At 54.6% G+C, this 277,413-nt stretch overlaps 12 protein-coding genes across 17 annotated transcripts in view; 5 read left to right on the top strand and 7 right to left on the bottom strand.

The window, feature by feature from the left end:
* Window positions 1-24,561, bottom strand: part of GRM4 (glutamate metabotropic receptor 4) — a gene marked incomplete at both ends in the record, with an annotated part of 27,850 nt that extends 3,289 nt beyond the window's left edge. Inside the window, 8 exons of the mRNA XM_082296327.1 lie at window positions 2,781-3,716; window positions 4,161-4,297; window positions 5,088-5,288; window positions 8,677-8,817; window positions 9,241-9,395; window positions 11,276-11,411; window positions 17,809-18,025; window positions 24,043-24,561. Of these exons, the coding sequence (XP_082152453.1) occupies window positions 2,781-3,716; window positions 4,161-4,297; window positions 5,088-5,288; window positions 8,677-8,817; window positions 9,241-9,395; window positions 11,276-11,411; window positions 17,809-18,025; window positions 24,043-24,561 (2,442 nt within the window). The remainder of the gene's footprint in view (window positions 1-2,780; window positions 3,717-4,160; window positions 4,298-5,087; window positions 5,289-8,676; window positions 8,818-9,240; window positions 9,396-11,275; window positions 11,412-17,808; window positions 18,026-24,042) is intronic.
* Window positions 24,562-44,761: 20,200 nt separating this feature from the next.
* On the top strand, window positions 44,762-52,382 carry HMGA1 (high mobility group AT-hook 1). 3 transcript variants are annotated; one of them, XM_082296055.1, is made up of 6 exons: window positions 44,762-44,836; window positions 45,064-45,186; window positions 48,721-48,825; window positions 49,563-49,646; window positions 50,049-50,099; window positions 52,137-52,382. In XM_082296055.1, the coding sequence occupies exons 3-6, from the start codon at window positions 48,724-48,726 to the stop codon at window positions 52,140-52,142; spliced, it is 243 nt and encodes an 80-aa protein (XP_082152181.1). In that variant the 5' UTR covers window positions 44,762-44,836; window positions 45,064-45,186; window positions 48,721-48,723; the 3' UTR covers window positions 52,143-52,382. The 3 variants fall into 3 exon arrangements, with proteins under 3 accessions (XP_082152181.1, XP_082152180.1, XP_082152179.1); XM_082296054.1 differs by lacking the exon at window positions 52,137-52,382 and adding an exon at window positions 51,218-52,129 and having other exon boundaries at window positions 49,566-49,646; XM_082296053.1 differs by lacking the exon at window positions 52,137-52,382 and adding an exon at window positions 51,218-52,129.
* Window positions 52,383-52,599: 217 nt separating this feature from the next.
* Window positions 52,600-54,119, bottom strand: SMIM29 (small integral membrane protein 29). Its single transcript, XM_082296045.1, has 5 exons — window positions 54,104-54,119; window positions 53,519-53,690; window positions 53,411-53,436; window positions 53,235-53,340; window positions 52,600-52,964 (listed from the first exon to the last, which is right to left on the bottom strand). Exons 2-5 carry the CDS (start codon window positions 53,627-53,629, stop codon window positions 52,902-52,904), a joined length of 306 nt encoding a protein of 101 aa, XP_082152171.1. The 5' UTR covers window positions 53,630-53,690; window positions 54,104-54,119; the 3' UTR covers window positions 52,600-52,901.
* An 8,632-nt stretch (window positions 54,120-62,751) lies between these two features.
* NUDT3 (nudix hydrolase 3) lies at window positions 62,752-84,387 on the bottom strand. The gene is made up of 5 exons (XM_082296063.1): window positions 84,022-84,387; window positions 73,015-73,125; window positions 65,669-65,713; window positions 64,956-65,040; window positions 62,752-64,242 (listed from the first exon to the last, which is right to left on the bottom strand). Exons 1-5 carry the CDS (start codon window positions 84,118-84,120, stop codon window positions 64,073-64,075), a joined length of 510 nt encoding a protein of 169 aa, XP_082152189.1. The 5' UTR covers window positions 84,121-84,387; the 3' UTR covers window positions 62,752-64,072.
* A 1,416-nt stretch (window positions 84,388-85,803) lies between these two features.
* Window positions 85,804-90,040, bottom strand: LOC309581450 (small ribosomal subunit protein eS10). Its single transcript, XM_082296064.1, has 6 exons — window positions 89,971-90,040; window positions 89,142-89,291; window positions 88,797-88,968; window positions 86,684-86,761; window positions 86,290-86,345; window positions 85,804-85,892 (listed from the first exon to the last, which is right to left on the bottom strand). The coding sequence occupies exons 2-6, from the start codon at window positions 89,289-89,291 to the stop codon at window positions 85,851-85,853; spliced, it is 498 nt and encodes a 165-aa protein (XP_082152190.1). The 5' UTR covers window positions 89,971-90,040; the 3' UTR covers window positions 85,804-85,850.
* A 10,979-nt stretch (window positions 90,041-101,019) lies between these two features.
* Window positions 101,020-104,068, top strand: PACSIN1 (protein kinase C and casein kinase substrate in neurons 1; the record flags this gene model as incomplete). The annotated part of the gene is made up of 9 exons (XM_082296177.1): window positions 101,020-101,082; window positions 101,430-101,586; window positions 101,719-101,954; window positions 102,118-102,273; window positions 102,601-102,776; window positions 102,983-103,103; window positions 103,186-103,310; window positions 103,428-103,621; window positions 103,939-104,068. The coding sequence occupies 9 exons, from the start codon at window positions 101,020-101,022 to the stop codon at window positions 104,046-104,048; spliced, it is 1,338 nt and encodes a 445-aa protein (XP_082152303.1). The 3' UTR covers window positions 104,049-104,068.
* Window positions 104,069-107,363: 3,295 nt separating this feature from the next.
* SPDEF (SAM pointed domain containing ETS transcription factor) lies at window positions 107,364-109,192 on the bottom strand (the record flags this gene model as incomplete). Its single annotated transcript, XM_082296344.1, has 5 exons — window positions 107,364-107,542; window positions 107,639-107,779; window positions 108,225-108,272; window positions 108,364-108,561; window positions 108,745-109,192. 5 exons carry the CDS (start codon window positions 109,190-109,192, stop codon window positions 107,364-107,366), a joined length of 1,014 nt encoding a protein of 337 aa, XP_082152470.1.
* A 14,801-nt stretch (window positions 109,193-123,993) lies between these two features.
* ILRUN (inflammation and lipid regulator with UBA-like and NBR1-like domains) lies at window positions 123,994-152,434 on the bottom strand. Its single transcript, XM_082296208.1, has 5 exons — window positions 152,189-152,434; window positions 140,393-140,547; window positions 136,939-137,136; window positions 135,021-135,349; window positions 123,994-127,466 (listed from the first exon to the last, which is right to left on the bottom strand). Exons 1-5 carry the CDS (start codon window positions 152,344-152,346, stop codon window positions 127,431-127,433), a joined length of 876 nt encoding a protein of 291 aa, XP_082152334.1. The 5' UTR covers window positions 152,347-152,434; the 3' UTR covers window positions 123,994-127,430.
* Window positions 152,435-152,786: 352 nt separating this feature from the next.
* SNRPC (small nuclear ribonucleoprotein polypeptide C) lies at window positions 152,787-158,073 on the top strand. 2 transcript variants are annotated; one of them, XM_082295966.1, is made up of 6 exons: window positions 152,787-153,237; window positions 153,463-153,505; window positions 153,860-153,968; window positions 155,678-155,770; window positions 156,348-156,452; window positions 157,707-158,073. In XM_082295966.1, exons 1-6 carry the CDS (start codon window positions 153,230-153,232, stop codon window positions 157,829-157,831), a joined length of 483 nt encoding a protein of 160 aa, XP_082152092.1. In that variant the 5' UTR covers window positions 152,787-153,229; the 3' UTR covers window positions 157,832-158,073. The 2 variants fall into 2 exon arrangements, with proteins under 2 accessions (XP_082152092.1, XP_082152093.1); XM_082295967.1 differs by having other exon boundaries at window positions 152,790-153,237; window positions 155,681-155,770.
* A 543-nt stretch (window positions 158,074-158,616) lies between these two features.
* Window positions 158,617-184,029, top strand: BLTP3A (bridge-like lipid transfer protein family member 3A). Its single transcript, XM_082296258.1, has 21 exons — window positions 158,617-158,740; window positions 170,014-170,176; window positions 170,930-170,968; window positions 171,436-171,527; window positions 171,719-171,908; window positions 172,066-172,206; window positions 172,748-172,918; window positions 173,465-173,642; window positions 173,967-174,053; window positions 174,184-174,348; window positions 174,833-174,975; window positions 175,735-175,876; window positions 176,352-176,545; window positions 176,798-178,338; window positions 178,562-178,758; window positions 179,236-179,381; window positions 179,471-179,618; window positions 180,509-180,780; window positions 181,112-181,220; window positions 181,606-181,721; window positions 182,136-184,029. Exons 1-21 carry the CDS (start codon window positions 158,697-158,699, stop codon window positions 182,259-182,261), a joined length of 4,404 nt encoding a protein of 1,467 aa, XP_082152384.1. The 5' UTR covers window positions 158,617-158,696; the 3' UTR covers window positions 182,262-184,029.
* A 225-nt stretch (window positions 184,030-184,254) lies between these two features.
* On the bottom strand, window positions 184,255-186,347 carry TAF11 (TATA-box binding protein associated factor 11; the record flags this gene model as incomplete). Its single annotated transcript, XM_082295952.1, has 5 exons — window positions 184,255-184,672; window positions 185,352-185,448; window positions 185,678-185,765; window positions 185,942-186,081; window positions 186,153-186,347. 5 exons carry the CDS (start codon window positions 186,345-186,347, stop codon window positions 184,542-184,544), a joined length of 651 nt encoding a protein of 216 aa, XP_082152078.1. The 3' UTR covers window positions 184,255-184,541.
* Window positions 186,348-187,092: 745 nt separating this feature from the next.
* ANKS1A (ankyrin repeat and sterile alpha motif domain containing 1A) lies at window positions 187,093-265,577 on the top strand (the record flags this gene model as incomplete). Of its 3 annotated transcripts, none has more annotated exons than XM_082296266.1 (25): window positions 187,093-187,295; window positions 205,334-205,414; window positions 206,133-206,289; window positions 208,106-208,168; window positions 212,710-213,006; window positions 213,619-213,694; window positions 213,979-214,080; window positions 215,295-215,390; window positions 215,475-215,671; window positions 217,199-217,291; window positions 221,310-221,427; window positions 227,135-227,700; window positions 238,580-238,646; window positions 242,982-243,088; window positions 254,279-254,377; window positions 254,733-254,885; window positions 255,007-255,114; window positions 256,814-256,978; window positions 257,322-257,447; window positions 257,582-257,653; window positions 258,050-258,136; window positions 258,517-258,654; window positions 259,310-259,480; window positions 260,644-260,741; window positions 262,558-265,577. In XM_082296266.1, the coding sequence occupies 25 exons, from the start codon at window positions 187,093-187,095 to the stop codon at window positions 262,559-262,561; spliced, it is 3,444 nt and encodes a 1,147-aa protein (XP_082152392.1). In that variant the 3' UTR covers window positions 262,562-265,577. The 3 variants fall into 3 exon arrangements, with proteins under 3 accessions (XP_082152392.1, XP_082152391.1, XP_082152390.1); XM_082296265.1 differs by having other exon boundaries at window positions 260,845-265,577; XM_082296264.1 differs by having other exon boundaries at window positions 260,644-265,577.
* Window positions 265,578-277,413: the final 11,836 nt, after the last annotated feature.

Genomic DNA, 277,413 nt, shown 5'->3' with positions numbered 1-277,413 from the left:
CTCTACCTCCTGCAGCACTTTTGGGGTCTCACAGGGCCGCTGTGGCGACCTTCCCCCCGATGCTGCGTTTGCCAGGAACCGTTCTCCTGCCCACTCCAGCCTCCGCAGCCGTGTCTCGCTGCAGCAAACCCCTCGCCAGCTCAGACAGGAATATTTTAAGCCTGGAGCCTCCACACAGGCGTGCAGAGTCTGCTCAGTTAACCTTTTGCCACTGCAAAGAATGACCATTTCTCACAGTTTCACTTCCTACTCTCTTAATTGGCTTCCAGCCCAGCACCCCGCTTGGCCCCTCCACTAACGACACTGGAGCTTCCTCTGGAGCCCCGGGAGGTGTGAGCTGTGCTTATTGAGGAACTTCCAGCTCCCGCTGCCTCGTGGGCTGGATCAAAGAGCACAGCCAGACCTGGCTCAGGGCGATGACGCTGAGGGACAGCAGTAACCCAAAATGACCCCACGCAGGCCCCCAAAGCCAGCGCTGGGCTCAGCCTTGCCCAGGGCTGGGTGAGCCCGTCCTGCCCGGGGAGCAGCTCAGGCTTGAGGCACAGCCCAGGCTTGTGCCTGCCCCACAGCAAATCTCGGCATTAATTGGAAGCTGCCCCCACTCTAAATCTACTCCTGGCTCCGCTACAAGGGGTTTTTGCATCATGGTGGGTGCTGGGAAAGGACAAACCTGCTCAGCCCTCCTCCAGCTCACTGAACACCACTGGACAGTCCCTGTCACTCTTTCCCTCTCCCTCTTTTCCTTGGCTGAAAGCGAATTGATAAACAGGGAAGCAGACAATGACTCCACTGTTCCGCTGCCGCCTTATCAGCGCAGGAAATTGTCTCTTTCTTTAGATCCTCTGTTTTTGCTATTTCTGTAATCCGCCGGGATCGGCAGGGATAAGAGGTTCTTTCCAGAAAAGGCTTGGGGGACTTGTTACAATAATATGCCACCTCCATGTAAAGTTCTGGGCACGAGGCAAAGCAAATTAAAGTAAAAACCGGGATCATCATCCAACTCCTCCAGACCACGAGGCAGCCTTGGCTGCGGCCCTGCAGCCCCAGGTGGGGTTGGGGCAGAGGTGCCAGGGGTCCAGGGGTGTGGGTCTGCCCCGTGGCATCCTTGGGACTCCAGCCATGGGAGAACAGCCCAGACAATGCTCCTGGATTTTCTTTTCCCAAGTGTGCAGATGCTCCACGGAGCCCAACGGGCCCTCAGTCCCAGCAGTGATGGGGTTAAGGTGATGGGATCCCCTCCCCACAGTGAGCTGGGGGTGCCCCACCAGGCACCACGTGGGTGATGCCAGTGCCAGTGCCCCCAGTTGTCCCCCCAAGGACATGCTCAGAGCCAGACCCTCTCTGCCAGGACTCCTTTTTGACCTTTTCCACCCCAGGACTACAAACCAGGAGCTAAAGCAGCAGCACGGCGGCCCCGAGCACCCATTCCCTTCAGCCTCCTCTGAGTGCATCCATCACCCCTTGGACACAGCCTGGGGATACTCAGAGTCCACTCCTTGGCCCAGGGACACTCAAAGCCCATTCCCACACCGGCCCAGCAGAACTCCAAGCTGCAATCCCAAAGCCCCGCCACGGTTGGCTCAGCAGGCTCAAGGCAGGGCCGGGCTGTGAGACAGAGCTCCGTGTCCGAGGGGAGTTGGGAACATCACTTTTTCCGCCTCTAATCAGCTTGTTAGCAGCCTAATAACAGAGCAGGCCTGTGCATCACAACCCCCAACGAGAGGCACAGCCTATTGTGGAGCTGCTGCCTGACAGGCAGCGTTCAGCAGCCTTAAATTATCCCGTGACAAGCTGCAGTGAAGAGGTGAGCAACCTTGCGCATAATCTACAATCATTATCATTTCCATCTTTATTACCCACAGTATGCCAAGCACATTAAGGAGGCTTTCAGGGAGCTTTTGTTTTGCAATAATTTCTTAAAAAATCTGCTTTCTTGTTAGTATCTCCCCTGCCATCTCATCAAAATGGAAATGCTGCAAAAGTCTCCATTTATTTCCTTTAATTCTCCTTCACACTTGCAGCCAGCGAAGGCCTGGTGGGACTTTTTGGCTGGGCCAAGGTCAGAGGTGGCTGGGTGGACTCGGCCTCCTCGAGGGATGGATGCTCTGACAAGAGACTCTCCAGGACACAACTAACTCAGGTGTCCACAGCAAAAGCTCCCTCAGCAAACCTTTGCAACAGGTGTGTCCTAAAGCCATGGTGTCAGCAGCATGGGGACACACCCGTGGGGTCCAGAGAGGGATCCGGGCCCTGGGACACCCGGGGATTTCCAAGGAACAGCAGCTCCAAGGTTTGTTCATCAGAGCAGCGCTGGGCTGGCAGGCGGGAGCTGTTTGCGTTTGACAGAAACGTGATGATTCCTGTTTTGGCTGGCAGGCAGAGGGATTTGGGTCTCATTCATGAGATTTTTATTCTTTGTTCTTAATCCCTCGCACTTGAGCACAGAGCCTCATCCAGGCTGGCCTCGGTCCCATGGGAACTCTGCACTGGGAACAGGAGCTGGCTGGGCAGCACTGGGTTCCTTTCTGTGTAGAAATTGTGCTCATGACACCGGGGACCTGCCCTGGGGGTTCACCCTCCATCAGCCGCCCAGCAGCAGCCTGTGCTGCTCACTGCCCCCATCGGCGAGGGGCAGCAGGGCCAACAGAGCACGAGAAACTTCCCACCCCAGTTCCCAAGCTGGCCAGGCCGCAGGGAAGGACTCCTCTTGCTCAAGACACCACAGCCTCTGCCAGCCCTGCACACTGGACACCAGCCAGGCCTCTCCCCTCCTCCCTTACCTTTTCCGCCGACTGCGACGTCCCAAAAAATATCGGGATGAAGGCTAACCATACAATGCAAGTCGTGTACATGGTGAACCCGATGGGTTTGGCTTCGTTAAAGGTCTCCGGGACCCCGCGGGTCTTAATGGCGTACACAGTGCAGGTGACCATGAGGAGCATGCTGTACCCGAGCAAACAGATGAGGGACAGGTCCGAAATGTCACATTTAAGGATGCCCCGGGCAAAGTGGGGGTTTGTAGTCCGCTGGTCCTCGTAGTCAATGACAGAGTGGGACGGGTCCACGATGAACCAGATGCAGACGCCGACGAGCTGCAGCGAGATGAGGCTGAAGGTGATGACCAGCTGCGACGCGGGGCTGATGAAGCGCGGGGCGCTCACCGACTTCTTGCCCTGCTCGAAGATGCGGTAGATGCGGTTGGTCTTGGTGAGCAGCGCGGCGTAGCTGATGCTCATGCCCAGCCCCAGGAAGATGCGCCGCAGGGAGCAGGTGCTCAGGTCGGGCTCGGCGATCATCAGGAAGGTGGTGGCGTAGCAGAGGAAGATGCCCGTGAGCAGGACGTAGCTGAGCTCCCGCCCCGACGCCTTGACGATGGGCGTGTCGTTGTAGCGCACGAAGGTGATCACCACGAACAGGGTGGCGATGATGCCCACGATGGCGATGAACACGGGCACCACAGCCCAGGGTGAGCTCCACTCCAGCTTGATGATGGGGATGGGCGTGCAGCTGGTGTGGTTCTCGTTGGGCCGCTCGTTGAAGTGGCAGCGCTTGCAGTGGAACTCATCCAGCTGGTACTGGTAGCCGTCGCAGCGCTCGCAGTGCCAGCAGCAGGGGATGCCCTTCACCAGCTTCTTCCTCTCGCCCGGCTTGCAGGGCAGGCTGCAGATGGAGCTGGGCTGCTGGCTCCCACCCCCTGGCCACAGCATATTCTCCACCTGCAGGGGAGACAGCACCAGCCCTGCTGAGGGCACACTGGGCACCTGCCAGGCACGCCTGGGCACAGGGGATGCCCTGCCCTGACCGGATCTGGACCCTCACCCCATCAGCACATCCCACAAAGGGTCCCAGCCCAACCTGGCATGGGGGCAAGGAGGTGGTGAAGCTCTCCATTGGCCTTTTGCGAAGATTCAACACCAGGAACCCAAAATGAAGCCCCTCCTTCCCTGAGGAAACCCCATCTGCTGCGGTCTGGCTCCTCTTTCCTGTCCCATACCCGCATCCCTGGGGTGTGGTCACACGTGCCGAAGCACAAGTGCGTACCTGGGGACACCTTCCCCTCTGCCCCCACCACCTTTGGCTGCCTGGCTTTGCAGCCAGGGGCTCCCAGACTCTACGTGGTGAGAAACCGGCAGGACCTTCCCCTTGGACCACAGCGTTACCTTGAGGTGCAGATGGTCTGTCCACTGCCCGATGACTTTGTACTCAGGGGTGGAGTTCCTGATCTGGTACTGGTAGATGTCGTAACGCCCTGGAGCATCTCCGTTCTCATTGAATGTCACAGGAGTTCCAGCAATGCCTGCGGGAAAGGGGGAGCTTGGCACCCACAGCACCCACAGCACCCCCAGCACCCCCACCCTGCTGATGGGGTCCAAGGGGGCTCTGGTTTGATGCTCCCCCCTTGCTGCTTCTTTTAAGAAAGGGGGAAAAGGAGCTTTAAAAGTTAAATCAAGTGAACTCTGCAGATAAACACTAAGGAAAGGAAGGAAGAGAAGAATCAAGCAAGAGGGGGGAAATAAATAAAAGAGGCACTGTGGAGGAGATCAGAGGGTGGAGATAAATAGAAATAATAAGGGGGCCAGACAGAAAATGTTTATTAAGGAGACAGAGCAGAGGAAAAGATGTGCTTCCAGAGGAGATCTGAGACAGACAAGAGCAGAGCAGCAGGAGGCAGTGGGACCTCTGCCAGCTGGGAGGGAGGAGCTGGCAGGGGGAGAGGCTGGGCAGGGCAGCAGGTGAAGGCAGGGTGAGGGCAGGATGGCAGGGTGAGGGCAGGGCAGCAGGTGAGGGCAGGGTGAGGGCAGGGCAGCAGGTGAGGGCAGGGCAGCAGGTGAGGGCAGGCTGAGGGCAGCATTGCTGCCGGATTACGCTCCAAAGGCTCCCAGGAGATGTGGAAGCTCAGACCTTCCTCACCTGCTGATCTGCTGCCCTCTCTCCATGCTGCACTTGCAGTGCAGCAGCTGCCAAATTGTACCACAAATAAACCATGGGTGCTGCTCCGTGACCCACACTGGGGACAACCAGAGCAATGGGGGACAAGCAGAGACGCCCAGGGCCGCTCCTGCCAGCGCCGCGGGGGGATGGCACACCTGAGAAGTTGACGTTGCGGATGTACTTGAGCAGCTCCACGCCGTCCACCGGGTCCATGCGGGGGCACAGCCCCACCTTGCCGGGGCACAGGTTCTTGTGCATGTTGTGCAGGGCGTGTCCCATGGCGTAGACGGCGTCGATGACGAACTGCACCTTCCCCTCCTGCTCGTACGAGGAGTCCTGGCCGATCCGCTCCCAGTCTGCAGGGACAGGGGAAGGGGGCTCCATCTCCTGTGCCCCAGCCATGCCCCCCCCAGGATGTGTCTGCTGCACCCAAATCCTCGCAAACGAGCTCACCCTGGACTGGAGCAGCTGGAAATTCCAACCTCATTCCCAAACCTGCACACCCAGGGCACATGCAGTCAAGGAACATTCCCTGGGGAATACCCAAGCAAACTCCCTGTCACATGGTTCTGAAAATGTGGGTGCTGGCACCCTGCTGTGTTCCCAAGAGCCCTCAGGATGTCACGTCCCAGTGCCATGGGACATCCCGAACTCCCAGGTCCCCCGGCAGGACACAGACTGGGCTGTGACCAACGTCCCACCCTCACCCCTGTGTGCTGCAGCCCTCCTTCATCTCCCAGGAGTTTCCACCAGCTCAGGCTCTACCAGTGGCATCAAGGACCGCCCAGGCAGCATCCATCACTGGCTGCCTGTCCCCCATCTCCCTCCCAAAGCCTCCTGTCACCCTGCTCCCCTCATCACCTCCTGCCACCCTCGTGCCTCGCTGACCCCACAGCCTCCCCGGCTGGCAGGATCCTGCAAGGATCTGGCAATTACCAGTGACAACTGTCTTCCCCCCATCATAACCCCATCTTAATGGGATCAGAAACATGTTAATGACTTAGCAGTAGACACCGATTAACGCAGCACACTGTTAATTATGGCTAAGAGAGCGTCTCCCAAGGGGCACTGCTGCTACAGAGAGCCCCAGCCTCTGCCCCTCCATCCCCGCCCCCAAGGCATGGCCGGGCATCCTGCCAGGCCACCAACAGGAAGGAGGATTTGTCAGGGAGCCGAGGGCACCACCTCCCTCCTCTGGAGAGGCGGCACATCCTAGAAAGCCACGCCAGGGTGCCCAAAACTAACTCCGGCTCCACCACGCAGGGACGCGCCCTGATGCGAGATGGGATTCACAGGGACAGCAGGAGACCAAGCACCAGCACCAGGTGCTGATCCCTTCCTTCCCTGCTGTGGGAGAGTGAGATGAAGCCCCAGTGAGAGGGGATGGCCCCATGAGCCACGCTGGAGGTCCCTGTGCTGGCACCTGTGCCACTGACATGACACTAAAGCGAATTGATAACAAACTGACCGACAGGAAAAGATGATATCGGAGAGGTGAATTCATAGCCCGTCCTTCAAAGTTATAAAAACGCTTTTGGAATGTGGAGATTACTCATGCAAAGCCCGGCAGGTGATCCCTCCTTCCACATTATTGACAGGAGCCATTAATCTTCTCCCTCAACTTCAGGCCCTTCCCCATATTCATGTCCGAAGGCGCAGACAGGCCACTCTGTCTTGTCAAGATAATTACCCATTAAAAGAGGAGCTGTAATAGACTGTCCAGGGGAGCTGAGCCCATGGGGATGTCACAGCCCTGCCACCATCCACAGCACTGTCCTGCCCAGGGGACACACAGGACCCAGGGCTGGTCCCTCACAGCTCCTCAGCTTCCCAGCAGCCACCTCAATCCTGCACGCATCCCAAAATCCAACCCGCCGCAATGGCACAGGCTGTGGGGGCTGGATTTTCATCCCTATGCCAAGGCTGAGCAGTGCAGATAAGGAGACATCTGTGGGGGCTGTCCCTCTGTCTGTCAGCACCTTGCCCCAGGCCCCAGCTGCTTTTTTCCAGACGGGAATTAGGCCGGTGCACAGAGGGGCAATGTGGAGCAGACAGCTGAGGCTTGTTCCCAACCTGGAGACAATAAATCTCTGCCAAGCTCCAATAGATGAGGGCCAGGGAAGGGAGGTGACCTGCTGATTATAATAGCAGGGTCGTGCATCGTTCTACAGGGCTGGTAATTAATTTTCAAGAGCGTGACGAGGCTCGGCAGCCCCCTCGGAGGAGGGACACAGCTCTTCCCCAGCGGCGGGTGAGACGGGATCAGCATCAATTCCCAGCACACCACCAGGCCCGGCTTCTGGCAGGAGTTAATCAAAATCTCTCTCAGCACATCCGTGGGGAGCTGGGGATGGAGAATCTCCAAATCTTGTGGGTGCTGGTGGCAGCACCCAGCACCTCTGGCCATGTTTTTGGGCTGGGTGAGCCCATCTGGGAGCAGAGACAGTCCCTTCACATGGGATGCTCGTGGCAAACAGCTGGTGGGTGCTAGGGCTGCTCCCAGGGGTAACACAAGCAGCTGCCACCAGGAGTTCCATCAGCTCAGCCCTCGCCTTCTTCCCAGCCCTCCCATCCAGGAACGGGAGCCAGGAGCTGTCCGGGTCAGGGTGGGATCCTTTGCTTTGGTTTTTGGGGTGGAATAAACAAGCCAAGCCGGCATTTCTTGGGCATGTTGGGTTCTACCCAAACCTGAGGAAAACAGCCCCAAGCTGGGCATTTGCATCAGCCCTGCAAGGCAGGAGCTCGTGGATCTGCAGGGGCAGGTGATTTGCTTCACCAGGTGTTAGTTCCCTGCTCTATCTGCCAAGCAATCACTCGGGAGATGGTTTATTTGCTGCCAAATTCCGATGATTTAAAGACAGCTCCTCAGACATTTGCCACGTCGTAGTTTCAGCTGCTTCCACTGACACCTCGGCCCTGAAATATCACCTGTTTAAAAGCTACATCATGGTCGAGATGAGGAGATCAGCGCTCACAGGACCTGCTCATGCATCTCCTGGTGTCAAGGGCTCTGTGAGGCTCTCGGGAAGGATGAGGAGCTCTTGGCTACCCAAGGCCGTGGCCATGGGCCAGTTTCCTGGCATGCCCTTGCTACTTGCCCAGCTCACACCCACCCAGATCACCAGCTGAACCTTTGGGGAATGCCTGCAAGGTCGAGGACGTGGAAGCACCACCCAGATCACCAGCTGAACCTTTGGGGAATGCCTGCAAGGACAGGGATGTGGAAGCACCATCCCGCTCATCCTCAGTGGCGAAAGCAGGGGAAAAGTAAAACCTTCACCATCCAACTTCCCAGGCACAGCCAGGTCCCTCTGCCTGACGGCACACGATGGCTTCAAAAGACATCCCTCCCAAGGGGATGAAGGGACGCGCCAATGTCCCCAAGTCCTGCCACGTCGCAGCCCACGAGCCACGGCGCCCTTATCTGTCTTCAGCCGGTGCCAGGCAGGCAGTAAATCTCTCCCATCTCTCAGTAAACATGTCACCTCCCCGAGCCTCCAACCATCACCTGACAGCAGCGCTGTCAGCAAGACAGATCCCCGGCTGCCTTGTTTACTGCACTCGTCCCTAAAGCCTCTTTTGGCTGGAAATGACTCAAAATGCACAGTGGGGCTTGAGGAAGGAGTCAGGAGCCAGGAATTGAGCTCTGACAGGATCCTCACCAGGCAAAAACCCCACGGTCACAACCAGAACCACACCCCACCATGAGCTCCCACCCTCCCACAGCAGCCCCCCAGCTCTTACTGGTGCATTTCTTGATGCTGCTGCCCTTCCTGAGCGCGTGCCGGCTCAGCTTGCAGTGGAAATTCTCCTCCCAGAACTCAGCAAACCAGATGTTCCGGCGGTTGTTGTCCAGGGTCCTGCTGGAGAAGTAGCGGTCGAAACCTGCCCGGGCAGAAAGTGGATGGAGGGGATAAATCAGAGGCATCACACATTCCCAAACTCCCCAGGCAGAGGGGAAGGGAGGTCTGGGAGCGATGGGGACACATCAGTGTGGTGGGATTGGGTCCAAAGTGCCACTTGGGCAGAGCTGCGAGTGGAAAATACATTCAGGGAAGATGATCTGCAAAGCAGAGACTTCCTGGGACTTTGAGGGCAACAGGAAATGCCTCTCCAGGTACAGTGGCGACAAAGGGAGAGTAGGGAAAACATGGCATGGGGAAAATAAGGAGGTAACTGGTGGGCAAATCAGGAAACCCTTCAAAACGCTTCCAACCCAAACCATTCTGTGGTTCCACGATGGTTTCACAGCCAAAACCTGCAGTTAAGGAGGGAGAGCTGAGGGGACCCACGAAGCACAGCCCATACCTCTGACTGAGACCCGCTTGGGCAAGATGGTGACAGAGCCCTCGGCCACCTCCTCCAGGTGCAGGACTGGAGCAATTTTGGAGCCCCAGCTGTCCGAGCCCATCCAGATGAAGTGCCCTGTCTGGTTCGCTCTCTTGGCTGCCTCCAGCACCCTTCTGTGGAGAGAAGCAGCAGGAGCTGAGCCACCAACTCCGTGTCTGGCCCAGGGAAGTGGGGATGCTGGCACAGTGCTGGTGGCATCTCCTGCTCCAGGCACAAGTTTGGGACGAGGCACAGCCTGGTGTACACGGACACACAAAATCCAGAGGTGCCACTCAGCTCCCGCACCCTCTGTCCTCCCAGCCCAGGCACCCAGGCTGCTTCTCCCACTTCATTTGCATATTTGCTGACTGGTAATTGAATTTCCCCTTAATTACCCAACATTAAGAAAGGAAAAAAGAATCAGGTTATGCTGCAGCAGGCAGGGAAAGCAGCAGCGTGGAGAGCACGTGCTCCCAGCATGGCCAGCCCCAGCAGAGGAGCAGCCAGTGCTGCCAGCGCCCAGCATGGAGCTAAACTGGGCTCTTCTGGGCTCAACTGGGCAGCTGAGCAGTGGCTGGGAGCGGAGATGCCATCGGTCCTGCTGAGCATCCCTCATGGTGCCAGACACTGACACGCCTGCGCGCTCCTCCAGCGCCAGCCAGGTCAGAAACTCAGTGGGAGGATGGGAACGGAGCATTCCCGGATCTGACCCTCCGGGCTCTGTCTCCCAGGGCTCAGTGTCCCCTCGGGGGCTCCTGTGGGTCCCCAGCCATGTGGAAGCGGGGCCCAGGGCAGCTCCGTCTCCCTGTGCCGAGCGGAGGCAGGTTGTGACTCACCCCCCGCGTCGGAGCTGATCATTTCAAGTCCAGATGGTGTTTGAAACGTGTAATAAGGGAAAAAAACCCATAGAAATCCAGCAGAGAGTGCAGACGAGATGGGAAGAGGCAGGCGTGCAGTGGGAGCCGTGCAGGCTGCTCCGTGCTCATCCTGGGCTGCCCTGGGCTCCGGGCACGTCCCTCCCTAGGACAGTCACAGCCCGGGTGCCACTCTGTGACGAGCAGCACCTCCAGCTGCCCCTGGTCCCTGTGTGGGGCAGGATCTCCCCAGGGCAACCCCAGGACATTCCTGTGGGATCAGTGATTTAAATCCACTCTGAGTCAGGCAAGAATTCCAGCTACAACCTTCCCAGTCCGTCCTTCCCATCTTCCAGGCTCCACAATCCAAGCTGGCACAAGGGTGGGGATCATGGAGAGCTAAAGCCAGATGCTGCAGAACCCCACTGCCCAGAGCTGCAATCCCATTTGGATGGGTAAATGTTTCCAGAGCCCTGATAACGAGACCTGCCATTTATCCTGCAAGGCAAATCCCTTTTCCCTCTCACCCCCGCCTGATGTCAGCTCCACAGACATTTCTATTAAGGAAGGAAAAAAGAAACTGGGAGACTTTGCACATCTGATGTAAACTGATTTAAACTTGCAGTTTACCCACATTTACATAATGTTTGCTGATTAATAAATTAGACACTTAGGAAATCAGGGGTAGCTCCATGTGAATCATTCTGCTCCATAAACAACGGAGCCGCAGCCGCTGCTTTGCCTGCAGAGCAGCTCATCACCCTCAAGTGTGGCCACGTCCCCAGCCCTGCTGGGCACAGAGTGCTGGGGAGGTCCCCAAAAGGTCTCTGAAATGTCCCCTAGATCTGTTCCTCTGCCACGCTGGGGCTGGAGCTGCCCCTGGGTCCTGCCTTGGCCAGCTCTGAGCAGCGCCTGCGTGGCGTGAAGCAGCGGGTCGTGATATCCAGGGCTTCTGAAACCGATGGAAAGTGGGTTTTCCCTCTGTTGAGCTCTGTGTGGCTATGGTTGGGTGGCAGCCACTTGCCAGGTGGCCACTCTGAGTGGGTCCCCACTGCAGACATTCCCTGCCACACCACACGGTGCATCCTCTCCCCACTGCAGACACATCCCAGTGCATCCCTGCCCAGACCTCCCTCCCAGCCAGGCCGGCCCCTCCACACCTGATATCATCCTCGTTGGCGAAGATGATGACGGCGCGGGCATGGGAGGTCTCCAGGAGGCGGCGGATGATCTTGTCAAACTCGCCCGGCTTGGGCTCCCTCGGGATCTTCACGGACTGGGCCACGCAGACCCCGCCTGCGGCAGAGAGAGCCCTGGCACTGAGACACTCCCTGAGTCCCTGTCCTCCCGGGATGGCCCCTCTCCCAGGGCTCCTCAGCCCAACAGGCAAAGGGGGTCTCTCCAGCGCTTCACCACCTCCTCAGCCCAGACCCCCTGGCCACCACCCAACCCCCTGGGACACTTCCCCCAGCCCTCCCCTTACACCTCCTCTCCCCCTGCTCAGCCCTTCTGCACCACCTTCCCTCCCACCCTGCATCTCCACAGCTCCTCTCTGCCTCCCGCCCACTCCTCTGGTACCTCTCACCTTCAGCCACCACCACATCACACTCTGAGCATCCCCAGGACAGACACAGGGTCCCGTCCCAACAGCTCAGTGAGGATTTTTCCAGCCAGTTCCAAGCACCAGCCCCTCCCCAGCCCATGATTTGCAAAGGGTTCTCCACATGGAATGGTCAAACTCTGGCAAAACCATCCCATGGGAAGAGCAGACAAGCCCTTCACCCCCGAGCAGCCAGGCCCTGCAGAGGGTTTATTCCCATCCCTATGGCACTGGCCAAGTTCCAGCCCAGCTTTCCAGGGAGCCGTTGCAAAAGCAGGTAATTAAAATTAAAAGAGACAATTGGAAGAGCGATTGGAAGAGCCCCCACTCTTCACTGCTGGGCTCCGAACCTCCAGCTCCGCAAAGGCAGAGCCCTCCTGCTCCTGCATTTCTGCAGATGCCAATAAAGAGAGAGATGGGAGAGAAAATTAAACATTGCGGGACCTTCTGGATGTAATTGATGGTCTCAATTTGCATAGTAAATGACACGGCTGATGCCTCCTGCCACTAACAGATCGCAGCCTAAGCAAAGGTCGCCATAATTACCACCCGGGGCTGGGAGAGATTCCCAGAGCACGGCCCTGGAGAGGAGCAGGACAGGACAGGGTGGGGACAGGCTCCAGGAGGCTTTGCTCCCTATGTGGGGCTGAGGGAAAACTGGGGAAATTTGGCCCCTTGCAGCCAAAAAGCAAGAGAAGGGCGATGTGCTGGGTGCTGAGCAGGCAGGGAAGGCTGCAGGGATGGGGGCACAGCATCCCCACGCCGTACCCACTGGTCGGGGCCTTCCAGGGGTTTTTTGGGGTTTGTTTTCCTGTGGTAAGAAATTGGGCCAATTTGCTGTTTGTTTCCCATATGGGGAGCCAGATGGATGGTGAGGAGGGAGTTGGATAAACAGACAGATCAGCCAGGCGAGGAGGGCAGCAGCAGGCAGCTCCGGCAGGACAGGAATGTCCCAGCCTGGAGACACTCACCCTGGTCACCACCGAGCCCCCGGGCAGGCCGGGGTGTCACAGCACACTGCCAGGGGCCACCGTGCAGCTTAATTACAGTTTCCATGGCAATCAATGGAGAAAATCCAACCAAAGCAGCAGTTTGCAAACACTGCGAGCCTTCCAAAAGCCCTGGCACGGCCAGGCGGGAGCGGGCACACGCGAGTGGCAGCTGGGGGCTGGCACGGGCATGCACGTGAGTGCCACCGGGCACTCGTGCTAGGGAACATCTTCCTGCAGAAGAAGATGGGTCCATAAATAAACAAGAAAAGTGGTTAAATCGATGGCAATTCAGAAATGACCATGATGTGATTGGGCTGCTCCGTTAAATCAAACTAACGAGGAACGTGGCTCCTCCAGGTGACAGCCTGCAGGGCCGGGGAGCCCCTCGCTCCCACAGCAGATGCTAACAACGTTTTCGTCTTCTTAATTAATGAAAACTTAATCATGAACAGCAAGAAGTCCAGGGGGTCAGGGGGCAGTGGCAGAGCTGTGTGGTTTGGGGAGCTCTGTCTCTCAGCACCTGCATTATTCACACCCCCAGCACCGCAGGCAAAGGGGATTTGCCAAGTGATGCTCCCACCGTCTTCGCACAAAAATCCATTTAGTCCAAGCACTCCTCTAAAGCCAGAAATCAAAGTGAGGAGGTGGCGGCAATGGAGGGGAGGCGACCACTCTCTGTGCTCCTGTAGGATGGCACAGCACTGCTCCGTGCCTTGGGACACAGTGTGACTCTGGGAGAAGGCAGCAGGTGAGACATGGGGACCCCTCTCCTCCCCAGCTTTGGGAAAGGACCAAAGAGGGGCAGGAATTACAGGGATGGGGAGAACATCCCACCGGCAGTCCGAGGATGCTCAGAGGAGATCCCGCGCATTTCGTCGCTGGTGGCACAGGACACAGAGCACCCGCGGCAAGAAACAGCCTGGAAAAACCCAACCTGAGCCCGCTTCCAAACCTCCCCTTCCAACGCTGCCTGCGCCATCCTCAGGCACGCGGCCCTGTCCCTCCCATCCCGGTGGGATCTCGCCTCCCCCGGCATCGCCAGGGCGCCGGGGACTCTCCTGGTGCCGCTGGGGGTAACGCCTGTTGTCAAACACGGGGCAGGCTTTAATCTCCACCATTAAGGCTCGACGGGAGCGCAGCCGTTCTGGCTTCCCCTCTTGATTGCCGGTGCTTAATTAGCTCGGGGTTCAGGGGGTTCTGCCAGGGCTCCCGCAGAGCCGGCGCCTGCCGAGCTTGGAGCAAGCAGGGACCCGGCTCAGCCGTGCTGGGAACAGTGATGTGGATGTTTCCCCCACCCCGGGCACCCCGAGAAGGGATCAGGCTCTGCACAGCCCGGCAGCGATGGCATTCCGTGAGCAGCTGCCTACTCCCAGCTCCCGTCCTAACTCCAGCCTTCCCATGAGATCCCCAAGCCCAGAGCCGTAACTGGGAGTGATGGGCTGCTCCCCTGCCCCGGGACTCGTTATTTGTGTCACTTCAAAGCCTCCAGGAAGCAACTGATTACAGGAGAAGCCATTAGGGACAGAGATCTGCGCCCTCTCCTGAGTGTGGTGAGACCGAAACGCTGCGGTCAAAACTCCTGCCTCAAGATTTGGGAGTGGCTTTTTGGGGGTCGACCTCCTGGTGCAGCCACCGCGAGTAATGAACCCGGCTGGAACCAGAAAGAGACAGCCAGGGATGTCACACGGGGATGAGCAAACGCATCACAAGTATACATCAGGCTCTTAGCTAAAAATATGGAGAACTCAGTGAAGGATGAAACAATAGAGGGGGTGGGAACGGCAGCAAAATTGATCCAGGTACATGACTGAGGAGTCCTGCGCTGGGCTGGGAATGTTCCCCTGTTCACAGACCCAGCGCTGCACATTCCAACCCTCGGCACAACGCGTGGCACACGCCGGCTCCGTCACACCCACGTCCATCCCAGGCCTCATCTCCACGAGCTTGGAGACAGCAGAGACCTCAACAACGCAGAGCCAGAGGCTCCTGGGTGGGTCTGTCCAACCACCAAAATGATGCCACGGGTCAGGGGCGTGGGGAGATGCTGGACAGAGGGGCTGGAGGTGGGGACACCAGGGACACCTCGATGCTGGCCCTGCTGCGCACCTTGGCGCGCAGTGGAAATCCAGGTGACAGCCACTGCCAGTGCAGGGTGCTCTGGGGGAGTGGGATGGGTTTGGGGAGCAGAATGCACTTAATACCCTTAAAAATGGCTGAAGAAAACACATCCTTTGCAGACTGAACATCTCCGCAATGCTAAAACCCAAAAAGCAGCACTCAAGTGAGCAAGGACTCTCCAGCCACCAGTGCAGCCACCAGCAACCTCCAGAGGCCAACAGCATCATCACCAGAGTGACTGCAAATATGGATAAAGATATAAAGATAAATGAATAAAGATGTAACAGCCACCCAGGTCAGCCTGTCGTGGCAGCCCAGGGCCAGCCCCAGCTGCAAGAATAACCCATCTCCAGGGCGAGTTTCCTCCCCACATCGCTGTCAAGAGGTCGCTTTGTGCCTCAAGCAGAACCGTTTTCCACTGCGCTGCGAAGCTTCAACGTGAGGCTCTGCTAAAAATTGAAACTGAAGGTCAAGTTGATAATGCATCAGAAAGCAAACAGCTTGAGTGCGAGCTGCTAACGACAGCAATGAGCATTATTGCCTGATGGAAATAAAACCCGACTCTGAAGGCTCGGGCTTGGCATGAGAAATGAAGCAGAGCGCTGTGGGGAGAGCGGGAGCTGCTCACCCTGAGCCGGGTGGGTGAGGAACCCCCAGGGCTGAGCCAGCGGGGGGGGCTGGGGACGGGGCTGGGGCTGTGCCTGGCAGTTCCCCTGCCATAAACACCCCCACGGGGCATCTCCACCGCTTGACCAACAGCCGGCCAGCCCCTGGCACAGGCCAGATCCTCACTCAGCTGACAGCCCCGACAGGCTGGAGGCCCCTGGAAGCAGCGACAAATAGCAGGATCCTTTAGGCTGCTGGAGAAATGCAGCTGAGAGCCAGAAATATCCCACAGAGGGCACAGATCCTTCACCCCTTCCCGATGGATCTGTGCTGGTGAAAAGGTGTTTGGTGCCAGCAGAGCCCTTTGCACAGGGGAAGACAGAGAGGTGAAGTGGGCTGAGCCTGGCTCTTCCTCCAGCGCGGCGTTGCCACCACAGCTGGCAGGGCTGGGGAGGTTCAAATACATAAAATAAAGGGAAAAAAAAGAAAAAGCATGGGTTTGGTCCAGCCTCACCATTATTCACGGCTGTGGCTCTACTTCCATGGGCAGAGCAGCGTGGCTGACACCCCACGCTCGCTCCCAAGGGAGATGCTCCAGGGAGCAGCTCAGAACCCACCCAGGGCCCCACGCTCAGGCTGGCACAGGCAGCTCCCACAAATCTCCATGGTCCTGCAGCGTGTCAGGGCTGCAGCATCACCTCTGGCACCACACGGGCTGTCCTCACACCGCAGGCACCGTGGAAATCTGCTTTTTGATAACTAAATTATCACTAATGCACATAATCGCCAGGTTATATGGATACCCAAATTACAGGACTGCCACAGCCCCGGATTAACACGCGGCCGCTTTGGCTCCGTGTGTGCTCCTTTACTCTGCAATTACGCTGTCAGATCATTAACATCTGGTTAGAGGAGCTCATGGGAACCACAGGTATCTCAAAGGAGAAGAGCTCGTGCCGCAGCAGGGCCTCCAGTCACAACCACCGCTCTTTACTGGTGCTCTGTGGAGGAGCAGCGTGGATTTGAATCGTGCCTGTGCATCCCCCCGGCCACCCCACAGATCCCTCGGGGGGCTGCACCTATGGAAGGGGCAGCAGAGCATCCCCCAGCCCCTCCCCAAATGTGCCAGGAGCTGTTACACACGCCCAGCACAGCCCCTTTGCACCTGCAGCTCCACACATCCCCTGCAGCCACCGCTCGGGAGCATCCCCAGGCGTCACTCCTTGTGAAGCCACAGCCCCGTGAAAAATATTCCGCTTTTCAAGTGAAAATCCTGAAGAGCAGCTCCCAAGTTGCATCCCCAGATGGGTTTCTCTGCATACTAAAAGCACAGCCGGCTCCGGTGCCAGGGCACGCGCGAGAGAGACGGAATTAACGCTGCTCCTATTTATAGGGCTTTGATTAGGAGCTCGTCACCTCGAAGTTTTTATTCCCTTTATCCATTTATAAGGCCATAACGCAGTTTGACTGGCTCCAGATAGGCCAGTGTCCCACCGACTCTGCCAGAACCTAATGTGCCATTCAGACACACTTAAGCCTGTAATAAGCAGCAGCCTGCGCCCTGCAGGGGTTTAACTGCCTCAAAATCACCCTTTACCTCCCATCTCACCCCGAGCAGTGGGGCCGAGGTGATGCCAGAGCCACGAGGGACCCCAGTGCTGTGCCAGCCCCTGCCTGGGGTCTCGGGGCAGCTCCGAGTTGGTGGTAGCAGCACCCACAGCAGCGATTCCCGGGGCTCCTCGCTCATCCCAGGGTTGATGTTCAGATCCCCACAAGCTCCTGCGCTGCTCCTCCGAGGCTGCTAATCCCCCCTGAGCATCCCAGAGCTCCCGTCAGCAAAACGCTTTCTGCCTCCAGACAAATCCTCCCAAAGAGTTTTGCTGAGCACGGACTTTTCGCCTGTCCAAAGCCCATAGACAAATTAAAGCACCTGCCCTGGGGGATAATTCCACTAAAATTGGGTGAAGCTCGTGGTGGTGCCAACTTGATTTTCTGTTAAAACCTGGGAGTGTTTGTAAAAGTCTTGTCTTCTGGAAGGCACCCAGCGCCGTGGCTCAGGCACAGAGGGAGGGGGTGAGACCAGCTCGGCAGAGCTGGGGAGCAGGGAATAGGATCTCGAGATGCTTCCCAAGAGCAGCCTGCCCTGCAGAGTGGAGGCAGCCCAGGATTTCTGGTCCCAAGCCTTGCTGGAAAACTTGGCTGCTTGTTTGGGCAGCCCCAAAACCCACATTGCTCCAGGGTCATGCCCCAAACCACACCATCCATCACCTCCTCCACATCCCAGCTCAGCTCAAGGAGTCCAACCAGACACATCCCTCCATCTCATCCTTTTGTCCTCCTGTCACAGCTGCTCCCATCCTGGGAGAAATGCACTCACCATCCTCCCTGGACTTTTGGATGAAGGCCTCCACCCCGCTTTCACCGTAGCTGCCCTCAGAGGCCAAGGTGGAGACGTAATTCCACTTGAGGGCTTTGACAATGTCCACCATGGCCTGGGCCTGGTAAGTGTCCGAGGGGACGACGCGGGAGAAGAAGTCGTAGCGGCTGTTGTCGCTCAGGTCCGGCGCCGTGGAGGCGTAGCTGATCTGGGGGATCTGGGGTGGAGGAGGGAAAGGCACAGCGTCAGGGCAGGGAGGTGGTTGATGATCTCCACCCCACGGCCGTGCCCACGCTCCCAAAGCGCTGCTCTGGGCCAGAGGGAGGTGGGAATTGAGGATGAGCATGGGGCAGGTGGAGCGTGTGCCACCATCGGGTGCTGCAGGGGACATCGGGGCTTGGGGACCACCTGCAGCTCAGGGACACCCAGCAGGACCCCAGAAGGGTTTTCTGAGCATCCAGTGTGGGAGAGACCACAGAAAAAGCCGTAATTCTGCCCTGGCCAGCACTGCCAGGGTCTCCCTTTGGCTTCGTCCCCAGGAAGGACAGATCCAACCCTTCCTGCCCCCCCTCCCCCAGCCCTAAATAAGCCCTTTAAATTAACCAGAGCCGCCGCACCTCTCTGGGCACATTGGAATGATTTAGCACCGCGGGATCAGCGATGTTTAACACTTACACAGCACTTTCCATCTCCAAAACACACCACACATCCTCATTTATCTTAAAGATGGAAAAGCCTTATTAAATTATCAAGCCCGGGTTCTCCCCACCAGCTGTGGGAATCTGAGCTGCTGCAATAAGCCCCAGCCACCTCACTGGGAGCCCGGCTGGGGAGCTGCATCCCAGGGATCAGATGTGCACCTGGGCCACCTCACGGACCCTCCTGGGTGTCCCGACCCTCCTGGCCCCACTCCACCCTCCTCCAGTCCTGCACCTCCCAGTTCCTCCTTTGTTTCTCTGTGATTTCCCCTCTCCCACTCCTGCCTCTCTCTATTAAATGCGATTCCGGTGTTATAAACCCACGACTCCACCTGAATGCTAAGAGGCCCCTGGAAAGGAGCAGCCACCCTTCTACCTGCCTGCGAAATAGGAGATGAAAAAAGGGAGAGATGGAGCAGGAGTGGGAGAGGGAGAGGAAGGAATCTTTATCAAGGCACAAATAGGATTACTCCCTGTGACAATCTGCTTTGTGCTCCGTTCCGAGGGGCTCTGATCTGCTCGTTGGGGATCTGTGACTGGAGCCGGTGCATGAGACTCCATTAAAATTCTGCTCAGCAGGTGAAGCGCTCGCCTGGCAATCACTCACCCTGGGGGGAGCAGGGGGGCTGCTCCAGCCCAATCCCACCTCTTCCCTGCAGGATGGACACGCGCTTGGGACGGAGGCAGTGTCCACAGCATGCCCACAAGGGCACAGGCAGCAGCAGTGCCCACATCAAAGGCGATTTGGGGGCAAGGATGCACCCCATCCCTTCCAGAGGGTCCTTTCCCAATGATTTTCCCTCTGCCGAGCGTTTTGGTTTAACCTCTTCTGCAGGGCACTGGCGATGGAGACTTCCCAGTTTTCCCCATGCCATCGCCATCCCATCCAAGCTCCGACAGCCTGGGATTAACCCCTGGCCTGCCCATCCTGCTCCAGCCTCAGCTGGAAAATAAAGCCCAGAAAATACCTGTTGATCCACAGGCTACGGGCTGGAAACTGTGTTTTAATAAACAAAAGGAAAGGGCTTTATTCTCTCGCTCCTCTGCCTTGGATGAAAGTGAAAATAAAATACCAGTTCCCAAATGACCATTTCATAGATTTCTTCTGCCTTTTCTCCCCTCTGCCTTTTTGATAGCCCAACTCCTGGCACCAGCTATTTTCTGAGATAAAAGACAAAAGTCCTTTTAGGTACATAAAAGCAAAACGCAGGCAGAGAATTCAAGGTTCTTAGAAAGAAGGATGCAGTGGGAAGAGGGAGCTGGAAACATATCTCAGCTGCGTTTTTGGGCACTGGTGGTCCCTTGTCTGGCTCATCTCCAGCCTGGGACACTGTGTTGAGGAGAAATCAGTGGGACCAGCTCTCCTGCACCCCAAGAGTTCCTTGTCCCACCAAGAGTGGGGAGTGATCCCAGGGCCAGGGGGTAAAACCCCCTTCCTCCTCTTGTTTTGAACCAAAAACCATCACCCAGAAGCACCCCCAGCCTAGGGAAACCTCCCTTGGGGTAAAAGAGATGGTGGGAGTGGGGGTTGAGAGTCTCATCCTGCTCCCCCAGGGGCAATGGACTCCAAATGCACTGGAAAAGCTGGATTTGGTACCCATCATTATCACCCATCGTTAATGAGGCTCAGGAGCTGCTGTGGTGTTTTCTCCACCGGTGGGAGACAGAATCCCCCCAGACTGGGAAGAATTAGGCAAAGGCGGCGATTTCAGCACATCCCAAATCAGACTTAAACCATCAATGTCAACATCAGCCTGAGCAGGCAGGAAGGAAGAACCAAAAACCAACCAAAAACCAACCAAAAACCCCAAAACCACTGCAAAGCCAGAGCTGGGCACACTGGTCAGGAGCACCCCATGAGCAGGGGCTCCTGCACCGAGACCCCCAATGCCACAAACAGGGTCAGGAGCAGCTAATTCCCTCCCCATAATTATTAATTTCATGCATATCTTATGCAAACCCCTGGTTCGCCGACAAGATGGAATTGATTTAATTAGAATTTCCATCATCGAGCCATTTGGATGGCAGCTTTTAATTAGGGAGAGCGTAAAGCACCGCAGGGCCTGGAGCAGCGAGGGGCTGAGCGGGGCTGCTCGGAACTCGGCGTCGGGATGGAACAAGCCGCAGCCCCGTCCTGCTGCCCCTTCCCTGGGCACGGGGTCAGGCCCAGGATCCTGCCCTCAGCACCTCCTTGGAGAGGGAAAAGGCAGAGATAAAACTCTGGGAAACACAGCAGGTGCAGGAGGATGCTGTCCATGATCCCTGCCGGACCTGCCACCACCCATCCCACGCCTCCTCAGCAAGCCGTGCCCAGGGACCCCTCACAGCTGGGGGCAGCCCAGGGGAGCCAAGCAGCTGCAATTTGTTTCAATAAGCCCAATGAAGAGCAAGGAAATGAAGTGGCAGCAGCGGGGGATTAATCAGAGCCTCCCCCGGCCGGCTGCCACCTTCCCGCTCGGTGGAGGTTATTCACCCGCTAAGTGGGGACGCGTGTCCTGAATCGCTCCATCCCGCTGCCCCCACAGCCTCAGGGCACCCTGACACGAGCCGGGGGGCTCAGCACTGCCCGGGGGGCTCAGCACTGCCCGGGGGGCTCAGCACCAGGGCCCGACCCAGCTCTGCACCCGCCAGCCCCAGGCAGCGCAGCCTCGTGGGCCTGCAGGTGCCGAGTGCCCGGCTGCAGCACGGGCAGCGCCGTCCTCAGGTGAATTATTCATGTTGTACCACAGCCCTGCGCTGCGGAGAGCGGCTGCCACGGAGGAAACAATCACCTCGAAGTGCCTGGCACGTGTCAAGCCCATCCTCTGGCTGCTCACCTCACGCTGAGCACTTGGGCTCCATCTTGTCACAGGTCTTTATGGATGGGGGCGAAAAACGCACCTCAGACCCCCCAGTGCAGCTTTTTGGGGATCACATTTGAAGGAGAAGGGCCCGGTTTCCTTGGCACCATCACCACCGTGGTGGTTCAGGAGCCGGTGGGTAGAGCTGGGGCTGGAGAGGCAGCAGCAAGGGGTGGGAAGGAGCTGGAACGTGCCAGAGCGCTCTGGCAGTGACGGCAGAGAGATGCTATCGCACAGAGCCGGGAGCACAGATTTGGGGAGAGGAATTTCTGCAGGCAGAGCGACGAGGAGTGATGAAACTGGCTTGGACACAGGATGCCACATCTGCAAGTGGTTCCACTGATGTACAGCTTTAATTAGGAGGCGGCAGCTAACGAAGGACCCGTTATTTATTTATGTAGTGCAGGAGCAACAAAAGCCCTGGCAGAGAGAAGCAAAGCCGGCCTGGCGGGGAGGGCTGGGGGCTGTGCAGGGGGCGGAGCAGGGATGGAGCAGGGACACGTGCACAGGAGGGAGTGTGGGATGGGACAAGGGACCACAGCAGGGAGAGCATCATTTTGAGACAGGGAACAGCCACCCCCACTGTGCACACGGTCACAGGAGAGACAGGGAAAATCTGGGGGCTGCTGTGCCCCCATCCCAGGCAGGGCTCTGCAGGGCTTGTGTGGATTCCTTGCCTTGGTGGACTCTAATTCATTCCATGCCACTCGCTGGATATGCTGGAGCCCTCCCAGATGTGCTGGAGCCCTCCCCAAGAACCACTTGAGCCCTTCAGGAAGCAGAGCACTCAGAGGGCACTTGGAACACCCCACAGGGAGGGTCCCCCTGTTCCAGCTCCCAGCATTTTCCACCAGCATCCCCATGCTGGGGGAGCACCGAGGGGGACAGGAGTGACACGGCAACACGGGGCCAAGCGGGAGCAGAGCTCCAGCAAGTGCCATGCCCCAAGGAATGGGCAGAGGCAGCTGCCGGTGCCCGAGGCAGCCAACGCTTTGCTGAACCTCGGAGCAGAGTCACCCATGCTTAAAGGTCAGCGGCGGCGTGAAATGGAAGTCGCCTTATTCTCATTTTAAGCATGTCCGTGCCATAAAAGCAGTGTTTGAGTAACAAAGAGCAGCAGCAGCACTCGGGTCGTGGAGGGGGGAAGAGGCTCCAGAACCCCCAAACCCCCAGCCCCTGCCTGCTGCAGGAATGGCTGTGCCCAGACAGGTGGGACGAGACCCCGGTCCCATGGGAATGGTGTCCCTGTGCTGGGGACCTCTGAGGAGGGCACCAACCCCCACACTGGGATCCACTGCTGTCTGGAAAAGGCTAAGATTTTCCTTATTCTCCTCTCCCAAGGGATTTTGAGGTCTCCATCCTCCACCTGCATTTCCTCCCTGCCCCGTTGGGCTGGGATCAGCTCTGGGTTAAAACTTCTGGGGCTCAGGATGCACCACCAGCAGCACCAGTGCCTGGCTGCTCAGCTGGGGCAGGGCTGCACCTGAGCTCAGTGACATCCTCCTGTACAGGTCACAGCTCTTTGCCCAAGGACCAAAACTGGAGGAGAAGGGTGAGGGGGAAAAAAGAACCTAGAAAGGCTGTACTTGCCCCCAGCTCCTCTGACTGTCACTCTTCTGCCTCCTTCCCCACTGCCAGCCTCCCTCCTCCTCTCCAGAGCAAGTATTCAATCTTTTTGTCTCGGCAAATAGCTTTTAAGTTCCTCCCACTCCCTCTAATTTATATTATTTTAATTATTGAATAGCCCTCTCACTCATCGCCTGGAACATTAGCACGTTTTTTTAAAAAAAAAAAGGGACCCAGCAAAATCAAACTCCATCAGCGATCTGGTTTTTCCGTCTCCACTAACAGCTTCCAGCCCTCCCAGGAGGGCACCCAGCTCTCAGCATGCTGGGCTGGCAGAGGAAGAGGGAGGGGGAAGAGAGAGAGGGAAACAGCACCAATCCTGCAGAACACAGGGGTTTCAGGGTGCTGGGAGAAGGCTGAGATGGGACTGGGGTCCCCATTGCTACTGGAAGTGCAGAATATTCACATTTGTCCCTCATTTCTGCGGAAGGGCCCTTGTTCACACACTCTGCAGCCCAGGGATGTGGCTGGGGATAAATAAACGTACAGCAAGGAGGAAAGGAATTGCCAACTCCTTGGCATTCCTGCAGCTCGCACGGAGCAGGAGGGAGAGCCCTACTCATCCCACCACAGCCTGAGCACCCCTGGGGCTGGTGGCACAGGACAAGTGTCCCCAGCCTGGCTGATGTCCCCCAGGCTGGAGCAGAGCAATCTCAGCTGTCCCCTGCCATCAGCCATCGCTGCCTCCAGCCCTGTGGCTGTCCAGTCCTCTGGCTCAGGTGGGACCTGACATTTTGGGGTATGACCCACACCCCTGATGGAGCATCCCCCATAACCGGTACCCAACCCGCCCTCAGCCCAGCTCCCCATCCAGCCCCCGCCACGGGGCGGGAGCACCAGCTCCACGAAGCCGGGGGAGATGAGACAAAAGTCCTCCTGCTCCGAGTGTCGTCACTGGAGGGGGATGGAGGAAGGGATCCCCAGGGACGTGGGGGAGGCAGGAGAAGCATTTTAACAACACCGGCTCTGCCTCCCCCCAGCTGCGGAGGAAGAGACACTTGTGGAGAAACGCTGCCAAAGCACCCGCGGGGGTTTTGCCAAGGGGTTCTCTTCACCTGGCCGAGCCCTACCTTGAAGAGCCGCAGGATGTTGGCCACCATGATGGACACGGAGCTGCCCGAGGCGCCGATGACGCCGACCACCCGCTCTGGCTTGGTGATGATGGGGGGCCCCCCGCTGACACAGCGCACCTCGGTGCTGTCCTTCTCGATGAGGGCCTGCACGAAGGTCAGCGACTGCTCCAGGGCGTGCGTGTCCCGCGAGCACGTGTCCAGGATGCGGGCGCCCAGCGTGATGTTGGGCAGCAGGTCGGGGTCGTTGTTGATGCGGTCCAGGGCGAAGAGCATGGCCTCCAGGCGATGGATGCCCTTCTCCTTCTTCAGCTCCCCGCAGGCTTTGCCCTCGGCGCCCCGGCCGTGCACGGGGAAGAGCCCCCCGAGCGTGATGTCCCCGTCGATGCGGATGGAGTTCATGTGCGGGTAGCCCTGGCCTTTGGGCTTGGCGGCACCCCCGGGCGCCCACCCCCAGCTGCAGGCACTCAGGAGGAGGCAGAAGGACAAACGCTCCATGCAAAAGTGACCCCCACTCATCGCCAACGCCGTGCTGGGGCAGAGCTCGGGCCGGGAACGCGGCGGTCAGGGGGCCGGGCTGGGCCAGGCGGGCAGCATGGCTCCGGAGGGATCGCGCTCCGGCACCATCAGCAGCTCCCGACGGCGCTGCCGGCCCCAGAGGAGTGGAGGGAGGTCGGGATGCAGGAGGGTGCCGGGGTCTGCATGGCTACACCAGGGAGGAGAGACAGCAGCAGAGACACGAGCCCACGCAAAGCTTTGGGTCCTTCCTCCGGAGACCTTGGAGGGACAGGGGAAAAGAGGAGAGAGAAAATGAGGCAGGAGCAGGAAGAAGACATTGGCTATTCCGGGCTTTCATCAGGGAGCTGGCGGAAATTAGCACCGGGGATTATTGCAAAAAATAGATTTGGGATTTGCTGGGTCTTTGATTCACCCCAGGGGTTTTGGCTTAGCCCAAATCACATCTGGGCAGAGGGGCTGGTCAGGGCCTTGTGGGCACTGCCCCCACAGAGCAGTGACCAGCTCGGGGGGGGATGCCTGGAACTCTGTCCCAACCTGTCCCCTCTTAAGGGAACTGCGAGGTTGGGACAAGTCCCAAGACAGTGCTCAGAGTGGGGCAAACCCCACACACACCCCTAGCCCTGGTCACTGCCTATCTTAGAGCATCCCTCCTCTTTCCCAACGGGTTTTTCAGTCACCTGCCATGAGCCCACTTGTCTTGAGCCCCACAAACTGAGCTCTGCATCCTCAGCGAGAGCCAGGCACTGCCAAAACCCAGCATTCCGGATCCGAGTCACAACCCAAAGCACCGCGCTCCTGCCGCTCTCCCTTCAGGCCACTGATTCCTGAACCAGCAGCTGCTTCCATTATCGACGGCTTCCAGCAGCAAATATCGACAGCACCTGAGCTGCCCCTGCCCCAGCAGCACAATCCCTGCCTCAGTTTCCCCCCGAGACAGGTTCCCCCTCGTGCCTATCCCCGCCATTGTTCACACAGCAGCTGCTGATGGATGCTGAGGGCAGCGCATGATTAATGCAGGCATCAACAGCAGCATGGAGCCGAGCAGGAAAATGCATTCCCCAGGCAGGACGGGCTGCAAGAGTGAGACCAAGGAAACAGCTTAAATTCATCTCAGCTCAAGCCCAGAGCCGGCACCCAAGCCCACGGACAGACGTGGATGGTTCTGTTCCGCCAGACAGAACCTCACCAGCCCCTGGGTTGCTCCCGCTCCGCAGCCATCCCAGCCAGGAGCACCCTGGCTTCAACTCACCTCCATAAATTATGCACCTCCCTGCCCAATGCAGCTGCTTGAAGGCCCATCTCCAAAGCGATTCTGACAGCCGGGGCTTTTAAGGAACCAGAATCACCCGAGCTCTGTGCTTCCAAAGGCTGGGAATGCTGTAGCACATCACCAGCCCCAGCCTGCCGGGAGAGCCCCTTGGAGCGTGGCTCTGCTCGGATGGGGATCAGGGACACGGATCAGCCCTCTGCGTGGTCCTGTCCCCTCTGCAGGTACCACCCCACGCATCACCAGTGGGCATGGAGCAGGGGAATGTGGGTCCTGGCATGGCCTGGGAGCGGGTCAGGCTCTGCCCATGCCGGGGAGGAGGAGGATGGGGAGGCGCAGGGATGCTCAGACACCACAGCCGCCTTGGCAGCCCCACACCAGCTGAAAGCAGGTCACTTCTCCCACCCTCATCCCTGGAGCTGCAACATTTCTGCCCATCAAAGGTGGGATGCTCACACCATGGACCCGCTCCCAGGAAAACCCTCAGAGCCCACGGCAGCTCCCGCAGAGCTGGCAGTGCCCCCAGAGCCCACTGCCTTTCCCTTTCTTCTTTTAAGCTTTTTCCCTCTCTGTTCTCTCCCCTTTGTGGCTCCTTTGATCATATAATCTGAATGAACTGAAGGTAAAAATATCACGGCAGGCAAGAAGAAAGCGCAAATAACGGGGAGAGGAGGAGGGAGCTTGTTCGGATCCCTACAGAATCATTGGGGGAGATGCAGCTGGAGTTACCCACTGAGCCCCTGCTGCAAACGGCCCAGGAAGGGGTGACAGATGAGCACCCCTGTCCCCTCCACCTGCCTCCAGCAACCCCTCAGCCACACACAAGTCACTGCTTCCACACAGCCCAGACCTTGCTTCCACCATGCCCAAGCCTCCCCAAAGCAGCTGCTCCACCGGGGCACATCTGGAAGGAGATGCACATCTGGAAGAAGACACCTGCCTGCAGCAGGTACTCATGGAGCAGGGAACAGCCTTACCTACACGCTCCGGGCAGCGAGGGGGCAGAGCCACCCTCCTGCCCCACCTGCACGGCTCCTGCCCCACCTGCACGGCTCCACAGGGGCACCCCGAGGGTGGGAATAACAGGGTGGGACCATCACTCAGCGTGGTGCTTATCCCAGCCCCAAAGGAAGGAGCAATTCTGCTTCTCCTACTTCCACCAGTGAGGACGGAGCCTTCCCATCGCCCTCATCCCGGCTATGCCGCAGCCTGATCCGGGTCTGGGAAGTGGCGCAAATACCAACCAAACCGAGAAGATCTCCAGAGCCCAGCCGTGGGTCATCCCCTGCCTGAGCCAGGGTGGGCTGAGCAGCGCCAGGGCGGAGGGAGCCGGTGCCGGGTGCTGTGGGTGCTGCTGCCCCGGGACACGCAGAGCCCCGCGGGTCCCGGCACCCCGGACATGGGCCCGGGCAGCACGGTGGCATCCTGCCCCCCTCTAGTGGTGGTCACCGGGCCACCGGCATCGCCAGCCACGGAGGGCCCTGGAAGGAGCAGGTGAGGGCTCAGCTGGGCAGGCCAGCCCCTCTTGGGGCGACCTGGTCCAGTGGAAGATGTCCCTGCCCATGGCAGGGGCTGGGACTGGATGAGCTTTAAGGTCCCTTCCAACCCGAACCATTCTGTGATTCCATGAAATCAAACTCTGATTAAAAATTCCCCCACATCCCAGAGATCTCCTGCTGCAAAAGCCTCTCCAGTGCCTGGGGGAGGAACCGGCCATCCCAGGCATCACCTCTGCGGCTCCTTCCCGCAGCTCCTCCTGCACGACCCCGCAAGCACTGCCCAGGCTGGACTGTGGTGGGACACGCTCCAGACAGACTCCTCTCCAAGCAGACCCCGCTCCCCAGAGCTCTGCCTGCAGCAGGATCCATCATCTCCCAGTTCAGAGCCAGGGCATTTTCTGGGGCTCGTTAAACCCAGCAGAGGCTGAGCTGGTTATACAGCCCAGGAGATGCAGGAATAATCAGTCAAGAGCACCCAGCACTCACCTGCACGTCCCCATTCCCAGTGCCAAAGAGCCCAGCACCACCAGCACCAGAGACTCCAGCCCAGCCCTGGCACTGGGAGGGCTGTGCCAGCTTAAGCCACACTGGATCCTACCAGCTCCAAAGCATCTTTTTGAAAATCAAGGCTATTTCTTTCCCCACCTGCTCTTCCTCCAGCCAGCAGGCAGCACAATATCCCAATTAGTGTACACTCACTTCCCGCTTGCAAGCAGCTACAGGGAACTTCGCTTGGCTCCTGGTCTTTTTAATTACAAAAGCTCCATGAAGTAGAGCAGAATTGAGATGTGGACAGAGGGAGGGGACGCCAGGTTAAGTTCTCTCCCGACAGGCAAAACCTTAAGTATTCAGGTCCAGTACCCTGGCATTCGCTCGGAGAAGCAAGGCCACGGCTCAGCAGGCAGCAGTGAGTAGAGCCCCCGGATTGTGCCATCCAAACCCCCCAATGAGCTCCAAGATGCAGCCCCTGCCCCAGCAACCCCTCGATCGATGCACAAACCAATATCACAATGCTCGCACGAGCCCGAGCCCATCACCAAGGTGCCAACTCGTCCTCTCTGCACCCGGGTCCCGCCAGCAGCCAGCTCAGAGCCCCATGGTGGGCAAAAGCTGGGTACAACCACCCACCTCACTGCCCAGAAGCATCTCCTGAAGGACGCTGAAGTCCAAACAAAAGTGCTCCCATAGGGCGCAGATCAGATCCAGGGAATATTTATCACACCGTATTTATATATGTCCTTAACTGCAGCAAGCCCTCTCCTTCCGCCTCCCTCCCGCTGCCAAGCAGGTCAGGGCTAATCCCTCACTTTGAAGGATGGGATGGCGCAGCGGCGGGGGAAGGCGAGCAGGATCCAGCCCCGGAGGAAGCTGAGAGAGAACAGCAGCTCACCTTGCGGGCAGGCAGCGCGAGGTCTCCGCCGGCAGCCGGCGCAGAGCTCCAGCGGGAGCGGCTGGAAGGAAAGGGAAGGGAAGGAGCCGCCGCTCGTCTCCGCTCCTGCCACGTGCAGCAGAATCCCGCAATTAATTTTTTATCGCCATCTGCAATTTGGGACCGTGCTGGCTCCGAGCGACAGCGCGGCCTGACTGCCGGTGTCCGGCAGTGCCCGCGGCAGCACGCGGTGTCCCCGCTCCCCATCACACCTACGCCCTGACACTGCGGTCTGGCAGTGCCAGCCCCTGCCCACACCCCCCCGGCGGTGACTCCAGAGACCCCCATCCTGAGCCGGGCTCGGTGCGGGGCCATCCAGGGAACTGCAGGGAGGAAAACCCTCCGTGAGACGCAGCGCCCGGGAGGAAGAGCCGGTGCCCGCAGCGGGCACGAAGCCGGGGAGGGCGACGGGCGCGGGTTCACGTATGTTATAATTAGGACCTGCCACTTCTTCAAGCCGTTGCCTTTCTGGGAAGAGCTGGAAGGGGGTGGCTGAGCTGACAAATCCATCCTCCTCCTGCCTGATGCCAAAGTTGAAGCACGTGATGCTCTTTTTCGGGGAGCCGTTAGGCTCCTCCGCAGGGTGATGCTGGCCCCTGGGATGTAGGGCCAGGCCATGGCTCCACTCGAGCTTCGATTCCCACGGGAAAATCCCCTTGAAGCTGCTCTGACACCCCGGGGTGTAGCTCAGCACCCCTAACCCAGTGTCTGATGCCATCCTCAAAAGGGTTTTGCCCGTAGCCCCCCAGCCTGGGGCAGCTGGAGCCACCGCTGCCCATGGGGACCCTCTGCCATCACGGAGAGGGACCACCCTCACCACGGCCCCCAGCACTGCCCCTCCAGCTCGGCCAGGCCGGCCAAAATCAGGCGGGATCTCTGCACATCCCATCGCACCGAGCCTCCCGGCGCGGAGGTGTCAGGCCACCGGGAAAAGGGTCTTGTCCGGGCTCTCCCCCTGCCACAGCCTTGCCCAGCGCATCCCCCAGCTCATCTCCCCGCTGCCTGGTGCGGATAAACGCTGCTTACAGGGAGCCAAGGCAGGGAAGGAAATGAGCTTTTTCTTTTGGCAGTTCTCGTGGCGTTTTCCCGAGCTCCTCGCTGCATTCAACAGATCAGCTCTGCTCCTTGCCTTCATCCTTCCATCCCTCCGTCCCTCCCCGAGCCCTGCCCGGGGCACACGGCCACTGCCGGTGGGTTCCTGCGGTGACCGCCAGCCCTGCCTCGTGCCACCCCCGGCGAGCCCCGAGCCACAGGTCACCTGCAGCGCGATGGCGATGGCAAAGGCAGTGACTCACCCGCAGCCTCTCCGTCGCAGCCGCCGCCGAAGGCAGCGGGCATCCCCCAGCGCCGGAGCAGCCCACGGAAAATCACCCGGCTGGGAGAGCACGGCAAACTCATCACACCGCGGGGAGGAGGAGGAGGAGGAGGACGAGGAGGAGGAGGAGGAGGAGGGCTGACGGGGCTGCACCCGGGCAGGCAGTGGGAGAGTTCTCCGGTTTTTTCTCACGGCTGCCAACTTCCCCAGCGGCTCCCGACGCCTCAGATCCCCTCGCCCGGAGAGCGCCAAGGAGCGGGAGAACGCTCCGGAGAGGAAACCGACCCCGTGCTGGAGCGGGGCTCTGCCCGGCCCAGGGGTGCCTCCGAGCGGTCGCTCCGGCGCCGGGGAAGGGTCTTATCCCTCACAGCCCCTCCGAGCTGCAGAGGCAGCGCCTTCAGCTCTTCGCCGCCCTCCTGTCCCCCGTGCCCTGCGGCGGCTCTGCGGGCGCTGCCCGCTGCGGCGAGGCGAGGGCAGCCCTCGCCAGAGGCTCGGCCCCGGTCACGGCCACCCGCCCCTGCCCGCCACCTCCTGCCCCAACCCCTGCCAGCCCCCTCCGTCCGGACGATCCCCCCAGCTCCCCTCCCGGAGCCCTCGCCGGGCAGTGGGCACCTCTGGGGACAAAGGTGACAGGTTGGGGACCAGAGCAAGGGGTGCCCTCCGTGCCCCTCGGGGAGAGGAGCAGCGGGGCGAGGAGGGAGCAGCGCTCCGCAGTCCCCAACAATGAATAATGCGATGAGTGGGAGAGCGGGGAGCGCTGGGGGTTCCGGGCTGCAGCCCCCGCTGTCGCAGCCCCCCCAGCCCAAAAATAAGAAGGAAAGGCGAAAAATTCGCCAGAGCGTTGTGCAGGGGGGGAGCGGCGAGGCTGTAGGACGGGAGAGTTGGGGGCACTCCAGCCCCGGGGGAAGGTGCGGGGGCACCGGGAGTCCCGGGGATGCTCCCCCCGCGCCGCCCGCACTTACCCGCGGGCAGTGCCAAGTTGGCGGCGGCGCCGCCGGCCCCGTCTCCGCCCGGTGCCCGGTGCCGCGATCCGCCCCCGGCCCGGGGGCGCGGGCAGCCCGGGGGGGCCCTGCGGCGTGCGGCGGGGGCGGCCCCGGCCCCCCCAGCCCCGGCCGGGCCCGGGAGCCGAGCGAGCCGCAGCCGGGCGGGACCCGCCGCGCTCCGCGCACCGCAGCCGCGGCGAGGAGGAGGAGGAGGAGGAGGAAGAGGTGGAGAAGGGGGAGGAGGAGGGGGAAGACGAGGAGGAGGAGGAGAGCCGGGGCCGGGGAAGTTTTGCATGAAGAGGAGCTGGGAAGCCCGCCGCCGGCTCTGCCAGCCTCTTAAAGCACTAGCGCAGCGCGGGGACCCCCACCCCGGCCCCCCCCCGGCTCCTGGCGGAAGGGTCCCCCCGCCAGGCTGCTGAGGGTCTCCGGCTCCCTGCAGTGACAGCCATCCTCAAATTCCCTTTCCCAGGTGGGAGCAGCTCCCGCAAGCAGCGACGAGGGAGGATGCTCGTCACCCCAGGCCGTTGCCCTTCTCTTCTCCCTCCCATAAAACGCTGTCAACCCCCCGCCCCGCCGAGCTCGGCTCCTGCATCGCCTTCTTTCCCCATCAATCCCCCCCGCCAGGCCCCGCGGCTTCGAGGAGCCCGTCGTGCTGTGTCGATTCATTAATCCAGAGAAAACACAACCCCCTGGTAATGGCCATTGACACATTAACTGCTGCGATCCATCACGGTAATGACACGGCGGTGATTGCTCGGTCACCGGAGCAATTAGGGCACACCCCGGCTCTCACCTGCGGGCACGCAGGGCTGCCAGAACTCCCAGCCCCTCCTGGAGGGACCCATCCGCGCACACGAAGCGGGGTCTGGCTGCGAGAAGGGCTCTCTGCCCCCTCCCAGCACCAAAGAACCAAGCACGGACCACAGACACGCAACTCCAGCCTCATCTCCCCTAAGGGGTGATTTGTGTTGCTCGTTTGTAACAGCGAAATCCCAGCCCTGGTGAGGGTCAGCCAGGGCCCGGGCGGGCTGGTTGCCCTTGGAAAAGGCTCCTTTTCACCCAAATCCTGGTTGGGAGGCTGGAGAGGAGCCGGTTTTCCAAAAGCCCTCGGGATTGCCCAGCTCCAACGCAAAGCTGGGCCTTTGAAAGAGCTCTGGGCTCTCCAGTGAGATGCATCTCCTGAAAAGCTGCCCAGCCACCCTCCTGCCATGGAAATAAGTGCAACATTCCCATGGATCCAGGTGCTCCCGGGATGCTGCCCAGAGCGCCGTCTCCTGCAGAGCGGCCAGGCTGTTGCAGTGATTTCGTTTACAGCAAGAACCCGAGTGCTGCTCGTTGTTACTCTGCTCTGGCGGGGCAGGGGAGGGCAGCCTGGGGGGGCACGGTCCCACACAGCCCCCCTCCCCGTGTGAGCATCCTCAGCCATTCCAGCGCTGATGCCAGGAACTGAAGCAAAAGGAAATCTGCACTGTGGTCGATGGGGAGGGGACATAAAGACCAAGCCCCTGGGAGGACAGGACCCCTGTCTGCCCCAAGCCACGGCTGAGGGGACTCCAGACACCACAGGATAAGCCAGGCACAAATCCCTCGCCAAAAGTCGCTTTTAGAGGCATCCTAAGGTCAAGGTCCCTGCTCGGAGTCGGGTGAAGCCCTCAGCTCCTGGGGATCTCTAAGACATGTGTTCACCTTCAAGGAGAAGCAAGGGTGCTCTGCTCACAGCCTAGGGTCTCACAGCACCCGGCCACAAGGACACCAGGCCACCCTGCTCTGATCTGCCCAGCTCCCAAAGAATCCCTGGGGGAAGGTGTTTGGGATAAATTCTGGAGAACTTCGGCCTCGGCACCACCTGAGCTGCTCCAGCAGCCGGCTCGTTCAGGAGTGCCTCGCTGCTGCCCTGGCTCTGATAAAAAATCATAATCCAGCCCCCCCCCAAAGTCTTGGGAACATGAATCCCAGGGATTGCAGGACGCCCTTCCCACCATGGCTGAGCTGGCAGTGCCTCCCTTCTCCTCTCCGAGCCTCACGGGCTGCACATCTCCCCTTCTCACACCCCTCTGCCAGCCGTCAGAACCCAAAACACCGGCACAGCGCTCGTGTCACCATCGGGAACGTCAAAACCCAATTAACATTTGGAAATCCAGCTGAAGCCGATGCTTCCCCCGGCACAACGGGAAAAGCCGCAACGTGGGGGCTGAGAGGACGGTGGGTAGGATGGGAGACGCCCCAGTGATTCCAGGGGTGCAGCCCAGGTGTGAGGTTACCCCGAGAGTGGCTCTGCAAACCCCACAAAGGTCGCTGCGAGGGCTCCTGATCACTGCCTGGGTCAGAGCTGATCAAATCCTCCAGGAGAGTTCGATGCCATCAGCAAATGGACACGGAGAAGTCTGCCAGGATCGATATCCCCTCGGCAGGCACAGAGCCAGGGGAACTGAGCAAGTCGCTGCCTCTCCTGCCCCGGGGGCAGGGCTGGGGGTACAGCCCGGGCCGATTCCCAGCTCTTGTGTTCATCCAGGGTGCTCCAGCACCTCCAGGGCCCCCAGCAGCTTTTCCCTGAACTCCAGGGCTCACAGGATCCATGCAGGAGACTCTGCATGCCCTGATCCCACTCATCCCACAGCTGTCCCCAGGCAGGCACAGCTCTGGGCCCACAGTTCCAGCCTCCCACTGCCCTGGCCCCCGGCCAGCTGGGAAGGTCACCGTGTCCACTGCTGAGGCCACCGAGCGCCATCCAGGAGACACAACTGCTTGCAATTTGATTTTTTTTTCTTTTTTTTTTTAATATAGGAAAACTTGAAACCGCATCTTATGGACTGGACATTCCGGCTCGGCTCTGCAAAAGGGCTTTGAATAATTTATGGACAAGCCACCACCTCCTCCTTCCTCCTCATGGGTCACTCCTGTCAAAGAGATGGAGGCTCAGGAATCACACCCGGGGGCCGCATTGCCAGTGCCTGCAATTGCTTTGGGTGTGGATTCAATTCCCTCCTGGATAGAAGGGTGCGGAAAATAAATCTTTAATTCAAAGTGAAATATTAATAGAACTGTAATTAGCTGTAATATCTACACAATTAAAAAGCAGGAGGCCCGGCAAGAGCTATTTTCGTGTGTGTTTAAAGAAAAACAAGTTTGCAGGATAAGGGGTGGGGGTGGCTGGGGATGCTTTTCCAGTGTCCCAATTGTCTGAGGGAGAAACGTGGCCAGGAGGAGCAGCAGCACGGGAACACGAGTCCTGCCAGTGCTGGTGGCGCAGGAAGAAATAAAAGGCCAGGTTGGAAGAAAAGAAAAGAGCAGAAGAAGGATTTGAGGAGAAAAAGAAAGAAAGAAGAGCCACGATGACACTTTTGTCCTGCTCCTTGGGGATTTTGCAGCAAAGGGAAGATTTTCACTGATGTCAGGCAAAGACGAGCCGTAGCAAGAGGACGTGGTTGGGAAAAGTCTCTGTGGAAGTTGGCAGGGAATGAGTGGGGTGACCCTGGCTCAGCCCCCACAGACATTTTCCAGCAGGAATTGCATGAGCTGCTTGCAAAAAGCCGTCAGCTCCCCCTGTGCTGGGCAGTTACAAAAGGGATAAACAGAACTGCAAAACAAAACCAACAGAACAATTCGTCTCAGCCCCTCCAAAAACACCTAAATAATAGGCCAAGGAGAAAAAAGATCAAATGAAAAAACAGCCTTGGGTTTCTCTCCAGAAGAAAGAGACTCCCACACACCCCCAGCACATGAACGTGGGTAACAGATCTGGATCTTTCGAGAGCAGGAGCGGCACTGCTTGTGCTCGCATGGGCTTGACATTCACACATCGGGTCCGTGCCTCTCTCGAGGAGTGGGGATAATGGGATGCCGAATGTCAGACCACTTAAATATATATATAAAACTCATTATACGCCTCATGACTAACAGATCTTGATGGGAAAAGTTGCATTTTAAAGAAATGCGGGGAAAAAAAAAAAAAAAAAAAAGCCCATCCGGGCTTGCGGGGAGGAATTAGCAATGAACGAGGGATGATTCGGCTGCAAGCTGGGAGTGATGACAACTCCTCCTCCTCCTCCTCGTGAGGAAGGCTCCTGCAGCTGTGCCAGCTCCCTGGCAGCCCCCTGGCTGGCCTGCGCCCTCTTTGGGGGCTGCCACGCTCCCACCAGAGGCTTTCCTGCAGCCCAGGGTCCTGCCTGGCACCCACATCCCCCAGCTCATGTGGGACCCCCAGAGAAACCCCAAGTGATACCAAGGAACCAGCCCTGCCTCTCAGAGGCCACCGAGGGGGACATTTCCTGGGCTTCTGGGCTTTTCCCCCACGGCAGCAACGAGGGCATGGAGCACACTGGGGAGCTGCTGCCTGGAGGCAATGCCTCTCTCTTGCCCAACCTCCTCTTGCTGCAGCCTCAGAGCCTCTTCTCGGGGGGTTTTTCCTCTTTCTTGGGTGCATCCAGCCTAAAAATTCCCCTCGGTAGCTCAGTGCTGCCGTGACAGGAGGACAAAGGACCCGTGCCTGGCTATGGCCACTGGTGGAGCCCGGAGCCGGGCAGCACCATCGCTCTTTTCCTCTACAACACTTCCACCTAACGGCGAGAGAGCCAGCGAGGAGACAGCCAGCCCAGGGCAGGGGGCCACGGGGACACCCCCAGGAGCAGAGCAGAGGCCGGCACAGCTCAGCACAGTGATGGACCCCGCCAGTCTCAGACCCCAGTAAAGAAGAAGTTGCTGCTTTGCCCCCAGGCCGACCCCGTGAGGTGGTCCCAGCATCTCCAAAAACGCAGAATTTTGTCGACTCTGTCCTCTGAGCCACATCCTGCCTCCCTTCTGCAGCTGCTGCTCCAGCATGGCAGCGCTGGGAAGGAGCAAAGGATCTGGGAGCCTCGGAGCCCGCCCTGCACCCCACTCTGCTGCTCACAGGAAAACACCAGGGCTGCTGCTGGATGTGCCCTCCAGTCTGATGCTCTCAGTGCAACTGGTGAACTGGTCCCATCCCAGTTAGAAGGGGTTGCTTTATAGAAGAGGAGGAAAGAGCTCAGGCCCAGGGACATCCTGAGTGGCCAGAGGTTATTTTGGGCAGCGATTCCTCCGGATTTGGGGCTTAAACAATACAGAAACACGAAAAGCTGAGGCACAATGTTCTCCTGGAAATCCCTCGTCGTGCACCATCAGCAGCTTTTTGTGCTGATGCTTCAGAGAGAGCAGGACCTGCCCCCAAACCAGCACCTTCAGAGGCACCGGGGTCCCAGTGGTGCCACTCTGCTCCCTTCCTGTTTTCCCACCAGTTTTGTCATTAAAGCCAGAGGTGTCCCCCTGTCCCCAGTGCAACATCCCAGAGGCACAGTCCTGTCCCCCAAACCCAGCACTGGGAAAGGAAAGAGGGACAGACAGCTCTGTCCGTGTTTCCATTTGGGTGCAGGAGGGGGGTGGTTTTTTCCACCCACAGGGATCATGAGCAGCTGGAAATGTTTTCTTTAAAACTAAAAAATAAAACCAAGAAAAAAAGAGAGAGAGAATAGGGAAGGAGAGAGAACACTTGGTGGCAAAATTAACTGTGACTGCCAGGCAGCACACACTCCCTCTGCACCCACAGGACAATTAGAGGAAAATCTTTACACATGAACTAACATGGAAGCCAGGGATGGCGTGGAAGACAACCCCTTCGTTTTCCCCAACCAGCCAGGGTGGCAGCAGCACCTGGGATGCAGGACATAGGCAGGGGACAGGGCAGAAGGGGCAGGAGAGCAGCAGCAGCGGCTCTGGTGAGGAACTGGCACTGGAAAGCCACAGGATGCTGGGTGGGCCCAGTGCCAAGCACCAGCACCTCAAGCACCCATCAAGGCATAAGGAGAGGGGGGAAAGCAGGGAAGGGCTCTGTTCCTTGCTTCTCCCCTCCAAGTGCCCAAGGAAGCTGCTGTACCCCCCTCACACACCTCCAGACTGGCAGCTGAGCACCCGCCCACATCCAACCCCGTGCCAAAACTGCCCCGTTCACTCTGCGTGCACCAACCTGCTCTGCAGGAGAACACAAACTGCCCCAAACTGGGATGGATTTGCACCAGAGGCTCCTCCAGCACGCCCTGATTGCTGCCGTGGTGGGCAGTGAGGGGCAGACCTTGCCCAGCACCCAGGGAAAGGGACCCAAGGTAAAGCCTCGCGGTGCCAACGCAGCCTCCAGCTCGGAGCCGACCCCGGCGAGCGGCACCCGTCTTCTCCTCCCAACTTCTCCATAATTCATGCAACAACCTCCTGAAAGAAATATCCTCCTCGGACATGAAATATTCATGGCCTCATCCTTGCAAGGAAACGCTGTCTTCCTTGGAATGCAACCAAGCAGCCGAGGCCAGCACGGATTTGCCTTTGCAGGAGTAATTACGTTGGTCATTGATCGGGTGCCGCAGTGAGGGGCTGTGCCGGGAGGGGCCCCAGCCAGTGCCGGTGGGCCCCCCCCACCCATGCAAGAAAGTGGCTTTTGGAAGAGTCACAAAAGGGTTTGGGGAGAGGGAGGAAGGATCCCGCACTGTGCAGCAGCATCCCAAGAGATTCCGCATCCTCGTGGCTGCATCTTTGTGCCAGCAAAGTCGCCCCAGGAGGGAGCGGCTCCCCCAGCATCACGCTGGACCCCATCCAGATCCATCCCAGTCGCATCCACCACCCCTCACGCACACACAGAGGCTCGTGCACCTGCCAGCAGCCACCCCCCACACCCCAGTCCCCTCAGCTCCTTTCTGCTCCCGGTTTGGATGCTGTCAATCCATTCGGAGCTCCTTCCTATTTCCCTGCTTTTGCAGAGCTCAGCAGAGGCTCCAGCCCCGTTTCACTGCACAATATTCAAAACTTTTACTATTATAATTATTTTTTCTTGGTTTTTCCCTCTCCCACAGCTCCCTCAGCCCCAGGCGAAGGGTTCCAGAGGTTCTCCTGTGTGCTGGTTCTAGCACAGTCCAACAAATCCCCGTCCCTTGGGACAAGGGGGAGATGGAAGTGAATGCATCACTCGGCTTCAAGGGGGCTCAGCGGTGGGGAAGGAGAGGAGGGGCTCGGGGTCCCAGGGGCAGAGAGCACCCCAGCAGTGGGGGATGATATTTGGGAGGAGGGGGACTCAGCACGGGGTGGTGGTGAAACAAAATCTGGAGCAGCCTGTGCAGCCAGGATCCGGAAACAGCCTTGGCCAGGGCCAGGTCCCGAGGGAGCTGCCAGCCCCGGGAGACCCCCGGCTGCCGCAGACCCCAGCCCACGCTCCTGCGCCAGCGTTCGGCTCCCAAAGCCGGGCTCAGCATCTCCAGCAAAGGGCAGCAGTGCCTTCCCGTGGAAGCCGCCCTCACTGCAGCCACGCAGCGGAACGGACCCGGCACGGGGGATCCCTCCGGCCCCGGGGATGCAGGAAAGGTGTCTGGAGCAATCATCGTCCTAAATCCACACACACACAAGGCTGCGGTGGGGGCTGTCCCCTCCTGCTCCACGTGCCAAGGTGTGGCCCAGCTCCTGCGCACCCGGACTCCCGTCACCGCGTGCAGCAGGTGAAACACAGGTTACACCCTCCGCAGACTCCTCAGGACCCTTCCCTAAATCTCCAGGGCAGATCCCTGCTCCACCCGATGCACCCCAAACTTCTTCCCACAGGCGCTGCGAGCTGGGACCCTCCAAGGAGCCACATCCTTCTATTTAAGGGCGACGTGTGGGTGCCGGGGTGGGCTCCTTCGGGGGTGTTCTCTCCCACCCTGCAGGGACTCTGGGACCGCTCGTCAGGAACGGGAACAGTGCTGTCCTCCCCCAGCTCCGAGTCACGGGGAGCCGCCCCCCAGCCCGCGCCCGCCGTGTCGTGACGCTCCCCTCGAGGGGAGCCACGCGTGCGGCTCCGCTCCTACCTACGGAGGAGCAGTTGCCAAGGGAGCCGTTCCCGGCGCCCGGAGCCGGCTGGGAAGGTGGGTGACAGCCTGGCAAACTCCCACCTGGCTGCTCTCATGATGGATGGGGGGTACCAGGGCATGAGAGCACGTGAGGAACATCCTGCCCCCGCAGCGAAGCCTTGAAGGTGGGGAAAATGCTTTTCCCTGGGCAGGGGTCGTGGGGATGACCACAGCCTGCTCCCCCACCGTGGGTTTGAGGGCACAGAGGGCTGGGGTGCTCGGCCTCATGATGGCTTCCAGCCTCGTGGAGCCCTCCTCCCAGCCCCTGAGCCCCTTGGTGCCCCCGCAGCCCCCCTGCCAGCCTGTCGCTGCCATTTGAAAGATGAGCTCCTGGCAGAGCCGGGCCAGGCACCGAGTAACCGGAGCCGGCAACGACCGGTGAGCCCCGGCCCGTTATAGCCGGCCCTAATCCGGCCGGGCTGGATGTCGCATTCCCCGGGAATGGCAGAGCCGCACCGCAGGGCCAGGGACGCGCCATGTGCCTGGGTGTCCCCTGCTAGGGACAAACCCGCCGTCCCTGAGGTCTGGGGGCAAAGCGAGCAGCCCGTGGAGGGCTCAGCCCTGCAGCCGGGTCACCAGCAACCCCTGTCAGTCCCTCCCCAGGGAACCAGGCACCTCCCGCGGGCACTGCCAGGAGGAGAGACCGGAACGCGCCTCAGCCCTGCCCGGCCCCACTTTGCCCCCAGCCCACGCCAGCACCGTCCTGCTCCCGGTGAGGGATGCTGGGACTCATCCCGGGACGGGTGGGGGGAGGATGCGGAGCCCCCCCTCCATCCCGCTGCACAGCCGGAGCCCTCTCCCCGTTAGGTGGCAGCAGGAAACCGCAGCGTTGGCTTTTCCAACACAAATTATTCCAGAATTCTGTGATTCTGGCTACGTGGGAGCACGTTCCCCGCAGGAAAACCTGCCGGTTCCATCCCAGGATGCTCCATCCCGCCCTGCCCTGCTGCCTCGGGTCATTCACTGGCCATGAGGTGACCCTCTGCCCGCCCTGACCCATCTCCTCCCAAAGCCCTTTGGTCAAACCCCCCAGGCCGTGGAGGGGACACGAGCAGGGCTGCTCCGGCTCCCGCTCCCTCCCTTACGCCATCACCTCCCGATCCCATTCCCCTGCCTCAGTGTCTCCCCGCCCCCCCGTCCGGCCGGGACTCTGCCAGCGGCTGAGTCACCTCGGTGACCACCACCTGAGTCACCGGGACAGAGGGAAGTCCCCCGGTCCTCGATGCTTTTCCAACCGGAGCTGAGTAAAGGGGAAAGTGTCAAGGAATTTGGCTGGAAAAAGTGTTTTCTTGGAGCCTCCATAAGGAGCAGCCTCTCTGGTGCGTCCCCTTTGCCACAGTGAACTCGCAGCTGGCCAAGGAGTGGGGGGCTCCTTCCCTCTCATACGGAGAGATTCCAGGGGATGGAGGAGCTAGAAAATGTTGGGAAAAGCAGGCAAAACCTCCCCCATCCCTTGCACCGCGTGTTCTCCAGCCCCCTGAAAGCGCCTTGCAGTGCATCCCTCCTGCCCTCCTTGGATGCTGCTGGCAGCCACCAGCTCCTTCTCTGCCCTGTTCAGATTTAATTTGCAATAAAATACCTTGATTTAAAAAATACCAGGCAGCCAGACCCCACAGCGAGCCCGCCAGCGAGCCCTCGATTAATGACCCTTCGCATTCCCCTCCACCACGTCCCCGTTAATGATTTGCAGCGGCTCCTCCCCGGCCTGTCCCCTCCCTCCCTCCCCCCCTCCTCCCCCGCCGTCGGCACCCCCAGGCCAGGGCAGAGGGAAAGGGGCTCCAGGGAGCACCCGCAGGGATTTTCTCACCCCCTGGCACATTCCCTGCGTGGACACACCAGAGGTGAGGAAGTTGCCGCCACCCCCAGCGTGGGTCAGCGGCATCCTTGCACAGAGGTTCTGCGGGCACGGGGACGGCTCACGGCTCCATTCCTGGTGCTTCCCTGACTCCTGCCACCTCCTTCCTGCCATGCGGGACCCCGGCTGGGCTGGCAGCCCCTCAACACCCACCTGAGCCCCAGCAAGCTCGGTGCACATGTGCCGGAGAGTGGGGGGAGCCAGGGAACGGGGCCAGGGCTGCCCCCGGCAGCAGCCCCAGGCTTTGTGCTCCGGCAGGCAGCCCCGAGGAGGTTTCATGTTACTGGGAAACTGGGATGGCGGGATGTTCCCGGGGCAGCCCCGCAGACAAAAGGCCATTGTGCAGCCGCGCAGCGATGGCTGCAGCCCCGGAGCATCCCGCTCCTGCCAGAGCCAGCAGCCACCCCAGTCCCGGGAGGTGGCACAGCCGCTGTCCGAGGAGCACAGGGCACCCGCCAGGGGCCCGAGCAGCTCCCCAAAACTCATGGGATGCTTCAGCACAGACTGCCCGAGCCAGAGCGCCCCAGACACGCTCCTTGCCCGTCCCCATCCCACCGGCAGCAGCACCCAAAATGCATCCTCGCCATCCCAGGGGACAGGAGTGGCACTAAACCAGACCCTGCTGGCACCGAGTTGGGGTGACGGGCAGGGACAAGTCCCCACAGGTCAGGACGTGCAGGTGAGGGGTGGCTGAGCCTGAGCCAGAGCCACTTTCCGGCCCCACCGGCTGATCCTGCTCACCCTGCGGCCGCCATGGATCAGCCCGTGCTGTCTCAGGATGATCAGGGAGTTATTTATGTGTATTTCCCTGTGCGGGGACTGTACATATTGCAGCCCCAAGCACCTCCAAACCCTGCTCCTGCCTCCCACCGCCGCCGAATTCTCCTCTGAATCCCCAGCTCCCGGCCTCGGGGAGCCCCGCCACGCCCCATTAACTGCTGTTCCTGAGGGCTCTGGAGGTGACAAACACCCGCTCGTAATTAGCCAGGTGGCCCTTCCAATCACCCAACAACCTGAGCTGACTCAGAGGATCGGGTTTCCCCTTTCCCAGGGAAATTAGCAGGAATTAGGCACCCAAATCCCAAACGCAGCTTCGCGGGGCTCGGTGGCAGTGCCAGAACGCAGGGCAGGGCAAGATGTGTGCCAGCCAGGGCCACCCTCTGGGCTCCCATGTCTCCCCCGGATACTTTTCCGGAGAGCTGATCAGCACCTGGAGTTCTGAGGAGCCCAAGGAGCTGGGGGTGATTCCAAGCACCTTTTTTTTTCAGGGCACCTTCCAGAGGTGCAGCTTTTCCCAAGCACTGGGTACCCATTTCTCCATCAGGACTCCTCCCGGGCCTGAAATATTGGCTAAATAAATCGAGATATGAAATAATTCATGTGTGCACCCCCCATCTGCAGCTCGTGCACCCCACGGCGCTGGCCCGGGGCTGCGTCCTGCGAGCCCCGGGCTCAAAGCAGAGGCATTAAGCGTGTGAGTTATCAGGTGGTTTAGGAATTTGTCCCCAGAACAGGGCTGCGGGTAAACGCTGCCCTGGTGAGAGCTCAATCTGCTCCAGGGGTGAGAAGGAGGAAGGAGCCATTTAATGAAATTAACAGGCCTGGTTTGGGGTGGGTCCGGGGCTGTTTGGCCACATGGGGCTTCCTCAATGGGGCCATCGGGGAAACAAAGCCGGGAGGGGAAACAAAGGCCACGTCCCTGTCCTGGCCCTCCCGCGCCATGGCCGGCCAGCCCCGTGAGCCGCCGGACCGGGACATCCCAGTTCGCATCCCGGAGGAGTTCCCAGCTTGTTCGGGACACCGGGACACCGGGACTGCAGGGCTCGGTGCGGTGCCAACCCGGCACGGCACAGGCTGCTCCGCCGTGCCCCGCGTTGGGCTCAGCTGCGATGGGGGGATAATAAATCATTTGTTTCCCTGTTTCCAGCCATTTTCAGCTTCTGCTCTGGCTGCAGAACCCAACCGCAGGCTGGGGGAGCTTGCCCGGTCCTGCTCCCAAGCCCATTCGGCCACGAGCTGTAAATCAGGAACCAAACTGCAGAAACAAAAGTGAAAATGTTCCTCCCGGACTGCAGTCCTGGGCCCAGCCCTGGGCTCTGCTCCAGCCCAGTTTTTTTCTGTTTTCCCCTCCTTGCACGCGGTTGTGTTCCTGTACCTGGCTGCTGGGCCATCTCCCCACCTCTCTTTAGCTCTGGGGCACCACTGCAGCTCTAGTTTTCTTTAAAAAAGAAAAGTGATCACCCCACGGGTGAACCCAGTGCAGGGAGGCTCCAACATGGGCTCGGAGAGTGGGGAGCTGCCAAAATTTTCAGGGATCAAAGCAAAGCTGAGCAGCCCCGGTTGTTCACATCGCTCAGGCTGCTGCCATTCACCAGCACCGCAGAGTAAATAACGAGGGATATTAATAACAACGAGCCTCTGCCAGGACACAAACCAAGTTCCTCATCGGGAAGCCTGAGCAGCAGCGTTGGGGTAAAATGCACCCTGACACATCCAAACCCAGGCCAGGTCTGCCCACATGTGGGGAAATGCTAATCTCAGCCAAAAAAAGGATATTTAGGGTCTACAAACAATCCCTTGCTGGACACAAGGCCCTGGGATGGGGGAGATCCACCACAGCTTGGATCAGGAGCTGCGCAGGGGTGCAGGCAGGGGGGTGCCTGCTCTTCCTGCAGGTGTTTGGGAACAGGAACCCTCTTGCAGGAGGGTTCTCCCCCCTCTTTGCTTTCGTTTTTTTAGTTGTCAGAAAGGGACACTGCTCCGATTGTGGTTTAGGCAGAGAAATTTGCAGGGGATTTAAAAATTCCAAATAACAATTAGCAGAAACAAGTGCCCCAAGCCTGGCTGGGTTTGGTTTGTTTTGCATCACCAACCTTCCCTGCCAGAGCAGTTTTGCACAGACAGATGTTGATACTTTCACATTTCATCTCTTTTTTTTTTTTTTTCCCCAATAAAAACTTGCCTGAAACTTAAATCCAGCAGTCTGAAGTTCAGATCTTCACTTTAGAGTTCAACTCTTAGAGTCAGGATGGTCAAAAGCACCTAAACCAGAGTTCCCATGAGACTTGTGATTGTTGTTTTCACAGGAATTTGCAGAAATTTCGCACAACCCCATCACACAGGGGACCCTGAGCTCTGGATTTCCTGGTACCACAAGACCCCAAATGTCTTAGAAACACTGCCCTGACACAGAGGGGACCTGGGTTTTGGGGTACCTCACTGGAGAGCTGATGCCAGACTGACCCAGACCACTTCCAAACCCACCAGAGGAATTCTGAACAAAGCTCTTTACTGCAGACTGAGCCCAGCACCTGCTTAAAGCCCAGGAGCGCCTCGGAGCCGCTCACCAGCCCCCCAAACCCCACTGCACCGAGCAGGACCTGCTCCCGCACCAGCCTCCCCTTTCGGCAGTGGTGCTACAGTAACACGTTAAACAAATATCGAGACACGATCCAGGCAACCCTGGGGAGAGAGCCTCCACTGTTGGTGCCTCCAGATGAGGACCAGAAGCTTTTGTGGGGGTTGATTTGGTGAGGAGGCAGCAAGCAGAAGAAGCACCGTGCTTTGGCCATCGGCCCACGGCCCGGCCCCGGCCGGTGATCGCCCGGCAATCGGGGACACCAAATCCCCCACGCCAGCTCAAAATACAGAGAGGGGAGAGCCGCGGCTGTTGCCTTGGGGGGGTCACCCATCGCGGGGTCACCCAGCCGGGGGTAGCCGCGCCCACCGCACGGCCCCAGCCGGGAGCATTCCCGGGGCGGGAGGACGAGGGTGGCTCAATCCACCCCGGCGCTGCCTCCAGCCTCCCGAGGGACCCTCCATCCACCCCCGGGGACCCTCCGCCGGGCAGGGCCGGGGCGCAGCCGCCGCCGCAGCCCTTTGAACGGCCCTATCGCTCCCGGCCGCGCCGCCCCGCGCCGCCCCCGCCGTGATGCGGCCCCGGCTCCGCCTCCCCCGCTCCGCCGGCGCTGGGAGCTCCCTTCGCCTGTTTGCCCTTATTTAATTTCGAGTGTGATTTTGCTATTTTTAGCAGCTGGATCCCCTCCAGTAAGGCTAGGAGCTCGCTCCGGTTTTTTTTTTCCCCCCCTCTCCCCTCCTTTCCCCCCCCTCCCCCTTTTTTTTTTTTCTCTCGTTCCCTGCAAATGATTTTGACCCAGCTTCCTTCCTCCTGGAGCAATTTTTTTTCCTCTCTCTTTATTATTTATATAAATACGCGGGGCCTGGCGGGGCCGGGGATGCGGGGCTGAGCCGCAGCCTCTCTCTTCTCCTTGCAGATCCGCAGTCGCCGCGGGCGGGGGGTCCCTTCGCTCCGCCACACAGACCCGCCGGGAAAAACAAAACCATCAAACCGCCCCCAAAACCCACCCCGAACACCCGGCTCCGGGATCAAGCTGACTGTGAGTGCCACCTTCCTCTTCTTTCTGCTGCGGGGGGCGCGGGGGGCCGGGGCTCCGCTCGCCCTCGCCGCATGCGGGGCACGGTCGGCCCCGGGGTGTCGGGGTTTGCAGGGACGCGGGTGCGCGCGGCTCGCGGTGCCTCGCTTTATTATTGGTATTAATTATTGTTAATAGCAGGGTGATGCACCTGGCGGGCCGCGGCGGAGCGGGGGGGGGCGGGCGGGGGTCCCTGGTGCCGCTGCTCCCACCGCCGAGCGACTTTGCTCCACTTACTCGGTTGCGGGTGATGCAAACGCCCCGCACGGCGCCCGGGGGCCCGCACGGCCCCGGGACAGCCCTGGGACAGCCCGCGGGGCCGGGACCATGCAAGGTGCGTGGGGCCGCGGCCGGTGCACGGGCGTGGGAGCGGGACCCGGGCGTGGGGCTGGGGCGGCGTGAGGTGCGTGGGGCCGGTGCGAGGCCAAGCCCGCTTCACGGGGAACGCGCACACGCGGGTCGGGGCGAAGTTGCGGTGCTGGGGCTCAGCTGCCCCCCGGATGGTGCCCCCGCACCCCCGCCAGCCCCGCACCCCGCCAGCAGCGCTGGCTCCACGAGGGGTTTTATTACCCCCCCCCCCCCCCAGGACAGGGGCTTCACAAAGCCCTGATGGTGCCCTTCCTGCCTCTTTTCTTTCTCCTCCACCTCCCTCCTTCCTTTCCTTTATCACTTCCTTTTATTATGCATCCCAGGAAGGAAGGGGGGGACTTTCCTCAATGGCAGCCCCGGGGGGGCGTTCAGAGCAGCCCCATGGCGGGTCTGTGCTGAGGAGGAGCCCGCACATCCCTCCCGGCCCGCACCCCTGCCCAACAGGCTCTTCAACTTCTGCTCCACGATTCCTTCCCCTCCTCCTTCCCCATCCCTCTGCCAGGAGGTGCGGCTGGGATCCTTCTCCAGCTGCCATCAGGCTGGATTTTCTGGGCGTGAAGAGATTTTTTTGTTTGTTTGTTTTTTGGTTGTTTTTTTTTTTTTTTTTTTTTTTGTAAGATCTAAGCCCCCGCCTGTCTCCCCGCTTCTCCTGGGCCAGTTTGTTTAATCTAAGAGTAGGTGGCAGGAGCGGGGGATTTATGGGGTTATCTGCATGGAGCAGCGTAAGCCAGCGCAGGCGGCTGGGAAGGCAGGACCAGGCCCAGGAGCAGCCGGGAGCATCGCTCCGAGGGGACAGGTTGGCCCTTGTGCAACCCAGAGGTGGCTGCTTGAGGACGGCCCAGCTCATGCTGTGGAGCAGAGGGAGCAATGGGGCTGGGGGAGGAGAGCCCAGCAGCTCAGCATCCATAGGGATGGAGAGGGGAGGAGGTTTCCTTCCCCCAGCTCCATCAATCGAGAGGCAGATGTGGCCCCTCCACCTCCAAACCGTGCAGAGATGTTCCCCCCCCCAGCCGCGGGGAGCCCGGCAGCCCCTGCCCGCGTCCCCCACTGATTCCTCCCTGCCTGGAAAGGTTTCTCCCTCAGCTGCTTCCTCTCCTCCATGGCAACCCAGCTGCTCCCTCCCTCCCTCCATGGCTCTGATGCGTGTGAGCAGGGCCGGAGCTGCTCCCGCCATGTGCCCAGCATCGTCCCACAGGCTCGGAGCACACCCCGGGCCTGGCAGGTGCTGCCGAGCCTGGGGCATTGCAAGGAGCTGGGGCTGCTCTCGGGAGCAGGGTGTTGGCTGGGAAGGTGCTGGGCTTGGAGAGAAGCATCCCCCATTTCCAGTATCCTCCTCCCAGCCTCCTCTGCCAGAGCAGGGCACGGCACGGAGCCCCCACAGCTCTGGAGCACCTGGGGAGGGCTCTGAGGTGCTGGAGGGAAGGGCAGGATGGGCAGGATGGATGGGTGGGATGAGGAGGAATGTATGGGTGGGATGAAGAGGGATGGGTGGGATGTGCACGTGCTTTCCCCAGCACCAACTTCGCAGCAGCTGCTGCTTTCGGGGGCGGGGGGCGGAGGACCCAGTGGCACCCCCGTGCCATGGAGGGTTCCCTTGGCATTCCCAGCTGGAGCTGCTGTGTGGGGCCTGGTCCCTCCTCTGGAGGGAGGAGAGCGCAGCAGGGTGGGGGCCATGCTGGGCCCATCTGTTTCCAGCTGCAGGAGGGGGCACAGAGCAGCTCGAGGCTGTGCTGCCTCTGACAGAGATTGACTTAAAAAGAGACAAAACCCCATCCCAGGCCGACCAGCAGCCGGCCCTTTGCTGGCCTAAATCTAAACCATGCTTCTTTTTTCTCCTAAGAGACTCCTTGAAGGGCTCTGGGATGCTGTGAGTAATATTTTCGGGGTGTTTACACTACGGCATGGTTTCTGTCTCCCAAAAAAAAAAAAAAAAAAGACTCCGAGGGTGGTTTTTGTTGTTGTTGTTCTGCACTCATGAGTCACTTCCAGAGGGGAGCAGGAGCTGACGCCTGTTTTTTGAAAAGGCTCAGAGGTCTGAGTGTGGCTCCTCAGGCTGCATGTCCTGCCCACACCCTCCCCAGTGAGGCTCAGTGTCCCAGTGGGCTCAGCACCCTCTGCCCCCCCCTCGGCTGCTCCAACACCATCAAATCGGGACCAGTTCCTCAAAACTGAGCATTATTACCTCAGAGGTAGGAGGGTGCCTCCATCAGCACACACAGACCGGGCACACAGCCTCGGACCTGCCTCTGTTCCTGCTGGGAAGCCTCACATCGCCACTCTGGGCAGGTGTCCCCAGCATGGCCACGGTCACCCGGCCCCGTGTGGGGTCACCAGCAAGCACCAGAGCTGTGGCTGCAATCCTGCCCCTTCCCACCCTTCCTCTGGGCTCCTGGGCTGGGAGCCGGGCATGGAGCCACCCCCACAGCTCTGGAAAAGCAGGTTTTCCCTGTGCCCCTGGGAAGCTGCAAGGTGGAGAGGGGAAGATGGAGCTTTTTCCTTTGTGTGATTGCTCCAAGGGCAAGGGAGAGCTGCCCAGCCCTTTGGGACATGTACAGGGGAGGTGACAACGCAGTGTCCCCCGGTCAAGTGCAAGGCAGTGCCTGTCCCTAATCCCAGCCAGGTGGCCGGACTGGGGCAGGGGTGCAGCACCCACCCTGGGTGCAGCAGTGCAGAGAGTGGGGTGGAGAGCAGGACTGTGGGACCCTGAACCCTGCTCCAGGGCCCTGGCACCCCCCTGGGGACACCCAAGGTCCCCAGTGCCTCCATTCGTCCTGTCTCAACTCACCAGCGCCAGCATCTGGGATTTCAGATTAAATCAGGAGCCACTCTCCTCTTTCTGAGGAAAGGGGCCAGGCTCTGCAGGACGGGCTGGCCAAGCTGCTGCTCCCCAAACACCTGGGGGGACCCCGGGAGCTGCCTGAGCACTGGGCACTGCCTGGTTCTGCAGGGTGGCCATGCCATGGGCTTGGGGCACTGCCCTGCAGCCAGTGCATTTTGCTCCCCAGCCAGTGCCAGGAGGATGCAGGGGGCATCTCCCCTGCCCCAGGGTGAGGGCTAGGGGGTGGCATGGGGAGCCAGAGCCGTGGCTGACTGACCTTCCTCTCTCCTACTCCACTGCTGCTGGGACAGACGATGAGTGAATCCAGCGCCAAATCCAGCCAGCCCCTGGCCTCCAAAGGGGAGAAAGACGTGTCAGAGAAGAGGGGCCGAGGGCGGCCCAGAAAGAAGCCGCAGGTACGTGGGGAAGGAAGGGCTGGGCAGCTGTGAGGAAGGGGGGGCTGGACACCCCCAGGGTATGGGGCAGTAGGAAACCCCCCCCACACCTACACCCCTAGGCTGGGGACACCCCCAGTGCAGCCCCTTTACCCTTTGGGCAGGGTCTTCCCAGGCTCACCAGCAGCAAGACCCTCCTGGGGGGCTCCAGAGCCCCCCCAGCTCTGCAGGACCCCAGAGCTCCTGGCCCCGGCTCTGCTGCCCCTCCCCAGGCCCTGCTGAACCCGCCTTTGCAGACGGGCTAATTAAAGCCCCATTAGCAAAAGCTGCTCAGAGAGATAAGATGCTGCTGGAGCCTTTATAGTACCAAACCCCGCTCAGCCCCCCCGAGGCAGGTGGGGCTTGTGCACATCGTTTTCCTGCAGAAAAGGTGATTTGTGGCTTCCCTGACACTTCCTCGGCTGCGGCACCAGCAGCAAGCGGGGTCTGGGCTGAAGGGCTGTGGGGACCGTCCAGCTGAGCTAAGTGGGTGATGCTGGGAGTGGAAAAGGTCACGTATGCCCGGCTGAAGGACACACAGGAGCCTGTGCCTGGCGTCTGACCGCCAATCCCAGTGTGACCAGTGCTCCCAGTACCACATGCAAGAGCATCTCTGCCCTGGCAGGGTCTGCTGGGGACAGTGGGACTCCCAGGCTGGAGCATCCCGGGGTGCACTGGAAGCCACTCTGGGCATGCAACCCCCTCTGCTCTCCCTCCAGCAGGAGCCCAGTGAGGCCCCGACCCCCAAGAGACCCCGTGGACGGCCGAAGGGCAGTAAAAACAAGGCCACCCCAAAGGGCAGGGTAGGTACCCGGGGATGGGGCTGCTGCAGCTGGGTGCTGGTACCACAGGTCTGGTTTGAGCTCAATTATGGACAATTCTGGGCAGATCTGTCTCAGAGGTGGGGATGGGGGGGAATCTGGCCCAGGGAGGGTGGGGGGAGCCACAGGCCGTGTGTGTCAGCACCAGGACACCCGAGATAAACCTGTTTGCAAAACACGCGACTCACATCCTGTACCCACCTCGTGACTCACGGGGCATCCCGGGGCCGGGGGGGTCGGGGGGCTGGCAGCAGCACCCCAGGAGATGCCACTGGGGTGATGAATCCGGCAGTCACGGGTGGGAGGAAGGGGAACACCACCCACCCCCACCAGCATCCTGGGGACAGCCTGACCAAAATGCCTTTTTTTGCTGTGCTGGCTCAGAAAGCTGCAGTCACACCAGGGAGGAAACCTCGAGGGCGACCCAAAAAATCGGTAAGCGGGCTTTTCCCTTCCCCATCCACCCTGGCAGGGCACTGGGCACTTCAGGGGTGCAGCAGCTCCTCAGAGAGCCCCATGAGTGCAGGGTGGATGTTGTCGGGTTGTAGGAGCACAGAGCAGTTGAGCGAGTAGGACACGGCACTGGGTGGGCTCTGAACCCCTGAGGGCTGGGGGTCTGAGGAGTCCTGGCCCCCCCATCTCCCAGTGGGCCCAAGAGCGGCGTTGGATGGCTGGTCCTGCCCTGGGGACACGCTGGCACAGCCTGCCCGGGTCCCTGCACGGCGTTCCTGCAGCCTGCGGGCGCAGCCGCCCCCTCTCTTCCCTGAGCTTTCCCTCCCCCATTCCATTTTTTTCTCCTTTCCCCCTCGGTTCGCAGCTCAGGCGGGTGCCAGGTACCCGGGCGGTTTCATCTCCCTTCCCTGCCTGTCCCAGATTTTGCTCCTCCTTTTCCCACTGAAATTCCTTGCGGAGCCGAGGGGTTGAGACCAGCCGGTGCTGCAAACCCGGGCTCGCGTCCTGGGGTCTCCTGTGCCGGATCCACAGTGCCAGGGGTTGTTTGGGGACCCCAGGGCGGGCAGCCAGCGGCGGGGGCCGGGGGGGTGGGTGTGGGAGGAGCCTGTCCTGTGCCAGCGGGGCCGTGCCGGGGACACGATGTCCCGCTCTGGCAGGCGCGGTGGCGTTTTTGTGAATGAAGCGGGAGGAAGCGGGGGCCGGTGTGACTCAGGCTCACTCAGCCCTGAGTCACCGCCGCGTGCGGGGTCACGGCCGCCCACCCCGGCGTGGGGGCTGGACAGGGACACCCGGGGCTGGACACGGACAGGCTGCCACCACCCCCCGGTGGCCACTAGGGACCGCGGACCCGCACTCAGAGGTGTTGCGCACCCAGGGTGTGTGGTCTCCCCTCCTCACTGCGAGCCCACCCGGAGGGCTTCTCACCTGGGATTTAATCTCCAAGCTGGAGCCAGGGCCAGTCCTTTAATCCAGGAGGGTGCCGTGCCTCAGTTTGCCTCGTCGCACAAGGGGTGCGATGTGCCTGGTCAGCCCTTCGTCCAGGGGCAGTGGAGTGGGGCTGCACTCCCTGACGCCCCCGGCCACGCTCCCTTGCCTTGCAGCAGCAGGACGAGGAGGAGGTGAACATTTCCCAGGAGTCATCCGAGGAGGAGCAGTGACACCTCCCGAACCGGCGCTACCTCATCGCCCGACAGCCCCGCGGCAGCCGGGGGAGAGGGACGGGGAGAGACCCACGGTGCCGCCCTGGCTTCCTCCTCCTCCTCCCTCCTCCGCTCCCTCCTCACCCTCAGACAACGGCAGCACTGGAAAATGGCCCAACCCGGGCGGCCCCCGCAGCCCCCGCCCGGGAGGGGCACCTGGCCCAGCTCCCCCTCCCCAGCCCCGGGGTTCAGGGTAGCCCCACTGGAAAGGGGGGTCGTGGCAGAGAGCCGGGGCTGGCACCCCCCACCTTCGCTGCCCCCCATGCAGTGATCTCGCCCCGCCAAAGTGGGTGCTGGCTGCCCCCCCCCAGCACTGGGCTCTGCCCTGGGGCCTCTGCAGGGAAGAGATGGGGGGGCAGTGAATGTGAGACCCCCCCCAAATGCATTAGACCTTTGCTCTGGCCTGCTGCTACCCTGGGCAACCCCGCTTGTCCCCCCAGTCCGGGGTGACTGCACTGTGTGCGGGAGCAGCTCCCGCGGCACTGCCGGGGCCCGGTGCCCATCCCTGGGGTGCCAGTCCCCGAGGGTGCCAGTCCCCAGGGGTGCCCGAGCAGGGCTGGCTCTGGGCAGCCCTTTCCTCATAGGTTCTGGTATATATATATTTTTTTTTTTAGTACTTTTTTTCCTTTCATTCACAACTACCTCTGGATATTTAAGTTCCACTCTCTGAACTCACAGATGTGCTGCTGCGCTGCCGGGGCACCGTGGGCTCGGTGGTTCCTGTTTTCGGGGTGTTGCTGGGGGCCGTGGGGTGTTTTTTTTTTCTCCCTCCCCTTTTTTTTGGGCTTCATTTTTCTTTTTTTTTTTTTTAAATTTTGAGGTCTAGTTTGCTCTGCTGCTTCAAGGGATCGAGGCTGGCAGGGCAGAGGGGAGGGGGGACCATGGGATGCTCCCCCCGCCCCTCTGCCCCGGCACGACGGCTGCAGCGGGACCGGAGGTCGGTGCCAGGCGGCCCCGGCAGGAGAGAATCGGGGTTTGGTTTGGGGTTTTTTTTGGTTCACTGTTAACGACCTTTTGGGTTCCTATTTGCAGTTACTTGAATAAAACATTTTATGGATGTTTGTGACGCCTCTGTCCCGGCTGGGTGGGGCAGGAGTGGCTGCTCCCAGGCCATCTCCTCCTCAGGGACATCTGTGCTGGTGGCAGCCACCAGCCATCCACGGAGATGAGCTGCTGATGGAAACACAAACAGGCAAAGCCCTGCTGCCCCCCAAACTCCCGCCCGAGGCCGGGAACCCCCAGCCCCACACGGAGCCTCGGGGCCAAGGCAGAGACACGTTTATTTACCCCATTTTCCCCCAGGCATCCCATCCCGGCACAGCCTGCTGCTCTCTGCCAGTCTGCCAGCCCCAGTGGGCCCTCCCAGAGCTTTCCAAGGGGCTGCTGGAGCAGTTCAAGCAAAAAAAGAAAAATGGCAAAACCAGGCACTGAGGTGGGAGATGTCCCATCTGGGTCAGTGCTCAGATGTGGGGGCAGCAACTGTGGCATCGTGGCACCACCGCGGGCACATCGTGCCTGTTCAGTGCTGACAGTGTCCTCCCTTCCCTCCCGCGGGCAGGATCCGGTCCCGGTGCTCCAGGCAGTGTCAGGCCCTCCAGTCCCTGCGCGGGGGCCGAGGGGGCGAGGGTCCCCCCCAGGCGGGCACCACCTGCAACACAGAGGGGCACACCTGCAGCCCAGGGCATCACGGCAGGGGTGGGGAGGCACCGCCCGTGCAACCCAACCCTCCCAAAAACCTCTGGATTACACCCAAAGCCTGACTCCTTCCAGGCTTGACTCAACGTTCTTGGAGGTCTTTCCCAGCCTTAATGATTCCACGATTCCCACAGCTCCCCTCGGGAGAGGCACCTCACTTGCTGTTGCTTCCGTTTTTCATGGAAAAACGGGGAAAATGCCAACTCCCACCACAGCGACCCACCTGAGCCTCCTCAGCCTCCACCAGCAGCTCCTGCTCCGACTCGGGCGGCTCCTCAGCCGGGTCGTAGCTGTACATGGGCAGCAGCCGGTGCCGCAGCCGGTCGGACCTGGCGGGGGTCGGTGGTGAGCGCTGACCCCGCAGCCCGCCAAGGCCCCCAGCCCCGCGGCCCCGCTCACCTGCGCTTCTTCTTGACGTACATCACCTGCGGGGAAAGGCGTCAGCGGCGCGGGGCTCGGCGCTGGGCTTGGTGCCCCCCGGTCCCCCCCGCCCGCCCACCCACTCACCGCGGCCAGGAGGGCGCCGAGGAGGGTGAGGAGGAGGAAGGGCCCCAGCACGGAGCCCACCAGCGAGTCGCCCGCCGCGCCCGGGGCCGTGGGGGCCGTGGTGTTGCTCATGGCCCAGCGCCGGCTCCTGCCCGCATGGGGACGCGCGTGTCCGGCCCCACGGACGGGAGCTCTGCAACCCACAGCCGGCCTTGGGAATGACCCCCGGTCCGGGAATGACCCTCCCACCCCGGGAATTCACCGTCCGGGAATGACCAGCGCTCAGGTAATAACCCACATCCCGCCCGGTAATAACCAATACCCGGTAATGATCCCCCGCCCGGTAACAACAACCCTGGAGGGGCTCACCCCGCACCCCCCTTCCTGCAGAGCTGGGGCTGGGGGGGGCTCCGCCTCCACCAGCGGGAGAACCGGCGGGACCCCCGCACTGGGCTCTGCCCGGGACACCCCCGTACCGCCGACCCCCACCCCAATTCCCCCCCCTCTTCCCCCTCGTCCAGTTCGGGATCCCCCGGGCTCTCCCCTCCCCCTCGCCCCCCCCCCACTCCGGGGATCCCCGCGCGCGCCACGCCTCGCCCCGCCCACCTGCGCGCGCCGCCCGCACCCGGAACCCATGCGGCGCGTGACAAGCGCGGGGCGGGGCCGAGCGCGCGCGGGAGGGGGCGGGGCAAGGGGCGAAGGGGCGGGGCTTGGGGCGGGGGTGGTGGCGGAGCGCGGCCGGCAGGGGGCAGCAAAGACGGGGCGGGAAACGCGTGAGGGGAGAAAAGGGAAAAGGGCGAAGAAACGCGGGGAAAACGGAATAGCGAGGGACCGGCAGAGGGAGGAAGGGAAAAAACGGGGAAAAAAACGGGTCAAAAGAAGAAAAGACCCCTGGAGGGGGGGGGCACAAGGAAAGGCGAGCAGAGCGGTGGGCGGGCAGATGGAGGGAGGGAGGGGGGAGTTGCACATCTGGCCAGGTGAGTGCACAGCTGGGGGTGTGGGCGGGAGAAGGGACAGAGGGGATGCATGGATGGATGGATGGATGGACGGAGGGATGGAGATGCAGGTGTGGTGTGGTGTGAGACAACCGGCCCGCGGGGCTGGGGCTGGCGGGGCTCCCAGGGGTGCCAGGAACACGGGCAGGGTCATCCACATCGGGGGCTGCTGTGGGTCCCTGGCCAGGGGCTCCTGCTGTGGCTGCTCTCCCCCAGGCTGGACCCAGGGGCTGCAATGGTGCCAGCGGTGTCACCCACGGTGCTGGCAGAGCCCCAGCCTTGATCCTGGCCGAAGGGCTAATCCGCTTTGCCCACAGGGACCAGATGGTCCCACTAAGTGGGTCAGGCAGGAGCGGGGGACACCAGGGAGCACCGGGTCCTGCTGCACTTCCCAACAGCTACAAAAAATAATCCTCAAGTGGAATGAGGTGAACGAGGAGCCTAGACATGGCAGAGCTGGGGGGACACAGCCCCCGGACTGGCAGCGGGCCAGGGCTCAGCCACTCCAGAGCCTCCTGAGCTGGTGGGGAAGAGCAGCTCCTGGTCTGCAGCCTCTGGGATGAACTTGCCCATGGCACAGATGGTTGCACCCTGCCTGCACCCTGCCTGCACCCTGCCTGTACCCTGCCTGCACCTCTGTCTGCACCTCTGTCTGCACTGCTGCCTGCACCCTGCCTGCACCCTGCCTGCACCCTGCCTGCACCCTGCCTGTACCCTGCCTGCACCTCTGCACTGCTGCCTGCACCCTGCCTGTACCCTGCCCATACCCCTGCCTGTACCCTGCCTGCACCTCTGCACTGCTGCCTGCACCCTGCCTGCACCCTGCCTGCACCCTGCCTGTACCCTGCCTGCACCTCTGCACTGCTGCCTGCACCCTGCCTGCACCCTGCCCATACCCCTGCCTGCACCCTGCCTGTACCCTGCCTGCACCTCTGTCTGCACCTCTGTCTGCACTGCTGCCTGCACCCTGCCTGTACCCTGCCTGCACCTCTGCACTGCTGCCTGCACCCTGCCTGCACCCTGCCTGCACCCTGCCCATACCCCTGCCTGCACCCTGCCTGCACCTCTGTCTGCACTGCTGCCTGCACCCTGCCTGCACCCTGCCTGTACCCTGCCCATACCTCTGCCTGTACCCTGCCTCCACCTCTGCCTGCACCCTGCCTATACCACTGCCCATACCACTGCCTAAACCACTGCCTGTACCAGTCCCTGCACTGCTGCCCTCACCCCCTGCCCAGCCCATGCAGGGTTATTTTCTCCTCTCCAGCCCAGAAAAGGGCACCAGCTGTCCTGAGAGTGGCTGACAGCTGCTGTTCCCAGTGTCCTGTTGTCCCCAGGGGTCCCGCTGGCCCCACTAGCCCACACTGACCCCACTCTCCCCAGCAGTGGCACTGGTCTCATTGTCTGTGTTGACTCACCCTGCCCCAGGCACCCTTCCAAAACCAGCCCCAGCCCCCTGTTCACCACTGCAATGGGGGAACCACAGCGTGGGACAGGACCCCCAGCCTCCCAGCCCAGCACTGACACTTCAGGGGCCTTCCATGCTGCCGCCATCCACCGCTGCCCATCCCCTCCCAGCTGAACCCTGCTGTGCCATGGCTAAAAATAAATCCGTCAATTTCTAGGAAAGCTCCTTGGAGAGCATGAGCGAGTGGAAGCACATGGCCAGGAGGAGCATGCGTGGTCCAGGGGAAGCAGCATCCTTGGGAGCAGACCAGGGGGTCACCAAGCCTCTCCACATGGCCAGAGCCAGTCCAGGACACCTGCAGCATCCCCAGATCCCACGTGAACATCTTTTTCCCAATCCACTGCTTCCCAGAGCATCCAGATGAGGGAAAAAGGGGAGTCAAGGCTGGGGCAGCGCAGGACCTGCTCATCCCTGGAGAAATCTCCCCCTTGCTTACCCTGGGGTGGGGGAGGATGTCGGGGGGGCTGAAGGCAGCATTGCCACCCATCCTGGGGACAAGAAACCTTTGTGATCGGGGTGGAAGGGGCGTCAGCCAGGGGGGCAAAGCTGGAATAGCAACACGGGGTATCTATTTCTCCCCCAAACCCCGCTGTGAGACATCAGCCCCCTCCCCTGCACTGCCTGGCCCCCAGCACATAACTGGGGACAGCTTTGCTGAGCTGCTAAGCTCCCGTTTAAGCAGCTGAGAGCAAGTGGCCGGATTTCCAGCCAGCGCATCCCTCCGGCTGCTCAGTCGGCCAGAAATGCCGGGGTGGGGGCCGGGTGCCGCCGTCCCCGCGGGGGCACAGCCGCCCCGGCTCTGCCTCGCCGCTCGCCCGCTCAGGCATTAACGCCGCCGTCAGCACAGATTAATTCTGCCCTGGGCTCCGCGCCGCAGCTGCAACACGAGGCTCTTGAGCGCCAGCCCCCGTGTTTTCTGCAGGAGGAGCCTGGTCACATCCAGATCCCAAAGGGAATGTGCAAAGGCTCGCTTAGGGATGGGTCTCCACACCAGGACACGTTTGCTTGGCAGGGAAGTGCGGGAGCTCACCTTTCTGTGGCCGGGCTGGCAGTGCCAGCGGCACCACGCACGGCCTGGGGTGCTGGTGCTCTCCGTGAGGGCTCCTCCCGGCCTCTCACACAGCAAGGGGCTACTCCCACGGGAAGAGCTCTCAGGAAGGATTTTGTAAAATAGTTGGAAGCACATTCAGAGGCTCCACGAGGCTCTCTCCTTAAAATGCCCCTTTTTATTGCAGGGTGCCTGCCCCACCAGCGAACCCATCTCAACACCAGGCTGTTGGTGACATCTGTCCAGTTCCTCTTCCAGGCTGTGACTGTCCCAGGCCACTGCAGGGAGGGCTTTCTCCTTGGGTGACACTGTTGCCCAATCTCTGAGTTCACGTACGAAGGGACCAGAGCTGGGACAAAGAGACCAGGCAGGAGGCAGAGCCGTGTGAAATACTGGCGTGTTTATTGGTTGGCACTAGATTACAGCCCACACTCTCGGCAAACTGGCATCCACCAATTTAATTTTTTCAGTTTTTCACTCTTTTAAAGACAGTGACAGCCTCCCCCTTGCACACAACTCAACAGAGGAAACCCCTCATGACAGGACCCCGCCGCACCACCCGGCTCCACACAAGGAGAGCCCTCCGGCCTTTCTGGAGACACTGTGGATGAAAGGTCAGAATCACATGGGATGTCCTGCACCTGCCAGCCAGGACCGAGCAAGAGCAGGAGAACATCTGCATTATCCAGAGGTTCCAACTGAGACGGATCCCCAAAGGAAACAGAACGTGTTTTCTACTTCACACGTGTGACTTTGAACAAAGGTGGTGTAAGAACACATCAGTGAGAAAGAGAAAAGAGCATCCATTGCAACGCTCCATTTCCAAAGGGCCTTTGCTGTTGCAAAGTGTTTCTGCAAACTATTTAATTTGTTGTAACCTTCCCATGTGAAGTTCACCAGGAGATTAGAAACACCAAGTGCTGGAGGGAGGAACAGAGATCTGCAGCCAAGAAAATAAACCCAAACAGATTATAGGAATTACAAGTACAAAACCATCTTGAATTCACAGAGAATTGAGTATTTCACTTGCAACTCATTGAAAATTACTGAAAATATCAGGCCTTTTTAAATCCTAATAAAACAGCAAGTTTGTTCTCTCCATCAGTTTTCCTTCTGCAAACTTGCTGACACTTCCCTGGGAAAGCCAGGTGGCAGGAGTGGCACAAGAACCTCCATGAGACATCCCAGCTGACCCCAGCACATCCCAGCTGACCCCAGCACATCCCAGCTGACCCCACCATCACATGGAGCACAGCACCCAGGGATCCCTCACCAGGCTCTGTGGTTGCCATCGGCCCCCACCCCAGGCTGGACATTTCGATGACTTGGATCAGTACCTGGAAGGGCTCCGAACTCATTTTCCCTTGCACCTGGGTCAGTTCCACCCTCAGTTGTGGGGGTGAGGTCGAAGGTACCAGCTCAGACACAAACCAGAAACAGTCAAAGCCCTACAGCTCTGACCAACCATGGAGATTCCTTGTTTTGGGGAGGAATGGAGAAGCCTCAGGCAAACACACCCACGGACAGGATGTTGGACAATGGACCCTGGTCATTCATCCCTCAACCAGGGTCTGGGGCCCCGTTCTTCTGATTTGGGGGGGCTGCCAGGAACCCCCCATGTACACAGAGCTCATGGAAGGACTGAGCAGCAAAGGCAAAGTGATCATTCCAGATTTTCTGATTTAATAAATATAAAATAGGACACACAGGAAATTCAACAAACACTCTCAGACCTCCCCAGGTTCATTTCTGAGGCAATTCTAGAGCCGATTCATCAAGTATAACATCAAAATTCCCATCTTCCCAAAAAAAAAAAAAAAAAAAGAAAGAAAAAAAACCCTATGGACTAGCACCAAAGAGAGATTTATAAATCTCCTAAATACAACTTCAGTCCAGTTCAGTTTCTTTTTCACCAGCTACACCTTTGTTGCACACAGACCCCCTGACACCACCCCCAGCATAGCACTCCAGGATCTCGGCACCCCAGAGCAGCTGGGTTAGTTGATTCCAAGGTTAGGAAAATGAGGATCACGCCCTGTGTGTGTCAGGAGCTCAGGGACCAGCTGAGGGGCACTCAAGCCATGAGGTCACCACATCCCTGCAGGGCTGCAGCCACCAGATGATGCCATTACTGAGCAGGAGAATGGAGCCAGGAGGGGAAACCCAGCCTGGGAGCAAGACCAGAGCAGGCACTGCGTCACCCAGAGGGAAAAGCTCCTCACACTGCAACCCTGTCACTGCTTGGGGCAGGTTTGGCTGAAGATACAGCTCCAATCCTCCCCCAGCACCAGCCACAGGCTCCCCTTGGGGGGGTCCAACCCCAAACCAACCCCTCCCCAACGCCCAGTGTCCCCCCCCTATGCTCTGCACAGGGAGGGATGCTGCATCTGGCTGTGTGAAAGCACAAACATTTGGGATAAAACAGAGAGAACAGGCAGGAAACCTACAGCTCTTGTACAAGTGTTACTTGTTGGACCTGTGCAGCCTCCAGGATTTCATTCTCCGGGAGTGACCCGTGTGCTGGGGAATGCTGAACACAGCTTCTGCATGGAAAAGCTGAGGCAAAGGCCCAAAGCCCCTGCAAGATCCGGGAAGGGAACTGAGGATTCCTGACATTCCCTACTCACATTTTCAGCCAGAATACTTTGTGGCCACACAAGGGAAAAAGCAACACTTACAGATTCCAATCCCTTTTCGTTTTTCCCTTTACAGAGTTTTCTTTAAGGCACATTCCAGCTCAGGCTGAATGAGCTGCCTCAGTGCTCCACAGGAGAGTAGGGAAGAGCTCACAGCATCCATCTACACAGGAACAGAGCTGGTGGGAAAGCTGATCCTGCCATTCATTCCAGCTCCCACCAAACCCAGCTCCCACCTTGCCCCCAGCACCAGGGCAGACAGCAGGAGGTTTGGGGGGCCTTGATGTGCAGCCCTCAGGCTCTGCTCCCTTCCTCTGCTTATTCCCAGAACACCTCCACCTGGCTGAGCTGGAAGCAGACCAACCTGAGGAGATTGTCACCGTGTCCCCTCCCTGCTGTCACTGCCTCGGTCCTTGGGGGTTTTACAGCCTGAAGTTTAATGTGTTTTCAATTTGAAAAAAAATCTTTTTAGTTTGCACAGTGACTGTTAACTCCACATCCAGGGAATGTTCTGCCTAATGTTGTACCTGGAGAGGTGAATGCCAATGGGTCAGAATTCCCAGTGCCACAGCAGTTCTGAGCCAGGGTGTGCTGGCCCTGCTGACCATACTGAGTGTGAACAGCTCGGCCAGTGCTGCTGGGAAGTGGCAACACTGCCCTGAGATAGGGGAAGCACAGCTGTGACACTGAGGTTCCAACAAACCACTCAAACAATCCATCTTTGGGAAGCCACCAGAGGTACTTTAACATCACTGAATTCCAGATTTCAAGGAGAATGGGTAAAACCCCTCCCTTCTTTCACTCTTCTCTCCCAGGAAAAGGCAGCACCTCCCAGGCCCAGCAGTGGCCCAGCCAGCACCCACCACACAGCAGGGAAATCCCCCAATCCCCACCTGGGCTTACTCTGAACTGCAAAAGGGTTCTTCCCTTTGAAATGTGCCTTTGAACAACCTCAGTGTGAGCAAAGTCACATCTGAAACCCAAACCTGCCCAACAGCAACCACCTCAGCCAGGTGCTGTGTGGTTCCTGCCACACACGATTTCCAGGCTGCCAATAACCAAAGAACCAAAATCCCTTTTCCACAACAACAAATCCTTGTCTGGGAGACACTCCCCAAAGCCAGAGCCACACAATTCCAGCTCTGCTGAGTTTCATTACACTCAGCTCTCTCTGCAGAGGGGCGTCCATCTGCCTCTTTACACATCAGGTAGGACCACCAGAGAGATTTGGAATCTGACAATTCCTCCTGGAAGGATCCAGCAGCACTTGGACACACAGGTATTCCAGGGGTGTCTTCCTTTTCTCCTGCTCCCATGCTGGCGTCACCAAACTGGTGCAGAGTTCCCTTGCCCCTCACTGGTGTAGCAAGAGTGGGGCATCCTTGGACAATGACCACAGGAATGAAAAGCAACAAGGGAAGAAGGGACCCCATTAGCGACATCACTGTGCCCCTAAGGAGCTGCAGAGGGACCCCCAGGGCCCAGAGGTGATGAAAAGCAGCAGCCCCTCACCTGTGCCCCACTCATACCCCAAACCAGAATTGCAGACCTGCCATGACGGGGGGACCAAACAACTGCTGCACCTCGCTGGCTGTCTGGGGACATCCTGTGTCATACCCACCTCCCAGCAGTGCCCAGAAAGCACAGCCAGGCTGAGAGCCAGCTAAGAACTGCTCCCATGGGATGCTGAGACACTGCTCCACATAAGGTTCAGGCCAGCTGAGATTAAGAATCCCGCTATCCATCGCTACCAGCTCGGAACAGCACCAGTTCTAGCACGGCTGGGAGCCCCAGGCTCATCCCCTGGGATTCAGCACACTCAGGACAGTGGCCCCAACAGTGAGACTGAGCTGCACTGTCCAGGCTGCAGAACCAGAGCCATGCTCCCAGCAGCTCCCCTGTTCCTCACACAGACAGGGCGACTTGTCAGTCCCAAACCAATTAACACCAGTTTAGATAAAACCACTCCAGCTGCTGGGGTTGCAGCTGTACCAGCTCTAGAGAGAACCTCAGATGCTGAGGAAGTTGGGAATTGTGTGGTGCAGGGAGAGGTTCAGGGAGCACAGGGCTAAGGCCTGGTCTGAAATTTGCATCTCTTCAATCAAGGCTATTCCTGCCCCAGGAGCCATTTCCAGTTACAAGGCATAACATCAGCCACTCCGTGGTAACAGCATCAATCCATGCCACATTAGAACACTTTCTTGGCACAATTTATTTTTTCTGACCCAAACAAATAAGCCATTAGCAAGTCATTAACAATATTCTACCCTAAATTGTCAGTTTAACAGCCCTGTAAAAACATTTTTAGTTTAAAAACAAAAGTGTGCATGCTGCTGATATTAAAACTGCAGTTACTCTTTCAGGAGTACCAGCTGTTTTGTTGCAAAGCATTTCCAACATACTAATCTGTACAGTAGAGACCAAGACTCGTCAAAGGCAGTAGACGGCTGTGTCAGGTGCCTCGCAGGGTGCGGGGACAGCGACTCTGGGAATTTCTTGGACACTTCCAGACAGAATATTCAAGCCCTTTTGAGAGTTTGGTTCAGGCTGACCAGCACATAGTGAGAAAGGATTGTACATTCGTCTCTAAGTTGAAGTGAGCTGAACTGGTGTAATTTAGGCTCAATTCCAGATGCTTGGGTTTGAGCTACTCCTTGAATAATGGGCTGTTCCTTACGCGTGGTTTTCCATGTCAGCGATCACTGGCACTGCTTTTGGCCTTGCTACTCCACACCGATGAAAGCAGGGAGAACAAGGAAAGGAACAGAAGAGGATCTTAAAATGAACAGCTTCTTGCCAAAACAGCAAGGATACCATTCCCCCTTGTCCCAGGCTCCATGGATATTTCTATCAGATTTTCATATTGTAAGCGCTTCTCAGAGAAAGCTCCAGAACAGTGAGTGTTTATTAGAATATTTTTTGTTAAATAAAGAGCAGGAAAAAAAAAAAGGAAAAAAAAGTACTGCAGATTTAATTTCACATCTTGGCTCTGCTCTGACAAAGGAGAAGTTACTGAACTCAGCAACCACTTCTTGTCCCAAGCCAGGGATTAATTAATGCCCCTCCCAAAACTTGTACCTGCCCCAACCCACCCCCCAACCCCAACCTTTCCCATTTTATTTCCCAACTAGACAACACTGTTGGCAAATCAAGACAGCATGAAACGTACAGCAAGAAAACAACAAACCCCCGTGTGAAGTGTGCCAACGCATCGGGGAGCTCTCCTGTGCTGCTCCCCTGGAATGCTGCCGGAGGCAGCTGTACCTGGCACGGAGGGCACACTCCGAGCACGCTGCACAGTGCGACCCTAAGTGCTGCAGAACCACAGGACAAGAGACCGAACACCTGAATTTTCCCCCCAGGACTTCTCTTCAGGGATACGCGCGTGGTTCTCCGAGCGCGGCAGCAACACTCGGTGAGCACGAGCCGACGCTTCAGCACAAATCCCAAGTCTCCAGTTGAGCACGGCGTAAGGCATGTGGACAAGAGAGACACGAGCAGGACGCAGCGGGAGCAGGGGACAGCACTGGTGAGCCACACTCCAGTTTGTCCGTCTGACCCCTCTGCAGCCCGATTCCCACCGCAGCCGACGCGATCCGGGTGCTGTCGCAGTGCTGCTGAGGCTGTTTGGTTTTGGCCAACGGTTCCAGACCAGCTTCTTGTGGTTTCACTCGGATGGAAACGCAGAAACATTGGGAAGCTGTCGGAGAAGCCGTAGGGATGTCTGCAGGGAGGTCTGCAGGTGATTCGAACTCTGCCCTCAACTTCAAGTGTCACTGCACTAAATCGGGAGATACTGGATGGGGAGTAAACTGGCCCAGCCACTAGCACTGTCACAGAATGTGTGTTTTTAAAAAACAGAACAAAAGGCAAACAGATTAATTATGAACCCTTCTTTGCAGAAGCAGACCAGGATTAAAAAAAAAAAATTCCCACAAAATTAAAATGTTAGATCCTCCATCTAAAAAAAAATTTATACAGATGTGCTGCAAGTGATCCCCACACGGGTATGAGCAGCACCTTACAGTACAGACTAAGACTTGAAGAGCTGATCTCACATTGGAAGTCTTCTATTAAAAAAAAAAAAAAAAAAAAAAGTGGCTCTGGCTGGGGTGACACGAAGGGGACACTTGGGACACTTCAGAGCATGAGGCAGAGGCAGGGCTGGCAGCGGAGTACCAGGAAAGGGGCACTTCATGCACAAAATGTATTTTACAAAATACAGATCCAAAAATAAAAAAGCAAAAAAAGCCAACAAAGAAAAAAAAAAAATCCCACCTTGCACTAAATCGCAGCACTCTGAACACTTGCTCTGCCCCAGGCGGCTGCCCATGCCTGGTGTGAGGGAGGAGGCATGGAAACGGGGAGGGAAGGGAAATCCAGGTCTCAGTCTGCTTTTGGGAATTGCCCTCGCAGGGACGTCGTCAGTCATCTGATGTCAGACACGGAGCTCTCGGAGTACGGCGTGGTCATGACCGGGGTGCCGTTGTTGGCCAGACAGCCTTGCCTCAAGGTTTCAAAATACGAGGCCTGCACTGGTTTATGATACTGCAGAACTTTTATGGCATCTTCTATCTTAAACCATTCCCTTTTCCTTCCTGGGGACAAAGAGAGAAATCAGTAGATGCAACCTAACAATGTTCTCTGATCTCAAGGGCCTCCCCATCCCCAGGGACAGGTGTTTGTTTAGGGCAGCACATCCCATCTTGCATTTCTTAATTAAAAAAAACATTATTTTGCTATTTCTGCTATTTCTATTCAAGCCAGATGCTCATTTTAAGGCAACTCACAACACACACACCAAGCACCAGCCAATTTCCATCAGTTTGCAAGCAGACTTCAGTTTCCTGTGGACAGCTCTCAGTTCTTACTCTTCCCATAAAGACCCTGAGGAGAGTCATGTTCCATTTGCTGCAGTGCAGTCACAAACCTTGTGGCAACAACAGGTTCATTTCCATTTGGGAATCCAATTCAAATGCAAAGATTTCAAAGATAACAGGGAATGATTAACCCACATGTATTTCCTCTAGTCTCAGACAGGACAGTTCTTCATGCTCTTTGCTTGGTACCTTCCAGTGGAAGAATTAAACACAGAATTGCTGCAGAGGCAGCTGGACACTTACTTGGCTTCTCCTGGGCCACAGAGGTAACAAAAGCATCAATTTCACCACAAATTATTTTCCCAAGCAACCAAAGGACACACCTCTGCCACTTTTCCCAATGACACTCACACAGATTCCAGGTCCCAGAGGGATGCTGAGCTGACTTGTGGTTTGTTTCCATCAGTTAATGCAGCAAGCACCAAGCTTACCAATATTGACCGAGTCCTCCCAGTCCTCCAACACTTCGGTGACGATGAGTACGTAAACATAGGTCCTGTGCTTCCTGTCCCGGTTCTGGAAGGCAAAGGGGACACAGTAACAACCAAGCTCCCACAGCAACAACAAACCTTTTCAGGCAGGGGGGCACTGGGCAATTGCAAACTGCCCACCTTGGGTGCAGCTCCTCCCACATCAAAGCTTGTTCGTAGCTGCTAAAAACTGTTGTGTTTTAAATGTGAGATGGTCTGAAAGTGTTAATAGGGACACCCAGAAGTGTAGTTCCTGATCTGTGGAGCAGTGCTTTGTGGACTGATGCGCTTACAAATTAGTTCTTCAGCTGGGAAGATTTTTACCTATTTCACATGAGTTTGAAAGAGTCAGTGACAGAACAACAGCAAGAAGAGCCGTGTCCGGTACCTGCTGACTGCCAGGCGCGGCTGTGAGTGCTAAAAATGAAGGGGGACCCCACTCCCCAGCTTTTGGCAGCCCCGAGAATATTCAGTCACACCAGTTATCACCAGTGACTTCACTGAAGTGCCCACTGCAAACACCAGAACTGCTGAGCAGGTGTGTTTTTATTTACCAGGGACTTTGAAGTTTGCACCAAACCAGCACCCACTCACCCCACAACCCTGTAGAGCCATTGTTACTCCAAGACGATTTTTTGCAACAAAATTTCACAGCACCCACGTCTGAAACTTACCTCAAAAATTCCCACTAATCTTCCTAACGTCCCTTTCACTCCAGCCTAGGGAAGTTAAAAGAGAAAAGAAACATGCTTTAACAACAGCTCAGTATGTGTTTCCTACTTGTTGAGCAGGACCGGCTCCTTTAGGACAGGAAGCGAACACTCGAAAATTCTGCTAATCTTAAACCAACACAGTCACAAGACAAGCAGCAGAAATTTATCCCAAGCACTCAACATCCAAGCATTCCCAGGATTTTTTTTTTCTTGTTTCCCTACATTCAAACAATTTTGAATTCAATCTGGAGGAAGAAGAAATATTTGAGGAGTTACTCCTTGCATAACAATACACTCCTCGTGACCACAATCTCCTCTGCAGGTTATTACAGCCTGAGCACGGGGAACATTGGCTTTGGGGTTTAGCAGTTTTACCTCTTCAAAGTCAAGAGTTTAAGGAAATAAAGTATGTGTAAAACATCCACTTACACTCCAAGGGCAACGTGACAGCTCCCAGGTATTTCAGGGGTGTCCTGCACACACTTGAAACAAGCCAATAAAAGCACCAAATGCTGTGATGTGGCCCCGGCAGCAGGCACAAGAGGGGTTTGGACATAACACAAAGGGCAGATCCACGCTGAAATAAAGCTCTTGAATCAAGCAGAGACACAAATCAAGAGATCTAAGCAACAGTTTCGTCTATTTGAGTACTACTGAGGATGTACCACTCCATCACATTTGGTGTCCCTTTTGGTACCTCTCTGCTGGCTCATTCCCCGCCCTCCTCAGCTCTCCGTGCAAAATCCGAGCCCACTCTTCTGCCCTCGCTTTATATTCCCTCCTTTTTATGACTGTAAATGGTTGGAACTCAAGTGCTACAGACAAGATGAGATCTTGCTCCATGATTTAACAGGTCTGAACCAACCCACGCAGCCTGGCACACGACCCAGCCACAACTGGGAGGTAGAGTCGGCTCCGTCTCCAGCAGCTGGAACACATCCCATGAACAGCCCAGGGAAATTGTGCCTCTTGCAGATGAGAGACAGAGATCTGATTATGCCAGACTTCTCTTTTTTTAAAAAAACATGTTTGGGTCACATTAATGATAAGACAAACTCTCTGTCCTGCTGACCAGCTGCTGCACAGTCTCATGTTGTCAGAAAGGAAGAATTTTCTTTAATGAGATGATTTTCCTGGTTAAGTTCCAGCCTACTGCATGAACAGGCACCAAACAATCCAGCCAGAGCACACCTCGCTCCTGCTTCCAACAGGAGCTGATGTGGAACTGCCCCAGGAGCAAAGGGGCTGGAGCTCCCTCACTACAAGCAGTCATAGAAATTTATAAATCCTTTCAGTAACACTCACTGAGCTCCACTTCTAGGAAGTGAATAGATCAATCTTTTATTTCATTTTTGGACTCAGGCTTTATTGTCTCACCAGTACTTCTGATATCCTGCTTAGCCCAGAGGTGCCCCACTGACTGTGACCCCAGGGGCTATTTCTGGAGCGAGCAGCAATTCCATGAAGGAGCAGCAATTCCATGAAGGTCGGTGCCCATGTGCGCAGGACGGGCCGGGCAGAGCCGGCCTGACCTTTGCGGGCGAGCGATTCCACCTCCTCTGCCAACCCTGCTGACCTGGGCTCAGCCTTCTCCGAAGGCATCTGGAATGCAAATGCTTCAAATGCATTTCCCTCAAGGAACTCCTTCAGCACTGGGATGTATTTTTAGCTAAGCCGTGTTCAACAGGCAGCAGCAACACAGGGAGGAACTGGAGGCTTCCACCTTCACAACATACGGACATGAATGCATTAAAAGGTGAAGCATAATCAAATATTTCTGAAAAATAACTGTCTTAAGCCAATTCTTTGCTGGTTCCTGGAAAAGGCTGTTGAATTTCTGCTCTCCTTACCTGTAGGCACTGAATCAAAAGCCAGGGATGCTGTTGTGATGGTTTAGTGAACTCTCAAGTCTGAATAGAAATAAATCTATCTCCAGGCAACTGGCCAGCCTGGAGATGAAGGATGAATTCTGCTCAACCAACCTCCCAGGCAGTTTATCCCAGCTCTAGAACTGTGTTGGAAGTAGCAGAGGGAGGTGGGGAGCCCTTCCTTCTGTGCTGGTAGAGACGATGGAAATAACACTGTCTGCAAACCAGGATCCTCCTGCTCTGTCCTGCTTGGTCTTATTTGCCCAAAAAGGCACAAAAAACGATGCCAAGACAAACATGTCCTGTAGAAAAATCATGTTGAATTATCATCAGACAACTTGAGAAAGCTCTAAGCTTTGCTTCACGCACAAACTTCTCATGTGCAGTTGTAAATGGTGACATAAAAGAATGATTCGGTTCAAAAAACCACTGGGCTGATTTTATAAAGCAAGTTCTTACTAAAGCCTGCAAAACACATCAGTCACTGCTCCTGGGGGCCAATGCCTCTCTCAGTCCATTTTCCAGGTACAGTGGATTTTAAAGACAACACACAGGACACCCAACACCAACAGGATTGTCATACACCTGTTTTTGATAAATTCCCACACCAACAGGAGACTTGGTCTCAGTACAATGGAACCGACAACCATGCAAGTGGAATTCACAGTCTTACACAAATTTCTAACGTAGAAGTTGCCCAAGACCTATGAGAAAATAACCTATAGCTGTTATCACTAACAAGTCAAGCTTGGTAGCCAGCAAGACAATTGCCAGGCTCCTCCCTGGGCAAGCTCCCCATCTCTCCATTTCATATAGGCCAAGAAAATTTTCTTGGAGAGTTAAAGCACAGTCCCAGGCTTACCCAGGACTGCAGCAGGGTCTAAATCTTAATTTGCAGCAGATGACTCAGGAATTTTCTCCTCGATAGTAAATGGATTGAGAATGCTGTGCCTTCCTGGGCCAGAACAGTGAGTGAGGCAGAGGCAGCACAATTGATTTTGTACCCCTCTAAGCACTGGAAGTGCTGCACAGGGAGCCCGTGCTGCAATCCTCAAAGTACATGGAGAATCCTAGGAGGATCCTAGGAGGATGTTACTGAACCCATCAACAGGGGTTGGACAGCACCAGCACCAATTGTTCCAACTGCAGGTGTGGAAACAAAGCAAGGCAATCATACGACAGGATTCCCTGGGAGAGGCACGCTCAGGTACAACAGAGGACACACAGAGCTGGCAAAAGGAGCTTTTTCCCTGCTCTGCTGATCTAAATCAGTGTCCAGGGTCCAGGGGAGGAGAAAAAGGCAGCTCTGGCAAGAGCACATCAGCCACAGACACTGCCAGAGCCAGCTGCCTGACCAGCACACACTTCAAACCCCCACCGCACCCAGAGGGGTGGGCTGGGAGCTCAGGACAAGGAACAAAAACACGGAGGAAATGAAGCTTTACTAGTTCTGCTGCTCTTGGAACAACTTGTTTTAATAAAGAAAAATTACTGAAGACATCCAAGAACAGCAGGTTCAGGTTTCAAAGCTGAAAATAAGTTGGGGTCAGATGCAAAAAGCAGCCTGCAGCAACACCATCTGTTCCTCGGGACAGCTTTTATTTCCTTCCATCTGAGCTAAGGAAAATGTGGGTTGGAATTTCAGCTATTTTACTTTGCTCTATTAGGCTCAAAGCCTGCATCTACTACAGACTACTGCTGGGCAAGAGGACTGTGGTGGAACACCCAAATCTTTGCTCCAAGACCTGCACTACTGAAGGCGCAAATCCCACCCAGAAGGGCTGGGGACGTGTTTGAAGGATGCTGATTCCAGGCCAGCTGGGCAAACTCTGCCATCTCAGAGAGAGTCAGACTCATTCATCTAATTCTGTACTGTATGACACCTTTATTTGCTTCTACACTTGTGAAATAGAAATGACATTCCATGTCAGAATGAAGAACTTTCAGACACTGTACTCGTTTTTGTGAAGTTCGAGTACCCAGGGTTAAGGGACAGTGACTTTGAGCCACCACTTGCACTGGGTATGACCAACTAGGAGGAGTTCAAGGCCATCATCTTATCATTCATCTGTGGGCCCTGCAGTACTTTAAAAACAATCTTCTATTTTAGCACTGAAAGATATCGATATCTGTGTTCTAAATCACTAACAAAATACATGAAACAGGAAAGATTATCTATAAGGTATGTTTAGAAGAGAGGAAAAAATAGTTCCAGCAACCAGATCAAAGTACTGCCACGATGGACTATTCTTGATATTGGCACCAATTGCCTGTTTGATCACAGATCAAGCACAGCTTATCTGGCTTTTGACTCCCATGAAGAAAGCACAACTAACACTCCTGCAATGCTATAAAATTTGACATTTACTAAGTATTTAAAGGTCAGGATGTGAAGAATGCTCTAAGTGAAAAATGAACTGGTGCTGAGTTTCACAGATGAGTGTGAAGGCTTTTTTCAAAGTCACTCTATAATAAGTTTAAGGCACCATGATGTTCATCAGTTGCTCACACTTATAAAAACCCCTTATTCCTAAGCAAAAAACACACTCCATGAGCACCAACACCTGTTTGAAAAGGGCACACACCTTCCAGAAGGTGAACTTTAGAATGCACATGGAGCTCCCAGCTCTGTAGGACTGACTCCAACACTTCTCAACAACCTGTCAGAAATAAGAAGGTTTTTTCTGAAGAGGCTGCTCCGACCCAGAGCTGCTGTGTGTCTACTGTCACTCTGCCACAAACAATGCCCAATTACTCCAGTCACTTCCAATTTCATGCAGACAACAGCAAGCATGACAAGTGTTGGTACCTGTCTATGTTAATACTTGTGCTGGTGCAGACTCATATAGATAAGGACTACCTCAAACTAGGACAAGGACTTGAACCGAGACAGAGGGATCACAGCCTTCACTCAGAATCAACATTTCATTTTTGGAACAGGAAGAGGGAAAAGTTAGATAACTTTAGATGACAATTATTCCAGCAATAATGTTGATAAACCCAAACACACACACACAGTAAAATTAAAACAGTGAATGCAGAAATTAAAATGTTAGTTTTGGGAAGAATATTTTGAAAAAAATGCACACCATGCAAAAGAGAATGAATTGAGAAGGGACAGCCTATTGTCATCCTCAAAGCCACAAGCAATGGGAAGGGTCACAAGTCCTTACAGCTCTTCCAACCGGCTCTTATTAAAAATGGGAAAAGGCATACCAAAGTCAAGGAAAGAAACCCCACACATTTCTCCCACAGCTTTGAGCAGCATTGCTCATTGACATGGGGAAAACTGGATTTTCCCTCTCCCAGCTTGAGCAGCAAACTGGAACTGCTCAGCTAAGCTGTGTCCCCATAAGTGACAGACACGGCTGTCCCAGGAGAGAAGCAAAAACATCAAACCTACTCAGAAATCAGCCTCAGCTCCAACTGACCCCAAAACACATGGAAGGGAGAGCAAGGGCTCCCAGCAGCCTCCTGAAACCCTTCCTGCCAAACCAATAGCATGAACTGGGCAGCTGGGTGCTCCTGTCCTTCCCAACACTCCTGCTGTGCTCCAACAACATCCCCCCTGCACGAAGCAAACAGTTCCTGGAGCCCGAGGCCAGGGATGTGGGGGATAATTCTGTGTGCAGATCACCAGCAGCACGGGAGCACAGCCCATCTGGGGAAGGCCTTGCACCCCTACAGCTCTGCCAGCACCACTGGCAGCTGCAGGGCGCTCACACCAGACAGATCTGTGTCAGCTCCTTCACCTGCACCACCCAGGGCTGCAGGTGCCCAGGTGATTCACGGGTGCTCCCAGCGCTCCGAGCTGCCGCCGCTCCCTGTTGGGAGCAGCTGGGCAGAGGTGCCTCGCTGAGCAGAACTCACCCCTGCCAGGCTGCCAGGGCTTGAGTTACGCTGGCAGTGGGCACCGCTCCACGTGAGCAGGGAACACCAGCCGAGGAGCGGGATTATCTCAGCCAGCCCAAACCAGTTCCTGCGCTGCCGGAGCCGTGCCAGGGCTCCCTTCCAGGCAGCGCTGTCATGGAAAGAGCGCGGCTCTCCCAGGGCGCTGCTGCCCGTGCAGGGAGCGTCCCTGCACATTTATTTTAAGGGTTGAGAGGCGAAGCTCTGCACCTCCTGAATGAACCCTGGGCTTCTGTATCAAATCACTTCATTATTAATAATGCTTGGGCTGAAAAGCAGGACTCTGCAGCTAAAAATATTTCTATTGTTCTGGTTACACTCACTTTGGCTTGTAAAGTGGTTGAAAGGTTGCCGAGTTACTGGAAAAGCAGGAGCTGGGCTACAAGCTAGAAATAAAATTTGCAAGCAACAATTCTCAGTATTAGAGGGACCTAAAGACACTTAAAAAAATAAACTTTGACTGTATAATCTCTTTCTGATACACTGCTAGATTATAAAAACATCCAAAGAGAAACACACAACTCGAGATCTGCCGTATTAGGTTAGTCCAGCAGTACAAACATTCAGAGTTTTGTTAGACAGCAGCACGTACTTCTAAATAATTCAGGAAGAAACCTGCATGTACCAGACAATTCAATAAAGCAGCGACAGGAGAAGCTTCCTCCCAAGTCCCATCAATTAGCTCTTGATTCCTGTTCTGCACAGAGCACAAAGATTTATAACCCTCTTAAAAGCATTTTTAATCCTGCCTTATGTAACTGTGAACCTACTTGGTCATTCCATCCATAATTATGCAGTCGTTTCTGAACCCAAGCATCTCCCCAGCTGGTTAATATTCAGAAGCAAATTCTAAAGACATGTTTTACATACACTGCAGTCAACTGCCATTTGCTGCCTTTACACTTCTTATGAAGAAAAAAATTGTTCTTCCAGCTTTAAGAGAAAAATATGCCTTCTCCCTACAGCCCACTGATGTGTGTTTGATCTGCTATTTGATCTCCTTCCTGAAACAGCTTCATGCAAAAAGGAAAAGAAACCAAACCAAGCAACCAACCCATGCACACTTTAGGAATTGCTGCTGGTAACTTATGGCAAATTTCACTTATTCACATAAACCTCACCATGTGTTCTAAACCAAAACATACTGAGGTCCCTATATTTGGAGTGCTTTTAGTGGCTCATAAGGGTTTATTTCTACCTTCTACCCAAGTACTAGGCAGGTCCACAAAGGCACAGCTGAATTTTGAGTTCTCTTGCAGAGAAAACGAAGCAATCATCACATATACATTGAAGTGACTAAAGCTGAACTTTATTTTCAGTTAAAGGTATCAGCCAAGGACAAGTTCATTCCAACAGAGAGGTTTAATTACATTCCCATGTTCTCTTTATTTAGGACTCCATTTTTCTCCCACGTGGGATGGGGATATCACCAGCGACCCAACCTCACTCTCCACCTCAAGGAGAAGGAGGAAGAGTGATGAAAACAAACCCACAGAACCCGGGCTAACAGTGCAGGGTGAAGCCACTCACCTCTTCACAGACCTCACGCACGGCGGCCACGCCGGGCTCCTCCTCAGGCTCCATGCCACCCCCGGGGACAATCCATCGGTCCGGATGGCGACTACTGCTCACCAGCAGCACCTGTGGAGAGCAGAGCACAGCTGATGGGGCACCCCCAGCGCTCCCTTTCAGGGCCCAGCTGAAAGGCAGAGATTGTCTTTGTGCCTCACACACCCCCAGACATGACCCACCCAAGGCGAGGCCTTGCCAATACTCGCTCTTCCCTCAGCCCCATCCAGACAGCCATGGAAATTCCATGAGCACTGACACCAAGGCACTCCCACGCTCCGTGTTACTTCAGTCACTGCCTCTCCCTGCTCTGATGCATTGTAGGAAAAGCTGCCCTTGCACACCAAAACACTTGTTTGCACTGGACACAGCATCACTCACAGTGTGAGTTCACTGCAGAGTCCTCGCAGCTTGGCATACACCTCAGGCAGCAAGAGAAATGCCCAGATGCTGCTCAGCACCTTCACCCTTTGCAGAAGTACCTCGATTAATTTATCCTGGTGCCTTTGGCCTTGCCTGTCCCTGCAGTTCTGTCACTAACAACACATACACATCCAGGAACTCCCACTGCACTATTTATGTGCAATTGTCTGAGCACAGATTCTCAGCCCCACTGTTCATCACTTCTTTTGCAGTAGGCACTGAGGAGTTCAGCTCTGCAGCCAGCACTGGGCTACTTTCGGTTTAGAGGAGGTTGTTCAATGAGGTATAAGCAAAATAAAAGCCTATATTAAACCTATTAAACTTAAAACCCCCTAGGAAAGGGCTGCACAGAAGGACAGACTTTTGTGAATGAGAAAAACGGTTCAACCTTCCTCCCAGGAGGGATTTGCCATACACATGCTTTGTGGCAGTTTTTAGTGAAACACATTTTATTCCAGTGCAATTCTGCTCTGTACAAGTTCAGGTTCTGACTTGCCACCTCCCAGCAAGACAAACTCTAACTAACACTCTCAACTGGCTACAGACTGTCCCAAAGAACAGCGAGACGCTGTGCTTATTAAATCGACTTGCAATACATCCATGAGCAGAGATGGAAACTAAAAACAAAACTAATACTGTTGTCCAGCTCTCTATACAAAGCTCGTTCATTAGAGTCATCCTGTTGTACTTCATCATTTCACTGGCACAAAGCTTGGAGCCAAAGAGACTTGCTCCAGAAACTTTCCAGCATACCAGTCCAATTAGGTTCCAGGCCAGCTGTAACAGTGTCAGACATTTGGGAGTTACACTGCAGAGACACTGAAATCCCAGGCTTTACTGGGGAAACAGTGAGCTGCCAGTAGGATATGAAAAGATTCGCACTAATTATCAAAAGGAATCTACCTACAGAACTCAAAATTAAATTTCCAAAACAAAAACAAGTACAAGATTTCCAGACTTTCCCACGGTTTTTGGTTTATCTTGAAAATTCTCATCTGCCAACTGACCAAACTCATACTGGAAACAAATGAAGCTGCAAGGGCCACCTCAGTTCCACAGTTCCAAGTGGGATGGTCCCTGCCTGTCCTGTCCTCTGGCCAGGCTATGACAGAACAGCATCTACTTTACAGTGACATCCTGAGTGTTTGGCCCTCTCCAAGAAGAAGGCAGAATTCCTTTCCCCCAGGCATCCAGTCCATGTAAAGCACCACCAGAAAGCCATGCCTAAATAGGGAATGTAAACTTCATTCATCCTCAGAGCCCTCGGGACAGCAGCCAGTCCCTGCCAGGCCATCCCTAGCCACCTCAGTTTGCCACTGTGCCTCTTCCTAGCACAGTACTTGACTTCTACTCTATCCTTACTCATCGTCCAGAAGAGTTTGGACTCAAATTCCTGACTCCAGGTCAGCTGGTGATTCCAAGGACAAAGCTGAAAGAGCAGGAACAGCCACTTCAAGTGCACCTTTGCTGCCAGGTAAGGAAGCACCAGCTCTGCCACTTCCCATTGCAATTCAGAGCTCCAGCTCAAGGCGGAGAAAAAAAGTGGAAAAATATTTTTAAAAGCTGCAGAACGAGATCTTTGAAACTCAGCACAGCAAACCTCACACCCCTGAATTCCTGCCACCTTCCAGGCGTGAGAACAAGGATCTGCTGTGGAACCCTGGACACGGACTGCTCCAGGAAACCTGCTCGGGCTGAGACAATGCCTCAGCAACACATCAGGAGGAACTTTTGGGTGTAAACAACGGTTTGAGGCAAAGTAAATTAACTTCAGCTGCTCTGGCAGTCGAGCATTTTCTGAATAGAATTAACATGAACAACCCTTGCTGGGAAGGAAAAACCTGTCATTCTCACACTTTTATGTAATCAGACTATTTCCTGTTTAATAAAAAGGAAATCCCATCAAGAGAGAGCAGGAAACAAGCCCTACAAGGTCATTCTTTTAAAACAACTTCAAACAGGATATTGCTACCAATGAGCTCTCCCAAGACAAAGGGGCTGAGTTCCAAACAAGGGGGAGACATTGCTGTGTTGGGAAAAAAACCACACTTCCAACACCAGTCCTGTATCCCGATACATGCATTCAGAGGGATCAAGGAAAAGGTTGTCATCATCCAAATCCCAGAAAGGTTTGGGGTAGAAGGGACCTCAAAGCCCATCTCATTCCACCCCCTGCTACCTTCCAGTAGACCAGCCCAGGGTACAGGTGGCTTTTTGGCTCATTAACTTCTTTATTACATAAATAACTTTTATTTAAATACATTTTAAAGTAGTTAATTTAATCTAAATAGCCATCAAAAGTACAACAAAATTTACTTATTTTATTTTTTTTAATCAGGCTAGAACACATAAGAAGGGTGGAAATTTCCATTTTATCCTTGCCAGGCAACTGTGTTTAAGATGGCTACTGAGACTCTTGGCCTGCCAGGGATTTTGGAGTTGGATTTTGAAGCCACATCTTGAAGACTTTTTGGAAAAGCATTTGCAGGTAACACGTCACATGGCCAAGTTGTGTTTTCCAGGATTTCAAAGACAATTATGTCATTTCAAAGCAGGGAAGTGAGCAACACAAGCCTGTCTGGCAAGGCAGGAGGTGGCCCTGCTGAAACTCTCACACACAATCCCCCACAAAAGAGAAAGTTTAGAAAAACAAGCCAAGTTTGAAGTGTGCAGCAGGGGCTCGAAGCAGAGCCTCATGGCAAGGACCTTCAAAGCTGCACACAACAAACAAACCCAAACAAACCTGAGCAGGACTAACCCCGCCTGAAGGAGACAGGAAACACACCAAGACATCTAAGGCTGCCCAGACAGCCACATGGAATAAGGAGCTCCATGGGAAAAGGGGAAAAGAGTTCGTCCCTGGGATAAATCCTGGGCATCCCCGATACACAGCGCTGACTTCAAAACAACCCAGTTACACACAAACCTACTGTATCCACATGGAGGGGTTTTCCTGGATTTTTTTTCACAGGAATAATGGGGCTCTGCAAAGCAAAAACTGGGCAACCAGTATCAGGCAGAGAATTAACTCCCCATTTGTGGAACAGAGGCAGAGGGATTCCCAGGTTCTTCCACACTGTGGTGGATTTAAACAACAACCACCACCCATAAATAAAACCAGAGCAGCAACACCGTAAGGAAAAGGATTCCTCGAAAGAGGCTCCACAGCAGCATTTGAGCAGACGAAAAGGGCCATGGCCCTGTGAGAAGCTGGGCTGCAGTATGAGTAGAAAATGAGCTGAGAACCTTCCAGACCTCCAGGAAAAGCCAGTGCTATCCACCTGTGCCAGCCAGGGCCCGGCAAGCTGGCAGCCAGCACAGGGAACAGCAGGCAAGATGTTAAATCCGGGGTCTGGCCCAGCAGCCTCCTGCTGCCAGGAGCCGATCCATAGCTGCTGGCTCCTGACACAGCCTCTGCACTGCCTTACAGGCTTCCTCTCAATATTTTCAGACTTTCCCTCAATATTGACATGCTTCCTATGAATACTGTCGTGCTTTCTATCAACATTAAGCCATAAATCACATTGTTTGCACAGCGACTGAAGCACAAACCTCCCGGCATTGCAACTCATTTCCCACTCCAGCATCATTTATCAGAGCACAGCCTGCAAGGAAACGCTGCCGCAGAGGCTGCAGGAGCTGGGAGGAGAAGATGGCTGACTGCAAGGCTTTTGCTGTACGATCTGCCTTTGTCTCAAAGTTTCAGCTTAAAACAAGTGTGTTCTCAGGAGCTGAGCTGTGCTCCCATGTGCCCCATGGCCAGGCAGATCCCAGAGCTGGCGCTGTGTCCAGCATAACAAACACCTTGGATGCTTCACTCAAAATTAACAAACATTCTTCCAATCCCCAAATATCATTACTGAAATGCTTTTCTACCTGACAAAACTGAGATGTTCATTTGACCACACCAAACAACCTTTAAGCCCTGTGACCAGCAAGGGGTGAGAACTGGAGGAGCAGGGAGGAGAAGAGGGACACTGCTGTCACCAAAGCTGTGCAAAATTAATCTCATTTCCCCGGCAGCAACACGGCCTCCCCAACAAATCACGTGTTTTGCCAAACTGCAAAGGCAGGAGGGCCCCAGGGCACACGCCAGGGCTTACGGGAGGGCTTCTCCCACCCTCTTGCTATTCCAGGCACGTTCCGGAGCTCGCACATGGCAGGAGTGAGTCCAGCCCGTGGTCAGCAGGGCTACAGCCGGCCCTGCACCTGGCAGGGTCAGCAGCTGGGACCACAACACACACTCTCAACAGCCACAGAAATCCCTCCTCTGACCATAACAGCCTGTCCTGCCAGCAGCATTCCTGTTCCTCAACAGGATACGTTTCCTTAGACAAGTGTTATTTTTGCGCACACACCTGCACCAGGCTCCGTGGGATAATGGGATTTAACCTACAACGTGGTACCCAGGAACTGAAGGTGGGAAATTCATGGCAGGACGCGCAAAGGGGAAGGGATTTGTGCTACAGAACTTGACAGAAGTAAAGCACAAGTTTTGGAATGGGAGCAAGAGGTGAACTGGAAGAAGTTCAAGTCATTTCAAGTGCTTGGATCGCACCTACAGTCCTATAACCAGAGAGGAAAAAATACAGCAGATTCTGTTGGTTTTTAGGCTGCTGGTTAGAATAACAATAATAAATCACCACGTACCGCGCTGCTGCTCTGGCTCCAGAACTCCACGGGTCCTGTTACTGCTACTGCAGCGCTCCTGCGACTTCAGAGCCACTGCCTGCTCCTACCAGGGAGGAACACGATCCCAAGTCCTCCCTCTCCAGTGAAATTATGGTTTAGATAACCACAAAAATTATCTGCAACATGCCTTCCCAGGCTTTGGGAGTAGCTGAACTGCCTGCAGCAGCGGCCGCTGCTTTCAGAAGCCAAGGGCTGATAAGGGACACTCCCAGAGAGAGACCCCAAACCCCAGAACCTATTTCTGCCTGTCAAAACCAGTTTGGTGACCACTCAGTGCTTACACAACTTGTCCAGGCGCACCTTTTCCAGAAGGAATGCTGGCTTGTAAAGTGCCTTTTTGAATAAGGGAGGAAAAAAAGGCAATGAAGGGGTATTTGGGCTTTTTACAGAGTCCAAATGACTCTGGTTGTCAGCAGCTGCACGCTTTTCTGATTAACCACCCTACTCAGGAAATACAGCACACACAAACTCTTAGGAAGCTGCTCAAATATAAGTAGTTAATTCTACACACAGCATCAATATATGTCACCAGCATGAGGAGAAGCAATCCCTGAAACATCTGACAAAAATCTACCCAGCAGGTAATCGTATCACTCCAAATTTCACAGGTTAATGTGAAATTTCTGAGAACAGAGTCAGTGTGCAATATCCAGTAGCAGAGACATGAATTCTGAAACAAATACACAAAATTTGAGAGATCCTTAACTGGTTCTGTGCAGTCAGTCACTCGGGCTGAAAAAGAACAAGTGCTTAAAGAAACAGAGGCCCAGCTTCCCATTGGATGTCATTTACAGCATTTCCACATGGATGTTTGCTATTTGTAAGGTAGAACTGAGTTCGTTGATTTTGCTCTATCCAAGCAAACCAGGAGAACTCTCCTTATTTTAAAAGAAGGTAAAATTCCAAGCACATCATTGGGATTTTTTGACTAAGAAGGGAAAGAGCTGTTTTTCCAGACTGTCGAGACCATCCATGGAAAGACTAAGTCCCCTGGCAGCAGTCCCTGCTGGGTGCACCCCCAAATGCTGGTACCCGTCTCCACACTGCAGGAGTTTGTCTGAAGGGTGCTGAGATGAACCAAGTCAGGCAACTGGATGTGAGGGTTTTTTCTAAAAAAAAAAGGGGGGGGGGGGGGGGGCACAGACACAGAGTGAGGAGAAAAAGGTAGGAAAACCAGCTCCTAGCCAAGCAGTAAATGGATCTGAGGTGGAAGAGATTGCACAGCAGTGTTCTGCAGAGAACAGACACAGCCACCACTGTTGGGTCCTTCTCCACAGACCAAGGGTGGAGCACACCCTCTTTCCATATTCATCACTTTTCCCTGAGTTGCAGCAGAACAAAACTGACTGAATTCTTCAGTTTCACAACAGCTTGCTGAGCTTCCAGTAAATGAAGTGAAAATTTAACAATTTTCATTCTTTTGTTGTTTGGGAAAGTACAAGAGACTGTGGAATTGCTTGTAAAACTGTTTAGTGACAGCTGCTTTTGTGGGAAGGCAAAACACTTTTTAAGATGAAAGACAGGTCTTGCAGAGGTTTATCGTGCTCCTGCTCTTGGAGAGCACAATCTACAGTTCTACGCAATCTACAGGGCTGAGAGAGACAGGAGAAGCACAGGCAAGAGATCCACTTCCAAGCTGCTCCTTATCCCCCTGGAGATGCAGTAACAGGTTAGCAGCAGACCAGGAGAACTTTATTTGGGTTCAACCACAGCCCCTTTTATGCAGCAGATGGGAGCACACGGCCAAGCCCAGCCATCAGAACAGGGATTCTGAGAGTGTATTCCACGGGAAGCAGGATGATCATATGATGCTGGATTCGCTTACATCCCAACAGCGAAGCACTCAGAGTGGTTTTAGCTGTTATTGGTTTACACTGGGGCCAAGGCACAGGGGACAGCCCAGGAGCACCGCGTGATCCCCACCACACTCGGCGGGTTCCAATCCCAGCTCTGCTGTGTTACATCACAGCTGGAGTAAAACCGGCCCAGGAGAGGCCAGAAGGAAAAGAAAAAAAGGTTCGTTTGCATTCCAATGGCTTTCCCAGGGGCCACCCGGCCCAGCTCTCCCCGTGACCGAAGGGCTCGGCGTGTGCCAGGGCACCGGCCCCTGGGTGAAACCTCTCTTCTCCCAGCTCCATTCAGGCCTCAGAAAAGATTCTTCCAGAGGCATTTTCTTCAAAAAAAAGTCTTTAAAAATGCCGTGGTTAACGAGCAGCTTGTCCTTTCACAGACACAATGTGGGCATGTTCAAACCCGCCGCTGCCCCAGCCGCGGACCCACGGCCCAGCGGTGCCTCTTCATTCCTGTCGAACGCCACCCGGAGCACGGCTCCATCTGCTGCGGCACACTGAGGCATGAGGGGCATTTTCTGGGATGTTTCCTCATGAAAACAGCTGGTCCACACAAAAAAATATGTGTGTTATGTAAAAATAACACCCTAATGGCAATGCTGAGGGGCAGGGACATCCCAAGCAATGAACGCACCGATTGATTCCAGAGGTAGCGCAGGACTCGGGAGCTCTCCCTCCACATTCTCCTTCCACAGTTCTGCAAATATCCCGGGAGTTCACTCCATGTGAAAAGATGGGAATAGCAAAGTCCTGGTGTCTGGCTGCTGGAAGGTCCTTTGAAGTCTGTTCCCACTCTTTGAATGAATCCCGTTGCTGCCCCGGCTCTCCCTGTTGCCCAAGGATTGTTGGGAAACCACACACAATTTGGGGGGTTGCCACAATGCCCAAAAAATGTATTTATTTTCTCCATTTGAGATTCATGTTGAAATGAATTCTCCCTCTGCTGCTTTTTAAAGGAATATGTAACAAAGGCATCTTTTCAGCCAATGCTTGGTCTTACAAAAACGTTCCAGAGCTTTTTTCATGCCCAAAAGTAGCGGCTTCCAAATGCAATGCAGAGACAATGTGCGACCTCCAGCAACACAGGGAAAAAATAAATCACTTAAAAACTAAAAAAGAATGAAGTATTTCTCTGTTAAGACTTTTTATTTGCAAATGTAACACCAAACCAAGGACATGGTGTTTTATCAATCTCTGGGGATCGCTAAGATTTCAAAGAAAAATACATCAGTGAACTGAAGCGTCAGGGGGAAACACCTAAACAGAAGAAAGTAGCCTCCTCTGTAAGTATAAACAGAATTCTCTTATTTTTTCTTGTTCACTGACAAACTTTTTTATTTCAAGAACTAATGAGAGGTTAAAAACAGGGAAAAAAAAGAGTTTTTTGAATTCATAGCAGGAAATGAAGAAAGACAAGAGCAAAGTTCTACTGTCTCTAAAGCATTTAAAAGACACAGTAATGAGAAACAGCCAGTCTTAGGAAAAATCCTACTTTAATATAGAAAGTTTAATTTATTTATCAAAACATGCTTCTTTTCTTCTCTCTTTTTTTCCAACACTAAGCTTTTAATAGATCTTTAATGTACATACTTTGGCTCTGGCTCTTTCTCTCCTCCTTGGAGACACCTTTTAAATAGATCTCAATTTCCATTTGAATAGAAGCAATCAATAATAAAATACGTCAGTAACATTAAAAAGTATTATTGTCCAAGAGCAAACCAATAAAACTTTCACAGCCATTTACAACTCTGTACTTAAACGTTTACAGGCAACACCTTGTTTGCTACCAAAAAAGTGCAAGTAGCAGTGAGTAACTTCTCTTGAAGTCTACTTAAAAGCCAACAGATCAGAATTAACCCAAGAAATAATTAGAAAGGAAAATTTATAAGGTGTCCTGTTAGCTGATTTCACTCATCGACAGAAGTTTAACTTCAATGCCTTTTGGCCAAGGCCAAGTGCAGGATCTGAGCACAGAGTCTGTCCCAGTGGGGTTAATTCTGCGGGATTGGGTAAAAACTTCCCCAGATGTATTTGTGACAAGCCCTCTTCCTGGGCAGCTCCCAGAGCAGGAGCATAACAGATGAGAACAGAGGATGCAGATTCAGCTTGGGGTGCAACTCGCAGGTACCACACAAAGTGTGAAGGTACCACACCCTTCAAAGGCCCCCAGATCAGAACTGTCCTTCCCTGCCTCACTCCTGCTGTGGCTCCTCACCAGCAGCACACACACGGCACATCCCGAGGAAACCCACCCCAGCCCAGCCTGCAGCACTTCCACAGCAGCCAGTGCTCCCTCCCTGAGGTGTCCCAGGGCAGCACAGCCACTGCCAGCTGCCACTGGGAGCTCAGGGACGAGGCCACCAACAGCGACCACAGGGACAACACGGCGCTCACCCAGAACCTCCACTGCCCTGCACACAAAAACCTTCCCAGAGCTTACAGACCCCTGGGAATGACCCAGCACAACCAGCACAGGGAGCCAGCTCCCTCAAATCCTGCCTGAAACCAGAAACAGATTGTTCTACTCCAGCTCTTACCTAGAAACTAGAGACTGAATGAGTTTACATTCAATCCACTGTAGGTGGAGACCACAGCAGAGACACAACTGACACAAAAGTGGTTTTAAATCTCAGCCTTATACCAGCCTGACAGCTGAGCCTGCTGGAAGCATCTGTCCCATGCCAGCATGCCTCTGGAACGAGTTCACTTTCCTCCTTCAACCTCTTGGGTCAGCACTGTGACACTGCCCCACAGCCTGGTGTCCCAGCACAGTGAGGGCTCTGACAGCTGTCATTAACACACCTCGGTGTCCCCAGCACCACGAGGGCTCTGTCACCAGCTCCCACGGGCCGGAGGGATCAGCTGGAGCCTGTACAACACTGCAGGTTGAGGTGTGTTAAAATAAAACTCACAACCAGTCACATGCTGATTGCCTCAGACACATGTCAAAAGTACTTTTCTACCCTCAACCACACTGCAGTCACACATGGCCAAGCCTCCACCTCTTGAGAAGAGCCTGCAAACTGCCCTACTAATGGTGTAAAATGGCATCAAGGCACTCCAACGCCCTCACCCACCCGTGCTGAGCACCCCCAGCATCATCACACAAACAATGATGTTCTTCTTCATGGTCAGTCCATAAATTTCCTGGAAGCCCGTGGGAAGGAGCAGCTACACTGAATGCCGCACCAACACTGCTGTCATTTCAGACCATTTCTGCTGAAATGCTGACACTCCTCATCACGCCAGCACAGCTACAAAGGGCTTGTGCAGCCTCGTTCACGTTAAATAATAACTGGATGTATGCTAATTGCCTTTCCTCCAGTGAACTGTCTGCATTCCCTTCCGATTTCCTGTAGCTACAAATATGATAATGAGGAGAACAAAGACTTTAGCACAGCCACTCGGGCACAGCAAATGCAGTGAAGTGTGTACGCCCGGCTCCGGCAGCAGCAGCAGAAGGGAACCTGCAGCCTTGCTGCTCTGAGCGCCCCGAGCCCACCTTCAGGAGGTGTCAATAAAGACTCGTGTAAAATCGCACATCGCAGCGAAGTTTCTCTTTGTAACTTCCCGGACAATGCAGCCCCTTAGCAACGCGGCCGCTCTGAAACCAACCAATCCACCTTTAATTCCCACTTCCTCCCAGGCTCTCTGGACAGCAACTTCTGGCACTCCATCAGTCCCCTTTTATCCCAGTTTCTTTTTATAAATCCAAGGTCAGGTTTCCTCTCCCATCTCATGTGATGCGCTGGACTGAAGTTCTGCCAGCGTGGTCGGTCCCCTCGGCTGCCAAACCCCCTGCCGTGCTCCCCTCAGCCTGTCCCGCCGCCCACCGGGCATCTCCGCGGCTCCAGCGGAGAGGAATAACCAAGTGGGAAGCACCAACTCTCCCAGCGACGCTGAACTGCGCTTATTAAAAATAAAACCCCGCTCGGACCGAGTCCCCCTACCCCGGCCGGCTCGGGGGTCCCGGGCCTGGCCTCGCCCCCGGCCCGGCCCTCACCTCCTCCTCGCTCTCGCTGCGGAAGCACAGGCAGGCCGCCCGCTTCTTGTAGCCGTCCCCGTCGTAGGTGCGCGTCTGGTTGGACTTGAGCTTCATCATCCTCCGCTCCGGGGGCGGCGGGGCCGGAGGACGCGCGGCCCGGAGGGCGGGGGCGGGCGGGACCCGCCGGGCGGCGAAGGACAGGGAGGCGCGGGGGGACCGCCTGCCCACGACAGTCTCTCTCTGGGTCTCGCTTTGTGGGTCTCGCTACGCGCTGCCGCCCTTCGCCCGCCTCACCCCTGCCGTCGCTCCCGGCCGCGCCGCCGCTGCCGCCCGCGCTCCGGCCACCGCCGACGACGACCGCGCCGCCATCTTGGGGCTCGCTACGCAAACGGCGTAGGGCCGCCGGGCGGGGAGGCGGCGCTGCCCCTCCGGCCTGACGGCGCGCTCGCTACGCAAAGGGCGCAGCACGGCTTCCAGAATCGCTCCCCCCGCGCAGGCGGCGCCGCCACGCCCCCGCCCCGGCTCTCGCGCTCTGCGCCATTGGCTCAGGCCGCGTTCGGGAATAGGGCGGGCGGCGCGGAGCGGCGGCGGCGGGCGCACGGCCTTACGCAAACGGCGCACGGCCTTACGCAAACGGCGCAGGGGCCGGTCCGGCCGCGCGCACGTGGCCCCGCTGTGACAGCGGCTCCGCGGGGACAGCAGCGCCCGCCCTGCGCCGCGAGGGGGCGCTGCAGCAGCGGCAGCACCGCGGGCTCGTGCCCGGCCCCGCCCCTCCGGTGACAGCGCGGGCCCGTGTCCAGCCCCGGTGACATTCCGTGTGTGTGTGTGTGTGTGTGTGTGTGTGTGTGTGTGTGTCCAGCCCCGGTGACATTCCGTGTGTGTGTGTGTGTGTGTGTGTGTCCAGCCCCGGTGACATTCCGTGTGTGTGTGTGTGTGTGTGTGTGTGTGTGTGTGTGTGTCCAGCCCCGGTGACATTCCGTGTGTGTGTGTGTGTGTGTGTGTGTCCAGCCCCGGTGACATTCCGTGTGTGTGTGTGTGTGTGTGTGTGTCCAGCCCCGGTGACATTCCGTGTGTGTGTGTGTGTGTCCAGCCCCCCTGACACCGCGGGTCCGTGTCCATCCCCCCGGTGACACCCCGGCTGTGCGTCCATTCCCCTGCCGGTGACCCCGCGGGTCGGTGTCTGTGTGTCCGTCCCCCCTCACTGACCCCGCGGGTCGGTGTCTGTGTGTCCGTCCCCCCTCAGTGACCCCGCGGGTCGGTGTCTGTGTGTCCGTCCCCCCTCACTGACCCCGCGGGTCGGTGTCTGTGTGTCCGTCCCCCCTCACTGACCCCGCGCCCATCCCGGCTCCGTTACCGATCGCGGTCACCGGCTGCCGAGCGGCACCTGGCGGCGGGCGGCGGCCACCGCAGCACTCGGCTCCCCCAGACGCGGCCGCCAACCCCCCCTCGGTGCCCCACGAGTGACACCGCAGCGGTGCAGGACACGCGGAGCCGCCTGGGGCTGTAGCCCTCTCAGAGGGACGCGGGCTGGCACAGCTGAGTTTTCCATCTGCAGAACAGCTCTGTCCCAGCCCAGCCCTGCTGCATCACCGGGAATCAGCACTGCCCTGGGCAGATGGGAAACGGCCCCACATTCCTCCAGGACTCACCTCCACACCCCCTAAACTTGGAGAGTTCCTTCACTAGAACCTGTTTTTAGTGAAGGACGCTCCCAAAGTGCTGTTCCAGATGCCAAAGATCTGAGTCACCCTGTGCTTCGTGAGCTCTGTGCACTTCAGTGAGACACAGGCATGAACCCAGTGGCATTTTCACCTCTTTTATTATACACAAAACATGAGCACAAAGTTCTACTGCGGGGGCTGACCACGTCCACGACCGAATCCACCTCTCTGAAACAGCAAAAGGAGAGTGTTAGAAATCTTGTGTCAAGCAATGACAGCAAGAACAAACATCATCAAAGCTCTTTCAACAGTCTAACACGGGCACAGGCCAGCCAGGTGAGTACCACCAACATCAACCCATTCCAGCCAGCTCTGTGGATCACACCTAAAATTCTTTCATTTATTAAGTGTAAAATCACGGATCTCCAAAGAGCTCAGCTTGCTGTCAAACTTGTCACTGGCCTGTGTCCCACCACATCCTTTCCCCACAGCGAGCGAGCTGCGTGTGAAGGGTGACAGTTTCCAGCCTCTCTGACACCCTCAGAGTCCCACAGGCAGGACTTTCCAGCTTCTCCCCCATCAAAGCCTTCAACAAAGGAAGCAAAGCTCAAATACAAATACTCACGAACTGGAATTCAGTGGCTGCTCCAGCACCAGCCTCAGCCTTCTTGTCAGCACCAGCTGCAGAGAGAGGAGCAGTCAGTGCCCACAGAACCCCCTGCCCAGCACAGTGCTCCTGCCTGGGAGCAAAGCTTCAACCATCACACAGAACTAAAGCTGGGGCTAACCACAGCAAAGCGAAACAGCTGTAACTGAGCACGTCTGAGAGTTACTGAACCAACCCCAGAGAAAATCCCACAGCTCAGCCAGACACAACTCCAGCAAACCTCCCATCCACCCACACATACAGACCCTACGCTACACCAAGAGTCTCATCTTCCCCTTTTCTCCCTGAGAGGAGCCCAATCGCTGGGACAATTGTCCCCCAGAGGGCAGGGGGGCTCAGCAGGGACACTCACGTGGCACGGCGCTGCGGCGGTACGTGTCCCGGTCAGCCTCACCCCGCGTGAGCCGCGCCGGGCGCTCACCCTCCAGACCTGGAACACAGAGCACAGCCTCAAACACTGCTCACCAGGACACAAACAGCTCCTTCTGCACCCCAAGGTGGAGAACAGCATTAGCTCTGCCAACAGGGCCACACCTGGGGCAACTCATGGAGAATAAACCTAAAGAAAACAGTGGTTTAATAAGGGAAGCTTCACTTTAAGGGTGAAATCCGCTCAAGTGTCCCAGCATGTGACAGGGCAGAAGTTAGATAACCTGAGAAGTGGATTTACAGCATCATCTCAACAGTCTTCTGCTCATCACACTAGTGCTGAACATTATTGCTGGTAAAACCCCAGAAACACTGGGAATCTGCCACGTCCAACAAGCCTGCCCACAGCCGAGTCACAAACTGCAGGACAGAATTCTGACCCCAGCCTGAAACAGCCACACTGTCAGTACCCCAAATCCCCCCACAAAACACGTTTATGACAGTAAAAGCAGATTGTCTGTGGAATCTCAGAGATTAATACCAGACAGAACTTCTGCAGGAACACCCAGCCATGGCGGGACCACCACCTCTCAGGGATTGGGATGTGTCCCTGGAGCCCCGGCTGGGGTCTGCCCACCCAGGCAGGATCCACTGAGGGGCAGTTGTGCCTGGCACACCTCAGTGTCTTCCTGCAGCCCACAGGCACTGGTTTGGCCACACAAAATCCAGTTCTTGTAATAACTCTTTTACTAAACACCTCTGTGGCTCCCAGGCTGCTGCTGCTGCCTCAAGCAGGTCATCCATAGCAAAAAAGAGCACCAGTGCAGCCCTTCCAAATATCTCTGCCCAGGTGGGGCTGAGAGAGGGCTCCAGCACCAGGACAAGGCTGTGACACCAGCACACACAGCTCCTCCTGCACAAACCCCAGCCAGGAGCTGCCACCCCTCCCTGCCTGCCTCCCAGCAGGGATGCAGCTCCTTTAACTCACTGGATAAACACAGCATCTAAAGAACAAATCTTGGAACATCCAAAGCAACTCAGAGATCAAAGAATGTATCATCTTCTCAGTTTCTCTGCAATTCTTTCCTTTGAAGTGGGTGATGCCCCCATTTTGTTTGGCTCAGAGGCAAACTGCAGGAGCTGGGGGTGAACTCCCAGCAACCCCTGGCCCCAGCCCCAGCTGTGGCTCAGAAGCAAAAAGCACAACCCATGTGAGCCCCCAGAGCCAGAGCACATCTGGCTGCACCCCCAGCACCTCCTGCACTCGGGGGTGTGAAAACCCCCCAAGGGAAAATGAGAGCTGCAAGTCCAACACAGAGAACCACAGAACAGCCGGGGGTCGATCTGGAGATCATCCAGTTCAGCCCCCCTCTCAAGGCAGGGTCACTCACAGCAGGTGACACAGGAATGTGTCCAGACAGGGAGACTCCACACCCTTCCTGGGCAGCTGTTCAGTGCTCTGCCACCCACATGGAAAGTTCTTCCTCACGTTGAGGTGGAATTTGTTGTGTTTTGGTATCTGGCCACTGCTCCTTGTCCTGTCACTGAGCACCACAGAGCAGAGTCTGGCACCATCCTCTGGCACACCCCCTGGGGATCTTTGTCTCCTCTCTTCCAGACTAACCAGGCCCAGCTCCCTCAAGTCTTCTCCTCACAGAGAGATGCTCCAAACTCCTCAGCATTTCTGTGGGCTCTGCTGCTCCTCCACCACGAGTTTGCCGTAAACCTTTAACAACGAGCCCTGGCCAGCAGCACGTTCAGTGTCTGTGGTGAAGGCAGAGCAGGACACCCAACCTGGCCACAGGTGATCCCCAGCTGGGGCTCACCCAGCCCTGGACAGTACCTCCACCACATCCCAATCTCAGCAGGCATGCTCCCAACCTGCCCAGTCCCTGCATAAGGCCAGTCCCCACTCAGACCATGTGTCCGTGGGTCCCCACCCCTCTCATGGGACACCATCCCCGTGCCAGGTACAAAAGCAACAAACCCCAACCACATCTTTTTGCTATGTTCCCAATTTTACATCCAATCCCCACAACCACACACACCTGGCACTGTCCTGAGTGCCCAGCAGCCCTATGCCCACCCCAGCTCACCTTTGGGCCGGGGTCTGCCGGTCTCTGGGCGGCTCCGGCGCAGCGTGGCCGGGACGATCTCGGGAGGCAGGTGGAGATAATCCCGCAGGTACTGGATGCCCTCGTTGGTCAGGTACCAGTAGAAGTGTCTCCAGGCAAACTGCTCCTTCACGTACCCTCGGGACTTGAGGGACTGCGGGGAGAGTTCCCAGTTACTCCCAGTTACAGCTGAGCCTCTCCCAGCTCCTCCACCAGCGCCTTGCAGACCCTGGGGTTCAGCAGGGCAATGGGGATGTGGGAACAGGGAACATTTCACACGCACAGGACACAACTGCAGCACCACCCCTGCCCCCCAACCCCTCACACCTGCATGGCTTTCATGACGTGGAGGTTGGGCACGTTCTTGTCCACAAGCTCGGGGTGTTTGGGCATGTGCACGTCCTTCTTGGCCACCATCACCCCCTCCTTGAAGAGCAGCTCATAGATGGCGATTCGGTTCTTCTTGGGCATCAACATCTGCAGAGCGCACAGGGAACAGGGCTCGGTGACATTCGGGCACCAACATCTGCCCCGGGGCCAGCGAACCCTGCTGGGTGGCCCCAGTGCCCCTCGAGCTGCCCCGGGACGCTCTTCCCACCAGGCCGCGCCTTTTCGCTGCTTCCCGGGAGGGAAAACCGAGCAGTGCCAGCTTTTTCCCCTTAAATCCTCCCGCGCACCACGGACGGCACCGCCCGGGGCCGGTCACAGCAGGACACGGGCACAGGGAGGGCAGGGCCGCGGCTCGGGGGGAGCCTGTCCCGGCTCCGCCGCGGACACCGTTGGTGCTGCCGTTAACTCAAACTGAACTCGGGAACCGAGAGCCGTGGGAGCCTCTCGCCCCTCCGGTAGCCGGAGCCGACCCCCACAGCGCCTCGGGACCGTCGGCAGGAACTCGGCGCTCCCGGACCCGCGGGGTTCTCCGTGCTCGGCCATGACCGAACCCCCGCGGATCACGGGCCACCCCCGCGGCAGCGCCTGGGACGGGAGGCCCCGGTGCCAGCGCTGGAGCGCCGGTACCACCCCGCTGCCTGGCGCCCCCAATCCCTCCCTCCCCGCACAGCCGGGCCTGGAGCCCCGATGGCGGAGATGCCCCGCGGGGGGGCCCAGGCCCCAGGATGGCGGCGATGCGGGGCCGATGGCCCGAGCGCGGCCTCACCGTGGCGGCGGCGGCGGCGGGGCCCGACCGGAAAGGACTGCGCGTGCGCCGGACCGCCGCTTCCGCCGTCCGAAAGGCCCCCGCCGGCGAGGGTGGCCGCGGCGCTGCCTGAGCGGAGCGCAGGCCCCCTCCCGCCGGGACCGGGGAGTCCGCCGCGCTGCCTGATGGGGTCAGCCGCCGACCCCTGTACCCCCCCCCCGTGACACCCCCGCACTCCCCCCTCGTGTCACCCCCAGCCGTGACATCCCCCCACGTCCCCAGCTGTGTCACCCCCAGCTCCCCGCGGTGCCCGGTGTCCTTTGGAGCCGGGCTGTAAAGCCTTGCCCGGGGTCCCGGGACGCCGCGGGTCCCACCCAGGGCAAAGGGCTCGGGGCTCCGGGAGGCACCGGAGTGCTCTGCTCCCCAAAACACCGCCCGGAACCCGGGGATCCCCTGACACCCCCCCCCCCCCCGTGTGTCACCCCCTCATCCGGGCTCTCGCTCCGGGGGGCCGCGGTGATCCCGGGATGGAGGACTGGAGCCGTGTCCCCTCGGGCACATCCCGTGTTCCCCTTGCCCGGGGCTCTCCCGGACTGTTCGGGGCTTGGAACCCGCCGGGAGCCACAGGAGCGGGGATCCGCGGGGAAGGGGACACGTCCCCGCTGCCCCCCTAAACACCCCGGGCACCCCCGGAGCACCCCGGGTGCGGACAGCGGAGGGACCGGGGGAGGCGCCGGGTCCCCGAGCCGCCCCTGGGGCTCCCGGCTTATTCGCATCCGCTCCGCGCTCGCCTTGTCACCTTGCGCGGCCGAGGAGCCGCCGCGCCGGGCCGGGGATTGGTCGGCTAAAAATGCCGCCCTAATCTCCGAGCTGATCTTTACCCCCTCCCTCCGCCCCATCTGCCGCCACCCGCCCGCGATGCGCAGCGCCGGCCCCGGGAGAGGCTCCGCCGCTGTCCCCGCGCTCCCGAGGTACGGCCGGCGGGGCGGGCGGGTCGCGGCGGGGGCGGAGGGCTGTCGCCGTGGGGCAGAGGGGATGCCGGAGATCGGGGCGCTGTGACAGCGCTGTGCCCTCCGGTGTTTGAATCGGGTCCGCGCCCTGCGCTGGGAAACGAACCGGCGCCCGACCCGTTTTAAGTGGTTTCCAACTCGTGCCGGACACTGCCGGGTGGGGAACGGGAGGGATGGAGGGATGCGCCGCATTCCTGGAGCTGCCTAATGCCTTTCTGGGGCTTTGCTACCGTGTCATCCCCTCCTTTCTTCCTCTCGGGGGGAGCCTGGACGGCGCTGGGGCGAAGTTCTCGCAGGGTGATACCCAGGATGCTGCGACAATTGCGGCATCCCCCGGGAGAAACGCACACCCCGGCTCGTCCCGCGGAGCAGGAGCTGTCCCTGCCCGCCTGGCCCGGACATGCTGCCCACGGACACTGTCCCAGTCGCTGCCGCTGTCGCTGTCCCTGCCTCTGCTGCATCTCTGCCTCCTCACAGCTCCTGCACCTCCTGCCTTGGAAATGGCAAAGCAAGTGCTTTGCTAAACGGATTAGAGCTTTCCCGGCAGCCTCCCCGGCTGCTCCCGCATCCCTCGGCCCCCGCGTCACCTTCCCTGGGTAAACCCCATCCCTAAGCCAAATGTCCAGGTCGAGGCCGTGGCCGCAGCACAGCAGAGCTCAGGCACTGCGGCTCCCAGCGCGCCCGACCCAGAAACCCCGGCTGAAGCCCAGAGGGTCCTTCCCACCTCCTGGGGTTTTGTGTTCCCTTTGCGGGAACGCAGAGAAAATCGGGGAATTCACCAGGCACCGGTTCGCCCGGTGCTGGAGGTGCTGCCGTGCCCCGGGGTCTGCGCTGATCTGTGCGCCCCTGGCCACACTGGCCGCTTTCTCTCCCTCCTCTCCCTCCTCTCGCAGGGTGTGCGGCCGCCGGAGGGGCTGCGGCAGGACGGGAGCGGGATTTAACCGTGAAAGGATTGAGGGAAGAGAGCCCAGGCACTGGCAGGGACCGACGGTGACGTGCACAGGGCAGGGCGAGAAGGGAAGGGACATCAGCAAGGCGCGTCAGCACCAACCGGGGCCGCGTCCTGAGCCCAAATCCTGGGCTCGGCTCTGTGTGGGATCCCCCTCTCTGGGAATGCCGTGTCCCCAGCTGTGCTGGTCCCTGCCAGGGCGGGATGGCACGGGATGGAGCCAGGCTCCTCCAGCAGATCCCCTGGCACGGCTCTGCCAGGGGACAGACTTTGTCCTGGGGGTGCCAGCCTGGCCGGCGTTTGTGCAACATCTTGAAGGCAAAACCCGGACCAGCTGAGCTCCTGTGGATGATCCTGGAGGAGGAGAGGCTGCATCCAGCCGGCAACTTCCAGGAGCGGCCAAGCCAGCGTCCGGCTGCCCCCGGCGTGGCACAGCATGGGGGGCAGGAGGCAGCGAGCCCCAGCACCACTGTGGCCGTGGGTGATGCGTACGGGCTCCTCGGGCAGCTGCCTGCAGCCAGCTTCACGCTGTTTCCCAGGAAAAATGGAGCCTTTATGTCTCGGCCCCAGCCTCTTCCCCGGAAGGGCTCGGAGGATGCCCCGGCCGGTCACAGGCAGACAAGAAGGGGATTGTTTCGGTGGGATTTGGGTTTCTGGGAGCACCTGCCCCGCGCGGGGCCCTCCACAATGGCTGCCTGTCTGCCGCAGAGCCGCCAATTATCCTCCGCGGCTAATTAGAGATGCAAAGTAGCGCTTGCATTCTCCCAGCTCCCCGGAGGGCTCCTGGGACCGGCGGCACATCCGCAGCAGGGACGCAGCCCGGGCATGGGGCGAGCATGGGGCACTGGCCCCATCCGGTCCCGCGAGCCCCAGCTCCCACTCCACTCTGCCCTGGGAAGAGGCAGTGGAGGCCAGGAATGGGCTCGGGATGACTGGGATGCGCTCTGCCCCCATCCCCACCAGCCTTCCCTGGATCGCCCATGGGCCGGGGGCTCTCCCATTGTTCCCAGAACCAGTCGAGCCCTGTAACTGGGGACTCTGCTGGGATTTAGGGAACACATTTTCCATTCCTTGCTGGGGAGGCAGACGGGAGCTGGCTGTGCTCGAAACCCTGCCGTTCGTGCGAAGGCCGGCACTCCTGCCTGGGTGATGGGCAGGCGGCTGATCCCTGGTGGCATCTCTTCATTCCTGCCTGCTCCACCTCCAGCAGCCGCTGGGATCACAGTGTGGGCTCATGTGCTCCAACTTCTCCATTTGTGCTCACGGAGCTGTAATTCCAGAGCGGCAAGTGGCCCCATAAATCAGGGCTTATTTCCTGCCAATACCGTCTGCTGCTTCCCACAAGGAAACTCATTTACAGGAGGAGAAGTGACTTACCACTGAAAACAGTAAACGGTGGGATGGTGAGAGCCGGGGAAAAGTTTGTCGTGACCGAGTTTTTGGTGAAGGAACCGAGGAGGCAGAGCTCCCACCTGCTCCCAGCATGGAACAGTCCAAGCTGCAGGGAAGGAGACGTGAGCTGGTGCCACTTGCACAGACCACAAAGCTGGTGGCAATGGCTCTTTGCACTGGGGAACCCCCCCAAGTCATTGAGGTCCCCACGTCACCATCCTGGAGAGCGTTTGTCACCGAATGTTTAATGCCAAGGACATTTTCCCCTCTGCAGCAGGGATGCTGTCAGTGCAGATGGCAGATGGGACATCCCAGTGGTGCCTGCAGTGACCGTGTGCTGAGAACTGCCAACTCACTGCATGGAAGGACTGTGACCAGTCATTCAGCACCCTCTGGTTCCTCACCCTGACACACCAACAGGCAAAGATCCCCCACTCCTGAAGGAACCACCATCCATCCCACTCCTGTTTGGGATAGGGGGCATTAAATCACTGGGGTCTCACCTCAGCTGCAGCCGGGCATGAAACCTTCCTGGGGGCCATTCTGTCTGGCCATGAGGTGGGATGGCTCGGGTGGCACGGAGCTGGAAGGAGCCGGAAGGCAGGCGGGCTGGAGAGCCCCACCGAGCTTCATTAGGCGGCCCAAGGCGCTTGTTAGGGGAAAGCTGAGCCGGCGTCGGAGGCCGGCAGAGCCCCCCGGGACCGGGTCGCATTCTCTGGGCAACCCGATCCGGGCGGTAGCGGCCCCGGCAGCCTCATTACTGCAGCTTCTGCAGCGGCTTCGGTTACTCGCCTGGACGCTCTCGTCTCCTGCTGGCTTTTAATTTCCCTGACATCCCCCGCAAGCGGGGGGATGCAGGCGCGGTGTCGGGGAGCCTGTCATCACCCCCACCCGCATCCTCCCTGCTCTCCGATGGCTTCCAGCCCCCTCTGCTCCCGGGACGCCCACCCTGTGACAAACCCCTGTGACCCCGGGCATGAGCTCCGGGGCTTGGGAGGAGGCAGATGGGCAGATGGCAGTGAGGGGGAGCTGCCCTGCTCCCCTTCAAGAAGCCTTGGGGTGTGCAGCCCCCTCACCCCCTTCCCCAGCCCTGCCGGGGGGAAAAGACTGTTCCTGATTCTCTTGCCAGCCTGTTCCCAGCTGGCACATTTGGCAAGGAGGCGGCACCGGCTGCCTCTCCGAAGGCGTTTTGGGGTGTTTGTTCCTGCAAAAGCTGTGGCTCAGCCCCAAAACCCCCCTGCAACCGCGGGGGTGACAGAGAGGCCGGGACAGCGGCGGAGGGAGTGCATGGCTCTGTCCCTTCCCGTGCAGGAGGGACAACGACCCCCGGGGCAGCAGGACCAGGAACCCCGGGGGGGTTCCCAAAGAGCCCCCCGAGCCGCGTGGCCCGGGGGGAACGAGTGCGATTAGGCCCTAACGGAGCCCGGCAGCGCCGCGGGGCCGGACCCCGCCATCGCCCGGCCGTGGCACCCACCACCCCCCCGGGCCGTGTCCCCGGGCCGCGGGCCCCCGCAGTGGGGCGGCCCCGGTGGGTGCCCTGGGCGAGGGTCTGGGGCCGGCGGCTCCTGCGGGGGTGGCGGCAGTGCGGAACCTCGGGGTGGGCGCGGACGCGGGGATGGGGGGGGGGGGGGGGGTCCATTCCCCCCTCCGCCCCCCCCCCCGGATGAATTTCGCAGCAGCGGCTCCATCCCGGTTGCCATGGCAACGGGCGGCTCGGGCAGGCGCGTGCCCGCGGCCGTGCGCGCCGCCGCTGCCCGGCGGGAGCGGAGCGAGCGGAGCGGAGCGAGCGGAGCCCCGGCCTCGGGCCCCCGGCCCCCCCGGCCCCCCGGCCCCCGGCCCCCGGCAGGTGAGCGCGGCCCCCGCGGGGGCAGCCGGGTCCTCTGCGGCGACGAGGTGCGGGACGCCCGGTCCCTTGCGGGGATGGGGTGCGGGATGCCGGGGTCCCTTGCCGGGATGGGGTGCGGGATGCCCGGGTCCCTTGAGGGGATGGGTGGACGGCGGGGGGGATGCTGTGCAAGTTCCGGGCAGTACGGCATGGCTTTGCACCCCCCGGCAGGACACAATGTCCCCTGATCCCTTCTGCAAGCCAGGGAGGCTGGGGGGGTATATGACCTTCACCCCTTCCGTGTGTCCAATGGGGTGCTGGGGAAAGGGACACCCCTTCTGCAATGCTGCCGCACTCCCGGGCTTGTGCCTCAGTTTCCCCATCTGCAAATAATGGGGGGGAACTTGTGCTGTCCCTGTCATCGCTGTCCCCCTGCCCAACAAACACCTTTACCCCATCACGGGACCCCCTCCTTTTAGCACTGTCACCCCAGCTTCTGCCTTGCTGCTCCCCCATCTCCCCACTTTCCTGTCCCCTCTGGCTCCAAGTCTGCTTCCCCACCAGAGACAGCTGGAATTCCACTGTCCCTCCGCCTCTCCTGCTCCCAGCAGCCCCATTTGCCTCCTGTCACCACCAGCTCCGGGTCCATCCCACCAAGGCTCAGGGGACGGGACCCCCGTGCCAGCGCGTGACGCTCCGCTTCCCCCCTCCCTGATGCAGAAGCGGGGGGATGGCACCGCCGTATCCTCCACCATCCCTGTTTGCCACTTCTGGGTTTAACTGCAAACCTCATCTTTGGATTTCTGCCTAAACCTGGCTCCCGGGACCGCACAAATCCCTGCTCAGTGTCCGAGCAGCCTTGTTTACCGCGGCGAGCCGAGGCGGCAGGATGAGACAGAGCTGCAGAGCTGGGCAGCCAGTGGAACCCCCAGCTGAGGCTGAGCCCCCTCTCCCTCCCCCAGGCATGAGCACATGCAGGGGGGTTGGCAATCCTGCTGCTGCTGCCCCTCCCGGGATCCCCATCCACATTCCCCATCCGCATTCCCGGCACATCCGCTGTCCCTGAGCTGGGCTGCAGGCTCCCCTGGAGAGACTCTTGCGTTATCTGCAAATGCCAAGCAAGCTTCCAGAAATTTTTGCACAAGGCTCCTAAAATCCTTAGAAGATTAATGGGTGCCCTGAGCAGGGCAGTTTTGGGAGCGCAGGAGGAAGGGGAAGGTCTCTGCAGAGCCCACATGAGCTGTGAAGCCGATCGCTGCCAGGGCTTGGAGCAAATGCGTCTCCCCTGGCTACTGCAACCTGGCAGCACCTGGCCCCCGGTGGCCTCCCGTCTGTGCACAGGACACGAGGCTCCTGGTCCTGCTCCTGGATCACTGAACCTCCTCTCTGGTTCTGGGGAGCCCACAAGCCCTGACCCTGCAGGGTCCAGCAGGTCCCCAGTCCTCAGATCCCCCCATGAATGCAGATGACGCTGGTGGAAACATAGGCACATTCCACCCAGGATTTGTTGGAAAAGTGGCTCCCAGAAGTTTCCCACCATTACCTACGTGCCCCCTCCAGGGTCCTGCTGCCCTTGCAGCCGCCTCATGCACTGCTCGAACACCAGGTCCCAGGCAGCCCCATGGTGCTGCTCTGGCCGAAATCCCATGGAGAATCCCCCACCATCCTGGATTTGGCTCTTTGCCCAAGGGCTCCAGCCCTGCTCATGTTGCAGCCAAGGGGGTTTTGCCAGGGAATGCAGGAGGGACCCTGACGTGAGCCTGCTCCCACGGAGACAATACCCTGGAAGGGCCCAGGCTCACCACCTGCCTGGCCTTGGGCTTGGTTTGATGAAGAGGGGGCAGGATGGGTGCTGAGGCTGCTCAGCCCCAAGCCCCGGGCGCTGCTGGTTCGGAGCTGCCAGCGTGAATCAGCAGCACCCACTTTAACCATTTCCTCACAGGGTCCACAAGGGCTCTGGAGGGGACCACGCTTCAGCCACGCCACAGCCAAATCCCTCCACACCCCTTGGCTCCCTGAGAGCTCTGATCCTCACCAGCCTCAGGAGCGTTTTCCTCTCCCAGCCCCGTGGGATGCACGGACCAGCCCTGGGGCGGGAATCCCAGCTCAGCTGGGTCAGAGTTGAGCAGCGCACCAGGCACAGCTCCTGCAGCTGCAAAGCCTCTTGCGACACACGTCGGTGTCATGGGTTTTCCCTGGGACCTGCCGCTGTGCCTTGGCCACTTCACCCCCTGTATGTGGCCACTTCACCCCCCACGTGCGGCCACCTCAAGCCCCGTGTGTGGCCACAACGGGAGCAGCACATGGGCACTGGTACCCTCGGTGGATGCAGCCCCAGAACATGGTGGGAGATGCTGCTGCCAGGCTCCTCTGGACTTCCTTGGCTGAATCCGTTTGTCTTTGCCACGAGTGGCTGACATGTGGCCATAGTGGTGCATCACAGTGGCATGGGCGCTGCACCCCAAAACAGACTCTCAAGCAGCCCCATGCTGAGATAAGGGAGAGCAAATGACCTTTCCTGTGCCCGAAAGCCCGAGGCCCAGCCCACTTGCTTGGATTCCCACAGACCAGTGCAGCTCCCAGTGTGGCTTCCCCCTGCCCTGGATGCTCTCAGCAATAGTCGCTCACCCACTGCCCTCCCAGCAATGGGGCTCACACCTGGCATGAACCTGCTGCCTGGGGACAGGATGGGGACAGGATGGGGACACCATCTCGCTCTGTGCTCTGCTCCTCTCCTTACAGTGCATCTGCCACCATCCTGCCTTGGCCAGGGGCTCTTTGCAGCAGAGGAACCTGCACCAGAGGCTCTGCAGCCCCTCCTGCCCTTGGTCCCCACTGGGCTCGGCCAATATGCACAGAGGCAGGAGTGTGACATCCCCATCCCCTGCTTCTTGGCTGCAGGAGAGATGCTGGGTCTGGGACCACAAACACAACTGGAGAGAGCAACCTGGGGACAGGGGACAGCAGGGCTGGACTGTCCCACCTTGCTGGGGACAGGGCTCTGCCAGCCAGGGCTCTGCTGGGGGTGCGGGCAGCTGCCCGTGCCCTGCCCGCGGTGTCAGCAGCACCAGCCTCTGCATTGCAGCAGCCTCCTGCCTGCGCAGGGCCACGGCCACAGCCCGGCCCCACAGAGGGCAGAGACCCCCCTGCAGCACCGGGGCAGCAGGAGCTGCCTGGAGGGTGAGAAGAGCTCTGTCAGTGCTCAGCGCCGAGCAGGCTGACAGGAGAGACACGCAGGGGAGCCGCTTCTGCAGGAGTAGCCCAAGGGCACGTGGAGCAGGAGCTGGGACAAACTCCACTGTCACTTGATGCCAAACACTCTGTGGCTTCTCCCTGGCAGCTCCGTGGAAGCGAGGGGTCGGAGCGGAGCCCCCCAGGCCGAGGGTACCCAAGCGGCAGCGCGTGGCTGGGGCTGGCAGCTCTCCACGCTCTGCAGGCGCCAGGCATCACCGCCAGCTGCCCTGATACGAGCTGATGGGCTGCTCTGGCAGGGCCGGGGGGCTGGCAGGGGGCTGGCACGCGTGGCACAGGCGGCCGAGGCGGCCCGGTGTGGTGGGGGCACACGGACGTGCACGGGCGTGCGAGGGTGGTCGTGCGTGGGGGTGCGTGGCAGGAGAGTGGCAACGAGGCGGCAGCGTTAGCTGGGAAGTGATGCAGAGCCAAAAATAACCCCCGGGCTGCGGCTCGGACCAGGTAGTGGCTCGGAGAGGGAGCTGCGGCAGCCACGTCCGCAGTGCCCCATGGCACGAGCGGCTCGCTGGGGGCAGCTGGGGCTGGCGCTGTGCCCCTGAGTCCTGGGGTACACCCAGCCGCGGGTGTGCTCCCTCCCTGCAGTCCCCACCCTGGCACGGTGGGGCTGTCACCCTGAGGGTGCCCTTGCCATGCCAGCGCAGCCTCTGCAGCAAAACCCAGAGGCACAGGACCCGGGCACTGCACTGTGCCCGTGGCTTTCAGGGGGGACGATGCCCACAGCACCTGCGGGGTCCCTTGGGGTTGTGCCACCAGGGGCTCTGTCACTGCTGCAGGTGCTGGGGTGGGGAGGGCAGTGGCGGTGCTGTGGTGCCAGGCAGGGACAGTGGTGGCACTGTGGGTGCCGAGGACAGTGGCGGTGCTGTGGGTGCCAGGCAAGAGTAGTGTTGGTGCCATGGGCGCCAGGCAACGGCAGTGATGGTGCTGTGGGTGCCAGGCAGGGACAGTGGCTGTGCCATGGGTGCCAGGCAGGAGTGCTGTTGGTGCCGTGGGTGCCAGGCATGGTGGTGCCGTGTGTGCCAGGCAGTGGCGGTGGCAGTGCTGTGGGTGCCAGGCAGGGACAGTGGCAGTGGGTGCCAGGAGGAGTGCAGGCCATGCTGTGGGTGCCAGGCAGCGGTGGTGGCGGTATCGTGGGTGCCAGGCAGGAGTGACGTTGGTGCCATGGGTGCCAGGCAGTGGCAGTGATGGTGCCATGAGTGCCAGACATGGCAGTGCCATGAGTGCCAGGCATGGCAGTGCCGTGGGTGCCAGGTAGTGATGGTGGCAGTGCCGTTGGTGCCAGGCAGTGCCAGTGGCAGTGCTGTGGGTGCCAGGAGGAGTGCTGGCAATGCTGTGGGTGCCAGGCAGTGGCGGTGGTGGTGCCATGGGTGCCAGGCAGGGACAGTGGCAGTGGGTGCCAGGAGGAGTGCTGGCGATGCCGTGGGTGCCAGGCAGTGGCGGTGGCGGTGCCGTGGGTGCCAGGCAGTGGCAGTGGCGGTGCCGTGGGTGCCAGGCAGACGCGGGCGCCGCGTGCAGCCGGCTGCGGGGGGACGCTGCTGTCCCCCATCCATCTGCGTCGCGGCGGCTGAGCGAGGGACAGTCACGCATTTATTTTTAACCGTCTGGGGAGGGTGGAGGGGATTGGTGCCTCCCTGGTTATATCACTAAATCCCTGCCAGGCCCTGTTAGTTCCAGCACAGCGAGCCCTGCGCCGCGCTCCAGTAACTGTTTCAGGCCCCCGTCCTCCTGGGGCTGTGCCCTGCCCTGGCCCGGCGATACCTCAAGGCCAGCTGTGCACACAGCTGGAGAGTGTGGGCACTCACCAGTGCTCCCCACGGGACCCTGTGCCCTCAGCCCTGCCCTCCCACCCCACCACAAGGCAGGGCACAGGCAACCGGGCCTCCCTCTGCCCGTTCCACCTCCCCAAGGAAGGGATGGTGTGTGAGGTTCACGGCCACATCCCTCTCCCACAGCTCTTTTGGGGACAGGGCAGGAGGAAATTTGAGCTCTTTGTGACCACTTTGTCCCCATCCCGGTGGCAGATGCCATGCAGGATAGGCCCAGTGCTTTCCTGTGGAAGCACTGGCCAAATCCAGGACAGGATGGGGATGCTGAGGGTGCCCACAGCCACCACAGTCCCTTCTCTGTCCCCACACGATGCCACCCCAGCCACCAGCCCCCTCCCAGCGCTCAGCAAAGTGGCAAAGGGTTAAGCCACGCAGCGGGGCCACACAACGCTCTGGGGATGCCATTTTTCTGAAGATCAGGACGGATTAGGGTGGAATATCAGGACGAGAATTTCTTGGGCGGCGCATCCCCTGACCCTGCCATGGCCCCTCACCCAGCGGCTCCCGGTGCTGAGCCAGGCGCCGGCCGGTGTGCGCCCATTGTGCTGCTCCCCAAGATTCCCTCCCAGCACCTCTGGCTCTGGGCTGTTTGGATGGCACCGAGTGGGTGGTGGGCACTGAAGGAGTCTGTGGGTCCAGAACTGGAGCAGGCACTGTCCCCGTGCCTGGAGGTTTTTCCCACAGAGCTGTTGACAGGAGGAATGGGGGTCCCCTGCACCGCCCGTGACTCCCCTCTCCTGTCCCCTCAGTGCATGAGGCTGGTGTTTGCCCAGGAAACCCCCAGCGCTTGCTCTGACGCCCGAGGCAGCGCCGGGAGCCATGTCGGGTTCCTACGACGAGTCGGCATCAGCCGCTGAGGAAACAACCGACAGCTTCTGGGAGGTGAGTCCCAGCCATCCTCTCCTCCCACAGACCCCACCACCACTGTCCCTGCACCCCAGGGTGTCCCCTGGGCTGAGGGCTGCCCTCACCTCCCTGCCTGAGGGCATCCCTGCTGCGGTGGCTTCGTGTCTGAGCTGGCTCTGCCAAAGGTCTCAACCTCAGCTGTCCCCGAAGGGCACAGAGTGACAGTGAGGACTGGAAAGAGTTGGTTTTGAGCAGTCCCAACCCAAAGCTCCATCCCCTCACCCCCAAATTGCCTGGTGCTTCCCCTGTAGCCACCCCAGGCCAGCTGGGGCTGAGCCAGGCAGGACTGTCACAGCCCCCACACCTGCCTGTCCCCATCCCAGGTGGGGAACTACAAGCGCACGGTGAAGCGGATCGATGATGGACACCGACTCTGCAATGACCTCATGAACTGCGTGCACGAGCGGGCCAAGATCGAGAAGTCCTACGCCCAGCAGCTCACCGACTGGTCCAAGAGGTGGAGGCAGCTCATCGAGAAAGGTACCATGGCTTCCCCAGGGGGAGGGCTTCCCCGGGACACCTGGGTCCCCACGCACCGTCACAGCATCACCTGGCAGAAATGGAGGGGGTAAGGGCAGTGGAGTGACCCCCAGCTGTCCCCTCGGCCCCCAGGTCCCCAGTATGGCAGCCTGGAGAAGGCATGGGCCGCGATCATGACGGAGGCGGACAAGGTGAGCGAGCTGCACCAGGAGGTGAAGAACAGCCTCCTGAACGACGACTTCGAGAAGGTCAAGAACTGGCAGAAGGACGCCTACCACAAGCAGATCATGGGGGGCTTCAAGGAGGCCAAGGAGGCTGAGGATGGCTTCCGCAAAGCCCAGAAGCCCTGGGCCAAGAAGCTCAAGGAGGTGAGAGAAACACGGCTTGTCCTGAGGCATCCCTGCATCCCCAGGTCTGGCTCTGTGTGCCCGGTCCCGGCTGCGAGAGATGTGTGGCACCTCCCCACAGGCAGAGGGGTGGGCAGGGGGCTGTGACTGCTACTCTGATGTCCCTTCCCTGTCCTCCCCACAGCTGGAGACAGCCAAGAAGGCCTATCACCTGGCATGCAAGGAGGAGAAGCTGGCCATGACCCGGGAAGCCAACAGCAAGGCGGATCAGTCCAACACCCCTGAGCAGCAGAAGAAGCTCCAGGACAAAGTGGAAAAGTGCAAGCAAGACGTGCAAAAGGTGTGAGGCACTGCCCTGTGCCAGACGCATGGGACATTGGGCAGGGGAAACCAGTGGAGATGGCCACCACCTCCCTTTCTCCACCATCCATTCCCATTTTCCCATCCCTGTGCTCCTGGAGAAGGATGAGGACTTGCAGGCAGTGCTCAGGGGAGTGTGAGTTGGGCTGGGATTTACCCCACTTATGGGGGCTGATTCCACCCACTGCAGCTCTTGGCTCAATTTGGGCTCCCCAGCCTGGTGAGCCCCAAACCAGACCTCTCAGCACCCAGAAACGGCCTCTGAGGTGCTCGAGGTACAACTAGGGTCCCTCCTGCGTTTTTGCAGACTCAGGAGAAGTACGAGAAGGTGCTGGACGAGCTGAACAAGTGCACCCCGCAGTACATCGAGAGCATGGAGCAGGTCTTCGAGCAGTGCCAGCAGTTTGAGGAGAAGAGGCTCAACTTCCTCAAGGAAATGCTCCTGGACATCAAGAGACACCTGAACCTGGCTGAGAGCAGCAGGTAGGGACAGCGAACGCTGGCCAACACGACGGTCACCAAGAGGTACCAGAGTGGCGGGAGGCTGTGCGGGAGCCTGGCGCCCCCCAGTGCCTCGGAGGACACCCAGCCTGGGCCGCAGGTGACACAGCCTGGGCACGCCCCCATCCCACGCTGTCCCCGGGGGTCCACCCTGACCCACAGCCCCCCAACCACGTCTCTCCCCACAGCTACGCCAACGTGTACCGAGAGCTGGAGCAGACCATCCGCCTGTCGGACGCGCAGGAGGACCTCCGGTGGTTCCGCAGCACCAGTGGCCCCGGGATGCCCATGAACTGGCCCCAGTTTGAGGTGAGGCTGGGCGCCCTGGCTGGGTGCTGGCAGCCCCGCGGGGCAGCCAGGCACTCAGGGGTTGGTCACTCTGTGCTTGCAGGAGTGGAACCCAGACCTGACGCACACGATAACGCGGAAGGAGAAGCAGAAGAAGGGCGAGGGGGTGGCCCTGACCAACGCCGGCAGCGCGGGCGACACGGGGGCTCAGGCGGGCGAGCGCGGGAGGTGAGGGCCAGCACGGAGGGGAGGTGCCATGAGAGGCGTGGCCTTTGCCGGTGCAAGCTTTTGGGGATGCGGGATGTCCTCGGTGAAAACCACCCCTCCCTCTCCTCCCCCTCCCAGCGTGAGCAGCCACGACCGCGGGCAGACCTACAGCGCCGAGTGGTCCGATGACGAGGGCAGCAACTCCTTCAACACCAGCGAGGCCAACGGCGGCACCAACCCCTTCGACGAGGAGTCGGCGGGGAAGGGCGTGAGGGTGCGGGCTCTGTACGACTACGACGGGCAGGAGCAGGATGAGCTCAGCTTCAAAGCAGGTATGGTCCCTTGCCCCTGCCAGGTAGGACAGGGCTCGTCTGCTGGAGCTGTGGGTGTGAAATCCCTCAAATAATGTCTGAGTTGGCCCAGCCCTTCAAAAGAACTGTCAGAAAGGGGAAGGCGGAAGCTGAGCTCAAATGCAGAAGGGACAGGGCACGTGAGGGCTCATGGGTCACCCCTTGCCTTTCTATCCTACAAGCTGGTGTGCCCAGGATGAGTCCTGCAAACCCCCAGCAGCTCCATCCGGGGGAGAAAAAGGGGATGGGAGAATTTCCAGCACCTGCAATGAGCTCTTCCCTTCCACCTTCCTCTCCAGGTGATGAACTAACCAAACTCGGTGAGGAAGACGAGCAGGGGTGGTGCAAAGGGCGCTTGGACAACGGGCAGCTGGGGCTGTACCCCGCCAACTACGTGGAGGCAATCTAAGTCTTGTGGTGTGCTCCTTGTCACCGTCAGCAGATAAATCCACCCTCCGTTGTCTCCATCTCTCCACCAGCCAACCAGCCATTCTGCCGTCTGGTCCTTCACTCCTCACCCTTAGAGATTCAGACATATTTTCCGACCAAGCTTTTATTTTTTTAAGAGTTGTCTCCGAAGAGTATTTTGCATAGTCGCTTTCTTCTAAGATAACGTGAAGCGAAAGATGACGTTGTCCGTTCGTCTACGTTAGTTGAATTTTTTTTTTCTTTTCTGAGCGAAAAGCCGATACCTCAAGATCTTAAAGCCCAACCAGTGAGAGCTCCTGATTGGTTGGTTTTTAAAGATACTGAAATCATGAGCCGCCTTCTGATTGGCTGGAACTGTTCCGAAACGCACGGCGCCGAAGTTCCTGGGACCAACCAAATTCATCCCAGAAAACCAAGAGGGATTGGAGTCTGACTCCGTTGGTTTGTTTTTTTTTTTTTTTGGTGTTTCCATGTTCTCCCCAGTTCTCCCACCCCGAGGAAGGGGACGAATGCCCCCTTCAGCCCTGCGGCCATCCTTGAGATGCCCAGGTGAGGTGGGACCAGCCCCGCCATGGAGCTTGATGGCATCTCCTCAGCTTCCTCCTCCTCCCGGCTGGGCTGTCGGCGCACCCGGAGCGGGCGGAGGCTCCCGAGCCGATGCCCGGCCTGTGCTGCAGGGAGCAGCATCGCCCTTCGGGTGGGCAGGTATCCAACGCACACCAGATCCGGGTGAGACGGCCCTAAAATCCAGCGCTGTTCGGAGAAGGACCCGGCATGGCCCAGTGCTGCTGGAAGCACCTTCATGCCCAGCCTGGGATAGCGAGGACTGCCTTGGGCACTGCTGGGGACGGTCCCCATCCGCCCCTTCCTGAAGAGAGGCAGGAGCAGAGCGGGACGGGGGATGAGCATCGTCCAGCCTTGCAGGGTGCCGGCAGGAGCTGCAGCCGGAGGAGAAGGGCTCAGGATACCCAGCCCAGGCAGAGCAGCTGCCTGGCGAAGACGGCCGGAAACAAGACACGCTTTGCCCTTTGCTTGTCCCCAAGGAGCTCTACCCCTCCTCCCCTGGGCCCTGCAGCTCCCGCGGCTGCTGCCACCCAGCACGGCCACCCCCACCCTCTGCCTCAAGCGCATTTGCCGTCCCGAGCTCTTCCCTACAGATCATCTCTCATTTCTTTCCATACCATCACCCTTAGCAGCATCAATGCCATGGGCTTCCCGCACGCTCCTCCTGCTCCTATCCTGCCCCCCCCTCCGTTGGTTCGTGAATTTTTTGGCCCCAGGGATCCAGTGTTCTCGTGGATGCAGGGGAAGCACCGTGTGCTGGGCACGGTGGGCGGGAGCCTCCCGGCCCCTGCCAGGTACCGGAAAAAAACCACAAAGTCAGAAAAGACCCAACCAACCACCTGTCTCAGCAATGCACCCCGGTTTTTGTACATTGATTGTGTAATTTAAGAAGTATATATATAATATATATATCTCTCGTGATTGTATTTCCGTGGATACGACAACAAAAAGCAGCAAGAGAAAATAACCGAGCTCTGTCAGCGTCCTTGGCTCTGGGGTCTCCTTTGCTGTGCGTCTGTCTCACCCCCCAGAGGGGCAGCTGAGGGGGTTATGGACCCCCACTGCACCCCCACGTAGCGGCACCCCCACCCCAAGCTTTGGGATGCAGTTGGATGCAGGACTCAGATGCATTGCTGGGGGGACCAGGGGGCTGCAGGGCAGGGGGAGCAGCCACTGCCTTTGGGGACTCCTGTGCCACTGCCAGACAAAGCCTTGGGAAACCCACGGACGGGCTCGAGGTGCCGCGGGGTTTGGAGCCATTCCAAGCACCAGCCCTGACCCAGCGCCCTCCTGAGCCTGTGAGAGCCCCCGCACAGCAGGCTGATGTCCTGCCCTCCCCCACCCTGCCAGAGACCTGTGAGGGGGACACGAGACCTGGGGTACCACCAGCACCCCGGCCCATCCTCACAGTGCCCCTGCACTGGCTGCGTCGGGCGCACAGCAAATCACAGGACACACTTTGCTTTTTTTTTTTCTTTCCCCCCATTTTTTGTTCTTCCACCCCATTTTTTGTTCTTCCACCCCATTTTCCAAAGGCCAGGGCAGTTTTCCTCCTTCCCCTGCTCCTCACCACCCTCCATCCCTCCTGCCAGGGTGTGAGCAGGGCTGTCCAGATCTGCTGCTGTGGGAGCAGCACAGAACAGGAACAGAAGGGAAAGGCAGTAGCTGGCACCGGCAGCTTTTTTAAGGAAAAAAAATCAAAAGACCAAGAACCAGGTGTTTTTCCTTCTAAGCTCCCACAGAACATCCCTGGCAGCCCGGGCCACCCCTCAACATTTGAACCTAAACCACAACTCATCGCCAGCCAAAACCAAAAAGCAAATAAACAGATAAAAAACCTATAATATAAAAGATCAACATTGCCAGGTAACTCTGACTCTGGTGCAACAAGCAGGTGAAGCAATTCCCAGCTCTCTGCCCCAGTCCAGCCTCGGCAGATCACACTCTCCAGAGGGAAATGGCAAAGCTGCCATCTCCATTTCCCCAAACTCCAGAATCAGGCAGTCCAAGTAAAATCCCAGTCAAGGGAAGAGCTCTGTGCCGGGCACAGAACCTGGGGTCTTGGGAGGACTCTGGTGGCCCTGTGCACGAGGATGGGGACCCAGCTTGGGGGACCCCCACTGTGCACGGCCCCACGCCCACGCTTACAGCTGCTCCCTTTGCAGAACTCCCATTTTCAGCACCGAATCCCTGCGAAGGGGAGAAGCTGAGCATGTCCTGGAGTGAAAAGCGAAAGGGGGGATGCACCTGTCCCAAGGGGGGCCCAAGGTCCCCAGTGGCACAGCTGCCATGGCAGGCAGCATCCTTGGTGGGTGCCAGGCTGCTCCCACACGGATTGGGACAGGACCCCACCGTGAGCAGCAGTGGATGTTCCTGTCCCTGGGGGTGCCACTGTCTCAGCTCGTGCCCCAGGCTTTTTCCCCCCTGAGCAATGGCTGGGGTGAAGCCACTTGCAGCCAGAACCCGGCAGGGAGAAGGAGGAGGGGGGACAAGCCCAGCCACCGTGCCCACCCTTCCCATAGGAGACAAGGGCTCTGCACGGTCCTTGCCCTGCACCAGGGCCTGCTGGAGGTGAGGGGTTCCCTGTGTCCGTTGCCAGCAGGTCCTGGCAGGGGAAGCCTCGCACCGCAGCTCAGGTCCTTGGTGCTGGCGGAGGGTCCCCGTGGCTGGGGCAGAGGGAGGCAGCGAAGGTCCCCCGTCCCTCCAGGGGCTCAGCCTGTCCCGCCGCCGCTCAGACCGGGTGGACGAACTGGTAGACGAGGCGCTGGGAGATGTCGGGCTTCCGGATGATCCCTTTCTTGTAGTACTGCCGGATGGAGCGGCTCAGCTTGTCGTAGTTCATGGCCGGGCGGTTCTTGCGGATGCCCCACAGCCGGGCCACCTGCGCCGAGTCCTCGATCTTGAAGATGCCTGCCAGGGGAGCGGGGCACGGAGGGTTACAGCATCTCCTGCCCCACCTCAGCCCCCCAGCGCCCGCCCCGGGGCCTCTGGAACATCCCCGCCCACCTTTGTCCTTGTTGAGCCAGCGGATGAAGCGCCCGTAGTTGTGCGGTTTCAGCAGCAGCTCCTTGAGGAACTGCCAGAGGTGGATGGGTTGGCCGGCGCAGGACGAGTCCACCTCGCTGTCGGCCCAGCTGGTGTCACCTCCTGCCACGGGAAGGGATGGGTGAGAGGAGGGAGGGGACAGACCTCGCTGCCGTGCACCATCCCAGGGAGCTGCATGAGCCCTCATCAGGGAACCCCGGCTCGATGCCGGAGGGTCTCCAGGGCTCAACCCAGGCACTGGGTCTGGAAGCTTTGCTTTGTCCTCCCTGTCTTGGAGCAGGAAGAACAGCTCAGTCCTACCCCGCGGGGGTGCAGGAGGTGTGGGACAGGCCAGTGAGGGGCTCGTGGCCATTTCTCCTTCGCTGAACCTTGCAGAGAGCCCTGGGGCCGCCCTGGGGCAGAGGGGGTGCAACCTCACAGATCCCACAGCAGCAGCTGCTCCAGTGCTCCGAATAATTGTAATTAAGCAGGCAGGGACCCCTCAAGTACCCCGGACCTGCCCGAGGCAGGAGTGGGGCCAGTGGAGCTGAGCCCACACAGAACTCACCGCAGTATCTCACATCTCCAGGGGCAGCCTTCTCCTTCATCCAGGCGGCTGGAAGGGAGGAGCGGGGGATCAGAGGGGCACCTCCTGCTGCAAAGCATCGCCCACCCTCCCCAGCTCCCTCCTGCTCCCTGGCACCCACCAGACTTCCAGATGTCGAGGTGGGCGTGCAGGATGTCGCCGCAGGCGGGCGAGCGCTGGCAGAACTGCTCCTCGGACATGGCACACAGGTCCTTTCCCGACAGCTCCTGGAAGGACCTCCCGATCTGCGGCAGCCGGTACTGGTGCTCCGTCCACAGGATCCACTTCTGCACATTCCCGGGGCTCCAGTCCGTCGGGTCTGGAGGTGGAGGGGGGTGAGTGTGGCCAGCCGGGATCCATCCCCTCCTCCCGCTGTGGAGCAGCCGCACTCCCCCAGACCCCCACACACGGTTGGGCACCCCCCTTAAGTGCAGCGTGGCTGTGGCTCCCACACCAGCACATCCCTCCCTGGCCGCGCCCCGGGAGCACGGGGAGCACCCACCTGCGGCGATGTTGAGGAGCTTGCAGGCTGTCTCGATGTCCTTCAGCACCTCGCCCACCACCATGCTCTGCACCTGCTCCAGCGAGTGCTCCTCCAGGTGCAGGCTGCCCTGCAGGTCCCCCTCGGGCCCCAGCCCCAGGCCCTGGCTGTCGATGATGGGACATTGCTCCGGCTCCTTCTGCGCCTCCTCCCGCCCGCCCTGGGCGCCGCTGTGGGACGGTTCCCCGGCGCCCTTGGTGGCCCAGGCCGTGTCCTCCGGGTAGAGCATGTCGAAGTAGTGCAGGCAGAAGGCTGGCAGCGGCTGCTCGGGGGTGCTGGGGGGGCTGGGGCTCTCCGGGCAGCCCCAGCTCCGGGGGTCGGGGTCCCGCGGGGGTGGCAGCAGCATCGGGTCCGGCCAGGCGAGGCGGCCGGGGGGCAGAGTGGTCAGCCCGGGGCTGGCACTGCCCATCCCTCCACTCAGCGCCGGCTCCAAACCTGCCCGGAGAGGAGAGAGGAGCAGAGCTCAGCCCGGCACTCCTGCCTTCCCGCCCCGCAGCCAGGCACAAAGGGAGGGACTAAGCCTGTTAGAGGGGAAAAAACCTCCAAAGAGCCCCACGGTGCCCCGCCAGCCTCCGGATGAGTGCGGGGTCAGCCACGGCTGGGGGGGCTGCCCCCGCTTTGGGAGGACCAACAGCAGCAGCCAGCAGGGAGAAGGAGCTCAGGAGATGAGCAGGATCTGACCCCTGTTTGGGGTCTGGGTGCTCAGGGTCTCTGCATGGGTTGCACCCCAGGCTGGCAGCCCCTCAGTCCCAGGTGGAGCTGAGGCCCTGGCGGGAGGTAGCGGGGGACACTGGAGGGGCTCCCCAGCACCTGTACAGGACAGCCCTGGGGTGACAAGGGGTGCCTGGGCCGCAGGGACACATTTCTGAGCATGGAAAACATCCTCTGCTGCTTCCACCTGAGGCACAGCAGCCTCCAGATCCAGATCTCCCAGCAGGGACTGAGCCCAGCACTGCAGCACCCAGCCCTTGGTCGCTGTTGCCAACCCCCAGATGAGAACTTCCCTTGCAAGACAGGACAATTGCAACTACCTTCACTCTCTTGCAAGAAAAACTCCCCAAAATCAGCCTGTCCCTGTCTCTGCATGCAGGGAGTCCCGGAGGCCATGGAGTAGACGATGAACCTGCTGAATTTCCATGGCAACGCCAGGGAATGGCTCCATCCATGGAGAAACCTCCCCAAAAGCCATCCTGAGACTTTGGGAAGGGGAAGCCGCTGCCAGGGAGAAGCTGCTGATGGGCATGGCCAGGGTACTGCCCAGCTCCTCCACCTTCAGCATTGCATTTTACAAGAGGAAGAAGAACCAACCCAAACTGGTGGTTTAAAAGCAGAAAAAAGAGTTTTAGCAATGGAGCCAGCACTGGGAAAGGAGCGTGCAAAGCTTGAAAGCCCTTAGGACACCAGGCAGCCCTGAGGGGGAATGGGGGCAGTGGCCAGAGAAAGGGGGTGCCCTGTTGCTCCAAACCCCAGCTGGGGGAAAAAGGTTTAAAAGACACGAGAGAAAAAGATCCCACAGGGTTCCTCCAGGCAGAGCACAGCCCCCTGGCACGGGGGTGGTCAGTGAAGGAGGGACGCTGGGGACTCAGCCCTGTGTCCCAGGGGGAGTTAATGCGGCTCCTGAGGATTCAGTGCTCCCAGGAATATGGGTTTTGAAGTTTTGCATTGCCTGCACTGGGGGGAAACTCATCACTTCATCCTTGGAATAGCCTGAAGAGCTCAGAAAAACCAATGGAAGAGCCAGGGACACCTGAACAGCACCCATGGGAAGCCCATGGGGACTTCGGGAGGGATTGCGGGTTCAGGAGTTGGAGCCCACATCCCTGAGTGGTTTTGGTGGCACTGCAGCAAGGAGGAGGAGGGAGAAGAGGGCTCCCAAACCCTCTTCTGGTCTGGGGCTGCCCCCACCATCCAAACAGTTTCCCTGAGAGATGGTGCCTGTTTCCAAACCCCTCCTTGATTTGCTCGGGATTAAAAGAAGAGCTTTAGGAGATCAGCCCTAAATCCAGCCTCATGCTGCTCCTGGCACAAAAGGGAAGTGGTAACAGCTTGTGCAGCTCCTGCTGCTGCACAGTACCGGCCGTGGGGGTGTCTGGGGAGGGGACAGGGGCCTCATCCCCAACACCTCTGGGATGTTCTGAGGTCACGGTGCATCCTCACGCATGGAGGAGCAGGGCTATGGAGCCATCCCTGGGAATGCCACAGGATGGATGGCCCCAGCCCCATCTTCACCCTCATCCTGTTCCACTCCTCCCAGCTGGGACCAGAGGGACCCAATCTCTCGGGAAGTGTCCCCAAAAGCCTGATGTGTGCCCTGCCAAGGGCGCTGTACTCTCAGGGCGGGGGCCACTGTTTGACTTTCTCCCGCTCTGGCACGCGGGCAGCCAGGCTGGGTGGGACCTGTTTGCACTGAGAAGCCACTTCAGGTGGCCTTTTCCCCCTCTTTCCCTACCCCTTTTTGCATTTCCCTGGAAAAGGAGAGCTGGAGGGGCAGCCCCAGGTTCCCTGGCCTGCATGGCACCCAAAACCCTTCCCACGCCCTGCCCGAGCTCAGCGAGGCTGAGCTGGTCATTGCATCAGCCTTGGCAGACGCTCCCTGGCCGCTGCTCCACGGGGAGCTCTGGCTCTATGGGGTGGTGGGACAGGAATGGGGTGATGGGACTGGGATGGGGCTCCTGCAGTTCCCAGGGCACAGGGCCAGTGCAAGCCCGTGGCTGTGGGTGGTGCTGGGTCACGGCTCAGCTCCACAGCCCTGCAGGGACCCAGCCCCATGCAGACCCTGCAGCCGAGGGGGATAACGATGGGGCCAAGGACCCCCATGCCAGCCCGAGCTCTCCTGGCAAATGCAGCTCACCATGGCTCAGGGTGGGACACGAGCACCAGCGAGGGTGGAACGTTGGGATTAGCCCTTGGGAGTGAGAGAAAAACAAAAAAAAAAAAAAGAAAAGAAATTCACCCACCCCCCACCCTCAAACAATGGGTCCGTTAATTAAAATCCAATCTGTGGTGGAACAGGTTGTGCCAGAGTGCGGCTCAGGAAGCCCCGTGGGACCGGGGAGGTTGGCCCGATGTGGGAGGGGTGCTGCCCACAGCGCCCAGAATGTCTCCCAAGCCCCTGGGCACTTCCCAAAGGCCCTTCCCAGGCAGCCGGGGTGGGAGGCCAGGGCCAGGCTCCAGGGTCACCTCCAGCATGGGGACAGGGATGTGCTGTGCTGTCCCGGGAGGAACTGGGGATGTGCAGGATCCAGAGCTGTCCCAGACTGCCCAGAGCGGCCTGGATTAAGCAGGAAAGGGACCTGGGGTCCCTGCACAAGCCAGGGCTGCAGCAGGCACCCAGGTGGGTGCTCAGAGGCTGCTGACAATTTGGGATCCTGCCAGCATGTCCCATCCGCCCTGCAAGCCCCACAGTGACAGCTGTGCCACGTCCTGCTGCCAAACCCTTTGCCACGCACCCTTCTTATCTCTGGGTGGAGGAAGGAGGATTGGCCAAAACCTCCCCACAGCCAGGGCAGGGACTGGGGTTGGCGCTGGGGGACTGAGGAGGTGACAGAGCAGGGGGCTGGGGGGGTGACAGCCCAGGGGGCTGGTTCTGGTACCTGCATGGTGATGGTTGGGGCCAGGGCAAGCCCTGGGCTCACTTTGATGTGCCCTCAGGGGGATGCAGCCTGTCCTGGGTGCCCTGGACCCTCAGCTCCCCACCAGCCTCCTCCAACACCGCCGAGGTCCCTTGGCTCCTCCTGCCATTACCTGCATGGCTGCTGGCACAGGGACCAGGTGTCCCCACGGGTCCGCACGCCCTGGGTCAGGCTGACCTCTCCATCAGCGCAGGGAGGCAAACAGCAGTGACAGGGGACAGGCACAACCCGCCAGTGACCTGAGCAAAGCCTGGTGCTCGGTGTCCCCCAGGTGAGCAGCAGAGCTTGGTGTTCCCCATGCAGGGCCAGGGAGCCCCTATTTATAGCAGCACCTTCCCCCCCGTGCTCCCAGCCCCAGAGAACACCGGTATTGTGGGGATTTGGCACCCTCACGGCGTTTGTGTTTCACTAACCGAGCAGAACCACGAAAACCAAACCTGCAGCCAAAGTGACTTTAGGGCTGACAAAAAAAACCACCCCAGCAGGAAAGCAGCTGGGACAGCACAGGTCTGCAAAAGGGGCTCAGCTTCACAGAGACACCCCAGAGCTGGCAACTCCTCAACAGCCACCCAGGACACTCCATAAAGGGTCCCAGCTGCTGGTTTGTCACACAGTGCCCCAAAGCTCATTGTCCCCTGCCTGGCACAGGGGCTGGTGGGACCCTGGGTATCCCAGCTGTTACCAGGTGGGCTCAGGAGGAGCCAGCCCCAGGAGTCCTGGCTCCATCCCACCCTCCTTGCTTGAGCAGGAGGAAGTTGCAAAGACACAAAAATAGCAAATCCCATCTCATTTTGGGTGACACCATCCAGAGAAACGCCAAGAACCTCACGCTGAGGGACAACCTGTCCCTGTTTGGCCCTAATGACACCTGAAGGTGCAAGGAGCTGTGGGGTGGGACACTGACATGGGACAGCACCATGTCCACCCCAAATTGGTGCCGAAAGCAGGATCCCCCGGAGGGAGGGAAGGTGGGCTGGGTGGGCGCTGGGGGAGCCCAGGGAGCCGGGGATCGCGGCAGCGCGGGCACCTTACCTTGAGGGCGTGCGGGCTCAGAATCCACATGGGTGCCAGCGCAGGGTGGGAAGAGCCGTCCCTGTGGCGCTCGGCGTGGTGTCTGCGGGGGACATGGCCCCAGCTGAGGTGTCCCAGAGCGGGAGGGGAGCGCGGCCGGCAGCACCGCGCCCGGCTCAGCGCCCGCTCCGCGGCGGCAGCACGGCCGGGCTGAGCCACATCGGCCCTCGGTGGGCACCAGCGCGATGGGGACAGGGATGGAACGGGGCACCCCGAGTGGCTCCGAGGGCAGCAGAGGGACGAAGCCAGCGGCGGCTGTGCGAGGGGGACGCCGGCAGTGAGTGTCAGGGCTCAGCCAGAGCCTCCTTTGCCCATTATATCCAATTCCTTCCTTATTTACCTGAACAAACAAGCAGCGCTTACCTCAGCCGAGGTGTTTGAACAGCCCGGGCCGGGTTAACCCTTGGCAGGTGCGTCCAGGGCGGGCTCAGACCAGAACGGGCCTTGGGAGGGGAGTGGGGCAAATCCGGGCACGGTTAACCCCTTCCCACCCTCACATGGGATGAGACAGGGACAGAGACAGAGACAGGGACAGACACCTGGCTCCTCCTGGAGTCAGAACTGCAACACAGAGACCTGTCAGATGTGTGAGAGTCCATGATGTGACATCACTCCCAGAGCAGGCTGGGCCATGCTGGGGCCAGGAGCATCCCTGAGGGACACCCCGGGAGCGTCCCCAGCTGGTACCCAGGAGCATTCCTGACCCAAACCCCAGAACCATCCCCTGCCCAAGTGCTGCAGCCAGGGACGAAGCCCGTGAGTGAGGGTGCGCGGAGCTGCTGGGGGGTGAAGGGAGCCCCTGAGAGCACCCAAACTCTCCCAACCCAGGGACACAGCGCTGTCCCCTGCCCGAGGTCCGTGACTGCAGGATGGGGCACGGGGGCACGGCCAGAACATGCCGCTCTCCAGGCCCAGGTTGTCTCCACCGGCATGAGCAGGAAAAAGCAGTTCTGAGCAAGACAGACACCGAGCTGGTATTTATTGTCTTTTTTTTTTAGCACATGAAGCAGGCAGGGCAGTTCAGGCAGTTCTCCTGCGCACGTAGCGCTGCCAAAACCAAACTCCCCCGTGCCCTAAAAACCCACGTCAGACCAAACCCCGCCACAAACACCCACAGGTTGGCCCCACGTCACCACGTCCCCACAGGCACGTGGCCCGTCCCCAGCCCTCATACTGGTGGCAGAGCTGGCATCCCTCGCTGCCCTGACCCGGGCAGGCACAGCCGATAAGCCATCCATCGGAAATGTTTGCCATGAGGGAATTAAAACCCCGGAGGAAAGAGACCCCGGTGCGAGCACTGGGAAAGGGCTTCGCTGCTATCGGCAGCACCAGGAGTTTCTGACTCCCTTTGAAATGCCTCAATGTTATCTTATCGTGGGGAAAGCTCCCCCTGGATCAGGGCTCCCGTGTCCCGGGGGAGTTCTTTTCCCCTGTTTGGTAAACACGGCTGGGCCTGGGACACGTGGCAGTGGGTGTGGGGGGACCCCGGGACAAGCAGCTGCGTTGGGAACCCGCCAGTCCCTGCCTGGGCTTTGGCAGGAGTTGGGCATGTTCGATTGGGATGTGGCACAGCCAGGAGGGGGGTCCAGGCCCCCAGTGCCCTCCCAGTGCTCCTGGCAGCCCCAGCAGAGCTCCCCAGCCCACTCAGAGCATCCACCGCTTTGGACAAGGCCCCACAGGTACCCAAAGCTGCTCCCATGTCACACCTCAGGATGCCTCGAAGGCACCTGAAGCAGGAGCATCCCAGCCCCGGGGCTGCAGCCCTCCAGGCACAGATCCCTTCCCCACAACACAGAAAAACAGGTGTCTCAAAAAAAAAACAGAGTGTGGAAACTGAAGATGCAGAGTGAAGTCACGTGTAAACTCGACACTAGCCTGGCACCAGCCATGCTGGGAAAGCACCGTGGCCATCCCGCCCTTCCTGTGGCTGCTCTGCTCCTGCCCCGCAGCCAGGCTGTGGCCTGGGGGACGTCTGGTGAGCAGGGTATGGTTTGTACAGGCTGTGCAAGCTGGATCTGCTGTGACACCACCTCCAGGTCACCCGTGTTTATTTGGCTTCTTTACAACTTTTCACCAGAGCAAACACCAGACCAGAGCACCAGAAGGAGTCAGAAGCAAAGCAGAAGAGAGCACAACTGGGGACACTGGACAGTGTCAGATGTCACCAAGCAGTGGGGAGTTCCCAGTCCTGGATCCAGAGCATCCCAGGCCCGGGTCATCTTGGGCTGTCTGGAATCTGTTGCCAAACTCACACCTCGGTCTGAAACAGCTTTCCCTATTTCTCTTATCGGTAGCATCGGGATCTTGATAATGGAAAGAGATTAGAGGGAAAAACATTTGCTTTTCTGGGCTCAGGGAGAGCTGGGCAGCGCAGTGCAGCACAGCACTGCAGAACTGGGTGAAAGGCCCCAAAATGAGACCTCTGCTTCCCTCCCAGAGGGCTCAGGGGCTGCAGCCACCCAGTGTCACCAGTTTCTACGGGCTCCAGCTGCGCTGGGCTCTGGCCACGCCGGGCTCTGGCCACACCGGGCTCCGGCCGTGCCGGGCTCTCCCCGACACCTTTCGCAATCGAAGCTCGGCACAGCTCTGCTTGCACATGCAAACCAGGAAAAGGAGAGATTACAACACCTGAGGAACAACAAAAGAGGGAAATGAAGTCTGGCTTTTTGGCCCTGTGTGCGCAGTTTTCGGTGCTTTTTCCTTGTCCTCCCTGTCAACCCATCAGCTCCGATTCCGGTGTCTTTTGCCACTGCTGAAACTTCAATGCTTGGGAACGCGGCCGGAGGGGAGAGATGGAGAAACGACTCATGAATCAGCCTGGAAGAATCTCTGCCCACCTGCCTGTAGCTAATCTCTGGCTCCATCACAAGAATAATAGATAAGCAGCCATGTCACATATAATAAAACTATTGAAGGCCCTTGATGTCACTGCACAAACCACAGAGACCATGGAGCCCGACCTGTCCCCACACGCAGCTGTGCTTCCTGGTCCCCTGCAGTGGTGGGGCTTCCTCTGCTCCAGCTCCTGCACAGCTTTTGGGACACTGGTGGCCCCCGAGCAGAGCTGGAGTCCCTGCGAGAGGCCTCACCCTGCACCCCATGTCTGTGCCTCAGGGCGATGATGGGACAGGATGAATCCCACTCTCAGGCTGCAGGGTGGGCACTCTGAGGCTTTTTTGCAACCCAAGGAGACTGGAAATGGTTGAAATGGTTGAAGTACCTTTAATGTATTCCCCACATGCCTTGGAGGGGTCCTGGGAGGGGAGAAGGTCTGTCCAGCAGAGCCCAAAATTACCCAGGGGGTCCGGGAGCACAAGTGCAGGAGCCCAGAGGTGTGCACGGAAGGGACAGAGCTTTTCATGGTGCAATGACCCTGTGCAGAGTTACCTGGGAGAGTGTCCAGAGCTCCCGAAATGCCGGGATCGCTCCAGAGCCCAGACCACCGGAATCCCCTCGAGCTCCTCCTTATCCCAGCCAGACCTACCCACTTCCCGTGCAGCCCCAGGGCGAGCGGGGCCGCTCCTCTTTATTCTCTTTATTACCCCCCCGGCTGCCCCATCTCCCAGCTGCTGCCATAAATGCCGTTTACGGGGCCGCGTGTGTGCTCGGGGCAAACAGCCGCGTTATTGCCGCGGCACCCGCCCGCGGCCCACCCTGATAGAGGAGCCGGGGCTCCCGGCCCTGCTCCGGCACTCGGTACCCACTCCGAGCTTGCTCCAGCTCCGGGTCGCTGCTCCCAAACTCCATCCCCACTGGATGAGGTGGCTCCCGGTTGCTCCTCTGCTGCTGCGAGGGAACCTTGGTGTCACCTGTGTTCCAGGGCAGCCCTCGAGAGGGCCAAGGGGGTATTGGAGAAGCCGGCTCCATCCGGCAGCGCAGGGGTGGGGGTCTGCTCCGCACTGGTGGCACGGGGGATCCAGGTGCCATCCTTTTGCTGAGCACAGAGACCTTGGTGATCACCTGGCACCATTCAAAGGCTGCTTCGCACCTGTGGTGGCAGGAGGTGACAGGGTCTGGCTCTGGGGTGCCACAGTCCCGCCATGCCTGGGAGGGCAGCTGGGGAAGGACAAGCTGGGAGGGGATGAAGACACCAGGGTGATGCCAGCAGGACCCTGAGCCCAGCCCCTGGACCACCAGCTCCCCACCATTCCCTCCCTGGTTCTCCCCGCAGGTTCGGTGACGCCCCGGGTAACACAGGGGAGCTCGTGGGACACCGAGCCAGGCAGGGAGCAGCGGATCCACCGCCGTGTTTGCTGTTCCCTTCCCAAAGCCCTGCTCTTTTCTTCCTCCGCTGGCGTTAAACTCCTGCTTTTGTCTCTTGGGATTAAAAGCCTGGAAATGGCTGCGGGTCGCCCGGCGGTGCCAGGAAGAGAGGGCTCAGGGCGGCGTGGGCACACCCCGCTCGCCGCAGGCTGAGGAAAGGTCACGGCTCCCCCTGCACCGCCACCGGAGATTTGGGGGTGCAGAGGAGGGGAAGGATCCTGGGCTGGGCTCTCCATGCAGCTCCTGCATCAGCACACGAACCCCAAATCCCATCCAGCATGAGAGGACCCCCCAAAATAACCCACACAGGCGCCGTACTCTTGTTTTGTCGCTGTCACCTGCCCATCCCACCGGCACACGGGACACCGGGGCCGGGGGATCAGCAGCCCCTGCCCGTGCCGGGGGCCGGGGCCGCTCGGCAGCAGCGGTTCCCAGGCACACACGGGCAGCCAGGTGAGACGGGCCGGGCCCGGTGCCAGCAGACGGGATGTTGTCTTTTCACACAGCCCCGGTGCGGGGCCGAGCGGCAGCGGAACCCTCCGCGGCTTTGGTTCCCACACTGGGTGCCATTGAGAAATGCAAATTCATTCTTCTGCTGCCGGTTCTCCCCACATGCAAAACGATCCTCGGGCATAACGGCCCCACGGAGCGACAGCCCGGAAAGCGTGGGAGCCGCTGGCCAGGGGAACACCCCGTGTGGGAGAGGGTGGAACGGGCAGCTCTGAGGGTCAGGGCAGCACACGGTGCCCCCGGAGCAGGGAAGGCTCTTGGTGGTGATTTCCCCTTGAGTCCTGCACTGTCCATCCCAGGAGAACCTGCAGAAAGTTCTGCGCCGGGGAGCAAACCCCTAAAAGTAACCCCAAACCCACACTCTGCCTGGTCGCAGCTCAGGGAGGGCGAGGGGCTGCGCGGTGAGGGGCAGGAGGGGGTCAGCAGGGACCAGAGTCACTCCTCTCCCATCGCTCCCGACCCACTGAGCCAGGCTTGCAGGGCCAGCGGAGCAGAGAGGAGGGCTCCCCTGTGCACAGCGGGCAGGGACCCCACATCCCGCAGCATTCTGTGGGGCCGTGGCTCTGGGGTGCAGGAGCGGGCCGGGGACACGGAGCTGCCCGCGGAGCGAGCCGTGACTCAGCGGTGACTCACCGGGCTCCGAGGGAAACGTGTCGCTCCCGTGAGCATCGCCCGCGTCCCGCACCTTGTCCTGGGGGCTCAGCAAGGAGCCAGGACCTGCGGGGTCATGTAGGGAAAATGGGGTGCGGAACGGGGGGCAGGACCCCAAACGGGATCCCGTGTCCTGTGTTCCCCCACTGTGCAGTCACTGGGTTGGCCACAGAGCTTGGAGGAATTTACTTTTCCCTGGAAAACACAAGCTCCTGGGGGCAGCTCCTGGGCATCCCCAGCCTTGTCAGCCTTCCTGACACCAACACCGTGCAGAGCCGCAGTTCCCGGAGCCAGATCTGGGGAGGAGGGAGCTGTGACAGACACCGGGAGCTGGGCAGGGGGGCCCCAGCACCTGTCAAAGCCCTACTGGACACAGGCAGCATTCCTTGTGGCATCCCTGGTTTCACGGGGCAGGATATTAAAGCAGAAAGCGATTAATGCTCTGCAAGGGAGCAGAGAGACAGAGCTCCAGCCCTGGTGTGGGACGTGACCCGAAATGGCTCCATGTTCCCCTCAAAGGGCTGTCCCAGCCCCAAGCCCCACTCTCCCCTTCCCAACTGTCCCCTTCCCAGTGCTGGCACAGGCACCAGCAAAGCAAGGACATCACTTCTCTCCTCAGCAGTGGATTTTGAGCGAAGCAAAATGTTTGTTCTGTCAACACGTGCCTAATCCCCAACCAAAAGCTGATGAAAACACCATGGGGGGGAAGGATGGGAATGAGCTGCCCTTTGAGACAAAGCCCCGGTGGTGACAGCCACAGCCCCAATGGGGGGGAACAGGGATCCTCCCCCCGTGTTCTGGTGCTGGGGTACCCTGTACCAGGCAGGGCAGGGGAAAGGCTCTCCATGGAGCAGGGACAGCCTCCAGCTGCAGCCTGGCCCTGCCACAAACCCAAGCAGGATCCCAAGATCCATGGCGGAGGTGCAGAAAATATCCTTGCTCTGCAGGGATTGCCCGGCCTCAGTGACCAGTCCTGGCTCCTTTTCCCCTCAAAATGCAACCAGCAGGTGCAGGCAGCACACAGCAGTGTCCCCACACCAGCCTAGGACTGTCTCTGTCCCCGCTGACCCAGCACCTGCTGCGACACCAGCAACAGGCTCACGAACGTCACAGATGGGCTCACCTGAGGATTAGCGTTTCCAGATGACCCATAAAACCTTTTTCCTTATGGGATGAAACAACACTTTGTCCTGCGAGGCTCGTTTCCAGCCTGGCTGGGGCTGGGCTAAGCAAGCAGAGCTGTCCCACTGCCCACCCCGGGGTGGTCCCAGCAGGGACCCACTCCCAGCACCCAGAGGTATCAGCTCTGCACCCCTCACCCGCAAGAAAAAAAAGAATAGGGAAAAAAGAAGGTACATTTAGCACTTTCCATTTGTTTGCTCTTTAAATAATTGTTTCCTTATCGCTATTGATTTAGATCCCTTTAAAATTCTGACAAACCTGCTTCTCAGGCACCCTCAGCTGCTTCCTCCCAGCCTGCTCCCCCTGGGCATGGCAGAGCAGCCAGGCTCATCCTAAGGAGAGCTCCCTGCTTGGGGAGGCACCTGCAGGGTGTCGAGCCCCCACTCACCCCCTCCTTCCCAAGATGGACAAACCAGGCTGCCCCAAAGCTGTAGTTTGGGAATGTCCTCTCCCCCTCCCGCTGAGGAGCAGGGCAGCAGACACAGGGGCTTTGGGGCTGCTGCCATGCCCTGCCAAGCTTGGGGGGCTCGGGGGGGACACCCACAAGGGCACAGTGGCCACAATTGCCCAACTCCCTCTGTGCAGAATCCAGCTCTGGCCATGAACAGCCCCAGTTAGGGCAGCACAGCGACTGCTGGGGTGGAGGCAGGACAGGATGGGTTCAAGCACAGCCAGGATGCCCCTGTGGCCTCGCTGGGGACAGGGACCCTCTCTGCAGCCCAGTGCAGCAGTGTCAGTTCTCAGGTGCCTCTTGCTGTCACCTACCAGAGGGTTCATGGCCCTGCTGGGCTCACAGGGGTTCGAGGGGCTCATCTCAGGGTCCCTCCAATGCCACCCTGGTTCTGGGGCTTCACTGCCACAGCTGACGTCACAGCCCAGCCTGCAGCTGTCAATTAATTGAGGAAACACGGCCACAGTAAACAGCGAAGGAGGGAAAATGCAGATTAGATAAGGAGTGGGAGTTCTTGCTGTGTTTCCCCCTGGATGCCAGTGCTGCACAGACCCTGCCGAGCCCAGCTGCTCCACAACAGCAGTGCAGAGACACCCAGGAGAGGCTGAAAGTCCTGCAGGATGGCTTTCCTAGAAAAGGGCCTGGACAAAGGGCCTTACCCTAGACCTGAGGTTTGGGGGTCCCTCTGTCCCTCCCACAGAGCTGTGCACCACCCTGGGGCCAGAGCTGAGCAGCCAGACCCCCTTTTGTCCCCAACACATCACCCTTTAAACTGGGACACAACATGAGCCTCCTGGTGTGCAGACCCTTCCTCTTTCCCAACCCAGAGGGTTGTGCCCATGCTTTCCCTGCCCAGCAGCTCCTGCCGGACTCTGCAGCGTTGCCCCAGTCCCACAGTGGTGGTGACAGGCCAGGTGACGTGTGCCACCCCACTGCCCAGCTAAGCCTGGCCAGGACAGCAGCTGCTCTGGGAGTGTGGGGGGACACCGCTCTTGCTGCCCAGCCACTGTCACCAGCAGGACCTGAAGCCTGGAAAAGCCACATTCAGCACCTCCAAAGGGTTTTGTGGACGAGGAACAACCTCAGCTCCCTCTGCTGGCACCTGCCCCAGGCTGGGCCCGTCGCCAGCAAACCCTGTTCAAACACCTCGGCTGGGAGCCCCAGGGTCCGTGTCACCCCCCAGCCCAGCCCAGCCCCTGTTCCCAACACCGTCCCCTGGCAGCACATGGAGCTGTGATTCCCACGGTGTCCCCACTTCTGGCATGGCCGAGCCACCTCACAGGACACTGCACCACTCACTTTGAGTGCAAAGAGGTGAAAACCAAACTCTTCTCCCCCCGCTTTAAGTTTCTATGAAGGTGTCACTCCTGCAGGGAAGAGATAACCAAAACATGGGAACACGACGAGCGAGGAGGCAGCTCTGGAGCCAGCCCAGCTGCAGCTGCTCCGCAGAGCCGAGCCCACAGCGTTCCATGGGGCAAACAGGGCTGGTCCGTGCCCACGCGTGCCATCTGCCTCCTCGCTGGGCTCCGCTGCGAGCTTTTACTACTCGGCTGTTTTATCAGCGGGGTAGGAAATGTTTGAGATTAGATTTCCTTAAATAATTCCTGTGTAACTGGGAATTTTCCAACAAACACACAAGGCAGAGAGAGCAGGTTATGGAGAACTTCCAGAAAGAGCCCAAGTTGCCCCTGATCCAGCTCCTTCCCCATGGACCCCTGGTATCTTCCCACCACCAGCCTAGCCTCATTTCCCCTTTGGCCCATTAACGTTCCCCTGTGCATCCCAAGGGATCTGAAGAGATGCATGAGCAGAGTGTTGCACACCACAGGCTGCTGCTGCAGGATTAGTGAATGTAGCAGGTAGAGGAGGAAAAATAAATAAAAATCACAAAAATCCTCTCTGCCACTGTTCCAGGTGCTGCTCTTGGACAGGCAGGTGACCACTGGCGCCCTCGAGGTCATGCCTGCAGGTATGAGGACATGCAGAGGTGCTGGGGAGGTTTTGGAGCAGATCCTGCTCTTCCCTCCAGCCCGAGGAGCATGAGTACCCAACAAGGCACAGGGCACAGGCCCGAGTGGTCCTGGGTGCTGAGCACATCCTCATCCCCGTAATCCATCACAAAAAGCTGGGAACACCCTCCTTCCGACTGCCATTGCTTTGGGAACCAAAAAAACTGCATAAAACCAGAATTAATTTTGCAACTTTTAATGGACAATGATCTGGTTCCCCTAAAAAAATAAACAAGCAGCAAAAGCAGCACCCAAGCAGCTCCCAGGTGCCTGCAGCAGCCGTTTGCCTTGGCCTCCTGCCCGCCCGCCCAGCTCCGCACCCGGGATTGCGGGATGACCCCCACCACGGCAATCCCGCCGGTTATTTGCCCGCTCAGGAGATACCATTAAAGGTGTGATGGGATTGTCCTGTGCTGGCAACCTCTGCCAGGTTGCAACCCTAAAGATAAACAGATTCTTTCGAGCAAATAAGGAGTAAATGCAAAGCTGGGCAGTGAGCAGGGCGGGCGATCCTCCCCTGCCCAAACACAGCAGCCTCGGGACACCTGTGAGCACCCTGAGCTCGAGGGGCACATTCTGCTCAGGGCACAAAACAAACACCCCCAGGCACAGGTAGCAGGATGTCTGTTCCCAGTCAGGCTTTCAGTCAAGCTTAACCGGCACATGAAAGCTCCAGGCATTTATTCAAATGATAAAAGCAAAGCCAGCACACACAGAGTGAGGTTTCTTGTGGGGATTAGTAACAAATTCCCAGGTAAGCAAAGGAATGGCCTCAGCTGAGCTGCTCCATGGTGCAGTTTATCCAAGTAATGCTTGGGCTGGGTGTCCTGAGCAGCAAGGCCTCACCTGGGAACTCAGATCCACCTGGGACAACTGTGCAGGTGCCCAGCAAAGTGAGACCTTCATGTGCCCCCATCCCAATTTGTGCCAGCTATTTCCTAAGGAATTGTGAGAAAATAAAAACCAAACCAATCTTCCTCCCTTCAAACTCCCACTCCTCCCTCCCGAGCGACTCAGGAGATGGAAGGTCTGCTCTCTCAGGACTGGGCTGTTTGAAGTGTGAAGCATCACTCCATCCTGCACCAGGCTCCAAGGGAAGGGCTGGGATGCAGATCAGCCACGCAAGGAGCACCCGGGGACGCAGCCGCAACATCGCTTTGTGCTGGTGCCCCTCGTATGGAGATCGCTGAGACCATCCCACTCCTCCAGAAATGTGGAGAAGTGATCTGACCTTGTCAAAAGGGAATCTGGAGTCCCCTCTCATCCCCTGCCTCACAACCACCCCCATGGTCTCTCCCCACCCTCACCCCCACCCAAGGGCTGGACAGGTGGGTTGATAACCTCAATATGCACCAAATTGGGTCTGGTTTCACAGCAATTTGGAGTAAATTAGGGCTAGAGCTGGGTTCAAGGGTGTTGTGCCTGAGTGTCTGGAAACCCTCCAGGGATGGAGCAAACCGGGTACATTTAACTACAAAGTGACAGACTCAGAAGTTTTGCAGCTTCAATAAAACTCTCAACAGCTACAGAGCTTTGGGTTTTTTCTGTGTTAATTTAATCATACAAATATTCATTTATACATTAAGGAAAAAGCTTCCTTTATTTTCACCCCCAATGTGCTATCATAGGACTTCTCCCAGACTCAGAGAGGCAACACACCATCCCGTGCTACACATGCACTGCCCCGGCGAGCACAGACAGGCTGGGAACCACCCACGCACTCACACACGGAAAAAATTAAACACAACAGAAACCCAGACGTGGGACAGCGTGCATTTCCCACCCACACCATTGCTCTCTGACTGCACAGCTCTGCCCCAGCTCCCAAACCTTGGCGGGGTTTGAATCCAACGCTCCTGAGGCGTGGGCAGAAGATTCCCACTCTCTCTTCACCCTTTCCCATGGCACTGCCACTTTGCGGCCAGTCCCAGGGACATCCTGCTCTAGTTTGCCAAGGCTGGGAGGTGACACTGCTTGAGCTGTGTTAGTGACAGGGCCCAAGTGGCTCTTGCTTGCCACAGGGACCCACTTAGAGGCCATCAGAGATGTTCTACATTACCCTTTTCCTTATGGGAGGTGATACGAACTGCAGCGTCATGAGGTCACCTGGGCAGAGCTTTGCCAAATAAATCTCAAATCTCCCCATTAAAAGCTGGACACCTGAAGCACAAGCAATCTGAGGGGGGGCTGCACCACAAAGCTCCAAGGGATCAGGAGATGAAACCACCTTTGGCCTCAGTGAAAACCACAAGAGATAGAGCAACCCCTGTTTTAAACATCCTTCCAGTGCCACAGCAGGGGCCACAACCCCAGCCCCAAAGAGCCAGTGCTCCGTGGATCCCTCAGCTGCATCGGCAGAGCAGGATGTGAGCAGCAAGAGCTGCAGATCTCAGAACCCTGCCTTTCCTCACACCCTGGAACATGCAACCCTTGTCACCGGGACACCACGGACTGCAAACGCGTGTGCCTTCGGAGTGGGAAAGCACATGGCCACTTGGGGTGCATGCAGGTTTTGATTTTTCAAGACAAGGGAAATTCAGCCTTAGGAGGAGCACAGGGACACAAGTATGGCAGCCAGGGGACACGGGAGGAGCACACGTGCCTGGGAACAGAAAGCCAGCGTGGGGGTATCCGAGTGCAAGGGTCTCCCAGGTGCCACTGCTGATACTGGGCAAAGGTCACAGCACCAGCTCTAACTCAGACTCAGACCTTGACTTCCCCTCCCTTCCACTACGCAGCTGACACAAGGAGCTAATAAAGATAAGGAATCACCTCGTCACTTGGAGCGAGAGCAGTCCCCAGGGGCTCAGTGCCCTCGGAAGGGGAGCAGGGGTGCTGCAGGGGTGATGTTCATATCCTCAGAGGGGCTCGTGAGCCACCTGTGAGGAAAGACGGGAGTGAAGAAAGATTCCACCTGCCCAAGTCACAACACGGGGCTGTAGATCAACCCCCAGATCAATGCTCAGAGCAGGTAACTAATCCAAGGCCAAATGTTGTTACAGGACAAGAAAGAAACCTTCCAAGAAGCAGCACCTTCAGCAGGTTCACTCCAATCCCAACACTCCCCCAGATCCAGGGCAGAGCCAGGTGCCCACCAGACTGCAAGTGTCAGGCAGTTTAAATCCTGCAGTGCCACTTCTATGCAGGTAGTTTCTGATACTATACTTGTTTCTCCCAGCTAACAGATTTCTGAAGGGAGATTTCGGCTAATGGTGATCTGTAATAACTGAATCTCTGAAATACAAAAATCCCAGTCCTTCCTCTGTTGGACACAAGGAACTCCCACTGTCCCCACGAGGTCCATCCATATGCACTCAGGTACCAGTCCTTGGTTGCTGCAACAAAGGATTCCCCCATTCAAAACCAGCCACAAAAACAGAAGCAGCCAAGAGCAGTGAGGGCAAAGCCATGCAGTGTGCAGCTCTGGCACAGGGAAAAGTCTTCACTGGGAAGACCTGGAAGAAGGTAATGGGAGCTTTGCATATTCCTGTATCTTTGGCAGATGGCTGTTCCAGCCTGGTTCGTTTGGGCAGGACGGTGCTGCCGGGCTCACTCCCCTCTGTTTGTGGGGACAGCGCTTCAGAATAAATTCACCACAGTGCCTGAGACCGAGCTGCCTCCCCTCACACTGCACTTCCCAGTCCAGAACGGGAGGAAAACATGCTGGAGGAACAGCAGAGCAGCCCAAATCTTTTGCAATCCCTCCCATAACACAAGCCCTGAGAGCCCACTCGGAGCCCCGAGCCCAGACGACAAAAGCAGAAGAAGAGGAGGTGACAGCGGGACCCAGCTGATGGTGCCAACTCCTGCTCTGTGCTCCAGAACACATGGATCAGCCTCTAAGCTACACCTCAGCACAGGAGAAACAAATGCAAACTTATGCTCTGAAAGAGAGGAGACTCCAAATGAAAAGGACAGGATGTCTGTGAAGCTTTGCAACTACCAGCAGGTGAATTATAGCTACAGATTCCCCTTGGCACACAGCTCCAGGCACAGCTACTGCACACGAGAGTGAACAAAAAGGGATTTTAAACTGCTAACCACACAGGACAGCTCAGGAACTTGAATAAATCAGTTTCTTATTAACATGGGTGTGTATTTGTGTACTTCATGTACAAGGGGGAAGGGAGATGAGCCCTCCATGTTATCCCAGAGTCTCCCTCTCCAACTCTGATACCGAGACCTGGCCATAGCGTGGTTCCCAAAGACACGCAGGACAACTAACAGCAACACCCAAACCAAAAGGAAAAGAAGAAATAAAAGATTAAAAAGTCGGTAACTAAAACCAGCGGATGCTGTTAAAAATGCAGTGCTGGGTGCAGACCCAACCTGGCATTAAAAAAGCCTGACAGAAGCAGTCCCTGCACAAACCCCAGAGGGTGCTGAGCCAGTCCCGTTCGGCAGCAAACCAGGACACTCTGGGAAAATGCACGCTGTCCCTTAGGAAAAAGAAAATATGAACAAGAAACAAACAGAAATTAAACATTTGCTCAAACTACAACCGCTCTGTAGGCAAAATATTCTTTTTTAAAGATGGCTTTTAAATTTTCATTTTTAAACTTCTTTTTAAGCTACCTAATTACGTGTGAAGATGATTTCTAAAAACCCATAGTGTTGGTGTCTCTTCTTCCTCAGCATTTACACCACTCTGAAATCCAGCAGTCACACATGCATACTCAGGTTTTGGATTTTCCTCTGGAAACAGCTAGTCTTAAGTTACTGGGCTTTTGTTTTTTCTTCTTTTCCAGAACACGGAGGCAGAGAAGGGGGATCCACGCTGTGTCTGTCTGCCATATGAATCCCCCTCCCTTCCCCCAAAAGTCAGCTTTTTCTTAAATTCTCCTCTTGTCGATACCCGTTTTGTGTTTTTGTGTTTTAAGACTGTCCGAAGTGATAAGGACCGTGGAAACCCTGAAAGAAAGTTGGAGACATAATCAATTTTCAACAGGCAAGAAACAAAACGCTCAATGCTCAGCTCCAAAGAGTGCCCAGCCCAGCCCAGGGCTTCCCACCAACCCCACTGTGGCTCCAAGGACACTCCTAAACCACACGTTCCAGGGCTGGTTTCCCCAGAGAGGGCAGATGCCATCACTTACCTCGGTCAGGTGTTTTTCAGGCTAAGGCTGCAAAATAACTTGTGTTTTCTACACCAGAACTCCCTATAGATGCTACACCACCTGCAGGCCCAGCCCCTGCAGCCTCCCCAGTCTGTCCTAGAGACATGGGCTGTAACTGGGTAAGAGGCTATGTCAGAAAAAAACCCAAGAAAAAAAAATCCACGTTCCCACAAGTGCCACTCATGCCTTCTTGAGGTGACAATACACATTTGCCTCCAGTGAAATCAACCAGAGCATTTACCAAAACCCCCAAAATACTTCCTACAGAATCCATTTCCCTCCTTTATATCCTGAAGTGAGTCACCTAAATGTCAGGTCTAGTCACAGGTCTCAAATTAACAGGAACTCCTTTTGTAACTTCTATTGTCTGGATCAGCTATCTGGGGTTTCATCAGGAAGCAGAAGAAAGACCAACAGGTAGCAAGAGATGTCCCAGTTCACAGGGAGATGAAGTTTGTCAGTGATGAAGGTACAACCCCCCCACAAAACCCAGACACACACTGAGGTCAGGAGAGAGATGAGGGAGAAAAACCTGTTATATCTCATGGCAGAGTTGGAAGACCATTATGCAAATGCTACCAAGCACAGTCCAGCTCTTCCCAGCACACTCTGGGTAAGGCAGCGAGAGCCCAAACAGCCAAAACCGTTCCTGCTCAGGCTGAACTGGAAGCTCTGACCTCAGTTTTCACCACTCTGCCTTTAACAGGGCAAATTTCCTAGGAAATACCCTTTCCTGCCTGTTCTACAACTTCAAAACCCCCTCACTGCCAGAGCCAGGGCCATGAGTAGGAACATGGATTGTATAAAGAATCAACATCACTGGCAAACTCCAGGTTGGAGAGCTCTGCTGCACATCCGACTAGGAAGGAAGTGTCATGAACAGTCTGTGATCTTGCTACAGCTGGAGAGAAAAAGTTCATTCTTGGGATGAACAGATGGTAAATACAAGCAAATGGTAAAATGAAGCAGCTCTCTGCAGCTCTCAGAATCCAACCAAGAGGAGGATCAGTAGACAATTAACCAGGACACCTCCTGAACTGTGTGGGAAGTATGAAAGACTGGGAACGTGGAAACTGGTGTTTGCAGACAGAAATACACGCAAGTGATGGAAAAACAAACACACTTCTACCGCTGGAATATGCTGCAGTGCCAGTTTGTAAAGATTTTCAAAAGAGAACAGCCAGCAGATTCCAGCATGGCAGATCACCTCAGGAAGGAGATGCTCCCATCAAAATCCAGATACTAAGATATCCAACATTCCCAAAAATACATTCACTGAAACAGGGGGAAGGGTAGAAGCAGGAGAGAAACATTAAGATGGTGTGAGCAGGTGCACAAAAAAAGGACACAGAAGAAAAGCAATGTATAAACAGGATCCCAAGCAGTCTCACCTCACAGGGATTAAGCTATTGTACTTAGCACGCTGCAGAAGGAAAACAGGATTTGCTGCCGATTACCTGTACAGACACATTTGCCAGAATTTGCTTCATCTTTGAGCTACCTGCACACAAGGCTTTGTTTGAGGCACTGCCTGGCGAGCTCAGGAGGGGTTTAACCATCCCCTGCTCCTCTCCTGGGGGCACCCTGGGAGTCCCTTACCCTGTGTCACCTCACAGGGGATGCCAAGGGCAAAACCACCTTGCTTGCTTTAATTTGGGGGTTCCACAAGCATCGCCCTGTGGTAAAAGGAATTGCCAGTTACCCTCGGTCTGACATCAGAGCAGCTTGTTAGTGCTTTTGGATGCAAAGACCCTCTGAAGTCACTGTGAGCTGGTTTGCAGGAAAACCCTCTGGATCTCCACATCCTGGTTTCTGGAGCACCTAATTTAAAGCTACAGTTATGCTAAGTGTGTCAGTTAAACCCAGAATTTAGCTCAGCACAAGAGATTCCTCAGCATGTACAGCTCTGCACCACCTGCCACCCTGCACTGAACACCCAACACCCTGGAATGAGCTCCCCTGGCAATGCCAGAGCAGTCCCACAATCCATGACCATGGTCAGCTCCCCATGACACAAGGAATTTCACCATGGATAAGCCCCAAATCTTTGCTTTTGGGATTGCCACTCTTGACTGCATTTCACCTACCCGAGATTCATTACTGGACATGGGAACTTGGCAAAATTGAACCCCACTTGTCTCTTTAAGCCGAGTGAGAGCTGCTTTAGTGCAGACCCTGTGCAGGTGACACCCCCACACATGTCCCATGACATTCAGTCACCACGCACAATTGTAAGGGTTTGATACTAGAAAACTTCAGTTACTGCTGCAATGCAAATACCAAACCCCTGTATGACATTTTCAAGCCTAATTATTCCCTCTATGCAACATTTTACATCACAAACATGCAAAAATAATTCTGCAGACAATTGCAGTTTTTCCGAGTTGTTTCAATGGAAGGATTATTCCCACTATTTTTGGTGCATTCCCGTCTATCCTCCAAGTGGGATCTCTGTCTTTATGAAAAGCTCAGCTGCAGCTTTGCAAATTCACTTTCAGTTCTTCCAGAATGTTCCCCAGAAGTAACTGCTCACTTGCTGGTGGGAGCACTGGCTCTTCACACAGACCAGTGTGTGAGAACACAGAACTGTGATTTTCCAAGCAAAGATTCTGCATGACAACTACTGGTATAAATTATCATTTGACTCGTGCCTCTAGAAGGGAAGTGAGACGTTTTGGGAAGTTAAAACCTTTTGTGAACACTGATCTCTGTAAACGGAGGCACCTGTGCTGGGAACAAAGTGAGGATTAAGCGAATCTTTCATAAACCATCACACACAGGCTTTCAGACAGCTCTTTATTTCACCTCTGTGACTGAGTCACCACCAATGCAGGTACACTTCCAGGGACAGGAGGTGGATGCACAGCTGCACAGCGATACAGGAGTCTCCCAGTGGACACTGACAGTGGCCCCAGCCCATGCTGCCCGTCCCCATCCCCTCAGGCCACTCCTACCCCGCGCTGCTCCAAACCTCGCTTACGTAAACTGAGCACAAACAGAGAACAAAACATCCAGCACTTGTATTTTATTCCATGCATGCTGTGCAAACATGGCGTGGCTGGGAGACCACCAGGAAGTTCAGGACTTTCTGGGAGCAGGCACTGGCAGGGCTGGTTCAGGTGCCCGTGGGTAAGGAGGTGACAGGGGTCAGGTACCCAATTGAGTTCCCACGCACGACTCCCTGATGTGCTGCTGGGCCAGGATAAACAACAGGCAACTCTGCTGGGCTGCAGTGGAGCAAAGTTGGGCTAAAATCAGATTATCTGGCACTTCCCACAGTCCAGAAGGACATGGATTTCATGGATGAGCTGACATGCAGCAGCCAAATCACATTCTCTCACCAGAGAGGCAAACCAGCTCATGCCAGCCCAGCTCAGGCTGCAGTGCTGTGGGAGCAGCCACGGGAGCTCTGAGTCCAACATTCTCCCACTGTGTCTAAATGGATGTAACCACATGGTGACCAGGCCAGCGTGAAGCCCAGACACCAGGACAGAAGGAGCTTCTCTCCTCCATGGATGCAAACATTTTTGGGGCATCATCCTCATGCACAGTTTGATGCCTAGTTTCCAGTAAAAGTATTTCTGTCTAAAGTTTACAGAGGTACTCCAAAAAATCTGCAAATTGGAGGCCCTGGTTTGGGAGAAGCATGGCTCTAGAAGCAGCAATAACATTTAAGCTCAGAGAGGGGAAGCCAGTTAAAGGCTCCAAGGATACAGGGTTGGTTTCCCCTTATGTACAGAAAGCTGCCAAGTAGCTCAGCTCCACACAGAACAGAGGGAGATGGGGAGCATAAACACAGCAGGTAAAAAGGAGTTCAGATTTTAAAGCTATGAACTCCAAATACATTTCTATTTCACTGGGCTTTGAAAAGCAGCACGAGAAAGGACCAGGACAGCCAGGCACCATTTGCTGTGGTGGGGACAATGCCCAGTGTCCTGTCTGGGCAAATCTTTGCAGAATCACAACTTCCATGTGCAATTTTCTGCACGACATAGAGAGCAGTGATTCCTCAATTCATCTGGGCAGCAGGTTTAGATACAGATTCTATGGATTTTACATAGAGATGACAGGTACGATCTAAGTGTCAGGATATGGCTATTCACTTCTTATCTTCCCAAACATGGAAACCTGTACATTTCTTTCCTCAGTTAAGCAATTAAACTCTAATTCTCAGGCACTGTCAGACTGGGTCTTGGGCTTTTAATGGAAAAGAGAGAGCAGCAGTGACCGTGCAGGGTTGCTACGAGACAGGAGTAAATAGGAGGAAGCTGTATGAACCTCAGATCTCCAGAGAATCCAGAGAAAGGGACTGCCAGAGAATAAAATATCCGTGCATGGGGATTTCTGGGCATCCTATCCTGAACTCAGGCACATCTTTACATCTAAGAACATGCAAAAACTCCACTGGGAACAGATTTAACAACAACATGCTTTAAGCAAAGCTCTGACAGGCTCTGGCCTGCAGCCTCCCTGCAGTGAGTGTGGAAGGTGGGCAGGGGGCCCCAGGGAGGTGGGTGCCATAGCAGGAATAAAGGGCACATAGCTTGCTCCAGCCATGCCACAGGTTTCCTCTTACCCACTTACAGGGAATTCTGTGTCTGGTTTAGTTTGTTTTTCCCTAGGAAGGCTTGTTCCACTGAGCAGGACACCCAAACCACACACACTCTGCTGCTGTATCAAAGCATTTTGAACGTTTCCAGGTGTGAAATGCTGCTGTACTTGTCTAACCCAGCAGCAGATGGCACGTCGGCGTTGCCACAATCCTGACTCCAATGGGGAGTTCTGGAGGACAAGTCACACCTGCTCAGTGCACCAAAGGGAGAACTAATTCCGACAAGGTCTGGCAGCTTCGAGTATGTTTTACACCTGCAGATGCCAGAAACTGCTCATTTTATCTCAAAGATTTCATGGTCTCATGCACTGCATGACTGCGTGTCCCCAGTGCCTCTCAGCAGAGGAAGCCTCCACAGTCCTCTGAGAAATATTTAAGGGCTTATTTTACTTCTAAATACAGGACACAGGCTCTTTTTCTCAACACTTTAACTATACCTGAACCATCTCCTTCGCTCACCAAATGGTCTGTCAAACACGACTGGGGATTCCCTCCCTCTCCCAGGTACATGAAAGGAGACAAAAATATCAGAGATCCTGCCCAAGATAAATAAAACCCAGAATCCTGGAGTCTGTGCCACTGCCTAACCAACCCACACTGCTCTTCTGTCTGCTCTAGAACCTGAAAAAAAGCCTTTCACATCAATACTCAATCACAGGGCAGCAACTCCCAACACAGTAGCTTTCCTTCTCCTCTGCAGCAGCAGAGTACAGGTCAGATCCCCTGGGGATGTGGAGAAGATGGGCCAGGTAGAGCTTTTCCCAACAAGTACTGGAGCTCCATCTGTTCCTTCCTCAGGTAATTTGATACTCCTGACATCACCTCTAATAAACCCTTTTCTGTTCCAGCAGCATCCCCACCTGGGGACACCACGCACACAAAGGGAAAAAACCAAACAAAACTGGACCTTCTTTTCCCAGAGACCTGGCCACGGATGGGGGGAATGTTCACCTGGCCATTTCAAACCAGACCAGGTGTCTGGGATGTCCAACTCCCTCAAACTTGTTTACTACAGAACCAGTACTGTACCAATGTGAATACTGGATCTGTGGCAGAAAACTTCCTGCCTTGGGCAGGATGGGCAAGGCTGGAACAGGACTCAGATCTTCAGACCTACCAGAAGAACCTCTGAAGGATAAAATAATGTCTTAGTATGTCACAAACAAAAAGAACTGCAGTAGAGAGAAAAACACCCAAAAATCAAGTAGCTTTTCCATATCCCCCACCCCTAGCCAAAAAGGACCATAAAGTTGTCCCTTCTGAAGCCAGAAAACAAAATGTCTGCTTTAATCTCAGATAATCCACCTCAAATCCACCCACGAATATTCTGTAAATACAAAAATAAACAAACAACCCCAAAACAAAACAACCAGGAAAAAGGGGAGGAAAGGTCACTTGCCTATGTTTGGGGTTAGAATGTAACTGCCCCCGTTTCTTCAGAGCACGGAGCTCTGGGTTTCCAGCTAAACCAGCTCACTTCAACCTAGTGACACCTCTCAGGTGGTGCTTCACGCTCCTGTTGGCTTCTCTCCCACAGCACAGCTGCTCCTTGCCACGGGCTCTGGTTCCTCACACCCACGTTCTTTGAAGTCAGTCCCAGCCCGGCCCCTGGGGGAGCACCACGACCCCACCAAGCAGCCACTAAAGCAGTGACTTTCAGCACTGCCAGTTCAGGTGGTGTTTCACTGACAGGTAATCATTTCCCAAGCCATCCACTCCACTGTTATGAGCAGAGCGTGGCAGCAGGAGCCAGCCCAGTGACGGTGTTTGGGACCACTAAGGGGGGGCAGTCAGACTCACCCCGTGCGTGCCGGCCGTAAAAAATGCACGGCCTTGGGGTAAAGGTCACTAAAGCAAGATCTGCTGGCACAGGACAGGCAGGTCATCCAGGGAGGAACTAAAGTGCTGTAGGTGAACTAACATTAGGGCTTTATTAAGTCATTCAGCAACCAAGTGTTATTGTCCTACACAGCCTGCTCAAAGTACAGTAAAGCATTTTTAAAGGATTTTAAAAATCAAACTAGTTTGACATACGACAGTACACACCTACACATACTGCTGCATTAACAGGTGGATTCTGAATTGTAAATAATCCTGCAATTCATTTTTCACACACAAGCAAATAAAAACAGTCAAAATATCACTCAGACTCATATAGCATCCACCAAGCAAGCTTTTGAGAGAGATTTTTAAAGTAAAGATAATTTGAAAGTCACCTACAATTATGAACAAGACAAGGACACAGACAGGAACAGTCCTTTGATTGACTGTTCCTGCTGGCAGCTTCTGGGATCAAATGGTGAGCTCTGTAGTCTTCCCACACCAGCTAAAAAGAAGTTATCTGGCTAATCTGAAGTTTGAGGGTGTGGTTATTTGTTCTCTGTTCAAAATTATGTCAAACTCAGGACACATCTAGAGAGATATTTTGACTTATTTGCACACGCAACCGGAGCAGGCTCCGGCCGCTTGCGGTTACAGCACCCAAACAAGGTTATATAAATTTGAAGAAGGACTTGAAGCAAAAACAAAAAGGTGGATCTGGTAGAGTCTATCAGAGGCAAAAAATATTTTAATATAACATGAGGAGTTGGCAGAGTCAGACAGTCAAATTCAGAACCTTCCTTAGCAGGTCTGGCAGAAGCAGAAGGAAAGGGCTTTGCAGTTTGGAAGGAAGAGCAATTACACACCTGCCAGGCTCCTCCCCTACCCGTTCTCCTGCTCGCCCAGGGCACCTACCTTACTGTACGTCACTACCGACAAGTTGTTCGAGTGACTGCTGGGGGAGAGATTTACAGAGTTTTGTGACAGTCCATTCTGATCTTGTTCGATTTGGTCAGGAGCAGGCCCCCATGTGTTTTTGCTGATTGTGCCTAGCTCGGAACCCCCAGGGTCTTTTAGGTTGTTTTCGTCTGGTTGCCTGTTCTTCTGTGGAGAGGCGAACGGGTTAAAGTTTCCTTCTACCTTGCGATGCGGCTGCGTGTTGAACTCTGTTTCAAAGGATGACAGCTGCTGTGTGACACCCAGAAGTCCTCCAACTTCCACACTGAGGATCACCCAGATGACATCTGTGGAAAGACAAGCATTTGGATTGTCAATGGGAGTTTATGAAGAAGGGGAAGAAGGAGCAACTGAATTCCATCCTTTACACTAGCAAGAAAAGGACTTATTGCTTAAAGCACATTTTTACAAAGCCTCAGCAGTACTGGTTTCAATGCCCCCAGTTTAACAGGGTTAGGATCAACAGTTTGAATTTTAGGAGCCAACTGAGGACAGTAGAATTTTACCTTAGGGGCACACCACTAATCCCTCTGTGCCCACACCTCTCCACTAATCCCTGTAAACACACCCCCCCCACTGACCCCACTGCACACACACCACTGATCCTTGTACACACCACTGACTCCTCCTGCACACACACACGCCACTGACCCCACTGTGCACCTCCTCCCACAGCACTGACCCCACTGCACACACACACCACTGACCACCCCGAACACACACACACCCCACTGACCTCACTGTACACACCCACATCCACCACTGAGCCTCCCCACCCCCCATAGACGTCCCCCCAAAGGCGGCTCCGGAGCGGCCCCGCAGCGCCCTCTGCCGCCCTCTCACGGCCTTGCGGCCCCGGTGCCGCTCCGGGCTGGTACCACCGGGCCCCCGCCCGAAGATGGGACGGACGCCCGGGCCCCGGGATCGCCGGGCCGGACCTGGGGGCAGCCGACAGCAAAGCCACCAGCCCGGCTGCAGGGCAAGAGCCTCTAGGACTCGGAGCTTGGTGGCCAAAGGGGTTCAATCGTCAGGTCGTGTTCTGGCAAAGGTGACAACTTCTGGCAATACTGGGACATCTCCCACAGTCCGGGGCTGGGAACCATCCACAAACCCTTGGCTTTGTGAGCACACGGGAGCAGCAGTGCAAGCTGGACAGGCTGTCCCACCTGCATGGGGATACCCCTGCCCATCCCTCGGGGACACACTGCATCCCCTCCAGACACTGAGAAGCCACGTGGCAGTGCCAGCGCTGCCAGCAGCCCCCTCCTTCTGGGCACTGGTATCTTTGCCTCCATGTGCCAACACCTCTCATTCAAACCCTGAAACTTGGGATACTCCCAACTGCCAACAGAGACACAAAGATGTTCTCAGTGTAAACTAAAGCTGGTGGAAAAGGGTGGGAAGGCTGCAGTGAAGGCAGATGTTTGAGGCCCAGGCTGAAGCACCAGGCAAAAGAGCCAAATGTATTCTTTAAACAGAGAAACAGCTCACAGGGGATGCACTAAATCACTGCATTAAACCTTGGGTGTTAACTTCTCACATGAGGTTTTCACTACTGTTTTATGCTCATATACAGTTCACAACGTTAAGCAATGGAAAACTGGGAAAGAATCTCGACAAGGACCGAATGGGAAAGAGTCTCCAGGAGAGCTGTGCGCATCCCTTTGTTTTCCAGAGTTTTATGTAATCTGTAATTTCACCAGTGCTCAGAAAACACTGGCCAAGACAACAAAGCAGCTCTCTTGATGTTTTCCTCCACTCTGTGCTCTATATTTAGGCCCGGGGCTGGCAGACCTCTGCCCTCCCGCTCCATTATGGGCCCGCGGTGTCCCTGCTGTCCCCAGAGGGGATGTGGGCTGGGAAAGGGGCTGCTCACCTCCGTAGTAGAGTCCCGTGGCAGTGCACATCCGCCACTGTCCCTGATACATTCCGGCGGTGCTGGGGCTGCACATCTGCACGCTGACATCGGCCATCTCCTGCGGCTCCAGGGACCTCACCATCACCATGTTCACGTGGCCAAACTGGTCTCCACCGACATACTTCAGGCAAACCCCTGGGGGCCACGCCTCCGTCCCTGGGATTAGACAGGAGAGGGAATTACTGACAGTGCACCAGGAAAAGCTTTGTCTGTTTGTGTAAGACTGGATGAAACATGCTTGTTGAAACAGTTGTGCAATTGTTGGATGGTCAAAGGAAACCAAGATACACAGAACACAGCAGCAGTGGATGCTGAGGAAGCCTGGTTTTCAGAGCATGTTTAACTGGTGAATTTAGGGACCAGCAGAACAACTGATATTCCTATTTTAGTAATCTCTATGTCTTTGTTACACAAAAATTCCAAAGTCACAGTGTTAACAGCAGCAAAAAAAAAAAAAAAAGAAAAAGAACTTAACCTACACACACCTCCCCTTCCCCAGGGCCAGAGGCAGAGACAAGGGCAGCGCTGTGTTGTGCGCCCCCATTTCTGCCTCCCTCCATGAAGCTCCTGAACCATGCCACATCAAATACCTGTTATTTATACAAAGTGTTGGCAACATTTCCTTTCAGGGATTCATTTCTTTCTAAGCCTGTTAGGAGTCTCAAGAGGAACTCATAGTTTGAGCTGTAACTGAAGTGCCAGCACTATTTCCTAAATGGAATTATTTATCTCCTTGCACCAACCCTTTTCTCAGGCTTGTGCAAAGGTGGGAAGAGTTATGAACACACGATTTATCAGTGGAGATCCATGTTTAGACTGCAGCCACTGGGACCGACAGCGTGACCTGGCAATCAGAGAGACAGAAAACAGCTCCTACGTGCAGGCACAGCTGCCAAAGATAACAACTGCTGGGGGAAACAGAAAGAAAAAGTGCTTCTGAGACTCATGAAAAATCAGTTTAGCACAATTTTCTTTTGCTTCTTCCCCAGTCATGTGACATGACTAAGCCAACGACTGAGAACACCTCCTGCTCAGCTGAGGCTGACGGAAATGGCTACGGAAAGCCTGAACCACCATGAAGCTTGGAATTGCTCCGTCTGGTCCGAGGCGAGCACGCTGGAGGCTGCTCTGACCTCACATTACCTCAAGGAGCATCCTTTGCAACAGCTTGCCTGATAATTTAATCCCTGTGGATACTCCACTGAAGACATGGCAAAGACTGGTTTTCTTGTCAAGTCCTTATTTGTGGAATTCACAACCTCACAGGGAGAGCAGGATGTGCACGAGTGCAGCGGGATGCTCAGCACGGGGGATGTACCAGTACAGCTGGAAAGGTGCTGAGAGAGCAGGGCTCTGAAAGCGGAGCTGGGCGTCTGGCTGACCTCAGCCTGGGGCGTGGGGCACTTGAGCATGAAGTCTCATCTGCAGAGGTTGGCAGCCCAGCAACATGGTTTAGTTTAAATTATTTATGTGATTTTTATCGGGTTTAATGGCTTTAGGCTTGCAAGGTGCCTAGAATGCTGCAAGTGATAAGCTTCATAAAATGAAATTATGATTATGTCATTCTATTTCAGTACACTCATCTCTCAGGAGATGAAAAATTGCAGAGAGTATCCTGCAGAGCCAGCAGCAGCTGGGGGCAGAGTGGGGAGAGGAAGACAGGCTGTTAAATCCTGCTGCTCTTTCAGCAATGGTTCTACTACACAAACTGCTCTTTTGGCAGACAAGGCAGCACCGTTCTGCAGGTACCAGAGCAGGGCATTGCTTTTAACTGACACATATGAGAACCTGACTGAACTGAGCTCAGAGCTCACGTGCCTCAAACTGACAATCTCTGAACTCTGCCTGTCACACTCATCAGACCTGCAACGCTCCAGTGACACACGCCTCAGGTATTTTGTGTTCTAGAACTGAAGTCATGTAATCAAGGACTCCTGTAGAGCTGTTAAAAACCTTGGCGCTGCTTCAGTTACCTGCCTAACAAGTAGATATTATCTGGAAACACTACAACCCTTTGATACTATACCTTAATTAAACCAAAGAATGGTTTTCAAATGCTGCAGTCCTCCTCACACTGCAGAGTCATAACTAGCACGTGAAGCTGCCCTTTACTAACCCTCAGCAGCGTGGTTGTACCAAGTCCGGGCCTCCAGCACCACCATTAGGGCACAGATGGATGGTCTGACAAGCCAGGTTCAAACCACACAGAAGCCAAAACAAATGTCAGCCTCACCAGGAAATCCTAAGTCAAGATGAGCTCCTGTCCCTCATTTTAGAAGGCCCAGGATTTCAGAGGGTGAAACATTCCAAGAACAATGAAATATCCCCTGAACTAGGATGCTAAATTAAGGCTGAATTTGCATCCAGGAAATGGTGCATCAGAGGAACAAGGAAGGGAGGAGTTGGAAAGGCCCAATATAGAGGTGTAGTCATAACACACACAAACTGAGACACTAAGAGTGGAGAAACAAGACCTGTCACACTTAGTAGATTTTTAAGAGCTGTATTTGGGACAGTTATAAAAAAACTGCCAGGCAACTTTTCACAGTACTGGAGTTTAAGCAAGTTCCACGTGTCACCCTTCCATTGTACTTTCAAACAAAAGGAGGCAGAAAAAGTACACTGAAATATTAAACCCTTCCTCTAGAACACATTCTCTATAAATCAGTGTTCTTAAACATCCCACTCCTAATGAAATACTCTTAGATTTTTAGTGTGGTTTTAGTCTCTGCAATACTTGGATATTCAGCCCAAGTACTGCAGCTATTCACAAGCAGAAATACTGAGAGAGCTGAACCTGACTCGTGATGACTCCCAACATCACACCTCGGTGTGGGATTGTTCTCCCTCACACAAGTACAAGCAGGTCAATTAAATTCAGACACACAGTTTTAAATGTTCATGCAACATCCTGTCACTGCACTTCTTAAGGACAAGGGATTCCTTCGCATCCATGGATTTCATTTTCCTCTCTGACTGCATCCCACCATTATCAAGCACTGGGAATGCACTTTGCCCAGCCTCACTTCCTGGATCCCAGTCACTGCTTTGACTTATTTCAAACTGGAATGTGGTCTCTCCAGCCCTGCATCCTCTCAGAACATGAAAAGGCAATTCTGCCAGAAGTGGACCTGCCACATGACCCTTGTGTCACTGCCTCCTTTGTCTGCAAGTTCCCTGTAGTTTGTTTGTGTGGTGGCATGAGGAACAAGACTGGTGACCTGACCGAGCTGCACACCACACCACAAAATCTCTGTGCCAACCCAAGAAGGGGAACTTGCATGGGCTGGCAGCACCTCAGGGTGGCTCCAGCCCAGGTGAGTGCACACAAGCCTCCTGCCTTGAGCTAGCATCCCTCCCATTGGATCCCAGCACCTGCTGCATGGGGTTTGCTGCAGTCCAAAGGCCTCACCTGTATTCTGTATCCTCCACGTTTTTGTAAACTGGGTATCAGGAGGGATGGACTCTCCTTCACCTATGGTGACATCTTCCACAAACGACATGGAGGGGACATTGATATTTGGACTCTCAAAATCATAGTAGGCTCCGATGGCAGCTTGTAGATTCCTGGAAAGGAAAAAAGCACATTACAACCTGAAGTACAGGTGGACCAGGCCCTCTGCACAGGTCATATGTCATCCTAAACAGTTCAGCAAAAATATCCAGATGGTAATAGCTCGGCTGCTCATGTTTTTTAAAGCTTTTATCTCTATCGTGTGTGGATTCTCCAAGATAACAGAGCTCTAAATACAGATTTTTTTTTGCCAGGGACACAGGATCACTTTTCTACTCTGCTTCTATTTTCCCTGGAAATCTTGGAACTTGTAAGTCCTGGAGACCTCTACTCCAACAGTTCTTTATGAAACTTGCTGAACAGTTCAGGAGACACCGAGAGAACAGCTATACCACAGGAGGCAAACACAGGGCAGTTTCTTCACACCAGTCTTGTTACCTCAGCTAATTTCAGAAGGACCAAACCTCTCCATTTTATTTTGGCACGCAAGGTCCAAAAAGAGCACAAGAGGAACAAAACATGAAGAACACTCTTCTGATAACTCTCAGGGCCAAAGGGCAGCAGTAGCTACAGACAGTAACTCCAGCCTCGCTGTTTTTGAAACATACCATCAGGTACGAACTGTTTATTCATCAATAAAGTGCCTGTTCAGCTCTGGGTAGTCACAACTCCCAGGAACTTACAAACCACGTGAGTCAAAAGTTCTCACTGAATAAAGATAAATGACAGTGCAAGTCTGTGATATATTAAGGACATTCAGAAAGCCACAATGCTATTGATTCCTGAGCCACGGTGTAGCTACAATTCATGATAATTAATGTGAGAAGAGGAACAGTCAGGCAGGAAGAGGATTCATGAGCCTTAGCTCAGTTCCACGATATACTATTAAGTCATTACGTAAGTGTTTGGCAAGTCATGTAATTCCTCTGTTTATACATGTCTGAGAGGTTGTGGCCCTAATTTACATGTTGTGAGTGGGTGCTGTGAGAATGGAGATGAGTAAAATCTCCCCAAACGCAATGGGCATAACAACTGCTTTTTTTATTCATGATTACAGAAATCTGTGTTGCTTTTTTTGAGCAGGATAGAAAAAAAAACAAAACCAAGACTTCAGGAACTGGGAACCACCACCTAAACCAAAGCCTTGCAGAAGCTGCTCTGTGTGGGCACAGTGACATATTGAGGGGCTGGATAGTGGTGGGGTGTCATGTGTCCAAGTCAGTGAGCCAAGGTGAAAGCAAGAGAAACATTTGCACCATGACCCTGAGCAAGAGCAAACACAGGGCTTGTGAGGCTGCTTGCCAGCTGGAAAGAGGTTTGAAACAGTGAGTAAAGAAACTGCCTCCTGTTCAATTCCTACAGTGTTTGTGGCAAAAAACATTCAAATTAGACATTCTGGATAAAATCGGAACTGCATGGGAGCAGTGTCACTTTCTCCTCACAGAAAACTCAGGGGACCCGAAGTACAGCAGCTGACTGGGGGGCAACAGCAGGGGGTAGAGCCGCACTGGGAGACGACCCAAAGACCCATCAGTTTGGCAATCAATCCATCCATCACAGCGCCAGCAGATAATCGCTGTGTGAGTCACAGGAGTTCCTGACATTCTGCTAAGGAGACACTGGAGGAATGTCCTGCACAACATGGCCACGGGGATCGATGAGCAATTCAGCAACCCCAGCCTCACAGCCAGACCTTTGCCATCCGTGCCGGGCGGACTTTGGTCCAACACAGGAACCACCGGGTCCCATGCCATGGCCAGAACTCTGAATTCCAGAGCAGAAACTATTATTCAGCCTGAGGCGTTTTCTACTTAGGAGTGTGAGGGCTCTATTTAATCCCGCCAGCTCAGTCAAATGCTGCAGGAAGGGGCCATGTCACATTAGCCAGTAAACAGAGACAAATGCTCAGTTTTACGTCACCAACCGCCTGTTGCTTATACACTGCACAAGATTTACATAACTCACACCAGGGCTGTGCCAAGAGACTCCTGCTCACTCACCCAGCTAACACCATGAGCTGGAGCTTAGTTAGCACTACGATTTCTTCCTGTAGTACAGCAATCCAAGGCAAAAGGTATTGTAGGAGATACAAAAGACAGCAATGCAGCTCCTTCTCTTCCTAATCCACTACTACATAACTACATTTTCAGACGGACCACAACATCTTGTGAGTGATGATTCTGCAATCAGTGGTACTGACGTCTTATTGACATTGAGAGGAAAAAATAAAAGCTCTGAGGGGCAGATTTCTGCTGCAACTCTTTGTGAGGCAGTCTGGCTGTGTTTGTTTGCTGGGCTGCAAACAGGCCTCAGAAGGTAGTGGGCTATTTGTGCACATAGGCCTGGGGCCAGCACTGCCATCCTGGGGTCATATTTCAGTGCACTTTGCCATTGGGAAACAACAACACTCCTCTGCAGCATGGAGTTAAAAACTAACTAAAGAACAAGGCATGCTGGAAATAGATTTGCCCCCGTTTGTGATCCGATATTCCCAAACCCACCTCCCCACTCCCACTTTATGATCTGTGTGGTGGGGGGTGTTTGGGGGGAGCCCTTCTATGTGTTTCAATGCCTTTTGGACTCCCCAGTAGAGAACTAAAAAGAAGCGTCCAGAAACTGAAGAGAAATTCACAGTGGCAGAAGCCAAAGTCAGGATGACAAAGCAAATCTGCCTTGAGTTCACGTTCTTTGACACAGACAACCCCAGGAGACAGGGATGGAGTGGCAGCGGCTGCACTCTGGGCCACAGGCACCCCCAGCTCACACCTCAGTCCTGTTCTCAGCCCACACGACCACTGCTGGCTCTGTCCCATTCCTCCTCCCAAGAGACAGTGCTCCCCCTCCTCCCTTGCCCAAGAACCCCCAAGATCAGCCGGAGGGCAGCACTCTGGGGAAAATGCCACTTGCAGAGGTGAACTCTCTGCAGCCTGGTTATGTGCAGGCAGCTGAGCCCAAGCAGCACACCCTGCCACTCGCCCTTCTGCCACAGGCACAGCATCAGTGCAGCTCACACCCAAATGTGACCTTAATGACAGAGATGCATTAGGGCAAACACACTCAGGGCCCTGAAATTTGTCTATTTTTAAATACGTATTTGGGGTTTTTTTAGGTCTTTACCCTTGTGCCCAGCTGTAATTGCATAGCCCCAGCTGCAGACACTGCAGGGACAGATACAAGGGTCAGCCCTCAGAGGGTCCAGTTATCATCTGGCTTCTGCTCACACACCCCTGCCTGCCTGATTTCACTCCTCAGTGTGACTTACACCACACTACTTACTCTACCCTCTGCTCTCTGCCATAGGAGATAAATTACTATTATACACCAAACAACTCTGCAAATCCAGCCAGTGTAATAGACATGATTGAGCTCTCCTAATTACAGGGGTGGCCGTGCAGCTCTTTCTTCACAGGGCCCTCCAGGTCTCAGGCCCTCCTTATGTTCCTGAAATTAAGCAATTTTTCCATTTTTAGAGCAGTCCCGGACCACAGCAGTTTGTAGCCCCGCCACACTTACAGAGCAGGTCTGACAAGATCCAAGCCCTAATTCCCGGGAAAAGCCTGCAGTCAAAAGTCACCCCAGTGATGGGGTGAGCCCAGGACTCAGCACTGTGCTCAATTTTAGTCCTAAGAGCAAGACTTCAGAAAGAGAGAGGGGAGTAGGAAGCAAATACAGGTTGTAGCTCCACATCATCAACCAAATCCACTCTAACTCTGGGCATCCCACTGTTTCCTCTTCAAGGGCATCCCATGACTCTTGGGTGTCAAGCGCTTTTCCCACACAACACCAAACTGTTCCTTTCCAGATCAAGCCTTTTTCTCTGCTGCTTCATTTCAAGCCTCAGGAGCTAAATTACAATAGTCAAGTTAAAACCTTCTCTGCTAATAGCTGTGGAGACATCCCTTAACAACTCTTAAGTGTTAGCAACAAGGTGGCTCATCTTGAACCCTTCTTTCCCTTCCCAGTTTTTTCCAGACAGCCTTTTGTTATGTTAAACCAATATATTTAGGCATTAATTACTTAAAGTAATTCAGTGTTCAAAATTAAAAGAATCAGTTCACAAACTCGAGGCCTCCTTACACAACCTCCCTGTCCTGCAAACAACCAGCAGTATACGGGTAAATGGAAATTGTTTTTCAATTAATTGTATCAGACTTTTCTTAGGAGACTGAAGACACTGAAGCACCAAGGCTGCTGAGGCCTCAAGCAAAGCAGGGCATGGGCCCAAGACCCTCTGCTCCCCAGAATATGGGGAATTCTTTCAGCATAGAGAAGTTCAGTATCTCAAAAGAAAAGCAGTACAAGCAGGTGCTTTGAACATACAAGATGAAAGACATTAGAATTTGAACTATAAATGTTACAGGAATCTGCAAGCTTTCATTATTGTCAAATTCCTTGACGAGAGAGCCAAAGAAAAAAATGCAATTTTTTTAAAGAACAGATTTTTGGGGAGTAAAAATTCAAATCAAATCACAAGCTCAAAATCCAGCCTGCAAATTTGCCTCTCTCTGGCTCCTGCCCTTGTCCACAGCACAGCATCCATCATGGCCCACTCCTGGGGAACACTGCAGGCCTCTGGTTCTCCTGAGCTGTTGGAGAACACAGAGGACAGAATGCTCCCTGCAACACCCAGGGCACCTTCCATTTGGAATTTCAGATGGGATGCAGCCCTTAGGTCATGCAGAGACAGCCAGCAACGTTTCTTAGGTAACAAATGGACTTGGTCATTGTAAGGAAGGTGCCAAGGTCTGTCCCGCGGAGGGGGGGAGGAGCCAGGCAGGTGCCTGGGCTGGGAGGTGTGCTCTCTGTGTGCCCTCAGCACTCACAGGGTGCAGTGTTTTGTCATGAGCCAAGCAACTCAGGTGACATCTTCTGGAAATATGCAATGCAGAGACACTGGGCAGTGCTAAACAGCACAATAAAATCTCCAGCACAGAACATGTGATGTATGACACTTTGGACTCCTGTAACTCAAGTCTCCACCTTCACAGACCTCCTCTCACTCTCCAAATGCAGTGTGTAACCAGGCACCACAGCACCCCATAAGGTGCCTATTGTTAAAAAACAAAAAGAAATAGTGCAGCAGATGGACAGTTTCTCACTCCCAAATAATGGAACTTCTCTACATGATACAGCGGGGAGAGACTAAAAATGTATGGGAGACATCCAAGTGAGGCAACCCCTTTTGTCTCTTAGTTTTCACAATCTTAGTTGGATGTTCTTCAGCCCAGCTCCTGGGGACCTGGCTTGCTGATACTCCAGGCTGGGACATCTCTAACAGCTTCTACTGCTCCAGAAGCAGGTGATGCCTCACTCCAAGCCTTGGAGAAGGCCAAAGGGGGTGGGGGAAGAGACATGCACATCATGCTGCAGGGAAGCACTTCCACCTGGAGCTTTCAATTTCAACGTTCAATAGGGATGACACATAGCAATTAAGTGCAAAGTTTCAAGATGTTTTGAAGGACTGGAATTTTAATCAGTGAATATCTTTCAACAGACAGAATTTCAGAAAGCAAAACTTGTGTCAGTTTTCTTCGTTCTTGACCCCTATTACACTAAAGTTACACTAAATTCTATGTACGAAGTTGGGAAACTACCTTAGAAGATGTCTGATGATGCAAAAGGACTGAGGGAAGCTGAAAGCTTTAAGATGAAGGAGGGAGGGGGAAAGAGCTGGCTAATTTATAGCTTATGTATTTTTCACATGAAGACACAGAAAAACATTTCATTGTCTTAGCAGCAGTTCCACACAAGTGGGGTGTTCTAGGAAGAAGACAGAAACCTGCAGTAACAGAAGCAATCCTGTGTCTGCAGGAGCAGCACGAGGAGAGAAACTGAGAGCCCACAGGAGAGGCACAGCATCCTCAGAGCACCAAACCATCAAAGGAACTCACTTTCCCTGAGCGGCTTTAATGTGCACAGAAACACCCAGAGCAGCTGCTGAAACCTTCTCGAGATACCCGCAAAGAGCTGAGCACATCACCTGAGCACAGTAAAACACCTGAGCACAACCCCTTGCCCAACAGCAGCACCACAATGACGGTGCTACAAGCAGGAGCCCTCAGAACCATCCCCAGCAGTTGATCCCTCCCAAAGCAGATGGTCCCAGCAGCTTTAAGTGGGGGGTAAAATATCCCGAGAATGTCCCAGCAGGAGCTGCCACTGAAAACAGGCAACAGCTCTTCCCAGTGGAAAGTCACTGAGAGCTGCCAGTACACAGGAGATTCTGTAACTGCCAATTCCTCGGTACAAACTATGTCACCAATCTATAATTGTCTGCAGGAAAGTGAAGGGGGATTAAGCTACAGAAACTGTCTGAGAACAAGTTGGGGCATGTAAGGCAGAGTTCAGCTGGACCAAAATTATATTGTACCCAATTCTGCTACAGTTACCTGCTTATGCTTCCGTGCCACAAGCACCAAATTTTTAAATGCTTTCTGTCTTGGAGCACAATTATAGTATGTTCCACAGTTATAAATACAATTTCTTTAAAGTCTAGATTTCATTCAAAATAATCAGGTCAAACATTTGAGCTGCTCTGGAGGAGAGGTGTGGGTTTGGTTTTTTCTACGCATTAGATAAAAGCTTCTAAGAAAATATTTTTAAATTGTTTAATTCTGTAATGTTGTTATTTTTAGTAGCACTAGGAGACAGCTGTGGACACAGAGAGGCAGCAGTCTGCGATGGCTCACAGGCACTAAGACATATCCACTATGTATCAAGTGAGCCACAACAGACCAAACAGTTTAAAACCTCTTTTCCCTCCCCAACCCAAGGGTGTAAACGACCCTGCACCCACCACAATCCACAGAGCTCCCCACACTGTCCTGACACCCTGGTGACAGCACATCAGCAGCCACCAGATCTGCTTCTGGGGTGCCACTTCTGCCTGTGAGAACAGCGTGTCACCAACCGGGTTAGAGTAAGAGGGACACCAAGTCCAAAGCCTCAGCTTCCCTCTTCCCTACTAAAGCTTATCAACACCCAGTCAATGTTTTGAGGCAACCTTTTTCACGAGATTTGGCCCAGCTGGTCACCATAAACAAATATTAACCTGACCAGAGTCACACCAAGACACAGATTGCTCAACAAAGTGTACTGAGTCACAGAAAGAACATGGGACTCTGGTCTCTATCACCTGATAATGATGGGAAGCAAAGGAACAGGAACTCCCACCCACTGCTGTCACTGCTCCATGGATGCTGGGTGAGGAACGAAAACCCACAGGCATCCCCAAGGGAGGATGATTTATTTGGAAAATCAGGTCTCCTGTCTCCTCCATGACACGAGGATTCTCCACCAAAGGGAAGGGGTGTCAAAACTGAGCTCGAGGTCCATACAGAGCAGAGGGAAAGTTTTCCTCACATTTGTTAGAACATGGCTTCAGTCTGAAGAGCAGCCCAAACATCTGTTTTCAGAAGGACACCTGCATGCTGCAGGCATCTGCAAACACCTGAGGTTAAAAATCAGGAGCAATGCTGATGTGAGCCGCTGTGGGAACCACACCCTGTGTGAGTAAATCCCCTTGACCGGGTCTGTTCTGTTAAATTCTGAGCGTCCTGACTTCTTACACAAATACACCTGAAGTATTTCTCTTGTAGATGAGTAGCACCTACACTTAGTATAAGTCACGGGAAAAGCAATTAAACCCCTATTAGCTAAATCCCTAATCAAATACATCCACTTCTGGGCAATACAGTTGTTTCACTGGATATAAAGAATTTGAACAGCCCACCCACAGGGATGGAAACGTGAATCTATAAGGCAATTTAAGCACAGAACTGCCCCACACCTGACACAAGACAGAACTAGGATTTACTGCAGATTTCTGCAGTATTTTCAGAGATAAACTTAATCTTTATGCAAAACATCACCTTGGGAGTACTAGTTAAACCATGACACAGCCACAAATTCTCCTAAACAGATGAGAAAAACACAAGGATCCCCAGAAGAGATCTGACAACCTTACAAATAATGACCTTTTTCACCTAAAGCTGGATCCAAAAAGCTTTGTTACAATAATGCTTTTCCCCCCCACACACACAATGGAAACCATTATTATCTGACACATTTCAATTAAATATCACACCTACTGCTCTAATAAAAATTCAGCTTTCTAAACAAAAGCTAAAAAGAGAATGTAAAGAAATATTACACGTAAATTACTGAAATATACATTAGTTCTTCCAAACTGGGAATCTCTGAGCCAACTGCACTAAAATATGGATTTTAAATCCACCACCATTAGCTACATCAAACTAATTCACTTTCTCACAGAATTAGAGCAGCTCCAAGCCTCTCACCCACAAAGCTGGCACACACTCCAATTAAAAGAAAATAATTCCTTTTTCTTCTCCCAATACAATTTCCACACCAGCTTTAGAGGAATCTAATGACTTTTATGGAGTTCCAGGAGCTCCCTGTGAAGGCAGGCCAAGGCCAAAGGGGTTCAGACTCACTTCTGCCCATCTCACAGATCACTGTGGAGCTGCAGGCAGCACGTGGGACTTCGCTGCACCACAAAAATCCCTCCCATGAGCCCCCTCCCTCCCACCTGTGGTGGGGCCCAACACATGGAGGGGAGGGAGCAGAGCCAAGGTAACCGAGGGGGATTTGATCCTGGATGCAACAGCAGCAAAATGCCCTCCCCACTCTGCTGCCCCAGGTTTCCTCCAGAGAAAGAAACATTTTGGCGCCGAAACAGTTCACTTTTGGTTCTGCTTTTTGGACAAAAAAGTTCACTTTTGGTTTTAGGCCGAAAGCGAAAGCTCAGCCTCTCCGAATGGAAAATAAATAACTAAATGTAAAGCAGTGTGATGTGTGTTGCTGTTGGAGAATGTACAGCCAGGATCTCAGGAATCGGATTTATGCAGCAGGAAGGCAAGAAGTAGGCACAGAAAACAGACAGAACTCCAGGAAAGTGTTTAATAAATACCAGGGAAAGACAAAGGGTTTAACCTGTATTTCCTGCAGATCAAGGAACAGCCTCAGAAACTTTGGATGCATGCGTTCAACCCAAAGCATTTTTGCAGCACTTAGTAAAACCAGCTGGCAGTTCCTTAGCACTGCCCAAGCCTGACAGAGGTCTGAAGGGGCACTGGGCATTCCTGGGAAATGGAGAAGTGGACACGGACTATTAGAGGCTACTTACACGTATTCCTTCCCAGTCAGCCACTAATTTTTCCCCCCAGATTGGCCAAACAAGCTATTTAAAAATAATCCCTTTATTCCAGCAGTACAGCTAATTCACTGTAAATCCATTGACCACAATTACTAATGATGCTGTTGGAAATTGTCTTTCAAAGCACATTAAACTCTGAGTGCTCCCTACAGTACATGAAAGACGCAAAGTGGGGAATGAACTGCAGGTCTGGAGATGACAGCTATTGCCAAAGAGCAGCTTTCACACCTGGGAACAAGTTCTAGTGAAACTATTTATGTCTTTGTTAATTAACTCACACATGGGACATTGCCACAGAGAACCTGGAATACCCAGTGTGTGCACTTCTGTCACCCCACCACGAGCTCCCTCACCATTTCCTGCAGGTGAACATCAGTCCCGATGCAGAAGGAAGGGATCATCCCTGAAGGAACGTGCCATGCCTTTAACACATGGAAAAGTGACCTGATGGTCTCATCGAGACAAATTATTTGCAGGACATTTGCAGGACATCTGCTGATGCCAGAAGGTTCTGACCCTAATTCCACCCCACACGAGGCAAACCTGGTAGGGCACCCGAATCACCTGGGCAGCGTGGATTGCACAGGGCCCCTCAACCACACAGGAAAGGCGCTTCCAGAACAGGAACACGTGTCCTGATTGTCCCTGCTGAGGGACAGCAGGGTTAGTGCAGGGTCAGCCCGGCTGGGCCAACGACCCTGTGGCCATACAGGAAGGGGTGGGAGTTGGGCAGTGGGATGGGCACAGGGTAGAGCTGCCAACTGGACACGCCAGCACAAGGAATAGCACCAACCTGGAAGAGAAGGAGCAGCCCCTGCCAGGCTGAGAACGGGTACTCACAAGGGCTCTGAGCCCTCTCAGAACAGTCCCAGCCCATGTTTGCTTGCACACATACCTCACCAACCCAACAGGCACGTGCCCATCCATTCACAAGGCTTACCAATTAGTGCTTCAGAAAAAATGTGAAAACTGATGTTTTCAGAACCAAACTATTGAAGTTGGGAAATTAAAGCTATTTTAACCACTTTAGATCTTCTTCAATTGCAACTAAACATTTGAAAAGCCCTTGGTTCTGAGGCTGGATTTGAAATACTATTATTTTAAACAAGAATTCAATATTCCTGGATGAAAAAGAACTGCTTCAGCACAAACCAGGAACACTCTGGCTACACAGAGCATCTTCAGGAGTAACTTTCAGGTTCAGCTCTGTTCCCTGCTCTTCCCAGGAATCCCACAGAACCCCCAGGATTACAGTGCAGTGTCAGATTTAGTCACATCACCAACACGTGGATGAGGTGGAAAAGCATCTTCTGCTGGGAAACAACCATTTCTTCCAAGCAAACTCCTGAACTCCTTGAGGCCTTCTTTCACATTGTGTCAGATTACAAAACACAAGGAATTACTTGCTATTCCCTTACTCCCTCTGCAGATGCATATTTGCCACTATAATTCAATACAGAGCTGTAGGAGGAAGGAAAGGCAAAAGCAAAAAGCTGACAAAGTTGTCTTATCACTGTTTATAAGCTCTACAATTCCACGCAAGTTTTCCCCCAACTGTTGATATCCTGACCTCCCCTTGGATTTCAGGTTTCAAAGCTGAGGTTTCTGGGTTTGATGTTCTACCTCTAAGCAAAGCTTAGCTAAGTGATCTCTGTTCACCGTGTCTGAAACACCCAGCACTCGTTTGCTCTCCTGCAGCCCCCACGGTGTCAACACACTTTGGAGATGGGCTGAGAGGTGCAAGGGCTCAAAACGAGCCAAACCCCTCGACTCACGCAGCAGCTGCTCCCCAACATGCTTTTTACAGTTCCTGGGCTCACTGCACCAGAACACTCCTAGTTTCTGGTTTTCACCCTTGTACTGAATATCTCCCCTGTTTTTCTCGAGCTACAGCTTCCCTGATAACTTGTGCCTACTTTTTCCTTGGGCAGTGACACAGAGCCTTTATCGAGACAAACATACACCGAGAGTCAGAGGATGTAGAGAAACCCTCAGTCCACAGGCAGACGCTGAGTTTTCCCCAAACACCCCGGTAACTCTCGCACGTGCACCGCGGCCGCTTCCAGGCTTCCACAGCGCCTTTCTACCACAATTTCCTTTCCTCTGAAGCTGCCTCAAAGTCGGGGCGTCACAGCCCGTCCCTGAACGCAGTCCCCGCTCCCTGCCCGCGGGTCACACGCCCCGTGCATCTGTTCGTCACTCTCCAACAGCTCCGCGGCCCTTGGACCGGCGAACCCGCACCCCGGGCCGGGGCCGAGAGTCGAGCCCCGTCCCCACCAGCCCCGTCCCGCTCCCTCACCGCCATGGGAGCCGCCTCCGGCCCCGCACCGCCCGGCCGGCCCGGGCACGGGGCAGACGGCCCAACACAAACACCGCCCGTTCCCCCCCGCCCCGGCGGGGCCCGGGGCCCTGGGGCGCTCGGGTGGAGGGGGGGGCCGGGCCCGCGGCCTCTCAGCCCCGCAAGCCCCCTCAGGCCGTCCCGCCCGCTCCCTCCCCCCCCGGCCCCAGGCCCGCACCAGTTGGTCATGTCGAGGAAGAAGGCGCAGCCGGCGGGGCTGAGCTGGAAGCCGAGCAGCCGCTGGAACTCGCCGATCAGCACGTCCTTGTCGGTGGTGCCGAGGCAACTGAACTTCTGCATGAGCTCCGCGTCCAGGTCCACGTCCATGCCCTCCATGGCCGGGGGTCCCGGGGGCTCCGCGGCCGGGCCGGGGCCGCCTCAGCGCCGCGCGCGCGGGGGGGGGCGCGCGGGGGCGGGCGGGCGGGCGGGGGGGCAGGGGGGGAGAGTGGGTGCGCGCGCGCGCCGCCGCAGGCACTGCGCGTGCGCCGCCCCGCCCCCCCCGGCGCGCGGCACGCGACGTCACCCCCCCCCCGCCGGCGTCACCTCACGCGCGGTGCGGGGCGGGGGTGGGGAGAGGGGCGGGGGCGAGGGGGCGGGGCCGCGCATGCAAATGACGCGTGCGCGTGACGCCCGGCGGCGTTGCGTCAGCGGGGGGCGGGGCGAGCGGCCGTCTCCGCCCACACGCGCGCGCTGCCATCCATATATGGCGGGCGAGCGCGCGTGTTTGCGTATGCAAATGAGATGCCGAGCCGTCACGCGGTGCCATGCAAATGAAGGCGCAACGCCCGCCGGGAGCCCGCTCGGTGGTTCCCCCCCCCCCCCAAAATGATGTTTTTCCTGCAGTTTTCGACCGCGCGAGGCTGCTCCGTGCGCGGCCGGTGATCGGAAGCACCGGGTGTGTTCCGTGAGGAAAACACGGAGGACAAGGAGACACGCCTTGGCAGCGCTGGGGGCCCCACTGAGCCCTGCGAGCTGCGCGGTGTGGGGGCGATGCCGGCGCTGACGGGTCTCTGGGCGGGCCGTGGTGGCGTGACCACACCGGGACGGGCGGGCGCATCACGGCTCCGCCTGCCGGGCGGGACAACGAGACAGCGGCGGCCAGTCGCAGTCACTTCCGGGCCCTACGGCAGCCGGCGGGGGTCAAGCAGCGGACGGCGGCGCCGCGCGAGTGCGTCACTGCGTGTGTGCGCCACTTCCGGCTGGCGGCGGCGGGAGCACCATGCCCAAGTGAGTGCGGGGCCCGGGCCGCGGCTGCCCGAGGGGCCGGGGCGGCGGTCCCCGGGCGGGGCTCGGTGCCTCTCGGGGGTCCTGGTGCTCCCCGCGAGCCCAGGGCTGTGAGGGGCGCGGATGACCGGGCGGGCTGAGGCCTGGCGCCGTGCCGGGTCGTTCCGGGGCTCCGTTCACGCTCACAGCGCAAAGGGGGCTCTGAATAACCAGGCTTTTCCTCGGCAGGTTTTACTGTGATTACTGTGACACGTACCTCACCCATGACTCGGTGAGTACCAGAGCCTTGGCTTTAATTCTTTCGTGCATCAAGAGCATTAAAATAAACCTTAGAGCGGTGTTACTTGGTGTTTCCCCCTTCCATGCACAAAAGAGGGAGAACATGCCATGGTCCTGGTGTTCTCCAGCGGGGTAGTGGCGGGGTCAGAGAAGGCTGCTGGGGGGGGCTCAGGGCAGCCTTTGAGGAGTCAACACTTATTGTGTTGATAAAACTTACGTAAAGGTTTTGCACATCACCCCCCCCTCCCCCCCCCCCGACTGGGCACAGAAACAAACCTGCTTTATGCTGCTAAATTACACTAAAATCGTAATGAATCCCCGGTAACCTTTCTGTGACCTTTCCCAGCCCTCTGTGAGAAAAACCCACTGCAGTGGCCGGAAGCACAAGGAGAATGTGAAGGACTATTACCAGAAATGGATGGAGGAGCAAGCCCAGAGCCTGATTGACAAAACAAGTAAGGCCAATCTTTCCGTGACTTCAGCTGCCTCCCCTTTCCTTCCCCTGCCTTTCCTCCAGCTGCTCTTCCATGCTTCCACCTTGACTTTTCCTCACTTCCCTGGGGAGTCTTTGCTCAGTGAGTCACGAGTGAAAACTTGGAGTGTGGATCGTGAGTTCCTCAGGTTTTGGGCTGTCCTGGGGGAGCCTGAGGGCTCTGTCTACCACACAGGAGCTGAGGTTCCCTTCCAGGGCTGGTGGCAGTGTCTCCATGTCACTGTTCATGAGGGCTGTCGATGCCACTGCCCTCAGTGATATCCTACAGAGCCACACAACACACTTGTGCTGCTTGGCAGTGGCACGTTCATGCTAAGAGCTTGGATAAGAATTCCGAAAGATAGGAAAATGGACATTAAAACATCTGGATTGTTGCATTTTTCATGTGCTGGAGTTGCTTGCCCTCAGTTGCCCAGTGATGTTTTTTTCTTGTGCTTAAAGGCTTGACTGAAGTGTGGCATTGTTTTCTCTGTCACTTCATAGGATCCTTTTCCTCTTTCCTCTGAGGAATGGCTCTTTCCTCTATGAAAGAAATACAAACACCAGATTAACTTTATGGCAGCGTTCCTTGGCTCGTAGGATATCTCAGGTTGGAAAATACCCCTAAGGATCACTGATCCTCCTCCCAGCTCCGTGCAGGACTGCCTAAGACTAAACCATGTGCCCAGGAGCATCATCCAGCTGCTCCCTGAGCTCTGACAGGCTCAGAGCCGTGCCCACTTCCCTGAGGAGTGCTCAGTGCCCAACCACCTCTGGGTGAAGAGTTCTCCTAAAATATCCAGTCCAGACTTCCCCACACTTATTACCACAGGCCTGGGCCCTAGGATATATCACTGTGTCCTGCAGCCATAGGGAGGAGGAGGAGAGAAGATCCAGTAGGCAGGAATTGTGCAGCAAGATTGATTTATTTAATTATTTTACAAACTCTTTTATAGACTTTTTCTTCATAGTCTAATTGGACAAGGGACCAGCCACCCCTTGGGGTGATTGGCTAAAATCCTAAAACATCCATCATCAAAATATTTTTCTACCATAGCATAAACAAGACTTTTCAAGGCTGCAGGTGTTTGGTTGTTTACATTCCCTGCTACCTCTTCTGTGAGAGAGAAAAGTCTCTCACGGACTTAGAAAATAGCAAGAAAATCCTCGCTAGCAGCATTTTTGTATCTACACATACTCATCCTCGTTCTATTTCCCTTCGTCCGTTTTCCTTGCGATGCTCCCAACTTCCCCATCTTTTGCCTTCCTTCCAGTCAAGACCAGTTGAATTTCTCCCCTTCCTCGCACCCCGTTTCCTGCTCCTTGCCCCTCCCCAGCCCTCGCCCCGTTGCCATTCCAGCACAGCATGTCCCGGTGGAACGCTGCGGATCCCGCGACGTGGTTCATTTTTTTCTCTCCCACCCACCCACCCACCCGCCCTGCCCAGGGGTGTGACATCCACGCAGGAGCTCTCTAGTCCCAGCTGTAACAAGAATTGTCTCCAGGAGTCTCAGGTGCTCCCCAGGTGCCAGGGATGTGTCCGGCGTGGGGACAGCAGCGCACGCAGCATGACGTGACCGCGGGGCATGACACGGACGAGTGACCCGGCGCTTCCTCGGCCTAGTAACTGGTTTTTTTTTTTCCCTGGGATTCTTTCTTTCCTTTTTTTTTTTTTTCTTTTCCCCCCCAATGTAGCGGCTGCATTCCAGCAAGGGAAAATTCCACCGACCCCATTCTCGGCACCACCTCCGGCCGGAGCCATGATTCCACCTCCTCCCAGCATCCGTAAGTTTGGGGCACTTTGGGACTGGGATCACGGCCCTCTGGAGCTGTATTGCTTGTGTCCTCAGCTTGGAAAGAAAAGGCGTTTAGCTTGAAGCCAAGCCAAGCCATCTTGAGCTTGTGCTCCCACAGTGTGAGGGAGTTCTGTGTAAGATCAGTTCAGTCCTTACTGTGTCTGATTTCTGGGATGCTGAGTCCACCAGAAGCAGTGACAGCCCCTCATTCCATGGGGGTCCCGTGCAGGTGGCTCCATTAGAACTGCACAGTGGGTTGGTTTGGGTTGGTTTTTCTAAATACAATCATTTTGGTAACCTTTTGCCCTTGAGCTGGTGAAGGGCCCAGAGCCCTCCCAGCCCCAAGTCCCACTGTTGGGAGTGGCAGCTCCCTGTGCTGGGTGTGCACAGCTGGAGTTGGCAGCCAGCATGTTCCTCCTCTGGTCACTTCCTAGCACGTGGGATCAGGGCTGGCATGGAGGCAGATGTAAAGCCACTGAGGCATTAGTTACTGCCATATGCTGTGAATAACTGCACTGCCCTTTGGTGGCTGAGAGTGCCAGTGTGTAACTGTTGTGTCTGTCCAGCTGGCCCCCCCCGGCCCGGCATGATGCCAGCCCCACACATGGGGGGGCCCCCGATGATGCCAATGATGGGCCCACCCCCCCCGGGAATGATGCCAGTTGGACCTGGTAAGTCTGGGATGGGGTAACTGTGCCATGGGGGGGCTGGGTGGGGGGTCTAGGTGATGTTTCCTGTCCCACCATCTATTGGGAGCTCAGTGCTGGGCTGGTCACGCTCCGGTCACACCTGTGTCACTGTTACCCCTGCATGGAGAGACTACAAGTTTTACAACCATTCATTAAAGCCTTTTTACTTCTCATTGAGAGTTACCCAACCCCCCGTTGCAGCTGGAATTTTGGCTCTGGGAAGTCGTAGCTGTTCTCCCTCTGCTTTGAGCAGTAGTTGTTTAGGAGTTTGGTGCCTCCAGGTCTCGGGTTTTGCACAAAGGGCACATTTTTTGTACTAAATGAATTTTACTCTCTAAAATGTCTCAGGGGAACATGTTCCAGAGAAACAATGGGCCTGGAAAATGCTTTATCAGAACTGTAAACTAAAATGTCTTTGATCCGTTCCACTCCTGAGCTTCCTGGCATTTGAGGAATTCTCAAGGGATATCTTTTTGGAGCAGTTCCCAGAACAAATCTGCGGGAGCACACACACACACACGTGCACTGAAAGTAGTGGAGTGTCTTTGCAGTTATTGTCTTGTGCTGGAAAGTATTCTTTAAGTGTTTTTAAAGGCACAAGGTAAATGAGCAATCTGTGATGTTCAGCAGCCTGGTGAAAATAAATGGCAAAGTGAGATGGAAACCATTCTTTCAGAGCCATGCAGCAGAACGCCTGCTTTTCCCTGGCAGAGGTGCTTGGTGCTTGTTTGCAGCACTTTTCTCCAAATGAACTTTCCGGATCAGTAATTAAGCTCGTGTCTCTCTTGAGTGTCTGGAAATAATTTTTGAGTGAATGTTGTCAGAATGGGTGTATAACCCATGAGCTCCATTCCTCCTCTGCTGATGGCTGAGCTCCTTCAGGGAACGGAATCCGTCTCTGCCAGGTCAGAGCTTGCAGACTTGGAAAATGGGAGTTCCCTGGAGCAGGGGAGAGAACCTGCCCACTGTACAGTGTGAAATTATCCCCTGTGAGGCTGGTGAGGCCCTGGCACAGGTTGCCCAGAGAAGCTGTGGCTGCCCTATCCCTGGAAGTGTCCGAGGCCAGTTTGGACAGGGCTTGGATCAACCTGGAACAGTGGAAGGTGTCTGTGCCTGTGGCAGGGGAGTGGAAATAAATCTTTAAGGTCCATCCCAACCCAAACCATCCATGTTCTACGATGACAGGGCAGTTGGTACTCCCAAGACCTGTTCTCTAACCTGTTTTTCCCCTGGCAGCTCCAGGGATGAGGCCACCCATGGGAGGACACATGCCAATGATGCCAGGGCCCCCAATGATGAGACCCCCCTCCAGGCCCATGATGGTGCCAACCAGGCCGGGAATGACCCGTCCAGACAGATAAAGGTGAAGATGGAGCTGCCTTTTCATATTAGGACCTTCCCTATGATAACCAGCACAGACCTGTGTCCCTGGGCTTTTGTACTGGGTGTGTGGAGGGACTTTGCTGTCACCTCAGCGTGTAGATGGACACACCCTGCACTGACTTGTACGAGGTCTGGCTTTTTGGGTGTCTCTTCAGTTGTATTACTATTTTTTTTCCCCCCATTGAGTAATAAAAACAATAAAGCATTGATGTTGTTTCCATACGGACTTGGCGCCTTGTTGTGGACTGGAGAAGAAAATAGGGGTGGGGAGCAGTGCTGGGCTGTGAGGCAAATTCAGGGCTGATGGAGGTCCTGGGGGAGCCCCTGGGAAGGGGGTCCTGGAGGATCCGGCGGCAGCTCCCTGGGGGTCTGGGTTGGTCCTGGAGGAGATACCAGAGGGGAGTTCCAGGGTGGTCCTTGGAGCCCCCGGGAGCGGAGTCCTGGGGGATCCCGGGCTGGGGTCCTGGAGTGGGCTCCAGGTGGGGGTCCCGGAGCGGGTCCCTGGGCGTCCGGGGACATGCCCCGAGGAGGGTCCGGAGACTCCCTGTGGCCGCCCCCTGGGCGCACACGCCCAGAGCGCGGCTGCGGCGGTCGGTGAGGGCAGGGAAGGGGGCGGCCGGTGCGGGCAGGGGGCGGTGCGGGCAGGGAAGGGGGCGGTCGGTGAGGGCAGGGAAGGGGGCGGTCGGTGCGGGCAGGGGGCGGTGCGGGCAGGGAAGGGGGCGGTCGCTGCGGAGCGGGCAGGGAAGGGGGCGGTCGGTGCGGGCAGGGAAGGGGGCGGGCGGTGCGGAGCGGGCGGTGCGCGATGGGGTCCCGCCGCCCGCGGGCCTGACCCGCCGGCCCGGCATGGCGGGCATCATCAAGAAGCAGATCCTGAAGCACCTCTCCCGGTGAGGCGCCCGCTCCTCTTCCTCCTTCTCCTCCTCATCCTGCTCATCTTCCTCCTCCTCCTCCCCGGGGGGCTGCGGGGGACGAGCCTGGCCCGGGCCTGGGGGGTTTGGGGACCGCCGGGCAGCGCCGGTGGGGAGCTGCCGAGCCCGGGGGGGCTGAGGGCCCGTTCGGGCTGTGGAGCCGCCGAGCCGGGGGGCGGTGTCCGAGGGCCCGGGTGCTGTGGGGCCCGGGGTCCGGTGTCCGGGGGCAGCGGGCCCAGCCTGCCCGGAGTGGCCCTGCCGCCCGTCCCCGGGTCAGAGCCCTCCGAGCCCGGCCGGTGCCCCGGTGTCGGTGCCCAGCGCGGAACCGGCGGTGCCGGCCCTGGGCCGCGGGCAGCGGCAGTGGAAGTTCGGGGGGCGAGAGGGGAACATGAACAGCCCCGGGGTGACATCGGCACTCGGGGGGTGTTCGCTTTGTATTCCGTCATTTTCAGTGAAGTTCATCAAAGGCGCTGCGAGGGGCGGTGAGGAAAAGCGGTTGCTCCGTGCGTGAGGCTCTGCCGGGAAACGCCGCTGCGGCCGCGGCTGTGCCGCTGCTCGGGGCGGGCCTTGGGCACATAGCGGTGCCTCAGTTTCCCTTCACGGCGAGAAAAGAGCTGCTTGTGTTATCTCATGGCTGCGGGCACCACCTCGCTCTGCATCGCTGCGGGATCAGAGGATCGCGAACAGAAAAGTGCGGTGTCTGTGAGGGTGCAGGTGAGGGCACAGCACTGCACAGCGCCTGTCCTCTGTGCTTTCTGAGCAGGTCCTTTCCATCCCTGCTGCCGGACGCGCTCAGGTGCAGAGTGAGGGGCCTGAAGTGACCTGTGTGGGCTTCGTGGGGTCAGTGCTGGTGTGATCCATGAATCCCAGACCTCTGAGGCGGATCCTGGGAGTGTCTGGAGCCCCGGCCCATGCCCACGCACCCTGAGCGCACAGTGCAGGGTCTGTCTTGGAGTCACCAATTGCTCCGTGCTCTGGCTCTCTCAGCACTGTCCCAAATAAGGGGTGATGGAGCTGCTGCTGGAGCTGCTCTGGGTGCTGGTTTAAATGGATTTCTGCTAGACCTGACATCCCGAGCCTCCGAGCTTTCTGTCTCATTCACCTCACACAGGTGTGTTGTAGTCATTACGGATTCAGCCTCCTGCTCAGGAGGCATTGAAGTATTTTATACCACGGAGAGGTGGGTGAGAGCAGTGCTTGATAGAGGATGGAACAGAGCTGGGCTTTATCCTGGGTGCGGCTCCTGTGGGTGTTGTTCTCATGGACAATTCTCTTTCTTTACATAAATACAAGTTTGCTGGTGCTTTTGCTTGATTTTGCATTTCAGTCTCTCTTTACCACTGTTACAGCACGTTCTTGCCCAATGTGCCCCTTTTTCCCTCCGATTGGGCCAGTTCTTAGTGTTCACCTGTGTATCCTTCGGGTGGTTCCAAGGAGAACAAGGAGTCCCACAACATTCAGCATCTCTGTTTTCCTACTAGCTGGACTTTGTCGTTTGGGTGATTGGTCTGATCCTGCCCCTCACTTGCACAAGGATTGTGAATCTTTGCAGAAATGCCATTTGAACCCAGTTTAATGGTGTATAAAAAAGATTAAGTTGGTTTTTTTTCTGGTTTTGTTTCCTCCAAATACCACATCTTCACCCTCCCTTTGGGTTTTCTTTCAGCCACACTCACTTGCCTGGAAGAATCTTGCTACTGAATCATTAATCTGCCTTTATTTTCTGCTAACATTTGCATATGAAATAATTCCTTGTTCTTTTTGTTGTGTCTCCACTCGGAGTCCCTTCTGCACGGGGGTGTGTTTTTGTCCCTCTTCTGTGTGTGGATTTGCAAGGAAGCGGTCAGGAGAGGCAGCTGGATCAGGGAAATGTGAATGAGGTGTTCCACCCGACTGTTCCTGTGATCCCCCCTCACGTGTGTGACGGGATGGCCGTGGTGGTCACGGCGGGGATCGGTACAGCTGGGCTTTGCCCAGTCATGAAGGTATTTGAGAAGGCTCAGCCTTGTGTTGTGCTTCAGCAGCTTAAATTCCTAGAGCAGGAGAACCTAAAAACTTGCGGAGCTTTTGCCATCTGTGCCTTTCACTCCTTTGTCCTATATTTAGCTCGGAAAAGCAAACAGATTAGGTGGTTTCAGTTGCTGTTTCCAGGCGGGCACAGGGCTGCAGTGCTGGGGAGTGTTTGGAACCCAACATCAGGGGCTCCCTAAGACCTGCCCGGGCATCAGCTGCTGGCTCTGAGCATGCTTGTGTTCCCCAGCCTGTAATTATTCATGGAAGCACATCTAATGCTTTAAAATAAAATCAGTGAGCTGCCTTTACCTCTTCCTGGCCTTATTTGAAAGTAGCTTCTTCTCACTGCCTTTTTTTTTTAACCAGTGTTTGTGTAGCCGCAGCAGATCCATGTTCTCAGGGTGTGACAAAGGCCCTGTTTATCCACAAGCCCAACTGCCCCAACTTCAGGTGCCACTTTGGGATTTGAGTTCTCAGCACTGCAGTGGAAATCCTTGCCAAAATGGCTTTTATTTAATTTCATTGGAGAGTTTTATCCCCTGCTGCCTATAACAGCTGCTTTGTGACGTTTTCTTTTGGGACACGTGTTGAAGCTTGTGAGCTTGTGGAGTAACAGGCACACAGGACATGGCTTCCAGAGGAAATGCAACGTGCAGTCCTGCTGGGAAGAAATAAAAGCTGGTGTCAGCAGAGGAGCAGCTGGGCTGGGGTTTGGGGGCAGGTCTGAACACAGGGGAAGGAGAGCACAAATGTGTCTCACTGTGACAGGGCTCCAGAGAGCTGCAGCTGAGGAGTAACTTTGGGAATCTCTGAAAGTAGGGTGAAAAGGGAGCAGAGGAGAAATGAGAGAGGAATTAACAACAGCAGAGCTGTTACCAGAGAGGAAAACCTGTGTGGAAAACGAGACCTGTTTGCAGAAGAGAGTGCAGAGCATGTGTTGCCAATCCAGGCAGATGTGTAACAGATGTGCAGCACAGAAATGAGTGGATAGCAGGTTGTGGATTTGGCAAACTGTTCTCAGTACAGGATGGAGCCACCTTTTCAGGTAAGTGAGATAGGCTTTAGGAACAGAATTAAAAAACCTGTTAGAGAACAGAGCAGTGGAGCAGTGTGTGCAGGGTAACGCTGAGGTGCTTATCAGGTCAGGTCCTCAGCCAGGAGAAACAACATCATGTGGCTCCTCATAAATAGTGCTGCACCTCAGTGGAGCCCTGCATCTCCATTCCAGGGATTAGGCCTTACATCCCTTTTTTCCAGGCGAGGTTGCCTTGTTTCCTGCCCTCTCTCATTTGCAGCTGCAGCCAGTCCTTGCAGCTGATGGGTCAGTGAAGAGACCAGGCAGGCTCATGGTGTAGCTTCAGTTTGTTCCAGACCCGTTTTGCAGCGGGGACACGTGGGTGTGGCAGCGTATGCTGAGCTGGGAGCGCGTGGCCTCCTGGGGGCTGGTGTTTCCTAACTTGGATGTGAGCATCTCGGAATCCCTTCCTGGCCCTCAAGATGCCTTTGGCATTACCCCTTCCATGCAGTGGTGCTGCTTCTGTGCCAACACAAAGAGCTGAGAGCTGGCTCCCAGACCCAGCACTGCGCTGTGCTGTTCTGCAGTTGGCCTTGGAGCTGTCTGGGTCTCCTGGCTCAGGACTGTGACTCCTCCCTGTCCATCCCCACCATCAGAGACCTGCACTCTGGCCAAGGTGGGGCAGAGAAAGGCCTTTGCAGTTGTGGTCATCCTGCCTGGGGGGTGAGAGACTCCTTGGGGTCAGGATGGCAGAAATGAGACGTGCTGTCTCGAGGGGACCCATGCCTCTCCTCAGAAAAGGTGGGCAGAAGAAACAGAAGCAGCTCTTCAGCCCAGAAGATGGGATTTGTTCTGTGCCGTTCAGGAATCATTGGAATGGACTCCGTGGCTTGCACCAGGCAAGTCAGGCCGTGTCACCAGCTATGCCTTTGCCCAGCACAGGAGTGTGGGGAATTCCTTGTGTCTAAAGAGCGCTTTTTGCCCTCAGCTTAAATTTCTTGCCCAAATGCTACAGTCTGGGCACTGCTGTAAGAGAACAGAGCCTGAGTTCCAGCTCTCTTTGCCTCTCCCTTGCCCTGAAGTGTTTTGCAGCATCGCTGCATGCTCGAGCACTGCGCTGCAGCTGTGTCCTTGCTGCAGTCACAGGATGGCACATGCAGCTCGTGGCTGTGGGACACCCTCAGAGTCAGGAAAAGCTACCACCAATAAGAGGGATTTGCTTGCTACCAATCCTTCAGGCTTCTCCCAGTTTCCTGATCTTAATTGTAAATTACCTGGAAGCAATTTAGCAAGCACAGTGGGTAAGGAGGAAAGCAAAGAAATTGCATCTGGGAATGGCCTGAGGAAGCTACCGAATCTCAAGTGATTTAGGCAGCAAGACGTCTGACCAGCTTTGCAATTTCGGCTTTAGCTGCTTTAATATCCTTCTTCGGTGATCAGGGAAATTTCTATGATGATCTCTAAGATGATTACTTGACTAAAATAGCTGTTGCAGCAATGGGAAGTACATGAAACCACAGAGCTGCCAGCTGGTAAACACTGTTAAAAACCGTTACTTTTCTGTCTGCACAGTGTCCTGCTCCCGCGGTTCAACACGGGCTGTTCGGCCACATAATGGTTCCAGGGTGGATCCAGAGCATGAAGCAGTTTGTGGCAGGACTTTATGAGGCAGTTTATGAGGAAAAAGCTCTGTCAGGTCCCAGCAGCTACTGCTGGTGCAGCACCAAGCCCCTGGTGATGAGCTGGTCTCTGAGTTCTTGCGTGCTGTACCCAGCAAAGCATGTAAGGCTGGATGTAAACCCTTTACTCAGTGTTTTAGTTTGGAAATATCTTGTTTTCCCTGTACATTTTGATGGCTTCTTTTACTCTTAAAATTTTTAATATAGAGGAATTCTTGATGGCAAGACAGAACCCCAAGCTATTATGGGTAAAGTAACACGCATCTGCCACTTCTTTGTTCAAGACAGGGTGGGAAAAAGGAGTGGGCACAGACAGGACGTGGCATTTTCCCTTAGCAGTCTAAAGTCTTCCCTTGTAAAGTCACGGTTGCTGTGCTGCACTTTGCTGGGAGAACCAAATGGACAGTTTTATGGAGCTGCTGGGTGCAAGGTGTTTCCAACCATTTCTCCTCAGCTCCAGACACATGTGCCATTTCTGGAATGCTAAATAGGCTCTTGTTGCAGCAAAGGTAAATTGCACTTGAGTAGCTCAGGAGGAAAATGTGGCCAGAGCCCTTCAGTCTCACTGATGGAAAGGGACTGTTAAAGGGGCTCTTCTTATTTCCCCTGGACTCCCTGAGCCTATGCCTCCCCTGCAGCAGCTCAGCTGAGTCAGAATTAGGTAATAACCTGTTTGTTTTTGCACACTGGAAATGAAAATGATTGGAAGATGAAGAAGTAGAGCTTTGGAACGGTGCTTGTATTTATTAGATTTCTTTCAAGTTTTCTTTCATCTGTTATTTGCTTTAGGATTAGACTTGGGAAATTCCCTGGCGGGTGCCGAGGGTTTCCATTCCAGATTTGTTGGGAGCATGGGGCAGCTGGCATTTAAACTTTACTGAGTGTCCAGGCAATGAGCTGGAAATAGCAAAACAGCTTCTCAGTGAGATGGAGTTCAGCCCCTGGCAGAGACCTGGCCTCTTCTCCTCTCAAATGAGTTCCTGGTTTGCTTTCCAGGGCTCCCAGTACCCAGTGAGGTGCTGGTGGGTGTGGAGCAAGGAGCCTCTCAGCGTTCAGAACGCTCTAGAGAAATACTTGTTGGGACAAGAAAGGGTCCTTGGGGCCAAGGGAGGCTACAGCCTTTGGGGAGAAGTGAGCTGGAGTTCTGCTCTGTGTAGTGGTTTGGTCTCGTGCCTGATCTGCTTAGAAATGCTGATTTTTCTCCCTGCGAGTTTAACTCTGAACTGAATTCCTAAGCCCTTTTCCCTTAGCCATGTTATATTGCAGGAGGTAACACAGAGCCAACACAACTGATTACTCATCAGGATGTTTTGTGTTTGGCTTCGGGTGGCTGAGAGGCCCAGCCTTTCATTCAATGCAGTTGAAGCCTGGAAAAACAGAAAGCTGATAATGGAAAGCCACCAGCAGTGTCGTGTGTGTACAGGGACACCAACTGTGCCTGAATCCACCCTGATAAGGAGCGTGGGACGGGCTGTTACCACGTTACGTGGAAACTGTTTGCCCTGTAACCCAAGCAGGGCAAATTTATCAGGCTGGTTGTCCACTTGGGAAGGTGTTACTGCCTCCCAGGATATCTGGGGTACACAGAGCTGTGCACAGGTGATGAGATGATTAAAAATGTGGTGCTTTCTGTCTTCTGAACAATCGGGCAGTTTGGTGTTGATTGGATTCCCTTAAACTCTAAATGGCTTTGTGCTAAATGGGTGTGAGACCAACTTCCATCTCATACTGTGCAATAATTAGTCCCATCCTCTGCTAATTCAGCGAGTTTCTCTTCCTCCTGTGCAACTCTGCCTCTGTCTGCAGAGCAGCTCTGTGCCCACTCTCAGACAGAGTGGTCCCTGCTAACACCAAAAGTTCGAGGAGGTAAAATGGCTTTTGTTCCTGAAAAAGCTATTGGTTCTTCCTGTGCGTCTTCGAGGCAGCTAGTTTTTCCCTTTTTACAGAAGTTTTGACCACTTGCCCAGTTTTATTTCCTCCAAAATTATTTTTAAGTTCATCCTCAGTCATGTGTGCTGCACTGAAAGCTTCTGCTGCTGCCTTCCTTGAGAGAAGCCCTGATTTGGAAAGTTGCTGACCTTTCCTTTAGCAGTCGTGAACCTTTTGTTCTAGTAAACACGCTCTTTGGCTCCTGAGATAAGAGGTTTTAATTTGAGGTGAAATGTCTCATCACAGAGATTTTTGGATTGTAGAAGATCTTCCCAAGGAAGATGGAAATCCCACTAAATGCCCTGTCCAAAACCAGACCAGGCAAGACTTGGGAAAATTTTTGGGAAGGAGCAAATCTGCATTGGTCCGAATACAGTTGTTGGGGTTTTTTTGACATGTCCTATTCCTGTCATAGTTGCTTAAATTACATATTTGTATTCCAAATCAAAGCAGAAAATCCTCATCTCTTCCCTTGCAGTGACCCTTGTGGAGGCAGAAACCTCGTCTGCAGTCGTTCCTGGGCTGGTTGCCCACTGAGCTGACCAGTTCCCCCTTTCAGCCTTACCTGTGTTTGGAGGGACTTTCCAGCTGCTGCCTGCAGCTGTGGCTGGTGTCACAAGTCGTGCACTTCCTTCTGCCAAGAGATTTTGCTTGTCATTAGGCAAAATAAAGGTCACGGGTGTACAGCTAATTAGCTCTCCCATATAATAGCCATAGTGACAAAGGTATTAATAGAAATGCTGGTGTGGAGCTGCGGGTGGTGGCTGTGTACAACAGGCAGTGATGGCTGCAGAACTGCAGGGAGGAGGCTGAGGCAGAAACTCTTGAGTATTTGAGAAGAAGATTCCTGATCCATGTGGCAGCAGGGTAATGAGACAGAGATCTGAGGAGAGGTTTTATGATTTCAGATGTCTTCTGACATTATCTGTCCATGCATTTGCTCAGTTGGAGACAGTGTGGCGAGACAGCTACAAATGTGAGCATAAATTTATTTATGATTCTAGCCTGGCTTTGGGCCAGCAGTCAGATTTACCTAAACTCCCTCTTGCAATCAGTGAGTTTGTGGCCTCTGGATATGCAGGCTGAGGAACTGAGCAGTTGTTTTCAGTAGTGGCATCATGTTTTGATATATATTCAAGCTGATGATTGAGCAAATAGATTTTCAGGGTTGACTTTTGTCAGGGTAATCCCAGCAGGCTCAAAAGGAGTGCTGCCCTGTGAGTTCACTGGCTCAGCTCTGCTTGAGTTCTGATGGAGCTGCAAAAAAAAAAAAAAAAAAAGTGCAAATATCCTCCCGTGTCAGTTTTCCCAGTAGCCACCATTTTCATTCATTTTTCCCTAAGCCAGCAGCCCGTGCTGCCAAGGACGTTGCTGTGGGTGAGTGTGAATGGAGAGAGCCTGCCAGCAAACATCTGACACGTTCTGCTCTTGCTGTTTCCTTCCCCTGGCGCTGACCAAAGCAGTTCCTCTCAGGCAGCCACGGACACCTGGCACCTGTGAACTCTGTGTTCTCAGGAACTCTTACCTGAGGCCTCCTCTAAACCCTGTCTGACATGTGGGTGGTAACGTGGCTCAAATGTGGAGGTTATTCCAATGGAAGGTCTGGAATTCCTGTACGGGACAGCAGCTGAAAGCAGGGTTGACAACGGGCAGCATACCCTGGGAAATGTGAGCTGTGGTTTGAAATAAAGAATTTGTTTCCATTTGAAATTTTTTTTTTCCTCCGCAAAACCTGCAGCTTTTGTTATCCCATCGTGGGTAGGGGTCTGTAAGCTCTGCTTTGGAGGTGGAAGGGCACATTTTGGTGCACGTGGAGTGCCTCATGGAAGGATTCTTGTGTGGAGTCTGGTAGCACTGGAGGTGGTTTTGGTACCTGCTCAGCAGGATCTCCACAGCCTTTCACTGGAGATGGTGATAAAGAGTTGTTTGGTTTGGCTGGATCAAGTTTCATACCGTGCTCTGCACAGTGTCCTGTTTCACAGCTTTGGTTCTTCCACGGTGTGCTGGTATTTTTGATACACCTACACACTAAAGGAAAGTGATGCCCTGGTTCAGACGTGTGCTCATGTTGTCTATAATCAAAAGAGAAAAAACCCTTGTGTTAGAATAGTAAAGTAAAAAGCAGACCTTTATTTGGAAGCTTCCAGGTGTCTTGGTGGTGACGGGCACACCCAGAATTTAATTTCTACAATTTTATAAAGTTAAGTAATTAGGATATCTAACAGGTACATCCAATAGGAGATTCAGTTGCCCCAGTAACCCACCCCTGGGCCAGCCCCTTGGAGTTGGTCTCTGCCCCACTTCTTATTATGCCTTATTGTAGGTTCCCTCCTTGGAATAAGACTAAACAATATTTCAGGAATGTGTTTAGAAGGTCAGCTTATTGTTCTAAAATCGAGGGGGAAAGGATAGGAAAACTACTGGAGCTACGGCCATGCATTAGCAATCTACACAGCTACAAATATATGAAAAATGTATAAAAAGCTTAGGCATCCTTCCCCCCCTTTAGAGACTTGACAGTATAGAATTATAGGCAACACTTGTACTTTTCCTCTGTATTACCAGCTGAAAGCAGCTTCCCGTCTGAGCTCGCTTATCCCGGGATGAGGCTCCGAGCCCAGGGATGATCCTTCAGTGCAGGTGTGAGAAAGCTCGGCCAGTGTGAGCTGATCACTGCCCACACCAGCCTGGGAGCTTAAGTGCTGTGTGTTACCTGTCCATGTTGTGTTTGGTGTATTGTTAGCATCCAATCCCAAGTGGACACGGTGACAGCAGCTTTCAGCAGAGCTGGTTCTCTGACGCAACACCGGGGTGCTCCTGTATTGCCTCTGGAGGGGTTTGCTCTAATTTTCAGCCGTGTCTGGGTTTGTGGGTGCTCCCAACAGGACTCCAGGCCCAAATCATAGGGATTCTCAGTGCTCCCTGCCAGTGGAGCAGCTGTTGGAACACACTCTGGAATTTTCAGTTTCTTGGTGCAGATGCTGAGAAGCCGAAATGACCTTGGCCACCTCCCTGGGCGTGTTTAAACAAGAAGCCTTTGGTTAAAGGGAGTGACGAGTTTGAAGGGAATGTGTCGGCCTGGCAGATGTTGTAAACTTGGTCTGAGCTGTCAGTGTGTCCCTCTGGCTCAGGGCAGGGAGGAGACAGCAGGGCACAGGAGCTGTCCGCAGAGGGAAGAGCAGCAGTGGGCAAACTCACAGCTGTGTGCTGCCCTCCCCTTCCAGCAGTGCTGCATCACTAGCACAGGGTTGACACCAACATCTCAACATCTGTCAGGCTTTCTCTCCCAACAAAATGTTTGCTTTGGGAAGGCCCTTTTACCCCTGGAATCCCAGGGCTGATGGCTCAGCTGCCGCTCCAGTGCCTCAGCCAGGTTTGTGCTACACCCCAAGCTCCTACAGCAGCTGCAGCAGCTGCATCCCAACAGTGTGGCTCTGGTTCCTCCTTTCCTCCTTGAGCTGTGGCTGTTCCAGAAGCCCCTCATGCCTCTCCCAGAGCAGTCCCCACGCTGTGGGTGCAGGGACGGAGCAAACAGGGCAGCGTGTGACTGGGAGCCTGCTCCTGCTTACGCTGACAATAGGGGCTTTCTTTCCATCCTGCTTTCTGGACCACTGTACAGAATGAGAATTAGCATTGGCATGGAGGAATGTGTGAAATAAGCCCTGGATTCAGTGGTGGAAAAGTTGTCTGGCAGGAACTCTTCAAGTTTGAATCGGGTGACGTTGGAGTGCAGCCCCCTGCTCCCGTGGTGGCAGCTCCTCCTGCACAGGAGGGGGGTTTGATGGAGGCAGGAGGGGCTCTGCTGCCACAGAGGGATTCTCTGACATGGGGAAGTGTTGCTAACACTTGTACAGCTTCTGTGATCTGCTGCCCTCTGAACTGGCTGCTCTGGTTCCTTAGGGGTCACTCTGGTTTTAATGAAGTCAGAGGCTTTCACACCAGGATCCTCTGCTCTTGATCAGTCCAGCTGCAAGTGTTTATCCATGACACTGAAATCTTGGGCACATGAGGGGTGTGAAGGGCTGCACACAGCACAGGTGAAGCACTGGCAGCCCTGGGGAGGAGGAATTTCAAGCAGAGAAAACAGAGGAGGGAGCTGGGGCAGTCTGTGGGAGGGGAGTTGCTGTTTGGCTCCGCTGACCAGAGAGCAGGCTGGGCTTCAAGGGTGGTGTTTAAAAGGGACATCCACAAAAGTAGTTCATTAATGATCTTTTGCGTTCTGGGGCGAAAAGACTCCAGAGAATTAAACTTTTCCCTGCTGACATGGCAGTCCTGGGGGGAGTAAAACTGCTGAGCTCTTGGAGTTTGGCTTTGGTTTTCTTTGGTTTTGTCCTTGGGCAGTTTTGCTGGTTTACAGGATCCAGAGCTTTAGGAGGAAATTTTCAGTTTCTGAAACCTGAATTTAGTTTAAAACAAAAAAATCCTCCAAATGTCAAAGTGTAGATAGAGATTTTTTTTTTCTGGAGCGACCAACTTGCCTTGGGTTTAAAAATGTCAGAAAGGGTTTAACAGAACAGCAAACAGACTCTGGTATTAAAATAGCTCTGAAATGCTCCTGCAGTCTCAGCAGCTTTGCTGGGGGCTGTTTTTTGAGTTTCCTCTTTCTTCCCTTGTAGGTTTACCAAGAACCTCTCTCCAGACAAAATCAACCTGAGCACGCTGAAAGGTCAGGGGCAGCTGACCAACCTGGAGCTGGATGAGGAGGTGCTGCAGAATGTGCTGGAGCTGCCCACCTGGCTCGCCATCACCCGGGTCTACTGCAACAAGGCCTCGATCAGGGTGAGCAGAGGCAACTTGAAATGGATGAAGTTATCCATTTACAGGCAGAATCGCTGAGATTGTGCATGGACTTGCACTTTGCACACTGAATTCATACAAATTCTTCCTCCTTGTGCTTTTTAGAGCAAAAAATTGGGTTTCTTTAGTTGTTATAAGCTGCCAGATTGTTTAATTGCAGTTGGTGCTAACCATAGTTGCACTACATGAACTCAAAAGTTTTAAGGACATCAAAGAGACTTTCTATAAAAGAAATATGATTCTACTCTGCCAAGTGACAGTAAAAATGAGCTTGTCTTACTCATCTGATGTGCTCTGTTTTTAGAGTCAGATCTGCTCAGTTTAGTAACAAACATTTGTTCTCCCTCCTACAGAGTGAACGTTGCTGTATGAAAATAAAATGCAGCTTTTTGGTTTGTGCACAGTCTTCAAAAGAGTTGTGTGACTTCCAGTAACAGCAGCAGTTAGTTGTAAACTCTTAAAGGCCAGGAATGTTCCCCATAGCAGAATTTGACCTGCAGAATATCTATTACTCCTGACGATATATGAGATCCAAAAGCTCAGCTGGGTTTGTAGATCTGGTGTCTGGAATGTCTTTTCCCTTGTCTGTGTCTCTGTTTGACCTGGAAACAGTGAGACATTGTGTACATTTCCTAGAGAAATGGGGCTCAAAGTTTGGGCTGAGATGTTTTCCTGCCGTTTCTGAAACTTTCCACTGCAAAGATCACTCTGATAACCTCAACTTTATCGTTTCAGATCCAGTGGACGAAGCTGAAAACACACCCAATCTGCCTGGTAATGTTGCTTCTCTTGTCTTCTTTTCTTCCTTTCTCCCTGCTTTGTTTCTTCTTCTTTTCTTCCTTTTCTTCCTCACTCTTTTTAATCTCTTCTACTTGAGAAAAATTCTGGAGAGGGAAACCATCAAATGCTCGAATTTTCATTGGACCTGAATCCTCCAGCACATAGGGCCACAAGTGCCCTCCCATGAGACCCTCATTTCACTGCAGAATGGAGCCAGATGAGCTCCCAAGGAAGTCCAGGGCAACCTTGTGCCTGTTTTTTGTTGTTTGTTTTCCCCACTCCTGGGGTTTCAGGTTACCCACTGGCACTGACGGTGTGAGAGCTGTAACACATGAGACTCTTGTCTGGAGCGTTGAGACTCCAGAGTTGGTTGTCCCTGCCCTGCAATCTCACCCCAGGGTTGGTGGGCTGAGCTTGAGGCTTGGTGTGGTGTTCATGGTTCCCACATTGTGTCTCTGCAGTACCTGGACAAGGTGGAGGTGGAGATGAGGACGTGTGAGGAGCCTCGGCCACCCAATGGACAGTCCCCCATCGCTCTCGCTGCCGGACAGAGGTCAGACCCCGAGCCCTGCAGCTTCTCCCTGACATCCTGCTGGAGTGTGGGAGTTGCTGTTCTCCGTGGTTCACCACTGGCCTCCCTGCTCTTGGGTTTAAGTGCCTCTGGTGTTGCTTATAAACTTCTCCGTGTGAGCCTTACCTCTGTCAGGCCTCTTGTCGTGACATGGGGGCATCTTCTCTTTGCAGTGAGTATGGCTTTGCTGAGAAAGTCGTGGAAGGGATGTTTATTGTTGTCAATTCCATCACCATCAAGATTCACTCCAAGGCCTTTCACGCTTCTTTTGAGCTGTGGCAGCTCCAGGGCTACAGTGTCAACCCCAACTGGCAGCAGAGTGACCTGCGCTTCACCCGCATCACGGACCCGCAGAGGGGAGAGGTGAGGCCTTGGTTCTGCACTGGGATCACAGAAGAAAAGTGTGATAAATGATTTTTCCTTGTTTCATTTCATGTCTTCTGAGTGTTTTGGAGGGGTTTTTTTAACCCTTGAAGTTGGGAAAACCTCAGCATTTTCCTGTTTTTCTCCTCCTGGGCAGGTTCTGACGTTCAAGGAGCTCACCTGGCAGACCCTGCGGATAGAGGCAGATGCCACGGACAATGGTGATCAGGATCCTATCACTACTCCTCTGAGACTCATCACCAACCAGGGGAGGATCCAGATCTCTCTCAAGAGAAGGGTGAGAGTTTCCTCCATGCTCTGCAGGATGTGGTCTCACTGCCTGATGCAGAGATGATACATATTTCCTCCCACAGTCCTCAACAGCCCTTCTCTCCCTTCAAAAATGTTGAGCCCAAACTGATGTATCTCTCTATGTTTTCTGTCAGAGACAGCTGTGTTCTTACCAAGTGTCAAAGCAGTTTCTTTCCCAGGGGAGGATACTGTGGATGGGAGTGAGTTTTTCAGTCTGTTTGAACATCCCAAGGAGAGCTGTCATCTCCCTACTGGGAGCTGAAAGCCTGACAGCCTGATTTTTAGCTGTCAGTGGAAATGTGATGATTTAAAAAAGAAAGAATTAAAGAGTGAGCAATTTGTCTCCTAAAGAGGAGGTGGCTTTGACTACTTTCCATCTCAGAGGAGGTGCTGTGGACATGCACCAGATAACATCTCTCAGAGGAGTTTCACAGCAGCCTCCCTTCTTTCTGCTTCTGTATTTCATGAAGACTCTATGTCTGTGGGGGCAATTTTTGAAGTCCCTAACTCTATCCTTGCTGTTTCAGACCAAAGATTGCAACGTGGTCGCCTCCAAGCTGATGTTTCTGCTGGATGATCTGCTCTGGGTGCTGACGGACTCTCAGCTGAAAGCAATGATGAAATATGCTGAGTCTCTGAGTGAAGCCATGGAGAAATCTGCTCAGCAGAGGAAAAGCCTGGCACCAGAGTCTGTACAGGTGAGTGAGGTTGGATGTTGGTCTGCCGGGGAAAAGGACAGCTTCCATGTGTGTGGCATCTTGCCCATACTCACAGAATTTTCCCTGATGGGAACTCGTGGTGTCAGGTCAGTGTCACAAGGACTGTGGGGTAGTGAGGTGACCAAAGGAGTGGGATTTATTGCCAATACAACACATTTCCCAAGTCAAGGATGAGGGAAGAGGAGTATTGCTGCTGGAGTTGGAAGCTCCAGAGAGGCAGGGTTGCACATGTAGTGCAGTGAGGTTGCACAGGAGGGATGGGGAATACTTGGCCCTTTTTACCCAGGAATCTTAAAAGGGACTTTAAAGATCTTCCAAGAGAAGTGCATGCAGCTGGCAGAGCTGCAGACAAAGGATTTTGCTCATGACAACGCAGGAAAGGATCCAGGTCTTGGGAATCCCAATTCTATTCCTATAAACCGATGCCTTGCAGGCTGGAAGATTTGCATGAGTTGATTAATTGCATTATAACCTCTGTGTTCTCCCTCTCTCCGAGTTCTCATCGAGCTTGTCCCTCTCCTGCAGACCACCCCCCCTGCTCCCAGTGCCCAGCAGTCCTGGGCTCAGCCCTTTGGAGGCACCCCCAACGCCAGCAGCATTGGGCAGTACTTTGACAAGCACGACATGAAGGAGTCCTCCTACCACCTCCTCATCTCCCGCCTGGACCTGCACATCTGTGACGACAGCCACGCCCGGGAGTCAGGTCAGGAGAAAGGAAAACAACAGCAGAGGCAGCAATTTTCTGTCTGGAAGGGGGCTGGGAAGCACTGGGGTCTTGCAGTTTGGGATTTAAGTTTCCAGGCCTGGTTCTTACCGTATCAACTGTTGGCCATTTGATTCAGGTGTCCTTTCTCCTTGCCTAGGACAAGATTTTGGTGCAGATTCCTAAAGATGGTGCCCTAATCCTGGTGATGGTGTCAGTCAGTTAATCAGTGGTGGCACTCAGAGCAATGTGGTTCTGAATTCTCCTGGATCAGGGCTCAGATTGCAGAGCTGACCATGGTTTCCTCTGCTCTATTCCCCACAGGTGCTTTGAAGCATGGGATGCTGGGAGGTGCCATCCAGCTGACATTCAGGAGGATGGCTTTTGACTATTATCCTTTCCACAGGGCAGGTAGGCAGCCTGTGGCCTCACAACCTGAGGAGGGGGTTAAAAAGGGAGTTTCTAGAACTGCTCTATGATTGCAGACTAGACTGGAAGGAAGAAACCTCATTTCAAAGCCAAGATGTTTGCTTTCCTGCAGGAGATGCCTGCAAGCACTGGGTGAGGTACAGTGAAGCAATGGAGACACGGGGACAGTGGGCAAAGAAGTTGGTCAGTGAATTTCAAAGCAAGATGGAGAAGTTTTATGAAGAAACAGACCCTGTGTTTGCCAGGAATCCACTTTCCCCCTTCAAAAGGAAACCAGGTAATGGTATTTGATAAAACCAGTGAAGCAGGAGGTGGTAGCAATTTTTGCTCTATCCAGCAAAATCTCTAGTTGCCTGTCCCCAGTTGAGCAGGCTGATTTGTTGGTGCAAGAATGCATAGCACTCTAAAAATCATAAATATAATGGCAAAGGCAAGTGGCTGGGGTAGCACTGCAGCAAGGATGGACAGGCTGCAGAGATCCCTTTCCTGGATTATTGTTGAGTTTCTCCATAAGTGAGTATATAAGGTTGAAATTAAATACTTAAGGCCTGGCTGAGGGGGGTGTTCTCTTGCCACAGAACAGACTCACCTTTCACAGTGTTCTTCCTTCAAAAGTCCTGAGTGTTTCTCCTGCCCAGCTGTGTTCATCCGTTTCTAATTTTAGGGCTGTTAATTCTGCTCAGTAAGCACGAAGGTGTTGATACTGATGGTGCAAAGAAGGTGACTAAAACCCTGCTGGTTCTGCCTGTCTGTCCCCACAGACCCTCCCCAGAGTCCCCAGAAGAGCCCCCTGGAGAAGGGCCGGGCTCCTCCCACGAGTCTCCCGCAGCTCCGGCACCCGCCCTGGCACCGGCTGCGCTCCAGCTGCGTGGTGGTGCGGGTGGATGACCTGGATGTTCACCAGGTAGGGAGCTCAGCACTGCCTGCCAGTGGTAATGGCACTTTTTAAAAGGAAATTGAACCAGATATGATTTAAATGAATCATGCAAATCTTGCGACATCCAGAACACTGCCCAGAGAACCTAAATGCTGTTATGATGTTGCCTGTAAAGCTTTTAACCCAAGAGTGACCTGCTGGTAGTTTTCATGTTCAGAGGGAACTGCATAACCACGGGTTTCTGCCCTCTGTTCCTATCTAAGCTTACACCAAGCATTAGCAGGCCCAGTGTAAAACATTCCATGCCTTTGAGAAGCCACCCAGGGTGTGGATTTTTGACAGAGGAGGCGTGAGTCTCACCTCAGGCTTTCTGCCTTGGGACAGAGCATCCCCAGCCTGGACTGGGCCCTGCATCCATGTGCCCTGTATCCATCCAAGAGCTGGTTTTGCTCTGTGCAGCACCAGATACTATGATGGACTTGCCAGTGTGCTGCTGATCTTGCAGACAGACAGCTGTAAGAGATTTCTGTTCTGTTTGCTCATGTCACCTAATTCTGCTTGTCACAGCTCTTACAAGCAGTGACAGGAGACACAAAGAACGAAATTCCCTCAAAGGAGAAGAGTTGGCAGTATCAGCAGGTAGAAGAAAATTATGTTTTTGCTTGAAAGCAGCGTATGTTTGATGTGTAAATGAGGTGGATTGAATACAGGCAACTGCAGGGTCACTGGGACACTTGGGTTTGCCAAGTCTGAGTTCTGCACAACTGCATTCCATTCTGTTTTCAGGTCTCTACAGCTGGGCAACAAAGTAAGAAACCCTCCACCTTGCTTTCATGTAGTAGAAAAATCTTCAAACTCCCTGACCAGGTCTCTGCAATCCATATTGAATTCACAGAATATTACTTCCCAGACAATCAGGACTTTCCAGGTAATACATCAAGGTTAGCACCTTCTTTCACAAGCTTCTTAAAGAATCATCAGTTGTTTAGATGTGTTAACCCTGTTAGATATTCTCTGTCCATTGTTGTTTAGTTTTCTGATTTTTTTTAGGGTTGTTGGCTTTTTTGGTTTTTTTTTTTTTTGCCTGTGAGAAGGTGGGATGGGGTTTGTGCACAGTGTGGAAGCAGAGCTGTGCTTGCAGGAAGGAATTGCAGCAGCTGCTGTTCACCCAGTTCCTGTGGCTCAGCCTTACTGAGAGCCCTGGAGCGGGGCCATGGGGTGCTCTGGGTGCTGTCTCAATGGGTCACCTCATTTCTCTGGGTGCACCACAGCTGCTCCCCTTCCAAGATGTGTCTCCCAGGGGTGGTGAAGCCCCTGCATTGGTGCTGTCAGTGCAGGTTCTGCACTGAGCTGCAGAGCACCCGAGGGGCCTTTCCTGCTATCATTGATCTGTTTCTTTCTAGTTCCATGCCCAAACCTGTACATGCAGCTGAACGGCCTGATGCTCACCCTGGACACACCAAGTGTGCTCTGGATAAACCTCTTCTGCCTGGATCTGTGTCGCAGCCTGGAGCAGTTCAAAGCCATCTACAAGCTGGAGGACTCAGGCAAGCGGGATGAGCACGTGGATGTCCGGCTGGATGGCTTCAGGCTGAAGGTACCATTCTCTTCCTTCCTTTCCCAGTCTTCAGTGTTCTCTCTGTGAAAGGAACATGAGACCAGGACATAGCTGGAGTCCATAACCCGGAGACAAACCTGCTGCCTTCCTCTGGCTTTGCTCTGTCTGCCATTTGTGTTGGTTTTGTTTGGTGTGTGGGCAGCAAAGCTGGTGCCGGAGTTCTCATCCAGGATAAGCCTCTGTTATTCCTTTCTCACCTCTTGCCTTGTCACGTCTCTCTTCCCCCTGCAGCTCAACATCCCCGTGGATAAGAAAGTCACAGACCACCGGGACCGGCCGCGGGCCCTCTGTGTTTGCATGTCAGAGGTGACAGCCACCAACACCCGCCATGCTCCCTCCTGCAGCTGCCAGGACCTCCAGAGCCTCTTCCGTAAATTCGCGGGGTCAGAGTTCTTCCACTCCAGCTACACTGAGTTCCCACGGACGCAGGACAGATTCAGCCTCCTCCACACCCTGTTCCTGCGCCACGCCTACCAGGTGGATGACAGGCTGCAGAAGCAGCCAGGCTTTCCCCAGCTGCCTCACAAAACCTCTGCCTCTGAGGATCTGTGGTCTGTGAATTTCAGTGAGCTCTCCCTGGGCTTCGAGGGGGCTGAAAGCTCCAAGGGCAGAGCCCTTAGCTTTATTGACCCTTTTCCCCTTTCCATATGGGCCTGCCTGCCCAAGAGGTGGGGGGAAGCTCAGATATCTAAACGACAGAAACTGGCCACCTCTGAGGTGAAAATCAAGCCTTCTGCCAGCTTTAGCAACGACTCCAAGAACGAGAACCTCTCCAGAGAACACAGTGTTTGTCAAAGATCAAAGACTGACCAGGATCTGAAAAATATCTCTAAGGCTCCAGACACAATGGATATCTTGGGAGAATCTGACTGTGAAGTTGATGATGGAGTAGACAGTAAGGAGCTGGAAGCCTCTGCTGATATCCATGTGCTCATGTCCTCCTCTGTCCATGTCAAAGTTCGGCTCAACCACTACGAGTACTTGGTGCTGCTCAGGATGAAGGAAGTTCTGCAAACACTACAGGAGCAGCTGGCCCAAGATACACAGGAAATGACTGGGTCTCCTTTAGACCCCGTGTCTGCTTGTGTGGGAGTTATGTTCCACAGTGCTGAGGTGGCCCTGCTCATGACCCCTGCTCCAGGGTCTGTCTTGGAACCCAGATCCCTGGACTCGGACACAACCAGCCTGATCGAGTCTGAGCTCTCGCCTTCAGACAGCAAGGAGGGGCTGGCAGCTGAAGAGAAGGAGCTGAAATCAGAGAGCGGTTCGGAGAAGGGCTTAGGCAGCACCTCAGAGCTGCCAGAGGACAGCGGGATCCAGGACACCGGAGCCACTGTCCCGCTGGAGAGGCTCCCGAGATCCGCGAGCGACGGAGCTCTGAGCGCAGCTCCCCGTGGTAAGGGCGCAGAGGAGAAAGGCTTGATAGAGGAAGCACATGAAGCTGTGGAAGCCCTGGTTGCAGAAAGACCAGCAGAGACCAGCAGCCATCCTCAGAGCCCCCCTGCTCTCCCTTCCAGCCCAGCCTTGGACACGCAGCCCTTGGGCAGAGGAGGCGTTGCCCTCAATGGCCAGGCAGAGCTCATCCCGCTGAGGAACATCGAGGTGGAGCTCTCCAGCGCGCTGCACATCACCAAGGACGCCACGAAGGAAGCTCTGCACGCGACCATGGACCTCACCAAGGAGGCCATGTCCCTCACCAAGGATGCCCTGAGCCTGAGCCGGGACAAGATGACCTCCACCATGCAGAGGATGCTGTCCCTGCCCCCGGCCAGGTGAGCAGGCCAGGCTGCCAGGCTGCAGGAGGGGGAAACAGAGGCCAGCTGCTCCCTCTCCCTTTTGTTTGGATTGGAGATGGGTTAAGTGTTCGTCCCTTGGGGCTGCTCTAGGGATGCTGAAGTCTGACTTGCAAGTGGTCAGAGACCAACCCAGCACTCAGATAATCTGCAGGCTCAGCTGCCTGCCTTTATCACTGGTTTTTGTTGGGGTTTTTTGTAGGGATTCTGTGCCCAAAGCAGAGGAGGGAGCAGTGACCCCGGGCGGGGTGGGCAGCGGCCGGATGCGCTTCTTCTCCATGAAGAGGACCTCGTCCCAGCATTCCTTTGACACCACATCTGTGGACGGGAGTGGCCCTGAGGATGGGCTGTCCATGGACAGTGATGGCAGCGATGGCTTCGTGATGCTCACAGACTCTGGTAAAGCCCTTGGCTTTTCCTCTCCCCACCCCTCATCTCACAGGGGTGATGGCTTTGTACCATGGCAACTCATCCATGCTGCATTTCTGTGGAATCACTTTTGCTGCTCTTTGTTTTTGAAGGTCTTAAGGAGTTCCCTCACAGTGGCTCTTTCTGCTTTTGTAGCTGCCTTTATCTTGAGATGAGGAGGATAAATGACTGTGGGGTGGCCCTGCACATCCCAGTGGTGTCCTGAGGGCTGTAGGGGCTGTGATGTGCTGGTGGTGGGTGGTACAGAGCATTTAGGAAGGGCTGGTTGGATATTGGATACTCTGGACATCTCTCACTTCAACCCTGTGTTGCTTAAACTCATCTGAGGAGCTGGAGAGAGCTCTGCAGAGGATGGTACCTCCAGAGAGGCCAGAGATTCAGGCAGATGCTGACATCAGGACTTCCAGAAAAAGAAATGGAATTGAGTTGTTGTTGCTTCCTTTTCAGAACCCAGCCTGGACCCTCTTCCCTCGGGGCAGCTTCCTCAGGCCCACAATGACACCGGCAGCAGAAGCAGCCTGGTGGATGAGGGTGGAGGGTCTCTGGAGGTGAACAGCTCCACATCCCAGAGTGAAGACCCCAGTCTGCAGCTGGTCAGTCCCTGGCACTGGGATTCTGTCCCTGAGGGGGTCTGAAAGCGAGGTGTTTACTGTAACCAGTGAGCTCTTGGTGGCTGTTTCAGGTGTCTGTCCTCGTGCTGAAGATGAATGATGTGAACTGTGCAACAGAGGTACAAGGAGATGATTTGTCTGTGGCTTTACAAGTGATGAATGTGGTTCCAGAGCAGCTGAACAATGTTGGGATGTGGCAGTTCCTGCGTGGCTACGTGGGTAAGACACTGCTCTGGGACTCAGCTGCACTGTTAGAACTGGCTTTTACACCAGCCTGCCTCGGGGGATATTCCATTAACTGGAGCCTCGGTGTTTGGGGTGGTTAGGATTGGACACAGCTCACGTGTGAGGGTTCAGATCTGGCATTTGAAAGATGCTTCCCAAGTGCCTACACAGTCAGGCTCTGTGGTGCCTAGTAATCATTGATTGGGATTTTTTAAATTGCTGCTAGGATGCATGAAATGAATGAAAAGATTAAAATAAAGCTGTCTAGGGAAACCCTGAAGTTATTCCTGCTCTGAGAAAAATGCTTTTGGTCTACAGTGCTTCCCCTAAATTTGAATTAAAAAACCCAAGCCAAACCTAAAAACAATGAACTATCTCCCCACACACCCCAAAAAAATAACCCAAACAAAACCAAAACCAGCTCCAACCCCAAACCTGAAGTGAAAGTGTGAGCAGTTCCCAGGCTGTTGATCCTGCCTTTCCCAGTCCTGCCAGTGGCCACGGTGGGGCAAAGGGGTGAGGAAAGGCTGGTCAGCTCTGGAGAGTGAACCAGGGCACTGGGTCAGCTCTGGAGGGCAGAGTCGGGGCAGCTCTGGAGAGCAAGTGGAGCACTGGGCCAGGTCCTGCACGTGCAAAACAGGGGCCAGTGTTAAAGTGTGGTGATTAAGGGATGCACCTGGGACCTTAAATAGTCCAGCTCTGGTGCCAGTTTGGTGATGTGGGCTCTTAGTCCTTTGCAATGTGGATTTCTTTCATGTGAGAGATGATGTTAGACCGAGGTCACTTGGCTGCTTTTGGACAGAAATGGGCTTCCCAGGATGCCCGTTTTGAGTTGATACCTGATCACTGGTGTCCCGTTGTGCAGTGAGATCTCTCTGCTCCAGCTCTAGGAGACCCAGGTGTGGAGAAGCCTGCGAGCCCTGAGCCCAGCCAGCCCCATCCCGAGGTGTGCCTGCGCCTGGAGTCGGGTCCATGCGCGGCCGCTCACTCGCCGCTGGCCGAGCGCAACGGCTTCCTCCGGATGCTGCTCCACAGCCGCTCCACAGAGCTCTGCATGTCCTGCCTCACCAGCCTGGGACCCTTCCTAGAGGATGAAATCATCCCAGAGGTGATCCCCATGGAGATAGAGATTGTGGATGCCAAAATCACCTTGAAGGTGAGAGATTCCCCCCAGGGCAGAGCTCACTTGAAGGATTTGGCTTGGGAAGGGACGCTGTGGGATTGCTGGGGGCCTCTGTAGAGCTTCTCTTTTCCTGAGGCTGTTTGGTTTTGCTTCTAAAAGCTGCCCTAGGGATGAATGAGGAGCACAAGGGAAGTGTGTACCTGTACACCCTGTACATAAAGCCAGGCCTTTCCCTAGGGTGGGTACCCCCGTGAGTCTGGCAGTGCTGCCGGTCAGGAACGCTGCTCCTGAGGAGGCTGCAGGCAAGGGGAGTCCTTCCCAGAGCTGTCCCAGCAGCTCTTCCCTTCTCTTTGTGTTTCTCCAGGATGACAGCCCCCCGGTGTACCCCACCTCCCCTGGCCCTGTCCCCATCACCTTGGCAATGGATCACGTTGTGGTGAGGCGCAGGGATGATGGCATCTTCTATCTCACAGGTCAGCAACGTCCTGGTTTTATTGTCCCTCTGCACCCCCGGGCTGTGCTGGAGGAGGCTGGGACTGAAACATGATGGTTGCTGCTGGGAAGGATGGGCTCTGGGGTGGGAGCAGTTCCTGTGTGTGTTCCCTGCTGTGGGAGCAGTCCCTGCCTCTGTTCCCTGGTGTGAGAATTCGTGCCTGGTGTTTCCTTGAGCACACACAGGCAGGATCCATTATTACCTTTTAGTCTCTCCATTTTAAAAGGGAAAAGAGAATTTTGTTTCCCTGTTTAAAAAGAGGGAGGGAAAACAGGAAGGAAAAAAATTAATTAAAGATACTCTTTTTGTTCTGAGAGTCCTGTTGTGTGAATGTCCACACCTGAGTGGGTTCTGTTGCTTTCCAGCTTCCCAGGGGAAGGACTCAGCAAAACAGGAAAAACCTGTGTCAGTCCCTGAGGAGCAGAAGGCCCCAGCACAGTCTGGCTCACCAGCCCCAGCAGCAGGAGCACGTGGGCTGCAGGTGAGTCACTGCTGCCTGTTGCTGTCTGGACAACAGAGAGCTGGAAATTCTTTTCTGCCTTTGTGTGTTTGCAGTCCTTGGCAGGTGTGGTGAGCTGCAGGAAGGGAGTGCCCTGAGGAACAGCCTGTGCCTCCTCCTATGAGTGTTTCGAGGAGTGAGGCACCTTGTCCAGCATGAACTCACTTGTTCCCTTTCATAATCTGTTTGGGGATTTCTGATTGGCTCCATCTTCCCCACTTTGACCAGTTCCTTGTTAGAAAAACAGGAATTGAGAGGTTCCCACAGAGAGAGATTCTGTCAGCGTGGTTGTGTCACACTGTAATTCATCCCAAAAGCTCCTGCTGTGGTTTCCCTTGGAGCAGGTCACTGTGTACCTTGAGGACTCCAGCCTTGTTCTCTGCTTGTCTCTTGTAGCTCAAGCAAGTGCCAGAGTTGCAGAGGGAGCTCCAGACCATGAAACTTGCCCTGGCAGAAGCCAACATGGACAAGGCTCGCCTTCTGCAGGAGATCAGGAAATACAACCCCCTGTTCCAGCTCTGATGGTGCCGGCACTGCCAGGGACAGGGGACCAGCACCAGCACCAGCGGGGCAGGTTTGGTCATTTCGCTGCCAAACGGGTCCAACTCTCGGACTGAAACCAGCTGGGACTGCATAGGACTGGGGAGAGGGAGGGAAGGAGGCCTGGCTGAGACAAATGGGAGGAATGAGAAGGAGTTTTCTTTGCTCTGGCCTGGGAGTGGTGCACTGAGCCAGGGCATGGTCAGCCCACAAACACCAGGTCAGATGCTGGGGGGACACCCCATGTTTCCTCATCTGTGGGTGCCTTTCAGCCTCCAGCTTTTGTGGTGTCATCTGGACATGGCCCATGTTGGGGTTTCTGCTTCTTTCACCCTTCCTTGTTGCGTTCTTGCCCAGCTGTGCTTGCCAGGGGCCGCAGCAGGAGCAGGGTGGTCACTTCAGCACCTGGGCAGTGACAGGACAGGGGCAGCAGAAGGGTCAGGGCTCTGTTGGGAGAGCAGGGCTGCTGTCACCTGGAAGCAGAGATGGGATTTCCCACTGTGGAGTGAGGGCACACAGTTCACTATTCCCTCAAGAACAGGGTCAAGATAGTAAAGAAATTCCTTCAGATTCCCTTTTCCACCACTAATTCCTTGTGTAGAGATGGATGCAGTGTATGAGACTTAGTCCAGTTCATTCCCACCTAATCCCACAATGTTTGGCTTTATTGATGCAGGAGTTAATTCCTTACAAGGCACTGTTTAAACTTCAAGTATACTATCAAAGAACGGGGTGAGGGAAGTTGGTTCAGTCTCAGAAGGAGATGACCTGGGTGCTTTTTGGGATGCACCTTGTCCTCAAAGCTTTGTGTGCCCGAGTTTCCCAGTGGGGACAGGGAGCAGCCATGGCTGCTGAGGAAGGAGCTGTGGGGTTTTCAGCACTGGGTGGAATCTCTCAGCAGGGCTGAGGGGCTGCCTGGGATGGGGACACCAGAAGCACCTGCCAGCCCTGTTCCCAAAAAGAAAACACTGGAACACACCTGTGTGGAGCAGTTCCCTGTGAGCACCACTGGGAACTGCCCAGAGCCCACGAGCAGGAGCTGGACTTTGTTTCACCAAACCTTTCTGCTGCTCTCTCTCCCTGTGGGGGAGCACGAGCTCCGAGAACTGCTTGCCTGAGGTAGAATGCCACGGTATTCCTGCTTTTTCTTCATTAATTGCTTGAAAATAGGTTTCTCTTCTGCTTTTTCAAATTTTCATTACATTTTGTGTGAGTAGGGGAAGGAGCAGGGTGCCAAGGGTTTGCCCAGCCCTGGTGCCCACCTGCAGGGTCCCACAGCTTCTCCCACGTGTGCAGGCTGAGCACAGCTGGGGCCAGGTTGTTTACAGCAAATTCCTTGCTCCAGCAACTTCAGTCAATGGGTTTTGTTGAAGAATTCAAGCATTTCGTTTGCTTTGAAGACCCAGTAAAAAAGACTGTAACCCAAAACCCACACAAGTGGGAGGACAAAACCTCCTGGATCCTCACAAATATCAAAGTTTACTTCCTGGAGCCTCTTATTTAAGGATTCTTCCTCTGTTCCAGTGAGAGCCCAGGGAGTCCTGCCCAGCACAGGTGCCGTGGGAGAGCACGTGGCCTCAGCACCTCTCACAGGGTAGGAGCAGCTCCCAGGGCCCCTGGAAGGGGACAGGGGGAACGTGCAAGGCTGAACTTGAATTTGAATTTCAGGCAGTATTGGAACTTTGCTGCAGTTTGTTTCCACTGATGCATTTACTGGTTCTGTGAACCACGAGCGGAATTAAACTCATTAACCTCCTTCCAGCCTCGGGCCTCTTTTCCTGCTTTCCCCTCCCACTCCCTTCCCAACGGTGCTGCCTGAGGGGCAGCTCCTGGATTTGGAACACTGGATTTGCAAGCACAGCTGACCCACCACTTCAGATGCCTCAGCTCCCAGCATGGGTTCCCAGGGAACCAGCCCTGCCCCAGGGGCTCTGGGAGCACCTCGGGTTACACAACGAGCAGGTCCCAGCAGCACTCGGGTTACCAACACAAGAATAAGTTTAATGTAAAAAAAAAAGCCGCACATCTGGGCACAGATGGCACCTCTGGGCCAGCAGGAAATGCTCTGCATGTTCCTTTCCCTGCCATGCTGAGGCAGAGGAGTCCCCGAGTCCAGGTCAGGGGTGGATCCAGTGTGGGGTCCCGAGCCCAGGGTGGGCAGGGACAGCAGGAGCATCGTTGGGGTGCCACAGGCCACCCCAAAGGGGCCTTACAGAAGAGTCCATGTGGGAAGGTCCTACAGGAAGCTCATTTCAACCTTTCTCAGTGGAAGATGATCTTTTTGTACTTGGAGTTGGGGATTTGCCCTCGTGCCTTGAGCCTCCGGACGGCCTCCCTCATGTGCTTGGGCTGCAGGGGGGGCAGCTCCCCCCACTTCTCACACACATCCAGCGCTGGAAAACAGAGAGAGATGTCAGTCAGGGGACAGCTGAGCTCTGCCCATCCCTGCTGCTGCTGCAGTGCAGTTTCAAAGGGAATGGTTGTGTTTGGGGTTTGCAGCGCAGAGCCAGCAATGAACCTGGCTCTGTGAGCTCCTCCCTGACAGGAGTCCCAGGGCAGCAACCAGGACAGCTTCTAAACCACTCTGCCACCATGGAGATGCTAGATCCAGGGAATGGATGAGCTCACAGCCTCTGCTCTGGAGCCCCAGGGGCTGGGTGGGCCATGGACACATGGGCTGTGATCCCCCCAAAAGCTGAGCAGGAACAGCTGGGTCAGCTCCCAGCCCCCATCCCAAACTGATCCCAGCTCCTCCCATAAGGGAAGACTGGGGCACGTTAAGAGGCTTAAGGAACTCGTTTGTCCCTGCAGCACTAATGAGATCCCCATTATGCAGCTGCTCTGGGGCTGAGGGACAGAGCTGCTACCTCAGGTTCTCCACCTGAGGAGGAGGAGGAGCAGCAGCAGCACCGGTGGGATCAGAGGGGCTGTGGCAGCTTCACCGGGCTCTGCTCTGAACCAGAGCTGCTACAGGAAGGGAGAACCACGAACACCCGGGGCTGTTCCACATCCTGCTCCAAGCAGGGAATTTACCCCGTGTTCTTCACCTGTCACTCAGCAGGTGCCACTCACCTTCCTCCACCACCTCCCCAACAAACACCTTGGAGATGCCCGACATGGCGATGACAACGTTCTGGGACACAGAGGTGCCGGTGATGGACTGGATGAGCTGCGACAGGGACAGATGGGGACAGTCAGAGCCTCTCAGCCCTACCCAGCCCCTCGGAGGTGCTGAGGGCAGAGCCTGAGCTGCAGCTGCCCTTGGGCCACCGCGCTGGAATCCATTGGGATCAGCTGTCCCGGAACAATGGGCTGAGCCACGGGGGTGGCACAGCTCCAGGAGGGCCCCGGGGAGCCCCCAGCCCGCCCTGCTCGGGCTCCTGCTGCCTCTCTCGTACCCGCTTGATGGCGGCCTTGGGGAAGGCGGAGCGACGATACATCTCGTACCGGTTCAGCTGCTCCTCAGAAAAGGAGGAGACCAGGATCCTGCGGCGGAGAGAGCGATCATTTACAGCCGCGGGAAGGCCCTGCCGCGGTCCCCGGGAGGAGAGGGCAGCGCTGGGCTGTAACCCGGGCTGGGAGGGGGAATCTGGGACGGGGCTGCGGCTCGGCACCGGGGACACGATTCCCGAGCTTCCAGGCACCATCGCGCCGGCACTCACTGCATCTTCTGGATCTCGTCCTCGTCCACTTTCTGCTTCTTCTCCTTCCGCTCCTTCAGCTCCAGCTTCACCTTCCTGGCCGCACACTGCTGCAGCCCCGGGTCCTCCGCGTCCGCCGCCTCCCCCTCCGCGCTCCTCACCTGGGCGAGAAGGCAGCGCTCGCTCTGCGGCCCCGCGGCCCGGCCTGGCCCCGCTCCCGCTCCCGCCTCACCTCCCCGTCCGCCACCTCCGCCTTGAGCTCGCTGCCACCGCCGGCCTCCCCCACCTCGCCCTCGCCCACTCCCTCGGCAGCTGCCACTTCCCCCGCGGCCGCCGCCCCATCGTCCGCCGCGGGCGGGGATGAGCCTGCGGCCGGAGGCTCCGGGACAGCGGCGGCACCGAGAGCGTCCCGGGCCGGGTCCGCCATGGCCGCGCCCGCGGCGCCTGCTGATGACGAAACACCACGGGCGCCGGGAGGGGCGGAGCCTATCGCCACGGGAACGGTGACGCGCGGAGTCGCGTGATGACGCAATTTACCGGCGACGCTGGGGGCGGGGAGCTGTGTAGTCATGGCAACAGAGATGCGACGGCGCCTCCCGATGACAAAAGATTGCGAGCGCCGCGCCAAGGGCGGTGCCTGTTGCCATGGCAACGGCAACTCGGCCGTGGAGCCTAATGACGCACTCCGCAGGCGCCGGGATAGGGGCGGAGTATGTCACCAAGCCAACGGCTCGCCAACGGCGCTTCCTGATGACGCACAGCTACGGGCGCCGCGAGGGGATGCCTGGGCCGGGCTTGTCGCCATGGCAGCGGGGCTGTGCAGGGGGGCCTCTGTGGGGCTTAGCCCCGGGCCCTGCGCGCTCGGACCCACCGGCCCCGCTCTGAGCCGCCCTCCGCACATCCGGACCCTAGCGGGACACGAGGTCAGAGCGGCCCCGCTGCCCGGACCCCGCAGGGGAAAAGGCCCCGGGCCCGCCCGAAACGAGCGCGGCTGAGGGACGGCGGGCGGCGCTCGGGGGGCGGGGCCTGCACGAAACCCCGCCCCGCTCCTCCCGTCCCCTCAGGCCCCGCCCAAAGCCCCGCCCCCTCTGGTCCCTCCCCTCGGGCCCCGCCCCCCTCGGGCCCCGCGGCCCCGCCCCGGAAGTCGCGCGGGCGGCCGGGCCGCGCCGGCCATGGGGAAGGAGCAGGAGCTGCTGGAGGCCGCGCGCACCGGGAACCTCCCGGCCGTGGAGAAGCTGCTCTCGGGGAAGCGCCTCAGCTCCGGCTTCGGCGGCTCCGGTGGTGGCGGCGGTAGCGGCGGCGGCTCCGCGGGAGGAGGCGGCGGCGGGAGCGGCGGGAGCGTCGGTGTGGGGCACCCGCTGTCCAGCCTGCTCAGGTGAGCGCGGCCCCGGGGGCGGGGAGCGAGAGATGTGGGGTGAGGTGCGGGCTGTGCGCGGACCGGGGGTTGGTTGTGGGGCTGCGGGACGGGAAAGGAGCGGGGAGCTGTGGGTCGCGTGCATGGGGCCGGGGGCTGCAGGGGAGCGGGGCTGTAGGGGCTGGGTGTGCTCATGGAGCGCAGCCAGGGGTGAGAGGGCTGTGGGACAAAGGGATGCCGGAGGTTCCTGGGGCTGCAGCGCTGCGAGGGAGGCCGGGGGTCTGTCCCCGCTCTGTCCCCCGTGGGGGTGGGCCGGAGTTGGAGGCTCCCCGGGTAGGAATCGAGGGCCGAGGGGGTGGGATGAGACATTGCAGCGGGCTGTGAGGGGCGTGTGAGCTGGGCAGCGCTGAGAGTTTGGGGGTACCAGGATGCGAGGGGGCCGTGCCGGAGGGGGCTGCGGCGGAGCTCCTAGGGCTGGTGTGCCCTCGGTGAGAAGCCGGGGGGCTGGGACAGGAGAGGGGAATGACTTTCTGTCTGTCTGGAGTGGGCGCTGCCAGGGCTGGGTGCTGCCCGCAGGTGCCCTGTCCCCCTGGCATCAAAGCGCTGCTGTGTGGGTGCTGCAGACTGGCGTCACTGGGAAGCTGTGGTGTGTCTGGAGGGCTCCGTGGCCGGGGCAGGTTCCCGCGGTGGGACAGCTGCTGGATGACTTTCCCGGTGTGCAGCCGGGTGTCGGGCGAGGTATCCGGGCCCTGCGCTGGTATCGTCACGGCTGGCGGTGACACTCTGCCGGGTCTGGGCTCAGCGGGGGCTGCGGGGCTGGGGTCGGCCCGGCCCCAGCCCCATGCTGTGGAATTTGCTGGCTTGAAGCTCTTGGACCTTTGTTAGGTTTTTTCTATTTCCCGTTTTTTGGCATCGCCTCTCGCTGCTGCGCTTCTGGAGCTGCAGCTTTGGCCTCTGCTGGGAATGCTGCTGCTTCTGGTCCCTGAGCAATTGGTTTGTACTGGGATGTGTGGAGATTTGCGTCCAGTGCCAAGTGACACTGCTGCTACATGATTTGACTGTTTAGAGGGATGTGACTTCCCCGGTTTTGGCCAAATTTGATCAGTTTTTCCTTTCACATAACCCAGCTGGATACCTGCAGGTTGGGCTGGTGGCAGAGGCCTGCAGACATGAGAGAGCTCACCCTGCCCTGGGGCACAAGTTTGCCTTTCTGAAACGTAAATCTACCCTTGGGTCGGGCTTTGTTCTTCTCTTTTGATATATTAAACAGTCTGAGCCCTTGTTTGCGTGGGATGGATGTGCCCACTGGGGGCTCAGATCAGTGCAGAGGGTTGGTGCTGTTGAACACCCTGTGAGCTGAACCAGATCCACCACTGTCTGACAGCACCTGGGCACCACGGTGCCCTTTCCCTGCCTTTTCCTGTGACAGTGCCCATGGTGCCATGGTCCTGGAGTGGTCCCTTGGTGCCAGAGTGAGCCAGGCCATCCCTTTGACTCTGACCTGTTACTGCATTTCTCACATGGGAATGCAGCTTCATGCACAGACACGTGTCTGAAGGATGACAGGTGACTGTCACAGCTGTCACTCGTATTCGGTGTTCACTACCACGGTTGTTGGATGTACCGGTCAGCAACACTGGAACAACACCTTTTCCCCACCCAAGTCCCAGCCCCTGAACCTGTTTCTCCCTGTACAGCTGGGATTTGTGCCTTTGACACCGGTTCCTGGTCTGGCTGCACATTGTGAGGCATGGCAGCGTGTCCTGTGTGCCATTTAGGGGCTTTGTGACAGTTTCCCACCTCTTCACCACTTGTTGGGCTCTGACTCTGTCTTACGAGATTCCTCCAGGTGAGGAGCTTTTGGTGAGGTTTTGATGAGAAGCAGCTGTGGAGTGTCCTTGCAAGGAGAGGCCAGAGGGAGTAGGGCACAGGCTGGGACAGGTTGTAGGGACCAGACAGATGAATTGTAGGGTGGAGAAAACCTCACCTTTTCCAATGCTAGAACATGGGAACTTTTCTAGTATGGGGTTTTGCTTGCTGTGTTTGTGGGGAGAAGCCTGCCCTCGGTCAGGTCTGTGTGCTCCATATTTTCCCTTCCTCGGGCAGCCCCTCGCCCTGCTCAGGCTGATCCCTGGTCCTGCTGAGGCTCCTCATGTCTGTAAGGATTTCTCCTGACACAGGAGGTGCTGATCTGCCCTCCACCCCCAGAGCTCATTCCCAGAGCAGGGTCATAAATGCCCGGCTGGGCTGGCACCTTTGTTCCTTTCTTCACCCGATTTCAGGTCCCTATTTTAGCTCCTATTTTATTTATTTTTCAAGTCCCACTGTTTGGACAACCTGTTCCCAATTCTCATCTCTCCTGAGGTGCCTGTCCCAGCTTTTTCTGGTAGTCGTGCGTTTCAGGTGTCTTAAAGATACAGTTTTGGATGGGGTACAAACCAGGCATTCCCTGGAATTCCCCCATTACACCTGGTACCTGCTGAGCTGGCACTTGCTCTGAGCTGGCGCTCATTGGTTTGGGCCATTTCTCTTCCAAAGAGAGCAAGTGCTGCTCCATGAAGTGCCAGAAGATGCCCCTGGCAGTAAATTCCTTGGAATGTGGTGTTTTATCAGGTAACCTGAGCTGCCACTGTGTCTGTTATCAGTTAAATGTGGACTTTGTCACTGTCTGGGCTGTGTTGCTCCTGCTGAGGCTGAGCAGGGCCTGCTGGGTGTGCAGCCACGCACAGACTCCAATCACCTATGGCTGCAGGTGAGCAGGAAACAGGATGGGATGGAGCGGGATAAGCCACAGGAGGAGGAACTTCAAAGACAATTAAAGTCTCTCTCGAGGGGTGAATGGGCCAGGGTGTAACATTCAGGACATCGGGCAGAAGAATAAACCCCAGAGGGAAGCTGATGGGAATCAGCAATGCTGACAGCGGGCTGGGGGAATGAGAAGGATGCAGGAGGGGGAAAATGGGAGTGTAGATTTGCCAGAGCAGATGGTGGGCTCACAAAGAGGTGATGGCTGCCAGGGTTTGGGAGGCTCAGCTCCCTCACGGCGTCCACGCTACCCCTGGGATCTGCCAGGGCCTGGGGAGCTGCTGGAGGCCTGGCCCAGCAGTCGGGAGCAGGTCCTGGCTCCTCAGCCAGGCCCAGCTGCTCCGGTTCCAGCCATGGATCATGGCACAGGCAGAAGCACCGTGTGAGGAGCAGGGAGCAGCCAGAGAGAAGACCCACTCCGTGCATGCACAGCTTAAGGCTTATGAGCAACAGCAAGACCAGAAATCAGAACTGCTCCGTGAATCCATGAGGTTTCTTGGGGTTATGAGCCACTTTTGCATCGAGGCCGCAGAATTTGATTTATTGTATTTTTTTTTCAGTGGTTCACTGTGAAGTTAAAGGCGGGAAACAACAAAACAATCTGTGGCTGAGCTATCAGTCTGCATTCAGGAGGTTTTGCCAGGAGCAATGAGGGATGGGTTGTGTTAAAGCCAAATCTGCAGAAGCAGCTTTTTATTTTCATCCGTTGCTGTGAAAAGCCTGGCTCTCTGTTGCCAGAGGGGGAAACTGAGGCTGCTGCTGAGCCCCAGATGGGATATGCAGTCCTCAGGGAGTGTATCAAGGAGACACTTCTGCTGGGAATGAGGAGTTGGGTGCACATCTGTTGTGGGAAGGGTCGAGTGCTGCTCCACAGAAGCCACAACCCTTGTTCCAGCCCACTTGCAGCAGTTGCTGCTGGTGAGGGGTCTGGTTGGTTTAGGAAATGACGTGGTAGCATGGCAGAACACTTGAGGTGGCTTCCAACAGTCCAAGGGTGGTTGGAAATCAGAAAAATGAGTTCTTTTTTTAAAAAGTTGGGTTTGGTGTTTGTTCTGGTGTGGCTGATGGTTTACAGCAGGGATCTGTTAGTGCCCTGTGTACTCCTGGGGGGTGAGGCTCCAACTGTTCCCGTCTGCTGCCATTCCCTCGGGAAGGGACACAGCGCCGTTGCCAGGCAAGGCGGGGATTGCCCTGTCCGAGGTCAGGGTCCGGCTGTCGGGATGTCTGTCCCTGCATGTGTCCCCAGGCCTTGTGGGGTAGCACCGAGTCCTGCAGTGTCCGGTGGAGACAGCGGCAGGGAGCAGCAGGGAAGCTCCGGGGTGCAGCTTCCAGGGTTGTGCAAACAAGGTGCTGCCCTCTCTTCCCCTTCCCCATCACAAGGGAGCTGCTCCTGCTGCGCTCCCACGGAACAGGGCAGCGTTGGGTCTTTCCCTCGTCCTGCTGCTGTGATTAATCACCTCGCCCACTTTAAACCTCCTCTCCACACCCTCCCGTGCACACGGCGCAGTGGGACAGATCCCTCTTTAATTACACACCCGAGCACAGGGATTGCTGAAGGTGCTTGTGCCACAGGCACAGGTGTGCACCGGCGCTCGGCTGGGAATTGTTTCCTAAGCACTTCTTAAAGAATTCAAAGGCTGCACTTACTGGCTGTGACTCTGCAGTGTTTTGTCTCTGTGTGATCTTGTGATGCAGCTTTGGAAAGTTTTTATTTGCGTGCTTTGGTCAGCGCGGTTCCGTGTTCAGGGCTGGGTCAGGAGCACTGGGCTCTCCTCGCTCAGGGACCTCGGAGCAGTGGCATTAGCCCTGCCCTGCTCCACTTGCCCAAGCCAGTGGGCACAGCAGGACTTGTGGTTTCACAGCACCTGGGGCTTTCTTGGGCACCCAGGAATTGATGGGTGGATGGGTTCCCTGCCTGTGAAACCCCCTTTGGCACAGCCCTGTCTTGCTCCCTTCCTGATGGGCTGTGGGCACCCCCACGTTTCCAGGGTTTGGTTGGCAGAGACGGGGAGTGGAAGGCTCTGCACAAGTGGGTGTTGGGTGGGCTGAACACTCTTCCAGGTATTGGCTTCCCATCAGTCTTTACCCACATGCTGAGTCCTCTGGTGCTCTGGGACTCGCTGTCTTAGGAATGTTAATGTGTTACCGTGTTTGTGTCAGACAGGGTGAGAACACAAGCTTGGGTTTTGCCTTGCTTTGAGAGTCTTTTCAAGTGCCAAGCGGCTTTGGAAATATCCATATGCTCACGCAGGTTACCTCAAATGCTCCATCAGGGGAGTGGCTGTGAGCTAAGATGTGCTGTGAGGAGTGTCACAGGGGTCCTGGTATCAGGTGAGGAGCATCAGGTGGGTCCCATTGTGTTGAGAATGCTGAGGATGTTGGAACCAAGGCAGCTACTGCTGCTGTTGGTGCAGGATGGGAACAGTCCCAGCATCCCACAGTGGCCGGGGCTGGGGGCTGGAGCAGAGCCCAGGCACAAGGCTCCCAGGTGTTTTTCCAGTTGCCAGGTTACACACCTTCCCAGGAGCATTTGCAGAGCTCACCTAAGGTTTGTGCTCTGTCCTCTCATGGAAGGAGCAATGAAACACATCCACTCCATGCATTTACTTATTTCCCATGCCATGCCTGGGCCTGACTCCAGTGCTGGCTGGAGGATCCTGAACAGCTGTATGAAGCCTGGGTTGTTTGTGCTCAGGTGCTTGTGAGCCTTGAGTGCCCTGAGGGGAAGTTTGTGAGGTTCCCTGATGGCTTTTTTATTTTTATTCTTATCCTGCCATTGAGCTGTGTGAGGAATTTGGGGAACAGAACACAGCTATGCCTGTCACCAAACCTGGGGTATTTGAGTGATGAGATCCTGACGTTTCCGCAGCCTCGTGGCCTCCACTGGTATCATCATCGGTCCTGAAGCTGAAGAAATGTCACTGCAGATCTGAAGAAATGTCACTGCAGATCTGAGCACAGCCTGAGCACTCTGTGTTCTGAAGGCAGGAGTGATGCAGAGCTCAGCTGGATGCTGAGTGTTTGACAGATGGGTTTGTGCACTTTACAGTGCAGTGTAAAGATTCCAGCTTGGCCTGCCCAGAATGAGGGGCCCGGCCACCCCCAGCTCCTCTTCTCGAGGTTTGGCTGTGCCAGGGGAAACACTGCAGCTGGCAGGTCTAACAAACTCCTGTCTGCCGAGGCTGCACAGTTCCTGGATCCAGCAGGAGGCCATGGCAGGAACCTGCAGGTGAGGGCAATGGAGGAGCAGTGTCTTCCCTTCCCTTCTACTCCCTGCCTGTGGCAGGTCATGCCCCAACAATGAGTGTTGGTGAGGAGGAGCTGCTCCACTTGGTGCCACAGGTCCCCTCCGGCTGTGGAAGGCCCTTTGGCAGGGAGCAGAGCTTTCTGGAGATGAACAGTTGGAGCAGTATTTGGTGTATTGGGAGCAGCTGAGCCGAGTAACAGTGTTCATGCAGCTGGATTTTTGTGAGGTAACGCATCGTTTCAGTGAGTCTGAAGGACAAACAAACAGGATAGCAAGGACATAGGTGAAAGGTGTGACACAGAGTACAGAAGGGAGTAAATGCATCCCTGTCATGCCTGACCAGAAGGAAAGCCCCTCTCAGCTGCCCTGCAACAAAGGAAAGGCAGTTCCTGGAGGCTGAGCCCCTCCTGTGGCAGTGCCCAAGGGGCTGCCAGGCTGGCTCTCAGTAGAGAACATGTGCTGACACCTCCACTCCGTGTGAGCCCATCGCCTTTCCCGGGCTGTGCCATCCACTCCTGCTCTGTTCCGCTCCTCGGATGCAGCTGTGGAGTGCTGTAGTGCTCTGGCTGTGGAATCCTTTCAAGGTGAAGTGTCCTCGAGATGAGAAGGTGCCTCTGAACACAGGTGATGGCCGTTTCCTCTTGTCGCTGCAGCACGAGCTCTGCCCAGTGCTGAGCTGGCACTGTCACTGTCCCAAAGAGCTCGCTCCAGAGTACAGCTTAGTCATGGAAATGAGATAAATCCTATTTCACAGAAACTGGTAAAAATAAAACTGTTGAGGATTGATTTGTTTCTATAGCAACCGACTGGTGAAGTGACACAGCTGCTGTCTGCAGGAGGGAGGAAAACAGAGCTGGAAATGTCAGTGCACCTGGGCTGGCTGACAGCAACGGAGAGCCTGGGGGCTGGGGAGGGGGCAAATGCTCAAATAAAGACAGGACAGGAAGGTGTGAGCTGCCTTTGGAATGAAATTGGAGCTGGAGTGTGTGAATGTGCCCTCTTCTTCACAAAACCTGGAGAGCCTGTGTGATGTCCTCAGAGCTCTTTATGTCCTGTTGCCCAAAGGATGTGTTCCTGCACCCTCATGGGTGGGGAAATTGATTGCCACATGGTACCTGGGTATCCATCACGTCACATGCACGCTTCTAGACCTGAATCTGAAATGACATTGTCCTGGTGCCATGGCTCCACAAGAAGTACTCAGCTTTGAGAAGTTTGGATGAATCAGATTGAAGTTCAACTTTTTCGATTTCCCTTTAACTGAAACTGATTGTGGCGCTGGGATGCTGGGCAGGGATTCCTGCAGGTGCTTGTATCCTGGAAGAAAATCCAGCTGGACCTCCAGACTGCTGGATAAGGGGCTTAAGTTTGGAACTATTTTTATCTCGGCAGTGTGTAGATTTGTGTGGTTTTTACATTTTCCTAAGCCAAGGGTTTTAGCCAGCTCTGGCACGCGCAGGATGTTAAGGTGGCTGTTTAAATGTTTGGGAGGCTGCAGGATGCAAAGTGCTGGGACCGTGTGTTTAGGTACATGCTTGGCTTGCTGACGTGTAGCTGTTGAGGGTTTCAGGTGAAAATCAGGGTATACATCTGACATAGCAGGATGGTGAGGGAATTAGAGGAGGAGTGTGTGTGCATAGCTTTACTGGACACTCTGCAGGAGCCTGAGTTATTCAGCTGAAGGAAAGTTGAGCTTGAGTTGCTGTTTAGGTTTGGTAAGCCCAGGTACATTCACACTCCTCCGTTGTTTAAACACATGGTTTGTTTTAAAGAGAAATTAGATTTAAAAATAAACCTCAGGCTTTTTCCAGTTCAAAGGAAGTGTCTGTAGTGCCACGTACTGAGGACACGAGAACAAACCCTGTCTGAGAATGAGTGCCATAAATATTATGTAAATACATTATCTCATTAGATTTTTATCTAATCCCATTGCCTGCTGTTGTGCAGACTCCTGGGGCGAGCAAGGCTGAAGATGTCATAGGTGGTCTTTCAAATCTAGTATTGAAGTGGGTTGGAAATTAGGTGAATCGACTTTTGCCTCATCCTAATTAAGACACTGAGAAATCCGCTCAAGTTTGGCATTACAAAGTGCATGATTTTAGAACAGAATCCGATTCCAGAGGCTGGGTGCCTGCTGAGGTTTGAAGCACCCCCATGCAGGGACCCAGGTGGGTTCCACAGGCTCTTCCTCACTGCTCTTGGTTTCAGGAATCAGCACAATTTTTATAGGAATCAGGAACAGGATTATGATAAAGCCTTAAGCTCTAAAGACTTCAAAGCTTTGCGTCCTGATCTTGGTTCTATTACAAGGACAGTGAAATCCATCAGATGACTTAAATAAGAGACTGTGTCCTATGGACTTGTGTTGGTTTTTTCCTAGTGCTTCCTTCCAGTGATTTCTTAAGCCCTGGTTTCTCGCTGCACAGTAGGGACTCTGACAGAGTTGACTGCCCTGTAAGAGATGTTTGACCTCGATTCATCCCGTGATCGCCGTGGATGACTTGTGGCTGTCCTGGAGTGTTGTTAGTAACCACCTTTGCATGATTTTCAGTTACTGCATTGCCCCTGTGCCCACTTCACAGCTCCTTTCAGCTTGATGCAGGCTGTGAAACTGTGTCTGAGCTCCTGTGGCTCATCTACTTTGGGTCAGAACAGCTGAAAATGGAACTTGGAGGATGTGTGGAATTCGTGCTGGATTTGGCATTTTGGAAATATTTCCTCTAATCTCAACAGAAATTATTTCACAGAAGGAATGGAACAGGATGTGACCTTGACATTCCTTTTCACTGAAAATAAGGACTAAAGAGAATTGGTTTAAAGCCTCTGAGGATCCTGGTTGTTATATGGGTGTGAGTTGTTACAGCTGAGGTATAATTATTTGCTGCAACAGTCACAGTAACCCTGAAATTGTTTGAAGTAATGGAGAGTTTTATCCTGCATATATTTAGGAGTCTGGCTGGCATATGTACATTCCTTCTGTACATTAAAAATGTCAGGCTGGGAAAGGCTCTGCTGCTGAGAGCAGCTCCTGGCTGGGAGAGCTGTATTGAACAGAGAAAAGGCTCAGAGCTGGGTCTGTTATTTTTGCAGAGAAGTGGGCAGAAATATTTCAAGGGGTTTGGAACATCTTATGTTGTGTATGTTCCCCAAAGAACAAAGTTTTTTTTCTGGTGAGGAAAAAAGCTGTTTGAGGCTGTCATTGCGTGCAGAGTCAGAGCTGGCATTTGGGTGAAACCAGGATTGGAAGCTGCAGGTGCACCATGGAATATGTGGGAACATCTCTCTTTGCTGTCTGTTCCATTATTGGTTCAGTTTTCCAGCATCAGGGGTTGGTGCAGCTGCCTCTGGCGGCTCTTGGGGAGCGGTCCCTGCCCTTCCCCGGGGCTCTCAGAGCAGGGCAGGACAGTCACGCTCCATACCCTCTGTTCGACTGCCTGGCTCATGCCCTCAGCTCTCAGCACTCGTATTTTTCAGCTCTAACCTTATCTCTGTACAGATAGCACAGACAAGTAATGACAACTTCTAGGAGCTGTCTCGGGATTTGGGAATAATTTCCTGCCTTGCCCATTCACTCCTATTCCTGCTTGCTAACAGACTGGATTTCAAGGATACTTCTGGAGTAAAAGGATGTCCTTTCTGATTTCCATCCTTCTTTTCCTGAGCTTTTCCTTAGGAACTGTTGTATAAGTCAGTGCTTTCTCTGCTTATGTAGGTAGCGTCCACCAGGAGCAAGCAGAGCTGATCACAGAGCTCTGTCGCTGCTCAGGTGTGTCCCCCGTGCTCCCATCTGAGCCACCACGGGGTCACTTCTCTGTTTGCCCTCCTCCTCTCACTGTCTTTGCTCTCTCCTTTCCCTGTCACTTGCTCTTTGGGCACCCAATTAAAAAGCTCATCAAGAAGGAATGTCTCTGGAGTCAGTAATATGTCGGTGCCTCATTTGTGTCCCGAACTGTTCGAACTGTTGCCAGTTAATCTCTCCTCGCTGTGTCTTTCTTTAGCCCTCAGGGACTGCTGGTTAAGCTGGAGCTGGGATTTGGTACAGGCTTAAATGGAGCCGTGCGGGTGAGCGGCTGGGCTGCTGGTGTGGGCCTGTGTTCAAGGGTAAAGTGTGCTCCAAACGCTTCAGTGGAAGCTTTGTTGTGGCTCTGAATTCTCCAGTCCCGTGTCGCCTTCCTTGAGGGCCTCACCTCCCATCCTGTCGTTCTGCTGTTTGGTATCAGAGCAACTAATTTCCTTTTCACTCCAGCACCGTGTTTCTCCTGTCTGTCCTGATGTCCTGGGCTGGAGCCCAGGGGTCTCTCCCAATGTCCGTGGGTCTCCCCATGTGCGTGGAATTGAGTACTGCAGTGCCAGTGCCGATTCACAGTCCTCATGTCACTGATCTGGGCAATGTCACACGGGAAGGGGAATGTCGTGCAAATCTCTGTCTCACTGGTTTCAGTCTCCCTAAGGCAAAAGTGCACTCTCTGTGCAGTTGTTGGTACAAAATAATTGCATTTGCTTTTTTAATTGCTGTAGGGAAGGGGTAATTTGGTCCCTGAATCTCTGTCTCTGCTTGACTTGGCCTATTTACCTGCTTTTCATCCGCCCCAGGTCAGACACGTCACGGTTCAGTGTTCCAGGCATCAGGGCTGGGCAGCAGCCAGGCTGAGAGGGGCATGAGCAGCATTTGGGAAGGGCTGGGCAGCAGCCAGGCTGAGAGAGACGTGAGCAGCATTTGGGAAGGGGTGGGCAGCAGCCAGGCTGAGAGGGATGTGAGTGGGTTTTGGGATGGGGTGGGCAGCAGCCAGGCTGAGGGATATGAGTGCGGGTGACATGGCACAAAGTGAAGGGCCAGTGCCCAGGCAGAAGCCAGGGTGGCCCAGAGGAGCATTGGAGCGTGGCTGGCTGGGCTCAGCAGGCAGACCTGGAGAAGTCTTTTAGTGCTGAGATGGGAAGAATATGGGGGAGGTTTGTTGTCTCTCTATAGAGAGGTCTGAGACTTCACCAGGAGGAGGGTGTCCGTGTTTAAATAAAGTATCACCATCCCCATACCTTTCTAAGTGCAAGGTGCTAGAAATCCCAAATTCCCGCTAAGATGTGTATTGGATCGGATCTCTGTGGGTGCTGGAAACAAACAGTAACTTTGAGGTGTTCTGATCCCCTTGATGTTGTCTGACAGTGAGCAGAGGGTGACATGTTTTCTGCCATCCCAAAACACTTAATTGGCACATCCTTTCCCGTGCAAGGGCACTGGCAGGCGGGGGGGAATGTGCCCTACCACAATTTTTTCTGCACAAGTTCCTTTTGGTGACATTTTTACTCCAAGCTCAGAGCTTTGTGCCTGTCAGAAGGGAACAGTGCAGATGGACACATTGGGCTCCAGACACGATGCTCCATTGCTGTTGGCTGACTGACATGTCCCGTGGGATTCTGCAGCTTGTTAAATCATCTCACAAAGGAGAAGGGGGAGGGAAAGCCTGGTGCGAGGTTGCCAGCTGTAGCCAGCTCAGTGCTGCAGCATCAGCTGCTTGGTGGTTTTGATCAGGAATTTGCGGCTGCCCAGGCAGTTTCCTTCTATTTCTCTGGAAGTACTCAATGGAGGGAATGCCAAGGGAAAGTCTGGCACCTTTCTAAGGAATTGTGCTTCAGTGGAACCCGGCGGCAGCCTGCACCATCTACACGTGTCCTGCTAATTTTCTCTGCATCTTATTTATTTTTTTAGTCTTGTATTTTCTTCCGCTTAGTGCATCTTCTCCAGTGCTGTGGGAGCAGAGCTGAGCTGCAAATGGAGAGTGGGGAGCATTTACCTGAGCAGTGCTCTGGTTCTGGTTTGCAATTCTAGGATATTGGTTTATGACATTCATAATGCTGCTCAGTTGATTCAATTTCTGCAGGAAAGTTTTGATTTCTTTTGCTCCTACTCCTCAAAACCCCACATAGTCAGATGCAAAAGAAGAGAACGGGCCACAAAATCAGTGTTTGATAAACCTCAGTGAGAGGTTTGTCAGCATTTGGCAAATGTTGTCAAATCTCTGTCCTCTTTTAGGGTTCACTTTCCCACCTTGAATGAGCCCAGCAGCTCCAGGGCTTCATGCCAAACCTTCCCATCTCCATGCTGGGGGCTGCTTTCCTGGTTTCCTTGCTCTTCCCTTGCCATCGTACTGCCTTTGGACAGGGTGTGGACAGGGGGATGCTCCTACTGCTGCACACATCAGACCCCAGAGTTCCTGGACCCCTCCCAAAGACACTGCTTGGCTTTCTCTAACTTGATGGCAGACCCTTTGTGCACTTCTCCCAGCAAAGCTTGTTAGGCTCTGGCCCTGAGGTCAGAGCCAGCGTTGGAGCCTGTGTTGTGTGGGGCTGCTCCTGCTCTGTGGCCTGTCATCAGCTGGGAATGCGCCTTAATGGGAGGGGGTTGCAGAATGCCTGTAATGCTTTTAAGAATAAAGGGCAGCGTATGCACTCAAACCAGACCTATATTTTTCCTATCCTGCAGCTCTTTATTTGCCCCTGCTCAGAGGGATTCTCTGATGTAGCACACACTGCACGCCTGACCCAGCCTTTCTGTCCCCACTGCCACCCCCCACCATACATTAAGTTTAAATAAATGCATTTTCACTGCCAGGAGCCATCCATAAGGTTAGGGCTGGCCTCTTTATAGTGGGGGATTTTAGCTTGGATGGACACATTTCTATTGGTGATGCCAACCCCGTCTGGTTCCTTTCTAGTGTGAGCTGCAAGCCCAGGAGTTAAATGTGTGGTTGTCATGGGTCTATGCCAACCCAAAACAGCCTCCCCTGGAAATAAGGAGTGGGAGATGGCAGACTGGATCTGAGGGAAGCAGATGAGCTCACCTTCTGCTTCTCAGTTCTTGAACTGATCCTTCACAGGCTGCTGTTGCTTTACAAACCCATGCAGGTTTCTTGCTCCTGGCCACCCACTGCACCTGAGGAGCAAAAGGCTGTGCTCCTTTCCATGGAAGACTGGATCATTTGGCCATCAGAGGATTGGTTGTGGCACATTGTTGCTCCACTGGTGGAAATGCTGGTTTCTCACAGTGTCCTGTTGACCTTACACCGGCTGAAATGTCTGCAGGTGTTGGGCAATGAAGCTGGAGCTGTTGGCAATTATTGTTGAGAGCTGTTGCTTCACTCAGAATGAGCTGGTGAAGTGGAAGCTTGAGGTCTGGCTCTGTGCAGAGGACCAGGCATGGCTCTGACTGCTGTGGTGTGTCAGTCAAAGTGGACTGAACCTGAAGATTTTCACTGGAATCCCTGGTAAATGGTTCTGTTGGGAGCGGATCTGATTATGGAGCCCAAGCTTGTCAGCTCTCATGCTGGCTGTGGTGTTGTGCAGTGTCAGCTGGGTCACTTCTATGTGTCCTGCCTTTATTATGGTCCCTGCTTTTCCCTGTCCCTTCTGGCACCTTGTACTTGAGTTTGTGACCCTTTGACTTTGAGGAAAATCTCCCCACTTTTCTTACAGCACATAAAAATCTGGGCCAAGAAGTTGATGGGTGTAGAAGTGGAAGCTCATGGCTTTGGCTTCCTCTGCAGCCACTCCAATAGCTGGAGTCTGACCAGCTGCTCTCCTTGGGCTTTCCGAAAACCTGCCAAGAGGGGCTGAGAGTCCCTTGCCCCAGCAATACTCTGCTTTAATCTTCTGCAGCCTTGCATTGGCCATTTGTTTATAGAAGCTGTTGCAGTGTCTGGTGGTTGGGGTCCGCAGGAAGCGGGATCCCTGCTCTGTTGGGAGTCCCACCATGCCAAACTCTTCCTGCTGGCGAGGTGGCTGCAGCAGTGCCTTCCTCACACTTGAGAAAAACATAAGCTGCTTTCTAACCCTGAGGCCTTGCCCAAAGCCTTTGGGTTGTTTGTGTTCCCTCTGTAAGCAGGAAATACGAAGCGAGGGTCGGATTTGGCTGCAGGAATCCAGTGGTTGTATGGATGTGGATAGCTGGGATGTGTGACTGACCTGCTGTGGTGGCCTCTGGGCAATGGACTCGAGGGAATCCACCTCCAGCCCTCACTGCCCTCCTGACACTTTGTCTCTAAGGCTTTGAGCAAAGTACACAAACATTTGGGGCTTTAAACTTCCTGGTGACTTTGGGCCAAGCCACTCGTGTTTGCTGGTGTCTCATCGTGCTTTTTGTCTTTGGTGTTGGGTGTGTAAATACACAGGGCACAACGGCCTCTGCTCTGCACAAGCACCCTGAGCTCTCCTGGTGCTTCCTTAATCCATGTTAGTGAGACCAGAAACTGGCCCCAAAGGTTCATTGTTTGAGCTGAAAACACCAAGTTGTTCTCTAGGCTTGGCTCTGCTTTAGCTCCCTGCCTGGGGTGGTTTTGTGAGCAAAGTAACTGCAGTTGGGAAGAAGGAAATGGAAAAGCAAGAGGACGAATATGGTCCTGTTTAAAGGAACTTTGGGGTTCCACTGTGACCTAAAGCATGTGCTTTATTCAGCAGTTCTCACCAGCAGGAAGCTTTATTTAAGGCCTGCAGCGCTTGCTGAATCATGGAGCAAGATAAAACTTGAGTTTTTTAGTTTAAATGGAGCAGATTTTGCTATTTTCAGAGCTTTTCTGATGTTCTCAACGTTCAGTCTTAATTGTCTTAAGCAGATGCCATCAGGAGCATCTTCAGATGCTGCTCTGGTGCAGCAAAGGGCAGCTGAGACCTGGGTAATCCTTTGAGAACAGAGATCACAAGGTGACAGCAGCCCGCCCCCCCCCGTCTTTGATGTGAAGGGGTTTGGGGGAGAAAAGAAATCAAAAAGAAATCAAAATGTAGCAGTGGTCAAATTGGCTCCAGACCTTTACTGAAGACTTGTATTTACAGCATTCTCCTGCCTGTGCTGGGATTTGGGGTTTCTGTTTAATCAGAAACAGCCCAAAGGCACAGAGAGTTCTGGGCTTTGTGCTCTGCTTTTCTCAGCACCCTGTTTCCATACCTCAGGAGAATTGTAGGGCCCCTCTGGCAGAGCTGAGGAGGGAAGGGAGTGATGTACTTTGTTGCAGTCCCCACATCTAAATATAAATAGTTCTCCTCTTGGATCCTTCCAGTCTGATCTTCTGGGTGATTTGACCTTTCTGTGATAAAAGCTTTCTTTATTTGCAGGAATAAAAAGGCAAAGGGGAGGAGAGGACACAGCAGATGGTTTTTTTAAAATATCTTCAGATCCTGGCAGTTGGTTTCTGTAGCACCCAGCGCTCACTGCTAGACCAGCTCCCTCCTGGGCTCCAGCTTTTCTCCTCCTCTGAGCTGCTTGAACAAACTTTGCATTTTACTCTAAAGCATTGCCCTGGAGATTTCTAAGGAAGTGTTTTATCATGGGGACACCACGCTCCGATGGGGACGGATGTCCCAGGCTCTGGTCCCCAGCCCTGCCCACTGCACCACTGACCCTGGTTTTCCTTGTTTCATAACTTCAGCTGAAAGAAACATTTGTGTTAATTGCTGCTGGTTTTTCATGTGTTCACCCTCAAGCAGTTTGAGCTCAGTTTCCAAACACGGCTCAGTTTAATGTGTAAAACCACGGGACTCTGGCACTGCCCAGGTTACAGCCCAGCCAAAGGCAGCACAGGTGCAACGTTAGAACTGCTCTAGACTGCACACGAGGCTTTCTGGCGCTAGTTCTAACCATTAATTGCCACTTTAAATCCAGCAATAAATTATTTGGGCAACCACACCGCAAGAGCCCACTGCCAGGAGCAAACCAGAGCTGAGCACTACTCAGTCCCCTTCATGCTCCAGGACTGCAGAGCTGAATCGGGCAGGGCACTCCTGCACACACTCTGAGTGGGGGTTTTGGTGTCTCACTGACCTTCTGGATGTAGTTTAAGCCATCATCCTGTGAACAATGTTGTCAGTGCTGGAGGTGCACTGCATGTGTGTATTGATCTGCTGTTTGCTCCTGGAGCACAGGATGGTGAGTGAGTGGTGTGCAAGATGCCTCAGGATAAGCCTCTGATCCTTTGCAAATTGGATTTTGTGGCTCACTTGCCCGTTCTCTTGGATAAAGTTTCCCCTTAGCTGCCTCTCCTCTAGCAGAGCTCTGGTCTGTCTCAGGACTGCAAAGCCTTTTATAATGCTCTGCAGATCAGGAGTCACTTGGAAGGGACAGGGACAGGCTTTCCATTTCCCACTGAAACATGCTGCAGAGTGAGAGCCTGCTGCTTCATTCCCGTCTGGAGTTCCACTCGGTCTGCATGAGATTCCCGTTGGTTTGGTTTGGTGCCTTTCCTGCTGTGTGGCACTGAAGTGCTCCTGCTTAGCAGCCCCCCAGTGATGACTGCTGTTTTAGAAAGCCTCTGGGCCACATGAGTCGTTGTGATTTCATGCTGGGGAGGAAATGGATTGCTCAGAAAAGGCCAGCTTCAAACAGAGCCACAGCTGGCTGATTTTAAACCAGTTCAGCTGAGGATCAGAGGGTGCTGTTAAATTTTACCTCCAGAGGAAATCATGCAGGAAAATGCACCGTGTTTTGTACCCACCAGCACAAGTGGGATTGTCAGGGCTTGTAATAAGCCTTGTGTAACTCCTAAAAGGATAGAGTGTAAAACAGGCCAGCACACAGAGATGATGGGTTGGTTGTACTGTTGGAACCCTGGGTTCTGAGAATTTCAGCATTTCAGTGCTGAGAGGCAGTGATCCTCAGAAACACGCTATATTCGATCCAAAACCCTGGGAAAAGTTTCCTAAATTGTGTGATGGCACTGAGGTTGTTGCTGTGCAATTAAAAGTTATATCACTGGGTGAAATACATAGAAATGTAGAAAATTAGGTTTAGGAGATATAGGTAATAATAGGTTACAATATGGAGGATTTGGGGTGTGGATTTATGTCTTCTTTCTTCTCCTTCTTCTCAAATCTGAATGTTCTGTCATTGGGTCAGAAGTTCTGCACTGCAGAACATGAAAAGTTAGTAATTGGATTGTAAATAAAAACATATCTCATAGTTGGTTAGTTTAGACTTTAAAAAGCTTGGAAAATTAAAACTCATGGCCGTTTTCCACCTTTCCAACAAAGAGGCACACACTGTGCAGCTGTATTACTGATAAGATATAATAAACAACTAAGTCTGAACAAGAATACTCGATCTCCTGTGTCTCAATTCAAACTCTGAGTAAAAGAACTCGAGATGTAGAGAAAAAGAAGAAAAAGCAATATTGTACTGGAGAGAGCAATCATCAGGAAAGGTGAACAGTTCCAGTTTGCTTATAAGAATGTACTGGTTCGAGTTTCATGCCCATTCTGGGAGAGGGTGGTGACCCTGGTGAGGGACAGCAGGCAGCACACTCCTTTCACAGCGAGCTCAGGAGCAGCACTGGCCTCTTACTTGTGCCATTCTGTACTGCTGTGAATGGGACACCTTCCAGGGGTTTGGGGAAGAGTAATCCTTGCCAGGGTTAATACTTAAATCTGTGCTGCTTGGTTTTTGAGCAAGGGAGGGAAGTTAACACTCCCAGAAGTGCTGGGAGACCACCTACTCTTTGGTACAGACTGCCAGCAGCTGACAGATGGAAGTGATTTTGGGACAGTGAGAAGTCACAGTGGAATCACAGTGGTGACCAAGAGCAGACTCTGTATCCCACAGTCTTTGACTTACACCCACCCCTTGTGACTCTTGCTGTGGAGCAGGACAGTTTCCCAGAGCCATCAGAATTCTTCTGTGGAGTGTGAATTAACAGTGGGTCAATGGTTTGCTGTCTCATGTGGTTCAGTCTAATAGACACATGTTCCTCTGAAGATGCTTTTTGGCAAGCCTGTGTATGGCTGAAGGATATGTGGCAGTGGGAGCTCTGGTTGGAAAGCAGGAGGTGAAGCAGAGGAGTGATTCCATGTGCTGATGTGTGCTGACACGTTGACCCCTCCTCTTGACGCCGTGCCCTGCACTCCGTGTGACTGCCCCTAACCACAGCTGTCAGATACCCACCTTGGTGTGAGAGCTCTGCTGACCCTGCCCCTTGCCCTGTCCCTGTTTGCTGTTTGCCTAAGTGTTCCCTGTCCATTTTTTGTCTTGCAGCATCTGGAGAGGGCCCAACGTGAACTGCGTTGACAGTACTGGATACACCCCGCTGCACCACGCTGCTCTGAATGGCCATAAGTGAGTGCTGTTCCCATGCCTTGGGTCACAGGGGGTGGATGCTTTGTGCTTCCCTGGCCACGGCTGTGTGGTTCAGTCGCCAGCCAAGGCCCTGGTGCAGCACTACTCCATCTTCAGGGGAAGTGGAGAATGTCAGTGCTTTGGCTGCTGCACAGCGTGATCTTGCATCTCGAAACACTGATGTTTCCAACCACCCTTTTATTCCTAAGCAATTTGGATAAGCTGTAACGCTGCGTGAAAAGGGCTCCCCCAGTGACAATCCCTGTGGTCTGTCTGGAGTCCAAGGTAGTCTGGGGCTGCACCACTTAGTAATTCCCTTGTGTGCATATCACATTTTTAAGTAACTTCAGTGTGGTAGATCTTGTGTTGCTCGTTGCTGCCTGAGATATTAAGAAATGGAATAGAGTTAAAATCTTTATTCACCTTGGTTGTGCTGGTGCAATTCACTTTGCAGCAGAGGCTTGTGGCTGACTTCAGCCCCTGTTTATCTCCATTAGCATGGCAGTAACGTGAATCTTTCCTGAGCTCAGCTCAGCAATATTTCTTTCTCTTTTTTTTATTTCCTTTGGCAGCATTTAATAGGAACACTTAAAAATCACATTTCAAGAGGATGTCTGAAACATTGCTGTTCAGATTAACTTCCTGTTCAGTACTTGCTGCAGAATGTGAGCTGTGAAACAAGGACTGAATGTCTCACTGGAGTTCTTGTCTCTTCCAGGGATGTTGTGGAAGTTCTGCTGAGGAACGACGCGCTCACCAATGTGGCAGATTGTAAGGGCTGTTACCCCCTGCACTTGGCAGCCTGGAAGGGAGATGCTGACATAGTGAAGCTCCTCATCCACCAGGGCCCTTCGCACACCAAAGTGAATGAGCAGGTCTGCCTGATTTTCTCTAATGTGTCGTTGAATCACTTCCCTGGCATGGAGAGAGACTCCTTCAGCTGACTCCTGACCCTTCCCAAACCAGTAGCAATGGTTGTAAGGTCCTACTTGCTGATGGGATAAGAGGGGCACTGCCTAAAGCAATACATTCAGTTCTGAGTTAGTGGTGGGATGAAAAGGTATTTAAGTTTTAGAGAGAGGCACATAAATATGAGAACTGCTCAACACTTAGGAAGTGGTCTCCTGCTTCTGGGCTTCTAAAACTAATCCACAGTTTTCCTTTCAGCTGCTGGATAGCTGAGCAGGTTTCTAGTTCTGCAGAGGATCCATTGGCTCCCTCCTTTGGGAACTAATCCAGGCAGCTTTGTTCAGTCTCTTTGGCCGTGCTCTCTTAGCTGCTCTCCTGGCTTGTCTCTGGCACTTGCTCCAGTTCACTAATTTGTAAGTTCTAAGATAATTTTAACACTACTTGCCCCCAGATAAATCCCTAGCTTAATCTTAAAGAATTATTTTCACAATCAGGCAAGAAAAAAAAGCCTCTTGGATTTGTTCCTTTTGTCAAGCTGACGGTTTTGGTCTGGGGTGCAGAGGGAGTGAGGGATACGACACAGCTGTGTCCACTGCAGAGGGCTGGCTCCTGTGCCCCATGGACATCTGAGGTATCTTAGAGTTCCAGGGAACATCTGAAATGCTACTGCTGGAAGACCCAAATATTCCTGTTGTTTCACAGTTTTGTTTAAGGAACTGGTTTCATGAGCGAGGCCAGCTGAGCAGTGTCACTGAACTGTCCCTCCCTGGGTGAGCCTGGCAGACACAAAGTGACAGGTCCAAATCAGGTGGCTAAAGCAGCAAGGGGCTGTGGTTGTCCTGTCCCTTAGGCAGGAACATCTGATGTCCCTGTGAATCAGCTCCCAAACCACTCAGGTGTTCTTTCAGGAGGAAAGGAGTAAACCAAAATAGGTTTGCCTACCTTAGTGCCACCAGGCTAAACCTCAACATTTATCCCAAAGGTAATTCCCAGGTAGGTCAGACACCGCTGGCCTGAGTTCAGCTCACGGTCAAGGTGAGCAGCTGGGGAGTCCATGCTGTTGATTTGCTCCATGGTAGTTTTCAAGAAGCTGGGGAGCAAACTCCTTTCAGAGCGAGGTTTAGGAATCCCAGTCCTTCTTTGTGGGGACCCAAGTGCCACACCGAAGTTTCCCAGGATGGGTAACTCACTGCACTAGGCTGCCCCAGGGATAAATGCTGCTAAAACATCATGGAGTGAAAAATCTGGTTGTAGTGCAATTCTCTCTCACTCCTCCTTTGAGCAGGAATAGCGAGGAGTGTGTGTTCTGATGACTCTGGTGATAATTTTCCAGTTTGGGGCTGTGGTTAATCAGGTCTCCAGGCACAGCTGCAGGCACCCAGTCTGGTTACATAGGCTTGAGTGCAGGTAACCCTTTTCAATCAATCTGACAAGAATTGAGTGAGGGCCCTGAGTGTGAATGTTCTGCTCTGAGTAGGGCAGCTAGAGGGGACATCTTTGCAAAGACCCAAAGCTTAGTATGATCCTTCCAAGTAATGTTTCATTAATGTCTGTTTAGTAGGAACCCTGTTAAATGAGAGAAGTCAGCTGAGGAGCCTGTGCTTGGAGCCTGGTCCAGGTTACAGCAATCCCAGCTGGAATGGCTTTTGCTGGCCGTGGCTCTGACTGGAACAAGATGCTGTGTCCTGGCGTTCCACCCCTTGGAGTCACCCATTGCTTTGTTGCTGTATCTCACCCATTTCATTATCACATTTTTTTTCTTTTTCCTCTTCCTTTTTGTAGAATGCTCTTGAGATCAAAGAACTCAAAAAGTACGGCCCCTTTGACCCATATATCAATGCCAAGGTGTGTACTTTGCTGTCAGCATTTCACTGCATCATCACTCCAAGCTGCACTCGCGTGCTTCCAGGTGCAATAATACCTGTTCACTTCGCAGCTGCTTGGGGAAAAGGAAAATGGGACCATTTATTTACTGTGGGTTTCTCTCTTCAAAGCAGTTATAGAAACATAATTAAAGGGAAGCTTTTCCTTACTTTCCTGGGGGCTCCTTCCTTGCTTAGCCTTGTAGGACACGCAGTGATGGTCAGTTTGCTTGATTGAGCTGGATGACTTCCCAAAGGTAATGTTACTTCAATTAAATGTTTTAGGTTTTGTTTCATGTGCTGATGTTGCTGATAAATGCAAAGAGAAGGAATTTTTTTTTCCCTGCTTAACCATGGATGCATTTTCTCTGTGGGCTGTTTGGAGTGAATTTTGATGCCTTTTCTCCTATCAAATGCATAATGCTGTGTGTGTTGTTTGAATGGACAGTTAATTCCTGTGGTGGTGGTGGGAAGAAGGGAGGACAGTGGCATTCCTGCCTCCCTTCCCAAGTCCTCCATGTCCTGCTTATTACATCAGTCTTTCTTTTGATGTTCAGTCCCTGGTGTCGTCTGACCCTTCAGCCCTGGTCTCCTGTTCCTGTTTTCTGACCTGTTTTGCTCCTCTCTTGTTTTCAGTTGTTCTTGAGCTACAAAAGACACAACATCAGTTCATGCAATGTGCTGAGACAGCTGTTGAAGAAGCAGATCAAATTATTGGTGGTGGTTTCTCAGACACCATTTTTCAGTTTTATTTCTAGTCAAGCTGCAAGCCAGGGATGACAAACAATCTGCTGCTCGGTCCTGAGACACCTCTGCCATGAGCCACCATGCCACAGCTGCTTCCAGCCAGTTACTTTGGATCCAGCCATCCATGGCTGATTCCTGTCTCTCAGAGTTTCCATCTGCTTGATCTGCAGGACCTTAGAAACACACAGCTAGAGCTCCTGTGCTTGCTGGGAGTTAGGCGTGGTTTTGCAGAGTTCTGTTTCAGGGTCACCAGTGCCCACTCTGAGCACAAATGCGATCCTGTGAAGCTCATCCAAATCGAGGATTTTGACAAAAATCTGGATGGGAATTTTATGCCTTTATGTTTTCTGTGGAAACATCATAATTGAGCAGTTCAGTTGCCTGCAAGGAGCTTCCTAAAACATTGTCAATAACCAAGTAAAATTTTACACCCTCTAGTATTGGGATGTTGAATGAAGAAGGAATGAAGAGTGGGAATATCCTGGGAGTTCCCTTTCTTGTGGATTTTTGTTTAAAGAGTCCTCTAATTTGGATTTTATCCTGTGGAGAAGTGCATTATTTAAAGCCTCAGTTCAGTGTTCACAATGGCTGAGGTGCTCTCTAGAGCAAGACAAGATTTTGGGAACCTTTGCTTTGGTTTTAAGGAGAGAGAGATAATTTATACACAGTTGTTGGGTTCATCACAAGTTCTGACCAGCTTTGCACCAGTTCCTGGCCAGGTGTGATGAAGAGCATGGGGAATTGTATCTGTCACACAAACTCTGGTGTTTTCTCAGGGGCACTGGAGCAGTCAAGCAGCAGGTTGTCTATTGACATAGGGCAGGACTGTGTTGGACACTCAGACACTGACAAAAATCCTACAAAGGAAGTACGTTGAGTGGGACTGAAGGGCCATGTAGCTGCTTTCCCTAACCCTGGGGCAGGATCAAGTCTCCTTACACCATTCCTGACCAGGGTTTTCCCACCAACTTCTCAAAAACCTCAGAGAGGGACAGCTCTGTGGTCTTTCTTTGGCAGTTTATTCAACCCTTCAGATCTTTGTGGGTCAGAAAACTTTCCCTTGTTTAAACCAAGTCTCCCTTGGCTCAGTCGGAGCCATCTCACGGTGTGTTGGGAGCGGGGGGTGTGGGATGGACACAGAGCCTGAAGGGGCTATGGATTCTCCACTTGAGCATGGGGTGAGGAACAGCAGGGCTGTGTGTGGTGAGTGGTATCACATTACCAGGGCTTGAAACCTGTGCTGGAGCCCATAAGAAAGCAGAGCCATCCCTGCTCATGTCCTGTTTGTGCTCTGCAGACAGGCATTGCTCCCAACTCCTCTCTCCCGGCTGAGAGCTGGGGGGATGCAAGGATTCCTGCAGGAATGCAGCCCCCCAGCCCTCCTGAGTGCTCTGTTTTTCTAAGTAGTTCTGAAATTTGAAGCCATGTGCCTTCTGGCTGCTGGAATGGAATTTTCCTTTTCCATCTCTAATACATCTGTAGGTCTGAGCACTCCTGCTCACTGCTCTGGTTTGTGCCTGGAGAGGTGACGTGGGAAGGGAGCAAACTCCCATGCCTGGAAGAGCTGTAGTATTTTGGGCTGCTCAAAACTCTTCCAAAATGGAGGCAATAAAGATTCAAGTGGTAGTGGGAGTTTCCACTGCACAGTCTGGAATTGGGAGAGACTTGCTGTGATGATTCAGGGCAGTTTTACTGCCTGGTGATCTCTGCTGCAGGAGGAAAGTCTGGGGATTTTGCCTCGAGCATTGGAGCCCCAGTCTGCTTAGGGAAAATTGGACTGAATTGCAGGCAAGATGAGGGAAGTCTCCAACAATTACGCTTTTAAAGGATGTTGTGTTCCCATTTCTGAGCCCTCAGGCAGGTGTTTGGAGCTGCTGCATGCTTTAAAACCCCCTGAGGGATACATAGCCTGTGCTAGGGAGAAAGGAGAGGGGGGCAGTCCTAGCCAGGGAAATTCCCAGTAGCCAGAGCTGGCATGGCACAAGCAGCGTGTGCCCCACAGCTCTGGGGCAGGGACCCACTGCTCAGAGGGGCTGGGGTCATCCAGTCTTTCCACAAAGCCTGGCAGTGAGGATCCCTCATGCTGCGGGCCAGGCTGAGAGCCTGGGGCCAGCTGTCCTGGGCTCCCTGATCCCTGCACTCCCAACCCTGTCAAACAGGAATAATGGGATTTGCCAACCCTGTAAATGCCCCAGAGCAGCAGTGTGAGCTGACGGGCAGGTGTGAGCTCTGATGTTCTCTATTCTGTCCCCTCTCACTCCGTTTGTATATTTTTTGTGCAGACTTCTGTATCCTGCAGTAACCTCTGTCCACGTGTATGTGCCTCCCCCCAGGATAGAGCCTGTTTGACTTGGACTTTCTGTGCTGGCAGTGATGCTTTGCCCCCGTTTGCCCCCTCTCCCTGCATGTGCCTGATCCTTTCTCCTTCGCTTCGCTTCTGTACAAACTGCAGCTGCCGGAGCCTCACCCAGCTCCCACTTCCCTTGTGCTTTGCCCGTGGCTGAGAAGTGATGCAAAAGCCAGATACAAACAAGTGGGGGAGTTGACAGGACTCCTGTGAGCCTGAGAGCAACTGAACACCTCCACAGGATCCGAGTGCTCGTGCAGCCACGCGGGTTTGTGACACGGTGCAAAATGCTGAGCAGTGTCCCAAGGTGTGCGTGTGCTCTCACAGCAGGCAGGCAGGAATCAAATTCCCTTCTGCAGTGGTGCTGCTGCCTCCAGCAGGACAAAAACATTCTGTTTATTTTAATGGAAGTGTTGTTAAAATGGCAAATTCAACTGCGATTCTTTCAGTTGAAGTGTGTAACTGTTTGTATTAAACTTTTTTTAGGATCAAATTGTCAGATAGTTGTTTCTAAAGTGCTTAAACCAGAATCCCTCTGTGGATGACACACAGTAGCAAAACTAGAAACTTGAGAGGAATTTAATTTGAGGAAAGGCTCTGTTACATCTGGCCATGTTCCTATTTTGCACCTACATATGTGGAGTATTGGACTGCTCACCTTTGGGCTTTGCATTGCTGGTTCTTAGCCTGGCTGCTGGTGCATGCACTGGTTTGGGTCTGGCTTCCAGCTGGGATGCTCCCTTGTCACTGAGACATTGCTTCCCTCAGCTGACCTGAGCCCTGGCTTGTTCCTGCAGTGGTGGAATTGCACGGCTCTCTGGGTCACAAACTGCATGGGACTGGGTGCACCCTTTCTCTAAACAGCCAGAATTGCAGAGATGGAATGACCCTTATAACCAGGATAAGTAGGATTTTAAACAATTGAAGTTTAAATCTAAAATGATGATGATGAAGCTCCAGCAAATAGAATTCACACAACAGGTTGCCTGCCTTAAATTCAGCCTTTTATTTTTGTGGCACCCTGAAGTGTGGGATGCTGCCAAGATATCAGACTGCCTTCCCCAGGTGCCAGCAGCATTAATGGGAATCTGGATACAGCTCAACATCCCTTTAGCTTTAGCATGGCCCCTGGATTCTGACCCTAGTGCTTGGAAAGCAGGCTGGTCCATCTGTAGCCCTCTTTCCCACAGCTGAAGAGCATTGTTCTGGACATCCCCGAAGCTGTGGCTGGGTGGGCCGGTCAATGAGCTTGTGAGGGGATGCTAAATGCCCAGGGAGATGGTGAAACATTGCTCAGGCTGGTTCAGACTGGGCTCTCTGCTTCCCCGTTGCTTTTTTTGTCTTGTTTTTGCATTTAAACTTCAATGTTGGAGCGAGGCGCGGGGCGGCCGCTGCCCCGGCCCTGACGCGCTGCCGCTTGTGCCCCTCAGAACAACGACAACGAGACGGCGCTGCACTGCGCGGCCCAGCACGGCCACACCGAGGTGGTGAAGGTGCTGCTGGAGGAGCTCACCGACCCCACCATGCGCAACAACAAGTTCGAGACCCCCCTGGACCTGGCCGCGCTCTATGGGAGGCTGGAAGTGGTCAAGATGCTCTTGAACGCCCACCCCAACCTGCTAAGTTGCAACACTAAGAAACACACTCCGCTGCACCTGGCAGCCAGGAACGGTCACAAAGCTGTGGTCCACGTCCTCCTAGATGCTGGCATGGACAGCAACTATCAGGTATCTGGTGTGTCTGAGTGGGGCTGGGCTGGTCGCTGGGGCCTGGAGAGCTTCACCAACCTCTCCTCACAGAAGCTGAGGAGAGCTTTGTCTTCTGCTGGGCTGTCTGTGCAGCTCTGGGTTGCTCGGGGAGGCTGCCCGGAGGGACTGGGGTGCTGTGCATGCCTCACGCCTGCGCAGGGGCTGGGCAAAGCCCCAGACACAGAGTGAGGGGGAGAAACACCCTGTGGCCGAAGCTGTTCTGCCCTGCAGTGCTGTGAGCTCTTGATAGCAGTGGAGGCAAACGTGTCTCTTCCTATCAAGCCACTTGTGAATGTGCTGTTTTCACAGCAATGGCTTGTATGTGGGTCTTGTTTTCCCTTGTCAGGACATGACCTCCTGCCAAGCTCTAGAAGGCCCTTTGTTGGTCTCTCTGATGGAACCATCCCCATTTTTCCATCCCACATCCTCAGCAGTGTAGTAACGCTGATAGTCTGTCCTCAGCCGTAGGTAGTGCTGCCCACACCTCGTGTACAACGCCATGTATTTATTGCTTCTGTAACCCTCTAAGCCATGCCTCCCTCACCATTCCCTGCTGTCTGGCTTCATGCTATGTTTCCATTTAATTTGCAGACTGAGAAAGGCAGTGCTTTGCACGAAGCTGCTTTGTTTGGCAAGACAGATGTGGTACAAATATTGCTGGCTGCAGGTGAGAGAATGTTCCCCCTTTGAAGCACTAATGTGGTGATCCCTTCACCCAGAGCTTGAGGAAATCCTTTTCTAGTGCAGCAGGTTTCTCCATCCAGCTGTCGGAGCTCCTCGGAGCAGGATATAGGAGAGGTTGGCTCTTAGAGTTTGGCTTTAAATTTGTCTCTAGAGTGTTTTATAGCTCTCCCCCAGTGATGATCACAAATGTGACTTGATGGATTACATGAACCTGCACACAGTTAGACAATATTCTTGCTTTTGCCCTCCATACCCCTGTTGCCACAGGTATTGATGTGAACATAAAGGATAACAGAGGCCTGACCGCTCTGGACATTGTGAGGGAGCTTCCTTCCCAGAAAAGCCAACACATAGCAGCTCTCATTGAAGGTGGGTAATGCAGCTCTGCCTCTGGGGAGGAGGGGAAAGCTCGGGGTGCTGCTTGTGCTAGGGCAGGTACAGGATGTGCCTTTCTAGACCTGGAAAGTGCTGAAAGCAAAGCAGCTTCGGGCTGTGTTGGAAGGAGCGGCGCTGAAACTCTGGGGTGAGCTTCTCCAGACCAAATGTTTGGAGGAGGACTTGGGGGGATTTAGGAGAATTAGCCCTTTGCTGAGGGAGTGTGGCGTGACTTTTACAGTTTAAATGGGCTTAATTGAGCTTTGTTTAGCTCACTTTTGAAGTTAATTAAAATTAAGGATAGCCTAAATCTGCTTGCAGAATGCAAAGTAACAGCTTTAGAAATGGTTCTGGTATAACTCCCCTTTATGTGTCTGTGTAGGCAAATCGTTGTCCACAGATCTCACATCCTGCTCCTCGCCTTGTTGTGAGGCTTGGGCATGGAATTTGCAGATGAGATTTACAGAAAAGGCCTTGATTACTTGTGTTTCATAAAGGCGCTTGGTCCATTGTGTCTGTCCAAATTCGGGAATGAAATGTGACATCTTGGCTAAATTCATACCTTGTAATTACGCTGTCTGCATTTCCTCTCAGCTGTGGGGAGGATCAGAAGCATTTGGAGCTGGGGTGTATTATTCACGCTGAGCATTTGGGAGCTTTGCAGGTTCAAAGCACTTCTCAGACTTTTAACTAAGCTGTGCCTGTGAGGCTGGTAGGTTTGAGCATTATTCTGAAGCTGAAGACAAAGATGGGCTTTAAAACTGAAGGTGTTGCAGATAAAGGCTGTTAGTTTTTCCCGGGAGGGAGCTGCTCTTGGATGTTACATCAGCTGAATGTTTCTGGCTTTGCCTGTGGTTGGGGGCTGCAGCTGCAATTGGTTTCTCTTGTTATGACTCTGTTCAGTGATGGAGCTTGTGTCTGCAACACAAATCTGCTCCGTGACTCTGTGTCCGTACAGCAGCTTTGCAGCTTTCTGATTAAAGACTCTGAAAGTTCAAAGGACCATCCCTACCCTTGTGCCTGTGATTAAAGGGGCCGCCTGCTTCTATTTTGGGATCTGAGCTGCAAGTTTTAATAATGTTATTTTTTTTGGACACTTAATAAGCTGACAGTTGGCCTTCCACCCACAAGGGAGGAAGTAGCATGCGCTGAAGGGGACAGAAAACCAGATTGACGTGAGCTGACCCTGTCTCCCAACCCCCTTGCAGATTACACCGTTGGGAAGAAAAGTGCCAAAGCTGTGGAGAAATCTGCTCCAGCCCCGCTCGCTCCAGCCACCGATGCCTCAGGCCGGACATCTCAGGGTGGGCATCACCAACATTCCTCTCCTTGCCAGCACTGAGGTCGGGAGATCCAGTGACAATCCCGTCTCTTTCTTCCCCGCTCAGGTGATGTGGACAAAGCTGTCACAGAGCTAATCATCGACTTCGATGTGAACCCTGAAGAGGAGAGCCCGTACGAAGCTTTGTACAATGCCACATCCTGCCACTCCCTGGACAGCCTGGCCAGCGGGAGATCATCGGACCGGGAATCTCTGAATAAGGAAGCTGAACCAAGTGGCCTCAAAGCAGCTGGAGTCAGGCCTGTACGTAGCTCACCGCTGCTTGCCCTAGAGGCACGGGGGGCTGACCTGCAGGGTCAGGTTTTGCAGCAGGCTGCTCAAGCGTAAAGGAATCTTTAAATCCTTCCCTGACATTGATCAGAACAGGCAGGTGCCTCTGCTCCTTCCCTGGCCTCTTCACAGGGATTGCCTAAAAGCAGCCGCTTCTTTGTTTCACCTCGTGTTGTATCCTGTTTTCTGGCAGTTTGATACTGGTGCCAGTGAATCTTGGTCTGTCAGGAGATTACAATTCACAGAAGGGCTGACTTCTTGTCCAGAAAAAGTTCTGGAAACTTTTGTGGAGCGTTTTCTCGTGTCTTGCTCACTGCATTACCAAAGCTGAGGCTCTCGGGAAATTATCTGTAAGAATAACCTGTTGGAGACTAGTTGGCAGTGAAAGGGAGGTTTTTTGTGTATTACTTGCAGAGCTCTGTAGAGGGTACTCCAGGCTTTACAAGGCAGCACAGAGCTCCTGGAACTGTCCCCAGAGAAGTCTTCCTCACCTTCTGTCAGCTGCATCTGCTGCCCCGGTAGCGATTGGCGGGAAGGCTGCTGTGGGGCAGATGGGACACGGGCCCTGCAGTGCTGGGTCAGCTTCAGGCTTTGTGTTCTGCTTGGTTTTCCAAAGCCTGTTCTGTGGAGGCATTTTTGAACAACAGGCAGAGCAGGAGTGAACAATTAAACTGCTGGGGGCACAGTAACCATGGTTCCCCTCTGTGCAAAGAGGTGCAGCCTTTGGCTTGTGCTGAGAGCAAGTAGAATAGAAATGAGTCAAAAGCTTTGGATAATGGACATTTTGGCCAGGTCTTTCAGGTATGCAGTACCAGGTGCACTGTCCTGTTACTGATCAAATCTTGCCGCTGTGCTGTGCTGGTGATGTCTGTTGTGAAATAAGCTCAGCTCTGTCACAAGTAAGGAAAGATGAGAGAGGCTGAACTGCAGTGAAAAGAGAGCAGGAAGAAGGACATGCTTCAGTAGCTCGCTAGAGTTTCACCCGGGACTTGCTGAGTTTGAGCAGTGCAGCTCTGCTGCTCCCTTTGCCATTAGATGGAGCTGTGGCCGGGCAGGAGGTGGCCCCGGGATGTGCTCAGCCTCGGGACCAGGCAGCAGCTCCAGCTGCCCAGTGGCAATCCTGGGATATCAGAGGAGAGCAGTGCACCATTGTTTCTGGGTCTCTAGAGTTTTCCACTATAAAAGATGCCTCTGGCATCAGTTCAACTAAGCCACAAGCCCTTACTTCCCATGAGCTCGTTGCTCACTCCCCTGTGTAGTGCTGTGGAGATGCTGGTTTGGGTGTGAGTGAGACCTGTGTGAGCAGATCGGTGTCCTGAGGAAGAGGAGGAAAGGCAGCAGCCATTGCCCAGCTCTGTGCTGTTAGGGCTGAACTTCTCCTCCACCCAGATTAATTTGAAGAGGTCATTGCTGCATCCACAGCAGTGGGGACATAGAGCTGGTGGAGGCAGAAGGGATGAGCTGTACCAGTAGAACTGACAGTGTCCGTCTCACCCGCAGAGAGAACGTCCTCCCCCGCCGGCCAAGCCCCCGCCTGATGAAGAGGAGGAGCAGAATGTGGAGAAGAAGACAGGCCACAATGCTCCCTGTGAGGTACATGGGGCTTGCTCTGGGGTGTTTCATGGGAGAGTGGTTTAAACATCAGGTTTAATAGTTTGGGAGGAGCCAAGGATGCTGTTACCTCCTGTGCTCGTTGGGCTGTGAATGTGAAGTATTCCCTCACTCAGCATTGCTGCTGTCCCTTACCATGGGAACTTCCTTTGTCCGGTTCTTCCAGGGCACCTCAGAGTTGACCTTCAGCCTTACTTTCCTATTCTTGGCTGAGAATTCCCTTAGGAAGAGATTTTTCTGACCCACGTTGCAATATGGACCATTGCCCACTAGTAATGATCCCACCACAGGCATCTTCAGTTGGACTGAAACACAGAGGGGCTGTGAGTTCCTGCTTCCTCTGAGCTCCCAGCTGTGGAGGAGCTGCGTGAGCTTGTGGGTCCCACTGACATGAGCAGGGATCAGGGGCTTGAATTCAGCTGAGGATCTGGCCCAGCACATGTTAAAGCTGCCTTCTGCAGGGGTCAGTGCATGTGAGCTGCTTTCTGATGGAACTCGAGCTCTCCCATTCCGTATGGTTGATGCTGGGGCTTCCTGTTGCTCATCTTATTCACCTGCCTGTGAACCTCAGATGTAAGGACTCTCTGGGAGACAGCTGTGGGAAACCACAAATGTGCCTTGGCAACTTCTGGTGACACCCAGGAAAACCTTCAAAGCAAATCCAAATCCTGTGGATTTCTGTGCTCTCCCAAAGGCAGTGGGTTGTGTGTGAAGCCCGTGGAGCGTGTGCCACCTCTGCTGTCAGAGCAGGCTCTGGTTCAGCAGGTGCTTTCTTTGAATGTGCTGATCTGCTGCAGTTCTGCAAGGCAAAAGTGAGATCTGTTTTCTGGAGTGTGTCAAATCCACACAAGACACGGGTGAACATGGCCTGCTGTAATAGAACTGACTGCAGAGACAGAGTAAACTCCAAGCTGTGTATGAACAGGGAAACTGGGATGTGACACTGTGGGCTGATCCCTGCCCTGCTGTTCAAATGCAGGGGGTGATAACCAGTCCTGTGCCTGGCTCTGGCAGAGGAGAGCTGGGCAGCAGGTCATGGCGTAATTGGGAAGCAGAACTTGTTTATGACAATAAACACGAGGGAGGGAAACGTGCCCTGACCATTCCTGCTGAGCTTTCTTGCCATGTTTAATTACCAAACACCTGCTGTGTTGTCCTGCCTTTAATGGCTTTGGAAGCACAATCCATTAAAGGGAATCTTGCTGGCAAATGGCAGAGTGACTCACCGGGGAGACCTTGATATGTGACCAACTTCAGTGACAAAACTTACAGGCAGCATGTGGCTGCCTGGAAATGACCCTTTGGACATACTGGTGAGGAGTTTGGGGCTGATCCTTTTCCTTTGCTTGCTGCTCCTGGCCTGCTCTGCTTTTCTGACTCTTGCCCATCTTTTATCACCTCAGAGCGTGCTCTCCCTGGGCTGGGCAGGCATGCACATGCTCCGGGAATGCTGTAAACATTCTGCTGCAGCATCCCAATCTGCCACCCTCCAGCCCCACTCTCCCATTGGAGCCAGGACACTTAGTCATTGAGTATTCTGGGGTTGGGCCAAGCTCTAGTTTTCCAAAGTAGTCTTTTTATTCCTTGCCAAGCTGGGGCTATCAGTCAAAACAGATGAGCGTAAACAAGAAACTTCACTTTCATCATGGAAAAACGTTGGTACAAACAGGCAAAAGAGCTGATTGTTTGGAGGTGCTTGAGTGGTGCCTTTCACTATCTGCAGAAACCTTCTGGGTTTGGAGCTGAGTAAGAGTCTGCACTGTCAAATTAAACTTCAGTTCCAGTTGTTTACTGCTTGTCTCCGGAAGGGAAGTGCAGATCGAGGACAAGGCGCCACGTTGGCTCCAGGAGTTTGGTCTGCAGCTCTGGGGAGGGAGAAGAGAGGAAGAGATGAGTTACCCTTTAAAAAGTGTTTCAAAGTCCTCTGCTGTGGATTAAGTACACCTTAAAGAGCATCCTCATTATTCACAGCATCTTATTTTTGGGCTTTGCTAGCAATGAACATTTATACATGCAGACAACATGGCTGAAGAACTGAAAGCTGAATTGGAAGAAAGCTTTACTTGGTGGTGTTGCTCCTGGTCACCGAGCCCACAGAGCAAGCAGGGTTCTCCAGCAATGGTCTTTGTTTTGAGTGAATTTGAACCTGAAACTATTTAGAGCTTGGAAGGATGAGAGAGAGAGAAAATCCAGTGTCACCAGGCCTGTGAAAGTTCACAAAGCAGAAACCAGGAGCTGTGTGCTGCTGGAGAGCTCCTGCCTTTGATGCATTTAAGGAGGACAGTACAGGAATCATCATCCACAGGAGTGTCAGGAGAGCACCAGAGCCTGGCTGAAGGTCCAGGCTGCTGCTGTGCTAACAGGCTGCTGCTGGGCAGGATTTTTCCAAGATCACTGGCAGGAACCTGTTACCCGCTGTTCTGGTCTGATGGTTTTGTGCCACCATCTGGTCAGAATTTTTTCCCTTATTTGCTCATTATGAGCTCCTTCACCTGGAAAAGGAGCAGGTTTGCCTGGCAGCTCCTGCTCAGAGCAGGTAGAATAAATACTTCCCATGCCGGACATGGCCCGTTTCCTCCCATTGGGAAAGTCACTTCAAAAGCCAGCTGGGTTTGTGCAGAACAGCACGTGGATGTCAGAGTCCTGTCTGTGCTGCTGATTCTTGGGTGCCTCTCCAAGACTCCTTAAGCTTCCAGAGCTCCTGGCTGGGTTGCAGTCAGGTAGGTACCAGTTTGCCCTTGGAGCAGCTCTGGTGCTTTCACTTTGGGGAGAAGCAGGAGGTGGTGTGTGCTCTGTTGGCAAGGCAGTGGTGGGTCCAGGGGGCTGAGCAGTAGGAGCCCTCCCTGGGAGCAGGTTTTGTTCAGACCTGTTCTTCCCTGTCCTGGCAGCACGTAGGGATTGTTTGCTTTCTGGCTTGGGTTTGCCCCACTGTGGTTGGATATAGTCACACATGGGGTCACAGAATGGTTTGGGCTGGAAGGGACCTTAAAGATCATCCAGTTCCAACCCCTTGTCATGGGCAGGGACACCTTCCACTTGACCAGGTTGCTGCAAGCCCCATCCAACCTGGCCTTGAACGCTTCCAGGGCATTCACAATTTTCTATCACTCCATGCCCTTCCCCAGCTCTCTTGGAGCCTCTTGGGGTGCGTTCCTGGATCATGTTGAGCTCCTAGGACAAGGTTGCATCAACCTGCCGGGGTCTGGCCAGGAGATGGTGCTGAAAGGCAGCCAACTTGGCCAGCAGGGTGCCCTGGTGGCCAGTTTAGCCCCTTCAGCACTGGGATGGCACACGAGGGCATCCAGTGCCTGTCATCCTTGGCATTGATGCAGACCAACATGTGTGAGTCTGCAGCAAGACTCATCTGGATCCTGCACCAAAACCTCGTCCCGGCACGTGGAACAGCTGAGGGAGAGTCTGCCAGGGTTACAAACCAGCTCTAAGTAGAGGCTTTGGGGATTTAATTGAGCACAATCGCTGCTGCACATCCTGAAGTTAAACTGAGTTCATACAGTGCTGCCTGAGGGCTCTTCAGTTCTGAATATGCCGTACATCCTGAGGTCAGAAATGTGGCTCTGAGATGCCTGAGAGGGTGGCAGGGATTTGGGCTTTTGTTCTTTTCGGCCCTGTCCTAATAGGGCTGGCAGCTAAAAAGTGAATGACGATGCAAATTCCAATAGCAACAGCGAGTCTGAGTTGGGATGAACCGGAATAACGGTCTCAGCTCTTTTCCCCCTCCAGGCTGTCTGCAGCCCTTGCACAGTTGGTCAGTGCTGGAAAGCTGTCAGCAGCCTGAAATACTGAAAATTAACAGGGTTTGGGTGGGGCTTTTTTGAGGGGGTTAAAAAAACCCAAAGGGGAATATTCCATTTTGGCTCACACTCCACAGTGAATTGGCTTCTGCCAATTCTTTGCTTAACCCATGGCATAGGAGCTGTGGGGTTTATGCTGGGACAAAGCATTGCTTTGCAGAGCACCACATTGTGCTGTTCTTCATTAGGCCTCTGCTGCCCGGGGGAAGAGCAGGGGAAGTGGAGCTGAGGAAGAGGAGCACCCCTACGAGCTGTTGCTTACAGCAGAAACTAAAAAGCCGGTTGCAGTGGACAGGAAAACAAAAGGTGAGTGACCATCCAAGAAGCAGAGCTGTTTGCTTGCATGCACTTCAGGAAAACATGGGGGGCAGAGGGCAAGTGGAACAATGAAAGTCTCTGCTGGGTGGGGGCTGGAGGGTGATTGTTGTGTTTCCTGGTAATCTCTCTGTAAAGGAGAGCTCTGAGCGTTCCCGTACAGAGCGTACGCGGAGGAAGGGCAGCTCCACCGTGGGACAGTTCAGAGATTGCAAGGATCCGCTCTGGGACCTCAGAAATGCCCAAATCTCGTGCCTGGCCAAGCAAAGGCAGAGGGTGAGAGGCTGGAGGCTGTGCAGTGTTGTTCCAGGGAAGATGAGCAACATCAGTGTTCCAGTGAGCCGTGTTCTCCATCCAGCTGGCGCTGCAGGTTTCTGCTATCCTGCTGTAAAATCAACATCCTGCTCTGTGTTAGAGCTAATTTGAGATGGAAACTAACAGAGGAGGAAAACAAAAATGTGTAGAGCAAGAACTGACTGAGATCCATGGGGTACACAGGTTAATATCAAGGCAGTCTTTCCTCTCCCGGAAGGACCTTCATGCTTTACAAAGCATCTGGGAACACCTTGTCTCTTGTGTTTGGCTGTTGTTGGCTTTTTGGCTTTCCTTCAACAATAACAACAAAAGATTTGTTTAAAAGGAAAAAATTTCCGCTTTATTCAGAAGTCCTGAGCAGGAATTTGGGTGGATTTAGTTTGGATTCTCACATTGGAACCCCTCTCCCTTTGAGGATGGACAGGGCTAATGAGGACTTGAGGTGATGCCTCATTGACTGCGTTGTCAGACCTGCAGCTTTTTTCCCCTCCTTGCAGCATGATAGCTCTCATTGCTGGAGTCCTGCTGCTCTCCTGGCTGCTCCAGGGTGGCACAAGAGGTCATTATGTTCCCACCAGCACTTGCCAAAGCCCCTCACTGCCAGAGGCAAAACTTGGAAGCTTTTCAGGTTGGTGCTTTGCAGTCTGGGCCAGAAACAGTCCTTGGGCAACAGCCACTGAGCCAGGGCTTTCAGGCTTTCATCAGTGGGCAGCTATTGCTGGTTATTCAGGCACGAGCTATTCCAGCTGCTCCACTCCTTCCCCTGGCTGCTGTGTCCAGGCTTGATTGGTAAGAGTGGAGGTGTGTCCTAATTATGTGTCAGCTTAAAATGAAACCTCAGAGTAATGTAGTTGCGTGTTCTTGATGCAAATCTCTTCCCCTGAACACCTGAAGACAGGAGAGGTTGCAGGAAGATCTTTATGGATCCTTTTATGGTTCCAGAGCAGAGTCCCATTTTTTAATGTACAGTTGGAAAGATCAAAGCTGTGACTTGATGGTTTACACTGTGGAAAGTGTTGCTGTGTTGGTAACAAGCCTGGAGCCCTTCCCACTGTTACAGTGCGAGAAATCCAAGGATGCAGTTGAGTTTTTCCTCATCTTCCCTGACTTTCCCATTCTTTAAATGCAGTCAGCACTGTGGCTGATGGTGGGGGGAGGAGATAAATTTAGGGAGTGGCAGAGTTAAACAAGAGTTGAGGGAGAGACCGAAGCCTAGTTGGGGTGTTGGAGAATTTTCCCACCTCTGGGTCGGAAGGGTCCTGGAGCATCAAATGCAGCAGCTCAATCCCAAGACACGGAACGGGCTGAGGCATGGCTTTGAACTGCTTCTTGGCTCCCAATCTGAGGGTCTGGCCTTCTGGATGCGTTCTGGGGGAGCCTTTGGTCAGGAGAGGAGGGCTCTGGTTCTTGTGGCTGTTGAAAGGGCGTTTCAGGGCAGCGGAAAGGCTGAATTTCAGGCACGCGGGTTTAATGGTGCCTTTCATCTGTGATAGCTGCTTTTGTTCCTCTGGCTGCCAGTTGTCCTGTGTCCAGGGAGCAGATGAATGTGGCATTATCCGCTGGCTTTGGTGGCCTTTGTGTGTGTTAGAGCAGCTCCCTGTCACATGCACTGGGAGAAGTTGGCCTCATGTTTTGGGCAGAGTATCAGAAGTGGTTTAAGCCAAATGCTCTCCCATCCACTCTGGTGCGCAGTCACATGCGTGAAGTCAGGGCTCTCAGGCCCTGTAACAGGGTGTGAAAATAAGGCAAGTGAGGAGGAATGTGTGTGGAGTGACCAGGAGGAGGCTTCTCAGCTCCTGCTCCCTCCAGAGAGACCTAATGGAGGCTGAAAAGACTTTGAGTTTTGGTCTGTCTGGCTTCTCAGGAGTCACCTCCAGGGGTTGTCAGCAGTGACCACCTGCAGGTAGGACTGACTTGGTGCCTTTTGGTAGTTATTACAAACTGATACTTGTTGAGGTTCTGTGCTGCTTCCGTAGCAAGTCCAGCTTGAAGTCCCCACTTTGCCCTTCCTCCTGTTAGAGATTTTCTTTGTGGTTATACTGGTTCATCCAGTACAGTGTGACTGTGCTGCAAACCAGAGAGCTGGAATGAACCAGCAATAAAGTCAGAATGTACTGCAGAGAGATTGAAAGAAACTCATTTCTGAAAGCCAGAATATGGCGGCTGAAACAGCAGGGTGGACATTGCTGTGGGGGTTCTGTGGGGACACGGGGATATTGCAGGCAAAGGTTTGGGGACAGCTCTTGGTTTGCTGTGAGATGAAGGACAGCACAAACCCACAGCCTACATGTCCTCACGTGGTGTTATTGTGGACATAGGACAGACCCCTGTCCCATATCCCAGGTCCAAGCCTGTGTTTCTGCTGTCGTAGTGTTGTGCAGAGTCAAATTATTGATCTCTCTAAGCAGGACAGTGTCTCATTGCCCTTTCTGGAGAGGGGAGTACAAAAAGAGCACAAGTTCAGGTGGATAAACTCTGCCTGGAATGACTGAGCTTGGTGAGGTTAACACAGGCACACAGGTGCCATCCTCAGCTGGGTTCCATGCACGGTAGCTGGCTGTGGAATGAGCCTGTGTTTCAGTTCTGCTGCAAGTGAAGGTTACTTTTTCACCCCTCAAGGCCAGCTTCCTCCTCTGGCCTTCTGTTTCACAGGAGGGAGATTTGCCTGCTCCTCACTTGACAAATTCTGGCATGATGTAACATGGGGAGCCTTTTCCATGTGCAAGTCAGAGGCTGCTGTATGCCCTCACTAATTTTAAGGTTGGGGAGCTTGAGCAAGCAGCAGCTGCAGTAACAGCTTCATTCTCCTAATCCAGGGTCGTGAGACAAATCCTGCTGTTGATAAATATGGAAAGAAATCCAGTCGAGGCAGGGTGGTTACAGCTTAGTGTGCAGTGTTTATGGAAGTGCTTCCTATCTGGAGTCCTCAGGCTGCTGGCAGGGAAGCTCTTACTGGAATCCTCCCTGGGAAGCAGGCAGTCTGTACCCAGGAAGGGCTCCTGATCCCAGGAGGGCTTGGGAGCAGCCTCTCCTGTGGGTGAGAGCTACAGCAGGCTGTGGCTGAAAAAGGCAGGATCAGTCAGATGATCTGTGCTAGGGTGTAAAATCAGTGAAGGGAGCTGGGCAGAAGGCCCTGTGTTAAGGACCCTTTCTGAGTGTAACTCAGGTGTAACTGGAGGAGGATGATTCTTTCAGATCCCTTAAAAGGAGAGGCCTGGAGAGCCCTGCAAGTTCCTGCTGCGTGCACCTCAGTGACAAAAAGACTGAGATGACTTTCTACATTAGTTCTTCTGTCTGCAGCTTTCAGGGCAGGCTCTGAAATGTTTCCTTCAAGATGTTCCTCACGACTTCTGAGCAAGTGCATTGCCCTCGCTCCATCCCTTCCTTCCCTGGCAGCTGCCCTGTATTTCAGAGTCCCTCTTCAGCTCGCGGACAAGTAGGTGGCTGGGATTCCTGTCCAACAGGAGCCCTTTTGTGAAGTGCTGGAGCTGGATTTGGAGCACTTTGTTCTGGCTGGACTCAAGTGTTACAGCACGTGGCACAAACTTTGGCCAGCTGCCTCTCTGCCTTCAGCAGAAATGTCAGTAAAGGTTCAGCTGGGGCATGGAAGAAATGGTTTCCAAGGAAGGAAGAGGTTGGGAAGAAAAACTGCAAAAGTTTTTCTTTCCCCACAGGTTTATGTGACTGTCCCATCACTGCTGTCCTGCTCACCTCTCTGTGGCTTTGCATTAGTACCAGTCTGGCCTGTGAACGCAGCACACCTGATCTCCTCTGAGGTTTGTCCTCTGAGGTTTCTCTCCAGCATTGGCGCTTCAGAGCTTTATGGAAAGTAACTGAGCTTAGCCTGGCCTTGTAATCTGGGGTGCTGCTGCTGGTCCCCCTCAGACAGCACTGGGACCTGCCTCCCCCTTGGCAGCTCCAGTCACAGAACTGGTGGTTTATGTGCCTGTGCAAGAGAGTCAACAACTACTTCACTGTCCTGGAATCTCTAACTCATAGGATCCAGGATGAGATAATCCCTCACATCACTTGATCCCAGTGAGGGCTGTGGCTGCTCCTGGCCTTCCTGTGCCTGTGAGAGGGACTCACCATGCTCATCAGGCACAGGGTACCTGGAGCCCCCACACAAAGGCAAATGATTAATTCAGCCCTTTCCTGCCCGTTTCTGGTGTGAGCACAAAGCCCAATGGTGTTTGAAAATCCCCTGGTCAGGCTTGGTGCTGGAAAGGTGCTGGGAGCTGAGTTAGGCTCTCTGCTGCTGCTAACAGGCTGCTTTTAGTTAAAGTAGAATTCATTATTTTGCTCACGGAAAGGAGGGTTCCTTTGCCTTGGCTTCCCAGAGCTGTCTGCAAAGCAAGTGATTTCCTCTTCACATCCAAACATCCTCCCTGCACTTCAGAACCTCATTATCGGAGCGTTTTGCTTTATTGTTCCCTTGCAGCATCAATTTTTAGTCCTCAGACTGAAGAGTTTCTTCAGCACTAAATAGAAGCAGTTAAAATTCACAAGCAATGCTGGGAGGGTGAAGGAATCCTAGGAAACCAAAGTTAGACTTGTTGGCTTGACAAAGATTTGCTTTTGCAGTTGAAACGCTCATTCAGCTGTGACGAAGGTGAGTGTGTGTGTGTGTGTGTGTGTGCGCGCACACTCAGCACTTGGGATCAGTCAATTCTTCATGGTTTATGCAGGACCTGGTACCTGATATTAAGGTTGCTGGGGCAGGAGTAGCTGGGAACCAGTGTTACGTTTCTGGGGCAGCCGGTGCTCCACCGGCTCTGACCACGCTGTGCTCAGTTCATTGCAAAAAAAGACTTTTTGCTCAAGTTTTTTTTCTTGCATAAACTGTTTATTTCTCTCCCCTGAGCAAGGAGGAGAGGTTAAACTTGGAAGCCACTAGGGAGGGAAGCAGTGGGTTTTTTTGGGAGCGGATTTTGGAACTCGCAGGTCGATTACAGTCCAGGCGTTTTCCCACCCTGCAGCCCGTGCCAAGAGCCGGGCGCGCGGCTCTAAATAACGCTTTGGCCTTTATGGAAACGGATCAGATGTTCCTGGAGCCTCCATCTCTGCTGCTCCCACCTCACTTGCTCTCTCTGCAGGATATAGTTAGCACTTCTCTTGGCCTTATATAGCAAGGCCTGATAGTTAGTGTTAACAGGAATAAAAAACACGGAGAGCTGCCAGATTGCGTAAATCGGGCCAGTGTTTGGAATTTCATAAATGCCATGACTTTGGGTACAAGTTGAGCACGCGGAACAATACGGAACTGTTCTCTCTTTATCTCTCCCTCCCTTGCTGAGGGAGGGCAGGGAGAGAGCTGGAATTTTGCTGCTGCTTCTTCCATGTTTTTAATTTCCCCCTCCTCTTTGTTTTCATCCCCTTGAAGACCACAGGAGGAGCAGCGGCGGCCGCAGCCAGGACTCTGCTGACAGCCAGGACATCCAGGTGCCAGAGCAGTTCTCGGGGTTGCTCCACGGCTCTTCTCCAATCTGTGAGATAAGCGAGGACCCTTTCAGGCTCGTTTCCTCCACGGAGAAGGGGGACACGGAAGCCACGAGCCACCCTGCTGCTATGCAGCTGGAGGATGCTGAGTTACCCTCATCAGGACCAGCACGGAGCAGCTCCCCGGACCCCACGCAGACGGTGGTGTACGCCACAGTGCAGCACGTCAGCCGGGCGGATCCCGCAGCCGTAGTCACGCCCCACGTGCCGCAGCACCCCAGCGGTGCTGAGCCAGAGGGGGACAGAGCTGTGGGCAGAGCCCACCCGGGCAGCAAGCCCAAAGCCGAGCTCAAACTCAGCCGCAGCTTGTCGAAGTCGGACTCTGACCTGCTGACCTGCTCCCCGACGGAGGACGATGCCATGGGGAGCCGGAGCGAATCGCTCTCCAACTGCAGCACCGGGAAGAAGCGGCTGGAGAAGTCCCCATCCTTCGCTTCGGAGTGGGATGAGGTAAGGCTGAGCTTGCTAAAGAGCCTCTGTGCCAGGGATGACTGTGCAGCAGGAGCTCCCCTCTGCCATGCTGCCCTCAGGGGTCCCGGGTGGGTTCCATGGCTTCCACTAACTCTCACAAGGCATTAACAGGCACGTGCTCACTTGGGAGTCTGCAAGGTGTTAAATGCCAAAAGATAGAGTTCATTGGAGTGGGGGAGCAGCAGAATTGCAAGGAGTTTCAAAGTTTTTTGCTCAAATACAGGGGTTGGTTTCTTTTAGGCAAGCCAGATAAGTTTTTACATCCCCAAAATGAGAATGACTTGCTAACAATGCCCTTCACCAACCTTTCTCCTGATTTCCTCCTTCCAGTTCCTTCCCTGTTGACTATCCCAATGTCTTGGAAGTGTTGTGTTGCTGGGTCCCTGCTGCTGAGGAGTGTGAGCAGTGCCCAGGGATGGAAGGAAGACAGTAATTAGGCTGGTTTGTGTATTTGATAGCTCCCACTCTCCTCCTCACACACTTATTTCAGCGGCTGGTTAGCAGTCACTTTATTATCATATCGGACGCCCACGGACAGTTAAATATTTCATGCTCAGAAAGTTGGCCCTGGAGAGCCACTGGGGTGAGATTAAGTGTCCCTCTGAAATTCAGCACCGCAGCATTACTGAAACATTCTTTGGGGATGATTCTGTGCTGGGAGAGCCGGGGCTGCAGAAGAGATAAGCTCAGATGAACCACTCTTTGTACTCTGAAAGGAACTAAAACCCCTGGCGTGGTGCTGGGGGTGTGGAGCCGCGTGTGCCGGGCGTGGAAACCTGGGGGAGGGTTGTGCCCCTGCCCTGCCTGATGCTCAACTGCCTCTCCAACCCTGACTTGGAGAGAAAATTGTCATCTGGGGAAGAGAGAGGTATTTAGAGATGCTAAGAGCGACGTGAGAATCCATCCCTCAGTCCGTTCTCTCCCTCCCCCTCACTCCCTGCTGGGTCTCAGGGTTGCCAAATAGATATTTTCCTCTGCAGCTGCTTGGGCTGGAGAGGCTTTGCTGTTAATTGCCCGGGTCAGTCGTACCGTGGCTTAGGGAAAGGCTCTGCAGCAGAAGGTTCTTTGGAAGGGCTGGATAATTCCCAGTGCTTTTATCTGAGCTGTTTGCAGCAGACACTGAAAGGGCAGAAGCCTTTGGCACAACTGCACTGGTAGCAGAGGTCAAGTGCTGGGCTGCCTGCACTGCCTCTGCTTCCTCTGCTCAGATGAACCCTCGGAGCTGCTTCCTCCTGCTTGTAAACAAATCCCTCATTTCCCCTGAGGCAGCCGGACAAGCCCCAGGGAAGGAATCTGCTTTTCCTTCCCCTCATGTTTAGGTGAGGAAATCAGAGAAAGAATGTGAAAAATTCACATCTGTCTGCAAGGGGGCAGGTCTCACTTTTTAAAAGTCTAGCTGGTCATAATGGCAACAGTGAGATTTAAACAGAAATGTAATTCTGTCATTGTGTGTTGAATTAGTTCCCTGGATGGAATAATGCAGCTGCTGAGAATTGGATGCAACTTGCAGCCTCTGCCTTTACCAGGGCAATATAAACCTTGTTGAGCCACCCCTGTTAGCAATGGTTTGGCTCTCCCTCTGTGCTGAGGGGAAACAACAGCAGATTTATATTATTCTGTTAATTTTAATGGCCTTTATGCAGGTGACTAAGGCAGGAAGTGATCCATGTGCAGCTCTCTGTGGCTCCCAGCTGTACCCAGCAAGCTGAGGGCTCTGCCTGCTGGCCTGGCCAGCGGTAGGTGTGTCTGTGCAGGGCACAGGGGCTTGGGGAAGCATCTGTGGTGTCCCTGGACAGATGGGATCCGCAGCAGAGCCTGAGCTGACGCTGCTCTGGGCCGTGGTGGCTGACTGGGGACAGCAGAAAATCTCCTGCTTGTAAGCAAAGGGTCACGTCCTTGCCCTGGCCGAGCGCTGCCAATGCCCTTTGTTGGAAGTGGAAGGTGCTGCTGGCTTTGCCAAAAGGGTGGGATGGGGAAGGAATGATTCACTTGGCAAAGCTCATCCCTGTTCCCAGTTGCAGCTCCCCTGCTCCAAGGACCTGGCCCAGAGAGTTGCTTTATGCTCTGTGCTGCCCAGGAGCCTGTTCAGCCCATGTCCCATCTCCTCCTGACCCCTGCTCCTTGCAGGAGTGGGAATGCACACAGGTGGTGCCCCTGCAGCCACCGCCAGGTGGGAATTCTGTGTGAGCAAGGCAGAGAAACTCTTACACCAAACATCCATGTATTGCCCAGGGAGAAGGTGAGGACTGAAAATGCTCTGTCCTGCTCTGGTGGGAAGCAGGGTGGGAGCAAGGAGGCATGTGAGGGGGCAGAGCTCTCAGTCAGCATAAATATTTGAATCCTTCCAAACCTGTGTAAGGGCTGAAGTGATGGATTTGGTTTTCATCACTGGCTTATGAATATTGAGCACATGGGGATGAGCAGGGCAGCAGCAGCTCACCGGGGGTTTGGTACAGAACAATCTGGGTTTGCACCTCTGAAGGAGAGGGGCTCTGGCCCCCAGCCCCAGTGCCAGCCCCCTTTTCAGGGCAGATTAACTTGCTTCTGCTCTGCCTTCCTGCTCTGTAGAGCAGCTCCAGCCCTGCCCATCAGCCTGGTTCATGCTCCAGGCTCTGAGCAGAGATGCTGCAGTCAAGGCCTGGGGCTGCTCTTCTGCCTCTTAGGTGTTGGTAAGAAAAACGACTGTTAAATGATCAGGGCAAAGAACAAGGAAGGCTGCTGGGAATTAGCCTCAGACCTGGCTCCTGACATCCCTTAATCCTCCACTTGCAGCTGCCTGCTATCAAGTCAGCAGTTCCAATGCTGAGTTTGAGTATTGGAGGTTCCAGTATCCATCTCACAAAATGAGGTGGTAGTTCTTTGTTCTGACTTAAGTCCTTCTAGGAAGAGATTAAATGTCCTTAAAAAATTTAGGGAACTGAATAAAACACACACATTACTTTAGGTTGTTTTAGAATAAAGAAGGTCCACAGTCCACCACTTTTTTTTCCCCCAAGTGAATTAGTTGAAGAACTAATGAATATTCTGTAGCTAATTATGGCACTGGACATTCATCTCCGATGACTAACTGCAGTGGTGCTCCATGTCTCCTGCAAAAGGAATGCTTTGCATCTGCAGTAACCATGGATGTGGTGTTTCACCGGTTGCTGACCCTTTTTGGGGCTGTTGTTGTCCCCTAAGGATGGATGCCAGGAGCAGAGGGCACATCTATGGTGCCTTCCACCTCAGGCTTGGAGCTGGGGAGCAACTTGATGGAGGTTGTGGCTGCTGTGGGTGCCTTTAAACCTTGTCTGGACTGTTGGGTGCTGCAGTACCCGGTGGAATCAGTGCCTTAATTACAGGCTTACAGTGGAGCATTAACAACATTTGCATCGAAATGTGAAACTTTCAGGAAAGCTCTTGATGCAAAACCTGCCACTGCCTTAAAACACCCAGGAGTTGAAATTCAGAGCTGCCAGCCAGCACTGTTGAAAGAAAATGCAAATATTCCCCTTGTTACTCAGGGACAGCTGCTGGTTTTGTGCCTTGTGAAATTGCATGGTGTAAAAGCTCAGGCATCAGCCTCTGCCTCCCAAAATGTTTCATTTATTCCCCTGGTTCAGGTGTTTAAATCTCAGCTTGCCCTGGGTTTGGCTGGTGGGACAGGCAGGGTGGCTTGATTTGTCCCCGAGTGTCCCCTGCCCCAAGCTGACCCTCGCCCTCAGCATTCCAGTTTCCCTTTTGCCTGAAATGGTTTGTAATTCATTTTAGTCTAGGGCAGAAGCAGTGGTGGGGTCAGTATTTTTGGTCTAGATTTCTGCTAAACCAGCATGGCCATCAGGGTCTTAATCAGCTTAATTACTGGGCTGATTATTCTATTGTCTCCAGATCCCAATGTTTCCTCTTGTTTTTCCTGTGCTAAGGTCAGGAATTCTTACATCATCCCTCATGTCCAATCTCTTCTCTTTGCCCCCAGTGGTGAGATTTCCCCCAGCCTGATGAACTTTTTGAAGTGAAAGCTTTTGTGTTTCCACCATTTTTCAATCTGCTGCAAAGGCCCAGCCTGTTGGAATTATGAGCCAATGTGGAACTAAGCCAATCCAAGCCAATGTAAGACAGTTTACTGGTTTTACAGGAAAACCAGTGTGCTGAAAGGCAAATGTAAAGACCAGGCATGCTTTGTTCCAGTGTTTAACAGCAAGGCTTGGACACAGCAGGGATGATATTTGCCAGTACAGCAGCTCCATCCACCTCTGTGTAGCTTCTCAAGTGTGTGAACTCCGTATTTGTGAATCAGAAGCTTTTGATTCTTGTGTGAATGATTCGTGCTCTTGACGGATGTTTTGGTTATGTAACAGCCTTGTGATCATTGGCGTTTTGGGGACATTTTTGTTTTTCGGGAACAGAAATGTCCGGCCGCAGTGTCCTTACTAAATCCAGTCCTTCATTATGTTCTCTTCCGCTTTACGTCGCATCTTCCAGCACTTCTGAAGCTTTTATTTTTAAAAAAGTCTTTAAATCTCTCTCTCCAGTCTGGAGCAGCTTCACTGCTCTGTCCCACAGGCTGGAGCCAGCCTTGCTTGAGAGCCTTATGTTGCTTTGGGGTTTGTGTTAAGGATGCAGGAGTATGGAAAGACAGTGAATTGATTCAATGTTTTCTGGGGGTTTGCCTTTTTTATTGTGACTCAGAGTAGCCACTGTCCAGTTGTTTCTGTACTGTGGAACGTGTTGCTGCATTTGGCCATTCTCTTTATTGGATTTTACTGTTTGTCAAAACAACATTGATATTTGGAGGGCTGTGATACTGCAGATCCATCACACACTGTTGTGAAATTCAAGTTTATACCATAAGTTCCTTTTGGTGCGTGTTTAGATTTGTAACTTTGGGATTTGTACAAAAACACAGCCTGGAGAGTGGCGTGAAGCAACAGGCCCTGGTCCCCATCCAAATGAATTTCTCAGAGACCATATTAAGCCAGAAAATGTGTTTGCCTTTATCACTGGCGAACAGTTGCGGAATGATTTGAAATAAATTCAGCAAGTCTCTATGCTGTGTGGAAGGCTGCTGGGGGAGGATGGAGCACGGGAACTCTGGATTCGAGTGCTCAAATGTGCCGTGAACAACTGGCTGGTGCAGTTTAGCTTTGAATTAATAAATGGAGCATTATGTTTTCCAGGCCTCTGGTGTTTGTTATGCTGAGTTCATACAGGCTGCTACAACGTTTGGAGACACGGAATATATTGAGCGATGAAATACGAGCCGTGTGCTCCATGGGATGGCAATGGGAGAACATAAGCTGAGGCATCATAAACTGAACCAGAAGTGGTTTATGGGCTGTCATCAACCTAGAAATGAGATTCATGGCCCAGATCCAAATTATTCAGGTCTGTATTTGTATTAAGGAGTCAGCAGGTATCATCCCAGATCCCACTCTTGCTCCATCCCTTTCAGACATGCTGGTGGATGCTGCAATCCTGCCATCCTTCTGCTCCAGGATATATCCCAGCTGAGTCTGAGCAGCTTCCCTTCCTCCTTCAGGGCTGCAGTATCAGTCAGCAATGTGAGGTGTGCTGTGGTATTGGTGCAGAATGGAAGTGTCAGTGATTCTGTGCTGCCCCAGCATCACCCTTCAACCTCGAACTACATGCCCATAGTTCTCCCCTGGAGTTTAGAGCTGACCTGCTGGGCTGTGATGGGGCTGCTCACATCATCGCTGAGGGGTTTGTTGTGCTCAGGAGCTGGTCACATCATCACCGGGGGGTTTGTTATGCTCAAAGGGGTTTGAAACTGTAGAAGCAGCTTGTTTGGGGGTTGTTTTTTTTATAATTTGAAACCAAATCTGTCCCATCCCCCAGCTGTTAAAGCTTAGAAATAATGAAGTCTTAACTCCTGACGCTCTCCTGGAATTGCACAAATTTAAGACCGATAACCTTTCCACCCAACTTTGTAAGTAGCTTTCGAGACTGAAATCTGCTGCTGGAGCTGCTCTTGTCTGCTGAGCCTGAGCCCTGGGCGGGTTTGTACAATAGGTTATGAACCCTTGGTAATAAGGATTTATAATGGGAATCCTGCTATATTCTTAATTATGCTCCTGCTGCAGGGTGTCATTATAGTGCACTAATGCCCTCCATATGGCAGATAGCATGCACTTGCTTCTGTGTGGTTTTATTTAATTACAGTCCTTTATTTGAGTAACTTCACTGCTCAGAGTCTGAGGCCTGTGCAGGTGCACTGCAGGTCCTCTTCCTGGTGCTCAAGAATCACTGGTGATTTTTAAGCTGCCAGTTTGGGAAGGGGCCACAGAGGAAGCAGAGGACATCGATGCCACACAAGGTGGGGAGACCCTGGCACAGGCTGCCCAGGGAAGCTGTGGCTGCCCCATTCCTGGAAGTGTCCAAGGCCAGGTTGGACAGGGCTTGGAGCAAGCTGGGACAGTGGAAGGTGTCCCTGCCGTGGCAGGGGGTGGCACTGGACGAGCTTTAAGGTCTCTTCCAACCCAAACTGTTGGAGGATTCTACGATTTTTAGTTCTCTCAGGGTGACCTTGCTGTGTCCTTGGCAGCCTCTGATGCTGCGTGCAGAGACTGAGAACAAACTTTGCATTTGCATTGATGGTGACTGTAAGGTGAGGTTTTATGAAGCCCGTTTCAGAAAGCTCCAGGAGCATTGAGATGCCTCCAAGACTGGGTGAGTGTCACCCTGGCAGAGTGATGGTCAGTCTGATACTCTTCAAACGAGGCTCCTTCCCTGGGTGTAGGTGCACAGCCCATGTTGTGTGAAGCTCTTTATTCTGGGGACAAAAGCACCGGGGCTGTTTAATGGCACTCAGTCTCTCTCAATGGATTTGTTGGCTTCAAACATTAGCAGAGGCTTTGGGGAAGAAAAGCTGGAGAGATCAGTATGGGCACCATGGCTTGACATCCAGCAGGGCAGGGGGTGGAACAGGGCTGGCTGTGGAGCAGAGCCTGTGCAGGGCCCTGTGTGCCCTCAGGGTGGGGACCTCACTGCCCTCTACACCGGTGTGGGACCTGTCCACCTCTGGGTCCCTGCTGCTCCTGCAGGCTGGGATCAGAGAAAAGGAAACATCCTGCATCCATGTACGAGGCTATTGGCTGCTCCTGCCGTGAGCACTGCAAGGTGGGGAGCCACTGTGCAGGACTCTGGTGTGGAAATGTCTCCTGCCCTGCAGCAGGACAGATCTTGGCATGCCACCAGGCTGGCTTGGCCTTCTGCAAACAAATGCTTCTTCCTCTGCTAGCAGAACTCTGCTCGGGATAGTTTGTTTTGAGTCAGGTTCTGTTTTGGAGTCACTGGCCAGTTGCTATGTTCCTGTGGCCGCCTGCCTGCCTGGAAGAGCTCGCCCCGGCGGGACTCTCAGCCGCACCCAGCTCCTTTTTTCAGGGCATTTGTATCCTTCACCAAATGTAGGCAAATGTGAAAATAGATCTAAGAGCTCCAATCCTGGTAACTGCTCCACAACTCCTTCCAGTCCCATTCCTGCTATGGGGTTAATGAGGGACACTCTCCCATCCTTGCAGCCTTTCCTTCTCCCAGAGTACTTCAGCTGTGCAGGCGTTTCTCCTTCCCTGGTGGGGTTTGAGGGCTCATTGGCTCACCCTCACTGTCGCAGCACGGAGCCAGCTGCCCCTCTGCATTAGGGATAACAGATATGGTTGCATTAATTTAGGAGGCGGAAGCATTTTGTGGTTTTATTTCTGTGGGTGTAAAACAAATAAACCATAAAATCCCCACCCCAGACTGACCCCACAGCACAACCAGAGATGGGCACTTGGGTGCTTCAGTGGAAAAATACAGGTTAAGCCAAAACAAATCGGAACTGAGTGTTCAGGCTACAACTAAGTCTGAGCTGCAGTGCTATATTTAAACATGGTATTTTTGTATTTTAATAATTAACCAGTGGGAAAGAACAGCCTAAAAAACTGTAGTGTTGGCTATTTTCAAGGTATCTTATCTTCAGCCCCATCTTCATGCAGAAGTGCAGCTGAGGAAAGGCTGCAGAGGACAGGGATGCTCTAAAGCATTGGTTCCCTCTCCAGGTTTGTCCTTCTCATTCTTCTCTTCGCAGCCTCCTAACAGTTAAATCAAGCTGGTCAGCCATAAACCCATGTTTGAGGCAGTGTGTGAGTCTGAGGTGTTTGCTTTCCATGGAGAGCCGAGGGCAGGGCAGGATTTCCCTCTGCATTAATGGCAATAGCTGGGACCATGCGTAACCGTGACCGACACTTGGCAAAGGAGGGCTGTGAAAGGTAATCCTCTGCCACGTGATTGTTTAATTTCCATTCAGTTTTATATAGCACAAGGCAATTCTCTGCTTTTGAGGAAAAGGCCGTGGGTGTTTCAGTACTGCAGAGGCACCTGCAAGTCCTCACAGCGATGTTGGGACTGCAGAGCTGGCTGTGCTGGGGGCAGAGCCTGGACAACATCAAGTCTCTCTCAAATTAGGAGAGGGCAGCACGATGGAAACAAAGGAACTTGGCTTCAGAGTTAATCTGCAATTTGAATCCAGCTAGAGATTCCCAGACAAGGTACAAGAGCGGCTCCAGCTCAGAGATGTTCCTTGTCCTGAAGCTGATGGACACCAATCTGTGAAGTTTAATGTCCTTAAACTTCTGGAGCTTGAACTGAATTGACCTTAAGACCCAAATTATGCAGCAGTCACTCAGGGTTGTTGCAGTGTCCCAGAAATCCTCTGCAGCTCGGGCTCAGTGCCTGCCCATGGAAGGGAGTAGAACAGCCAGTGCCAGAGCTCTTGGTGTTACCTGGGCATGGGGCTGGTTCTGCACCATCCCTGTATTTCCCTCCAGTCCTGCATGGCCGTAATGTCCTGATGGTACTTGAGGGCACTGTGAAATTCAAAGGTTTTGCTGGAGAGCATTTGCTGCTTTGGGGGTCAAAACCATCTGCTTTGGTGGTTCATGTTGGAATGAATCCAGCAGGGCTCAGGTGTCTCCCAGCAGTTCCAGCAAAGGTAATTTTCAAGTTCTGGCTCTGTCCAGGGGCCGAGGAGCAAGGAATGCTTTTGCCTTAGGACAGTACCCATGTGTCCAGTGAATCCAAACCCCCCATAACTGGAGTTTCTTTGTAGATCATACTTCCCTCTTCTGCTGTATGTGTTTGGATTCTGATTGTTTCCCCAGGCTGATTTTCAAATCTCCCAGTAATAGGCATTAACCATATTTCAAGCCCAGTAGAGGTGCTCATCTTCATGGTTTTCCAGGGGCAGAGGACCTGCACCTTACAGCTCACACAAGTGCCATGTCCCTGGTGAGATTGAACACTGCAAGTGCAGTGCCCTCTGCTCCTTGCAGGCAGGAGGGGCTTCCTGGAGATCTGCCTTGGCAGGAGCCTTGTAAGAGCTTTTTTTGTTTCACCAAAACCCCTCTCTGGTGGAGCTCAGCTCCAAGCTGCCCCAAGTGTGCATGGCAGTCAGATCCAGCCCCTTGCAGCATCCCCAGGAGCCCCTCACACCAGTGGGTGGCTGGGGATTCATGTAGCTGCACCAAGCAGAGCATCACACTGGGAGCCAGGCAGGGCAGAGGCAGCCAGGGGTGAAGTCCAGGGAAACTTGGACTCCGTCCCCAAAGATGTCCTTAAATGACCAGGAGAAAAAAAGTTGAGTAAGAGTTGAGGTTTATTCCCCCACTCTGTGGCCAGTCACTTTGCATTCAGCAGCAACCACTCAGAAGTGCCTTGCAGGGCTGTTTGCTTGGGAGATTTCTGTTTGGGAATCTCACTGGAGGCCCTTTTTTTTTTTTTTTTTTTCCCTTCTCTTTTTAATTTCTGCTCAGTTATAGACTGAAGACTGGAGTAAGCAACCAGCCCTGAGCCTCTCAAGTGTGGTGTTGCTCTTTGGGAAACAGTGGAGTTCAGTGCTGAGAGTACTGAAGGGTCTGAACTGACCAGTTTGTCAGGTCTTTCCTCTTACAAACTAACCTTAAAAACGGCTGTCAATTCTCTCTCTGCACCACTGCACTGGAAACCTTGATTTACAGATTCTGCTCAAGAATTGCTTGAAAAGTTTCTCTTCTCATTTAAGGAGAACCTTCTCCTGAAGGTTCACTGGAACTTGCAACTTGCATTAATTTATTCTTTTGTGTGTGTGGCAAATGCAGCCATTTCTATGTAGCTCTTAAGTGGGCTCAAACAGACCCCTTCCAGCAGAGTTTGTACCTTTTCTTCCTCATTGCCTGAGGTTTGCCTGGAGCTGTAGACTGTGAATGGCTTCTGTCAGAGATGGAGCTGTCTCCTGCTCCCTCTCCCGGGTCCTTCAGGCATTTGCCCCGTGATGCAGCTATCCCAAATGACGTGTTTTCAAACCCTTTGGAAGCACCTGCTCCGGTGGGAGCACAGCTCCATGCATAGGATTGGGAAATGCGGTGGTCTAAAAAATAAATCAAGCCAAAACAAAAATGCCCAACAAAACAGAAAGTGGGGAAGCCGAGCTCCCAGTCTGCTTGCTGGGAAGGAGTTGGTGACAGCATTCCTGCACCTTCACTGCTGGTGTAGGGGGCTGTGTGCTCATACAGGGTGAGCTGGGGAGTTTGGGGCTCCTTCCTTACCCCCAGGCTGTGCTCCAGAGGGATGGTTTTGTTGAAGCTTTTTATTTCCAGGCACTGGCAAGTTGTGGAAGGGAAGGCTCTGCAGAGCCTCAGTCTCTGCATATCCCTTCTGAGCCATCCATCCCAACAAAGACGTACCCAGGCAAGGTGTTCAGGGTACCTCTTCTGGTTCAGAGATACCTTAACATCCCTTCCTGGATTTCTTCAGCTGTCACGTGGGAGGTGAAATCCTGGGCTGCCTTTGCCTTTTCCTGAGGCTTTATGAATAATGCAACACGTGCTTTTTTTTTTATTTCCAGATTGAAAAGATCATGAGTTCCATCGGTGAAGGCATTGACTTTTCCCAGGAGCAGCACAGGATCTCAGGTAGTGTACTTAGCATGTGTCTGTCTGTCCTGGCTGTGCTCTGCACACAAACAAGGTGCTGGCTCCTGTGTATGGATCTCTGTAACCTGCTTTGGCACGGAGAGGAATGCTCTGGCACAGGAGGAGCAGACCTGGGTTCCCACATGATGCTCGATGCTGATGCCAGCAGTTTTAACTCTACGCTCCTTGGGAAGATTCCTTTAATTTTACAGAATGCAGCTGCAGGATTTTCCTCCCGGCTCTTTCCGTGAGGGCAGCAGCTGTGCTGAGCAGGGCTGGATGGTGCCAGTGGTGGGTCAGTGTGGGTGCCGTGGTGGCTGTGCCCTTTGGATGTCGTTAATCTGCCAGGTGCCTTGGGGAGGGTGATCCTGGGCATTCCTGAATGCACCTGCAGGTATCGATACCCACTGAACAAGGCTCTTGGAGGGCACTTAAAACGTGAGTTCCCTTCTCTGCCTTTGAATCGTGAGCAAAAGCAGAACTCAAGCTTGCTGGAGAGCTGCCACCACGAGGGATTCTGTCCTTTTAAATCCTTCACCTCCAGACTGCTGCAGCAGAATAGCTCTGACTCCGGGTGGGCAGCAGCTCCTCCTGATGAGATGCTAATGCAGATCTGCACACGCAGCTCGCACGGGCTGTGACAGAGCTCACCTCATCTCCATTTGTCACTCAGGTTTTTGCTTAGGTGAGGAGGAACCTACTGTTCCCAGTGGGAGTTTACCCTGATTCAGGCTCTGCATTCCAGGGTCAGGTGGCTTTGCAGAGGAGTTGAAGCTCTGTGTGGGTTTGTGCTCAGGCACCCTGCTCTGACAGCCCTCGTTGCGCCGGGCCAGCCTGTGATGGATCGATAGCGCCAGGGAAAGGTCTGACATGGAGGGGAGAGGAGGAGCCAGTGCTCCTGCAGACCTGCAGCTGTGCAGGGAGCGTTCAGCAAGATGGACACCCCGGAGCAGGTGGGCACAGGAGCTGCTGTGTCCTGGAGCCGGGTGTTTTCCCGCAGGCTGTGCTCTGTCACGCTCGGTTTGGGATCCCTTGTGTGCAGATTGTCTGCTGGGCATGTTCCCTGTTTGTCCCTCCTTCCCCTGGAGCAGGCAGAGCTCTGCCAGCCCCTCGCTGGGAGCTCCCACACATTTGGCTTTTCCTCCACAGGCCTTTGTGGGGCTGTTGTTGTGCTTCAGGTCATGGTGACTGTGCAGGGAGCTCCCCAAATGCTCTCTCATCCTTAAAAATGCATGAGGTTTGAGGATGTTGGGGCTTCTGACTAGCTGGGGGTCTGGAAAGGTGAAATGCCTTGTTGGCAGTTCCTGTAGGGATAAATGTGTTTGGAGCTGGTTGTATGAGCAGTTACTGTGTACAACTGCCTCGTGTCTGGGGAAAGAAGCAGGTAAGGACTGGTAAGGGCATCTTAGAGCTTGGGCAGTCAAGGAACACCATCATTTTAGGGATACCAAACTCCACCTGCCCTTTTTCTTAAGGGAGTTTGGTCTTGGAACAGATGTTCGTGTGTCTCTGCACCAAATGTCCACGAGCAGCTGAGGTGATGTTGGTCCAGCACAGCCCATGCACTGATTTCATCCTCCAGATGGGTGCAAAGTTCACACTAAAGATCATTACTGAAACAGTAACATCTGAAAGCCCCTCTTGAACCCTGGCAGCCCCTTCCTCTCCATGCTGTGGGACTTGAGAAGAGCCTTGCAGGAGGCACCGTGCTGTCCTTCTGTCCACGCAGCCTTGGGAATGCCCTCATCATTCCAGCTCTGCCCACTGGTTCCCCCTGTGCCAGATGCAGGCCTCTCAAAGGCAGGATTCCCAGAATGTGGAAGGATGGAGCTGAGAAACAGGAGTTTGTTTCAGTCAGAAGTTGTGATCAGGATCTTGCCAGGGGGCACAAGTACTGTAATTCTTCTGTTCTTGTATCATCCTTGTAACACACAAATATCAGATGTATTTGGGGCATCTTCGTTCTCAGCCTGGGATGTTTTGGGCATCTGTTCTTCTCTTTTTAAAGGAAACCCCTCCATTCCCTCCCTCCAAATACTTCCCTTTCTCCATTTTGTCAAGACTTGAAAGGGTTTTGTAAACAGAAAACCTACACTTGGTATCACTGTAGGTTTCCCTTCTAAACGCAGAAATGCGTTTACACGTGCATGCAAGGCTGAACAGAGTTCAGCCTTTTTAAAAATTAAATTCAGGAGCTCAGGAGAAGGAGCTGCTGTGGTTTCACTCCCCCTGCCAATACCCCAACAGCTCCCAGGAATGCTGTGGTAGGCAGCAGGCACTTCCTCACCTCTCTCGATAAATTAATTCTGAGCCAGCCACAAATCACTTGGATCTGTCGGAGCAGACCTGTGACATCATTTTTTAAAACCCCCAAGCCATGTTGTCCATCATCGAGTAAATATTGAGGAGTCGGTGATTTCCGCTGGAGAGTTACGGAGCCGCTGCCCCCCTCCTGGCGGGTGGGAGCGCTGGGAGGGGGGAGAGGATGAGGAGAAGGGAGGGACAGCGTGGAGCGTGGGGCTCGCCGGCTCAGACAAAGCCGCCGCCGCAGCCGCCGGCAGAGCGCAGGGGAAAGGATGGAGAGGAGGATGGAGAGCTGGCGAGTGGGGGCTCCTGGCACACAGTCCAGGCTTAGCTGCTGCCCCGGAGCACGGGCTGGCTCAGGGGAGGGAGGCAGAAGCCTTTTGTGATCTCGGCGTTGCCGCGTGCGCTGGAAGGACCGGCTGGCGCTCCCAAATACCGGCACAGGAGCAACCCCCTGGACCAGACAGCAGGAATTACCCCTGGAATCTGCAGGTGACACCGTGAGCTCTGTGTGTGCAGCCATTGCAGCACAGTGGGGAGGGATGGCTGGAAGGTACCAAACTGCTTCAGCTGACCCAAAGGTTCAAAGGAAGCAAACGGGGGTCTCCTGATCATCCTTTTCTTTGCATCCGTGCTGGAAACAGACGTGCCAGGGAGCCTGAAAATCTGACTGTCTTGCATAACAAATGCCCTGATGTAAAGGAGATCTCTGAACTTTTTTCTGGTCATACTTAAGGTCTAGAGCTTTACTAGAGAAGAGTAACAAGTCACTGGGCTCATCCCAGGGGTGAGGGAAAGGAGACCTCATCTGCCAGGGCTCCTGTAGGTGTTGGGAGGAATCTCCTTTATCAGAGGCTGAGGGGAGGTGCCAGGGCATGGCTCGGACTTGAGCTGCTGCAGGAAGAGGAGAGGGTGTGCTTGCATTTGCTTTTTTCCTTTTGCCGTGGCTTGGAAGCAGGGAACTGAAATGCCTCCTTCCTGCAGAGCTGCTCCCTGTCAGAGCGAGGGGCTCAATGCGGTGGCTGCGCTCGGCCGGAGAAAATGAAGGAAGGGCAAATCCAGGTGTGTGCCCAACACCTGGCAGGACCAGCAGTGTTGGGTGAGAACCGTCCTGGCTCTGCTGTCACACGGTGCAGTGGTGGGGCTGGGCTCTCTGGGGCCAGCGTGCTGGAATGCCAAGAGGTCCGGGCAGTGTGCTGGAATGCCAAGTGACTGGATCGCTGGTAGAATGACAGAGCCAGGGCTGCTGGACGTGCTTGGGGTCCACGTAACACGGTAACGGCGAGACGAAGCCCCTGCCATGGTTTGCCTCTCTCGGGACTGCTGGGGAGGAAGAGCACGAGCCTTTCCTCTCCACTGCTGCAGTCTGTGCTTCCTTTGTCTTGCGTGTCTTCCCGCGGACAGCTGCTCTGCCTGGACTCCTGCTGCTTTCCCGAGCGTCCGCCGTGTCCGAGCTGGCTCGGCTGCATGAAGCTGTTTTCTCTCAGGCTGCTCCGTGCTCCCTGCTGAGCTGGGGCTGTGTCCAGAGGTGCGCGGATGAGAGGACTGGCACAGCTCCACTCCCTTCCCTCACACCTGCGACTGCCTGGGAATGCCTTGGGTGGAAGTTTGCTGCTCTCCTCCCGCCCCCTTCCGCTGAGCCAAGGAGTGGATCCGCATCCCCGTGGGGTTGGGCTTCATGTGCTCGCCTAGTGAGGAACCCGTGAGCCCTGACAGCAGTGCCTGTGAAATCAGCGCCCCAGCAGCACCTCTGAACCTTTTCCCGGGCGAGGAGTTTCTTTTCTGAGTGTGAACTGCGGTACAGATTTGCACCTGGAGCCCGTGGAGGCACTGCGAGCTTGTTGTCCATGCTCTGTGCACACAAGAGGAATTGTCTGCCCGCTGATTTGTTGTACTCTGAGCATAATTTTTTGAGTTTCTTTATGGTAATGACTATGATGTGGCAATGCCATCTGTCCTCCTCAGAGTGCCGCTGCTACCGCCTGAACGGTTTCTCCCTGTTCAAGCGGCTGCCGATTCCTCTCTCGTCAGGTTCGCGGATGCTGGAGCAGAGCGTCGGGGAGTGGCTGGAGTCCATCGGCCTGCAGCAGTACGAGAGCAAGCTGCTCCTGAACGGCTTCGACGATGTCCGCTTCCTGGTGAGTGCCCTCCAGGGACCCCAGGCTCTGAGGAATGGGTTGGCCAAAGCTTCCTGTGTTACCGATGCCCCATGTGGGCGCCGGGCAGAGCCAAGTTCTGCTGCCCTGCACGATGGTCTTGGGGGGTGTAGATGGTTGGACAGAAGGAACAGATGAAGGTTGTGTTGGGTCTTTGCATTTAATTCGGGTGTTACTGGTTTTTTCACTATGATTTTGATAGAAAATTGTATTTCATCTGCTCCCTAAATCTTTACTGTCCAATGTACTCCAGAAATGGGAACTGAAATTCGCTGGTGTTTTGACGGAACCCTTGAGCAGTCTGTGCTCTGAGCTGTGAAGGAGGCAGCAGACCTCTTGTTGGAACTGTACTTGCTCAGAGCATGCAGGCAGTATGTTAATGAGCTGTACCTAATTGCATTGACACTGTTGGCTCTGAAACCTAATGATGACGACATGGTAATGCTCAGCGTTGAGGGGTTTGATAACCAGTGTCTAGAAACTTAAAGCTGCACGGTGTAAAATTCTGAGAATTCGTGTGGAATGATCAACTGCAAAGACAAAATCTTGGTGCTGCAGGAGGGGTTCTCCCTGCATGGCTTAAAGAAATGCCTTTGAATGTGGGCTCCAAGTTTGGTAAATAATAAAAAATAGTTGTAAACCTTTGGAAAAATCATTTTGGCTAATGCAGCATCCTGCCTTGGAACGGGAGCGGGGACATCTCTGGTGCTGGGGACAGTGCAGAGAGGTGACACCAGGAGGGTGTGAGCTGGGTGAGGGGGTTTGGAACACACAGTGACCAGTGATGGTGGGGAGGATACAGGGGACAGCTGGAGAGAGACAGGAAGCTGGGAAAGGTCATGGATGGAGGCTCGAGGAAGCGCACACCTGAGCAGCATCTGCTGGGCTACGTGAAGGCAGGGTGTAATTATACTTTAAAAAATGACCTGGCCAGGAGGATAAATGTTGTTGGATCTCTCCAGCTGTTCCTCCTGGTCTCCACAGCAAGCAGCCGGGCCATTTGCCTTCCCTTCACCTGGCAGAGCCAACACTCCCCCCCAGAGCTGGGGTTTGCTGTGGTTTTCACTCCGTGTCCCACCCAGCCAGTCCCAAACCCCAGCAGACTCTTGGCCAGGGTTGGGGGAGGGTTCAGCATCCCTGTGTGTGCTGTTTGGAGATGGTACAACAAATTCAAATGAAATAACCTTGTAGATCCTCTTGGGATCCCCTGCTGATGGATCTGTGGTCACTGTGGGGTCGGTGGCTGCTCTCACCCAGCAGTTGCAGATAAAACACCATTCCCTTGCCTGGCCAGGGGCCCTCTCATTTAGCTCAGAACTCCAGTAGCAAAGGTTCCTCTGTGTGTCCCTTTGTGTGGTGGTGTTGGGTACGTGGTAAGATTTGCTCTCTTCATGGCTGGATGTTTTTCTTCCCTGTCCAGTGCTGGGTGGCTGCTCCCAGTGCAGCAGTTCGCTGCTGCTGGATTCAGGGGATGGGACACTCATTTGCTCATTCCTCTCAAAGTTAAAAGGTCAAATAATTTCCCAAAGATTTCCTGCAAACCCCAGCTGATTTCCATTTTGCTGCTTATCTCTTTTCCTAGGGAGTTGACCCTGGCAAGCCCTGGCTTTCAATCCATTCATCCCAGCCCTGAGAACTCTAAACAAATATATGAGCCCAGTAGGAAAGTTGAATTATTTAAAATCTTTTCCTCTGAGGTGTTCCTTGCCTTCAGCTTCTGGTGTTGGGGGTGCAAAACCTTCAGACAGAGCACAAGTGAGGAACAAGTAGTTAATTTGGTTCTAGTGGTGTTTTTGATGTTCTTGGATGAATTATTAAAACTGCTGTGAACACTCAGGCTGGGCAGAGCAGGGGCTCAGGATGTTGAGCTCTGAGGGTTGGGCTGCCCAGTCCTCTTCTTTGCACAACCATAGCTTTATAGGCTGCCCCTTCCAGTCTCTACGGGAGAATATTCCAAACTAAGTGTGTTACTTTCCTGAGTTAAACAGTTTCTGTGAAGGGATTAGTCCCTCTTGGGGCCTCGCTGTGTTCAATATTTCAAGGTTCATAGAACGCCAGGTAATGGTTTGCAAATCGCCAGGTGGGTTATGAGGTTAATTAAGTTTTAGTAGTCCAGCCTAGGAAATTGGAGTCCTTTGATACGAAAACACTTTTTTTTCTGTGCAGGATTTTGCATTGCACTGCTCCCTGCTCAGAGAGCTGCGGGGTGTTCTGGTGTGCCAGGATGCTCCCTTTGCTCCGGGGTCCCCAGGTGCCTTTTGGGGGCAAACCAGGATCTTTGCAGGAGCAAAGCGTTCGCTGTGCAGGGACAGTGCAGCTGCAGAGCAGGGCAGTGTCCTAAAAGAGCCCTGTAATTACTGAGGACCATACACAGCCTGTAGTAGATTGTAACTCAGAGGAGGGTTAAGAACAGTGTAGCAAGGAGCTTTCAGGTCACTGCAGCAGGGACCTGCGAGAGCTGGTGTGTGCAGGCGCCGGGGTGCTTGGTGCTGTTCTTCACTGGAGAAACAGGGTTTAAAGTGCCCTGTCTGCCCTGGGGGTGGGACAGGGTTGTAAGAGACATAAACTGGGGGTGCCGGGCTTGCTGGTGCTCTGGTGGCCTGTACTGCAGCCAGGTCTGGTTTCAGGAATTCTTGATTCCCTGGGTATTTTCAGCTGGCTCCTGTGCTAATCCGTGCCCCATGTCACAAGAGCCTTTACCCCCAGGTAGGGAAATGATTCACGAGCACACCATGTGTAAAGAGAGTTTGAAAAGTGCTCTGTAAATATATTTGGCTTCTTAATTAAATGTTAATATAGGAAGGCAGAAACATGTGTTGTTTCCAAAAATAATAATTCCGTTATTTTCAGAACTCCAGGAATTGGGGATTAGAGGATTAGCTATGCTCCAGCCACGTGCCGGCCGCCTCACTGGACAGGCTGCACCTGGAGTGAGAGCAGGGAGGGGATGAGGGTCCTGCTCCTCTTGGGCTCTGCTGACCAACAGCTGAGAGGGGCACAGGGGACCCACAGCTCCTGCAGGTGACAGTGGGAGCCACGAGTGTGTCTCAGGCTGTGCTGTGGAAGGGAAAGGTGCTCTGGAGCCTCCTCTGTGCTCCTGGGAATTCTAGCTCTGCATCTGGGACAAAGTTGATCTTGATCAAGCATTGGCTTCATTCAGGGGTGGGTATCACTGGCATAAGTCAACAGGATTATTGAGACATGGATGTGACGTGACATTGGAGCGCCCTCATCCATGTACGTGTTCCTGGGAAGGGACCAAGGTCTACATGGATCTTGGATTGTGTAATTTTTTGGCTTGGTTAAGGGAAGAAAGGGATGGATTTAGGTAGCTTGGCTTTCTAAAACACTGAGTTTTCTTCCTACATCTACGTATTGGGCCCCATCTCTGCTTCTGCAGAAATTCTTCTACTCCCTTCACGTTGCTTACAGTAGCCACTCTGTGTTTATGGACAAGGCAGGGAAGGGGCGTTCCCTGTTATTCTGCCACTCACGAGCACAAACCCCACTGCCCAAGACAGCAGCTTCTTTCCCTCACCCTCTGCATTGCCACTTAGTGATCTTCCTGGCCAGCACCACTGCCACGGGGCAGTCGGACTGGGACACTCAGCCGCTGCTTTTCATATGGAGCTGGAATTGGGCAGCAGCCTGTGCAGACAGCTGGGATTAGGAACAGCTCAAGTGGAGATAGTGCTTCCAATCCTCCTTCTCTGCTCTGCAGCCTGCTGGGATTGCTTCATCAGAGGGGAAAGTTTATTTGTGCGGTGGGTGAACACAACTGAGGCGAAGCTGCTGGCAGTGGCTGTGCTGTCCTTGACTGAGCAAAAATACAGCTCTGCAAGTAGGATAAAACCCTCAGCAGCGCTGCCTGCCAAATGTGAACAGCTCCAGTGAACCGGGAATGCCCACCCCACCACCCAGGAGGAGCAGCACTGCTGCCTCCCACGTGGAGGAACGAGGCCCCGTGGCGTGCACCGAGTTCCAGGAGCCTCATTGCCTCATCCCTCACCAGAGGAGGGAAATGAAAGGTCACAACACTGCAGCAGTGAGTGAGAAGTGTCATCCAGAAAAGTGCACAATAAATGGACTTAATTGTCCTTGGCGGGTAATGAGCTGGGGAGCTGGGAGAGCAGGAAAAATGTCCCAGGAATATGGGCCAAGAGGGATTCTGCTGCTCCTGGAGCTTGGCCCCATCGTGTCTTCTGTGCTCACTAGTGCATCTGCTGCAGATGTCCACTTTGGGAAGTCCATAGGAAATGGATTTTGGGATGCCCAGTGCATTCCTGGTCCCTGCAGCAAACAGGGATTAACCCAGGGAAACAGCAGGCTGGACTTTGCCTGTCTGGGGAGGGCAAGGACGTGGCCACTGTAATGAGAAGGAATTGCAATAATTGATGGTGGAATTCCTCCACAGAAGTGGGGAAGGAAATGCCATTACCTGTTCCCTCACACGGTGTCTTGTGATCCCACAGATCCTATAAATGTGTGTGAGATGCTTGCAAAAGCTTTCCCCTTCCCCCGGAGGGTGGGATCTTGCTGCTGCCCCCACAGCTTCCTCTGGGCTGACATCTGAGAAGGGCAAACCCTGCGTGCTCTGGCAGTTGTACCAGTGTTCTGGAGCTGAACTTTTTATTCAGTTCAAAGATATTTTGATTCACAAATGAGCAGGTAAAAGAGAACATAAACCATTTTTTATGGCTTTTTTTTATTGTTCAAGCCTGGATTCCCATGGAGTGTGTGGAAAGCAGCTAATGCTGATTCAATGAGACAGCGTCAGAAAGGGAAATCTGTTCTCTGCATGTAGTGCCCTGGGCAACTCTGGGGGGTTTTATTTATTTTTTTGTAATTGGGGAGAAGTGGTAGAAAAATGATGGTGGTTGAAGAACAGGGTGTTCGCAAATAATTCAGGGTAGTGACATTAATTTGATTAAATGCAATTCAGGGCTACGTTAGATTAGCCTGCGGTGGTGTTTGCTAATGGAACAGCCTTTCCTTCCCCTTTTCCTCTCTGTGCATGCAGGCAAAAAGAGGATAAATGTGGAGCTGAGGCCTTGGCTCAGGTTGGCTCACCTTGGCTGGATGTGTGAGCCGAGCTCGGCACCTCTCGTGCCTTCCCACATCTGACGGGATGTGAACAAAGCCAGGTCTCCTTTGCTCTGCAGATCCTGGGGTTTGGGTGTGGGTGACATCTGCACAATCCTCCTTCTCACCTGGTACCTGCCCTGCTGGAGCACTGGCATCTCCTGTGTCCTCAGTCACTCAGCTCTGCCTGATCCAGCTCCGAACGGCCCAGCTTGGCGCGCAGCTGCTGGTCCCCTGGGCAGAGCAGCCAGGCTTTGGACATGCTCTGGGAATGTGTCTGCCCCAGAGCTTTTTTCTATTTTCATATAGAACTTCTCATTTTATAGTAGCCATTTGGGGAAAACTGCACTGACACGTTCTGGTAGCAGTTTGCACCCAGGAATGATCTGTGAGGAATGGGGTCCCACCAGAGACCACTGACAGGGTTTTACTGCATCTGCTCTTGTTGAAACACAGTGAGAACCTGGCCTGATCACAGCTGGTGCAGGGATTTTAGTGCAGACTCGGGTGAGCCCTGTGTAGCTCATGCCTGGGCTGTGTCAGGCTGGAACTGGAGCGAGCTCTCCTCAGCTGGGCAGAAGCTCTGGGTGACTGTTTCTGGGTTTGGTCACTGCTGCCAGCCCCTGGAAACACGTGCCAGGGTCCCCAGACTGACTGTGCAGCACTGGATGAGCCCCTCAGAGTGGAGTTGGACTCTGGGGTGAGGGTCTCTGCCAAGCCCCTGAGTGGGAATCGGTTCATTCAATTAAGTGAATTCTGTTTGACATCTCCCCAGTGAGATTGTGCTTTATCCACCATGGTAGGGATGTTTGGGTTTTTTCTGGAAGGGAATGGTGAGAGCAGGGGCATGCAGGGCTCTGGGGTTGAAGGAAGTTTGAGGATCTTGGGAAACATGGCAGAGCTGTGCCAAAGTTCCCTGGATAATAGGAATGGACTCCACGGGGAGCAGAGAGGTTGGATTGGATTTTGAGGAGCAAAGTGGGTGGACCAGAACTGGCAATTTAGAGGATACTTATATTTGATTCATTAGTAGCTCCAGGCCCCATAAACATTAAAAAAGCCATTAAAATTGCAGTTAATTTTTTTTCTCTCAATAAAATTGCTTGAATTTGACAACCATGACCAATTCCCTCTGTTGCCATTGTCATGCTGCCAGTCTGCATGGGCAAGAAAATTAAACAAAAATGAAGTGACTGCGTGCTAATCTCAGATTTATTGTAGGGTTTTGTGCATGAGCCCCTTTCCCCGTTGATGCTCTTTGAAGAGTTGGGGCTTCTTCATCGTCCCTGTGGCCAAGCAGATCCTTTTCCCTGCTTTCCACTCAAGTACCCCAGACTGCAGGTGCCTTGAAGGGAAGGCACCAAGCTCCACCAATCACGAGGCCGATTACAAACACAGATTTGTATGACCAAATGGGTTTCTCCTGCTCTGAGATCTGGGTGTGCAGGGCCCAGCTGTGAGGCCGTCACTCAGGGTCTGTGGTGAGCTGGACATGTCTCCATCTCCCATATCCAGGCTGCCAAAAGCAGAGCAATAGCAGTGACAGCAGAATCCACGACAAGATGCAAATTGTCTCAAATGCACTGAGGGGAAAAAGAAAAAGAGCTTTGTATGCATTTTGTATGCACAGAGAGCCTTCAGCTGTCTCTCTGCTTGGGATGTCTGCAGGAGCCTTCGGAGTCTGGGAACGCTGTGTTTGGGTTTTGCATCTGTTGCTTTTGATAGCAGACCCATCCTGGTCCCTGTCCTCCCCGTGCAGGGTGTGCTCACAGCAGCGTCGGGGTCCATCCGCTGCCGGCCCGGCCGCGCGTCCTGCACGGAGCACTCAGTGCCTCAGGCCCTTCCTTAGCTGGAACGAGAGCATGGACAGACGCCAGGCTCTGAGGAAGAAGCAGCATCTGAAAATTGGGTAGTTAAGTGCCTGCAGAGTGTCCTGCTGGAGGAGGAATCTGGCAGATTTTGGCAGTGCTGCCTTCAGCTCACTCACTTTGGGGTCACCTCGGTAGCAGGAGGGGACGCTGCCTTCTGCCAGGTAACCTCTGACTGTGTGTTTTCCTTTAATGAGAACCTGGAGTCTCATGGGCTGTTTAACTACAGTGCAGGCAGTGAGGTGTGAACCAAAGCCAACCCTTTTTCCAAGAACTCGTGTCTCTGCAGGCGGGTTGACTGCACCGGCATCCTACAGGGCTGCCAGTGAGGACTCGGGTCAGTGGTAGATCCCTGCCCTCCCTCAGGGTGATGTGCAGGGCAGAGACAGGGGTCAGGAGTGTCCCTCATGGTGGTGTGTATTTGTGCCTCTCCATGGAGGGGACTCTGGCTCAGAGGGAGCTGAAGGCCAGGTTGGGGGATGAAGGCGCCTCTGACTGCCTGGCAGCCAGTCTGTGCCAGCTGGGACTCGGGACAGATTCACCCTACTCAATTTCAGGTGTCTGACTGGGCTGATGGTTCAGCTCTTTGAGTTGCCAGTGGAGCAGAGGAGTTCTGCCCCAGGTAATGCATTTCAGCCCCTGTCCCTTCCCTGGCTGAGCCCAGGTGGGGGCTGGTTCCTGACACAGCACATGGTGAGGTGTTGGGATGAAGGAGCTGATGGGTGTCCCTCACTGCCCCAAAGTGTGGGTGACAGTGAGAGCTGTGGTCTGGGCCAGCCCTGAGCCTCCCTCACTCTGCTCAGCCCCACGAAGCTGGGGCACCCAGGAGGAACGTGCAAGGTAGAAGCACTTGTCACAAGGAATAAAATTGGAGGCACGTCTTGGGAACATCTTTGTGATTCTAATTGGCATCTCTGAGGCAGCTCCTGGAGGCTCCTGGAGGACTGGGCTGATGGCAGAGCACATCCCTGAGCTCTGCTCTCCCCACTGAGCCCGTCCTCAGAGAACCTGGGGAGGGGCTGGTGGGAGCTGGGGCTGCTCTGTGCCCTCAGAGGGGCACTGGGAGGTGGCATCTGCTGGCCTGTGGGCAGCACCAAAGGGAACATTGGGGTAAAACCAAAGAGCAGCAGTGGCCCACGCAGAGCAGCTCTGCCCCCTGGCTCTTGTCTGAGGCCATGTTGGGTGCAGACAGGTTTAAAGTCTGGCTCCTCTGTGTGGCTGGCAAAGGTTAAAAGATCTCCAGTGTCTTTGTATTTAATTCTCTTTTTTAGTGGCAGATTATTGTTTTCTGTGGGAGATGAAATCCAAATGGGTTTGAAGGACATTTCTCATGCACCAGGGGCTGGAACCATTTGTTCAGAGCTGCTACGCTTTGTCTATCCTTGTTAAGTACCCAGAGAATATGGACTGGCACCAAGGGAATTTAATGTGACACATAAAAATAAGGAGTGCAGGAGAAAGCTGTAGGCTTCACAGTATTTAACTACCTTGTATCCTTGCTACATAGCAAGCAATTTTTTTTGAATTTGAGATGCCAAAGTTGAGAGAACACCTATTGCCCTGCCTTGGAGCTGACACTAGTGCCCTGTGGGAGAGCAAGAGCCACCAGCCCTGTGCTGCTCATGTGGGACCACGGCTGTGCCAAAGGGGATTAGCACCAAAAAGGGCTCAACACTGGAAAGTGAGCATGAGTGAAAATGTAAATAGGATCAGCAGGCTTGTTTAGTTTTATACGTGAAAATTACGCATCGCCATTGTCACAGCTCATTTGGCTGCCGACTGTTCCTGCTGTCAGAGTGGCACGAAGGGAAGGACTGGCTGTGAGCTCTGCCCCTGCCAGCATCTTCCCTGCACTCCCCCAGCTTCAGCCCTGGCTCTCTGCAGGGAGATGGAGCCACAGAGCACCAAGATGGGCAGGTCGAGGGAGCAGAGCAGGCTCAAGCATTGGGAACTGCAGGTTTCGAGCTGTGACAATAACGTGCTGTGGGCACTTCAGTCCCTCCCTGTTCCTCCCGCACCCAGGGCAGTAATACTTTGCTTTGCAAACCTATGAAAGAAATCCCATCACTTGCTCTGGCCCTCTTTGTCCATTTCAAAAAGCTCTTTCGAAGCCATCTCTCTCTGGGAGATGAATTCCTCGCACACAGGCTGCGTTCCTGCCAGGTGAGGTGTCTGTCAGGGGAGTTAATCCCCATTAATCCCTTCCCTCCTCCCCAGAGCTGAGCACACAATCTCCTGCTGTTACAGGAATGCACATTAAATGTGGCTCTTTGGCTTAAAATTTGTGAACAAGAAAGGGGAGGGGATGTTTCCATCTTTCTGGTGGGATGCTGCTGCCCACCAGCCAGAGGTCACTGCCCTGGCAGCAGCAGCTCCTTGTGTTAATCACAGGGGGTTTGTTCCCAATCCAAAGGGAGCTGCTGCTTGTGCACCAAATGGGCAGCCTGGAGCCTTCAGCAGCAACCTGCCTCTTCTTACTCCTGATTTTGTGCAGTTGAGGGGTGCACAGAACAGTTCACGTGATGTGGTTCCATCTTCACATGGCTCATGGTGTGCAGTGTCGCCACTCGGGTGAGCCCCTGGTGTCCCTTGGCCTCGCTCACAGGCTGTGGGGTGCAGGGCAGATGGGTCTGGCCATGATCTGGTGTCCACAGGCACACTGGGGCAGTGGCAGTAGCTGTTCCCAGCGCAATGGCCCCAACTGGCACAGTCTGTGAACTGGCCTTTGGGAAAACACAGAGTGACCCCCCCTCATGGGCTGCAGAGCCATTTAGTCCCAGCTCTTTCTGCTGTTTAAACAACTCTCAGACAAATAAATGCCTTTGTGCCCGTGGCTGTCAGCTCAGGCTCTGCTCTCCTGTCCCCTCCCAGCTCTCCAGGAATCGTGTGTGGGATCTGACCTGCTGAGGGAGGGGGAGGCAGAGGAGCCCCGTCAGGGGGTGGTGAGAGCTGTGCCTCCTGCCACCCACTGCTGTTTGCCACTGCTGTTTGCTAAATGACTGTAGTGTGGGCTGCAGGGCAGCTCTCCCACGTGGCAGAAAGATCTCTGGGCATCTCTTATCTCTGGTGTTAATTCCCTGTTTCCCTGAACACTCCTCTGTGGCCGAGGGAAGAGCAGCTCCCGGGTGGAGAGCTGTGTGCTATCCTGCTCTGTTGTCACCACACCTGCCATGGAAGTGGCAGTGATGCTGCTTGGCAGGGGCAGAGCAGCTGCTGGCGTGGCCGGGAGCAAGGACACGCTCGGGGGGTGGCTGCTCCGGGACAGCTTGCTGCATTTAAAGCAGATAGCATTCAGCAAAGCACATATGCTGAAATCCCACAAAACTGTGGATGGGAAGAGGTAGGAAACCCTTGCTGCCCTTTTTGTAGGGTGCCTGGCAATCTTACCTGCCCTCACCTTCCCTGCAGCCGGCCTTAATTGGGTTTCTCTTATAAAACCAAAATGTGGAACAGTGAAGCGCTGTCGGCGCACACCTTCTGCTGGGACTCCCCGGGGAGCAGAGGGAGGCAGGGCTGGGAAGGGGGTCCGGGCTCGAGCTGAAGCTTTCAGTCACACAGCAGCGTGGCTCTGCCAGGCGAGGGGAAACGTGTCCTGCTGAGCTCTGCCCAGGTAGGACAGCAGGGAAGCAGGTTGTGACAGAGGCTTTTAAAGGGGGGTAGAGTCCGTGTGCTTCTGCTCTGCAGGGGGAAGGGGGCAGAAAATGGGTTTTAACAGCTCAGTGTGGGGTGACTGGAGCATCTCTGCCCCTGCCTGGAGCCAGAGGAGACACCTGACCTTCCTGGGCTGCCAGGGAAAGCAGTGCAGGTTTCTCTGTGGCCGTGGAGGGAGACTGAGCAGAACCCAGAGCCCCTGCTCGGATGTGGAGGGGGCTGGGGTTTGCCTGGGCACTGTTACAGGATGTTTAAAGCCTCTGTGTGTGCATCCCACGGGATGTGGCTGTAAGCCATGCCCCAGGGCTAAAGGCTGGGAGTGGGAGGGGGGAGCAGTGCTCCGTGTGCTGCAGCTCTGCTCGTGTCAGCCCTCTCTGTGCCCGAGGTCGGTACATGGGGCAGAGCTCCCAGCCTTGGAAGCCTTCCTTATCATTCTTGTCTTCCTCCTCCTGCTGCCAGGACATGCTGGAGGTCGAGTCAGAGGGTGCCATAACTGTGTGATGTCCATTCACACGCCTGATGTGGCTCCTGTTGTCCCCTGCTCCCATGTCGCTCCCTGCTGTCCCCACAGGGCTGTAATGTCATGGAAGACCAGGACCTTCGGGATATCGGGATCGGTGACCCGCAGCACCGCCGGAAGCTGCTCCAGGCTGCTCGCTCCCTCCCGAAGGTCAGCACCAGCTGATGATGGGACATTGCCAAGCATGGCTGGGAACACAGGGGAAACAAAAGCCAGTCCTTGCATCTCTGGCCATGGAGGAATCTCAGGGGCTCTGGGAAGAGTTTGGGGAATAGCAGGGAGGAGGAGGAGTATACTGATCTTCCAGGCTATGTGGATGGTGGTAGCTCCATGCTGGGACTGTTCCTCCTGGCAGTCTTGATCCCAAGCACATTCTTTGTTTATACAGTGATTTTGTTACTGGCTAGTGGAGATGGCCATGGCCTGGAAACTGATTTTCTTTGACCCCATATCCCTTGGGATCCCAGCTCCTGCAGCTTTTAACACCCTTCTTGTGCTTTCACAGTTGAAACCCCTGGGCTGTGATGGGAATAGCCAGCCCTCAGTTCCTGCATGGCTCGACTCCCTGGGGCTGCAGGATTACATCCAGTCCTTCCTCTCGAGTGGCTACAGCTCTATTGACACTGTGAAAAACCTCTGGGAGCTTGAGATAGTAAACGTGAGTGTCGCCTCTCTCCTGCCGGGGCAGCGAGGTCCTGCCCCGTTCCCTGGGGCCAGCACTTGCCACAAATCTCTCAGAGCAGCTCTGTGCCCATGGTGACCATGGTCTCTCCCTGCAGGTGCTGAAAGTGAACCTGCTGGGCCATCGGAAGAGGATCATCGCCTCGCTGGCAGACAGACCCTATGAGGAGCCACCAGCCAAGCCACCACGGTTCTCGCAGCTGAGAGTGAGTCCCTGCTCATGGTGCCCTGCCTGGCTCGTGTGTCAGTGCTGCGAGAAATCTTGCCATGGCCAGTGCTGTCTGTTCAGCTGCTCACCTCATCCTCCCCAGACACCCAGGCAGCAAATACCTGTGCAGGGGCAACCTTGTGATTGCAGTGAGTGGGGCAAGGTAATTCCAGCCCTTGCAGGTCAGCCTCTGGATGCCGACCCCATGGCAAAGGCCAGGCTGCCCCTTGGGATCAGGTGCCTGCACTGAAGGGGTGCAGGGTGCCACTCCCACCTCTGCCCTGCACGGAGGGGAGCTCTGAGCCCACTTTGTTGCCCTTGTTTCCTGGTCAGAGATGTGGGAGCTTTCAGCAGGCAGGAGTGACCCAGCCCAGCTGGAGAAGGGCTGCAGCTGGGACTTGGTGTTTGATTGCACCCTTGGGATCTGGAGCCCTCTCCCTGGCCCGGCTGGGCTGCTGAGAGCTCCCGCTCTCGCTGCCAAATAGCACTCGACAAGATGTGTGGATGTTGATTTTTGCTGCAGGAGTGGCAGCATTTGGATGTCAGGTCCTTGTTACGGGGCTTGGCTGGGAGGGAAGCATCACATTCCCCGTTCTTCCTGAAAACTGGCTTTTAAGAGCTGAGTTTGGCAAAAGCTGCTGGGCTCAGAGCAACCCTGTGAGTTCAGGAATGGGGCAGCATGTTGTGCTGCCTCCTCCCAGAGATTGCTAATCAGCTTCCTGGAGCAGGAATTGAAGTGATTGGAGTTTACCCATCCTAAACATCTGGTCCTTGCCCTGCTTGCAGAGCTCTGTCCACTTGCCTTGGATTCCCAAGGCTTTCCAACCCAAACAGCCTTAGCTGAAGTGAGTTGGGCTGCTGTGTCCTGCTTGCTGACAGGGGAACTTTTAGGAACTGGGTTCAAGAGTGAGAACAGAGAGAATTCACACTGGTGCTGCACTGGGAGGGTGCCCAGTACAGACTCTGCATCTTCACCCACTGCTCAACCCCCGTGTTGGGCAGCAGGAGCCTGGGAGGGACCAGCAGGCAAGGATCTGCACCGTGGGCCAGATGATACCGAAGGCAGGGGGGCTGAGGCGGGGAGAGGGCTGCTTTGGTGCGGCTCAGCTGATTGAGATGCTGCCCAGGGAGGCTGGGTGGGAGAATGGGCCATTTGCAGCATTTCCTGGCGCTGCAGCTGCTGCGCTCCAGCGCTGGCTGCGGTGGGGGGGCGGGCGGGCGTCAATGGCAAATCAGGCGAGTGGGCTGAATGGGAGTGATGCGGCCACAGCTGTGCCGAGGCTCCGGCCGTGCCTGCGGGCCCTGGGCGCGCTCTGGCGGCGGCTCCCGGGGCTCCTCTGCTGGAGTGGCTGATCATCATCACCCTCGGGTGCTTAGCTCAGTGCTTTAGGGGAGCCCACCCCTCTGGAATCACCTTGCCCCCAGCCCGGCGTGTCCCCTGCCCTCCTGGGATGAGCTTGCAGAGGCAGAGGCATGCTGGGCAGAAGGGGCTGAGTACGTGGCTGAAACCATCCTGGAGCAAATCAGGTGTAAGAAGATAAAGAGTGGGATTGGCACTGAGGCAGGGGCCCCCAGAGCAGGAGCTGACCCCGTTAGTCCACTCACTGCACCCTGTGTCGGGCGATGTAGAGGGAGTGATGGGGGGCGCGGCACAGCCCAAGCTGACTGGGACCCTTTGCGGTGTCTGCTCCTTCCAGTGCCAGGACTTGATGTCCCAGACGTCGTCGCCCCTGAGCCAGAACGACTCCTGCACAGGCAGATCTGCCGATCTCCTGCTGCCCTCCGGGGACACTGCCAAGAGGCAACACGATCGTGGCACTGAGGTTGCTCCCTACTCCAGAGCTGAGCGCTACAAAGCACAGGTTAGTGGGTGCTTTTGTGTGTCCTGGGGGCCCTCTGCGCAGGCTGCCCCGTCTCTGGAGCCAGGGAGGAGGTAGGATGATGCAGGAAGGGAGCTGGTCAGGCTCAGCTTCTCTCAGACATTAGAGCCAGCAGCTCCTTTGTGCCTCAGTTTCACCTCAAAAACTAATGGCTCACACTTCCATCAGCACTGGCACCTTCACCCCGTGTGCTGCCTCTGCCCAGCTCCTGGGGGACTTGGCCATTGCCAACCTCAATCCCCTCTGCCCAAAGAGCCCCCCTGAGAGCTGTTCCAACCCAGCCTGAACCTCTTGTGGCTTCACATCCATATTTCTTCCCATGCAGGAGGACCGTCGGGAATCCAAGCTAACCCTGCGCCCCCCCAGCCTGGCAGCCCCGTACGCCCCAGTCCAAAACTGGCAGCACCAGCCCGAGAAGCTCATCTTCGAGTCCTGCGGGTACGAGGCCAACGTAAGTGGCTTTTGGTTTGTGGGGGTGGTGAGGATGAGGAGGCTCTGGGGGTCAGACTGTTGAGCGTGGAGTCTCAGGGCAATGACATTGCCTTGGGATTGGCAGGAGTTAACATCTCTCCCTCCTTCACACAGTACTTGGGCTCCATGTTGATCAAAGACCTCCGAGGGACGGAGTCTACACAGGACGCCTGTGCCAAGATGAGGGTACGGAGACCCTGCGGCCGGGGGCTTCACTTGCAGCCTGTGGTGGATGATGGGGATTGCGAGGGGGGATCTCAGGGATTCCCCAAACCCTGTGGGAGCCCAGACTACCAAACAGATGGTGCCACTGTCTCTGATGAACTGCCCCTTCCCAGTATTGTTCCCAGTACCTGGGAGGTCCATGCAGCAGGAGAGTGGGTGTTTTCATTGAGGAAGTGAGGGCTGGAGTCTCTTCAGGTCCCTGTCACTTCCCCTCTGCTTCTACCAGGACCTAACTTTCCTCCTCCTGGTCCCAGATCCCCAAAACCCACTGTACGGGCCTGAGAGTCTCTGGGGTGGGCTGGGACAAGTCCATCCATTCACAGTTGAACATTCACTTGAATGTTCTTCTTTCTGAAGAAATCCACGGAGCACATGAAAAAGATCCCAACCATAATCCTGTCCATCACGTACAAAGGGGTGAAGTTCATCGACGCCTCCAACAAGGTGAGCTGCAGATGCCTCAGAGTTGATATTTGGAGGGACATGACCTGCAGTCTCACCTGCCTGGGGGCTGCAGGTCACTTTTTGTGGGTCTGGAAGCCATGGCTTGTCCTGAGGAGATTCTGGGGCTGGGGGAGAATACCAAGGTGATGATGACTACTGAGAGCACCAAGATGATGATGATTACCTGAGTGCCAAAGGCTTGGCAGACCAGCTGCTTGTGGACCATGTTGCCATTTATTCCTGCCATGGGAGGGAGCTGGAACTGCTCTGGCTGGGAGATTCCCTTTCCCTGTCCTCAGGACACCCTCCACAGCCACTGTTTGCCAGGTGTATTTGCCATCCCCAGAAGGGTGACGGGTGCTTGTGGTTGACCCCGGCAGAATGTCATTGCTGAGCACGAGATCCGGAACATCTCCTGTGCTGCTCAGGACCCCGAGGATCTCTGCACATTTGCCTACATCACGAAGGACCTGCAGACCAGCCATCACTACTGCCATGTCTTCAGCACTGTGGATGTGGTGAGTGCATTGTCATGTCACATCTCCCAGTCTTCACAGACCATTTGTTTCATCCCTCAGCTTTATTGGCTAGTCACAGACTGCTCCTTTCTAGGGTTCTTTCACCCATTTCTACCATAAAGTAGTCTTGGTTCAAAATGTCTTTACTTTGGACCTCTGTGGACAAAGAGAATATTTGTCTGGCTTCGTTACTGCCATCTCAAGTGTTGAATAAAGCAGGGCAGGAGCTTTCCCTCCTGGGGAATGTGCCATGCACAAACCCCTAACATGCTCTCAATTATGTTGAGCATAATGGGCTGATTTAACAACCTTTTAATTCAGGGAGGGTAGAAGCGTGATTTGCTTTTGTACTTGGGCAGAATCGAAATTGCACAAGACTTTTGTGCTATTTTTCTTTATGCTGCTGCACTTCAGTGCTGGTGGGGCTTTACAGGTGGGCAGGGGGTCCCAGGCAGGGGGCCCTGGGGGAGGCAGCGTGGGCCCGGCTCCCCCACATCAGGAGCTCAGTGGCTTTGCCAGGGACACAGCAGGATGTGACCTGCTGAGGGGAAGGCACTGGCTCTGCCAAGGTCTGTGACCCCAGAGGAGCTGCTGAGCCAGGGGGACTGTGCACAGGGTGATCTGACAGCTTTGTGCTCTCTGTGTTCTCTCGAAGAACCTGACATACGAGATCATCCTCACGTTGGGGCAGGCGTTCGAGGTCGCCTACCAGCTCGCCCTGCAAGCCCAGAGAGCAAAGCCTCTGGGTGCTGGAGCAGGAGAAATGATTGAAACAAAATCTTCCAAACCGGTGCCTAAACCACGAGCAGGCATGAGGAAATCCGCGGTATGTGTGTGCAGGCAGGAGCGACCTGCTGGGCTGAGCTGGGGGTTCTCGTGGGCACCACACCCTTACACCTCCCTGGGGTGGTGGGGGGAGCCCAGACATGGTCCAGGTGCCTGTCCTGCTGCTGGCTGCAGGTCTGTGCCTGTGCCAGTCCTGCTGTGGGGCTGGGGCTTCCCCTCGTAGCAGGAGGGCAGGCAGAGGTAGAAACAGCCCAGGTGGGATGGGGCTTAAGTGCCCTGCTGGGTCCAGCACAGCTTGCACGGGCAAACCCTGCAGAGCCGCAGTGAGATCCGTAGGTGAGCTGCAGTATGGGATTCCCCACAGCCAAAACCAGGCAAGACTGGAGCTGCTGAGGAGCAGGGACTGCTGCACAAGCCACTGCCTTCCTTTAATGTCTCCTTTTGTCTGTGTTCTGCTTGCTCCCCCCGCTCAGGTGCCGCTCCCTCCCGACACCCGCTGTTGTTACTGTCACACCTGTACAACACACCGCCCCTCCTACCTGCCGCTGCAGTCTGTTAGTCCTGGAGCGAAGGTCTTTACCCTTCTTCCTGCCATCCTCCCTTCTGAACCGACCCGGGCTGCCTCCCCACTTCCTCTGTCTCCTGCTGTGCCCCCGTGTCCTGCCTCGCTGTTGTTCCTCCCCCTGCTCGTTCTGGTTCGGATGAACCCCGGGGATCTGCCGCTCCCACCCACCCCTGCTGATGCAGTGTGGCAGCTCACAGCTAACCCCGCTGCTCCTGCTGGGGTGGTCACATCCCCGTGGCACCCTGATTTAGCAGGACAAGAGGAAAGAGCTGTGCTTGGTCAGGAGGGTAAATCATGTGGGAACTCACCTGCCAGGAGCTGTCTCCCTCTGTCCCGTTTCTGTAGCGCTCCGTTTTTCATGCTTGTTTGAGATGAGCAAAGCTGTCGCTGATGGTGACAGGGATGCACAGCCTAATGGAGGGAGTCATCCTGGGGTGCTGGGTTGAGACTGATGTGGCCAGACATGTTTTAGCTGTGAAGGACTCAAATGCCCTCCCCAGCAAGAGCTGCTTCCTTGCACACATGCACATTTTTGGGACGGGCGATAGGCAGGCAGGCGCTCCATGCTTTGAATCCCCACTCGTTCTGTCCCAGAAGCACAGGTGTCCTAACATGCCCTTTCTCTCCTTATTTCCTAGCTGGATCCCCCTGAAGTGGACCAAGACTCCCAGTCTCATGCCAGTGTCTCCTGGGTCGTGGACCCCAAGCAGGACTCCAAGCGGACCCTCAGCACTAAGTATGAGACCACTATCTTCTAAAGCAAACGCCCGCGTCCGCCCCGTCTAACCGTGCCTTTGCGATCTGATCTGTCTGCTCTTCTAAACTCCCTCTTCCTCCAGCTGCTCGCCCTGAGCCCACGTAGGCACCTCGTCCAAGGCAGCAGCACTTAGGAGACTGTAGACTTAAACGGCTTTTGTACCTGATCGCTGCTGAACACTGTGAATCTCCTTACTCGGAAACAAGGGTAATGCGCTGTAGCTGCCCGTGAGGCAGGAGGAGCAGAGAGGGCAGGCTGGCAGTCGGAGATGTGGATCCAGGAAAGCCGCCCACCGTTTTCACGTCTTCCCCCCTCGCTCTGGCACTGTGAATCCCTGGGGCAATGTGACACTCCCCAGGCCTTTTTTTTCTATCTCACCTTGTCCTTGGACTGATGGAGACCTCTTGTCTCTGCGGTGCACCCACTCCTTCCTCCTAGATCCTCCTCTTCCCGACTGAGCCACGGCTGTGTACTGTTCAGTGAACTCACCTCTCCTTCCCTGCCAGTCGAACCGACACTAACCACTGTGATGCTCTCTGCAAATAACACGCGGGCACTTCCATTTCCTCACGGCCACCCTTGCCCGCAGTCTTCTCCTCAAAGCCCGGCGCAGAACCTGCTCTGGGTGGTGGGGGAGCGTTGGTTTGGGCTGGGTGTGATCGTTCCCACTGTGAGCTCTGTCCCCTTGGAGATGGAGGGGGGTGGGGGGGGTTGGTTGCATGCATTTCAGTCCCTTGTAGGTTTTTCTTCCCCTCATAGTCCTTGTGTTTACACTCACCAGACTTCTCGTGAGCGCTGGGCATAGTTCTCACGTGGCAGCCTGTGGTTAAGCTTCCGAATGCACATGTTGTTGTTAGCCCCGGGCTGGGGAGGGGAGGTGTCAGCTGGACACCACAAGCAGCATCAGCAGGGAGAGGTCAGGGAGCAGCCCTGGGTTATTTGCCCCTGGTGTTAGGGCCAGCAGCAGCTTATCTGAGTTTTGCTGTGGCTTTGGAGTTGCTGCCTCAGAGCTTCCATTTCCCCTCACCTTCGGTGAAATCTGATGATTCAAAGTCCTTATTTAGCTCTTTCTCAGGAATGAGTTTGATCTCCCAAGTCATTTGCAACTTAATGGCAAACTGACCTCAGACTGAGGGCTCAGCTAGTGAGAACCCAGTGAGAGGACTACAAGTAAAAAAGTTGTCTTAAAGCAAAAAAAACAAAGGAAAGCTCAGTCTAGTACATACATTTCATATGCCACAGAGCCCCCTGACACAGAGCCAGCACTGCCTCGGGGCTGCAGTGCCACCCTGCCAGCCCAGGCCTTGTGGACAGCAGAACATTGCTGTGCCTGAGGTGCTCCGGGAGGTTGGGTTTGGGTTCGGGTTCCATCAGCACCTTTCCAAGCTGTAAGAGTGTCCTGAAGGTTTCTGTGTCCCTCTAAGAGAAACTCACTCCCTGGTGTGGGTGGCACAGCAGTTTCTACATGTAGGTGTTCACCACGCAGCTGCCACACATCCGCCCAGTGGCAGAGGGTCTGAGCTCTTCACCTCCCCCTGCTCTCAGCTGGGAAGGGCAGGTCCCTTCACACCCCCTAAATCCGGGTCACGAGAGCATGTGCCTTTCTAAGGGTGACCAAACCCAGCGGGGATCACAGGCAGCCCTGCCCAAACCGCGCCGCTGCCGCTCTGTGTCCGTAGCCCTGACGGCTTTTGTGTCCCATCTCCAGGCCGTTCGCCTCACCTTTCCCAGCACCTGTCTTTGTATGACTCGGAAATTCATTCCATTATCTTCCTTTCTGTTTGCCTCTGCGAAGCTGAGCTCCGGGCAGCCGTCTCCTACCACGGGATGTAGTAGCGGGACAGAGACCTGGGACGCAGTGGCCTCCTGACGTGAAGATCATCTCCCTCTGGCACGGGTGGCTGCCTCGGAGTGGGTGTGTGGCTGCTCGGTGAGGGCTCCCAGAGCAGAGGGGGAAAGGGACCCAGCCTCTGCCCAGGAAAGCCGCTCTCTCCATTCCTAGCGAAGGAAAACTCGAGACTCGGAGGCCGAGAGCGATGTCGCCTTTTCTAGTTTGAGACAAACGTCTTTCGACCCGTTTCTTTTTTAACGAAGTGACACAGAGCAAATCCGGTTCACGGTTTCAATGTAGCGCTGCAGCTTTTTGGTGAGGAAAAAAAACAAAGAAATTTTTATTTACTGAGAATCCCGCAGTCCGGCGAGGAGCACGATCAAAAGTCTTAGCAGGGGCGTGGTGTGCGCATTTCTGACGGTACTTACTCTGCTTCAGCTCTGGGTGAACAGGAGAAAACGCCAAATTCCTGGAAATCCCTTCCTCCCGTGTGACAACCTGGTTTGGGGTAAGTCTGCATCCTGTTCTCCAAGCTACTCCACGCTTTTGTAGCAAATGGAAGTAACTGGAGGAGAAGAATCTGCAAAGGATCTTTCACCCCAGAGCAGCTGTGGCCAATTTCCCCAATGGTACAAAGCTTCCTTATCCCCCAAACTGTCGTGTTGCAATACTTGACATTTCTATGGCAAGGACCCCGTTTCTTCCCATTTCCGCACTGAATTCCTGGGGACAACTCCCTTCTCCAGCCTCTGTGCACCTGTCTTGTTTTTAAATGCAGTTATGCCCTGAAAGGTTGGGGGTTTTTTAAGTATATTCAATTGTGATTTAGCACTTTTTTGATACTAGCTCATTATTTAATTAGTGCAACAGTTTCAGAAGATGAACAAATAAGGAGTTAAATTTTGGGCATTACACTGAAACAGTCCATCCCCAAGGACAAACCACATCAGCCTGAGGGTGGCTTGGCCCCGTCCGAGCCCAGTGTCCCCAAAGACACCACCTCAAAGGTGCTGTGTGCTTGCTTTTATTCCGAATTACAGTGTTTCAGAGTGGTTTGGGCTGTGACTGACGTGTTTTCAGACTGTTCCCCTCTGGGGAGAACGTTAAAATGGTTGTGATATGAATTCTTCAGATGCAAAATGTAGCGCAGCGCGTCCGTCATGATCTCGTCAGGCCCTGTCAGGGCTGTGGGACCTGCTGCCGCACGGGAACGCTGTGCCCAAGTAATTCCTGTTTAACTCCAGTTGCTGCTGTATGTCAGGATTTCCTTTAGTCTCTCTCACCAGTGAGGCTGGGAGGGAAGTGAACCATAATCCCAAGGGCACAGACCTGTAAAGGATTGGGAAGGGGGAGTGGAGATTTTGGGTTAAGTTGATGAATTTAGGAAACCTAACATTCCTTGTTATGCACATGTTGCAATTCATACTGGTGTAAGTGTAAATATTTGGTGTGTTGGCAACAAGTCTTTGGTGAGATTGCAAATTGAACCTCTGCTTGGGAGGAGGGACACCTTTCCTTTCTGAAACGTGAGCTGTTTCGGAGGTTGGCTTGGAGGTGATGTGGTGATGAAGACTCCAATCTTCAGGCACTGGGCTCAGTGACCCTGGTGGTCCATTCCAGCCCCACGTGTAAACCTGTGGTTGTCTTTAGTGATCCATTCTTTAGCCAGATACTCCCTTTCTCACCTCACAGACAGAGCAGTTGTTTTGGCAGTTCAGTGTGGTGGGGTCTCTCAAGGGACTCGGTGCTGGAGACTGACCCTGGGCCATGCCAGTCGCTGGCTCCCGGCCACCTTCACCCACCCACGGCGCAGTATTCGGGCTCTTCCTCCCTGCAGGGTTTTGTGCTATCTGGAGGAAAGTGCCCCAAATTTTTGGTGCTGAACATGACATTGCATCCAACTGCATCTGCTGTATTACCTGCCCAGGAGGAGTTGGGGCTGCCCCGGGCCTCGTTCCTCTCTTAAAGACAGATTGTGTTTCACAGACTTTGGTTTGTGGGCTGAGCCCTCACTCACGGCCGGCAAACGGAGTTGCCGAGTTTTGTCTTTCTTTTTATAGGAGGGGATGAATTTTTGTTTTTCAAATTGAAGATGCTTTATCCTTTTTTTATTTTGTGTTTACAAAGAAAAAAAACAGCGCTAATCTTAGCTGTTCAGCTGACTTTAAACTTGCTTTGGGATTGTTCTTTTTAGAAGAAATTATGCAACTTTTTTGGGGTACACGCCTGTCCCCCCTCCCAGGGAGAAGATGCGGCACCTTCCAGGCTGTACCTGTAGTGAAGTCTGTACCTTCAGGAGGCTGCTGAGACACAGAGCAGATGCCAAAAAGCCCTGAACACGTCCCGTTCTGTGTGCAGCTGAGGTGGAGCCAATGCTTTAATGCTCCTTCCACCCACCTCAGAAGTTTGCAGCAGCAGCAGCAGCAGCAGCAGCATTTCCCCGGTTCTGCTCAGATCCATGTTTTGGAGCCGGCACAGTGCTCACAACGCTGTCATGTTGCTAAGGTCTCCCTTTTAGATCTCACATTGGTATTACTTAAATTTTTCTTTCCCCAAAGAAAAGTACCTGTGCTGTTCTCGCTAAGTCAACCCAGCTCAGACATTTTTCTTACCCACAGAAGAATAACCTGGGATTCCCTGACAGAGCAGAGACAGTCGAGTTCAGTTTGCAATGTGGACATTTTTGCTAATTGTGATGTATGGCAGTGGGGCTGATTTGTAATACAAATGTTATTTAATCTGTCTGTATTTTGATACTTGAATTTCCTTTTATTTCCTGTATATACAATTGTTAATCTGTTCAAATTTGTCTGAATTTTAAACATCTTGTGGTACCAAACATAACCAATCTGTGCAACAACATAGACTGACCTCACTACAACAAGGCGAGATTGTAAATATTCCTGGGCTTCCAGCAGTCGTTTTGTTGTTTTCATAATTGTACAACTTAGAACAGACCGAATTAATAAACAACCTTAGACACACGTGTGTGCTGTTGTGTGTGGCCTCAGTGTTGTGCCCAAGTCTTCTGGGGGTCTGTGCCAAAGCAGGGCAGTTCTCATTGTGCAGGCACTGTCTGGGGGGTTTGGGAGCTTTGGTTAAAGCTGCTCTTTCTGCAGTCAGTCATAATGACCCAAATATTGAATATTATTATTTTGAGACTAATTTATGCATAAAATCACATCCAAATGTTCTGTTAAAGACAGCACAAGGGTCTGCAGCCGTTGTGGGTGTATTCTACACGTGATGGAGGGTTGGAAAAGCTCATTTTTACCCCCCCTACTGTACATCTGCAAGGGTTGTGTCCCTGGGGGCTGTCTTGTCCTGGGGATAACCACTGAAATCCCTTTTTGCAGCACGGCAGTGAGTGGTTCTTGTGACACCAGTACCCATTTGGGCAGCCACTGCTTAGAACATTTACCCAGCAAAGACCCGGGGCTTGCCAGGAACTAGGACATTTCAGTATGTAAAATTAGAGCAAGAAATCCAGACATTTAAATAACAGGTTAAAGTTCAGATTTTCGTGTCAAGTAAAATCTGACTGATGTGAAATGCTAAATACACCAGGGATTGCTAAATTTATACCGTATGTTCCATTTCTAATAACAAGGCAAGTTGGGTTTTCGGGCTGACATGAAATACACTGAGCTGGTTTCATGGTTTGAAACACCATGAGGTTTTACCCCTCACAGCCACAGCCCTGGCTGGGACTGACACCTCAGCAGAGGTTACAGGCCCCGGGTAGAATGAACACCTTGAGTTATAAAGGCCTGATCTGCTCTGCAGTTCAATGAGCTCCACAGCCCCTTGCCTTCCCCACCGAACAGTGACAGCTTTTTGAGGAAAAAAGGCTGCTGCTTTTTCTAGTTGAGAGGTTTATTCAGATCCTGATGTGCCAAGGGTCACCTTCTGCTGGCCTCGGTGGAGTTGTCAGATGGATTTTTACAAGCTGAGGCAGGATCTGAGAAACAGGAGGAGAATGAATTCCACCCCTGCCTGGTTACATGGAGAATGTGATCAGAAATAATCCAACTTGCATCTGGGAGAGGTACCTTCCTGAGAATTCCCAAATTCTTGCCTGTTGTAAATCGTGCTTCCAAACCCGCACCCAACTTCCAGCAGCTCTTCCTGAATGCAACCAAGGCCCTTTGGGAAATCTTTTTGAGCATGTTGTCCATCGAGAAAAATTAAAAGGCTGAGGAGGGAATGAATCCACTGCCCTGTAGGGATGAAAAGTATGAAAACAAAAAATAATTGGTCAATCAACAGAAATCTTCTGTGAGATTCCTCAGGCAGCCAGGAGCAGACTGGGGACAGCCCTGTTACAGGAGGATGCTGTAGGAACCAGGAAGGCTCTGGATGAATGCAGATAAACCAGCATCCAGCACAGGAACCCAGGTGACACTGTGTGGCACCTGAGGGCACTCCAGTATCAGGTGTAGTCACCTTGCTTTCCCTTTGTCAAACATCCAATTTCTTTCACGCAGGAGAAAGCCACATCAGTGACCTGTGGTGTGGACGGGACAGAGTCAGGCCAGATCCTTCTACAGAAGGTGCAGAGCCAGCTGTTTGTTTGGGTGTCTTTATGAAAAAGCTGTGAAGGTATTCGAGCCCTTCTCCTACCTCAGGGAATTCCCTTTGCCCAGGCTCCCAGCAAAGCAGATCCGTGGGTCCTTGGTTAACAGGAGGTGAGTCCTGGCTCTGCTGTGCTGCTCTGACTGCAGGGTGGGGGCTGCTGCCAAGGGGCTGTTGCTGCTCCTGCTCAGCCTCTCTGGGCTGATCCAAGCTCCCTGCAGTGGGGTCACACACAAGATGTTTGCAGGACCAGCCTGGTCATGCTCAACCAGCAAGAAGCAGGTTTGGGGCACTGCAGCCTGAGGGGATGTGTGTGGGAGGAACAGCATGGTGCTGTTGCCTGGGGCAGCAGGGAAGGGCGGAGAACTGCTTACACTGACACAGCCCTCGTGTCCCAGCACAGGGTTAGACTCCAGGGACTAGTATCCACAGAATGTTATACTGGATAGAGGATTTCAGCCTCCAAGAAGTACCTTTAATGGAGTCTGAGGAAGGAGACAGGCAGCTGTAGAGAAATCTCTGCAGGCTAGGAAAAAAGATGTCTACATCAAATGCAGCTTTTCCTTTTTAAATAGGCCTCCTAACTGCATTCCCTCATTCCTCGCAGGATCTCAGAATTCTTCTAACTTGTGAGAACTCCCAGTTCCTCCTGGGAAGGCTCTCAGCTCTGTTTTCTGCATCCAGGAGCTCAGGCTCACTGTGTGAGGTGTGCCAGTGACAGGCCTTGAGGGAGGGATCCATGAGGCTTCTGGCTCTTAGAGGCATTTCTCTCATCTGTTACTGAACAGGTGATGAAAGCATCAGTTTTGGAATACCCAGGGTGCATTTAGTGCTTTAGTAGCTCCTGTAGAAGTAGCAGCTCTCTCCCTTTCTCCCTGATTTTGCTAGGCAGCTTATCCAAGAGCTCCTGGAATTTCTTCCATTTGTACTGGGCCCTCGAATCTTGAAGTGAGTGCAGAGGCTCTGGATGGTGACATTCAGCAAGTCCAAAATCCCCAAAATCTCCTTGGGATGAGACAATGAATTGAAAGTTCTACACAGCAATAAATGCTGTAAAGTGGGGCCATTTTGGAACGCTGAGAAAGTTCATCAAATGCAGAACTTACCCTATCAGCTGAGGGGTAAAAAGAGCACAGCCCTTTTCAGAGAAATCCTCCACGCCCTCATGAAGACCAACAGAATGTTTTTCTAGCTAGTGCTTGTTTCTGCAGTGAGTGTCAGTCACTTAAACAGCTCTTCAGCTGAGATGCCAACACCTCAGAGGAGAGCTCCTCTGCAGTCTGCTTTGTTCGTGTCACAATCACAGCTTACACAGCTGGAGCCTCTAAATCTTTCCATATTAGTGACTCATACCTGACACTCATCAGATTTAAGAACATCTTAATAAATCATGGAGCAATGAATATATAAAACTCCAACTTTTTTTTGCTTATTCCAGGAGCTATCTTATTTTCTTGTTACTTCTACAGTCAGACCCAAACCACCTCCACCCCCATTCTCACACATTTTTTGCTACAGGACAGAGAAAAGCCAAGCCTGAATAAATAAATTATATTTATATTTATATGCACGCAGACCTGTTGGGAGAAGCCGACCCCTGGCAGTCCGAAGTCGCTCTGAGGACAATTTCATGCACAATGGCCAGTGTGGAAATGTCACCAGTGGCCACCCATAGCTGGTTCCAGGAGAGAACTGGTGCAGAAAAGCAGGATAAAAGTAAGGGAAGGAACACGAACCACAGCCTCGAGAGAAAAACGGGGTTAAAAGCATGTACTGAGCAGCTTTTGAGTGAAAACGCGCAGGTTTGTGTACAGACAAATCACCTCGCCGGCCGTGGGTGTGAGGGGACCCACCTCCCTCTCGTCCCCGCGATCCCCGGCGCGGGGCTGACCCCTAGTGCCGGCCGGGAGGGCGGCCCCGCCGCCTCATTGAATTAGCACCGGGCCCGGAGCGAATTAACAGCGGACACTGCCCTCGGACACTGCCCTCGGACACTGCCCCCGGACACTGCCCTCGGACACTGCCCTCGGACACTGCCCCCGCCCCGGGGGTCCCGCGCCCACCCCCAAAGCCGCCTTCGGGCCCGGCGGGCCGGGACTCCCTGAAACCGCGGGGCCCCCCTGCCCCGCGAATGGGCCGCGCCAGGCGCCATGCCGAGGCGGCGCGGCGGGGCGCTCCCATTACAGGCGGAGGGGGAGAGGGAGGGGGGAGACGGCCCCGGTATGAGGCGGGTCCCGGGGCCGCGCTGAGGGACGGGGCGGCCGCGGCGCCGAGACCCGGGAGCAGTCCGGGGGCAGTCCGAGGGCAGTCCGGGGGCAGTCCGAGGGCAGTCCGGGGGCAGTCCAGGGTCTGCCACCGCATGCTGGCCCTGCCATCGCGTCCCGGCCCTGCCATCCCGGAAAGCTGCCGCGGGGCCCGGCTGCGGGGAGCGGCGTCCCGGAGCTGTCGGGGAGCTGCAGGGAGCGCTGCTGGCCGTGCAGCCGCCGCAGCATCCTTCCTTCTCCCTCGTTCCTCTGGGTTTGTCCATTTTCCTTTCCGGCGGGCCCAGAAGGAAGGGCCTGACTCCGGTCACCTGCTGGAACCTCCCCTGCACTTCACTGGGATTGAGGTTAAACCTTCCGAGGGGCAAACCCACGAAATCCGGGATGAGGCTCCTTGTGTGCCAATAAACAATTTGCCTTTTTTCTCCCTCCCAGCATTTTTTCCCGTTCTTACTTTATTTCCTCAGCATCCATGACAACTGCCGGCCGGCACGGCGGCACTGAGGGATTATGGAGCCCCAGGGCCACAGGGCAGGGGCAGGGGATGGGGCGGCTGCTCAGAGCCACGGGAATGGTTTGTGAGTGGGAAAGCAACGGGTCATGAGAAACAAAACCAGTCAAGCTCATCATGAGACCCATCTGGCCCAAATCCTGCCCGGGAATTTCCCTCAGTGCTCCTTGCGCAGCTTTGTGCAGTGCCAGACCCAGCTCCTGCCCTTTTCTGATCCTTAGCTTCGTCTGAGGAAGATGAAGATGGGGAAATAGCGTTTATAGAGAATAGAACAGCACAGCTCCTGAGGGGACTGCAGTTTGCTCTTGTCTCTGTTTCAGAGCAGGGCCCATCGCTTCCAGCCTATAAATCCTGATCCCAGAGGAGGCAATTGTAAGTATTTAAATATATATGCATTTGCCCTGCATTAATTTCCTTTCCCAAGTGACTGGTGACATGAAGAATTGTAATAGCAGAATGTATTTTTAATGCATTTCCTGCAGATTTCTGCAAGGCAATCTAATTCCTGAGTGGGTTTAACTTGCCACAAAGGCAGAAGACCTCAGGAGCACTGGTAATAGGGCAGGGTGGGTTCTTTTAATCTACTGTTTTAATGACCTCCATCCATCTCCCTGATTAGATTAATCTCATTTATTTTAGTCAAGCCATCTAGCTGAAATCCCAACAGAGGAAATTGGGATTTTGAGTCTTTCGGGGTGAGCGCTTGGAGTGTCAGGCAGCAAACTCCATAGGGAGATTTCCAGTTTGCCCTTTTATCACCTCAGAAATTTGTAACCCTGGTGATCACATTGGAAAAGGACCATTTGGGCTGCAAATCTGCCTCATTGATGAGGGGCTGTGGAGAGCCCATGCAGGTCTCCTCTGCCCTGCTTAAAGCAAGTTCCCTAAGAAATTAAACCCAGCCTGGTGTGGAGGGCTCAGCTTTCCAAGAAGGCTCCCATTTTCCTGGCAGGGGCAGAGAGAGCTCCATAGCTGGACCTTCCTCACCTGCAGAATGGCCATGCTTTTGCAGCCCCACTGTCATGACCGTGCTGGGTGCGGCGAGGGGGAGAGCCTGCCAGTGCAAACAAAAATACCTTCCCCATGGAAGGGGAAATGGATTTTTTGTTTAAAAGATGGCAATGTTTTTCCAAGCCTGATGAATATGAAAGTCCCCATTTAAAAGAGTCGAACCAGCAGAGAAGCTGGTCACTGTTTGCACACCCACGCGCCAACAGAGGAGGCGAAAGCAAACTTCCTGGTGTATCCCGATCCAACTCACCTGGGAGTGAGGCACAGTGCCCCAAGCTGTGAGCTGCCATGCTGAACAGCCGCAGAAAGCTCTCTGTGAAAAAGCAAACCCCGTCCCAACAGGAGAGGCAGAGCCCCGGTGGTGCCACAGCCCTCACTTCCAAAACAGGAGGGAATTTGGAGCGTAGCAGCTACATCTGTGGCTGTTGGAAGTTGGCCTTAGAGGAGGAAGGCAATGGGGGTGGAGGGCAGAAAGCGTTAGCAGGTGTTTTGGGAGGGTGTGGAGGGGAGAGCAGGGGAAGACTGGAGTTTTCCTCTGCCCAATCCGCCAGGAAAGCTATTTTTGCAGGAGCTCCTGGGTGCTAGACAAGCTTTGGATTGTTCCTGTGCTGGATGCTGGTGCAAATACGTGGGCAGAGACAGCTGGATCCTGAGGAGCTCCCAGCGTCCCAGCAGGCGTGTGAAGGGGTGTTTTCCACCTTGTCCAGGTGAGAGGATGTCTTGGCATCGGGTTTGCCGTAGCCCCTGATTTTGTCTGGGAGTCCTCAGGAGAAGCGAGTGCCTGCTGCAGTGCTAGCTCTGGCTTGGGCATGCAAGGTGTGTATGTGCCCATAACACACCACATGCTTCACCAGCAGCTATGGTATCTGTCAATCCCCTCCTCCTCAGGTGGTGCATGACCTTTCCCGTGAGACATCCCATGTGCATGAGCTGGCTGTTGCCACCTTAGTCACAGTGGACGTGTCCGAGCTGCAGGGAGCAGCCACTTGGAGCAAACCACCCCCTGTCCTGTCCAGCCTCCTGTGGGCAGCACCTGGTCTCAGGATGTTCCAGACCAATCCGTCATCTGTGTGTTTAGGGGATGGGTTGGTGCTGGGTAAACTGAGGTTTGGAGGGGTTTGGTTCCTGGTCACACGGGCAGCCTGGCCACAGCCCAGGCATTGTGACTGGGAGTTGTGCATGGAGCTGGGTAGATGCTTCTTGTGCCATCTCACCCCACTGGACTCCTCCACACCCAAAATTGGTTTTGGGGTCCCCGTGCAAAGCACTGGCTTGCTGCTGGTGCCGCTGGCTCTGGGTAATCTTTGTATTTGCTGACTTGACTTAATTGTGGCTTGGTGGAGAGCTCGGCTCTGGGGAAGCTGAAGGTACAGGGAGGCCCAAACCACACACAGCGCTCGGGGAGGGATTGTGATCCAAAAAAAAAAAGAAAGTTCAAAGGTGTTTTTGGCTTAATGCGGTTTATCTAGATTGCTTTATGTTCGTTAATCTGGATTAACACAAATTCTCTTGGAATGGCTGGCTGGGGAAGGGTTTGCTCAGCTATTCTGACAAGGACAGACTTTTCCAAAAGTGAAAAGTCTGAGCTGGGAAAAAAACAAAGCACCAGGTCCTGTCTGGCATGAGTACATGGAAGCCCTGTGAGCAGAACAAGGCTGTTTCATCCCTGCTGCCCACATCCAAGGGTCCCTGGCACCCGCAGACACTAATGACTGATCAACTTCCCCCACTACCATAGAGGATTAATCCCCCCTGTACTTCCTGGGGCGATGTGAACCCCTTTTCCGGCTGGCATGCCAGAATGGATGGCACAATTAGTGAACTGCAAGGTAAATTGGAGGTCAAGCCCAGATTTGAAGGTGGTGGTGGGTGGATGTGAGCGTGACCCAGGGAGCCATGTGATGTGGGCGACATCCTGGAGAGGCAGGTGATCTCCCTGTCCTCTCCTTTCCCCAGGGCTGGGATTAGGAGAGATTTTACAGCTGAGTGACCAGCCTCATGGTGAGGTTTGGTTCACAATGGCTCAGCCCCCAGCCCCTTATCAAGGAAACTTCTGGGTCTTTTATGGCTAAGCTGTGCATCAGCAGGACAGTTTGTGCCTCCAGGGGACCTGTCCCTGGGAGGCACCACCCCTTTGCATCCATAGGGACTTCCCACATTGAGAACAGGCAGAGAAGCATGCAGTGTGAAACCTGGGACTCGTGGAGATGGATGGCAAAGCCCAGTGCTTTGGAGAAGATTATCTTGTGCTTGAACATTCACCTGCAGTCTGGGTGCACTTTCTTGCTCTTCAGAAGTCTTCTCTTGCAGCACTGGGCAGGTCTTTGCACCACATGCCATCCCTTTCTACCAGCTGCCCGTGATCAGGATTGCTTGGGTGTTACAGGGCTGGAGACCTCTCGGGGACCAATGGATCAGCTCCGTGAAGGGCCCAGCTCCAGCTCTCAGCAGCCAGGAGCAGCAGCAGGCAAGCAAAGCATTCCTGCAGAGCTGGGATGGAAGCTGTAAGCAGGACCTGGGCCCTGCCCCAAACCCAGGGGACTCCCTCCTCCCCCTGCCCGTGCAAACACCAGATTAACAATTTATTTGACGTGTTGCGGCTGGTTAGTTCTTCGCCCGCTGCCCTGATCAGAGGGAATAAGTGTTGCAGTGTGCAATAATGTTCATTTCAGGTGAGGGTAAATATAGAAAGGAAAACCTGCTGAGAGCAAGCCATTTATTCCTGCGTTTGGAAGCCTCTGCTCATAAACAGTCAGTCATGCCCATTTGGAAAATCCCAGTGTGGTTTTCTTGGCCATCCTAGAAGAACATTTACTTTCCTGTAGGTTAAGAAGTCCGTTTTAAATAAAAAAAATAATGTCATCTCACTTCCAGCTGCCCTCGGGCGTTTAGGGCTTGTTGACACACTAAGGCTGCTCTGTTCTCATGCAAAAGTGGTCTGATGCTGGATTAGGAAGGAGATCCTGCAGGGCTTCCCCAGCTGGTTGGGCTGTCAGACCCTTGTTCTTTGGGTTCTCCTTGTTCCCCTTGGGATTTTATCAGATGTTTTAGCTACATGTAGTGTTAAAACCCCCCAGCTTCTAGGGGTGTGGATTCAGGAAGGTGCTGGGGGTGCCTCAGAGCCCCATGGCTCAAGAGCCGTGTGCGGGGAGGCTGGGGCAGAGGGATGAGCTCATGCTGGACCAGAAAACCTCTGAGGGTTTTTGGGAGAGCATGCCAAAGGCAACAAGACAGTGTGGGCTGAGGAGCATCCCTCAAACAAGCCAGCAGCCGTGGTCAGCCCATGGTGACCTGCTGCAGCACAGGAAAGACACCCCAAAGCAGTGTTGTAGCAGGAGGCTGAGGAGGGTGGGGAGCCCCTGGCACAGCCAAGCTCTGCCTCTCTCCTCTATCCCGAAAGTGGCACCGAGGAGCCGTGTGGGAGAGCAAAGCGGCCGGTTTGAGTTGGATGGCTGCCCCTGTCGGCTCCGCGGCTGGCACCAGCCACCTCCCTCCTCTGGAGCGTTCTGCAGTCAATGAGGGTCTCTCCATGTTTTCTGACAGGCTTTGGATTTGGCTCAGGTTTTGCCTTGGTTTCTGAAGGCAAGAGGCAGTTAAGTCTTAAGAAGAATGAATTAATTAGCAAATGCCTTTGGTCAGGTCAGTGCCCTGAGCACTGTGCCCATACCTCTGTGCCAGGTACACGCTCGGAGAGGCTTCTTTTACCCTCCCATATTTCCAGAGCTGTACATGCATCATCCAAGAAAAAAGAAAGGGGAAAAAGCCTCCCTCGGAACACAGTATTGACTCTAATGGTGGCATTTGTGTAAGCAACAAAATATTGACGCAGTTGGCTGGGGTCTGGCCGGGGCTTCTGGAAATAAACTGCTGCCTTGTTAAATTGTAGATGGAAATGCAAGTGGGAAAATGACTGACATCTTACACTAGGCGGGCAAATAAAACCGCTGCTTTACTACAGCGTGAAAAAACTCAGGAATTAATAGGTCTCCTTCTGCTCCAGGGTGTTGGATTTATCCCCGAGTAAGATCCATAAACTATTTTAAGGAGAGAAGTGCTACTTTTAAACATGTGTGTCTGGGTCCTGGAGTTCCCGTGGTGTCACAGTTAACCCCTGCCTTGTCGCGGCTGTGGGCAGCAGAGCAGACCCTCACAGCCCCCCACAGCCCCCCACAGCCCCGTTCCTGGTAGGCACCATTCTTGCCAACACACAAACACATCAACACCTGATAAATGATGAGGTTACTTTCAAAGGGTGTTTTCCTATGATGTGTTCCCACAGCTTTTGTCAGAAATGTGTTTCAGGCCTCGACCTGGACTCAGAGCTTGATTTTACCAGTGTGGGACATAAAGTGTATTTTAAAAAACCCACCTGCTCCAAAGCTGTGTCTGACTCAAAGCAGATGCACAGTGTTGCTGAGTCCATCTGGGGTGTGACCCAGCACACCCCAAAAGACTCCTTTTGACTTCAGTAGCTGAAGACCTTTTACCATCTTCTATGGGAAATGTGATTAACAGAGCTGTAGAGAGTGATACATCACTTTCCTTTCTACCCAAAGCCCCTTCCTTCTCCACCCACATCCTGACGATCTCCCAGCTGACGTACATGTGCTCGTGGAAAAGTAGGATGAGATAAAAGCTGTCTCCCAGTGGCACAGGGTCCGACTCACCAACAGCAGCGACACCAGTGTAATTATACACGCTCCAGTCCGATCTCCCAGTAATTATTCTGGAATAAAAGCCTGCCTATTTCTGTAAGACCTTATGTCACTTGGAAAGCTGTTATAAATTCAGCTGGAAAAAGGGACCCTTATTCTGGGATAAGTGTGGTTAGTGGTTTACTGGGAATGGGGCTATTCCTGGCGTTGCCATCGACCTTCCTGGTGACGCTGGGGTAAGTCACTACACCTCAGCATGTGTCACCTTCTCCTGCTGCAAACTGGGAATTACAAACAAGGGCTTTCGCAGGCAGCATTTTGGGAAGCTCCGTGACACTGGAAAAAAGGTGTCACAGGGTGCCAGGCAGTCATTTAGTGGGACCTGGTGCTTTTTTACCCACCTTGGAGGCATCTGGATCAAACTGTAGGCTGGGGAAATGAGGGACGAGTGCTGGGGACCAGCTGAGCTGCGTGAGCCTGGACTGTTGGCGTGTTACTGGGAATACTGTGTTTTCCTCTCGGTTTTTAAAAATAGTCTATTCTGTTCCAAGTTGTAGACCACAGCCCTCGCTGGGGCATTGAAATGTCTGGGCTGCTGTTTTCTTGAGCCGGCACCTTCCAGTGTTCAGGGTCTGGATGCAGCACCAGCATCCATCCCCCAGCTGCTGGGTCTAGCAAAGATGGGGGGTCCTGCTCTGGACTGGCAGCATTTACCCTCTTGTTCTCGTGGACTGGAGGGAAAGGGAAATCTCCTGGTTCACTCTTCTGCCTGCAGTATCCCTGCCTGATTCAATAACTGCTTCTGCAAGCCCTAAGGGCCTCGGGGACTTCTGCTTCTCGGCAGCTTCTTGTGCAGCCTCAGAAACAGCTTTTGGCTCAGCATCATGCAAGCACACACAGCCGAAGCAGCTCCTTCCTAGCACATGGCATTAAAGCCCTGCTAGAGATGGGGAGAATCATCTCGGAGGGTTTTATCGTTTGCACAGACAGTGCAGCCTGGCTCACGGCCAGAATCCATCTGTTTGCCAAAGCGGGTGCTGCCCACGGAGCAGCAGGACCAAGGTGCTGATGCCAAGAGGTGAAGGCAGAGCCTGCCCTGGCGCGTTCCCACGGCCTCCGTCCCTGCGCAAGCACCGGAGTGGGGCTCACTGCCGCTCGGAATTGGGCTGGAGCCAAGGAGGCAGAGGGGAAAAAGCCTTTTACAGCCCATTAGTGCTCCCCAGAGCCGTTCAGCCCCTCTCGTCGTAAAAGTGGTGGAAGCCACAGAAACATTACGGCTGGTCTGCAGAAGATGCTGGTCTGCAGAAGATGCCAGCCCACCTCCCGGCTCCATGTCCCTTCCCAGGGGCTTTGCCAAAGCCGCTGGCCCTCACGGCAGCTCCGGCTGCTGGAATTCCCTCTGGGAACAAGCTGGCAAGGGTTGGTTCCCAGTCCATCGAGAGCACCCCCCAGGCAAAATGTACATGGGAGGGTTCCAAGTGCAAATGTGTGTGTGCTAATGGGAACTGAATTGCCTCTTGCCCCGAAGCCTTGCAGCTTGAGGAAAACAAGGCAGGGGCTAGGAATGACCTCATATCGCCTCCCAGGGAATGTTTTGCCAGATGAAGGGGGGAGAGGCAGCATCAAGACAGCACAATGTATGTATCTCTCTCCCTGTGTAAACATCTCTGTAGCTGCAGAAACCTCTTAAAACCCCGAATGAGAGGAGAACAGCTGCTTTGATCTGTGGATGTGGTTGTTGTTTTCTGAGTGCGGATCCGTTCTTTTTTTAATTTTGCTTCAAATTAAAAAAATGCCTGTTGTGATC

This window comes from Coloeus monedula (genome assembly GCF_965178545.1).
Source record: "Coloeus monedula genome assembly, chromosome: 23".
Classification (NCBI taxonomy): domain Eukaryota; kingdom Metazoa; phylum Chordata; class Aves; order Passeriformes; family Corvidae; genus Coloeus; species Coloeus monedula.
Note: the sequence above shows the minus strand (reverse complement) of the source record. Positions and strands in the feature narration are given on the sequence as shown.

Bases quoted from the DNA above. Each gene is read 5' to 3' on its own strand.
- HMGA1 (XM_082296053.1), top strand. From the start codon at position 48,724: ATGAGTGAATCCAGCGCCAAATCCAGCCAGCCCCTGGCCTCCAAAGGG. The intron at 48,826-49,562 runs GTACGTGGGGAA...CTCTCCCTCCAG, and splicing joins GGCCCAGAAAGAAGCCGCAG to CAGGAGCCCAGTGAGGCCCC. The intron at 50,100-51,217 runs GTAAGCGGGCTT...CTTGCCTTGCAG, and splicing joins GAGGGCGACCCAAAAAATCG to CAGCAGGACGAGGAGGAGGT.
- SMIM29 (XM_082296045.1), bottom strand. From the start codon at position 53,629: ATGAGCAACACCACGGCCCCCACGGCCCCGGGCGCGGCGGGCGACTCG. The intron at 53,437-53,518 runs GTGAGTGGGTGG...CTTTCCCCGCAG, and splicing joins TCGGCGCCCTCCTGGCCGCG to GTGATGTACGTCAAGAAGAA. The intron at 52,965-53,234 runs GTGGGTCGCTGT...TCTGTGTTGCAG, and splicing joins TGGAGGCTGAGGAGGCTCAG to GTGGTGCCCGCCTGGGGGGG.
- NUDT3 (XM_082296063.1), bottom strand. From the start codon at position 84,120: ATGATGAAGCTCAAGTCCAACCAGACGCGCACCTACGACGGGGACGGC. The intron at 65,714-73,014 runs GTGAGTGGCTTC...TAACTTCCCTAG, and splicing joins TGCGTGAGGTCTGTGAAGAG to GCTGGAGTGAAAGGGACGTT. The intron at 65,041-65,668 runs GTAAGTTTCAGA...TTTGCCTTCCAG, and splicing joins GATTAGTGGGAATTTTTGAG to AACCGGGACAGGAAGCACAG.
- LOC309581450 (XM_082296064.1), bottom strand. From the start codon at position 89,291: ATGTTGATGCCCAAGAAGAACCGAATCGCCATCTATGAGCTGCTCTTC. The intron at 86,762-88,796 runs GTGAGCTGGGGT...TCTGTGTTCCAG, and splicing joins CGGCAGACCCCGGCCCAAAG to GTCTGGAGGGTGAGCGCCCG. The intron at 86,346-86,683 runs GTGAGTGTCCCT...CTCTCTCTGCAG, and splicing joins CCGCCGCAGCGCCGTGCCAC to CTGGTGCTGACAAGAAGGCT.
- ILRUN (XM_082296208.1), bottom strand. From the start codon at position 152,346: ATGGAGGGCATGGACGTGGACCTGGACGCGGAGCTCATGCAGAAGTTC. The intron at 140,548-152,188 runs GTGCGGGCCTGG...TTTCCTTTCCAG, and splicing joins TTCCTCGACATGACCAACTG to GAATCTACAAGCTGCCATCG. The intron at 137,137-140,392 runs GTGAGGCCTTTG...GTCTAATCCCAG, and splicing joins GTGGAGGATACAGAATACAG to GGACGGAGGCGTGGCCCCCA.
- SNRPC (XM_082295966.1), top strand. The intron at 155,771-156,347 runs GTAAGTTTGGGG...GTGTCTGTCCAG, and splicing joins TCCACCTCCTCCCAGCATCC to CTGGCCCCCCCCGGCCCGGC. The intron at 156,453-157,706 runs GTAAGTCTGGGA...TTCCCCTGGCAG, and splicing joins AATGATGCCAGTTGGACCTG to CTCCAGGGATGAGGCCACCC.
- BLTP3A (XM_082296258.1), top strand. From the start codon at position 158,697: ATGGCGGGCATCATCAAGAAGCAGATCCTGAAGCACCTCTCCCG. The intron at 172,207-172,747 runs GTGAGAGTTTCC...TTGCTGTTTCAG, and splicing joins AGATCTCTCTCAAGAGAAGG to ACCAAAGATTGCAACGTGGT. The intron at 175,877-176,351 runs GTAATACATCAA...GTTTCTTTCTAG, and splicing joins AGACAATCAGGACTTTCCAG to TTCCATGCCCAAACCTGTAC.